We start from the raw sequence: 282,947 nt of genomic DNA on the forward strand, positions 1-282,947 counted from the left end.
ATGTCATGGTTTCAGGTTGTCTGTAGTGCCAAAAGCAGATGGGCTTGGGTTTAAAATCGAAGACTCGTCCTTTTGAAATTGCAGTGATTCTTATCCGGTGGTCCATTGAATATTAGGGATTCCCTGAGCCAGTATCAGGAGTTCGCTGGATGTCACGACACATACTTGACTCATAAGTATAATTTATGATGATACGCTAAGGGTTGCCATATTTTTGTGTCACAAATTCCCGACGCTCTTCAGCGCCCACTAACGGATGTCAAAATGAGGTGTGAGCGCATTGTCGATCAATATGACGTCACACTAGCAACGCTTTGTCTATCGACTAGAAGTGGTAACGATCCGGTTCAGGAGTATGTGGTTGAGTATTGTAAGTTGTAACCAGGGCCGAAGCCACATTTTTTCAGCCCCTCCCGCCGAAATAAACACTGATCTTGGGCCCCCCGTAGGGTATTCGATGCAACTTCTGGGGGCTTACTATATGCATCTGGTCGTTAAAGGATTTGAATGAATTGTGTCAATAATAGTGGTTCTTCCATATATTACAGTATAATTTTCATCCTCTCTCCGCCCACATGATCGAGTTAGCGGCAGAGCTGGTGGAGAATGATGACTTCGAAAATGCAAGGAGCGTAATTGTACGTCGTTAAGTCATGTTCATATCACGCCGATAAGATTATTCGTCAGCCTAATGCGGGTGCGTACTGCATCACTGAGCTATATAAACACCGCACATAAGGTGATTTCCAACCTTTTATGGTCGCGACTACATTTCCAATTTGAATATATGCTGTGGCCCAGCTCAAAATTTGATGAGCTGATTACGGGACATTTGGGACATTTGCCCAGACTTACTCACGGCCTATTGCGGAAGCTAATTACGTTCAACATCTTCGCGAACCCCTGAATAAAGGCAAACTACCCCCAGGTTTCGAACCACTATCTTTGAATATATCGTTCAAACGGCCTTCCCTAAACCGACTCTAGGAATATACCGTTATCTTGTAATTGCCATTACAATCAAACTTCTTTTTGTAAATGAATGTTATTTTTTATTTATTTTTGATCGCCGTTTTTGCGAGGGTGATAGTCCCATATTAACCCCAACATATACAATGCCAAAACGCGCGCAGCGCGAAGAAAAATTTCATGTAGCATAAATCTGACCAAAAATAATCTTGTTTATGTTGATTTACGACAAAAATATGAGCTTACTTCAAGCCTTCAAAATTCCGGACATTTATACATATTATATAAGTTCCTCCCGGACGCAGTTTTTACAGTGAAATTCCGGGCATGTCCGGTAAATTCCGGGCGTATAGCAACCATATGATACGTCCGTCTTGACCATCATTGGTTGCAGACATTGAGGCCCGATCAGTAGTCGGGTTTTGGCTACTCGTGTGCTGGTAAGTCGAATGCAATGGCGTACGCAGGGAAGGTTGGACTTTAAAGTCGAAGGCCAGTCTTTTTGAAATGCAAATTCTATCTCAAATACTAACAAGCTCATTTGTAATCAAGCAATTTGTATCACGCTTGTGTTTAGACCGAACAATATGCAATGACACTTTCGAAGGTGAAGCCTCGCATTTCTGAACTGTAATCTAAAATTCTGAAAGGAAACAGCAGATTTGCAATGAATATTCATTATCATGTTTTCGTTTTGCGTGGAAATCGTATTTTAATGGTTTTGTTCTTTCAACACTCTGTTGTCGTACAGTTTATTTTGCGCGCCAGCATTATATAGTGATTTATTAGATGTGGATTGAAGTGGATTTTTATCATTATGACTCAGCGAAACTGGGGTGTCGCGAAGCCTTGCAGATATCATAACTGGTCCGCAGGCTAATACAGGTTAAGAACCACTGATCTAGTTGAACATTACCCGTACAAGGACCTCGTAAAACTAGTTCACATACCCTATGGAGTCCGTGAACTCCAGTTTAAGAACTCGTGGACTATATCTACTAGAGTGGGACATGGACCGGAGCCGGTTTGAACATCAGGCTGGATTTTCTCATTTTTGGCCGAAGACAGATCAGTACTTTTTCAAATACGGCCGGAGTGGGATCGGAGTGGGATCAGTACTTTTTAATAAGAATAGGACAGTCTCTTTCACCCTCCTCGAATCAATAATTCAAATGAAACGTTCATGCGAATAAACCACATGGTAAGTCCAAGTTGGCCTAATTATTTCAAATAATGGTTTGGTTTGATCTTTGAGTTTTTAATTTCCTGTTTGTATCGTTTCAATAAATATCCAATACCAGTGGCGGCTCGTCCTATAGGGCAACTGGGGCATTGCCCCACCTAAAATTCTGTTCAATAACAGTTCTTTACCATTTAGAGACGCACAGCAATCTATATATACCGAAATCACTGCGAAAATCGTATTCTTCTTGTCCTTTCGCTTGTAAATGCCCATATATAGCGAAGTCTCTGCGAAAATCGAATTCTCTTCCGTGTTTTCGCTTTGCGAATGCCTAGCCGGGGCATGCCCCGGTAGCGCTCATGACAAGCTTTCACTGTCTATTCTCTCAAAGCCGCGCACAATAAAGAAACAGTGATTTACTCTCTCCTATTCATAAAATTACCGAGCAACCGGGGCAACATAGCCTAGTCGCCCTCAAGGTGTGATGTAACAATCGTATCTATATCTGAACTCGGTTATCGTCATATGCGTTTGGTCGACCTTTGCTGGTATAGGTCGATTTTGATGGTGTTTCACACCATGATAATTCTTGAAACTTGGTATGTCATGTCGTGATGGTGGTATTTAACACTGTCCAAAGTTACAGGGTTTCTACTTAAAGTTTGGGGTAGTAATTCGGTTTCCGAAGTTGAGTGTGTGCTGACCGTCATGTATCGCAAACAGATTTTACTCAAAAGCCGGTATTGGTATCCATTGATTTTGACGATGTTCCATACCGAGATCGGTCATGACATTTGGTACGGTAAGTCTTAATGTTAGTATCGAACGCTGTACCAAGTTTCAAGTTTGTCACTGTACTGTGTTTGTGGTAATTTCGTTTCCTAAGTCGAGTGAGAGCTGACTCGTCATTTATCGCAAACATATTTTACGTAAAGCCGGTATTGGTCTCCATTGATTTTAACGATGCTCCTTACCTAGATCCGTCATGAGCTTTTGCATGGTATGTCTTGATTTTAGTATCGAACGCTGTACCTAGTCTCAAGGTTGGCACTCAATGATTAGGGCAGCAATTTCGTTATCAAGGTCGAGTATGGTAGAGATGTGCGCTGATCTGACACTTAGCCCACCTAACGCATTGCGGATTTCACGCAAAAGCCGGTGTATCTGTGTTAACGCTAACTGTGTTCCATACTGAGATAGGTGATGAGATGATGATATCATGAAACAGTTTACTAACATCCTCGGTTTGCATTCAAATATTTACTTTTATTTTATATTCTCCAATGTCAATTTCACCGTGAAATTGTGGCCTTCAGGCCATTTGCTTACAATTACAACCCCTGTCAAGCGCGATAGCTGTTTCGTTTTCGATGGCGGCTAAGAGCTGATCGCTTGATCAGCCTATTCCTCAGTAAATTTTACGCAAAATTCGGTGTTGGTCTGTTCGTATTAATTTTGACAGTGTACCATACCGAAAACGGTCATGAGGCTATTTCTCGGTGATTTCATGTAACAGTGTACCAAGTTTTCGGCTTTCATCCACGTATTTATTCGGTAATATATTTTCCCAAGGCGATTTTGCAGCAGACATATAGACACTATAGACCGTAAGCCGTATGTGTCGTGTGACAGTCTCCAGCCTCAAGGCCAAAATCTCCTATGCTGTACCGGGACCGAATTTCCGAGGCCGCTATCCGTAGTTCTTCAGAATTATGTTTTGGATTCAATATGAGATGTCCAATCTATGAGATAACAATTGCGTATGTGTCCGAACTCGTTGACCTTTCCAGTTAGGCTTACGCAATCTCTCGAGTTATAGTCATTTCCATTGCTGCAGATAATTAGTCAGGTATAGTGCGAACATGAACCGTGTCGAATCTTTGTTCCGTACGCCGTTTACGCAGTTACCACACTTCAAGTCACAGCTCACCGGCAGACCTCTCGCGGCACATACGTTAAAATCACTGTTGTCGGGAAGTTCGTGTTACCGTAGTCCGTACCACCAAGTTACTTGTTTACGTTGGAAAACGCCATTGTGACGTCATCTTGATAAAAAGTCGCTTGCAGCCCTTGCCCCACCACCCGATATTGTCACGAGCCGCCACTGTCCAATACCATCCTGTGAGTAGATCATTACTATCGGAGTTTGTCGGACCGGATCACGGTCATTTTCTAGAATCCGGCCTAGGAGTCGGACCGGAGTCGGACCCTACAACAGGATCGGAGTAGGACCAGAGAACTTTGGCGATCTGCTCCGCACTAATGGCTGCTATAGCTAAACTGTACGATGTACATATCGTAGATCGACAGTGACAACTCAAACTGATCGAAAAGGTGCTGGAAAGGTGCATATTAAATCGACGCTAGAAAAAAAACTGTCTCGCCTACTTGAATCGAATCATTAGAATTAATAGTCGATTCGACTTCGAGTAATCTAATCATTCTGCACAGCTACATGTCATGTGACTTTATCCAACACATGCGTATCACACTCGCTCGGTATTGTAATTTATTCACGCTAATTTGTGTATTGTCGCTCACGTCCATGTAATGCACCGCATGCGGCGTGGACAGAAGTATTGTGTCAGAAATATCAACGAAAAAGAATTTATTTGAGGCGGCACACATCTGGAAATCGTCACCGAATTCGATTGTATGCAACATGTCAGTAAAGTTCAAGATTTTCCAATCACCGGCTTTATATAGGCATGATGACAAGAAATTATACTATATGTCCGTTTCCGTCATGTTCTCTATTCCGTGGATCGTATTCCTTCACTTGTGTGGAGATATGGGCTTCCGTATTCACCGATGAAGAAGAGCTCAATTCATCACCGAATTCGCTTGTCTTCAGCAAGTTAACGACGTCCTCGTACGCGAAGGGCGTTAGTATCGTGTTGCTGCTCGAAAAGTAACGTCTCACGGTGTCGCTCTGGAAGCTTTCGATTTCGTACGAATCTTGACAGTTTTCGTTCAGAAGTGAGTCAAGAAGGCAGTCCGTATTAGATTCCGTCTCTTCCAGCTCAGAAACACGGTGCAGTTCAATCGATTCGGTAGGCAGACGGTTGTTACCAGCGTGAGAACCATCCCAGTTTTCAACTCGCGTGCCGTTGTATTGAGTTTGCGGATTACAAAGCGTCTGCGCATCCGGTACGCATTGCGGAATATCGAAAGCCTGTTCGATCGTGAGTCTGTTTGCTGCTGCATCTATTGCGTTCAAGAATCCGTCGTTTTGAGATCCATAATACCAAAGGAACCGATGTCTGTTGTGCCAATCATGCGTTCCGTCCAAGCACCCGCGCAGGAACTTGATATAGGACGTGGCAAACTGAAAGATGTATAGTGTGATGAGTTGCAATAAGCTACAAAATACAAACTATACCGCTAGCTAACGTATTCTAATAGTGATTTTGTAATGAGTTGATCTTAGTTAGATACGCGCAACACTCTCCTGCGAGGTCATTAGCAATTAAGCAATTGGTATCACGCTGTTGCGTTTCGACCGACACTTTCCAAAGTGAAGCCTCGCATTTCTTAACCGCTATCTGAAAGGGAACAGCAGATGACAAAGAATTGCAATACATATTCAATTTAATGTTTTCGTTTTGTTCGAACTCACCTTTCGACTGTTTTGTTCTTAACACTCTGTTGATGCATAATTCCTTTTGTGCATCGGTAATCTATAGTAATGCATTAGATCTGTACTCAGATGTGTATTATGTTAGATTGTTGTTTTATGACTTACAAAAGATTTGGGGTTCCGCGATGGCTTGAAGATTAGCATAAGTGTTTCGCGGGTTGGTAAAACGTTAAAAACACTGCAATTATATTCTTCTAGTCTTCAGTCATCGAGTTATTGTCAATTGTTTGATTGCCAGCAATCACGTTCTTTAACTACACGAGGCGCGTCGTGACTGTTGCCAGGCAACGATCGAAATTGATTGAAGTCATCACGAACCTTAAATAATCGAATCATCGCCGGGTATAACTATAGGAATTGTCCAAAATTCACATTCGATGCTTCATTTTCACAAGGGAATGTCACAAGACATCGTTCGACTAATTTATGTTGAAAAGAAAGACATTCACTGGTTCTACCGCGAAATATGTGACGTATACGGCGGCGTAGTAGTTAATTGGAGACATTTATTCAGGACTTGCAAAGACTCTTGAATGTATAGAACTTCAATATAAATTTGAACAATATCTGCATATTGAAATAAACGAGGTTAGTGACGAGTGACACTCGTCAGGGGTCATCGTCAGCGACTAAAAGAGAATTGGAAAGAACGTGGTATATCATTGTGTCAATTATATATCAATACTTGTTGATATACACGGACGAGTGTCAGCCTAACATGTTCCGGTTGGTATAATTATAGGCATTCGAAGAAACCCTTCATGACGTACGCGCTACAATTAAAACTTTATAATATTCCCGAAAATAAAAATGGTAAATTTGGAAAGTGATTTTTTTTATTCCGCCATGGACTTGAAAGCGGCACAAAAATCCTGTTGTCCGCATTAAAACAACTAATCCTTATGGATGCTCACATAGTCTTGATAATGCACGTCGTAAGCCTATTATGTGCTGCCGATGATTAATTGCGGCCCGCGATTACAAGCAATCGTAGCGTTACATATCTTCAGACTTATGAGATTTTTTCTCGCAAACAATTCAACTTATAATACCTTCATGATCGCCGAAGAGTGATGTGATTGAGTCACAATAAGGATATCTTAATGTTCATGCTTGTTTAATATTGGTCGCTATCCACTGGAAAACAATCCCTGTCTAAGTTAAGTTTTACACCATGGAAACACATTTTATGAAGTCCTGCCTACAACTGATATCATATCCACCTATTTTCTATTGCGCGATTCGATTCAAGTGCTCATTACAGGCGTTTTCGTACTCCTGGTGCCGGTTAGTTTTAGGCAAGTATCCACAAATGCCGACCGACTTACTTGTATGGTTTGTTTTTGATGGAGTTTCCGTCCTTTCGGCAGTCTGACTGGCAACACGCTCTGAAGTGCCTCCAAGGCTTCCTTGAATACTCTGAACCTGACTCTTTCCTGGAGAGCTGCATTTGACCTTGTTCGTTTTCCGCGATGGTAGGTCTGATTTGCCTTTCGTTTCCTTGAGACTTGCTCGGGCGTACAACACATTACATTCTCTTCCTTGGAAACGGTTGCCGCGCTATTTGGCGAATTCACGAGCATAATAACTAGTAAGTTAATTATTTGTACCTAAGACGGATATTCACACATACAATATTAGACTTGGTAATGAAAAGAGCCCTGTTAGTAAAATTGGAGTAATTGCGAAACGACATTAACGCATGCTCTGAAACACTTCAACGAGTCAGAGAATGAAATATAAAGAATGCTATGAACGCCAATGTCTTGCGAGTTCGAATCAGGCCGATGTCGACTCCAGAATTAGTGCAGTGGAGGCTTGTGAGCTTCACCTCGACATCCTATCCGCGCAATCAGTGTCTTATAATAAGCATAGAACGAAAGTGAACGTTGGCAGCTGTCATGAAATCGAATATCGGTCTTGTGTATAATAACCAATATAGTCGTAATACCATGAATGCAAAAGCAACTGCCACATATCCTTCCGACATTTGGAGACAGTTATCACAAGCGTTGATTTTGCGTTAGCGTGGGACGTCTGACGGTTCGTAGAGAAATTCGCACCCAGGCCCTGATTTCCGCAGCCGGGTTATCTTTTCAATACTGGGCCCGGAAAGTTGACTCCGCACAGCCTCCCAGTGGTGATACTAGAATATTGTTATTTCCAAAGGCGGGATTTATGCACCCTATAGTCAGGTTCGAATACGCTACATCTTTAGGGCGCCACGCAGTGCGAATGGCCACTACTTTTTTTACGCCGCTAATTATATGATACACATGTATCCCTTTGCGAAATAAATGATGTTTCGCTAATGGTCGCAAACTATTTCTGGTAGGCCTAAATAGACTATCATGCAGCCCCTTCGGAAACAACAGTCATTAATAATATGAAACAGTAAATATTACGATATACTACTTCCTAAATCTGTTTCAACTGATTTTAAACCAAACAAATCAATCTTGCCATCACCGAAGCTACGATCCGATGGCCCTCAGAACCGAAGCCTTCTATACTGCGTTACGGCGAAACAGGTCTCATCACAGGAACTCCCAGATTGAGGGTTTGGTAGCGGTTCGAGAATGAACTTTATATCTTGTAGGGGAAATAATATGTTTCAATTGTCATTAAGCAATCTATAGTGCACCAGCGCTTGATTACTGCGTAGGCATTACGATGTGAAATGTACAATTGTACATACATGAGTGATGTAAGGAAACCATTGCATAAATATAAACCTTACACCATTTCTGCAAAGTATATATAAAATTGGAATCTTCATTTTTTGAAACGATACCAACTATTAGTGGAAGTCAGACCAAAATGGTTCAGCCGTTCTGGAAGTCTGGAACTAGCCCTAATACATTGCCGGATTTTAACCTTTTTCTTTCAATGACCGTCTGTGCGAATATTCAATAGTTTTTCAAACTTGGCCAATGCGTATTTGTTTGCCAATCGCTATTCAAACAGTGCAATATTTACTCATCCCACATCAAAGACAAATTCACCTATGCGTAAGCATCTGAACATAACAAACTCCTAATCTCATCTGGACAACTTTAACCATCCGTCATCTGCCATACCCTTCAACATCTACGAGTCGTCTTCCTATTGCAGCACAATGCCTTGTCCTCAATATGTTTCCTATTGCTTTGCGCAGCTCTTACGAAAACAATTTATTGACGACGCCCTTTCCTAGCTTCGTCTGTTCGATTTTTCATGCGATTGCCACTTCGTCGATGGGAAGTCAGACTTCCGTCCAACGGTTCATCATCAATCGTGCGAAGTTACTGTCTGTCCTGCACGTAGTCTGGTAGAAACTGAAAACTCTGATGTCGATGACAAGCCCATATTGAAAGATCCTCCAGATATGATGTATATATAAATGATACATACATATAGGACAAGAATCTCCCCGTTATTGTACCATGTCGAAAATCGAAAATCAACATATCGCCGCATTCGGGTTATCTTTTGATTGACACGAGAAGCATCCCTAAAATGACAACGCAAAGATTGTCACGCGCTTTGTTTATGCTGGAATTGCGTTATTGAGGTTCAAGGGCAATTGTGCGCAGCGCAATGTCAAATGCCGCGACAAACACATTCGATTATACGTAAACTGTGGGTTGATTTACATTTAGGCCAGCTCTATGGAGACTTCGCCAGGTATTCAAAATACTCCATTGGACGCATCTCGGCGTTCAAAAAAGAATTGCTACATTTTGTGAATGAGTGGATGAGGTATACAGAAAGCAAGGCTTCGCAATAAAATCCACCAAGATCTGCGATATTTTGGAGTTTTTTCTCAAAACTTTTGTAGGTTAGGATATTTCCGGAGATACCAATAGCGTTCGTCTTGGCGTGACGAGACAAGATTCAGTGCGTTTTACATGCATTTATCCTCAATTTGGAGCATCGGTAGTTCCTCCATTTTGTATAGCAAAAATTATGACAATAAAGAGAATAAATATATAGTTGCATAAACCTTTGTAACTAATAGGCGTGGAATGGTTGAAAATAATAGCAAGTACACCTTGAAATGTTGTAGCAACGCCAATTCAATCATTCGAAGGTGGGATGACGGCACTGATATTACAATTTTAGATAACCATTAACCGTCTTACCTAGCGTAGTTATTGGTTTAGTTTAACTTAATTCAATGGCACGCACTTGAAGATCGATCTCTACCATACGAAGCAGTATTTTGATAACGTTATTTGTTTAATTAGGGCTAACCTGATTTTAATAATTACTATTAATCATAGATTGACATCCAATTCACACCTTTTAGACTTTCTTGTGGCGTGCTTAGGCCAATTCACACTGTCTTGTAATCCCATTAGTTTCGGGTTGACCGCGATTCGGTGTGAATATTTTATGACTGCGCAATGGATATATGAATATCATCATTGTATTGTGATAGTTTTGCATGTGTGTATTCACGATTTTCGCCGACGGTGTGCCTGTAGTGACTTAAGGGATTGTGCAATAATATATTGCGTTACATTTGAACAGTGCTGAATGACGGTGAGAATATAAAGTACTGTAGCAGATTGTGTCAATCCTAACTCACCTTATAAATGATATATGTGAAGACAAGTCCGAAATCCTCGAAGCAGCCTAGAAAAATGAGCAAATGCCTCTCCGTTCCAAAAGCATATAGCCGTTCTATGCGTTGAGTATATACGAAAAGGTCCACCCTACCCAGAATAGCAACAATCTTAAACTTCGGCGCATGGGATAGCCTACTAATTGAGCATTCTCAAGGTCTCTTGAAATTGTCAAAATCACGAAGCACAATAACGTAAGAACATTACCTGACTATTTTGACAATCTCTCCCAATACTCTAGTTCCATTAACCAATAACTAGATCCCATAACACGAGATTCTCACAAAATCAGTTTCTATTTGTTGCATTGAAATCATCTCGACATTATATAAGTGTGTAGTTTTGGAACAACGTATAGGCCAGGCCTATCAGCAATATACCGTACCCTTCCTATCATAAACTTAGAACCAGCGATTGCAAATTTATCTTATCCAAGTACTAAGAACATAGCTCATGATCACAGTCATGTATTTAGAACCAATGCAATTGCTGTTTTGGATCATTAATATTGCCACTGTGCTCTAAGGTCAAATTATTATTTTCCGAAGACAAGGATGCAACGGAAGCCGTCCTTCACTAGTGTTGTTCTTTTTAGTTTGTTTTGTTTGTATTTCCTTACCGGTTGTTCTGCTACTTGACTGAGGGAGGAAATTGATTATTAGTAGGGCGATATTTTTTGACATGTCGAAATTTGACAAAATTTTGTCAAAATTTGTCAAAATTGTTCACAAAGTCAACATTTTTTGGACGTCTGCATTTCGTTTGTATCGTAGATTTCGCACTGTCGGGGAACTTATCATTTGATATTTTACAGCTTGTAGCCTATACTTTATAGGCCTGCCGTTGTAAACGGTGTTATGGTCAACGTACCGCAATATCTTAACTGAAGAAAGACTTCTTGGGCAATGGTGTGTCACCAGCAATGTACGCACAACTTGAGTGTTGTCAGCCAACAACTGCTGCTGTTGAACGTTCTTTCTCCATTCTTAGCAAGCTTATTGGTAAGGACATGCACTTTCTACCCGAGAATGTGGGAAAGCATCTCTCGTTGTACTACAACAAATTTTAATCATTTCTACCATAATACGTTACTGAAATTCTTAATAGGGCCAGATTTCATTAAAATATTAGTTTTTTCATGTAAAAATTTGCCTGTTTCTCAGCCAAAAACGTTTTTTCCGGCCAAACTACTTCGTTAGGACTGCCAGTTCCAACCAGAAATGAAGATAAGTGGTGCAATTGTAACATTAAGTGGGAAAACACCTAATTTACATACGTTAGGTCAAAAGTTGGTCAAAATTCAGTTCTTTAGGTCAATAAAAGTCAAAATTTTAATTATTTAGGTAAAAAAATCGCCCTAATTATTAGTATCGCCGCAAAATATGCTCGGGTGACTCCGCCTTGAAGACTTCAGTCATATCAGGTCTCCGAGTCTTCACCATGCAATTTAGGTTAGGAAATTATAAAGAAATATCACGTTTTTGAACTCGAACTGGTTGTGCATATATTGCATATTTCGTGTATTTTGTGGTTGACGATTAAAAGAACACAAAAAAAATCACAGCATAACAATCCACTTGTTTTCGAACGTAACCAGGCCATGGGTCAAAAATCTTCTATCGGCAAACATTTACTAGAAAATCATACATGTGCTGCTAACTATCACGAGGACATGTTCTCTATATTGGCTAAGGGTCGCAATTTATTTCATTTGTCTGTTCTTGAGTCCACTATCATCACTATGAGTAAACCTAGTCTATGCCAAAAGAAAGAATTTGTGTATCATTTGAAAATCGCGCATTAACTTGTTTTGCTTCACTATCTACATGCCGCCGCTTCAGTTCTCTCGTTTTTCCAACTTTGTATATTTTCTGTGTGACGTCATAATTAGCGATATATATTGTGGTTGAACATAGTTATTCGAATTCTCGCAATATTGCTGACGATATCCCCTGACGAGGGTCAGCCGAAAAGCTTAGGGAATAAATATGAATATTTTATCCAAATGTGTTATGATGTTCTGTACTCCTAAGCGTCTCTTTAAAAGAACTCTCTCTCTCTCTCTCTCTCACTCTCTCTCCCTCTCTCTCCCTCTCTCTCTCTCTTTCTCTCCAACGGGAGCTAAAATGCTCTTACATGCCAAAAACGAAGTATATTATTTCACCCGCGAAACTGCAAAGAGTATGATAATGTAGTCGCTTAGAATCTATAAGATGTACAGTATGTACACTTTAATTGAGTTGACTGTTGATGTAGAAATGTATAGTTACTGGCCGCATCATCTCAGACAATACTCTTCCAGTCGTCGCTTAACCAACCCGTATACTGTAACTACACAGTAACTGTGATTTGTTCCCCTTTGCATTAGCTAAAACCACAGTAAATACATTATACATGGTGTAACAATATCTACAGCTGTGCAACTATTTTTGTTGGTATCATTTCGTATCACACTGTATCAACGTGAGATTGGATAACTTTAGGCTACTATAGGGCTAACAAACTTTCCTCGTCCTGGGGAAATGGCACCTTGATTCGAAACATGCAGGAAAAAAGAATCAAAATGTGTGCATTGACAGTGCAGTGTAAGCACAGATCTCGGCCCAAATGATCATTAAGCTCAAGTGCCGGAATCGTCTATTGAGCCTGGACATAAACTCTGGTGGTGTGCTGTGAGTAATATTATAGGGCCTACCCCGGATAGAGCGATAGACAAGCTTGCGCAATGCGCATAGGAAACAGTTTCATTGATCAAATTAAATTTTGTTTTCTTGTTATTCAATGGTCTTATCTGTTATGGTACAGTAATAACGCCAATAACTGATAAATGCCGATACACTTGAGCAAAATAATATATCTTTAGGGATTCATCAATAAATAATCCCTCGAAATAGTTAATGTAGAGCGTGATCAATTGTTCATTGGTCACATTATATACACCCAACTGCGGTGTTGTGATTCCACTCTAGTTACCACTAGAAACAGGTCAGTGACATCGACACCCAATTTTGAGAAGGCAAAAAAGTGCACAGTACACGCACCTAGTTATTCTTAGATGCGAAAACGCCACTATGGAACCATTATATTCAGGTTACACGAAGAATATATCCGTTACGCAAAAATAAATTTTGAATCTGTGGTCATACTGCTGTGCCACTTCCGACTCAAAATGTCCCCGGCTTCCAGAGAAACCAGAATCGCGACTAAATAATGATACACCAAATGGAAATGTCCGAGTTTACGGTTAAATCTCATGTATTCCTCACAACACATACCCAGGGCTGACACCAGATTTCGGCTGAATCCAAGAGAGCATAGAAATATGCCAACCTATATCATCGTTAGCGTCACTGTTTTAGCGGTTCATGTCTGCCAATCATCGTTTTCGAGCCAATTCCATCACTCGGGAGTCGCGAATAAAGGTATTGCTAGAATATAACACCATACAAGTGACAAACAAGGGCATGAGGTAACATTTTGGAGTCGTATAATTGTTCCGGCCCGCCAGCGATCTCAAGGTTTGAATCCGGCCCACGACGCAATTTGAGTTTGACACCCCTGCACTACTCAGTACAGTAAAAAATAAATTAGTGGCGCGGGATCGTAAAAAGCTTGACGAACACTGATCTATGGGGGTGGGGAGTGATATGACCAATACGCTAATCCATCACCAGCATCTGACCGAAATTGTTAACCGTGCCAAATTGAACTTGCCATTATTACAATCGTGTTGGCGTATGCATCTTCAAATACGGTTTAGGGTTTATTCAACTGTTTATGCTGTGGATAGTCATTGGGAGTCACAAAAACTAGCTGTATATAATGCATCATTTTTAAACGGCATATACCTCACCCGTAGTCTGTAATGAGGTAGCTCAATATGCTTAGAATAAGTTTTTGGAGCGTGGAATTTTCTCAAAGCTTGTCGCGAATGCTCTTGCATGAATTTAATATGAATAGCAGAACATCGTTAGTCTTCAAGAATTGGCAGTCGCGCTATCTGAAGCTTGTCTGGGTCTTTGCATCCTCATAACACGGCGGATTATCAGATAATCCGATGCAAAGTCTGTACAAATAGTTCCGTTTCGATGGGAAGATTTGTAGCGTACGCATGTGAGACTTCCGAATTCCATTGTCATGTTTATCTAATGGCTGTTAATATCTCGAGCATTCGTATGTAACAATACGCCGTCTGGGGGATGCATCGCGACTGCAAAGTTGCAACAGTATCAAGTTATCCCTTGTCAGACTCGATAAGAAAACTGTTAGACTATAAATGATGATAATAGAGTTACGCTTCTGTTACCATTCAAAATCCACTAGGTTTAACCCAGATTTACTTTCAATTTCATTGCAACGGTCCAACATACGGTCAATCTCCAGAAAGTAACTAAAATTGAACGATATAATTATGCTTATTTCAAGTAACTTTGAAACGAAGTTGAAAGCGGACTGACGACTCCAACGGGCAGATATAGCCCAAAGCGTACAACACTAGGATCGCATGCTGCCACATAAGCATATAGGTTATACCCAATTCTGGGAGAGCGAGAAAAACGCCCTTCGTACACTGGCTATATACACAGTTATGTGTATCGCATGCGTTATCGCAACTGTGACAACATTTCATTCGCAACAATCATTACTATACATTTAGAGTATTGCATGACATCGAGACGTGGTCAAAGTTGTCAGCGTTGATGCTCATGTCGAAGTGACGACGTAATTTCCCAGTCAGTAAAAATCTCAATTTAAAAGACATGTCAAAAGCACTTCAAGTAGAAGTAAGAAAATTAAGATATGAAAAGAAATGAAGCCAGTTAAAAAAGTAGATTTGGAAAACGGTTCGCATAGTTTTAGCAGTTAATCGGAGTCGGCCATTTCCAGAATTGCAGTCTGCATCTTCAAGAATATGCGTTGATTTAAAACAAATGGTGTTTTAGAAGAGCTTCCTCAAAACATGTTTTAAACAGTGTTTTTAAAAAATGTTATTTTACAAATACAAAATTGTATTTTAGTAAATACTTCAGAAAAATCATGTAGCATGAGCCTGAGGACGATTCGCACCACAATATATTCGACGTAAACGATATGGAATGGTTCAAAGATATTTTTGGTCCGTTTAAGATAGGAGCCGGGGCGATTTTCGTGAGAGGGGTCATCTTTACCCAATATTTTCAATTGTCAATGTCATTCCATTGTGACGTCACAATTTAAAGACTCGTGACGTCCTCGCTAAAAAAACACCATAAAAACATGTTTTAAAAACCGACCATGCATGAAACTTGTTTGTTTTAAATTGATTTTTGTTTCAAGTGCAACCTTATTCGCGACTAATAGCGCTACAAAGTACAAATAGGTGGGATTTTCGAAAATATATTGAGTTACTGGGGCTCTTTGGTCTATTTGTCACGAAAATGTTACTCATAAAAGAGATGTAAGCATATCCACGAACTACTTTCTGCTTTACAAATCCTAAGCGTAACAAGTAGTTTTGCCGGATAACGGATGAGCAGAAGTGGAAGTAGTACAAAAATACAACCACTTGAGTACAAATATAGGCAAATCTAACTGAGTTTCGTTATAGGTATGACTTTATTACTGACCACATCTGCACAATATCCACGCAATAAAACGTACAGTTACAGTACCCAGTATTTGATGGCCCGTGCATGCACGCGATGTGTGGAACCTAATATGCAGATGCCAAAGCATTTTATGGTCAACAAGCGTTGATTGCGCATTCTGAAATGTATCTTTGATAGCGCTCTTCCCTACTACGTTGTTTGGAATTCGCAATATATTTTGGAACATTTTCTCGTCCATTTTACAGTCCGTTCAATGTCGAAAATATGTATACATCAAATGACCGAAATATAGCCCAACTAAATCGTAAGCAGAAGAAAGTTTAATAGTGACTGGGCGTGCTCGCAATTCGAGTACATTTTCCGCATGATTGAGCGATAAGTTAAGGCCATGTCCTCGCAGACTATTGCGTTCACCGTTCGAAGTCAACAAAAAGGTGCCGAAAACCGGTAGGTAGATATCGGTTGCTGTAAACTTCGAGCGACTTCCCCTGCGCGTGTCGATGCGGAGCTTAAACTTTACGCATCCGTCTCAACGACAAGACAATCCACGGCAAACACCGTAACGCTATTCAACGGCTATGGATTTGCTACAACATTTTACCTCATCAAGAAATATACACCTCGGATTATTTGATCAAATGGCGACATTTCCGAATCCGTGCAGCACTCGCGTTTTGCCGATAGGAACAAAGTCACCGCGCCGCAACAGGGGACGGCACTTCCAACCATGGACGTTGGGAGTGGAATAGGGATGAGCCGATGGATTATAGCAATATACGAGGATATCCATCAGGAGACGTAGACATCATAATTAATAGCCGCCTTTATAAGATACAGTGTAACTTCCAAAACATAGTATTCTTGGTTGTGCAGGGGTAAAGTCGTGACATTTAAGGTGGGGCATTGTAGCAAAAGATGGACGATATTAGTCAAGAAAATCGTTGCACAACGCAGCCTAGACGGACGCAGGCAGCGATTAAGGAGCAAATTCGTCAAAACGCTACGAGGCAGGCATTTCTGGACTTGCAAAACGTGTTGCCTGTTCGATTGCCGTCAGGAAGAAAACTTAACAAGAGAAAGATCTTGGAACTGACGGCGTGTTACATTGATTTTTTGCGGCAGTGCCTGGACGGCACGAAATGCTACGAGGACCGTTTTCGATTCATGTGGAAGTCCGGGTCTGAAGAAGCTGATATATTGGATGCTATTGATCACCTGTCATCGGGAACTTCGGTCGATACTGTTTCCGCTGCTGCGTTGAGAAATAAGGCAAGTACCGCAATTCTGCAAACTCCGTCTTGTCAAGCAATATCTGCAGAAGCAACTATTCCAAGCGGAAAAACTGAAGAAGTCTTCAAAGATCAACACCGAAACACTGTAAACTATTGTAATTTCCACAACCCAACAACAATAAGCGATGATTCTTTGAGAAACATGGTGAAGACTCTTGTGTTCAGTGAAACGCTGCCGGTACTTTCGCATGACTTTGTGACCCATTACTTCGCTCAATTTTCCGACGACAGAGCAGATTCGATGAGCCAAAACGAATACGTCCGTAACTCTGTTTCTGTCGGTATGCCTGATTCGCGGCGTGGCGAGTTTGACTCTGCGTATGAGTCATCTTCTCCGAATTAATGCATTGCATATCCATAGTGCAGTTATGCATTGACATCGGTCGTAAAAAGAAATACCGACACATTATTGCAGACTGTCACGGTGTGGTAAATCGCTGTAACGATTTTGCATTCGCGGTTTCTTTTGCATCACTGACTGGTTAGTTACTTATCACGAACATGTACTTTTATCATTTCCAAGCTCGTATCAGAAGTAAAGGATATATGCCATTGTTTTCTCTCGGAAGTGTGTCTTTTGTATTCTACTTAGAATTGAATAAAATTTTGGCTATGTTGAATATGATTGTTTGTCAGCCATTATGTTTGTGCACTGCGATGGTAATTAACGCCATCTTCCGATAGGATCATTTGTGTGATAATAATGCACATCTATATCAGGGGTTGCAAACTCAAATTTGCTCGGGTCTATTTTCTAGTTTTCATTGATGCCGCAGGCTGCAGATTAAAATTGTTTTTCCACTTGCTTAACACGCGAGACATGTGTTCGAGACCCCTGATCTATATTACGTACAAATATTACGTAATTCAATGCTTTCGCAATTTGGGTGGCGAGGATGCAGTGGAAATTAACCAGCATCCAAGGTTTCACCTTGGAAAGTGTCATATTGTTCGGACGAAACGAAACAGCGTGATACCAACTCCTTAATTACAAATGAGCTTTACACTTCGACTAATGATCGGGCCTAATTACCTGCAACCAATGATGAACAAGAGAGGCGTATCATCAAAAATTATATTTATGTGTTGAGGTGTGTCTTGTCTTCCGAGGAACCCCTGAACCTGACTCAGGGGACCAATAATGTTCCATGGAACAACATGTCAAGAACCACTGTGTTAAGAATCACTGTTGTAACCGCTATAAGGAAACGATCACCTATTCTTAGCATCACACTCTGGCGACGGCCTATGTCTTTTCGCCGTCATCGCACGGAGTTCAAGTCGAGAATATATTTACGCAATCGAGACAACGCCGAACCGCTACACGTTTCAAACCCGCGGCATACCGAACAGCACGCCGAAAAAACATACCCAAAATAGGAACATATAAATTCTCTAAAGGTCACTCCGCGCATTATGCTACAACAGTAAAGCTAAAACACTTAGCAGCCGTTGGCAAAAGAGACGCACAATCGCCATTACTTGACCGCCTGCATCATTAAAAAATTGCCGATCGGAGACGCGACCGACGCGTCCTCCGAGGAGGAGGGCGCTTTCTTGGTCCTGGGCGCCGGGCCGCGCTGGGGACTCCGGCGACGGGACGGCTGGACGTAGACTTTGGCGGAGAGACTGAACTGCACAAATTCCCGCGCCGAATCGAACCTGCGAAGAGACGGTAAGGGTATCGCTTGGTGTAAGCATGCTGGAACGAAAAGAGTAAGTCCAAGGACGTAGATCCTAAATGTAGCTGATCCGTGAGAACGCTAATAATGTGATTAAAAACTGGTAATCGGGACGCATTTTAGGCAGAGATCATAGCGTTAGCTGATCCAGAAGAATGCTAGTCGTGTGATTAAAAACTAATCGCGACATATAAAGTTGGAAAAAGTTACGCGCGATGATACTCGGGGTATCCCGAGTTTTCAATCAAGTGGTGTTATTTGTTGCATCACAGTGAGAACACGCGTTATTGGCTGTCAGTTGTCAATTTGTTGAATGAAATGGAAGTCTACTGATAAAGATACTACAGTAGGTAGAGTAATCATGATCGCGCAATGAACGTCGTGCGTAATCAGCAAGGCACAGCGAAGAATCGGATTCTAGAATATCGATATCGCTCTGCGATACACAATTCATTGCTTTGTTTAGTGAAGCCATTATCTGGGTGACAATCGTCACGTCATTATTGGAAATTTTGCGCATAGTAATGGTACGCAGTGTACGCAGTTTTTATAGATAATTGGTTATCTATAATTTGTTCCGGTTTGTTAAATCATGAGATTAAAACCAACTTTATGCGCTGCGATCAATCAGTTTCTTTAATCCCGGGTTGTTAAATCCTGATGAACGCGATAACCGACTTTATTGATCCTCCAACTTTATGATCTCCTCCCCTCATACTCTATTCATAATCGAATCACGCAGGTACTCGATTTTGCCAACCCATGTTATCAGATTACAAATCACGAGATTACGCTACTCAGAGTAGTGGCCCTGATTCTAGGCCTATAGTTTTGCCCATAAAACGAAAATTGTCCAGTAAAATTAGAAGATCATAACCAGCTGAGCAATGCAAGTACACAAAGCCTACTCGAGCACTTCTTAAAAGTAGAACTATACTTCCTCGCTGACGAGCTTCTGCCCGGACTAAGACTCACTTGGATTTCGGCGCGGATCTCAAATGCGATAATATGGTCGAGCGATCCGACTGTGACGTAGACGAGCACGTGGCGCTGGCCGATAGCCGTTCCTTCACTGAATAGGGTGTGCTTGTCAAGGTGGCCACTGGCACTGTGTTCCGGGCGGGCAAGAGGCCGGGTTTGCCTTTGCCACGGACGCCGGTACCGCCGATTTCTCCGCCCCATGCTGCTCGGGGGCCTGATTTTCCGCGGCTAGGCGAAAATCTGAAAGGATATCGCATGTAGAGTAAGACGAATCTAATATTCTCAGTTTTTTCTATATAGTTTACAGTTATGGAATTATAGCTTCACAGCTTTTTTCCAAACGAGTTGAGAACTAGAATTATAGATCCGAAATTAGATTACAATTAGAATGACTGAATTCGAAAAAACTTGGCAACGGAAATAAATTGCTAATTACAAAGAAATAGAACAAAAAATCACGTTCACTTCATGTCAAATACTCAAGTCAAAGCTCCTTGTCATAAGCATTATAATAGCAAATGTCTGTAGAGCGGGAATGCCTCGTTTCGCACGATACAGTTCTGCTTCAGCATTTTCAGAAAATAAGAAATTAGATTTGAATTAAGATGAGAGCATAGAAACATTCCACAAATTAGATTAGAATTAGATTACCGGCATTTCGCTTTAATTAGTCTAATTTTATCGAGGTTTCGCATATTTTCGGTCGTAATTACTTTTGACATTGCGCATAATGACTGAAGACACCACCAGTAGGTGCTATTTTCTATAATATATTCAGCAGTTTCTAGCTATTTTACGCCGTATTTATCAAAATTTCACACACAAAATAATGCGAAGTTGTTTTAATATTAGTTTCAAAATCCAAAATATAAAGCGCAAGAAGTTTTGCTTTAAAATTGGTTCATGTGCAAAACATACACCATAATGCTTGACAAAATATCTCCTCGATTTCAAAAACTCACGGTCAGCAAGCGAGCGCAGCTATCTCATTATTAAGTGATCTGGATTACGATTTTGGTCGCAAGATTCTACCGATCTGAACTGTTACTTAAAATTGGTCGCCTTCTAAAGGTGTTGGGAACCGCTGCCCCAGAGTGCAAAACCCACCAAGTACCCATCTTAGAGAAAGTGCAAGTACTACGTCACTGACCCCCCCCCCCCCGCCCCCCAGAGGTGGAGTCGCCATAGCAATGACGCCACGATGCATATTTTATTCTTCCTTAAAACCGGCGTGACGAACCTAAAATCGTCCGGCAAATAATGGCCCATGTGGAAGTCCTGCCTCGACTTGAATATCTGCTTCCTGAAATCTTTCCTGGCGTTGCCGTAACCGTTGAAGATGTGATCCGCGAACAGCAGCTTGCCCCCGCAGTACATCTGCCAAACACTATGGCATGAAGGCGGAGTCGGTATATCACACGCGATAGACCTACCAGGGTCATGCCCGGCACGACGCAGTGCCTTTCTAGCTGTAGAGGCTTGGAGCGGCCCGTGTCCGCGTGCGCTTTCGCGAGGTCGTACCGTAGGATCCTGTATTGGTCGTGCCTGCACTGTAGGCACGGTTTCGTGCGATTTCTAAACGAATGATCTGAGTTACTTCAGAATTGGACAACCACCATATTTCCATTTTTTCCACAGCAGATTAGAATTAAAATACAGTTTCATTCCAAATCAGATTAGAAATAGAATAACTGAATTCACACAAACTCGGAAACTGAGTAAAATTTTGAATTCACTTCATACGAGAATACCGGTAGCAAATGTCCGTACACCGAACTCAGTACGCTTCGCACCGTGCGGTTCTCCTGTAGCATGTCAAGGAAAACCAAGAATTGGATTCGAATTTAAAATCGGAGCACAGAAACATTTCACGACATGATCAGAATTAGATTAATGGAATTTGGCTTAACTTGTCAAATCGGAAAACTAGAATTATCTCCTCGTCCAAGTCTGGCGCAGAGCCTGAAAATTACTCGCAATAAAAGGTTATTCACAGTATAGATCGTCATATTCTTCAAAGCTCTTTGATTAACCGTCGTCAGGGAGAATCATCAATACAACGATAATTACAAATGATAAAATCGAACGTAGTGAGATATCAGTTATACGTCAAAATTGCAACCAAGTTTTATATAGGAGCAGCGAAACGAGTAAAGCCAAGTGATTTGATTGGTCAATGTAACATCAATTCTTAACGTGTCCCGTAACGGGTAGAGCATACATGCACTTTTGGGGTTCGGTACATCTGGCTTTGGCACACAATGATTCGAGTGCTCGAATATGCATCGAGGATGTACTCTTGATTCGAGTCGGGCAGTGAAACATGACTTTTTCGAGTCCTGAAATGATACGCTCCATGCCGGTAAGAGTTCGTTTATCAGCAAGAATGACAGTTTCGATAATCTTTTTTCTGCCGTGGGAGCCTTGAAATCTCGATCGGTCGTATTGCAACGTACGAAATATGCAACACAAAGCCACGCGAGTTGGTGGATCTAGAACTGGCCTTGCATTCTTTGTGGTCGAGTCATAAAGGTTCAGATTTGAACTTTCCAAGTCAATCGTACTGTTATAATTAGGGCAAATTTTTGCAACTTTTGCAACTTTTGCAACTTTTTTTTTACAGCTCCGACAGCTTCGTAGATACTCAGACTCAATATGTACTATGGTGTTTTAATCTGTTCGGAGGGATTTTATAGTGCAACTTTTCTCTATTTTTCATAGCCAGTTTTTACTGCAAGTTTTGTCAAATATTGCGTAAAAATGTAAAGGAGTGATTTAAAAATATGCTATAAACTATTTCTAGTATGGTTCTACTCTCTTCGATTTGCATAATAAAGAGCTATATAAAGGGTTAGCTTCATCTCACTGTTATCTATGATACAATGAAGAGAAGTTAAACCCCCCCTTGCAAGTTTGACGGTGCCCGATTAATAACTAAATAGATTTCTTTATTAATTCTGTCGTTTAAATTTTAAATAGTTTCCCATTTCACGAACGCCCAGGCGAGACCGCCGAAAATTACATTTTCACTGGGTCCCCTTCTTCGGGCTATTGATTTTGTTAAAGTCGACAAGAGTGAGTTTTTCTGTAATTCCTTGGGTCAAGTTTCCAGACCTAGGGGGTTTGGGGTGTGTTATTCTACTTTTTTTAGGGGGGTTATCGCTATGCTGTTTGGAATTTTAGGGGGAAATTATCACCGCGTTGCGTAATTTTCTTGCTGTGTGCCGGGAAAAATGGAATTTTGGGCGGTTTCGTCAGACCGTTAAATGGTGACAGCTCTGCAGTAGCTAGGTTATGAAACGGAGCCTTTCGAGAATCTCATGCCATAATAATTCAACAAAAATTATAATTGCAACTTTTTACTGCAACTTTTGTTAAAATAAAATGCGAATTTCTCCCGAATCTAGCGCAACAAAAACTTGCCCTGGTTATAATGTTACAATGAGTAATAGTTAGAATACCCAACTGGACTCGAAGCCTACTATTCGATTTTGCCTAACGCATCCCGACCTGTTTTTGGTGATGTACATTTCCTCCATCATCTCGCTGTACGGGTTCGAGTCCTCGTGGTTGCTGTTGGTGACGCAAATCACGATGAGCTGCGTCTGCGGCGTGACCTCGCGAATGAACTTGTCGAACTCCACGTCCGTCACGTCGGGCACGCGGTGCTTGCTGCACTTGCACGCGAAGGTCTTGACGGCATCTGCGCAGCACGGATTTGAAATCGGTGAGAAGTGTTGGCGTGGTTTGGAAGAAAGCAATATAGGGTTAGGGTTATGCTAGGAACGGGCAAGGTCTATTTTTGAAGCCCTTCCTATCAAACGGACTGAACGCCAGGTGCGGTCCAAGTAATTATCGATGGTATCCTCAGGAAATACAAGTAACGTAGTCTAATTATGATCAAGAAAAGTACAGCTCTGAGTGAGAATCGCTTAATGGTTACAGTGTCGGATACACGGATGATATTTGGCAATGACATATCATCCGTGTTGACAATCCAGACAGATTGCATTTGTGTTGGTACCTGCCACTCTTACAAACATCGCACATTGTATCAGCCAGAATCGAGTCGGACCCATAGGAAGAAATTTTTCACTTTAATGAAATTAATCACTACAGGAGGTATTATCAATGACAGCTACAAGGATTGATGTAATGTCGCCAGCTGAAATTTATAGCTTTATGTCTAAACATCGAATACATCAAAATCCCGAATACCAAACGAAATTGTGCCTAACGACTTGCCCGTGTTTGGTCAATGGATACCGGTAAAAGATTATTGTATCATCGAACCAAGCCTGTCGTACGATATCCTTTTATAGGGCCACAATCAACATTTAGTTCCACTATACAACATTCCGCTGGAATCTGGGATACACTCAGCTCGCGCAGTCGAATTGAATTGATACATTAAAACAGCTTATTTTCTCAGTCAACAACCCATTAATCTCAAGTTGACACTCCGCTACACAAAGTGTCTTCCGGACAAAGCATCTTTTATGAATAGTTTGGTCAAATATTTGACGACCTCAGGATCTGATACGTCCCGGAAATCGCGAACGTAGCAGTATTCACAAGCAGTACGGGATACAGTATCGCTGTGACACGGTATTGCCAAGCAATCAGCATGATACCCATATCAAATTCACTCCGAAATCGCTCCTCACCAGGATTTAACATGCGCTGCCTCGTCGCAACGGGACAAGCCTCCGTGGCGGGCGCCCAGATCTTCTCAAACGCCTGCTTGCCCTCCTGCGACGTCATGATAGGCTGCGGCGTGCTCATGTTCACCAGTATCGACGACCTCGCGTTTTTGCCGCCCGTCGAACGGCCCGTACGCGCCCGCGATTCCGCAGTAGACGCGGACTTGTGGTGGCGACCGCCTGCGCGCTTTCCTGTTTCGTAACGAGAGAGAGAGAGATCATCTTTATTTCTGAACCGTCCAAATCAATAACGCGCATAACGAAAAAGGGATTGGGCAGCGTGTGATATACCTACTAATAAGCGTGATGGGATTCTCGATATATTATAGTCATCAAAACAGATTTGTACAAGGTACTGGATTTTCAAAATGCGCTAGAACTAGAAATAGCGCTACTCGCTTTCGCAAACTCTCGACTGGAACTAGAACTACTCACTTTCCAAAACTCGCAACTAGAACTAGAACTATCGACCGTTAAAAATCTTCAACTAACCAACTAAAACGAACTAGATATATACATTTCCGAAACAACTTCTTTATTTTACGTTATCGGAATCGGATTGCCTTACCAATGAACACCAGTACAAATTTGAAACGGGATGAGTTTCGCCCCCCCTCAACCCGCCTCCTATAGCTGCGCCACTGCTAGTGGTGATGTCACTGCTCTAGCAATGGCTGCAAGAGCCTCACACGACCGAACACCCCGGTATCACGGCAACTATTTTTAATGCATAACTAGAACTAGAACTACTCACGTTTCCAAATCCGCTACTAGAACTAGAACTAGAACTAGAATTACAAGTACTCAAAAAGCAGTTGTTAATAGACCGTCAACAAACTAGGTCGGCAATTATTACAAATCTGTCTTACACAGAAGTCATTACCCTCATAATTTTAGATTAGCTAATGAAATATAAAAAAACATGGGGAAAACACAGCATCGTTGAGCAATTAGAAACGAAGCGAACAAAACAAGGCCACCTCAAATACAATTTAGCGAGAATTTATCGATAAACGTCGTCACATCCACAGAGTCGTGGCCATACCTGTGGAAGGCGTTCTCAGTTCTTTCACGGTTTCGTCGATGCGTACGTGCGGCGTTTCTTGCGCGGCCGGCCGCTTCGTGGCTTCCGTGCTTCTCGATTCCGAGTCGGACAGAATGGACTGAAATATTCGTCGCCGATTAACGACCAGCGACACTACGACGAGTGTACTGCGACTCGGCCATTCTAAATCATTTTATTGCCGCGTACCACCTCGAGATTCAATGTTGTCACTGCGTATCAACAAATTACCGAAAAAGTCAACTGTCCTACAGATTTCCATAGGATTATAAACATGGGCGGATTAGCAAATAAGTCGGCCCGGAAATTTCGAAGTAGAAATGGGGATCAGGCTTTAAACGCCCGCTGATTGTTAACAATACACACTAACAAGGCAAAATGAATGTGACGGTCGCAATAGAATCTTCTCCAGCAGCAGATCTAGGCAGAGTACAATTGAGTCGAATGATACATAGTATTTAACCATGCATTCCGTGAAGACATTTCTTACGTTAGAAAAAGTCACGCTGCGATTTGTGGAAACTGAAATTTTACTTGAAAAGAAACGCACGTGTTAAGAACCACTGCTGCAACTACAGCTATGCGAGCGGCTGTCGCGCTCTTCAAGCGCACTACAGCAAATGCGCTGCGGCTCAATCTCAGTTCGGCTTATGATAGTAAGCACTGTGAAGACTAACCCTGGTCTTATTTCGTATCATATGCTTCGGCGGTGCGGACGGCGACCGGAAAGATTGGTAGCGGATCGATTCCTGATTGAAATCCTCCAGACTGGACGCCACCTTGCGTACGGTAGCGCTGCGGATATTTCGCTTCGCGGACTTGACCTGTACGCAAAACCAAGCCACCTCTCACGCACAGAATTGGATCATGTAGTTTACTAGAGATTAGATCTGGTCTGTGTAGCACATATTGTGGACTTGTCGAGTATATTTTTGCGGAGTCGGTGGAGATGATGAGCCATAAATTAGCAAATACATATTAGCCCTGAAGCAACGGGACAAAATCAGTAATCGAGGAGAGAACAGCAATCACTACACCCCACACTCAAATATATTGGGTAGGTGCGAGGGTACACAGACAGAGAACTACTCATAGCCGACATTGGCATGAAGAATTCCTGAGTGAGAAAGAGATTATATATCGGTGCGATAAACCAGACTCAGACAACTAGATAATTCTAATTCTAATCTAATTTGTGAAATGTTTCTTTGTTCTAATTCTAATTCAATTCTAATTTGTGAAATGTTACTATGCTCTCTTTTTAATTCTAAATTAATTTCTGGTTTTCCTGAAAATGCTACAGGTGAGCTGTATAGCGCGAAACAAGCCAAGCTTGTCGTACAGACGTCTGCCATTCTCATGCTCATATGAACTGAACTTGACACAATGTCCAAGGTTTCGCGAATTCAGTAATTCTAATTCTAGTCTAATTTGGATAAAAACTGCGTAGTTCTAGTTCTAGTTTTTTTCTTAATTTGGAAAAAAATGTGTAGATAGAGTTCTAATTCTATCCTATTTGGAAGAAACTATGTATTTACAATTCTAATTTTAATCTAATTTGGAAATAAATTGAGTAGTTCTAGTTCTAATTATATCCTAATTTTCTAAAAAAAACTTGGTAGTTATAATTCTAATACTAATCTAATCTGCAAAAAAACGGAGTAGCTATAGTTCTAAGTCTATCCTAATTTGGAATAAACTGTGTATTTATAATTCTAATTCTAATCTAATTACGAAAAAAAAGGGTAGTTAGGCTATAGTTTTAAGTATATCCTAATTTGGAAAAAAAACTGTGTATTTATAGTTCCAAACCTAATCAAGTTTGGAAAAACACTGTGTAGTTAAAGTTCTAATTCTAATCTAATTTGGAAAAATCTGTGTAGTTATAGTTCTAATTATATCCTCATTTGGACGAAACTGCGTTGCTATAATGTTAAATCGAATCTAATTTGAAAAAAACTGTGTAGGTATGGTAGTTATATTTCTAATTCTATCCTAATTTGGAACAAACTGTGTTGCTATAATTCTAATTCTAATTTAATTTGGAAAAAAACTGTAGTTATAGTTCCAAGTCTATCCTAATTTGAAGAAAAAAACTGTATTTATGGTTCTAATTATAATCTAATTAGGAAAAGCCGAAAATTTTCGAGTTGCGCAAGTCTGCAATGTACTGACCACTGATTTCTCCAACATTCTCTTGAAAGCGGGCGAGCCGATTCCGACCGCCAGACGGTAGTGTTCCATCCAGTCGTCGATCAAAAGCCTTGACTTGTGCTGCAGCCTTTGCAGCTCGCGGTCGGCTTGCGACTCGAACTCGAAACGGTCGGAGTTGTCCAGGGATTTCTTCAGCTCGTCGAGCTCTGTGTTTTTCTTCGCCTGTACCGAAGGGAAGGATATGCGAATTCCGACAGAGCTAAATTCAATCCGTTCCACACAGATGTATGAGATTCGAATGCGGGTAGGAGTGTTGTTTTGATACGAATTTTTATACACTACATTAGGCCTGTGCGTTTTTGCTCAATCTTAATTATGTCGAATCGTAGCAATGGCCAATTTGCCTTTGGACTTAAGGAAGACGGTACATACGCCGCTAACGTAGTGTTTAAGCGCCAGCGGAATTGAGATAAGCCATCGGCACACGAGCGGGGATTCTAAAGTTCGCATTCGTTACAGTAGCAGCCACGGCGATTTCGCGCCACGAAACACATTCTAGCATTACCACTTTCCGCACGCCAAAAAGTTGCCGTCTGAGCTTGACGGACTTCGGATCTTTCGCCTTCGCGTTCGCGCCGTACTCGGCGGCCGATTTCGAAGAATACTTCATCCCCGCTTGAAGCACGCCCTGTCAACGAATCAAAATATATGACTGCGATTCTCAATCGGCGTACTGTTTCGACTGATCAATGATGCTGCCAGATAATGAGGTAATAATTCAATATACAAAAATGAAGGTCATCGGAATAAATACACTCCAAGTGGCAACGGGGCCGGGTTGGACAACTACAAAATTTTCAGCTTTAACAAATTAGATTTGAACTAGAATCATAGCTTCACAGTATCTTTCCAAATCAGATTAGAATTACAAATACTGAATTCACCCAAAAATTGGAAATTGAATTAGATTCAGCAAGGCGCCGTGAAAGCTGCATTTAGTAGGCTATGATTAAACTTTTATTTCGTTTAGCACATAAACGTCAAAATCATTGGGGCAGAAAATTCTCACAGTACCGAAAAAATGAAGTTGCTCGCGTACCTCAGTTTGAGAACCACTATTTTTTCCCGTTCAGAACAAACTCTACCAGCTTTTCAAAGTGCGCAATTAGAACTAGAACTAGAACTATTGACGTTTAAAAATTCCCAGGCAAATCATTCATTTTAATTTTATCGGAATCAAAACGGTATATCAAAAGGACGGGGTTTCGAGCTTGAAATAGGAGGGGTTCCGACCCCGAAATCCCACCCCTGGCTACGTCACTGTTAGTAGTGATGACTCTGATCTAGCAATGACTGCAAGAACATCACACAACAGAACACCGGTATCACGATTCACGCCAAACGACGACACGTATGTACCAGTTATCCGGCAACTATTATTTTTTAAATACGCAACTAGAACTAATAGAACCACTCAAACTAACAGTAGTTAGCTAACCGTCAACAAACTAGATTTGTAGTTTGCACAAGTGTTCTTCAGAGGGGGTCAGAAAGGTCAAGAACCACACGCGGCGAAAAGATACGTTGCATAGTAAAAGAAAGGTAATTACCAGTTGCTCAGCAGCAAGCGTAGTAGGCGACTGCGCGCCTGGAAACATTCCGACCGAAATCTTATGGCTTTCGCGCGCGCAGGAGAAATTCAAGGTCACGTTGTCTTTGCTGATGACGCGAACGTACATCTCTCTGTTTAGCTGCAAGAAGACGCATCGACGCGAAATTATTCAAGGCAAATCAAACGCAGGCTTACGTGAAACAGAACGGTGTCCTTCATCTTCCCGAACTTGGGCCACACCCATTTTTTCGATACGCTGCCATCGTCGTTCTTCAGCACCCCGCCCATTTCCGAGAGCACCAACGCCGGCACGCCGTTCTTGTGGTAGCAGCACGACTGAATACAGAGTTATGACCAAGTCACGAGTCAATCTCACATTTGTAATTTTGACTCGAGTCTACTCCAATCATTTTGAATTCATCGCCAAGTCAGTTAGTAGAGGGTGGAGTCCGAGTCATAGTGTTTTGACTCGAGTCCGAGGCATTGTGTTGACTGTTCTGTTCCAAGTCAATGTCATGTGAAACCCACTTTTTACAGGTCTGCTCGGTGATATCGAATGCCTCGCATTCATAATATACTAATTTTCCTCACTTTTAACTGTTTCTGGTAGCATTTTAAAGTACCAGTACTGATAGACGAAATAATAATAGTGTGATAACTTTACTATTCTTCGAAATTACAATGAAATGCCCAGTCTCGAGTCATATGACTCGGTCCGATTCATGCGCAATTTTTGAGAAAATGACTCGAGTCAAGTCGAGTCACCAAAAAATCGCAAATCGCGACTCGAGTCTGACTCGAGTCATTGCAACCCTGAACGACATCACCTTCAAGTGCCAGTAGACAGGTGGCAAATATGAATAGAGCCCACTTCATCCCTAGGGTTGATGTGTTTGACTGATTTTCGCCCATTAGAATGGTTATGAAAGCACAATTTTGCGGTGTAACTGATTCACAACTTAGCCGCTGTGGTGCAAATCTGATGAATACATCTATTTTACACCCATGGACTCACAATGCATATCCTACACTCTTAACGAATAGGGCGTGTTTTCACACCCAAAAGGGTGGTACAAGGCAATATAGTACCTACCTCAGAATAGTATCGAGGTAATAAATTCTATCTTGCGTACGTGCATACCTTCCTACATCCCTAAGTGCAAGCGTCATACGGATTAAAATGTTGTGTCTGATTTCTACCGCGGTGTAAGTCTAAGGCAGGTTGTGGTTTCATGTACAACGGGTGTATATTCACACCTCTATATCTAGGGTGGTACACGGATGTGAACACACACTTTTTTTGCTGAGAGTGAAGACATTTCAAAACTACTGCGTGGGAAATTAGAAAATGAAAGGTTCGAAAAGTATTAAGTAAGTAGACTCCAAAAGTGAAGTAGTCGAAGGATCGCGTACTTTCATTAGATAATCGGAGGTGTCTACTTTTTGGAATATGGCAAAAATAATGTTACTTTCTACAGAGATAAAACGCCGTTAACCACTATTCACGTGCCCAAAATTCCGTACGTAATAGTACTGTGCATTGATAGTCGCGGCTATGGTTTGTCATAACACAGTAAATTGCGTGTAACTGCAGACATCCGCACCTTCCCGTACGGGGTAAAAGCCCCGAGGCACGTCCTGTCTTCGTCGCTGTCGTAACAATTCACGTAGAGTTCACCGGGCTTGGTCGGGACCGCGCTGGCCATGACAGCCACGTTGCCGGTGCCCGGATAGCTGAAAAAATCATCGAAAACACTATCATGCTGTACAAAATAGCGGGCGATTGGACACAGACTAGGAATGCATATATAATGTTGGTTATTCTACCTCTATAGTTCTAATTAAATCGAAATGCCGGGATTCTAATTCTAATCTAATTTGCGAAATGTTTCTGTGTTCACACTTTGATTATAATAAAATTTTAGGTTGCAGAAACATGCTACAGAAGAACTGCATGTATAGCGCAAAACGAGCCACACTTGTACACAGACATTTGCTACTCTCGTGCTTGCGAGAATTAATTTTGATTTAATATAAACTAAACTTGAATTTGAAGTCAATTTCCAGGTTTTTGCAAATTCTGTAATTCTGATGTAATTTTCAAACAAACGTGTAGCTATCATTCTAATTATAATCCAATTTGGAAAAGGTGAAAATTCTCAAGCTGCACAACTATGATGAAGACAACTAATCTAATTCAATTTCCAATTTTGTTGCGAATGGAGTCATTCTAATTCTAACGTGAATTGAAAATAACAGTGTAGCTATAATTCTAATCCTTATCTAATTTGAAAGGAAAAACTGTGCAGTTGTAATCTAACTCGAAAAAATTGTGTAATTGTGTAAGGGTTGTGCAACCCTGTCAGCGCGCGCTGCACACACGGAGAACTTACTATAAAGTTGTTGATCCGTCGGGGAGCTGTACCATGAAGCGTTCGCGTTGGCTGTTGTCGATTTTGCTCAGTTGCGGAATCTTCGGCATGGAGCTTGTCTTGCGCGATTGCGAGGAATCCGTTTCGTTTGCTTTCCTGCAGAATGTGAGGAAAGCATTGCGTAAAGATGCGTTACGGTTTCAAATGCCCAGAACTTGCGTGAAAAGGTGACGAATTTGTGTGACACATGATTGACTAAAATCTGAGCACGCTACATAATGAAAAACGACAGTTGAGTATGAGACAATTGATCATACGTGACTTTATAAACCCAAAATCAACCAACCCTAACTGTAACTTTGACAACATGGTCAAATGTCGCATCCCTAAATATCGTACGTTGATATGTCCACGGCCGCGGCACACAAGTGCTCTGCTAACTTGAATACTCGTTTAGGTCGTACTATACTACTACTATAACGCAATTATGCCTAAACAAATCGAAATGCCTGATTACATCCAGAGTATACACACATGGATAAGACACCTATTTCCGAGCTCCAGCACCGGGCAGACATGGGCTTAGCCATGGAGCGAATTGGACCTTTGGCCTCCAATACTTGATACGGAATCAAAAATAAGGAATATCGGCCTGGTGTAAATGACCGTAGTAGTTGACAAACACCACGAATGCCACAAACAACAACAAACTTGACTTGGCTTCTGGGGCAGCACCCTTTTAAGCTCTGTGTACTATTTTGGATTACACCCGCACTCGTTCTGTCGGCACAAACTATAGGTTGGCAGGTTTTGATATAGGTCGATTCCAGGGTGCAGCAATGGAAGAATTTACGAATGAGCGTGTGTATCTGCGTATAATCTAAAATACTATCGTTGAGCTTCTAATGCATTTGTTCGCCTCGATTACTCGAATTTTCATGCCGGTTACGTCATATTTGGTGATACGATTGTTGATATACAATGCTCTTTCTACTAGTTGCTGACGAGCACCCCTGGCGAGTGTCAGCCGAACATACTTGGGGTTATAACAATTTGATTATATAATATAATTGGATATTGAAGTTCTCTACCTCCAAGAATTTATTCAATTTTACCTGTATAGTTTAACCAAAGTGTCCCGCCTTGCATCGCCGTAGTATCGTGTAACGGGTGGTTTATCGAAACCTCTCTTCTTTGCATATTGATCTTCCTCTTCTCTGTAATAATGCATGCGATAGATCATTGGATATTCCGTTGCTATCAGTCTTCCTAATGTTAAATCTCGCATACTTTTGTTTGATGAGAGCTTGTAACCTCCCGGTCGCCCACTCCAGCAGGTTAGCTTGTTCCAAGTCCGGATCGGGCGGTGCATTCACTACCCATCCCTCGTCGAACGGTCGTTTGGACGATAAGTTGAAGCTTAGAGTAGGTACTCCTCCAGGTCGGGTGACCCTCTCTGAAAAATGAACGCCGGATAGTTAAAATCACAGCAGCGAACAGATTTTAATTTCATTGCTGAGACCGCCGCAGGTCGGAGTAACGTCGCTTATTTCAGATACACTCTACCTTAGATACACTCACCAAATGATGCTTGACAAATTGGAATAAGCACAGATGGAATACGAAAGAACGTATGCAGTAGATACGTACGTACGATTTACGACAATACTCTAACCATGCATCAATGAAAGCCGCCTCTTTCGCAAATAAGTAACCAACTAGCGATTAAATATACAGAGAAAAACGCCGATCGATAATGATTCTTGGCTCAAACCACGCAGTGATGAAATTGAAATTGAAATACTGTTCAGCTGCTAAAAAGTCTGGTGAAATATTGTTAACGGGGTTTCTGAATTGTGAGGTAGGTCGTGTTTTCGTGTAGGTTACCCACTTTTGAGTGTGAACATACACTCTTTTGACTAAGAACGCAGTATCACGTCGTAGTCACGCGGCAGTTCAGACTTGAAAATTTCACGATTAATCAAGCATTACTTTCTCCATACCGTAATTGTCAAACAAAATCCCATAACTTCATCTAGGGGTGTATTCGCTTCTGGCCTATGGCTGGTAGTGTTACGGCGCTTCAGTAGCACGAACATTGCAGGACAATGCATTGGTTAGCTGCCGCCCCAAGGTGCAGTCGTTGCACGGCTACGCGCACGCATAACATTCTTAAATCCTATGATTGTGCGGTCGCGTATATGAATCTGATGCTCAACATAAAATGTTCTCTGTGCTCCGCTAATTGTAATGGCATACCAACACGGCATGTTCGTCATAAAAGAACATCAAAGAACGACATGCAGAAACCTTGTCATAGTCAATTTTATCAAACCGCAGGAGCACTTGAAGTCGTCAGAACCAGCGCAAGCCAAATCACAACATATGAAATTTCGCCGATACACTTCACCAACAACGAGAACAGTATCTCGAGCAAGAAGTTAAAATCCTTACACTGTTTCTACATTCGCTGCTACGTGGATGCTTCAGCTGCACGAAATTTCTAACTAAGAACTGTAGTTCTAACTTTTTTACGGTCTTCTTATATCTTGAAAGTATGCCAATAACTAAATATTCGCTGTGAAGTAATAACACGATGTTGGTGTTCAAGTGTAATGACGATTGGTCAAAACTGTGTGGGAAAAGATAAGAAAAACAACAGCACAACTCCCCTAGTTCCATGAACGTCTTCAGAAACTTATCGTCAAGACAAAGATATCCGAAACCGTCTCGGCCTGAGCTTGAAGTCGCAAAAGTCGTGCGTGACCGAGATCCCGATTCCATCAGCCCTCGTAAACCTTCAAGGAAAAGATCCGAGTTCAGGGACACATGTACGGTACCGTGCGATTGGCAAAGACAGTCAAGAGATCGCACCTGTTGTGGACTTGGTAGTAGTCATCTTGGAGGGAGATCCGGTAAGGCGGACAAGAACTGGGTTTCGTTTGGAGGTATCCTCGTCTGGGATCGAACTTTTCTTTTTTTTCGGAGGCCCAGGTCCGTCTACGCGGGGTTTTGCAACCGATTCATTGTCACGTAGTTGTTGAGCCCGTGGTTTCTTTGGCGTTACCAATGTATTCAACGCTGAACGACGCCGGAAAGACAAGTTACAACCACAGAGTCCGATATCGGATCTACAAGTCACGTGCGATTATTTCCGGAGAGAAAAAACTCACCGTTTTTCGGTTGGTCGCGAGTGGACATGTCAGTTTCAATGTTTGGGATGGGGCGTTGTGCGTTGTGGTCAAGCTGTGATGTAAACTTGGAAGACAGGTAAACATCCGAACCTTATTACGACTTGGGTTATTCTGCGGCTAACCACAGATGGTGGGGCAAACGAGTACCGATGACTGAGTACCGTATATGTCAACCAGTAATCACACAAAATACCGGTATACAGCTCCCTCGCCTAATATAGCTTTCGTGAGCATGCTAAATAAGCTTGAATCGAAACTGTGGTGAGTCTGTGATACAGAAACACTACAGAAGAGGGAAAATGTATGCAGCGATGTCTATCTTGGACAATCACAACACTATGGACGATATTCACTGGTGACTGCATTTCATGTGATTCGATACGGTATTTACGAACCTTCCTCTAATTGGTCCTCTGGCAGATATTCCTCAATTTCTAAGACTGTTCTTTCTTCATCCAGTGACATTTGCTCGACCTCCTGTTCTAAGTCATCACCGAAGTCCATTTCGAGTACGATCAAAGAAACAGCACTGATTCAGAAATGATTTAAAACTTCATTGATGTTATTGTGTGACGAGTCTAAAGTCGACGCATTGTTATGTCATAATGGCTGTTCCATTGTCTCCGAAAAAGAACTTGCTAATGCAGCGGTATATGCTCTAGGTCAGATTGTCCATTTTCTTCACACCAACCAGAACGTTAGCACACTATGAATGTCTATTGTATAATTATGTGTCGTGATGAATGTTCTCGTACGTTGTTGTAATTATCTACTCCTGCTGTACACCGTGATATGCGTGCTAATCGTGCCATTTAGTCCTTCGCCCGTCATACCACAATAGTAGATGTGATTGGTCGATCACCGATTACGTAGTCCACAAGAAATCATACCTTCTTGATTCACGGCTAGCATTTGAAACAATTCTTCGAATAGAAATCAGTCGGAGGTATTTTAACAAATATCTACATAATAACTTTAATTATATATACATAGCTGCAACTTAATTTGGGATTTGCCTTTTTCGTGTCATTAGCTAACATTATTGCAATGCAAGTGCTCCAGCTTCTACCCAGGTGCTGTATCAGCTCGGTGTATACCCGATAGCTAGTGATTGAAGCGCTTTCTTCGGTCCGCAACAGCTATTAATATCAGATGTAGCTCAGGATTTAGAAAAGAACCAGCATACCTTCTGACTTGTTATGACCTTTTCCGCCATCTTTATCCAAGCCTTTTCCTTTCTTCTTTGCAGTTTGCAAAAGGGAATCATCCAGTCCCGTTTGTCTGGGCTTCACGTCTAACAAGTCCACCATTCCCTGAAGATTAATTCTGGGTGGTTAAGGTAGTCCAGTCATTCTGTTGGGTATAAGTACGAGCAATGTGGCCATATTGAAACAGCAATTCTCTATATCGCAGCCCGAAACTAGTTCATATACAGTCCGAAAAATGAAGGTTTGAAAAATGCTCATCATTATAGTTTGAGACGGTTGTCTATGACGAAGCGATCATGACTTACAGCTCGAAATTCATGCTCCTCTGTGACTACAGGGAAGCAATACAGTGGTGCTGCAAATAGACGTCACTTCCTCGACCAATATTCTATGTCGTAATGGTGATACTGGATGCACGCACCCTTGATTTATACATCAGATCTGTGGTTTTCAAACTTCTTTAGACGCGCCCCCTTTTTGATAGTGAAAAATTTCGCGCTCCGAGATGTGCTTCACACTTCACTGGTGAAATAGCGCAAGAATGGAAAACCTAATTTAATAGGGTTGTAAAGTGAATGTGCAATTTGTAAAATGTTAGTGACCACCTCCGGAATGATGTATACGCTATATATCACCGCTGCATCATATATCACCGTTCCAGCCTCCTAATTCTCCTAATCTAATGTCTGGTTTAAAAAATGCTGCAGGAGAAATGTAAACTGCGAAGCATGTCAACATTGTCAAGTTTGGTGTACACTGTACAGACATTTGCCATTCTCATGCCTGGGAGAATGTATTCTGGTTTGAAATGAGCTGAAGTTCATTATTGTTGTATTTTTTCTATGCGGAGATTAATTCAATTTCCAAGATTTTGCGGCTACAGTAATTCTAAATCAAGTCTAATTTGGAAAAGCTGAAAATTTTATAGTTGTCAAATTCTGGTTCTAACATACCTTCAAATCGTTTTTCGCCCCGGATTCTCTTTCCAACCCCATCATCGCCGTCAGCTGTCTGCCGCCGCTCGCCAACGTAGACGCGTATTTATATCCCGACTTGTAGGCTTGCGATTGCCACGCTCTCGGGGTATAGACAGCTTCCGCTATGAGTTCCGGCCACTCCTGACATAACATGTTCGTTAACTGCGCGGGCAGTAAGTCGGCAGGCTGTTTCCGCTCTGTGCTGCTGTTATCTTCGTGTAGGGTTTTGGAACGTTTGAGAAATTCCGTGTACGCCCTGTCGAAACGTTCCAGATTATCCGAGAGCTCTCTTAGTATGTTAGGAGCTGCGAACGTGGTCTCTTCGAATTGGTAGCGTTGTGGGTCGTCGGTTTCGTTGAAAGACATTCTTGAAGGTCCAATGCTTTCGTCTAGCATGCCCATTTTCACTAGAGACATCCCTTGGCTGATTTCAGGGAGCAAACTACGAGCCTCTTGGCTAAGGGCATCACCAAACCCGCCTAGAAATCCCAGGGCATTGCTGGCGGTGGATTCCGCAGGCCCTGGCTTGGCGTCCTGGTTGGTGGCATCTTTGTCGTCGTTGCCGCCTTTTGCGCGCTTGATGGGACTTTTTGGATCCTGCTTGCCGAGGAACGCGGCTATGCGGGGATTGAGGTTGGCGTATTTGAAGTATCTGCGATTGGTAACAATGGAATCAGCGTGTGGTCGCTAGTCATGATGATAAAACACCCGATCGATATGGTGAGCGTACTGAACTAAGATTTCATTCAACGTAGGCTATACCACATATGTGAAATTACTCGAAGGGTCAGGGTATATTGATAAATCTAGGGATTGCTGTTGTTGTTGTTATTGTTGTTTAATTAACAAAAAGATTTGTCGCCTAATGGCCTTTTGCACCACAAATGCGCATTGTGTATACCTCGAAAGGAGGTCGCATGAAATAACGATCAAATATCAGAATTGAGTAAAAACACTCGAATAGCGATTACATGATAATGCAAATTCAACAACATACGGAGTTATTCGAGAGACGTTGAGCAAAGCGGCAATACAAAAATTCACTTTCAATCGAGCACATTTATCGATAAGTCATCTCTACTATAAAAATCATAAATTGGACAACTAAGAAGAAAATCATCCACAGTCTCGGGGTAGCAGCAATAACTACAAAAGAAGAGTCTTCTAGTCCAATTAATATATCTCTAGGTATTCAAGCATGTGATATCAACAGATAATGCGATTGCAGCGTATGAAAAGCCCAGAGTGAAGGTGAGCCGAGCCAAAAAGTCGACAAGAGACGAAGATACGGGCGTATGAAAAATGAGGGAGACCGATGGTGAAAGAGGGCGAGTGTGAAAAGTCGTTCGGAACTTTACGAAAAGCAAAGGCAGTGAATATTACACATGTAACAGTCGTGACGCGCAAATGAGATTTACCGAACTTCGAAAGCTACGCAGCTTTACACCTCCTTTTATATGCAGGCCTAATGAATATTTCTGCCAACGTAGCGACATTGCTTAATCTTGTTTATACATATGACGGGACGCAGTAACGACAGTATTTCGCGCTGCGTCGCGTGTATTCGAAATTGTGATCGATATTCAATTTAGCACTACAACATTTGCTGGTTGCAAGATGCAAATTTACTTTTTATGGCTGCGCGAAATAAGGATTATAATCAATCAGTTTATTAGTCGAAGTGTGATCACTCAGGTTTTATTCTGCTGCTTTTACATCCACACAGCCGATGCGGATACATTTACAATCTCTATTACAATTAAGCTAGCTTATGCGTCATGCAGTAGCAGAAATGTGTTATCGCATAAACAGAACAAGCCGTAAATTGCAATCATGAAAGGCGCGCTCCATCACTTTGTAGTAAGTATGCTGCGTGTGGCGCATTCTTCCCTGGGCAATTGCCGATACAGTTTAGTTCGAGAAATCCAATTTGACAAGCCTACTATAATTCATACCGCATGTAGCGATCATCACGATATATAAATTTAGAAAAATGATCTCATTGCTTGAATTTCTGGTTGAATTCCCTCCCCTCTAAACTTAACATATTACTCTATCCCTTAATGCCCTTATGACTTCGTTCCAGGTGAGAAATCCAATTGACTATGTGCTGACGATGATCGAGATTTTTCGCCATGCATTTATATACGCAGTTACGCACTGTTCAAAAAGTGCAATCATATAAATGATGGTTTATTCCACAATTACCGTATTTGTGGTGACATGTTTTGAGCTTAAACTTTTCATTGGTGCTTTATGTCATTGAAATGAATTTGAAGAGATTCTTGGAGGTACAAAATTCCAATATACAATTGAATAATATATTCCTATTGAGATAAACCTGAATATTTTCGACTAACACTCGTCATTGTATACCAACATTCATGTCACTACCTATGACGTCACCGGCATGAAATTTCAAATAATCGAGGCGAAGAGATCACTCAAGCTCAATGTACTATTTCAGATGGTACACGAACCTGCTTTTGTTGGCACATGTTGGCATATGTTGATAAAAGTCGACTCCAATGCCCATAAATGAAAGTGCGAACGACATCTCTCGATGTGGCGAAATCGATTGTTGATAGACAATGTTTTTACCAATTGTATACTATAGATCAGGGGCCGGCAACCTTTTTTTCCGAAGAGCCATATTGGCCCTATTTTTTCCATGTTAACTCCCAAAGAGCCATACATGCCAATCAACTGTTACGCCACAATTGAAAATTCGTGGCGTCACGTCATGGTAGCACTAATTCGAACTCACTACGTGGGATTCGTCGTGTGCGCCACATTTTCTCTGTAAAAACTGGTATTTATTCTTCGAACATAAAGATCGAAACGAGCTGTAAGGCACAGACGGGCCAAGTCTCGCCACTGATAACGCAATTTATTCTAAATAGCTTAGAATTTATTATAACTGATATAAATCGAAAGTAACTGTCACACTGATTACGAAAATCTGAATACTGATCGCCTTCTGAATTCTTGAAGTATTCGGCGGTAACATAACGTTGCGCTACACGCATATACATACATTTTATCGTCGGTACTACAGTTTGTAATTGTGACAGCAGTTCATTTCGCGCCGTAAATCAGGAAGACAATGTGAATTTGAAAACTGCATTGTGATATGGGCGTCGCCATGTCTGCTATAATTTTTGATTAATCAACGTACCGCACAATCCAAGATTTCGAGTATTCCGAGTAAGATTTCGAGTTGGGTACATAGAATTCACGAGTGATATTGGTCGCCAGCGCGACAGTAACTTAAATTTGAGAATTTTGAGACAAGGAAGTCCGAGGTCCGAGCCCCTAAACCTGGTAACGGCATTGTCTTTACCACTCAAAGACGTGTTTATATTGCCACGAGAATAATTATTCTGGCCGTGATGGAAATTTAGTACAAGTCGCTGTAGCCTAATATTGATCAATTCAGTACAAAAATAAATATTTGGCAAAAAGCCATACTTTATACCCAAAAGAGCCATAGGTTCCCGACCACTGCTATAGATGCTCAATGCTCATTGCTCACGATTGTCAGCCCCGAAATATTTGGATTTGTTTCAATATGAATATGAATATATAATACAAAGGAATTTGAAGAAACGTCGCAAACTTGTATTGAATTTGTCGACAATATATATAGATTCTCACCTGAGTGCTTGAGGAAGCTCTTCCGGTTCTTTTCGTACCCTTTTAAACCTCCGAGCAGATGTGCGTTGCTCGTAAAAATACAACGAGTCGTCCAAATCGTCCATCATAATTCCGTTATCGAAGGTTCAACGCAAACGAGCCATTCCCAAAAACTAAACGTAATATATACGAGTGGACTTTACACACAGGGTTGGTTAACAGCGGTGTATAAACAATGAGAACGTTACAGAATACCAAAGACGAGACGATCAAAGGACCCGAGTTCGAATGGCTCGCCATTAGCTAGAAATATACTTTGATAACTGCAGTAAATGCTTTTGTTGTTATGCCGCGGTTAAGCGAAGCACATAAAATACGACCTCATCCGCTAAATCTGGGCTACTAAATGACATAGTGTTGTTAAACAATGTTGCGGTCTCTCACAATGGTGCAGAGAAAATACTCATCTCTGATTGTCGAATTGATTATGGGGCAGACAGGGAGCTGTCAGTCATCGACTGTTGAGCAATTAGTCAAATAAGTCCGTACTATACTGAAGAGATAGCACCAATTATATTACAACTCATTCTTTAGCCAGTCTCCTTCGCATACACTTCATAGACGCGTTAAGGCAGTTCAAGAACACTTCGGCTATTCACAAATATTTCCACTTAGCAATCTGGTATGTAATACTACGATAGTCCAGCGCCAGGTTTACTACGGTGAAGATTCAGTAGCATAATTAAATCGAGGTCAGGTACCTTCTGTCCGATGCCCACACGGTTAAAGTAATGTGGTAAAATCATAGCACTTAAAACCTTTCATGAGTCCTGGCATATGATACCTTGCACACATAGGCTAAACTCTTCATGCGACCCGCGTCGTGTACCCTCCCACGCTCCATTGATCGGATCCGAACGAGAAAAGCCTTCGCTTTGTCGCCAAGCAACCGCATCGTAAAGAAAACGACTCGTGTTTACAGTAACGACAATTGGCAAAACGGTCTCTCGATGACATACGAGGAATCGCTTATACGTAACTGATCATTACGGGGAGATAACGTATCGCCACCGATATTTGATTTGGAGTCAAAACGTTTGTCGTACAAGCAGTTCGTATTTCAGCGCACTACGAACACTTGAAATTCAATTTGAAGTCGAGACGTTATGAACAATGGTATTTGTAAATTCGCGTTCATTCGTGTTAAGCAAACGGACCACCGAGTGGATGTATCTTGTCTGGTGAATGACGATATCGATTGTGTTTGCCTTTCGTGAGTTGGCCAACATTTGGAAGACAAACATCAAAATTGTATTACTTGGGAAGACTTAGCGTTCAAGTAGAGTACTAAATCATCGCATGTATGGATTTGTTCGCATATTATGACACGTGCAATGTGCATGAGTGCAAGGGTCTCGAAAAGCTGAACCGATAAAACCATCATAGATTACTGCGGGTATGGTATTGCCTACGCGAACCCCTGAAAAGCCCTGGTTCTTAAACACAAAATTCCGACGTCAAGTGACGTCACGGCGCTAATTCCAACCATTTGTCCATATATCAACAATTCTACATTTCTGTTTATTTAGAACGAAATATCTTACATTCTAGGCCCCGCAAAATAAAATTAGAAGAGATTTTTTAAATAGCTCGGAAATTTGGTTCGATAGGAGTTGCATATGGGAAGCCTTTTTGCCTTTCTGGTGTCTACGTCCTTGTCTGTACGTACATGTACATTGTACAATTGTACATGTACAAGATATTGCAGCAGATGTTAATTATGGTGTCCGGTCAATACCGAGAATGCTATTACCGAAAATGATATTACCGAGAAGGACAATACCGAGCATGGACATTACTGAGAATGGACAATACCGAGATGGAACATTACCGAGAATGGACACCACCGAGAATGGACATTACCGAGAATGCAATATATGCAATGCAGGCATGTTATGCATATGAACAGGCCGTGTGTGTGCATCACGGCGTTGTCACATTCGGTATCGATTCTCAGGTATAAATTTCTCGACAACGTCCATTACATTAAGCTAGATTCTTGGCATTGGCCATTCTCGGTAATTTCCGTTCTCGGTAATATCCATTATCGGTAATAGCATTCTCGGTAATGTCCATCTCGGTAATAGCATTCTCGGTATTAGTATGGAACCATTAATTATAGAGTTGGCCTAAGCTTCGTGTAATTATTCGAGAGCTCGAATCTGAATCGAATCTAATGATTCTAGTTGAGTTGTGTGAGATGATTTTTTCAACTACTTCAATTATATGCTCCTGGTTTCTAAGAATTAATTTATCCACGAGAATTATATAATTTCGATACTATTTTCCACTGCGGAATGCCGCAAACCTCAATTGGTCATGGGGTTGCATTTAGAACAAATGGTTGTTTAAATCACTTTGGTTAGAACATGTTTTACACAAAAGCCTTTAAAAAGATTGTGCTATTTTCAAGCTGTATGCACATTGTAACGTTTCGGCATTGTAACGGAGTGCGGTATGGTGACGCAACAATGCCGACAGGAATAATACGGCGCAGCTGAGGAGCTAGTCGGCACGAAAGTGAGAGTGTGAATGCTCATTGCTCAATCGCTTGCGCAACAATAACCAATACGCTTGTGTTTTGGCTGCTCCTCAGCTGCTCTCAGACGGTACTGTTGCGTCACAATACCAAACTCCGTGACAATGCATCGTTGGATGCTAATTTTGGGAGGTTCCAGGACCACGAGCAGAATAAAACTTATATTTTCGCAATCAGTACCGAGGTAGCTTTCGATTACCAATTTTATAAATTTTCGCGCTCGGCAAGTGTCGGTCAAAATTTACGGTGAAATTGCCTTTGGCGAAATGAAAAGTGTGACGTAGACCAATCGCAGTGAGATTTGTTTGTGTCCACACCATAAGGACACTATGCTGTATGCATAGTGCATACACTACACAGGCCAAGACGCAAACACCTATCCTTCCCAGCATTGAGTCATTTAATTATCACCAACTAAAACAGCGTGACATGTCGAGCAACATTCTCTAAATTCAGAATTCACAGCGCCACATGGTCCCTCTTACTGCCGCACGCCCTGCCCCAACACCACACAATCCCCGTACAAGCATTTGCGGTAGCAATCCCCTTTACTCCCTTTATTCCCCCTCTCAAGACTCGCGTAAACAGTGAACGCGGAATAACAGGTAAAGACGTATTACGAGCAGATGGAAAACCAGAAAATTTTGAGATTTACCAAATTAGATTAGAATCACTAAATTCTCAAAAACTTAGAAATCCATAGAATTTTACGAAAATCCTGAAGTTTGATCATAATTATAATGAGAGAATAAAATCTATACGGCAGCGCGAATGAAATAACCAACATTTCGCTGTAATTAGTTTATTCAGGCAGCTAAAATATCATAGTTATCAACTATGAGCCCATAAGCGCATGCAAGCTTTCACGAGCCGCTATCTTCAAACGTGCACTCCTCCGCCATACGCCAACCGGGCAGTTCGACTTTCGCGGACCGCGCGGCCATAGCGGCTTGTCTGGCAAGTTCGGACGGCATCCCGAACCCAATCGGAAATTTACAACTTCCCTCATCACTGCTGCTGCAGTCCTCACTTTTACAATCATCGCGCGCGTTTACCGGTCTCTCAAGTCGGCTTTTACGGCGCTTACGCGGCCGGTTCGGCAACGAGGCCTTGCGCGGGAACGTCAACAGGCCGTGCATCTCGCCTTGACCTAATAGATCGTTACTGTTAGGTAGCGCACAAGGCGCGGAGTCTACATTTTGATCGTCTTGGTAGGAATCAATACTGGCACTAACGGCATCGGGTTTCTGTATCATTTTTAGCTCGCTACTGCTCTCTAGCGAGCAAGGCCCGGTGTCTGCATTTTCATCTGTTTGGCGGGAATCAATACCGGCGGATTTCTGCACTATTTTCGGCACGTAATCAGGGAACAGTTTGCTTTTTCTGATCTCCCTTTGCTCCGCGGAGGTCTTCACGTGCAGAACCGATTTGAGTTCTTTCACGACGTGCCTGGTTTCCTCGATTCTTCTCCGTCGGTCATCGTCGTGTTCCGACATTTCCGTGCAATTCTCCCCTTGCTTTGCATCTTCTTTCTGCGTGACCGCTTCAAAGACCTTCAGCAAAAAAGGGTTGTTGCGAAAAGTCGCATGTTACCTTCATACATGCTAACGCCGAATGATAGAGTCTTAAGAGCTCAACACACCAAAGCAAAGCATGATTTGTAGGAGAAATCGCCCTGTACCACTTGTTCCCTAAGTGAGTCTGTCCTAGAATTTGTGTTGCGACATATCGAGAGGTCTATCAATATCAGATCAGCCTAAAAAGTATGTTTGCGATGAACAAAACCACTTTTTTGCTGGGAGTAGGAGAGTGCTAGGATTTTAATTCAATTCCCAAGTTTTTGCAAATTCGGTAATTGCAATTTAATTTGGTAAAGTTTATAATGTTGTAGTTGTCCAATAGGGGTGTTCAAAAATGACTTTTTCTCTCAAATGCTACTGGCTACTTGATAAAATTGTTAGGTTACCTAATTGAAGCCTGCACACCAAATTTGGTTCAATTCCAACCAGTAGCCGCATTGTTACAGAAGACAGATATTTATTCATTATAAAAAATGAATGAAAAAATATTCAATTTTTTATGTTCACCCCATGAAATTGTTTGGTTGTCTTTAGAGACGATGTTCACCAAATTTGACTCAATTCCTACCAGCGGAAGCGGAGTTATTGCCGTCGAAAAATTTGGATTTGAATAAAATAGTATTTACGGTGAGCACAAACATAATAAACAAGTCAAGAATTGGTCGTCGCAAATACTATTTTATTCAATTCCAAATATCTTCGACGGCAATAACTCTGCTTCAAGTGATCGGAATTTAGCCAAATTTGGTGAGCATCGTTTCTATAGATAACCTAACAATTTCATGGGGCGAACAGAAAATTTTGAATTTTTTTTCAATCATTTTCATATAATAAATAAAAAGCTTTCTTCTCCTGTAGCAATGCGGCTACTTGTTGGAATTGAACCAAACTTGGTGCACAGGCTTCAATTAGGTAGGTAACCTAACAATTTTATCAAGTAGCCAGTAGAATTTGAGAGAAAAATTCATTTTTGAACACCCCTATTGTCCAACTGTGATCAAAGCCAACCTGATCTTCAGTATACGGTTCATTTGGTAGTAACAGCGACGAGTCCACCACAGTCTCAACGTTCACGTTTGCGGATTTATCGGGAAGATCAGTGCTAACACATGATTGATTTTCGTCTCCACCTTCGGCCTCGGCGCACCGGACAACCTCGTCCACGCATTGCTTGCTGGCTTCAATGTGAACAAGGAGCTGAGGCATCAGGTTGTCTGAACATAAACGGAAATTACATATCGTCAATTCGAGCTGCGGTCGTTCTCCTTCTCATTCAGGATATCTTATAGATAGCTCTAAACCACGGATGGGAGCCTTTGTGTTTTTAACGTGGTGTGCATCACAATGTTGTGAGGGCATACGGAATAGTCTAGAATGATCACATGCATTTTTCTAACGAAATTTTGACTTAAATTTCTAAGACGGATTCCTGCAAAACATTATTATGGAATTGAGATAGAAACATGTTACTTCTGAAGCTATTAAGCCCAAAACTAGTTTTCTACATGTATAATAAGCCGTTTTGCTCTTTTCAGCTCCTTTTGTGATATTGCAATGCCAGAAGAGGTGCAAGAATATAGAATCGTCTTACAAGAATTTTATTTGATATATGGTAGCATATATCAAGACCACTTTTAAAAATTCAACATTTTAAAAATATATTCCACTGCATCTTATCAAATCACCCATTTGGGGTCTTTTTTGTGAAATATTAAACACAGAGTATTACAATTGACACTGCAGGTTACCCACGCCTGGTCTACACAGCGGTCATGCGATATAAGGGATCTGCTTTACCTGATATTTCAGCAATAGGCTTTTCATCCACAAAATCGTCTTCGCTTTGAACTGCACTAAAAGTTACCAATGCACATGAAACTGCAAGGAATTTTCAAAACAAACTATAGTTACATTTCAAGGGCGGCTCTGAGATGAACTTGTATGCTGTGAATTGCCTTGTAAGTTTGCGCGTGCGAACCTTGATTTGCCCTTTTAGAATTCTTAAATTTATCTGAAATGAAAAGTCACGTTTATAGATGCCTTGGTCGTAGTACTTACGGTATGTGCTACCTGCGTTGTGTGAAGCTGAAATGGTCTGCTGCATTTGATACACTCTTTTCAGATTTTCCAGCTCATGTGAACAAGTCACTGCCAATTGCTTCATGGAGTCAAATGGTGGCCCTAAAAAGGAGTGCTTAGTAAGCCAAGAGCTGCATATTACACCCATACACACGTTAACATATACAGTAGAGTTGTTCAAAAGCATCTTTTTAAAAAATTCTACAAGCTAGTTGCTAAAATTGCTAGATTGCCTAAAAAACACTGCACATCAAATTTGGCTGCCTTACGACCCGTATTGTAACAAATTTTGGATTGATTTAAAAAAATAAACATTTTTTTCAAATTTTCTGTCTATCATGTGAATTGTTACGTTGACTGAAACAATGATGCTTTTACAAACCTGAAGAAGCGAAGTTGGTTGAGTAGCATTATTCAAAGGCTGGAATTTCAGAATTTCCCACCATGAATACTTTCATAGTAAAGTTTTGAAATTTTTTTAAAAATGATTACTGAATTTTTTACTCTAAAGCTACATTTCTACGGGTCTGAAGGTGGGCAAATTTGATATGCAGCATTTTTTAGGAAATCTAACAATTTTATCGACGGGTTGACAAAATTTGAAAAAAGCTATTTTTGAACAACCCTAACATACGAACCTTCAATGCTGCCTGGTTTCATCGATAGGAACAGCTTCAAATACTCTGACTGTTGCATGCACATGAAGGTGGCAGTGTCTCGGAGTAATTGAAGGCACAAATTGTCCGTCGCGGAACAGATCTCCTCGTAGGAGGAGTTCTGAAATCAGATAAATTGTGGAATTTATGAAATACATAGGTTCATAGGTCAAGAGCTTGAGGCTACAACACATTCAAATCGGAATGCGCAATATTAAACGAGAAAATAAGTCTTTTTAGTTTTTCAGTGGGGCAGGATTATTATGGTTTCTTGTTCAAAATAATTATTGAATAGTATATTCATATTGTAATAAACCCGGAAATTTTCGGCTGACACTCGTCGGGGGTCATCATCAGCAACTAGTAGAGAATTGGAAAGAACATCGTATATCAACTATCGTATCACAAAATATGTAAACATCAGCACGAAATTTCGAATGAGAGAGCGTCCAATGCACTATTTTTAGGTGGTACACGAACTCCTTTTGTTGACAGAGTTTTGGTTGGTGTATTTCGATAAAAGTCGACTCCAAGGCACACAAATGGAAGTGTGAACGGCCCCTTCCAACGAAGCGAAATCTGTCGTCTCGATAATTATTCACACAAATCGGATTATATACAGTAACAGATGTTTGCCTTTCTTTCATGCTGGTGACGTCATATTTTGAAATACGATTGTGGATGTACAATGTTCTTTCTAATTCTCTACTAGTTGTTGACGATTACCCCTGACGAGTGTCAGCCAAAAATATTCGGGTTTATTTCAACATGAATATACTACTCAATTGTATATTGAAGTTCTGTACCTCCAAGAAGCTCTTCAAAATAATAATTTAGCATTTCTCTAGTAGTTTAGCAGCACTGCTTACCACGGGCTTGGAAAAATCGATTACCTAGTTGAGTATCATTCACTGTGACTTCAAAACAATATAAAATGACTTGGAAAGTTCAAATACGTACCTTTTATGCTAACACAAAGAATATATTTGCCAGTTCTATATCATATAAAAATTATTTATTTTTCCAACAATACCGTAAATATTTCACTACAGATTATTCACGACTCCACAGATATGTCATTTCCAGTACCGCGCCTAGCTTTGCAATACATGTTTCGTATGCTGCGATGCCATAATTCCAGTTGATAAATTAAGTCTCAGTGGCAAGGGGCATATAGTTTGAGTACCAGACGGAATCATCTTCCACTACTGAACTCGAATCATTGGAATCAATACTCGATTCACAATAGAATCACTCAGGTACTGGTGCTCAATTTTGCCCTGACCTATTTATACGACTATTAAATTACGAATTAGCAGTAGCTTAAGTAAATTTCATTCGGTCACTCAATCCCGATAAAACTGTATAGATTTGTTGACTGCAAACCTTATTAAAACAAATGCCCAGTTCTTCAACCGGAATTTGGCACAAAACGGAGGTAAATTTCGAATCCGGATGAGAAAGGTCCAGCAGCCGCAATGACGAGTCACGATGCGCAACAGTGATTTTCAGGCACGCTTGCAAAACCTGCCACCGCAATTTTGCGCATTGGCCCGCTATCTTTTGCTGGACTCTCTGCATGCGGGACATGGGCGTGTTTCCAGAAACCCTGTACAAAAACAGGTTTGGTTCAAGACAAGTAAAACTGTGTTTGTTGATTACTGCTGTACTAAGAGAAGACGATCACCCCTGACGAGTGTCAGCCGAAAATATTCGGGTTATTTCAATACGAATATACTATTCGGTGTATAAGAGAAGAATGTATATCACCCTGTATATTAATGACAGCGTGTCCCAACAATTGAGGACGGATTTTGATAAAAGTCGACCACAAGGCACCCAAATGAAATTGTGAACGGCATAGCTAAAAGCAGTACGTTGAGCTTAAGCGAGCTCTTCGCCTCGATTATTCGAAATTCCATGCCGGTGATGTCATATTTTGCGACAGGTTTGTTGATAAGGTATACAATGTTCTTTCTCTACTAATTCTCTACTAGTTGCTGACGATTACCCCTGACGAGCGTCAGCCAAAAATATTCGGTGTAATTCAATATGAATATACTAGTGAATTGTATATTTAAGTTATGTAGGCCTACATCTTCGCCTGTATTTAGTCATTAATTTGCAAAATGAACTACTCACAGTGTGTATCCCAATGAAGCAATTTCCATTTCTTGAATAAATCTCAAGCATTTCTTTACCAGTGAACTCAGGTCTTCATTTGCTTTTAAGTAGCACTCCACAGTAGCTGTGTGCTTACTTCTCTTCTGGATTACACTTGCTACCTTCGATGATGAAATTTTATGCTGTTAAATTCAATCCGTGCAATTTGTGGAATTTCATAATGCAAAGTTAAACTGTGTATTGTAAGCTAGGCCATTTGAAACAAAATACTACATGCAGGCATATTATTGGATAAAAAATACGATGGAGCTGCAGGCCCACAAAAGGATTGAAAATTGTGTTTAACTAGAAAACACTCCTCTGAGATTAGCACACTAGTCATGAATTGAAACTACGGAAATCACATAGAGCCTATTAAGAATACCCAAGTATTAAGTACCTACCCAGTACCCACTACTACCAACATCACTGAATGAATTTCAACATTCATATTCTGGTTAAATATTACAAGTAATGCGTGTCAGTGTTGAATTAGCATCTAGTTTCAAATACCGGTACAATCAATGGCAGTTGGCATGGATCTTGTCAAGGTAGTAAACAACTAGTATTAGTAGCCTACTATGAAATAAGGTTATCAAAAGATGACAACATAAAGCAAGTTAGACAATAGTATATTACCAGACTTGGACAACTAAAAATTTTCAGCTTTTCTGAATTAGATTACAATTAGAGCTACACAGTTTTCTTCAAATTGGATTAGAATTAGAGCTCCTTAATTTTTTTCAAATTAGATTAGAATTAGAGCTGCAGAGTTTTCTCCAAATTGGATTAGAATTAGAATTAGAGCTCCTCAATTTTTTTCAAATTAGATTAGAATTAGAGCTACACAGATTCTTCCAAATTAGATTAGAATTAGAGCTACCGTAAACCGGGGTAACTTTGGACTTAAGGGTAACTTTGGACACTAAGCAGTAAAAGATTTAAATGGTTATTGATGGAAAAGGGTTGCCGCTGGATGTCCAATTCTTTTTCATGTGGCAACAGTACCACAAGTAGTCTCAATAGAAGGTGGATTCATTTCACTACCAGATAAACTTGACCCAACATTGATAAATTAATGGCGGGGGTCAGAGTTGGATCAATTACATTATTTCAGTTCAATTACAATTACAATTACAATTACTTTCATGCATGTTTCAATTACATTACAATTACTCCATGATAAAAATATCAAATTACAATTACAATTACAATTACTCCTTGCATGCTTCAATTACATTACAATTACAATTACAATTGCTGCTGTTGAACATGTAATTGAATATTCATAAATTCAACCGTGCTCCTTGACAACCGTAGCGTCGTATTTAACAACAATTCAAGTCTAGTTCAGATTGTGTGGTAATAAATGCGTTTATGTGCGTACATAGTATGCTATGTGAGATGTCATTGTGACGTAATATAAGCGTGTTTTGTATGCTCGGTAATTATGGCTCACGTAATTGAAATGTAAAATGTTATTTACCTAATTTCCTATGGGTTAGGATTAAGCATAGGGTGCAGTGTGTCGTTAAAAAAGATTTATAATATATGCACGTGTTGGATTTGCGTATATAGTATATAATTAAAGAAATAATATTATTTTTATCGAGGGACGTAGGAAGTAGGATGAGGAGTAAAAACAAAACCGTGCTTTGTCAGAAAAGACGTTATATAATATCCAGTGGTCTGGTTAGTTAGCCAGACGAAGTAACGATGCAGCATCGTGATCTGAAATCGTATTGTAGATTGCCAACCCACGGATAGATGCGCAAGATGTGAGTCACGGATGAATGAACCGACAAACGTACTGCAGAGCCGGCTAAAAGCAGCAAACTTTGTAGTCCTAGAGCTGGCGATCCATGCGTCCAAATTTGATGCATCTGGTCTTTATCGTAAGCTATTGATGTACTAATTCCGAAAATACAAAATAAAATCTCGTCAGGGCAATGTAACTGCTCCAAAATAGCCGTTTAAGGCCGACTGTTCTGAAAAGTGAGAGCGCTGCAGCAGCATGACCACAACAATTACCAATTACGCCCAGCGATTGTTCAGAACAATGCCGATTCCCAGACTTTCACGACTATTTTGGGATGGTACCATTGCCTGGAAATATACTTTTATTGCGGAATCAGTGCGACACTAGCTTTCGATTAGGACCATACATATCAAATTTCGACGCTTGGATCGCCAGCTATGGGACTATCAATTCTGCTGCTTTTAGCCGGCTCAGCAGTACGCTTCTCGGCGTATTCAATCGTGAGTCACGTGTGGCGAATCCATCCGTTGGTTAGTAATCTAAAAATTGTATACAATGGCAGCCGAGGCCAGCATAGCAGTAAAAATTAAAAAAATTCGCCCGCAAGGGCGCAGTCAAGGGCTTCCGCGAATGGATCCACCAAATTCCTTGTCGACATTTAAAGAGAATGCATTATATAAGTTAATTATTTTATGTTGTGCTTGTCAGGTCTCAATAGCAATTTAATGTAATTGAAATTGTAATTGAGCAAAATTTTTGTCAAATTACAATTACAATTACAATTACACAAAATAAAAATGCTTCAATTACAATTAAATTACAATTACATTGAAAAATGTAATTAATTACATTCAATTACAATTACAAATTACAATTGATCCAACTCTGGCGGGGGTCAATTTCATCAAAATTAATGGCCATTAAACTTCTTACAACCAAACATAGTTAGCATGTGATTCATAGATTCAAAACTTGGCAGCAGATACCTCTAAGTAGTCTTAATCCATGGCAAAAATCTCAGTGGGCTCACCCTTAGATCAATACAAGAAAATGTGGTGTCCAAAGTTACACCGTCAAATTTTATCAGAACGGGGTAACTTTGGACAGGGTAAAATGTCATATTTAGAGCTCTGGAAAGTGGCTGCTTCATCTGCGTCAAAGTCTATGGTCAACTATATTCCTTATTACCGGCCTGATGGCTTTTCAAAATGGAATGAGAATTAGAATAATAAATTAGTTTGCCAAAATATGAAAAAAATGGGTAGGCAATGAGCTGAGGGATTGCAATCGGGTGTAAGCTACTTCAAAAACTTATCACATACTCCTAAAGATACGCCTGCTGAATATGGGATATCGTAAATTACGACAAATATATCCATCAGAGGAGTTAGGAAAGGGAAAGTCTATCTTTTAAAGAACAGTAATATATTTGAAATCGGGAATAAATCACGTTAACATGTTTAACGTTTGCTGTCAATTGCTGACACTGCCAGTGGGATATCCCTTATCACCATACGTTATTTATAAGTCCCAATTGGCGAAGGCATGAGGGAAAATTGAGATAAGAGATGAATAAGGGCCCATTAGCCTTCACAAACTACCTAATTTTTTTTTTTTTTTGGGGGGGGGGATTAGGTAAATGTCATGCAATAGGCCAGACATATACTATTTTGTTTCAGTTTTTGTCACTGCTCTCATCAAATCTTACCAAATAAGCCTCATTTACGAGGTTTCATAAACAATTGAGTGTAAAGGCATACAAAAAACTACATTGTCCAAAGTTACCCCACATGCAGGGATAACTTTGGACACGGATAATTTACGAAAATAAGGTACTTATTCATGACCATGAAGATTTTGGATTAGGTAATTCTAATCTATGCTCCATGACCCCTAAAAAACAAAAGACTTGCCTCCCCTGCACCCCAGCATTTCCGAGATACAAAGCGGGATTGTTGAAAATTGTCCAAAGTTACCCCGGTTTACGGTACACATCTTTTTCCAAATTAGACTAAAAGTAGAATTAGAGCTGCACAGTTTATTTTCTACCATGGCTATTATTCGTCACACAATAACTACTGTGACGCTACGTTGAAGCAATGCGATGGCGGCTTGGCACTCGATTTCCCTGCACGAGACCGATATTCTTGAACTCGCTGCAAAATGCCTCAGACAAAGAGGCATTTTCAGGAAAACAATAAGTTGGTTAGAATTAAAATTAGGACATAGGAATATTTAGCAAATTAGACTAGAATTAGAATTAGAGCATAAGAACAATTGACAAACTAGATTAGAATTAGATTACTTGCATTTCGCTCTAATTTAGTGAAATTAGACAACTAGAATTATCTAGTTGTCCAAGCCTGTATACTACTCTATCTAAAACAGAGGTCTCAAACACGCGGCCCGCGGGCCGCATGCGGCCCGCCAGAGCATTTTGTGCGGCCCGCGACTACATTTTAGATTTTTATTAATTTGACAATATATAAGTGTCACATATATCTTTTCAGGTTATAAAGTTAATATTCCCTCTTAAATTGCTCCGAAAGCCTGAAACTATTCATCAAACTTCAGTATCACATCAATTGCAAACGTTGCCGCAGTGGAATATTCACTATTTCGCCACATTTCCAATTCATGATGACAAGACCTGACCCTTAGACGATTCGTGACTGAAATTTGTGAGTTGGACTTGGACGTGACCTTTTTTAGAATTACTCAGACTCGGGCTAACTCGATGGCAAAATGAAAATGACTCAAGTGGACTCGGAATACCGTGAATTTGTTAGAACCATGGACGCAACAAACTAGTCCCGTACAAGGGGGATAGTAATAGATCAGAAGGTCGCAGCTTGGTATTTCGCTAAGCAAGTAGTTTTGGCAACCATTGGCAATCTGTTAAGTTACATCTTTGGTCGCTAAACCATGTTATTAGGGTCACTCAAAGGTACCGATAGTACCGTAGTGGTACGCTCCAACGATGTAACAACAATGGGTCGTTCGGCGTTCCGACATTTCAACCACTAGGACACATTCATCAATATCTTTATATTATATTTATATTTTTTCTGCTCCTATTATTGAAGATATTTGGCCCTTGAGATTAATAGCCTACTTATCAGAAGTATACCCGAATCCTGGATTGGAATTACAATGCTCAACCTAAAAATGTTTTGATATCAGATCAGTCTCTATTATCAATCTGTTAAATTCAAAATATTCATAGCAGCTGCAAAATTATAACCCGATAGCTTTTATGATGGCATCATACGTTTGTTCGTCCATATGGTGTCTATATCTTATAATTAATATATATTATGTTTAATCGTTGAGTTGAGTACAACAACACTTCTATTCAAATAGTTATAAATGTGATGATTCTTTTCGGGTCAGGCCTAAATTAATACAAGAGTAAATCACATTTTGACGATGTGTGTTTATACTGTCAGTCTGCTGGATCGGCTCACTTTCAATAGGACAATTCATTCCCGCCAAATAATGCCTACTTGGAAAGACATAGAATACCTCTATAAATGATGCGGCCCGCGGCGTCGTCAAAACTGGAAAACTGGCCCGCAAGCACATTTGAGTTTGAGACCTCTGATCTAAAAGGTAACATACCAATGCATTCATAAGAATTCCGGCAGGGACGAGGTATAATGGTATCCGATACGGAGTAGGAATCCTTGTGAAAATAACAGCACAACACATAGCAAGACATGATTGTGTAAGTCTGAAATTAAAATTGCAATCGAAAACATAATGTGTTACGTACAAATAGGGAAATAAATTCACCTACAAATTTGCTTTTGTATTCTTTGCTATATCTGGGATATCACTGAATGATTGCGGATCTATATTGACAGTGATGAAATCCAGATCCTCTTCTGTGAGTAGAGATGAGTTGATGATAGCATTAAAAACCTTTCTATCAGAAGTTTGCTTCATCTGTAATAAGATTGATAATGTTATTGATCAAAATGTTACCAGGACTATGAGTCGTGAGAATTTTCAAGTTTCAATTAAATTCTCTTCCAGAACTCCGATAATATAATAGCACTATTCAAGTTTCTCAAGTATTTGATTGCTGAAAATTGAAATCGAGATTCTGCCCCACTGGACTGGGGGATATGAGAATATCCAACTTCGGGCGGAGATAATAAAGTTGGATTAGCAATAAAGTTGATCACATCGCATGAAGTTAGTGTCAATCTCTTGATTTAAACCGCAACTAGTTATCTATAAAAACTGCGTACCATTCCTACCACAAATATTTCCTATAATGACCGTGTCGATTCGCCTTTGGTAATGGCTTCACCAAACAATCAACGAATGATGCACCCACCATTGCAGAACGATATCAATATTCTATAAACCGTTTCTTAGCTGTACCGTACTAATTGGACACGACTTTCATTTCGCGATGATGATAATTCTACCTATTACTGTGGCAGTATCGTTATCAGCAGGCTGTTGTTTCATTTAACAAATTGACAACTGACAACTTATAGCGCGTTTTCGCATTATGATGCAACAGATACCGCCACTTGATTGAGAACTCGGGACATCTCAGCTAACCAACTTTTTCCGACTTTATGCGTCGCGATTAGTATTATTTAATCACACGATTAGCATTGTTCGGGATCAGCTAACTTTATTATCTCCGCCCTTAATTTTGTCTACATTCCAGAAAGTGACATTGTAAGTGCATGCCCACACACGACACACGCAGTCAGACCTATTCAGAAAATACATTAAATAAAAATAATCAAAAGAACATCAGCGTAAGTGGGAAAGTAAAATCATAATGCTTCATATGCAAGACCATCCGAGTTTGGTAATATGAGTATAGAATATAATAATATGAATGAAGTAGGGTCACCACACGTCTTCTTACAAGAGGATTTGTCCTCTTTTTTCGATGAATTGTAAGTGTCTTCACAGGACGCCTAAATGTACTCTTTTTGGGGACTTTGACAGTCTCTTTTTTCGAAGAAGTGTTAAAACGCGCTCAAAAACTGGAGACTCCGATGTAGCGAACGCTAAAAATACGGCGCGAGTTTTTGAAAAGTGTCCTCTTTTTCGGGTCTCAAAATACGGTAACCCTAGAATAAAGAATCCACTCACATTCGATTGATTGATTTAAATACTTCACATGCTTTAACAGGGAAATTCATTCATCCATCCATTGATCTTGAAATTATTACAACCCATAATAATTCAAGCAAAATCCAATCCATACATTGTGTATTGTTATACATTCATCGATATACCTAAACATACGTCAAAACATATAATAAATAAACCAAACGCGACAGCTGACAGCCGACTCAGAGATGCCACTGAGATATTTCGGAAAAACCCAGATTTGGACCTTGAAAAAACCCAGAAAAACCCAGATTCTCTATTTCACTCAAAATTATGTGATATAGCTGTAAAACAGTTACTGAGAGTCATCAATGACAGTTATACGGACATAGAAGAAGTTTTAGCCCTTGATATTGAAATCCCAATGGTTTATTTCCATACTATAATATGCATGTTGCTCAGTTAAATGAGCAAATCCATCGAAATATGATGTTTTCCTCTTGACACATTGCTACCAGGCATTCGATATGGGAGGTCAATACGTATATAGTTTATTATATATTCGTAATGTTAGTAACAATGCTAATCCCCATGTATCGTGAGGATGATTGTAGGGTAGTTCTATAGAGACTGCGAGCTGACCAGATAGATTGAAAATAGCTTTTGATTCATTAACCCGGGGACAAACACTTTTATCTGGGATGGTTAGTCGAAAAAGAAACTACCAAATCATGAGATTAAGAATACATTTGCATTTCACACACCCCTCACACTACACTCTGAATAACTGGCCCGGTTGCCCTAAATGTCTCTCTTCGAGTGTCCCTGTATAAAGTGAATATACTCTGATGTCAGCGTGGTAAATTAGTTAGATCAACAATTGGTCTTTCCATGTGCATAAATTGCATACGTTACAGCAGTTACATACTATTTACTGACACACAACAAATTTGTTGTAGCGCTACCGGTAGCATTCAAGTCCTAAATCAAAGTTGCACTGTGAACATGACTTTCTGCGACCTAGTAGTCAGTATTCAATGAATGCTCTATCGCATATCGCCAAGACCCCTCATTTTAATAGTAAATGGGTCTCTTTGGACTCTGCCGTTTCAATCACAGTGGAATCCGTCGACATTAAAAGATCTTACTAATTTAATAATCAATTTTGCGCCGTAAAATTGACCTGACAATGTTCATTTTCACTACATGACTTCATGTTATGGATTGCGTGCAGTCATCCGAAACGGTCTTCACGGGCGTTTTGAAAACATACCGAGCCATATATATTATCGAGATGTATATTTATGGGCATTCGAGAAAAATGGCCAGAACCAACAGCGTGTACTTTGAGAACACGCTGGTGCCAAATAGTGGGTGTCAAAAAAGTGGTCATCATAATAGCCAGGCATTCAAAATAGCTAGTTAGGGTAGGGGTTACGATCAGCCTTCATCGTCCGCGCGTCGGCATTCTTGCATTCGATATTTGCACAGAGCACATACGTGGGCATGGGGATGGGCATGGTCACCTTTGATCCAATTTACTTGCGTCTCCAATTTACCTCTGTCCCAATTTACGCGTATCCTCTGTAGGTGTTCACTAGCATTTTGAAAGTATGTAGCCTATAGAATACCACGTTTTTATAAGGAAAAAATAACTATTCTTACAGCCCCGAGGATATAAATATCAACTCACCCTCATCATTTTTATAGACATTTTCATAAAGTCAATTGAAGATTGCGATATAATGAAAAGATAGGAGGGTGCCTAAACGATTTGGAGTAGTCCTGATCCAACTGAGTATGAGAATTGCAAGGAAGGGTACCTGTTACATTACAAGTCTCTCATCTGACATTCAATCAATCAATCAATCAGGTTTATTAATATTTTCATCGTTTCAAAACATCACAAGACTGCGATACAATGAAAAGATAGGAAGGTGTCGAAACAACTTGGAGTAGCCATTAAGATCAGACACCCACCTTAGCCTAGGCGAAGTAAATAAGAGGCATACACTCTGAATGAAAAGTAATGCAGAGAATATAAGACGCAAGCGACAAAATGAGGTGACATTGATATTGACACTTTTGGGTGACGTGATGTCACCTATCGCATGATTTTCTATTTTTGTAGATGACCTGCTAGGTGGGACCAGACACCAGACTCACCTACAATGTTTGGATGATGGCTTCATACAAACATCGGTACATACATTGTATCGCAACCCCTCTACTATTGTGAATCGATCAAATTTACAATATCATTATCACGTTAACTGAATGAATGTGCCTACTACTTAGAATTAGTACTGGATTAGCATTGAAACGAAAGTCAATCTATTTCAAGCCAATACCTTGATACGTGAAACCCGACGGAGCCTTTCAATTTCGACATTCCTTCTCAATGACATCGCAAGAATATATTCGTACGTGAAAAAGGTTGCAGGCGTTCCACAATATAAACATACCGTGTGCGATCTGGTTTCTCACAGTTCGCTCTCAGTGCAGGGCAGCGTAGGAGATATCGTCTGTGGATATAAACCGACGTGAGTATTGTGTTACGTAAGGTTTGGTGCGATTGGAATTAATATGTCAAGTTAATCTGCATTGATTGAAAGGCTAAGGGTTACTCCATTGGCGGACCTTTTCTGTCTCGGTATTTGCTTAGTTTTTTCAACAACAAAACCAAATCCATTATCGTTAATTTGGGTCTACTCACAGCTAGGATTTTTTCTGCTGTTCTCAATTAGTTTGTAATTAGAATTACTGAATCAGCGAAAACTTGTAAACTTGATCAATTTCAGTTTGTATCAAATCATAGTTAATTATCAATTTATCATAATCATTAATCATGAGAACGGAAAATGTCTGTACACCAAGCTCGGCTCGTTTTGCACCATGCAGTTATCCTGTAGCACTTTTAGGAAAACTAGAAATTAGATTAGAATTGAATAAGAGTAAGGAGAAATTCATGAAAATTATATTAGTAGCCCTATTAGAATTACAGCAAAGAAACATTTCTCAAATTAGATTAGATTATCTAGTTGTCCAAGTCTGCTTACAGCCGCGAATCCACGTATTCAAACATTAACTCTACAGAGAGTACATTCTGGATCTGTATGACGAGTGAAAACTTGAAAAATTTCACCGCTGCCTTGGACTTGCTCTCACCACTTTACAACCAAGATTTGAAGAACGAGCTCGAAATGAAAATTGTTGATCTCCATGTAGCCGTGATTAACCAAACAATACGTCGTTTTTCTTACTGATTTTGTTGAATACTATATTCTGCGTATAGTTTTATCATAATTCTTGTTTATAACTAAATTATTTGATGAGAATCACAATACAGACCTAGCAAATTTTAAAGTTTTGGTAACTGAACCTTTGCTAAAATGGCTGGGTATACCCCTGAAATAGATTGACAAGTAAAGAATATACAATATTTATTTATATTAAGATTTTTATCACCAATTCCAACCAACCCCAACGAGCCGCCAGGAAAATGGACAATTTGATGAAATGCCCATTTCTGAAGAAAGTGAACTCAAAGTTCCTTCAACATGCTGGTAATTCGCTTGCAATTTACGCGAGGAATTGCCCCATGATGACCGAGTACATGACTCGCTGCGCTGCTGTTCCTGGGCTTAGGTGGGAAAATCATGCTGCGATTTGGATTAATAAACCGTAGCCTAGCCTACATGATATTTTTCTTTTCATTTGTAGAGGATTTTCAACTACCTCACAAATGGATAAAGACTCCAATAAGTCAGGTGAATATCTCAGCCAAACTAGAACTAGAAATACTCAGTTTTCGAAACTTGACTCTAGAGCTAGAACTAATTAGCCTACCTTTAAAAATCCGCAACCAAGTAACTAAAACACTACTAACTAAATTCAAATCTGAAGCAACTAATACAAATTACTGAATTGAAAATTAGCAAAGAAATATTGGATATAGAATCGACATTTCAAAACGACAGGTTCGAGTTTAAAGTGGGAGGGGTTTCGACCCCCAAAACACACCCTCTGGCTCTGAAACTATGCTAGTGACAACTCCAAGCTAGCAATAACTCTAAGCTAGCAATGACTGCTAAAACATCACACAACAGAACACCAGTAGGCTATCAGGATTCACAATCAACGACAATTGTTTTCGTAATTGTTCGGCAACTTATTTTTAAAGGGGTAATTACAACTAGAACTACTCACTTTTCAAAATCCACAACTAGAACTACTTTGAAACCAGTAATTAGTTGATCGACGACTAACCAGATTGCTACTTTGTACAAGCCCAACCTCAGTTATGTTGGCGGTATGGGATAGTTTATGATAGTTGTTACACTTTTCAGGGGCCAATTCTGCAGAAAAAAGTAATTTGGTTACTCAATGTCCGTTCCTGTCGAAATCAGGAAATGAGGAAGTTGCTAAGAAAGCAAGTGCACCCTCTCAGGTGGGTTCTTTTTTCTTAGATATGTATTTTGGGCTTGTGTGTTCTCATAATATGTACATTGCGCATAGCTGATGCCATGCTCATATTTTATGTAGTGATATTATGTTTCAAATCAAAGTGATATCATGCTCTTGGATTATGGTAGCCTTGAGACATGTAAAAACATTGGAGACGCTTGGAAAACATGTTCAATCACCTAAAATACTGTTGCATTTCTTGTAAATGTTTTTTACTGATGTTATTAGTTTGAATAGGATATTTATATTGTCTGCATTGTACTTGTCCAGTTGCAGTCTTATTGCACACATTTCCATCAATTATTCCACTTATATTCATATTGAAATACACCTGAGTATTTTTGGCTGACACTCACCAGGGGTAATCGTCAGCAATTAGTAGAGAATTGGATAGTATGTTGAAATGATGTACCTCAAAGATGCTCTGTTATGAGACTAACCAGCCGAAAATTGTCGAGATCATTTTATTATGATTATATTATTCAATCGTTTATTGAATTTCTGTACCTCAAAGAAGCTCTTAGTAGAGAATTGGAAAGAACAATGTATATTAACAATCATATCAGATAATATGATGTCACCGGCATGAGATTTCGAACAATCTGTTTCATTTCAATATGTATATTATATCATTCAATTGTATATTGAAGTTCTGTACTTCCGATAAGCTCTTATTCAATTTAGAATGTAAGTCAGCTATATCACCAACAGCCAAGATAAATCATGGAGCCTCTAATATACCGTCTTCAAGATATAGTTTGTAAATACGGTTTCCCGTGAACTTATTAGCACCAAATGGACACTTCATTCCAGTCACAAACAGAGCGGAATGGTTTCCCTACATTTGGACGTAATTTGTAACCATTGTGCAGTAATTTTGGCATGGTTCACATTGTTATTTAATGCTGAGCCTTCTGATTTTTCAGTAATAGGAGGCATTCTATTGATTTTGTTCTTTGCAACATAATACTCATATGCATAAAACATCACCGAATCCTGTTAGAAGGCAATTGACTGTTGATAGTTGAGATTTAGTAGCAGCGAACATGAATTCAAATTTGCCTCTGATGGAATTTAGTGAATCATTTCGTAATGTAAAATTCATGTTCATGTCTACAATTAGAATCTAACCTGCCTTTATATTCCTGTCCTGCTATTGACGGAACATCAAGTTGAATCGCTCGGGGGCAAACCAAATAGGCTATATTATGATCAATGAAAATACAGGTTCGGCTGTAAGTTTATCTTGTGATTTTTTGGTACATTTCTGAAACGTAAGTGCTCCTGCGCCTTTTAACATTCTAATAATTCTATGAAGTTCGGCCTGTTTAGATAACATTAAATCTGTGCCCTTGACACTCTCGTGTAGAGTGCTCTCAGTTTTCATAAGATAATACCATGCCTAATTCAATATGCCGAATTTGGAATATAGCCATCCATACTCAACTGGTAGTTGTTAATGAGGCAATCTCGCGTGTCTTCCAGGAGGACATACCCACGAATAACTTATGCCGTGGCCAATTGGAAATTGAGATTCAGGATGCTGTAGAAACAGAAAAAATGGAGTATAAAGAGATTATGGAAGGTAATGCATTCTCGAATGGACTGGAAATCGTGCTCATGAATTTTTGCTGGCAACAAAATGAACAGAATAATTTCATTATGAACTGTGACATATCTTATCAAAGCGAGTTAATTACCACACATTGAGACGATGTAATTGCATAATCATAGGCACTGTAAAATAATTGGGATGTATAGTAATTACAATATTCCTACTTCTGAATTCTTCCAAGTGCCCTCATGATGAAGATGAAGTCTTGTGTAGAATAGGCCTAGTCTTGTAGTTAACCGCTTAACTGCCAGGAACATTATTTCATGTCTGAAGAAATCGTGACCTTGGTTCAAGGTATATTTGTCACCTTGGTTCTATCACTCATAAAAGCATCGTGTTATAGGTCATGTTCGTGTGCTGTACATATGCTCTGCATGTGATTGAAGATTGTGAAAAGCGGTATTAGCACATATTAGTGAGATATAGAAAATTGATCGTTTGGGACTTCACTGTGCGAAAGTATTGATGTTCAAAATTTTGGATTTCAAATCATAGTATTATTATTAGTATTAAATAATTGTAGAATTTGCCAGTGCCGTAAGTATTATTTTTTTCTAATCCAAAATTTTGTACTCCAATAACTTCGCATCTACTGGTTGGAATTGAGGCGATGACTGTAAAGCTGTTGAAATAAAGGCTCTGAAGTTTTGGAAAAACGTCTTGAGCTAGATGCCATGTCTTCTGAATAACACCTAAATATATCGAGCGAGGATATCGGAGAAGGTGTTAATTATTATCGGTTTAATCGTTCTCGGCTCAAATATCTGATATCGATCCGACTCTAATCATTTTCATGTCGCCATTTATTCCTTGCTTATTGCCTTTCTTCAGTTCAAGATAGAAACGCAGCGAGTCTATCGAACAAGATACTGGACACCATCAAGGCTTCGATCGTGGTGCCGCGCGCCAATTGCAAACCGGTCGACAAGGTCAACCCGGTCGATGGTGCGTGTGTTGCGTTAGAAATAGGGCTGAGTGATTCAGAATCGTGTATTAATAAAAAGCGTCGAGTCGTGTTTTCACTTATTATAACGTCATAACAGTATGGATGATGAATACAGAGAATACAATGACAGATCTGCATCACTAAAGGCACTTTGGTATTTTTTCGACCATGCCTATTGCATTGCACTTTTTGACAATGATGTTTGATTGATCACAATTTCACGGATATGTCGTTTCCGCTAACGTGCGTAGCTTGGCACCGCACGTTCCGTACGCCGTGCTACGACCAATCGAGATTTCAAGGCTTCCGCAGTGAAGAAGAGTATCAAAACTGTAATTGTCGTTGATAAATTTACTCTTAGTGACGGTGGGCGTATAATTTAAGTACTCCAAATAAGTCCTATCTCACTAATCGACTCGAATCTTTATATTAATACTCAGCCCTCATTATAGAATGCGTATGTAACAGTAACGAGGCAATTTGAAACGGTCATTTCAGCCGAAAGACCGTTCGATTACGACGGGTTCATGGACGGAAAGATACTGGACAAAAAGAAAGATCACTCTTACCGCGTGTTTAAAAAAGTACGGAGTCTTGCAAAACGAGATTGTGTTTGTAAATATTGGATTTAACGCTGGACGTGGTTTAGGTTAACCGCAGAGCGGACGGGTTCCCGTACGCGGAGGATTACAGCGCAGGCTCGGATAGCGCGCCGGCGCAGGCCGGGGAAGAGCCGCGTCGTATATCGGTGTGGTGCAGCAATGATTACCTCGGTATGAGCCGTCATCCCCAAGTGACTGGCGCGATCCGGTGAGCATCTATGGAAGTCTTTTCAAATTTAGTAATTCCAATCTAATTCCTGAATCTATTGAAAATGCTAAAGGAAAACTGTAGAGTGCGGAACGTGCCAGGCTTGGTGTACAGACAATTGCCGTCCTCGCGCTTACGAGAGTTTCTGCTAACATTCAGTTTGTCTTAGGACGGAGATCATAAAATTAGCTTATCCGTGAGAATGCTAACCGTGCGTATGAAAAATATCAATCGTGGCAACTTCGCTCGATTGAAAGTCTCACCATACGACTAGGGTTAATCCGCGTAATCAGTCTCATTCAATTTTACGCAACGCGATTAACAGGTTTAATCATGCGGTTAAGCGTCAGCCAGATTTGCCAACTTGGCGATCCCCCGTACGAGTTCTAATCGAAATGAAGAAAAACTGTGTAGCTCTGATTCTAATCTGATATGGGGAATCTGAAAATTATCCAACAACTCTTTAGCGTAGCCGCGGGCGTTGTTTGTCTGAGTTACGCGATGCTGCTATTCACGGTGACTGCGCGAAAATGAGTTATTTCTGTTCGAGAATGGAACTGCGCGGCGGAGAGCTTTTTTTCCGCGAAATCGCTGACTTGTGATGTGAACTCGGCCCCGTCGCCGCCTAGTTATGTCGATTAGTCGCGGTCGCGTTGATGGGTTGGTTTTGGTTGGCGTAGCTTTGGTTAATTTGCTATGCAAATCGGCCTTCCTGTCTCGGTAGGCTATGTGTAAAAGCACGTGTGCGCTGTTCGAGTGTCAATTCTTATGACGTCATCAGAGTACGGATGTTACGTAAAGTTGAAATACGTACCTTTCATGCGACCACAAAGAACGTAACACCAGCCCTACACTGTATAAAGATAATTTGTTATTCTTTGGCCATACCTACTTCATTGGACTTGCGACAACCCTGTAGGTTGATCGATTCACAGAAACGACGTTTCAATGAACATGGGTGGTTGGGTACTTACAAACGCTCTGCACGAAATGTTAACGACCTTCCCGTGAGCTTATTGCAAGCTCGTCGATCTTTTTTATCAATTATATCTACAGAGCGAGCCTTGGCAACGCAGCAACCCTTGCGCTCAGCCGTGCGCTGCATGCTTGAGGTCATGCCGCGCTGAGGAGAAATCATCGAAACGATATTATCGTTGGGAAAACAATTCGTAATCTTGGTTGTAGTTCAGGTTTGCGTAATTTCAGTACTCTAAAAATGCGTTTCACGTCATTTCAATTGATGCTCGAATCTGATTCGAGTCGTTGTGCCTAGCCTTAAGCATCACCTAGTCAACGAATGCGTACAATATTAAGAACGCGATGCGAGAAATCACAATTCGTAATAAGGGTCGCGCTGCGTGAAAATGGATTGCGGCTCAAAAATTCGCCATCATCGTCGGTTATTATGTTTCTCATTCATGCGGAAAATTTTATGGCGTTCCGGATGCAGTTTGAAGTTCGCGTTATAGATTCACTAAAGCGCACGCCACAACCACATATGTCGGCGTAACCATCGTTGGGATTTTTCAGCTTCTCCGAATTAGATTAGAATTAGAATTACAGCTACAGAGTTTTTTTTTCAAATTAGATAAGAATTAAAATTATACGTAAGTTTTTTTTTCAAATTAGATTAGTATTAGAATTAGTCACGATTTTTTTTCCAAATTCGATTAGCATTAAAATTATAGCTACACAGTTTTTTTTCAAATTAGATTAGAATTGGCATTACTGAATTCGCGAATACTTCAACACTCAATCAACTTCCGTTTGTATCAGATCACAGTTCGTCCTTATGAGCATGATAATAGCAAATGCCTGCGCAGCAAGCCTGGCTCGTTTCGCACTATTATCATGTAGCATTTACAGGAAAAGCAGAAAATAGATTGGAATGAAAATTAGAGCATAAAAGCATTTCACACATTAGATTAGACTCAAATTACCGACATTTCGCTCTAATTAGTCAAATTAGGCAGCTAGAATGATCTAGTTTTCAAAGGCTGAGCTGAGCGATTTGATAAAAAATCGAGCATTAGGCGTGAGAGTTTTCAAGCACCACTCATTATGACTTCAAAAGTATGGATAACTCCGAAGTTCAATTATGTAAGTTTGAGGCGACCGCAAATAACAGAATGCCATAATTTCCACTTACTATGTCACTCACACAATACGTTCGAGATAATATGATACAACCAAATCGATTTCATGGCGCTTTTTTATGACAACGCCGAGGGTCGATAACTATTTCGCAGAAATGTCGCTTCCGCCGACGTTCTCTAGCGCAGCCTGGTGCTGTAGGCTTTAGATTTGTGATTTGTAGTATACGCTATATGCTGCAGTAATTGGCGCTGATCACATAAAACGCGGAATGAGTTATACCTTAAGGTTAGTTGCATCGTACAGTATTTTCGATACCAAACGATTCAACCAGCACTGTATCACTGTTTAACACACACGCATAGGGTTCAAATAGTTCTACTTTTTCCAACTCTGGTCCGGGTTATGCGGTGTCCGAATTATGCTTATCCGACTGCATAGATTACAGTCAGTTGCGTCTAAGTTAATCAACAGTACTGAGGCAGTGTTATATATGTTATTGTCATGAAAAGCAACCTTCCCGTGTACTGGCGCAGTTTCGTGGGGGATAAATATTCCTTCCCGCCTGCCTATACAGGATATGACCGCGTTCGATCGCCGATCTAAACAGTGGAGAGTGATTGCTGCATTCGTAGTAATATCGCGGTCGTCGGTCGGTGCTTATTGACTGGTGCTGATGTCATATCCTCGAACTTTCTGTTTTCCGCTTTCTCAACCGTTATATCGTAATAGGTAACCCATTTCTCGAGATATGACACGAATCGTCAATAGATGTCCCATGTTCGTATAGATTACTGTACTGGTGTGGGTCACGTTATGTTGTTTTAGTCACGATCGGTGTGTGTCGTATGCGCAATGCATATAGATTAGCGTCGACCGTGATGACCGATGCTCAGTATTTCGGCAGATATGAATGTTTTAGCGTTGTAAGCTATCTGATACGGACAAAATGAACTAGAACTAGAACTCCAACAAGAACTAATCACTTCTCAAAACTCGTAACTAGAACTAGAACTACTCACTTTTCGAAACTTGAAGCTCGCAACTAGAACTAGAACTATAACCAGACAATTTCCAAAACTCGCAATTTTAACTATAAGTATTACCAGACACTTTTCAGGGACCGTAACTCGAACTAGAACTTTTCACTTTTCAAAACTCGAACTACAACTAGAACTACACACTTTTCAAAACTCGCGACTGGAACTACTCACCTAAATCTCGCAATTAGCTATAATCAGAGATTGTCCTAAACTCGCAACTAGAACTGGAAGTACTAAAAAAACAGTACCGTATAGTTGGTTGACCGCTGGTTGATAGGTATAGTTGAATTCGTGAAAATTCCAATCTAATTTGGAAAAAACTGTATCTATAATTCTAATTCCAATCTAATTTGGAGTCGCAGCTTAGCTAATCCAGAACTCAATTTTCCGCGCAGGGCCACGCTGGACAAGTACGGCGCCGGCGCAGGCGGCACGCGCAACATCGCCGGCACCTCGTCGCTGCACGGGGAGCTGGAAGGCGAGCTGGCGGACCTGCACAACAAGGAGTCGGCGTTGCTCTTCTCCTCCTGTTTCGTGGCAAACGACTCCACGCTTTTCACGTTGGCGAAAATGTTACCAGGTATGAGTTTTTGCGTGGGGATATGTCTATACGTCTTGTGCGATGTACTACGACATTCTCAGCGAAGAGTGTGTGTGTTCACACCCAAAGGGCCGATAAGGATGTTACACGAAAGCAGAACCTAAATCGGAATTATATCGCGGTCATAAATCCTACGGGTCTACATTCATACCTTCCTATGTGACGGCATACTTTGGATTAAAATGTTGTTCTCGATTTATACCGCGGTATAAGTCGGAAGTAACTTCTGATTAGGGGTGGTATGGGTGTAAATTCACACCCGTATATCAGAGATGGTACAATGGTACATGAATGAAAATACGCTGTAAACGGAAATCGTGCATTTTGCAGATAAATAACACGCCCAGGTATAGAATTGCGCTTTCACACCCTTCCAATAGGTGAAATTGAGTCAAACACCTGTTTTTCTGGAGATATTTCCCAGGTAGTTAGTATCGGGTTCTTTTGTCGTGTGCCATCCCTAGAAATCCCGTAAAGGTGTTACTTGCAAACACTACCCATTACACCCCTGGGATATATCTCCATACTGATTGGTGTTTGACTCATTTTCATCCATTGGAAAGGGTGTGGAAGCACGATTTGGAACTTGAATGTGTAGTTTACCTGAATACACCCCATGGTATGGTGCGAATAAGATAAGTACACTTATTATCGACACATGGACTTTCACGTTACAGTGTGGGGTGATTTCAAGGCTTTCCGCGGCCAGCGCGAAACTGCCTAGTTTGCTATAAAAAGCTCCGATTTAATGTGAATTGCGCTTTGTTCACTTTCCAAGTTTTCGCCAATTCGGTAATCCAATTCTTAATCCAATTCGGAAGTGCCTGTGTAGCTATAATTCTAATCTAATTTTGTAAAGAACTGTGTAGCTATAAATCTAATTCTAGTCAAATTAGGAACGGACGTATAGCTGAAAGATTTATTGTTGTTGTGTAAGTCTGGTATGTAGCGGCCAATCGATATTTCGTAATTCGTACCAAAGTTATTCTGCTGGGTTCAAATTTCTAAAAGAATGTTACCAGCTTCCTTAAACGGGGGGGAATTTCCACACCACTTTTAACCCCGATTTAATGTGGTTCCCGTTTCTGTCTGTCGTATAATATAATGTTTACCGAATCCCTAGAACTTTATCACGTGGCTAGTCTATATTTACCTAAACCGTATCGCGAATAAAGTGGTATTGTGCGGCTTTGTAAACAGTGTCGCGTTACGCCGCGGCTGATTTTATAGGGTTTCGAGCTGTTCGAAGGGAATTTCTTGGCGCAGCCGTGCTTTACGACCGCGTGCTGCGAATTTACGAGCGCTGGCGACCGGCTGCAGACTTGTGATGCAGAGCAATAAGCTTAAGCTATGCCCGTGCAAAACTTGATGCGTGCGTTTCGCGGATAGTGTAATTAATCTGTGGCTAATGCAAGGGAAACGTAACAGTCGCTCGTATCGACGATGCATTGTGACACCGTAAAAGCGGCTTGCTGTGAACCGGAATTTGAATATTGATGAGAGAATTTGATTCATCAATAGCTTGCTCAACGTGACCATGCTTATGATATGTGCGATCTGCAGTTTCCGTCGAGTGCGTCATTGTGAATTGTTTTGCATCGATGCCACACAATGTCCACGCGTGTTTTGATTGAAGTCGCCACGCTGTTTAGAGACACAAAATAACCATTACTTGCAACATGTAGGAATAGTCGAAGATGTTCTATCTTAGGAGTTATTGATGCCAATTTTAAATTGAATTCCAATTCCACGGCCGATCTTTAGAAACGATTATCGCTTGATGCACATTGAAACAAACGACGTATAACAAAGGAGTGTCTAGTACACAATAAATTAAAGCAGGTCGTTAAACTAGGTTTATGCATAGTAGGAACACAAGTTAACAACTAGCAACCATACATAACACAACGCAACAAGGACGCCCGATGGACATTTACAACAATCAATGTGACGCCTAATCAATTGATAAATAATGACTACTGCAGTAACAATAGGAACCAGACGTTTGTATTTTTGTCCTATATGTTATTGCGGCATATACACCAACTCGTGTACCATAGATGACATCATAACATCTATGTTGGTTCTCGTCGATTTCTCTTTCATCTCAGTCAGCAATGCTACACACCGTCCGACGTCGAGTAACTGAGTCTTATAGCCTAGAAGTGGGGCGTGCTACATACAAGTTAGCCGCTATGGATTCATTATGAAGAATATCAGCCTAATGTAAATGACCATTGTAATCAAAAACACCATGAATACTACAAGCAACAACCGTGCTTCAATGTAAATTCGGTCATTTTAACTCTGGATATTAAAAGACGGCCTTTGCCGTGTCTGAATGGCTGAGTTAGTTATAAAAACGCGTTCTCTTCTTTCAGGCTGCGAGATCTATTCGGACGCGGGCAACCACGCCTCCATGATCCAGGGCATACGCAACAGCGGCGCGCCAAAGTTCATATTCCGCCACAACGATCCGGCCCACCTGGAAGAGCTACTGCGCAAGGCCGACCCGGCCGTGCCCAAGATCGTGGCCTTTGAGACCGTGCACTCGATGGATGGTAGGCTATTTGGAAAGTTTAGATACTCGCATGTATGGGTGTTCAAAAATAACTTATTTTATTTTCAAATTGTGAAACTATTAGAGTTCACAATTTTTGGATTTATCAATAAAATTCCAAATTTTTCTGAATTGGATTCAATTCTAACCTGCAGCAGCGAAGCAATCATAGTTGGAAATATTTTGATTTATCCATAAAAAAATTATGAAAATTTTTCAATGTATAACAAATTTGTCTCTATTCCAACTGGTAGAAGCAAAGTTGATCTGGGAGAAAATTTTGGATCTAAAATAATACTGTTTGCGGTGGGTGTGAAATTGATTATGAAAGAATTTGCCACCGTAAATGCTTTTTTTTGTTCAAATCCAAAATTTTGTACTTTTCTTCTACTGGTTGGAATTGGCCAATTTTGTCGTGAATCGTTTTCGTAGATAAATTTGTGTGAGTAATCGGAAATTTTCAACTTTTTCACATTTTTTTTATAAATCTCCCAACTTTAATAGCTTCGCGTCTGCAGGTTGGCGTTATCCGAATTTGATGTGCAGCGATTTTTAGCCAACGTAACAATTCTATCAATTATCCAGTTAAATTTGAAAATAAGTTATTCTTGAATAACCCCACTGGCCTGTGGTGAAATTCAACTACCAGCACCAGCATCTCATCTTCATGGTTGTAACCCAAGTCGCAACCTAGTTCCGAGTTGCAAGTCAATCTTACTTCATGGTCGTTTTGCCTCGAGTCAAGTCGAGTCATTTTCAATTCACCACCGAGTCATAGTGTTAAGACTCAAGTCCAAGTGATAGTGTTTACTGTCGTTAGGGTTGTTCAAAAATACCTTGTTTACCGATTTTTGCGGCTATCAGCTAAAATTGTTAGGTTGGCAAAAAAACGTTTCACACCGAATTTCACCAAAGTGAAGCCTCAGGAGTTGGAAAATTTTGAATTTATTATAAAAATATTTGAGAATTATTTTCAAATTTCAGTAGAACAGCTTCTTGGAGGTACAGAACTTCAATATACAACTGAATAGTATATTCATATTGAAATGAACCCGAATATTTTCCGCTGACACTCGTCAGGGGTAATCGTCAGCAACTAGTAGATGTTCTTTTGAATTCTCTACTAGTTGCTGACGATTAACCTTGACGAGTGTCAACCGAAAATATTTGGGTTCATTTCAATATGAATATACTATTCAAATTTAACTAGCTACCCCATGAGGTTGTTACGTTGTCTACCAAAACGGTGAAAACGCGAAAATGACTCGAGTCAAGTTGAGTCTCAAGTCATTTCAACCCTGATTTTCTAACAGGAGCGGTGTGCCCGCTGAAGGAGCTGTGCGAGATTTCGCACAAGTACGGCGCCATTACTTTCGTGGACGAGGTACACGCGGTGGGCTTGTACGGGGAGAGAGGCGGCGGCATTGGCGACAGAGATCATCTCATGGACGAAATTGATATCGTGTCGGGCACGTTGGGTGGGTGTCTGTCCTTTTTGTGCGTGGGAATCTGGGTTGGTTTTGAACTTTTCCAAATCCGGATAGAATTAGACTTATTGCTACACCGTTTCGGAAAAACGCATTGGAATTAGAATTACTGAATTTGCAAAAACTTGCGGCTTCGGTACTTTAAATTCTATTCTAATTTGGAGAGACTGCCGCTATAATTTTGTTCTCATCCGAGTTGTAGAAACTGCGTAGTTATAATTCCTATTCTAATGTAATTGTAATCTAATTTGGAAAAAACTGTAGGTCTGATTCTAATTGTGATGTATTTTGAACAAAAAACTACCTCTATAATTCTGTTTTGCTATGAGTTTAATTGTGTGTTGCTATAATTCTAATCTAAATTTGAGAAACTACATATCTGTAATTCCAATTCCAAAACTGTGTAGCTCTTATTGTGATTGTAGTCTAATTTGGAAAAAACTGTAGCTCTAATTCTAATTGTGATGTAATTTGAAGAAAAAACTACCTCTATAATTCTAATCTAAGTTGGATAAAACAGTTTTGCTATCATTGCAATTGTAATCTGATTCGTGAAAGTTGAAAATTTTCTAGCTGCAAACTCTGCGTACAGATGTATATAACTCGGTGATATCGCTTCGTTTCAGGCAAAGCCTTTGGCAACGTTGGAGGCTACATCGCCAGCACCGCCGCGGTCGTAGACACCGTGCGGAGTTACGCGGCCGGTTTCATCTTCACCACGGCCCTGCCGCCCATGAATCTGGCCGGCGCGCTGACCGCGGTCCGGCTGCTCAAGTCCGACGTGGGCGTGCGGCTGCGCGAGAGGCACCAGCGCAACGTGGGGCTGATGCGGAGAATGCTGATGGCAGAGGGGCTGCCTTTCGTGCATTGCCCCTCGCATATTATACCCGTTATGGTGAGTGTAGGCTTTCGTTCTTGACTAGACGTTACGCAGAATGTTTTCAGTAGGGCGATTTTTTTAACCGTAAAAACGGAAAATTTTGACCTAAAAAATCAAAATTTTGACATTTTTTTACCTTGAAAAACCAAATTTTGACCTATCATATGCAAATATGGCGTTTTCCCACTGCACTACTCATCTTCATTTCTGGTTCGAACTGTCTATCCTTTCTAAACTTTTTTAACTTGAAAACTGACATATTTTTACATGAAAAAACTTAATTTTAACGAAATCTGGCTCTATGAAGAATTCCAGTACTTACATCATGTATTACATGGTGTATTACGTGGTGACAAACCGTGCTGCTTCATTCTGACAATGTAGTTGTCTACATCAGTGGTTCTCAACCTTTTTCACCTCGCGGACCGGTAAAATTTCAAAAAATGTCTGGCGGACCGGTGAACTTTCAAAATTGAAATGAAGCCAAAATGTAAAGTATGCAACCGTTTTTTGCATTATATGGTGCTAGAGAGTGACATTTAGAGGGTTTTGATCGTATTTAATTATATTCATGATTGCATCTATGTGATTTTATGGTAGTGAGTCTGCCGAGTCGAGGTAAAATTGGCCTGTTCCGATAAACGTGCTTCCGCCGAGAGTCATTTACAGTCTTTCGCGCTGAAGGGCGTGGATTTAACCGACCACGCCAACTCTAATAATGTTCTTCTCTTTGACAATATCGAGAGAAGAAGCTTATCGGAGTCGAACTAAGCACCTTGTCAAGCTACCTTGCTCATTGTCCATTGTCACCAGACGCAGGCTAATCTGGCAACTACGAATGCAATGCTTGCCGCAAGAAAACACATTACAGCAACTATTCAGACCATCCGCAAATCCGGGCCGAAAAAACACTTCGTCAGCCCACCCCTGAAAACATTGGTATTGGGGCCCCCACAGGTCGATAAGCCAAACTTCCGGAGGCTTCGCCCCCAGACCCTATACAGTTGGGTGGATATTTTCACCTGTACTTGTGTGCACATCCATTCTACAGAGCGTAAGCAGAGAGTTCACGTAGCTTAATCGCGCCAATAGCGAAAATTTTCGATCATTCACGACTGAAGCGGTTTTCTCGCGGCCGAATTTTTGGCCCACCGTTCGGAGTCCCATGTTAACCTAAACTCCATTATGTGTTGGTGCGTCATGGCGCGGTAATGGCTGACGCCGAAATGCATATAAATCATGCGTGTTTCTCGGAGAAGGGCACCTAATCAGCAAGACATTCAGGGACACTAAATCGTGCAAAGCGCGAAAGATAAATGAAAAATGTTTGAAAAAGTTTCAAATTTGTTGTTACATTTATTATATGGACAAGCCTTCGACATTGCATCTTGAAATTAAAGTATAAAATTGTAATATACCTGGCGGACCGGCAGGAATGTCGTCGCGGACCGGCGGTTGAGAACCACTGGTCTACATCACAATTTTTCATTGTGCGCTTATTGATATAAGAACCATGCTATACCCAAGCAGTCTTGCTTCAGTCAGGATATTACGGTACGCTGAGCATAACACCATGTCAACCTATTTGTTTCATTTGAATGTCTATGATTCACTACAAGCAGACAATGTGCCGTCCACAACGGCAGGCCTATAAAGTAGACTGCAAGCTGTAAAATGCCAAACGATAAGTTAACCGACAGTGCAAAATCTACGATACACACAAAATGGAAGTCGCAGAAAAATTTTGACTTAGTGAACAGTTTTGACATTTTTTGACCTAATTTTGACTTTTTTTTGACATGTCAAAAAAAATCGCCCTAGTGATCAGTGAATTTGGCATGAGAAAGTAACTTGCACAAACCACGTTTCGTCAAAACTCACAACTATAAGACAATTTCTTGGTATGGCCAGTAAAATAAGAAATTTTTTTGTTATGTTATTAAACAAATCGTAAATTTTGTAACTCCAATAGCGTCTCTTCCATAGGTTGGAATTGAACCAAATTTGTTATGCAGCGTTTGTTTAGCCAACCTAACAATTTTTTAAAATAGCCTGTAGAATTTGAAGAAAAAAGTTATTTTTTGACAATCCTATTGACCATATCTGGTGTTGAGTACATTTCGTCATTTTGTTTTTAGGTTGGCGACCCGCACAAGAACAACCAGCTGTGCGACATTCTTCTGAAGAAGTACGGCATCTACGTGCAGGCGATCAACTATCCGACCGTAGCTCGCGGAGAGGAGATGCTCAGAGTTGCTGCCACTCCGGGACACACGGTCTCGCTAATGAGGTGAGTAACTGATTCGCGATGGAGTTTCGGGGAACGTATAGTTTCTTCTAATCCAGAATACATGAAACATGGATTTATAGCAATCTAGTACCGAGAATAATATTAGCCACAGTGTGTGGTTTGTATGAGAACCATTTTCAATGGTCCATCATTTCCAGACACTTCGTCTCATGCCTGTCCAAAGCGTGGCGCGAAGTGGGCCTGCCCAACAACGTGGCTCACGAGGCGAAGTCGTGCAGTTACTGCCAACATCCGGTGCAATTCGAGCAGCTCACCGCGCGCACCAGATCGAAGCTGGCGCCGGCGCAAGTCCCGTGCGGCCTGGAGGCGTCCGTGAAGCAGAATCAAAGTTCCACTACCGTTGTATCCGCTTGATCTTGTTATAAGCGATGTGTTTTAAATGAAATATAAATTTATAATCTGGCTCTTTGAGTTTGATGAGATTTTGCAGCCTTGCGTGTGGATTGTGGATCTCTACACTGGAGTCAGTTTTTATCAAACCAAAACACTACAAGGTTGCGATAGATAGGAGGGTGCCCATTGGTCACTGCTCAAATGACTTGGAGTAGTCAAATATGAGCTGAGAAACGCAATGGCGAAGAATTTAACCCGGGTGACACCGGAAGCATTCCCTCCAATTTGTTTCCGAATCCGTGACGATTGACGCACAAAATTGACCTATAGTTTCAGCTCAAAACTGTTATAAAGTGCATCACATGCTCGGAAATTGATTTAGCATTTTCTTGTACAATCCTTTAAAACAGCGGTGGGCAAACTACGACCCGCGAAAGCCTCAAGAAACGTGCAAATATTGATAAAATGTGTAATAAAATAACATTACTGTGGGTGTTTGATTGAACTTGATATATTCAACATGATAATGATAAGTTATATTATTTTATTACCATAGTTTTTATTTCATTGATGGCGCGATAGCCCCACCTAGATGTCCATGCATTTTGAAAGGTTCCTATTGCTAAACACCACAGAAAGTGAAACGTAAATGACTTAACCAAACTTAACAAATGAAACGAACGACTTAAACCAAAAGTTAAAGTACAATCAGCAAATCCCAGCTCAGAGACTCAAATTGACACCTAGTTCTAAGAATCGGCACAACCGACTTTCATCCCCTTTGACAATGAGGATAACCAGCTTATAAATTCTTGTCAACGTTTCTGACGAGTGTACACTGTACAGTGTACACCGTGTACGTTATCATCACATCAATGCTTCGTTTGTTTCAAATAAACAAATACTTCCCTGTCGTCGGTTAGGCTACTATATATATAACCAAATAACCAAACTTGGGCGTAGTCTTAGTGTCTCAATTTTATACAATGCGGCCCCGAGCCCCCGAATGGTTTAATGTTGAATGCGGCCCGCAAGCTAAAAGGTTTGGCCACCCCTGCTTTAAAATGATTGCTACCGTCAGATATGCTAGCGTAGGGTTACCATATTCTGACATCAAAAGGAGGACACTTCTTGGAAATCACGAAATATAAAGTAGCATTGATTAATACAGGAATTTGGAAATTTTACTGTGCTACTATTGATATGTTGAAGCTAGGTCCTTTTCCGTCTCTACTCCTGAATAACCCAGCCACACATAGCCTATTATGGGTTGGTGTTGACCTTTTTTCATCCAGATTCTACGTATAGTTGTGTCTGTACGATCGGCTAGCTCACAATCATCATCATCATCATTGGTTTATTAGCAATTTTATCAGTTCAATACACCACAAAAAATGCGATACAATGAATAGACAGGAAGATGTCGAAGCGACTTGGATTTGTCAATGGAATCAGACACCCACCTTGGCCTAGGCGTAGTAAAGAGGAGGCATGCACACTGAATGAAAGTAAAGAATACAGTATAGAAAAAGAAAGCGACAAGAATAGGGCGGCATGTCATGGGAAGCGAGATCGATAGGTCAGTCGTGGTCCGGTAATCTTGAGGATGCACTGTATAAAGCCATATAGAACGACGAATTACGAAAATGGATGACATTTGGCGGCCTATATGTGGACATTTTAAATTTCTTGAAACTGGATGGCGTATCCTATGGAAGACGAATGGTAACCTCTACTGGCGGGGCCAGTATCACGCTCAGGCAAGCTTGAGAATAGGCAAAAATGTACCATGTCTCGCTAAATTTCGCTGACACATCGCGAGCTTGTTACTGTAGGAACGCCTTCGCCCTCTCACGGTTCATACACTTTATAAGATATGACATCTCAGATCTCATTATGGTACACGCCCCGCCCGTATCTGCATATCACGTGACTTCTATCATTCTTCTCGCTACCAGGTGACTCACCATAGTCACCATTCACCATTCAGTAGCCCGTGTATTCGGATTATGTGCCATACTCATTTGCCTAGAAGTGGGCCGTGCTATAAGTCGGCAGTTACGGAAAATAATGAAGAATATCGGCCTGGTGTAAATGACCATAGTAGTCGATAAACACCACAAAAACAGTCACCATTCACCATTCAGTAGCCCGTGTATTCGAATTATGTGTCAGACTCATTTGCCATATCCTAGTGTACATTCCATCCATTCGACCAATATATCTATCTGAGACTGAGGCAATACTGTCGTTGCATTCTCGTTGAGTTGCCAGATCAAGGACTAACACAGGAATGTGCGTCTACCACTGCGAGCTAAGTATTATCTACCTAGCCACAACTTACGGGGAATTCAGGTTAGGCTACAACTCTAGCAGGTTTATCAGACGGCACAGTGCACACGCCTTCTATATGAATCCGGGCAGTGCCAATGTGTTATTCTCAACTTGATCAGATTTTACCTCATCCTCGAGAAGGGATAATTTTGAGTCATCAATCGTTTCGAAAACCTATGCTACCATACCGATCAATTCCACGACCGTCGCCCCCTTCATGCTCGTCAACACCACAAGAAGGACACTGACACCTACTTTGAGAATCACCGACGTCCGACCGCACATACTATTACTCTTAAATCCAAAATAGCCGATAATTTAGCTTCTACGGCTCGGAATTGAGCCAAATTTGTCATGCATTGTTTTGTTTTTTTAGATGACCCAACAATTTAACGGGGTAGCCGGAGAAATTTGAAAAGAAATTTGACTTTTAGTAACTTTCGTTTCTACAGGTTCGAATTGTGCGCAATGTTGTCCACAGCGTTTTCTATGCAACCTAGCAACTTTTTTTCAACTATCCAATAAAATTTGACCAAAAATAGATATTTTTCAACAATTCTGCACATGTACCACGCAATCTTTTAAGTAAACCAGAACGATGACATCCCATTAGGCAGCAGAGACATAATCAGTACTGTATTGCACGTGTCTGCGACAAGAGCATACCGCTCGTCAAAACGTAAATCAACGAAAGAGGAAATATCGGCCGTCCAACTATCAGAAAGAAGCAAACATAGAAAAAATGGCACTTAATCCCTTACAATGTGATAAAAAACAAGAAAATATTGTAATGAACCCAAATATTTTCGGCTGACACTAGTCAAGGATAATCGTCATAAACTAGCCGAGAATTGGAAAGAAAATAGTACATCAAGAATCGTATCTACTAGCTGCTGACGATTACCCCTGACGAGTGTCAGCCGAAAATATTCGGGTTTATTTCAATAAGAATATAACAATCCACTGTATATTGAGGTTCTGTACCTCGAAGAAGCACTTATAAACATGAAAAGGATAACATTCATCAAACACAAACACAGTATGGTACGATGGAACGCAATTTATTAAACGCCGTCACGCCCCTTCCAGTAACGCACTTCTGTCGTCCCAATCGTGTAGACTTTTCGGCTTCTTCAAGTACGGTTTGAAAAGCTCGCGGACAATGCACACCAACAGTATCACACAGAGGGTGCCGCCGACCAACAACGCTTCAAAAGGAGACGGTATGACATCATAATCACCCTACAAGCTCTACGCTGATGTGATTTCAAACACTTTTCCGGAAACGAAACCAGAAAATAGTGTAACCGTCACGGATTGCAACAATACACATTGGGCTGGAGCAGACTTGGGCCACTAGAAGATTTTTAGCTCTGGCCACACACTTTTTCCCGCTTAGATTAGGATTAGAATTATAGCTGCACAGTTTTTGTTTTTGGCAAATGTGATTAGCTACACAGTTGTTTTTCTAACTAGATTAAAATTAGAATGATAGCTTCACACAGTTTGCTTTTACAAATTAGATAAGCTTCACGTTTACCCATATTAGATTAGAATTACAATGTTCGCTACACGGTTTTTCCAAATTTTACTAGAATTAGAATAATAGCTACGCATTCCTTCCAACTCAGATTAGAATTGAATGATAGCTACACCATTTTCTCCAAATTAGATTAGAATTATAGCTACACAATGGGGCTGTTTCAAAAATCTTTTTTTTTTATTTGAAAGTTATGAAACTTAACAATTTAATCCGTGAATCCCCGGAATCTGAAAGAAAAGTTATTTTTGAACAATCCTACCACACAGTTTTTTCTAAATTAGATTAGAATTATAGCTACATATTTTTTCCTTCTCAGATTACAATTGGATTATCAACAACACAGATCTTTCTAAGTTAGATTAGAATTAGATCTACTGAATTCGCAAAATTTTATCAACTAGCTAAAATTTAAGTCAAAGTTAATCTGGGTGTTCGATGTCATTTTCAAACTTATTCTCATCATCGACTAAATGACTTGAATCAAGGTTAAATTCCATTTGTTGCGAAAGATATAGAGTTTCAGGAATTAATAATTTCCCTCACCTATTTGCCATACAAGATTGACAGACCTCGAAACATTGTCTGCCAGCAAATGGGAGACCGCATCTAAGGAGCCGTTGTTTGGAGCGGGAACGATCTGTAATAGAAAAAGCCATTGGAACTACCTCTGCAGCAACAGGGGCTTGGTCTGAACCCAAAAGACACATCATAGAACAGCACAGCAGTACATGTAACATTCAAAATGAAAGAATTTTTCTTGTAACTGATAGTGGTGCTGGTTAACAGGATAAATTAACGTGTGTGATATTAAACCAAGCTAAAATGATGAAAATAACACAATATTTATTGTGGTGATCAAGTCTTACTTAACTGGTTAACATTCCGACCCAATAGAAAAACATGTTTTTCAAGGACTTCAAATATCGTTATAAAAAACAGCTCAAGAAAATCTAACCGTGAAATTTTGTTATCGTCAGTTTCTCCTTTTTTTATACCATATATACCATTTATAGTTACTTGTTCGTACAGTCTGATTGACAGCGGTATTACGCCAAATCAAATATAAGGATATATACCAGTGGTTCCCAACCTTTTTGTATGTCGGAGCCGCATGAAAACACTCGAGTAAGCTACATCTAACGAGAATTTAAAGGTATAGCTAGCCTACCTCTGGACCTCACCATTTAGCTAATTCAGCATGCACAAAGACTTCTATAGAGTCTAGATCGGTTATTTTAGCATTGATAGACGCAGATTGACGATTGCTATACATTGAAATAAACTGAAAATGCATATCATTACTACAACACACTATTATGTCGTTATGTGATAGCTCTTCATACATTCCAGCACTTAATGCACAAGTTTGCATGGGATTATACGCTGAGAAATATCGGACTTATTGCAATTAATATTTGACTATGAGCCGTTATTTTCATGTTAGTAAAATTGTGTCGAAATTTAATCTGCACAGAGACGATATGTAAAGGTCTGTAACCAGCATAACTCAATAGATATCCTTGTCTGACGGGTATTCATCCATGCGTTTGACACTAGTCTGCAAGAGTTCTCTTTCCCAATTTTCAGGAGCGGCCTTGAACGGCTTTAGACACAACTAATATCCCTCATTTTAGCATTCATACACAGAAATTGACTATAACTATTCATAGAAACAAACAACAACTGTTGTCTGTTATATTGTTGTGGTATATTTAGAGGTCAATTAGAGTTGCAAGAAGGCTACCTTGGAGCCGCAGTTGGGAATCACTGATACGGTATATACATATAATATGCACAATTGCACATTCAAATTTACCGTTTTTATACATATTACATGAAGGCCTATACGAATGCATTACATTATTATTACAGTCAATGTTCTTTCCAATTCTCTACTAGTTGCTGACGATTACCCCTGACGAGTGTCAGCCGAAAATATTTGGGTTCATTTCAATATGAATATATTATTCAATCATAGGCCTATATGCAATAATATGTTTAACGATCAATTTGAATGTAACATGCATATTATATGTATATAAGGTGACCATCCGACTTGATGGTTGTATCACTGACCTCTGACCATCATTTCCCTGAATTATTTCTCACATTTTGGAAGTAAAATTCTATCTTTAACACCAATCATGGTACTGTAAGGTTTAGTCTATCTTTCAGTCAATTTTCACATGCATATGGCACACCATGTGATTGGAACCAATTGATAAATGTACATGAGGGGTAATAAGGAAGTGTGAAGAAATAATAATGACAATTCAAGTGTCACAAAAGTTGATGCAGCACTGATTATATTTAAGAACAGGAACATCCAGTATGCCTAGCAGTTAAAATCATAAATAATTCAATAATAAATGATAATAAGCGGAACTCACGTTTAGTAGTTCACACATCAGCCCGTAAATCTGGACATTTTCGAAAGGCTTCGACACGTAGCCCTTCTTAAAAGACGGACCACTGGCAAGGAAGATCGGATGCATGTCCATCTCAGAATTATTGAATCCGTGACGACCAACTGCAAACAAGACAAACTACATAGACAGGGACATTTCAATATTTTAACGAATTACAAGCCAAGAAAAGGATATCAATGCAATCTCATCAGGGTTGTAATGACTTGAGTCGGAATTTTTTGTTGACCTGAGTTAATTTGTGTATTGACTAGACTTGTACTCGAGTCATTGCGCATGACTTGACCAAGTCAATCTCGTATATCAGGGCCGATAAATAAAAATAGGCCTAGAAACTGTCTGAAATCAGTTTGAATAAACAAGTTTAGAGAGAGATAAATGAGTATATCATGAATTTTAGACATTCGAGATCACCTGAGTTTCACAGAAGTGAGTTGAACCTGACTTGAACTCGATACTGAACTACGACTCAAACTCGAAGGTGAATTGAAAAATGACTCAACTTGACTTGAGTCAAATTTATAAAAGTCAAATTGATTAGTGACTCGGAACCTTGTGACTTGGTTACAACCCTGAATTTCGCGGATTCAAACAGCTTTCTCAAAGTCCAGCATCAGCTAATGCTGCAGCGTCATAAAACACAAAGTAGACAGTAATGCAAAATGACAAGTCAGCAATGAATAATATCCGTCAATATCTCATAGTTGCTATAGATTAGTTTTTTCATACGCAAGTAATGTTTGTCATCCCAATTCTGCTTGATTCCCCAGCCTTCGTCGGCGGCCATCAAGATCTCAGGTATGCGCTTGTTGTTGGAGTAATGGTATTCGGCCGGAATTTCACTTTTTCTCCACACTTTGACGTGCTCGTCGATCGCCGAGAGATTTTTGTAAATTTCATCCTCGAATCCTGCAATGGAGCAAAGCTTTAATGTACATGGGCTATACAATTGAATAGCATATTCATATTGAAATAAACCCGAATATTTTCGGCTGACACTCGTCATGGGCTAATCGCCAGCAACCGGCAGGAATCCAAAAGATCTTCGCATATCAACAATAGTATCATAAAATATAACGTCATTCTCAACGAGTTGCTGACGATCATGCACGACGAATGTCAGCCGAGAATATTCGGGTTTATTTCAATATGAACATATTTTTTCAATTATATATTGAAGTTTTGTACCTCAGAATATTGAAATTGAAATGTTGTTGCAAATAAAGCAAACGAATAGTTCAATACTTGGGTAAATTGTTTGTTCTTCAACCTGTTATTGCTATTTTATCCGTGAGTAGGCACTATCAGATTCTCAATCATCAATTAATCGGTCAAGCGACACTGTCAGTGTGACAGTACCAATTACCAACACAAAAATTATCTAATCTTAGCCTAAATATCAACCGCTGTTAATATCGAACGAATGATTCACGGAGGAGTTTGAGCGATTTTACGGGAACAAGCGATACCAGGTTACTCAAATTGTGGAGAGTTTATAGATGAATAACAGATGGCATATTCACCAGCCAGAATCAAGGCATCCGCAATTGCAGAGGCATGTTCAATTACCCATACGGCCATGCTTACAACACAATGATATGAAATTGACATTGGCTAGTTTCTACAATACGCCAACATTCACTCTTCAGTATAAGTCTTGTCGAATTGTCAATATAACTCAGACACTTCGGTACATGTGAGCGGTGGAACGACGTCGTCTGAAGTCAGCGGAAACTCAATTGTTCATTTTATCAAAATACTGCACTGTTGCGTAATAAAGGAATTGCAGCTGCCCGATACTACAGTAATTGGCACTGTACAGTAATTTGATGGCAAACGATTCAACAAAAACTGCATACTTTGTGACACATAGGCTGCATAAAAATACTACAGTAATTTCTCAAATACAGTATTAAAGCCAGTTAGGGCTGAATTGGTATCTTCACTTGGATTTTGTAGGTGACTCGGTCTTGTTTGGCCGGAGAGACTAGGTAAACTTTATAAAATTTGCCATGGTATTGATGGTACTATGATTAATGATGAGGACTATCCAATTATAATGAAATAGCATAAAATAGGTAACTTATAACATGAAAAAGGCGAACTATTGCAAAGTATGGAGCTGGACAACTAAAAAATTTTCAGCTTTTCTTAATTAGATTAGAATTAGAATTATACCCAATAGTTTTCTCTGAATTAGATTAGAATTAGAATTATAGCTACACATTTTCTTCCAAATTAGCCTAGATGTACAATTATATCTACAGTTTTTCAAAATTAGATTAGCACGATAATCACTAAATTTGTGAAGACTTGGAGATTTAGTTTGAATAGCATTCTAATCGAATTTCTGATTTTCTTGAAAAATCTACAGCGCGGATTTGAACAACTACAAAATCTCAAGTTTCCCCTAAATGGATTAGAATTAGAATTATAGCTACAGTTTATTCCGATTTAGACTAGAGTAGAGACAAGAGAATTGTAGCTGTATTCGATGTCCTGCTGAAAGAAGGTTGATACCACCAGCGGCACCAGACGCACTTTAAATTATTCAATCCCACAACAAGGAAGTCCATTGATAGCAACAAGCTGCATTTGTATACAGCAAATCACGCAAACCTGATTTCGGCCACACGCTAGCTCCTATCACATAATTCAAGAAGTGATCGGTCTTGGTTTCGTCAACGTGCCCGTCAAGCGTGATGAATCTGTCTTTACTCATGTTCGTCATGCCGTGATCGCTTGTGATGATAATATTGACAAGATCATTTAAACCGTGTTCTGCAATCTGGTCGAGAATATACCCTGAAAGGAAACGGAAGAAATATCAGTGCGAGCAAGAAGATTTATTGAAGAACCTGTACTGTACAACTACAAAACCATCAACTAGTCTATATGCTACACCAGCGGTGGGCAATTATTTTTCCAAACGAGCCAAGTGAGATGCAGAAAATAAATTGAGCCACAAGTTTAAACTATATTCTGCGGCACATTACTTTCCAATAATTTCTAATTTAGTAATCATTTTTCAATTGAAAGCACTGAATTACATTGATGACACAAGTTGCTACATGGATGTGTTGCTACTAGGTGATGAGCAGGGCGATTTTTTTGACATGTCAAAAAAAGTCAAAATTTTGTAGCAGAAGGCTGTAGGATAAACCTCGATTGGTGGCGTCACATGTTTCGAAACATACAGTACAAAGTTACACACGTTAGCGGCCAAATGACATATCTGTGAGTCGTAATCAACCAGGGTTGTAATGACTCGAGTCATGACTCGACTTGAGACGCGATTATTTGATGACTCGACTTGACTCGAGACATTTTTCAGGTGCGTAAAATGACTCGACTCGAGTCAATTTTTGTATTGCTTCGGCTTGTACTCGTGTCGTTGTGCATGACTCGAACCAAGTCATACGACTCGAGACTGGGACGGCCAAGACAGACATTTCGTTGTAACTTCAAAGAATAATCAAGTTCCCACATAATCGGATTCCGTCTATCAGTCCTGACACTTGGAAAATAGGGTCAGAAACTGTAAGACCGACGAAAATTAAGATAGGCTATTATAAATGCGAGCCATTCTATATCACTCAAGCAGAGTTGAAAGAAGTGGGTTGAGCCGGGTTGAACTGAAAACCGAACAGTGAACATGACTTGACTCGGTGGTGAATTGAAAGTGGTTTGACTTGACTTGACTCGAGCCTAAACTATAGAAGTGAGATTGACTTGTGACTCGGAAACTTGTGACTTGGTTACAACTCAGTAATCAACACGCGGCAGTGTCGCAAAGTGCAATGAAATGAGTATGGTCAAAAAATGCCAAATAATCTTTGATGTGATGAACAACTGGCGTTATATTCTTCATGCTTGACTAAAGGTTGGGCCTACATGTTTGAATTTTCCACACTATTTATAATGGTGTGCTGTGACAATCGAAAACTCGCTACGTACCTGTGATGTTATCACATTGCCTTATCATATCTTCAACTTCAGGAGAATCAGGACCAAAACGATGCCCGGTAGCATCTGGTTCTTTGAAGTATAACAACGCTAGGTTCACAGGATCTTTCGGATCCGTCATCCAATCGATGACTTGGTCGGTATGGTTAACCCAGAGTTCCATCGACGCGTTGTGCACGGTGTAGTTTGCATAATGATTCGGGCGGTACCCTTTGATCTCCGCCTCGCTCCCAACCCAGTAGAACACCCCAGATGTACCGCCGTTTTTTTGATTGGTCACCCAAATGGGTTCCCCACCCCAGAACCGCCCATCCTGGACGTTTGTCACATTATGATTATGAAACTCCATACCCAAGTCAGGGTCGTAAAATTCATTCGCCACAATACCGTGGCTTTCCTCATAAAGACCTGTGACTATAGTGTAATGATTTGGAAAAGTTAGCGACGTGTAAGTGTCTTTAATCCAGTCCGCTTTGACGCCATTTGCTATGAAGCGATCGAAATTAGGAGTGTCCACTTTCGATAGGTAATCCCATCTGAAGCCATCAAAGGAAATTAGGAGAAGTCTCTCGAATTGCTTGGCGTGAGCATAGCTGGCAAGCGACCACAGTGTCAATATCCAAATATGGATTGTACTCTTGCCAATCCACATGGAAGATTTTTATAGTAACACAACCTGAAATGATATAAATTCAGTATTCACTGTTTTATCCTCATTCAACATCATAGGCTACAGTTCAGAGTTGGACAACGAAAAAATTTTCAGCTTTTCTAAATAAGATTAGAATCTGTGCGAAAAATTATCGAGACAACAGATTTTGCGTTGCTAGGAGAGGACTTCACGCTTTCATTATGTCAACCTACTTCAAGTGCCAACAGAAAGAGTTCTTGTACCAACTAATAGTACATTGTGCTCAAGCTATCTCTTCGACCCAATTATTCAAAATTCCATGACGGTGGCATCATATTTGATGATCTGAACGGTGATATAACGTTCTTTCCAATTCTCTACTAGTTGCTGACAATTACCCCTAACGAGTGTCAGTGAAAAATATTCGGGTTCATTTCAATATGAATATTAGGGCTGTTAAAAAATAACCTTTTTTCCTGAATCTTGCTGGCTACGTGATTAAATCGTTGGGTTGCCTCAAAAAACGACGCATGCCAAATTTAAAATGCCAAATCGATGATAATTCTGGGATGATCCACCGATGAAAGATAATCCCAGCATTATCAAAGAAAAACTGAAATAACTTCACTTCTACGGCTTGAAATTGAGTCAAATTTGTTTTGCATCGTTTTTAAAGACAGCGCAACAATTTCATGGGGTTGGAAGGAAAATTTGAAAAAAAAATGTTTTTTGCATTTTTGGGCAAATCGCAAATTTAAAATTTTAAAACCGTACGAAACCCGCGAATATTGGTTGGAATGAATTGAAATTTGGCATGCGTCGTTTTTTGAGGCAACCGACCGATTTAATCACGTAACCAGCAAGATTCAGGAAAAGGGGTTGTTTCCGAACAGCCCTAATGAATATACTACCGTACTCAAATCAGACCAGAATTAGAATTATTGCAAAGCAGTTGTCTAAATTAAATTGAATTGCGCTTGATTAAATCAAGTTCAGTTTGTATCGAATCAGTGATCATTCTCATCAGCAAGAGAATGGCAAATGTCTCGACAGAAGGCTTCTCACTATACAGGTCTGCAGCGTCTTCAGGAAAACCAAAGAAAACTTAATAACTACATTGCTTACTTCTGAATAGTTTTAAAAGCCACCAAATTTTACTTCTAGTAGTTTTACTGCTTCGAAAAGCACTGCTTCTCCTCGAGCAGATTCCCATGACTACTTTGACCACCTCTAGCTGTATATGTTTCACATATATCCCTCCCAATACTTGTATATATCTCAATCATTTCATGTACCGAAGATCTAACATCTTGGCTGTGTTGATAGAATGATATATATATATATATATTAAGTTGTCTTTATTTTCCCTCACTACAACTATACAGTGGTTACGGCTTACGGTAATGGTTATGAAAATGGCATGGGGACATAACGGAGAACAACGAATACCAGTGATTACCTTTGTTATTAGAACAATCAATTCATTTCAATTCATTCAATTCAACATTGTTTATAGGTACCATGGGGAGCACTCACTCTCTCTGATCGTATATAACGAAGAAGCGCCATTTATTGCTATGAAATACGATATTCCTAATTCAAATTTCAAATAGGTGTTCGCCATTATCGCCAAATATGTCGATTTTCAATTACGGTGCTATACAAGTACAGGCGTAACCTATGGCTATATATCGTCTAAATAACTGACATGAAAACATATGCTGCTAGTGCTAAGACTGCTAACATTAACTGATGCACGTTGGCAACGCAGGTAAACCCAAAACCGCAAAACGTAAACTAAAACAAAAACATACTTCTCTCGGGCGTGTTTATATAATCATGTCGTAATCGTATCACTAGTATCACGATAGCCTTATAATAGGGTTTCCATGTTTGGGAATCGGGAAACGGAGAACACTTTTTTCAAATCATAAAAGCTAGTTCACCGAAATCCAAAATAGCTGATTTTGAAATATTTACGGGAAATCTTGCTGTTTTGACTAAAAAAAGTCATCGATTTGATCCCACTCCCGACGATACTTGTCTGGTGTTGACTGAAAAAAGTAATTTTTCAGTATTGACAAATCCTAATATAAAGTAGGACGTATGGTGACCCTATTTATAAAGGTTATGATATTCTTTTTCACCTGCACCATATATCGAGATGTGTTGACGACGTAGATGCGACACGACCGTAAGGTCACCTAGTCTGCACCACCGTTTTTCTCCTCCATGGTATCAGTGGAGGCTGAGCGCCTCGTAGGATAGCTTCAGATAACAGTTTTCGAGTCTTTGGTCTTGTGGCGTACCGCTCATTTACTTTTTACTCGATTGCCCCGATCGATTGCTATTACCTTCGTTGATTTGCATGGTACCTGTTGCTGTGTTGCACTCCGGTGTGTAGTCGCCTTCTAGTCACCGTCGGAGGAGCATCGTCGTGTTTTAATAAAAGATTAATGCTGACGTGTCTACTATGTCTTACACCAAGCCGCGGACCTAGAAGAACGCGAGCCCACGACAGAGTACGCCATAGTCAGACCCGGCCTACCTACGTCGCACTTTCCATTTGGCCAAAGGCAATTTTAAGGTAATTTTTGACTGACTTGCCGAGCGCGAAAATTGATAAAATTGGTATCACTCTAAAGCAGGGGTAGGCTAACTACGGCCCGCGGGCCGCATGCGGCCTGCAACACCGTTTTGTGAGGCCCGCGAAACCATGAAGAAATATATTGAATAAATGCGTGCTAAAAATCTAATTATTGCGGGGACTTGACTAAACCTTTTAATACATATCACCATGACAATGATCAGTCATAGTCTTACTTTATGATGTTTACTTCATATTTTTGTTGCTACCGCAATAGCTTGACCTGAAGCCCCACGCATTTTTAAAGGTTTGCTTGTTAAACATCACAGAAAGTCAAAACATAAATGACATAATTCGGTTCACGAGCGTGAATTTGAACTTGAAATAAGGGGCCGGCAACCTTTTGTGTGAAGTGCAGCGTGCCAAAATGTGTGGAAATGTCAATTTTTACCACCCTGCGTGCCAAACATTCAATTTATTAATATTCATCGTTTCAAGCAAAGAATACCACCAACCGTTTTTCTGCAGATGGCAACGGCATCCGTTATGCCAGTGATTCTTGATTGGTAGCGAAGGGAATATATTTTGGTCGCTAACGCACCCGGCCTATCGCTTACATGTACGACTGTGCGTGATAATTACATAATTTATTTTCAGTCGCGCAATGGGGCAATGATCGATCTTCTGTGATTTGATCTGGTCGTTTCCACGTCCCACTGTGTTCGGTACCATATCCAATAAGTGACAGGCCAATCAGTTTTGTTATGATGGTATGGTCCGATGATGATGAAAAATGTGCCCACCCCTGTATCATTCAAGTCGGTTTGGTGTCGGTCAGGCACTAGATTTGTCTGCAGAGGGCGCGGTAAAGATTGTTGTTGCCCCAGATATAATGGAATCGCTTGCACACTAGACGAAACTAAAAGAATATATCCTTCCGAGAGACGAACACGATTCCTAATTCGCATTTCGACGCGGGGCTCATTATTTACTTAGGCAGGTCTTATTTGACACGCGCAGCTCAAGCTGCGGGCGCTGGACTATTCGGCGCTGGTCACTTCGCGGCGCCTTCACCGTGGACATATCAATGTCGAACGTTTTGGCCAGCATACGGCGGTTATTTTGTTTCTAGGTTTTATCGACGCCAATCATTTTGGCAACGCATACCGCACGGGAATCGCATGGTCGCATGTTGTCCGAAACTGTATGTTTATAGGCCGTATCTTCTATAGCGTGGAAATGTCCAGCGCCGAAATGCCGTTTCATAAGTTGCGCTCCCGTAGGGTGCACACTGCACAAGTGCACATGCGCAGTGAACACTCCTAGACTAAAGCACCCAAACGGTTTCGTACGATATTCGGTTCTTTCATCACTGCTAATACGATTGACTCATTTCTGGACATTATGCATAGTTTTTAAAAACATTTTCTTCATACATATATATATATTTTAGTGAGAGTTTTGAAGACATCAGGTTCCTAGAAATCGCGCGAAGCGCGGAAAAAATTCAAGACAGGTGAAATCTGTCCTAAAAGACTATATTTTATGTTGATTTACAAAATAATTTTGGATCGCCTACGAGCTTTGCACATTCTGAAAATTTCTGTTTCACGTTTTGCAAAAATATGGTCCCAATATGGCGTGCCATGAAAATCATCTCACGTGCCACAAATGCCACGCGTGCCAGGGTTTGCCGACGCCTGCGCTAAATCTTAAACATTATAAAATCTTTTTTAGTGTTGTTACGTCACTATCGAGCGTGTTAGCTTGTACCATCTGAGGCTAGGCAAAGGACGCCATCTCCCCTAAAATTTCGCAGTTGGAAATTGCGATGTCATGTGTTAAGTGGCAGGGATATATTAGCCAGGAACATCTAGAACTAGATATCCAGGGTATTGGTTAATATTTTTAAAGATTTTTTGCGCCTCCAAAATTTGCATCCTTGATGCGGGTGTTGGCTCGTGAATTGAGATTGGTCAATCAGACGCAGCGTGGACGAAGAGAGATGAGGGGACACGGCCCTTTGTGGTTTCAGAGTAGTTTATATGGCTCTTGTACTTGCAACGAGCACAAAAACGGAGTCGCTTTGCTTCGCAAACACGAGCGTGAAGTGAATAACTCTACAGTGATAATTTGGAGGGCGACAGATATGGTATGCGGGTTCAGTTTTTGGAGATATAGGGGCTGATAGTTGGTATGTCAGAGTTCGAATTTTCGTGGTAGCTGAACTAAGCCTGTCGAGTCTGCGTAATTAAAAACTCGGTAACGCCATGTATACAGTCCTTCTTCCATTTCGTAGTCTCCGTATGCGAGACCTACACTGCGGGACACATGAATTACCTGAGGGGCCATTCCACAATGATCAGAAACTAACATCACATGACTAGTGCTTATTTCCACTGCTCGAAAAGGTATCGAGCGACTGTTTTGTCATAAAACTCCTAAAGTTCAATGTGGAATTGGTGTTAGACATTCTTAATTTCCACTGGCAATGATTAAAAGTCATTTCGTGAGAAACATTTAACAAGGTGATGTGGGGTGTGCGGCCCCATCGCCGCTGTAAAGTAGCCTATGTAAGAAGCCTGTCAGATGTTAAGTTAATAATCAAGCGAAATCTCATGAGATGACTAACGTTTCGTAAGGCTTTCACATAGTGCCGTCGTGTATCGAGCTAAAATTTCGATTCAAGCTGCCGCGTTATATTCGTCATTCTGTTTTGGTTACGTCTATCAGCAGAACTTGAACAACGCAAACACGCAGAGTGTTCAAAACACTTATTATTAAGAACATAGAGACAAAACACGTCCAAAATACGATTGCGGTAGAAAGAAGTCGGCGCACAACTAAAGCATTGATCTCATTGAGGCCATTTAAATTACAGTGCCGTTTCGGTCTGAATCCGAAATTAAAATCCACAGCCCTAGTATTGCTGGGTAGAGTATAAGATAAGATACGGTATATAGATTTCTGAAAGTATATGCGAACGTAACGACGATAAGGATTAGAAAATAATAGCAGTTCGAAGATATGATTACCATTACACTGAGTAACATGCAACAACACCAATCGACATACACGATACTTGGGATTATATCCGTTTCACAACTTCAAAGCGAGCCTGCCTGTAAAAAGACAGAATCCCTAATCCCATCCCCGGGTATATTATGTTTTCTATTGCATGATTGAATGTTTGATTCTGACTTACTGCCGGAAAGTGCGGGGAATCCGGCTGAAGGGCGAGAAATACTAATAGGTCGACTGATACAGTGATATCAAGTTGATGTTGATAAATCGGTCGTATCAGCGATGTATCCGGGATCTCTCTGAGAGATCGTCAAAATATATGATATTTCTGGGACATCCCAGGGGTATCTCAGGAATTTCTAGGCATTCCTACGCCATATGATCAAAATATCGGCTATAACCATGCCGCATTGAGCGTTTACGTCCAATCTAGATTTACGATTCCCATATCAATAACGTGACAAAGTGATTTTCTGCGTATACGACTCCTCCGCTTCTCGATGAGCTTTCGCGCCGAGCGCGTTCGCCCCGTTTTGAAAGATCGCGAAGCTAATCCGTGACGTAAGTCGCTGGAATCAAGCCTTCCTGCCCCGTCCGCACGTTCTTCGCCCGCAGCCAGCCGTCGCCGAGGTTAATTTTGACAATAACCGAGTCGCCCACGGAAATTTGAATCTCATCCCGGTGTTGTGGTGTGTAGTCGTACAAAACCTTTTTGTTACTACCTCCCATCATGCCTATCATGGAATACGAGTCGGTGTTGTTATCGGCGAGACTATATTCGTCTTGTACTCTAGGACGACCCGACACGGGAGCACTGTTCATGATGTTCGGCGTCTGGGGAATCGCGGACGACACCCCGGTACCGCACGACACGTACGGTATCGGATCTAGAGGACGGGCCCCGGTGCCCTTGCGATTGGCGAAGTCCATCAGGTCGTTGTCGAGGTCGCAGCGCTCCAGAGACACGCGTATCTTCTCGCGCGAGTCGTCGGACTCGACGAATAGGATGGAGCCGAGGTTGGCGTAGATCCAGAGCACGTTGCGGAGGTTCTGGAGCCTTTCCTCTTCGAGACGTTGGAAGATTTCGCACGTTTTCTTGTGCTCTTGTTCCTGGAATGCATGACAGAAGGTTTTTCAATGAAAGTCCATCTCTGACAGTGCGACAGTGTTTATGCGCAGATATATGCGGTCAAAGTAATCAGCGTACTATTCATGTAGAAGTAGAAGTAAATTCGCAAATTTATTCCCGATTACAAGTAGTAGATTTCAGAGACACGGTAAGTATACTACTCAAGTAAGTAGTTTCAACGCGTAGATTTGGTCCTTGGCTCTCAAGTATTCTATTTGCATACGTGGTCAAAGTAGTCAGCGCTGCTGCTCAAGTAGCAGTATAATTAACGTGATATATTTCTACTCGATTACACTTATGATTCCTGATTTAAGGATTCGTCCAACCTACTTCAAGTAGACGTAGAAAATGAATGTTTGCAAAGTACTAAAGTAGATTTGGTCGGCGGGTCGATACTTTTAGCAGTTAATCGAAAGTGAACAATTGAAGGGTGCGTCTTCGAGACTGAAGAAAGTGGCCGATTTCATTACAAATGGTGCGATTTACGAGATTATATTTAGTCACAGTGATGCTGGGGCACTGTCCTCGGCATGTCATGACACTTTTCCCATAAAATAGATGCGAGATACCGCGAAATTTCTTTCTACTTTACAAAATCTAGAGCGTGAAAAGCACACTCTAGATCAGTGATTCTCAACCGCGGCTGCAAGATAGTCATCTTGTAGCTCTGATTGACCTCTACATATGCCACAAAATGTAATAGACGACAGTTGCTGTTTGTTTCTATGACTGGTTATAGTGAATTTCTGTATATGAATGGTAAAATGAAGGATATCAGTTATGTCGTCCGCAAGGCCGCTTGTGACAACAGGTAAGATAATTCTTGCAGACTAGTGTCCAACTCGTGGATGAATACCCGTCAGACGAAGATATGCATTGAGTTCCGCTGGTCACGGACCTTTATATATCGTCTCTGTGAAGAGTAAATCTCGACACAATGATTTACGCTGGATTTAAACATAGATTTGTGACGATACAGCACATGTATGCTTTTAGATTTATCATTTCGATTCCCGGATTTTAGAAACCAGGTAGATTTATTGTTTGGTAAAGTCGGTAAATATCACGGCGGAAACTTACAGGAAATACAGTCCAACGAGGCCATGTAAGGTGCATGGATTAGCACGCAACAGATTTGCTCGAGCCATTCATCTATATTGTATAACTGTATTATCTATATAGGTGGGTCATACGACATGGCCAATATTACCGAAATGAGGTTTTCTCACAATTTTATATAGAGAGAGCCATTCCTGTATAAATCTGTAAGTAGGTCTGGGATTCGATTCGGAATCGTGTATTAGGCTCCATCGTGCATTACGACGTCACAGCATATTGTGAACTATGTGGAAAGCTAATAAATCTACCTTTTATGCGACACAAAGAATATAATGGTCGTCCTAAATCACATAAAAGATAGTTTGGTATTTTTTCGACCATAACCTTTTCACTGCACTTTTTGACAATTTGGTGAGTAGGTTAAAACATAGATGTCATTCCCACTAACGTGCGTAGCTTTGTTGTGGTTTCGTGCGTCGTGATATACGACCAATTGAGCTCTACATCGTTCCACAGTGGGAAATGGTGAACATCGTTGCTAAACTGACTCTTAGTGGTAAGAAGCGTGTAGTTTTAGTGCTCGAAAAATATTCATCGATGAATTACTCTGAATAATATTTCCATTAATTTTCCTGAATTTGTTTTCGTCCTAACATGTGACAAGTGTCGTTGAAAACTTTAAATAATGATAATATTTATAATAATATTAATGCAGATCTGTGTACTCAAATCATTAAGTCCAGCCCTTTCTGTAAGATACGTTGACTAGGGTTACCATATTTTGTGAATCTCAAAAAAGGACACTTTTCAAAAATCTCCAGACTTACAATCCCGGAGTAAAATCCGGGACAATTGGTAAATTTATTGGGAGTTTGTAGTTGGTCGACTAAAAAAAAGCTCAACTTTCCGGCCTAACTCTCGAAACACCCGCCGGAACGTTGCTTGGGCGCAAATTTCTCTCAGTTGAATTTTAACATACATTTAGCCAAGATTTTCTACAAAAAGGACAAATTCTGAAAAAAGAGGACATTTGGGCAACCTCCGAGGACCCTTTCAAAAATGTCAAAAAAGCGGACGAATCCTCTTAAAAGAGGACGTATGATAATCCTAACATTGACGGCTAGCTATACCAACGACTTCGTTTGCAGAATAATTTAACTTTACGACACAGTTTTATGTGACCGATAATTTCAATACAATACCGCATGACCTACTTGACAAAACAAATTACCAAAGTCTTGCCAAACGATAGGAAGATAAACGCACTTGCTATTCAGCAAAAGAGTCACGAAAATTGCTGGTCATGTCACACGAAAGTTGACAGTTTCGTGGCTTCACTACTACGCGTACCCAGTTGCCTTGTTTATGACGGATTTACACAATGCGAAACAGTGATACAATAGTTTCGATACATTGCGTTGTAGAGAACTGCACTCACTCACACACCAGTAACGGCACGAAAGGAAATTATTGTCGCCACGCATGTAAGTATTAAGAAAGGGATTGTTATCGTAAAACAAGAAAAAATTCCCGTCCTGCTTCAGTGGATCAAGGACGAATGTCAGCTTGCTAAATTAAGCCTGAGCTGACTGTTCTGACACCTATTCTACACAAAATGCTCCAAGCATAATCGCGAAGGCCCTAAATCAGGGTTGTAACGAATTCACAAGGTTCCGAGTCACAGGTCAATCTCACTAGTTTTGACTCGAGTCAATTCGAGTCATTTTTAATACACCACCGAGCCAAGTCCGATTCCACGTCATTGTGTTCAGTTCACTTTAGTTCTGAGTTCAAGTCATGTTCCAAACACCTTTGCAAATCTACTCAGGTGATATAGAATGCCCCGCATCCATAATATACGAACCGAGTATAGAAGTCGAGTCATTACACAAATTGACTCAAGTCGATTCGGGTCATTTTCTTATTTGAAAAAATGACTCGAGTCAAGTCGAGATACGAAAATATGTAGATACTATTCTTTCCAACTATTTACTATTACTGACAATCACCCCTGACTAGGTTCAGCCGAAAATATTCAGGTTCATTTCAATATCAATATGAATATATTAATCAAGTGTATATTGAAGTTATGTACCTCCAAGAAGCTATTTCATGAGAGTTATAACAGACCTATGCAAATATTAAACGTTTGTAACTGGGCCTCAGTATACAGTGTATGCCACAACAGCCCTCTATTTTTATAATGAATGTGCGGCTGAAAATACATTTCAGGAAGCAACGCGAAAGAGTTTCGATATGGTGTTGGTCTGCGTCTTTATTGACGCTGAACGCATAAATGATCGCACTCGTGAAGTCTGCTGGAAACTCAACGTGAACTCGACAATAGAAACGCTACCGACCGGCGTAGACGTGTCAAGTGCGACATTTGCCATTTGCTATTGTGCGGTAATCATGTCGTTGACATTACGACAGAGTTATTTTAAGATAGCGCTTCCTTGCTAAAACTCATCTTGCTCACGAAAGTTGACTGCGGCAGCGGTGATACCGTATGGAACCCTCCTATAATGGCGGGATATTGCATGGTGCTATAACTATAAGGCACAATCGAGGACCTGATTGATTCGGTGCTGAGTAAGTGAGTATTATAGGTTTGGAGTGGAGTCGAATATTTGAGCATCACCTATTATGACGTCATATGATTATGAACGATGCGGGAAGTTCAAATATTTATACCATTTATGCCGCCACAATGAATATAATACCTGTTTTACATCACATTGACGATAATAATTTGCTATTTTGTCGACCGCGCCTATTTCACTGCACTTTGTGACAATGCTGTAGGTCAGGGATTCCCAAACATTAGTGTGCTGCCACAGATTCTCAGGCGTGCCGCGAACATTTTTGAAGTTTTGGAAAAGAACTCCATAAACATTTTGAAAAATGTCTGAAGACTAGTATACGCGACTTACAGACGCTTATACTTCTTCAACAGCTGATAAATAAGCACTAGTGACAATGAAATCAGTTACACTTGCATCCTAATAAATCAAGCAATCTTTCCGCAGAATAGCAGCTAACTGATTTGCGATAATTTAAAGCTATTTCTTCAAGGGAATACAGTTTTAGCTGTGCTGCTAGCAAATCCTATTCCATAAATTGTGCAAAACCAATCAACATTGTAACAAAATTTGCATCTTCATGGCTAGGTCGATATGACTTTTTTGCGTGAAATTAAAAGCAGTAAACGTTAGACACTGCTTGGAATTAATGGCAAAATGCGGGTTGTTGACTTGTTGTTGTTGATTATTATGTTTGTTTGGCAATTTCAACGCAAGTGGTTCTGTTCGTCATGTCCAAAAAATCCTTTTTATATCTAGGGATGCGCGTTACAAAATGCGGGTAACTTTATGAACAATTCAACCTCCAGCCCGCGAGTATTCGGATCCGAGGTAAATAAGTATTTCCAACGCTTCAGACACGGCTGGCAACACCTTCAACAAACATCAAAAATGGTAGCGATTTCGTCGACCTATTATACCTCAGTTGTTTGTAATATTTTATGAGATGGATATTCGAGTATTTTCCCAGAAGTCAGTCGAAAATAAGCGGGTTTACTTCAATAGGAATATACTATGCATACAATTATTTAACTACTCAAAATATCGAATCATACCTATATCTCCACAAAAGCTTAACCTTATACACTTTACCGATATACGGGTGTCGGGATGTGAATTATACACCCGTGAGGTTATTACATGCTCTTCGTAAGAATAGAAATCTTCGGTACTCGGGAAATCGTAAAACATTTTTTACGATCGGTATTCCGTGCGATCTTATCACGAACGCGATGAAAAAAATCTTCGGGAATTGGGCCAAATATCTTCGGCACGCCACGAACACCGAAGACTATTCGTGTTCGTACGATCGCCATCCGAGAAAACATGTTTGTTTCGGGAAGACTTATTTCGGCATTATGGATGCCCGTTATTTCTTTGTTGATAATCGCTCATCGCAATTTGCAGGATGTCAATAACGGGAATATTTTGACAGCGACAAAAAAGTCGTTACAGAATTGAAAATAAGGAAGTTTGAAATCAAATATTTGTGTTCATTCCCAGCAGCGAAGAATAGCATGGAACCATTACATCATCGTTTGACAGACCTAACCTTACAGCACAAAGTTTTAGTATCTCTCAAAACGCTCGGTTCAGGAAGCTTTCAGAATTGCAGCAAAGATTTCTTAAAAGTATCCCAGCCAACTGTGAGTAAAGTATTGAGCGCACTTTGCGATTCAATGCCTTCGATAGCTCCAAATTTCATTTACATGCCAACAAATAACATGGAATCGTTGCCGCAATACGCTGTATTAAAGAACGTTATACAATTTTAAACTACCTTGCAGACAAGCATTTGCGGTTAAAAAGCGCCTTAACTGTTTCAATAGCTGCTAGATAGCCGCGACGATGAAAACAATCATGGCATCGCCGATAGCGCAGGGTAATTTCCATGTCATAATCGGGCTGCTACAAGGAACATTTAGGCCTCAAAAAGTGTTTGATTCGTTTCAAGCTCATAATTAATCAAGTCATAAATCAATCGTCATTCCGCAAATTATGAGCTCGTTGCCCGGACCTCTGCTTGCGCTTCTATAGTTATTCCCGGAATTTGCCGTTAACAAATTGAGATGGGTAGTCAAACAATCAAGGAATCCTTCTCAGTTCATTGATGTACGAAACGAAGTGTTAAGATTCCCACTCTCAACTCATCACGAACAGAAGTCACGAGTACGAACAAAACGTAATACGTGTCCCGAAGATAAATATTATGTTCGGTTGAGCAAAGACCCGAACACGAACACGATCACGAATGAGCACGTAATGACCCCCCCCCCCCCCCCCCCCCCAGGAGCTACCTCAGACTTACACCATGGTACTATAAATCGAACACATTTTTATCCAAATATGCTTGCACTGAGGGATGTTGGAAGGTATGTAGACACGTATGATTTATAACCGCGATATCATTCTGAGTTAGGTTCTGTTTTCCTGAAACACCTTTTAGATGTGATTATACACTCATTTCGCTAGGGGTGTTATGCCTGAATGTACAGACGACTTAATACGAACGTATACCATTCTACATATCTAAAGATGTTTCGGGTACAGATAAAATTTATCTGGCGCAACCAGCAGTAAAACAGGCCGATATTATTCGCATTTGCGTGATACTACCGATAAATCTAGTATCTTACTATTCATCATGCAGCAGGGAGAAGTGATTTACAGCAGTCGCAAATAGCTTCCGGGTTCAATCGAAACATAGCATTACTAGGGTTACCACATTTTGGAAATCTGAAAAGATGACACTTTTTCAAAATTTTCAGACTTGCAATACCGGAGGAAAATCTTGATAATATGGTAAATTTTGCCCACTTCGTTGGTTGACAAAAACAGGGGTCAGCTTTCCGGCTCATCTCCCGAAATAGCCGCCAGAGCGTTATTTCAGTGCTGATTTGCCATATCTCAGTCGAAATTTGCCCTATATTTAACAAAAATTCTCAAAAAAAGAGGTCAAAATCTCAAAAAAGGTCATTTGGGCGTCCTCCGAGGACACTTTCAAAAAAGTCAAAAAAGAGGACAAATTCTCTTAAAAGAGGACGTATGATAACCAAATTGAAAGAGGACGTATGGTACCCCTAAGCATAACAAGCTATGTACCAATTGCGCATCCTAAACGGTCGTTCTCACCCAAGATTTGCGGTATATTTCCAGTTGTTCCACCGAGCTCTTATATTCCTCGTCCGCTTTGGTGGCGGCTTGCAGCGATTGCTGTTGGCTCTTTTTGGCTCTCTCCACTTCCTTCGGCTTAGTGGAGAATTTCACCCGTTCGTAGTCGGAGTCAGCCTTCTCGGCCGCCCGATATTTACTCTCGTACGTCGATCTAAAAAAGTCGGACTTTCATGATAAGTTGACGGAACAGAACGACCAGAATCTAGATTCGAGCTCAATGGTTCTTAACCTTGGCTAACCTATGCAGAGCATCTACGCCAATCTGCAAGACTTCGCGGCACCCGGAATTTTCGGTGAGTCATGAACAGAAAAATCCACCAAAATACGCATCTAACTATAATGCATTACTATAAATAACTGATGAACGAAATGAACTGTGCATTAACAGAGTGTTAAAAGTTATAATTTCCACGTAAAACGAAAATACAATAATGAATATATATCGGAAGTCAGTGTGACTTCTGCCGTTGCGTTTCAGACGCAAGTTCACTAATACGAGGCTTCACAACGACAAGATAGCGTAGTGGCGAAGCGTCCGGCTTCTTGATCGGTAGGTCGTGGGTTAGATCACCGGCCGGGTCAGACCAATGAACTGATTAGTACCACTGGTAACCATGACTTCCCAGCTTGGCGCTCATGCATTACTGGGATAGTTATAAAGAGGGATGGTGCAAGATTTAGAACGCCTTACAAGGCTATAGCTGAACCTTCCCTGTCCACGTACAGCGGTGTATGAACATCATGCACTCACAGTATGCATATGCATATGCACAACAGATCGTGTGTATGTATTGTATATCCTGAGTCGGTGTATATGCCGCAAAAAACATCAATGACAAAAATATATTACGTCCTTTCCTTTCCTCACTTTGGAAAGGGTCATCGTTTTGATCGGTCGAAATGCAACAGGGGGATTGGTTGATTACAAACGAGCGTCTACATAGAAAGAAGGAGATAATTACTGCCTCACGGGACCCCAAGTGTTCATGGAAGGTCGGTTAATTACCACCGTTTTAAATCATGATTTGAGAATATTCGGTTGTCTGTTGTCACACAATATCATGCATTCTAAGCACCAAGCCAAGGACGGGCAACATCTACCTTTAGTATGATAAGCATAAATAAATATATACATCCAGGCCGGGTTCCTGACTGAATAAAATTTCGGACGGCTCACAGCTCTTATCAGCTTGCCTACTCTCTACGCATACAGTTTTTGTTTACACTTTTGTATTACGACCCCGAGTTTTGACACTTCAGTTTCTCTTTAAGAGTCTTTCCTTCACAGCATGCATCATTTGTTACGCTTTCATCTGTTTGATTTCAAGTTGGGTGACACAGCAAGTAGTATTGCAACTTCAATAAATGCGGCACATAGGATACAGCAGAGATACAGCCGTACCGACCCAGATCTTGATATTATATAGCTGCGATGAGGTGGTATGCTAGTTCCTTCATTCTGCTAACTTCTAGTTAAAACCGCACGCGAACATCAGAATTCATGTTCGCATCAATATGTAGGTATATAAGTCGAAAAAGGGTAAATTCAGATGGCCACCTTTCTGAGGTTGGCAAACTTAAAATCATTTAGTGACGCATGAAACGTGTCAACATCTTTAGTTTCTTATCATGTTATCGTTTCATAGTGAACATAGTCCATATTATCGTGTAATACCGGATTATACACAGGGGACGCTCATAATATCCTCACAGAAACGACTCTAATATATATATGCGATTAACCAGTACGTCCTGCATAAAAATCGAATATTTCAAGCAGTCATCGCGTTTCCATTTCAGTCCATTTAAAACGGTCTAAGTGGAAAAATTAACTTACAATCCGTTGCTGAGAATTCGATGCAACACAAAGCGTTACAGACTTCGTGCCGCCGTTATATTGAATTATATTGTGTGAACACTACAGAGATATACCACAGAAAAATTGTCAGCTGTTCCAAATTAAATTACAACTATAGATTACAATTATAATTAGAATTATAGCAACACATTTCTTTCAAATAAGATTATAATTACTGAATTCGCTAAAACTTGAAAACTGAATCTAGTTCAGTTGATATTAAATTAGAATTCATTTTCATAAAAATGAGAATAGAAAATTTCACTAATCTTAGCTCGTTTCGCATGATATAGTTATGCTGTGGCATTTTCAGGAAGGCCAGAAATTAGATTAGAATTAAAATCAGAGGATAGAAGCATTTCATAAAATGGACTAGAATTATTGCAAAGAAACATTTCACAAATTAGATTAGAATTATATTACCGGTATGGCGGTATTTCACATTAATTAGTCTAGACCAGGGGTGTCAAACATACGGCCCGCGAAGCTATTCTGAGTAGATTGAAAATTTGTTCATTATTCCGCACCTTTCTAACAAATGTTGAGATGTTTTGCAGGAAATACTTTCACTCAATAATCCCTCAAGACAGCAAATGTAGAGCATGTTCATAGGCCACATTACAACCACCCGACTATGGCGTTATGGTTTTACACTCGATCCCTAATTCGAAAAGGCAAAAGTGCACACTGACTTCAGAGTTTTATGGAAAATTGGACTAACAAGTAATTATTCACAAAAGCGAAAACGCCAATTCGGAACGGTTATATGCAGTTTACATGGGAAATATATATTGGATAGAAAATGTATAATTCAAATATCTAATATAACATTGCTATGTCACTTTCCACCCAATAGTATCCCGGACTTAAGAGAAACCCGACTTGTGATTTAATGATAATAATCTAATTTCCAAAGTCCTCGTTTACAGGTAAATATATTGTATTCCACACAGCGTATATACGTTGGCTACCGCCAGATTACGACTACAGCAAAGGGAGCATATAAATATGCCAACTTGATCGTCGTTAGCGCCACGCTTTTAACGTTTCTCAACTGTATTCAACCGTTCAATCATCGTATTTTTGCCAATTCCATTTTTCGCGAAGTAGGGTATTGCGACTTGCAAGTACAAAACCCCTATGAGCCATGTATTATTATCTTTATATATGCTTGGTAATAAAGTATTCAAGTGAAAAGGGGAGGCACGATGTAACATTTTGAAATCAGTTGACTGGTCCGGCCCGTGGCCGCTTTGAAGGCTTGAATCCGGCCCGCGACCCAATTTGAGTTTGACACCCCTGGTCTAGACAATTAGAATTATCTAGCTGTCGGAGTCTGATACAGATATTCCGACAACTGGGATCTATCACAATTCATGTATTATGGCTCGCGTAAAGTAATTGCATTTGCAAAAATAGTAACCTTGTGTCGCGTATGTTCTTCCGTGTGTGGTACGGGTTTTGTGACGCTACATGCTGTGGGAGGCAATGCATCAACACAGTGCTTGTTGCATTGATGTGCATAGATGTGCACAGCCTACATATCCTTGGAATAGCAGAGACCAAACCAGTACAGATCTGAGCGTTTGCATTAAATGGGCGCGGCGTGCATACTCTGACTATATTGGATTTCTCATTTGGCATCGTAAGTATTTATCGTATCATGCAGTTTCCGTATTCAACATGGATAATACGAGCTGACTATATATATTAATTGACTGTTGCAAGCATAAATAGGCCTACATATTGCCAGCAACAAGGATATACCACTAGACCCTTGTCATCCGTTCATTTCGGAACGATAACGAATGACTAAAGACTATAGCAAATAAGCCGGTCACAGCAGTAACAAAAATGAATATCGCCTTTGCACGTCGCGTTACTTATTTGCTATTCTCGGTTAAATACGTATTTGTGAGTGGTCTACGCCAGGGCTAACTTATTCTGTTCAAGTCGTAAAATTTCTACGATCGAAGCAGATTTCGAGTGCAATGACATTACCGGCAGAGAATTTATGTCGTATAACAAGTTCTTCGTACTATTACGAATTACTCACACCGGCCAAGCGACAGTCAACTAAAACTGATACTTGCATGTTAGCAATCATATTGATATCAAGTAGGTTACAATCTGACACGTTACATTGGTAAGATATAATCCGACCTGAGAGCAACAATATTCAAAAGTTTTCTGTTCACCCCATGAAAGTGTTAGGTTGTCTACAGAAACGATGTTCACCAAATTTGGTTCAATTCTACAAAGTGGAAGCGGAGTTATTGCCGTAGAAAAATTTGGATTATCAATAAAATAGTATTTACGGAGGCCAACTCCTTAATTATTTATTATAGGTGTGCCCACCGTAAATACTATTTTTTTCAAATCCAAATTTTCCAAAGGCAATACCTCTGCTTTCACTGGCTGGAATTGAGCCAAATTTGGTGAACATCATTCCTATAGACAACCTAACACTTTCTTGGGGTGAACAGAAAATTTTGAAATGTTTGTTCATTTATTTTTATATAATAAATGTAAACTTTCTTCTCCTGTGGCAACGCGGCTACTGGCTGGAATTGAGCCAAATATGGTGTGTAGGCTTAAATTAGGTAACCTAACAATTTTATCAAGTAGCCAGTACAATATGAGAAAAAAAGTCATTTTTGAATACCCCTAATGTGCATATGCTGCTGGATAAGGAAAGTGCAGCCTTGTAAGGCTTCCTAAGTCTTGCACCATCACTCCATGCTATCCCGGAAACGCTAAGTACCAAGTGAGGAAGCCACGGACAGCAGTCTTTCTGTTCGGGTCTTTGGTCTGACTCGGACGGGGATTGAACCCACGACTAGGGCTGGGCAAAATCGAGTACCTGATTGATTCGATTCTGAATCACGTAATATGCTTCCAGTCGAGTAAACGATTATCACTCATTATGACGTCATAAATGAATGTACTATGTTAAAGTTTAAATATGTACCTTTGTGCATCCACAAAGAATATAATGCCTGTTATCCATCACATAAAAGATACTTTGGTATTTTGTGGACCATATACCGATTTCATTGGACTTGGTGACAATGTTGTGAGATGATCATGACTTCGGAAATGTGCTATTTCAAGTAAGGTTCGTGGCTTTGTACTATATGTTTCGTATGCTGCGATACGGCCAATCAAGGTTTCAAGGCTTCTACAGTTAAAATTAGTATCGAAACTATTATTCTCGTTGATAAATCAACTTTCAGTGACGAGGAGCGTATAATTTCAGTACTCGAGAAAATCGTCTTTTACTGCTCGACTCGAATCATTATATTTAATACTCGATGATTCAGATTCAAGTACTCGACTCATTGTGCCCAGCCCTATACCCACGACCTACCGATCAAGAAGCCGGACGCTCCACCATCACGCTATGTTGTCGGTCTGATTGACACTGGACAAATTTCGGACTACAGCTATCGTCACATTTGCCTATAATAAGAATTCGTTCGATGACGCATCGAACACAAGGCCGGGCCTTCAGAAACATCGAAATAGGGAATGTTGAGTATGATTTTACGCTAATCAACGCTATAAGATGTCGAATGCTATGTATTGTATATACTACATTGAAATTTTTTTTGATGAATTAAGTATCTCCGATGTATGGACTTTACTACCACGTTACCACCAAATCATAAACGGGGCTGTGTTTGTTGACTCGGCGCGTCAGTATTTGAAGACAAATATATTCCTTCTCTTTTCTTTCGCTTTCTGCAAATCGATTGCGAACACAGATACCGGTGGCTTCCGGTGATTTCCAAATGGTTTTCAGTTTCCCGGTTCAAGTATGCGCATGTTTTCAACGTAACGCGTATCACAAAAAATGTGCTAGAACGTGGATTTATCAGCGTTGAAAAGAAAATGATGACCGATCGTAAACAAAACTTGATCGATACCGAACAATATAACCATATAATCTTATTGCTTGAGGTGTTGCAGAACTTTTCAGTACTCTAAAACATCTTATAAATTTATGAATGTATTTCTGTAAAACTTATAATGAATAATAATTATTATCAGTAATAGTCGATATCTGGCGTTTCTCCTAATTTAACTTGTTAGCATGTGATATTACGTCAAATTACCTGGCAAGTCAATTTACCAGAATTTATTCTCAACGGAATGAACCGTTACTGGTTACAGCTGTTTACCAGGCCACCAGCAACATGGAGTAGCTTCCAATCCTTTGCAGCTGATGTGCAACTGAATGTCACTATGATCAGTCGCAGGTATATCTAATCAGATCTAACTACGTTCTCAAAACGGGTATATGTACAACCTGAGAGAAGAGCAATGACCATATGGGTGCGGACTTGAAATGTATTTGAAAATCGTGGACTGATTCATATCTAACTGATTTCTTTTAAAGCGGATTTGGATTTCAGCATGGAATCTCCAACAATTTTCGATTTTCATGCGACTTTTAGGTTAGATTGGCCACTGCCGAATTTGGATTAGGAAGTATTTAATCCGCTCAATTATCCAATCAACCACGCACCTACACGACATGGTCTCAGGATAACCTCTCGGTTCATCCACCGAAGTACTAAGAACTCAGCAAAATTGCGTAAAGTCCCGAACGGAAATAGATTCAGAACAGTACCATTGATAACTCTATACGCGTATTGAGTCGCAAATTTGTGTGTCCACAACTATAGCTGGTTTAATGAAGAATCTGCTCATAGTTATTTCATTGTGAATATGAAATTTTGAATGCAAACCCAAGAGAATAGCGTTAACACATAAATATACCAAAAGCACTTAGCCGACTACAGAATTGATTAGAGCTTTTGTGAATCCCAATTTAATCGCAATACGCTTACTTGCAACTCTGCATTTTCCTAAAGCTGTCCGCCTTTGTTTTGTGCACCCTGTGCATCACTTCCTCGTGACGCCTACGCTCTTCGCGCTGCCGTTCCCGAAATTCGGACAGCTTATTCGCCTCTTCTGCGAGGCATTGCGCGTGCTTGGTGTGAAAATTGGCCTCCGCGTCGGCTTCGGCGCGGAGTACGTCCACAGATGACTTTATGGAGCCGGTCTCGCCAGCACCGCGTTCGCTTCTGTTACAGAACACGTCAATATTCACTCTGTGCTAGTTTTGCTTCGTTTATAACTATAGCATAGGGTTGGGTTAAGTGGAGTACCCGAGAGATTCGTTTATCACTCATTACGACGCCACAGCGGTAAGAATAATGGGGAAAGTTCACATATGTAGAGTACATGTACAATGTACAGTTCATGCGACTACAAAGAACATAATGCCACTTCTATAGCAGTGGCGAGATAGCGTAGTGTTACAATCCATAGCTACAACACCAATGAGTTCGAGTCCGACCGAAGTCGACTCCAGAATTCCTACTTAAGTGTTGGAGGTTTATCTAGGTTCCTCCTCGCCATATCATCAGTGTAAGCGGTGTCTTATAAAAAGCCTAGAAGTGGGCCGTGCTACAAGTCGGCAGCTGCGGGATAAGAATAAAGATTGGCTTGGTGTAAATTACCATAGTAGTCGACAAACACCATGAATATCATAATCATAAACAACAACAACGCTTCTATAGCACATTCAACGCACATATGTGACAATGATGTGGGTTCATCGCGACTTCGCGGATATGTCCGGACTTGGACAATTAGAATATTTTCAGCTTTTGCAAATTAGATTAAAATTAGAATTACTGAATTCGCGAAAACTTGAAAATTGAATCAAATTCCGTTAATATCAAATCAAATGTCTGCAAAGCAAGCTTGGATCGTTTCGCACTACACAGGTCTCCTGCAGCAATTACTGAAAAACCAGAAATTAAAGTAATTATAATGAAGAGCATAGAAACATTTCACAAATTAGATTAGAATTAGTATTAAAGCAAAGGAAGGTGTCAAAAATTATATTAGAATTAGAATTAGATTATCGGCATTTTGCTCTAATTGCGCTATTATAGACAACTAGAATTATCTATTTGCCAAGTCTGAATAGGTCATTTCCACTAACGCGTGAAGTGGCGAGATAGCGTAGTGGAATAATCCACAGCTGCAACACCAATGGGTTGTGGGTTCGAGTCCGAACGAGGTCGACGCCAGAATTCCTACCTAAGTGTTGGAGGTTTACATATGCTCCTCCTCGCCATATCATCCGCGAAATCAGTGTCTTATAATAGCCTACAAGTGGGCCGCGCTACAAGTCTGCAGCTACGGAATAAAAATGAAGAAAAATGGCTATTACATGCTCATTCGTGATCGCGTTCGTGATCGCGTTCGTAATCGCGTTCGTGATCGCGTTCGTGTGCGGTACTTGCTCAACCGAGCAGAATAATTATCTTCGGGATACCTATTACATGTTTTGTTCGTACTCGTGGCTTCTGTTCGTGATGATTTGGAAGTGTGAAACCTAACAGTGACATCATAATGCCATGCCTGAGAATCCATGGTTAAATGTACCTGGTACAGTGTACCGGTACCGTAGTAAAAAGTCAGCAACATGCCGAGGCGTTGGTGTATGGAAGAAGTCGATCTGCTCGTCGAGAAGGTGGAAGAGAGCTATAAATTTCTTACTGGAGCCATCTCTAATTCCAAAACCAAGGCCATGGTTGATGAAAGGTGGCAGGAAATTACTGTAACAATAAACTCCGCAGGGTATGGATCAAAGTTGGAGGCAGAAAAAGTAAAAAAAAAGTGGTTCGATTTGAAGTCTCTGGCAAAAAAATCGGTGGCGGAGTACAAGAGAGAACTAGTTAAGACTGGGGGTGGTGAAAATGAAGCAAGCGTCCCTTCCGAATTGCATTTCAGAATCGCAAACTTCATTGGTGCTATTTACACAGAAGGTATCCCGAATACACAAAACTGTGATGTGGCATACTTGGCATCAGCTGCTGCAACACCGGCTCCTCCAGTAAATTTGAATAGCTGTACGTCATTGATGCCAGTGACCCCAATGGCGAGAAAAAGGACCACTCCTACCGATGACGGTCGCTCGTCATCCAACAGAGTCAAACTAAGCCGACGAGAGCAACAAGGGGAAGAAATTGTGAAGGCTGAGCTCGAGATTAAAGATGGTATAAACAAAATCCACGAGGAACTCCGTGCGACTAATACGATTCTGTCAAATTTCCTACTAGAGTTCAAAAGACACAACGAGATCATATCGAGTAGCATGAACCCTCAAACATCTCAGGACCTAGCAGCCAGGGAAGAATTACAGCAGCCTGTTTATTATAATTTCGGTGTGTGAGAGTAAATAAATATCAAAGTTTTTACAGTAGTTCCAAAATTTTCTGCCTTTTCCTCAATGCTGTAGGAGTTGCAGTGAGAGTTACGTCGTCTTGAACATCCCAGGGCCAAATTATATCCGGATTACAGTTGGGCAGTGGCGTTCCATTCCTACGACAGATGTTGTGAAGCAAGCAGCATGTCACTGTAATCTTTGCAGCTTTCGCAGGAGAGTAACACATACTTCCTCCCGTGTGGTCCAATATCCTCCACCTACTTTTCAGCACACCAAATGCTCTTTCTATCAAGCAACGTGTTTTGCGGTGTAACCTATTGTATTTTTTCTCTGCCTCCGTGCTTCCGCCGATTATAGGAGTCATCAGCCAGTTCTTTAACGGGTAACCACTATCCCCCAGAAGCCAAAAATCCCCGAATTTGCCTCTTTCGAAATCGCCAAAAATCCTTGAATTTTGAAGAATGAAAGAGTCATGGTTTGATCCAGGCCATTTTGCCACAACATCGGTAAATAAAAGGTTTGCATCACAGATTCCCTGGATATTAATAGAGTGAAATCTTTTTCTATTGACATAAGCAAACTCATCATCATGCGGAGCAATTATGGGGATATGAGATCCATCGACGCAGCCGATTACGCCAGGAAAACCCGCTACTTGATAAAAACAGCGTTTTGCGGCAGTGACTTCCGAGTTATTTCTTGGCATATAAATATAATTTGGAGCCATCGAAAGCATTGAATCGCAAAATACACCTAACACTTTGCTCACAGTTGGCTGCGATACGTTCAAGAAATCTTTACTGCAATTCTGAAAGCTCCCTGAAGCAAGCGTTTTCAGAGATATCAAAACTTTGTGTTGTAAAGTTAGGTCTGCCGAACGATAACCTAATGGTTCCATACTATTCCTTAATGCAGGTAGTGAACACAAATAATCGATTTCTTCTTTGCTCATTCGAAATTCTGTAATGACTTCGTTCTCGCTCCACTCGTTCAAGTCAAAATGTTCTCGTTCTTTACCTCTTCCAACGTGCGATATGCGATCATTTACAAAGAAATAACGGGCAGCCATGATGCCGAAATAAGTCTTCCGAATGGCGATCGTACGAACACGAATGGTATTGACTGTTCGCAGCTTCCCGATTATAATTGTGCGGATTCTCGAATATATTTTTCTTCGTGTTCGTGACAAGATCGCATGGAATACCGATCATAAAAAATCTTCGGCGATTTTCAAAATACCGAAGATTTTTGTTCTTACGAAGAGCATGTAATAACCCCCCAGGTGTTAATGACCATAGCAGTCCACAAAAACCCTGAATACCACAAACAAACAAATTTGACGTTGGCCCTTACTCATTTCCGGTAAGAGAATTTTAACGCGATCAAGCAGTTGACAATAAAACATAGGCTTTATCGTACAACCGAATGCAATACCACTTAAATATGAGCATGAGCAGTTTTGTAAATGTTTGCCCGATCCAAGCTTTACAATTCAACTATACATTCAGCCAGAACCCGGGAAAACGACACAATGCCATGCTCCCAAAGTGGAGGACTATTTGAATTTACACAGGATTCACAATTGATGATTCAGCTGCATTCTATTCTACACATATGGTGCTTCTATTAGGATATGGATGTATGTATGTAATGCATTGCTGCGATTTCGCGATTATGCCAGTGATGGAATAAACAAGATATTTTCTTGTCGAGTAGGTTTGGCTGACAAAATCTGACAAAGAATGACATTTCAACGAATCCATAGCCACAAATTGAATTCTTATAGCGCCATTATCAAATAAACCAGAATTGATTAACGAATTCGACGAGAATACAATTAACCAATCCTAAATCTCTGGTATATTTCCCGAGACGGGGCCATCAAATTCAGTACCCACATGACATGACTATTTGCACTCGGCATTACATCATACGGTAGAACGATAATCCTATTCGCTTTTATGGTAAAAATGTATGCTATACTCGTACCATAAAATTTAATAGGTTTGTGGACAAATAAAATACCCCGTCTCGATTTAAAGGTAATTACACTGCTTAATTTGATGCTGAAATGAAATCAATAGAAAATCAAATAGTATGTCCTTATTCGTATGAGTATTTATTTAACTTTACCACAATGCACTGTCTTCGTCATTAACTACCAGCAAGTGACTTGGGCATATGAAGTCATGGTATACCTGAAGTGGAATAGGTCGAATAGTATACAGTATAATTCTCCAAGGGCTGAAATACCACTTCTTCACCTGATAAAAGTACTCCACAAAACATTAGGAAATTGAAAGCAAAAAGCTTTTCTGCACCATTCCATCCTACAAGACGGACGCAATTGTACCGAAGTGAAAGCGACTATGAAGCTGACACGGCCTTGTACATGAGTTCATCGTCGATTGATAGAAGGATAGTCTAGTCATTGTTTGACCGTAATCGCTCACCGTGAGGTAAAACGAACGAAATACTGGTTATTGTGTCATAACTAGGGCGATTTTTTTGACATGTCAAAAAAAGTCAAAATTGGGTCAAAATTGTAGCGTTAGGTCAAAAAATGTCAAAATTGTTTACTAAGTTGAAACTTATTTGCAAACTGCATTTCGTTTGTATCGAAGATTTTGCACTGTCGGTGAACTCATCATTTGACATTATACAGCTTGTAGCCTACTTTATAGGCCTACCGTTGTAGACGGCCCATTGTCAGCTTATTGTGAATCATAAACATTCAAATGAAACAAATAGGTTGACATGGTGTTACTTATGCTCAACGTACCGCAATAGCCCAACTGAAGCAAGACTGCGTGGGCATTGCATGGTTTTTATATCAAAAAGCGCATGATGAAAAATTGTGATGTAGACACCATTGCCAGGATGAAGCAACACGGTTTGTCACCAGCAGTGTATGCACAACTTCAGTGTTGTCAGCGAACAACTGCTGCTGTTGAACGTTTCTTTCTCCATTCTTGGCAAGCTACTTAGTGAGGACAGACAATTTCTACGCGAGAATGTAGGAAAGTATCTTTCGTTGTACTACAATTTTTTTTTAATTATTTCTACCATAATGCGTAATGTAACTGCTGGAATTCTTCAAAGGGCGAGATTTCTTTCAAATAAAGTTTTTTCATGTAAACATTTGTCAGTTTTTGAGGCAAAAAAGTTTTTTTCGGGCCAAACTACTTCGTAAGGACCAACAGTTCCAACTAGAAATGAAGATAAGTAGTACTATTCAAACATGATGTGGGAAAACACCGAATTTGCATACGTTAGGTAAAATTTGGTCAAAATTAAGATTTTTAAAGTCAAGGAATGTCTAAATTAAGATTTTTTAGGTCAAAATCTTCAGTTTTTTAGGTAAAAAACTCGCTTTAGTCATAACCTTACGATAAGAATTGCGACCATATGTCTGAATTAACCGTTTTTTTACATGTAATTTCTACTTAGTTACATTTCGTTCTCGAGCATTTGGCCGAATAAAGCGCTTGTCCGGGTTATGCTGTGTTCGAATTATGCGAAATTGACTGTATACCGGACCGGTATACCATGTAATTATTGAAGCCTCAAACCATATATGTTGTTTTTACAACATGTCACATAAAATTCCAGCTCAAAAATCGATGACTGGTCGACGCGTTTATCAAATAGAAAAAAGTGCCTTTCGCAGGGATCGAACCGCCGACCCTCGCAAACCGGGTTTCTCGCTGTCGGACAGAAGGCGACAGGCCATGCAAATGAAGTCGAGGTGCTGACATAGCAATAAGGTGATAAAAAGGTCCGGACAGCGCCCATGGGTTTTCAGGGGTGGATGGTCGTCCACAATCAGAGATTCAAGCTGAACTGGAGTCGAAGTATCCATTAGGCTATGCCGGAACCTACGAGCGATGTGACTTAGGTATAGCTTTAATATTGTATGCGCTTCCTTGCGTGAACAATCTCAACACTCTCTCGTCTTTTGAGAGATTATTCACAATTTTCGCGTGCTGAATAACGCCATCGTGATCAATAACAGTCCTTTTGTAATGACGTGTTCATCCCCTAATAGTCAATTAACTTAAGCGCTTCGGAAAACGATAACTATAGCTTAGGAAATTCGCACTTGCGACTTGATATAGTTGTGTATCAGGCAGACGTCACTTCATTTTTACGAGTTATTCAGTTTCTATCAGTGGTTATTAACCTTTACTAACCATGGGAGCACTTCCGCTATCTGCTGAGTGATATAAACAAAATTTCAAAACACAATACACGTATAACGCTCTACTATAGATCGGTGGTTCTCAACCTTTTTGACCTCGCTGACCGGTAAGCCGTCAAAAGAAATGTTGCGGACCGGTAAACGTTTGCAGTTTCTTATAGACGAAGCTCCCGAAGTCAGCTGTTAAAGACCACAAACTAGGTAACTAGTTACTAGATTGTGAGTTGTGATTATTAGTTTTTTCATGAGACTTTGGTGCTTTGCTATAGCCTTTATTATACTGTCAAATCGTGTCGCTTAATCGCATTGTCGAAATCTCCGTAGATTTCACATATAACTTGTCAAAAACCAATTGTAGGCTATACTCTTAACAGTTTCGTACAACACTTGCAGCATTGAGACGTACGCTCAAATTAAACCATTACTGTCTATTACATGGGTCACCAACACGCAGTTTCGACATACTGACGTTGTTGTTTCAAAATGAGCTTTTTTCCTGTGCCCAGCATCACTGTTCCTCACTAGCTAAAACGGATTAGGCGATGGCAACAGCATTCCATCGAGGGAGAATCAGCGGTTTTGACTGGGCATATTGCCTCGACACGCAATTGCCCAAACACAGCCAAGACCGAGACGCTTAAAAAACGGTTTAGGGTTCCTCACAAGATCAAGCTTTACGTGGAGATGGTCTTTCAGCTAGCAACGTCTCTCGCAAGTGTCAATATCGATTCCTTAGTAGCTAAAAAGCGTCGGCAGGTATCGTGCACTTTGCACAGCTCAGAGTTCAAAATAAAATGATATTGATGATAGTGATTTTCTGCTGTATTCGTATTCCTTTAATAAAATTTTACTTATTTTGGTAACTATGCGGCTCGCCTGTGTTAAGTAGCACAGCGTTGTACTGACGTAGAGTTTTAAAACGTGGTTACTAATCTGTGTGACCTATTTAATATCGATAACGAATTCATGCGGCCCGCGGCCGCTACTGAATTTGAAAAGTGGCCCGCGACCCGTTTTGAGTTAGCGACACCATGCAAACACTTTCCAAGCTTCTAAATCAATTTACAATTTGACGTTTTATTTCACTAATTATTGGAGAAGCATCCAACTCCTTGCATTTTGGAATTAAGATAGAAATTCGAATATGTTTGGCGGGACGGCAGGACACTTGCCATGGACAAGCGCCAAGCGGTTGTGAACGTCTGCTATGGATTACTGGTGCACAAATCGAACTGTGCATCAACGGAGTGTTAAAAGAACAACACCAATAAAATATGATTTTAACACAATTCGATCACATTATAATGAATATTCATTGCAAATCAGTATGACTTCTGCTACTTCCTTTCCGACACCATACGGAAATGCGAGGCTTCACCTTGGAAAGTGTTACGGCAGTGGTTCCCAACCTTTTTCGACCCATCGCCCCCTTCTCAAGGTCCACACCGATCATCGCCCCCCAAATTTTGTGCACCGATAATTGGGCATACAGACTGTAATCACCGGCGGGTTGACTAAAAAAAAAAAAAAAAAAAGGTCATCTTTCACCGCTCACAGCTGAAAATGACGTTTTTTCGCTCCGCATTGCTAGGTGGATGACTAAAAAAAAAAAAAAAAAAAAAAAAAAAAAAAAGGTCAGCCGTTTTTACGCGTCATCGCCCCCCTATCGCCCCCTTCGCTATTTTCGCCCCCCGTCGCCCCCTTTGTCCATTTTCGTCCCCCTGTCGCCCCCTTCGTCATTTTCGCCCCCCTAGATCGCCAAATCGCCGGCGATATCGCCCACGTTGGGAACCACTGTGTTACGGTATTGTTCCGTCGAAACGCAACAGCGTAATACCAAGTGCAATGAGCTTATGTATATTGGAGATAGAATTGGCATTTCAGAATGACGAGGTTTCGGAAACCCCGGTTAACAACCACTGGTTGCAATGTTTCCAATGGCCAGTTGCAATTCAGTTGAAAAGATGCATAGGCAGAGATGTGGGAATTTGTGAATATATTGCCAACAGAATCGCCCAATTTTCAATGAATTACCAGCCTGCTCACTGCTCAGTGCTCATGTGCTGTGCTCATCTATTCAGTAATGCTGATAGTCGCAGAATATTCATATACAGATATACAATTGAATAGTATATTCATATTGAAATGAACCCGAATATTTTAGGGCTGACACTCGTCAGGGGTGTTCGTCAGCAACTAGTAGAGGATTGGAAAGAACATTGTATATCAACGATCGTATCACAAAATATGACGTCACCAGCATGAAATTTCGAATGAGAGAGCGTTCAATGTACTATTTTTTGGTGATACACGAACTCCTTTTGCTGCCATCGGCAAACATCTGTTAGATAATCCGATTTGTGCGAATAATTATCGAGACGACCAATTTCGAATCGTTGGGCGGGGCCGTTCACAATTCCATTTGTGTGCCTTGGAGTCGACTTTTATCAAAATACACCAACCAAAACTCTGTCAACAAAAGGAGTTCGTGTATCACCTAAAAATAGTACATTGAACGCTCTCTCATTCGAAATTTCATGCTGGTGACGTCATATTTTGTGATACGATTGTTGATATACAATGTTCTGTCCAATTCTCTACTAGTTGCTGATGATTACCCCTGACGAGTGTCAGCCAAAAATATTCGGGTTCATTTCAATATGAATATACTATTCAATTATATATTGAAGTTCTGTACCTCAAAGAAGCTCTTTAAATATACAGATATGCGAACGCAGGTTGAGAACCTCTGCTACAATTATAAATGTTTATTCCTGCCCATCATCACACCGACGACCGACGTACTGACGGGTCACAAAATCTCAGTAGCCAATGTGGTCACATGCATCCAATAAAAGGACTGTTCTACTCCATGCCGTGAAGGTACACGGGTTGGACGTATCTGTAGCTGTAGCCCATTACATTTAAATATCTGGCCCATATTATGAGATATATTGTTTTTTGAAAGAACTCGTGTAGGAGGCCTTTACTACAAAATTTCACGACAATGCTTCGCAAGCATGCAGACGTCCTTCCGTTTACATTGTAGAACATATGGCAACTCACCATAGCGAACAACCAACTAAGTGCATAACTGTGCTGAGCGTGTACTGAAAGTTTGGGTTTGGATTGTTCTTACTTAGCAATTTTTTGTAGTGCCTTGGCGAAATCTTCTTCTGCTTTTGACCTTTGTTTCAAGAAGTCTTCTATATCCTTGCAGGTCTTGCTGCCGTCTTTCAATCGAGCGACGATGGTATCAAAGCCAGTCTGAGTAACGAAATCATGCTCCCAAAATCTAGAACTAAACATAGTCTCTAATATACGCACTGTAAACTGTGTATTATACCCGTATTAATAGCAGTTAATATAATATACTGTGCAACCAATGCGATTATGCGTCATGGAAGCAGTTGCTACATATTGATGCCAAGGCAATTATAACCTATACTAGATCCCAGAGATGCATCCATGGCGGGCTGCAAATATCAGTCATTTCAGCTCTCTGTCCTTGATCATGATCGCATAGCCAGCCATAGTATCTCCAACCTAGTAAACACCTTTTATCTAGAACGTATACTGGGTCACCACCGAGCAAATACGCCGAGACTAGTACCTGTAATCCACAGCAATTTACTCATCAGAGGCAATATCCTAGACGAATTACAACAGTATTTCTCGATACGTATGAATCAGACTGCGAATTCGTATCGGTCCGTCTTCTGGTAGCTTCTCGCTTCATACAACCAAGCGGAAATTATTGTTAGTGCGCATCACGCCAAATCACATCTCGTCTGTATAAAGCACGCGAGCTTACGCCGGCAACGTCAATAAAACAAATATTGTGATGATCGCCATAAGTCTTCCATGCAGTGACTTCATTCCGACGGAAGCCATGATAGGCAATGTGAGTTTAGTGGCAGCGCACTGATACAGCTCCTTCAAACATAATTCACAACTTGTGAGAGCGTGTTAACCATATTGCGACACAAGCTTCATAATCATTTCCCGTTAATGTGGTCAATCAAAACGCACATAATTTTAGTACTGAACGATACCATATTGCTGCCAGACGCCTTCGTACCAAAAAGTTGTTGTCTTACATCCGTATGGAATTCGATCAATTTATATTTTCGGACAATCTCAACTTCATTCTTATCACGGACCACCTTGTTATGTTTTGTTTTTGGCAGTCATGGCATTTCGTCTGCATTGGTTTGGTCATTATACACCAGGTCTATGTTGTTTATTATGATTATTGATCTACCTTCTCCTTGAAAGTGAGTAAACGCAACTCGGACATATGCTATGAATGAATTGATGTCTCGCAGTAATGGCATTAGACGCATGCTATTGGATGATTAATCCGGCCTGGTGACATGAATACATCATTCAAGGAAGTAGCGGTTGTGTTTGTTAGATTATGGAATTGCGAAATTTGACTCTAACCTCTGTGATAACATTTTGATGTCTTGCGGTAGGATCAAATTCTGAAAAGCGCCCTGTCTTAATCGTGGCGAAGACTTCAATTGAGTAGCTAGAACGTATCAGATTTGGAGTTTCGACATTCCGACGCCATCAAAATTATGTCACCATAATTTGAACGTACATATTGTATTACGCCTACTTCTTACCTTATTAAAAGTTTTGATAGCAGTACTGTGCTTATTATTCGTATTCAAAATTGAATAAACGTAGGCCTATGTATTTCCTACTCTCGTGACATCATGTCCTCCAGACAGATCATTTTACTATACAAGCGCACTATGTCACAAGCATTACTGGTAAACATCATTTATTTGCGGTGGAGGTTATATTATATTCTCATAACTTCAGAGCCCAAATCGCTGAGTTAATTATCACGTATTTTGACTTGTAAACATCGTATTCAAAACGGCGTCTATGGTTCACAATTAGTCGATATATGTTCTCTAATCCTCACTACACTATATGGCTTATTTCGTATAGGCTTACTAATGCGATCTTCGAAAATCTGATGATCAAAACCAATAATTAGACAGACACTCCATATCTTCCAACTTGAATGCACTGTTCTCAAAGTGACCCCAGAGTAATATCGACGAGCTGCTGAATCAGCACACGATGAAACGCAAGCGATATTACTGTTGGCCGAGTAAGAGTATATTTCTATTCTACCAAGTATACCCATTCCCGAGGACGCAACAAAGCAGATGTGTCACTGTATCTCTCTATGAGATATCCGGGGAAATTCCACTGCGTTTGTTTACGCGCTACAGGGAATGAAAAAGGTATGGTCCGATGATTCCGTTTTGAGCTAAATCTGACACTGGCGGCGAGGTATAGTTCAAAAAACGAATGTTCAAAAACCTCTACATTCATTATTATCGAAAATCAACGTTAAAAATATATTAATATGTTTATACCAACGATATGTCGGTTTATGTTTCGCAAAACTGTTCTTTCCATTGTATCTCAATATTACGTTTTGAGCAGTGGTTCTCAACATTTTATTGGTTGTTGTTGTTGTTGTTGTTGTTTGTACGATTACGTGAACCCCCTACTACTGTGACCTAGCCCAAGAAAAATATTTGGACTGCAAAACCAAGATTGCCGGCGAAGTGTGTCCAAAATGATTGCAAATAGCAAAAATTTCTGAGTGGCCCTGTCGCGAAAAAAGGGTCCTCACTTACGCCCAGTCAACACAATTCGCCCAACGCAATTCTGATTATGATTATAACATACCCATCACGTATGGGAGCGGCTAGTGCTGGTTTGATACTCCGTCATATTATTCCCTCATGACCAGTTATGATATCCACCCTGACTTTGTATTTGAACATAGTAAATTTGGCACCGGATTGAGAAGCCCTTTGCTAGTCTATTACTGACGTTTAAAAATGATTCTTGATATCGACTGTTGCTGCGTACCGGTAGGGTGGGTATTGATAAACTGTCGAAAAAAACGGTTGTTGGTTGAAATTTGTTACGTTGTATGATTGAATTTTCGGTTGCAAATCGAATCAAGATTTAATCTGCGTTGAGTGGAAAAATATTGTTTTTTTTTTACAAATTATTGTACTCAATTTACCCCAATATTGCGGGGCAGGGCTACGCAGAATAGAGTATTGGACTTCGAGTATCTCACGTTATGACGTCACACCGGGGTGGGAATGATGTGGAAAGTTGAAATATGTAACACAAATATACGTCGCAAAGGCTATAGCCTAATGCCCGTTCTGTTCTACACAGGACTGTGGAGTCGGTAAATTTTACCACCGACTCCGGCTCCGACTCCGACTCCGACTCCGACTCCTGAGTCTTTAAACGTACCGACTCCGACTTCGACTCCCGACTCCGACTCCAGCATTTATTACCTATTTACTTCAAAAATTATATGCCACATTGTCGGTTGAATTACTATCATACAACCATTAAACATATGCAAACATATGATTAACGGTGCATGCTAAATTGTTTCATTGTGGCACATCTCGAATTATTCACTATGCAATTAACATGAAAGAAAGATTTTCTAAATATTCTTCCTTTTTCAAGTTTTTATAACATGGTCTCTCTAATATCCTGAAATGTATGAATCATTCAAATATGGCAGATATCCAATCCTGTTTAATAAAAATGTAGATACAAAATCCAAGTGTAGTAGCTCTTGTGTATGAGTCAGCAACTAATAAAGAGATTGAACTTACTAATTTTATCATTGCACACTATCCTGATTATAAGCACACACACTCTTACTACTAATAGGCATTGGTAATAAATGGAATTTAGTTAAGTAGTCAAAGACCATAGCCTATGTCTAGTCTACATGTACTTAATCAAGTATTCAAGGATTGGGACTTGCAGTCTTTCTTAATCATTTGTTCGACCCAAACAGCTAAGCTACACTACAAATATTTTTAATTTTGTCAAGTGGGAAGCATCGTTTGGTCATATTCACATCATTTTACAATTTTACAAAACCAGCCGATGCATTTGCTCTGTCACGGTATCATGGTATAATTCCAAAAATTGTATCAATTTTGACTGCATCGCGAAAACGCATATTGCGATTTTCTTCCCCTGTGCAACTAAATTGCAATTTGCAAGTGATGTCTAATTTTATCTATATCAAGGGTGGGCAACTTTTTCGGCCAAAGGGAGACATGAGATTTATGAACCATTGCGCGGGCAACTGGAATGTTGATAACCTTTTTTTAGTCGTCCGATAGGAGCGAACCGAATTAGGTAACATTGCAAACAAGACTTAAATTAATACGCTCTAAAATTGATAACAATATGTACGTCATGCATCTGTGCAGTGCGCATGTCATGCAACTGTGCCGTGCGCAATCAGGCCCTGATCGCGCGAAGCGCGAAATTTTTTTGCAAGATAATGACTGAATTATATCAATAAATATGTTGCTAACATACATTGGGGGTCGCATCTGTAGGCCACTGGGCTCATTTGGAAAGGACAGGATTATTCGACGTTTAGACATAGCAAAATCGACGGTATCAGTGAACATGCCTCTATCATTTTGTGCAAATGTTTTGTCGACGATCTCGCTGCGAGTGCACAAGCGAAGCCGCATGTTGGACGACACGTTATCTCCTAATTGCGAATATAGTTGGACTCAATTCTGTGAATAATATGTATTTATAATTTTCAGAAGGGGGCTCAAATACTGAATGCAAGAAATCTAGTGACAATGAATCATGCGAAGTACCGAGAAAAATTTCAAGTCTAATAAATCTGCTATGAAATATTCTACTTTATGGTCATATACGAAGATCTGGGATAAATGTGGCTGGCCCCTGGATACGTCAATGCGTCAGAACGGTTGTTTTAGTCATCATCAAATTTCGCGGTCATGCTAATCAAATTTTGGTTGGCCTTGCAATTGTACCTGATGTCATGAATAATTTCGAGAATTACCTCGCAGGCCACACCTAACCTTCTCGTGTGCCAAATTTGGCCTGCGTGTCACGGGCTGGCTGCACCTAATCTGTATCGTTATTAATTACAGTGATTGGTGGTAAATAAAAATTATATTGAAAATTCTTTGAAAGCAAACGTTTTCATGATAGAGAAGTTGGAGTCGGAGTCGGAGTCGAAGTCAGAGTCATTCTCACAAACTCCGACTCCGACTCCAGTCAGTATTTTCCCCACGACTCCGACTCCCAGCTATTATAGTTTTCACGACTCCGACTCCACCTCCATCAAGCGAAAATTACCCAGACTCCGACTCCGACTGTACCGATTCCGACTCCGACTCCACAGCCCTGGTTCTACATCACATTGAAGATGATTTGATATTTTTTCGAACATACTTAGTTTATTGCACTTCGTGACAATTGTATGGGTTGATTAAGACAGAAATGTCATTTCCGCTGACATGAGTTGAGTACCTTTCCACTATTTTTTATATGCTTTGACACAACTAATCGAAGTTTACAGCCTTCCACAATGATAAACTGTCATAACACGGTGGTTGGCTGATATTTGTTACATTCTGCCTCTTAATCTGAAATGTACAGACATTTTAGAAAGCTTTGCAAAAGTTGCTATACGTACAGATTAGTAGTATATAAATTCACAGCGCAGCTACTATAAATTGCTGTGACAGTACTGTGTTCGCGTAAATAGTTCACAAAAGATTGGCTCTAAACTGCGCTCCCATGACGATAGCCTATGTCTAAGCAGTAGAGGTGGCCAAGTAGTCAGTTGTAGTCTTTGAAATCAGACACCAACCTGGGCATAGGTCAATGATGTTAGGGTTGAAGCAATGATATATTTATCATTGGATTGAAAATATGATTGATAACATTGAATCAATACTAGTCAGCCCTCAAGTTTACCGGACCACGAACTGACATATCGATCTCGACACGTGCCACCTCTTTTATCGCCTGTCCTTTTATATTATCTATTTTTACTTTCATTCAGTGTGTGCACTGCATATACGTCCTTAATTTTTACATTGCCTGGGCCAGTTGGGTGTCTGATTTCGAAGACTACTCCAAGTCATTTCAACAGCTTCCTATCGGTCATTGTATCGTAGTCTTGTGGTGCACTGAAAAGATAAAATTGTTAACAATAAGTGGAATTGAATTGATAACATTGAAGATAACACACAAAAGAAAAGCGACAAAATGAGGTGGCACGTGACGGAAGGAGATAGGTCGATATATCAGATCGTGGTACAGTAATCACTAGCTCTATAGGTCGAAGTAACGTCGTAAATTTATCCTCAGGAACAATGTTCTCTTTAAGCTGCGCGCGTGCGCGGCCGCGAACCGCTAACAAAGTCGCCACGCACAGAAAAACGTGTTCCGCGCACAAAAAAGCCGAAGTGATGACCTTTTTTCAGTCGCTACGCACTGTTGTCCAAGGGGCCGCGCAGTGAGTTGGTGAGTGCGCGCAGACTCGTTAAAAATGACATGGAGCATTGCTCATGAACAAGCTATTCTCTACTCAGCAAATATTCCGGTACTCAACTCACCTCAGATCAGTGTTCCGTGGTTCTCGGCGGTCTATCATCGTCACGGTCGGATGGTCCATATTAAAAATATAGCTGATCACGTGATCACCACAGAACGAACTCTGGGGCGCGAAAGGTGAGAAAAATAAATTTAAACTTCATTTCATACTAGCATAGCAGAGAGAGAGAGAGTCTTTACTTTCATCGAACCAAAATACATAACAAACGGCAGTGATGGTGGTACAGAAAATATGCGTGCACAGTATTCGATGTAGCAGACTACACTGCTATGGCTACGGCTAAATGGTAAATGATATGAGAATGAGTGGTGCGATTGATTGCAGAATAATGGGAGTCGCATTTAAAGTAAATACAGTCTTTAAAGTCAGTCTCTTGCGTCTTGCACATTAAGTACGTTCGCTACGCGCAAAAGCACTAAGGCAGGGGTTCACACTCAGCTCAGCCATTTTTTGACTGTGGCCCATTTTCCGGTTCGAAGATGTTCTGTGGCTTGTGGCCCTCCTCTTATCCTAGACTAGAGTCATAGTGCCGTTCAATGAGTGGTCACCGCCACTGACGATATGACTATTTCTGTAAAATATGCGCATTTTCCTCTTACTAATCATATTAAAATTTAGGCCTGTATGAACATGAAATCGTGCAAGGCGCGACGAAAATTTTCAATGTAAATAAATCTCCAACAAACAATCAACGAAATAATTTTTGGCAACTTCGAACTCCCCCAGTGGGGGGTTAGGGGAGGGAAAGTTACGGCGCTGGAAGATCGTATAACAATTGTGTAGGTCCGCTGTTCCACTCATGTCGCGAAACCCAATGAACCAATCCCCGCATCAACTGTGTGATTGGGGTTTTGTTTCCACAATGGTGGGAAATAATATCACCATTATTCTGGGCCCGCTTCGAGTAATTCTTTAGTGAATGGGATACTACAGAGAAATGGAGAAAGAATTTTTTAAGATGCTAGCTGTACAATAGGGCTGTTCTGTTCAGATTTCACTGGCTACTTGATAAAATTGTTAGGTTGGTTAAAAAAAACGCTGCACACCAACTTTGGCTCCATTTCCAACCAGTAGAAGCGAGATTCGTGCAGTAGAAAGTTTCGAATTCATCATTGAAAAACAGAAAATGAAATTTCAAAATTTTTCTGCCCACTCCATAAAATGGTTAGGCTGTCAGTAGAGATGATGCTCACCAAATTTGGCTCAATTCCAACCACTATAAGCGAAGTTATTGCAGTTGAAAAATTTGGATTTGAATAAAATAGTATTTACGGTGACTAACTTTTTAATTATTTGATATAAAATCATGGAATTGGAAATTTTTCTAACATTTTATCAAGTACCGGTAGCCAGTGAGATCTAAAGTAAAAGTATTTTTTTGAACAGCCCTACTGTACAATGTCCAAGTAATTAGTATGTCGTGTACCTATTGTTGCGACGTTAGCAATTCATGTGACTCTTATGTACAATGATTTCAAGTCCGGACAGTTCTAGATCGAATACAAAGACTAATGCGCTGCGCTAACTCCTGAATCCATTACGTTTCGTTACAGTGGGGCCGTGTACTTCCACATGAAGTTGAAAATTGATAATGAATTGCTATTGTGGCTATTTTATGGTATACTATAATATGATATGCAGAAGTATCGTAAATCTACATCAAATGCACTTCAGTCACAGTTTATTGCACAAGAACACCCTTTTGTTGCTGTTGGCTGATAGGTTGTCATAGCGGGGGAAAAAGCTGCCGCCCCCCCTCATTTTCGACTTGTACATTGTGACTCAAACTCCATACGTGTCACTAAGTATCATCTGAGTCGAATGAAAAGCTTTATGTAGCATACGTGCAGGGATATCTAGAAGTTCTAGATATGAACTTCTAGATAACCCTGCATACGTATAATTCGATAATATGAATATATTTTTTAAATATATGAACATAGCAAATATAACTAAACTTTCACCAATTTTACAATTTTCCAAATAGCTCTGTGGCTTACCTCAAATTTCTCCTGTGGCCCACCCTTTGAGAACCCCTGCACTAAGGGGAAATTTGTGAAGTTTTTGTCCATCATTCCCATTCATTGGTCATTCCTAAATTCACATTCTGGTTTTCATTTTTTCCTAAAAAAATACAGATTAAATTTGTTGCAACAGTCATGCAAGGCAGTTTTTATTTTCTTCGACACTGAGTACCAGCCATCTTCACTCCCTGTATAGAATCGGTGTCCTGTGCTCACACTATGTTTTATTTTTTAATAAATTACTTAAACTTGGAGAATCATCGCTGCTCACCTGATATCAGGCAAAACGGCCAGCGATTCCAATCGGGCTTCACTCTTCATCATGATGCTTTAACGTTGAAGATTTGAAGGAAAACATTACCATTACCGATTAAGCAACATTGACTTGCAATCATTGGGAAGCTGTGACTGTTTTTTAAATGTGCAACTAGAACTAAAACTACTCACTTTAAAAGAGATCCGACTTGGCTGTTTGTTTGCTATAGCCTCCATTGCACTGCCAAGTTTGGCATAATTCTACTGTCACAATTTAACAAAGTTAGTTTTAAAGTCTCTGTAGCTTTCAGATATATATAACTTGTCTGAAACAAGTTGTATCTACTTCTGAACAGTTCCGTACAACACTTGCACCAGCCAGTATGGAATCGGTGTCCTGCGCTCACCCTATGTTTTATTTTTTAATTATTTTTTATGAAATTACTTTAACTTGGAGAAGCCCTGCTGCTCACCTGATATATCAGGCAAAACGGCCAGTGATTCCAGTCGGGTAAGCACCAGTGTGACTCACACCTCAAGTACACCATGAACACTAGCTATTATGACACAATACGTTCTGAACTTACAAATGCATTATTTCTCTGGTTGATTGACAATCATCCAGCCTATCACATTTTAAAATTGAGATATAAAATTATTATGTCAAACTCAAATTGCGTCGCGGGCCGTACCAGTGAACTGATTCCAGAATATTATCTCATACCCTTGCCTTTCACCTGAATATTTTATCATGAAGCATTTATTTACAGGTTTTTACATTGTTATACGAATTGTGGTGGTTTTATCCTAGTAAGTAGAACAATACCTTTATTCGCGAATAACGGAGGAGGTCAAATACGATGATTGGCCGGTTGAATACAGATGATTAAAACATATTTGCGCTAATGATGATACAGTTGGCATAATGCTCCCTTTTCTTTAGTCGTAATCTGGTGTTGTGTTGCAAGGAATACGAGAAATTTAACTGTAACGGCGGCCGTTGGAATTTGGTTGATTATTTAAATCTCAATTTGGATTTCTCTGGAGTTGAAATAGATACTATCCTCACCAAATTTGGTTCAATTCCAACCAGTGGAAGCGGAGTTATTGCCGTCGAAAAATTTTGATTTGAATAAAATAATATTTACGCTGAGCACAACTATAGTAAATAAACAAAGAATCAGTCACCGTAAATACTATTTTATTCAAATCCAAATTTTTTGACGGCAATAACTCCGCTTCCACTGTTTGGAATTGAACCAAATTCGGTGAGCACCGTTTCTATAGACAGCCTAACACTTTCATGGGGTGAACAGAAAATTTTCAAATTTTTTATTATTTATTTTTATATAACAAATAGAAACTTTCTTCTCCTGCAGCAAAGCGGTTACTGGCTGGAATTGAACCAAATTTTGTGTGTAGGCTTAAATTAGGTAACCTAACAATTTTATCAAGTAGCCAGTACGATTTGAGAAAAAAAAATCATTTTTGAAGAGCCCTACCGGACATCTTCCGTTGAACGCAGTATCTAAGCCACCTTGGCATGTATTTCCTTCATAATATCGGCTGACAAGTGAGTGAAGTGACAACTATATAAAGTTCAATCTCTGCCTGACTGCTGGAGCGTGAAGTACCTGTGGAAATTTCGATAAATTGCAGCTCCATTACAGTGGCATTCTGAAGAAAATGGCTGCGGTCAAAAATTTTTTTCGTTTTGCCCTCAATTTGAGACCACATCATTTTTAGAGTGCAGTGCCCCTTTAATACTCGATTCAGGTTTGAGTCATTGGCCCAGCCTGAGTAATTAGTAATTCAGTTCTATATTTTCAGTGATCCTGATTTATTACAAATATTGCGTTCATAGAATGAGTTCCGCTGTGTTTCAAAAGTTAGACGAACTGGTGGAGTGCGCTAATCGAGTGCCTATACTCGAAAAGAAATGGAAAGAAGCGGTGGCGAGAGACTCCGCAAACGCGGAAAGGAACATCCTACAATGTCCCCCCGAATCGTTGAGCGAGATGCACGCGCTACGTTCCGAATTCAGGCAAATGCTGGAGGAAGCTCCGAAAGTGGTACATGCGGTGAAAAAATCAACGCGCGCCACAGAACGACTCCTCGCAGACGCCGATAAAATAATGGATTACATCGAACGTGAAACAGCAAGGGCGGAAGCCTATCTAAAACCGCACGGATTTCGTCCGTGGGGCGAAAATCGATCGTCTTTCGTGGGACGCAAATCAGACCCGCCGGATAATGATGTGAAAACGGAAATGCGTTCGCATGCGAGTGTAGAATCCGCATTCGATTTCAAAGATTCAACGTTTCGTTCAATAAACCAGGATGACCCCGATAAATTGAAAAAAGTGCAAATGAAGATGCCCGAAACCCCGAAACTGCCGGATTTAAAGACTCACAATCGCTCAAAGAGCGATTCAATCTGCACCCCCCGCGATCCACTCCTGGAAACTACCAAAAGCTTCAAAATGACGGGCGCCGCAGCAACTCCGAGAGAGATAAATCAGCTTAGAATGTGCGAAGCACTAAGCCTGGAGTCGCCGAAACTGGTGCTGAGACAGCCGAAAATATCTACCGTCGACACTCCTGAATATCACGGCTTTTATTTCCCGAAAAATCTGAAAACGGGCGATTGCATCGCCACCAAGGGACGCGCGGCACCTTTATTCGCCCCCGTGCAGAATTCTCCCGAATTAAAGATGCACACACGTAGAAGCTGCCTGACTCAAACCCCGCCTACGTTTGACAACGGGGAGGAGGATGATACCGTATACCGTCTGTTCAGTCACAGACCTGTGCCCAAGCCTATCCTTTTCCCGCAATCTCCTGAATTGATGGATCGTATCAACCAAAAATCAGGACGTGGGGAGCGTAACCTTGACATGCCCGCGACTCCAGTTAGCCCGGAATTGAATCTTCTGAGAGGTCAGCTTTCCGAACAATCTTTTTGCGAAATAACGGTCAATCAGTACGATAGCCTCCCGTTATATGTGAAGCGGCTGCTGCCGTTTGATACCGTCAACGGATATTTGAGGAGTGTTGTGAGTACGTCTACTGCTGCACACGGAGGTAAGTATTCTAGAGTCACAACCGAAGATGAAATCGCCAGGGCAACTGCGCTTGGTGGTAAAACCAAGTCTTTTATTTATGCTCTCAAGTTTTTGGGTGTCGTGAAGGAAATTCGTGGGACGTCTTTCTATGAAATTCTCTTGTGAATATACTGCATGTTTTTCTGTATTGATGTCTGAAATGCGGTCGGCTTGAGGTACCGGTACCGTGTAAGAACTGTTTGTTATGAAGGCTGGGCACAATGTTTCCAGTACTTATTCTGAATCGAGTATTGATTCTTTTGAGTACTGAAACTATGCGCTGCTTGCCACTAAGAGTTAATTTATCAAGGATAGTATTTTCTGCTGTTAGGACGTCGTGATCAGTGATATTCGACTTGGAGCCTTAGACTCGACTTGCCTCAGGTACTCTATTTTGCCCAGCCCTGCTTGTTACACTTGACGATATGTTACAGTCTTGATTGCGACTATGTACTCGTACGTTTCAATGCTAGCCTGTCATTTACTTGAATATTTTCGATGGATACTTCGATCAATTCTGGAAAGTTGACCTGTTCAATTTCTTTTATTTTGTAATTGGGATGTTGATATTCCTTACTTAATTACATTTATCACTACGAGTCCATGTTTTTCGCTTGGTGTACTACGTGATAGTTCCCCATTTATCCGTACATCTGGTGATCGTTATTTGTCGAGTATAAGACATTATGATGAATCGTTGAAAACGCCTGCTGCTCAATTCTTCCATGCCGAATCCGCTTGAGAAATGTAATCCTGAGAATGAGAGGAGGTCTGGGTTCTTTACCTGGGTTCGAACAAAGCCATAGGGTTCGGTGAGTCATTTCTTCGCTTCCGAAAAAGAGGACATATAAATAGGAACTTTGTACACTATATATACACTTATACAGCCAACTCTGATCGCTGGTAAATTGAATAAAATAAGATCAATTTCTCACGCCAATCGGGGCAGCAACTACCGCACCCAAGCAAGCTTGAAGTGGCTCAACAGAGACATAGCGCAGATATAGCCTATGTTCGGTTCAGTTTTATCAGATCAATACACCACAAGATTGTGATGCAATGAAAAAAGATGGCAACGTGTCGGAACGACTTGAGTATAGTCTTTGAAATCTGTCACCTACATGGACCGAGGCGATGTAAACAGGAGGCATGTACGCCAGAGTTGTAGTGACTCGAGTAATTTTCTCAAAATACGGAAATGACTCGACTTGGATTCGAGTCATTGCGCATGACTCGAACCAAGTCATATGACTGGAGACTCAGACGACCGAGTCCGACATATCATTGTAATTTCGAATAATAAGTCGCTGCTGAAGAGATTCGGCGTCCTAAACATAAAAGATATGCGGAAACTAGAAATCGCAAAGTTTATGTATCAGTTTCACTGCGGTCGTTGCCCCGAATATTTCAATGACTTCTTTACCTCTGAATCAAAAGCGCACAAGTACAACACACGCGCGTCCTCGTCGTCCAAATATCATATGATCGACCGAAAAGATCATCGCTCTATCAAATATGCCGGACCTGGTGTGTGGAACAGTATCCCGCCGGCCATCCGACAGTCGACGAGCATGTCCACATTCAAGTCGAAATACAAGCAATTACTACTAAATAAATACAGTCCATCCTCAAGATTACCGGACCACGACTGACCTATCGATCTCGCTTCCCATGACATGCCGCCCTATTTCTTGTCGCTTACTTTTTCTATACTATCTTATTTACTTTCATTCAGTGTGCAACTGTGCATGCCTCCTCTAGGTCAAGGCCAAGGTGGGTGTCAGATTCCATAGACTACTCCTTGTCGCTTCGACATCTTCCTGTCTTTTCATTGTATCGCATTTTTTGTGGTGTATTGAACTGATAAAATTGCTAATAAACCAATGATGATGATGATAGTAGCAAAGTAACCAGAACCACACTATTGGGATTTCGGCTGTTGGTACTGGTACTTGAGAATGCGACCAGAAACTGCTAAAAGTGAGGAAAATTAGTATATTTATATCAGTGTTGGGATCAAGTCACTACCTTCGAGCAGTGTTGGGATCAAGTCACTACCTTCGAGCAGTGTTGGGATCAAGTCACTACCTTCGAGTCACGAGTCATTGCACATTTTGACTCGAGTCAAGTCAAGTCACTCGTTTTTTTAAGGTGACTCGAGTCAAGTCACAATTCAAGTCAAATTGAATTTTCGAACTATGAGTGATGATTCAAAGTAACTATATTTTGCTAGCTTTGTGAAAGACAGATTGATTGGCCAGCTATCGTGAATCAAATAACAAATATCTAGTTCTAAGATACATGCTCACCAGTGGCGTAGCAGCCACTTGGCGGTTCTGGCTCTGCGGCAGGCTCCAAGGGGGCGGCAAAATGAGGCTAACACAGTGTACATTGTACACAGACGGCTAAAGCAGCGTAATTGGTAGTCCTATAGCTGGCGTCCCGTGAGCTAAAATTTAATCAAACTGGTCTTAAACGAAAGCTAGTGTCACGCTAATTCCGAAAACACGAATTAATATGTTAACATGACAATGGAACCATTCCGAAATAGCCGCCAAGGCCGCGTGTTCCTAACAATGGTTGGTTAGTTAATGCAAAGCTACTTCGTTCGACACCATATTTATACTAGTGTCTGAAACTTCATCTGACCATTGGTGTTTCAATTGAGAGCTGTGCGAGGAGCTTCTCAAAGCTCAAACTGATTAAGTCTTATTTACGTTCTACCATGAATGATGATCGGCTATATCAGCTCTATCGATAGCCGTGGTTCTCGAACTTTTTGTCTTCGCGGACCACTTTTCGACCGCCACAGACCCCCGTGGACCCCCTCAAGTTTTCGTTCAAAATTGGCTCAATTATCGTGCAACCGTAAACTGTCTCGTGCAAACATTGATTTTAGGTCGGTAATAAACAGCCAGAAAATGAATTTTATTTAAAATATCATCACACTATATGTCGAAATTGGGTAGACTTTTAATATTTCGAAACGAATTTTCCACCTGTATGTAGGCCTATTGTCGTGAAAATTCTCGTCTTTGATTGGATATGAACGAGTGCCGAAAGTCCATATCCACAAAGATGTATTGGTGGCGAATGTAATATTAACGCGTAACGCTTCCGACGATAGCTTTTGGTGTATGTTTGTAATGAACATATCATGTTCACGCAGCCTATAGTCATTTCTATCTAGCATCTCATCTTGAAGGTATTTAGTGGTTATATCACAGAAGAAAATGGATTTCGTGGCGGCGCGGTTTCAATTCCTTCATTGGGACAGATCAGGAAAAAAGTTCAGGAACTTCTATTTCAAACGAATGTTTACAAATTTGCTGCGACTGGCAAATCCAAATTGCTATCTCCAACATTTAATTTTTCAGAAACCTTAACAAAACATTTATAAACAGCAATATAGGTTTGCATCGGCATGCCATTGGTAAGTTGACAATAAAATGAGTTTGCACAGTCGGATATTTCATCTCAGACGACCATTTTAATGACGTGAGTCCTAAAGTTTTAGTAATTATGAAGCGAAGCGAAAACTGTCCCATGCTTTTCCTAATTAAAAAAATGTAAATTAGGTTACCAATGACTTTACAATGACCAGAGGCTTCGCAGACCACAGGTCTATAGAAAGAGACTACGTTCAAAATCTTAAATTTGAGGATATTACCGCAGATTTTGCATCGGCAAAGCCCGAAAAGTTAAGTTTTGAGACGGCTATTGATTTCCCATTTGCGCAATACATTCGTTCGCTATTTCTTGTCTTTAATATTTTTGGCCTTATTAACGTTGAGACGGTGAGGCTGAGACGCGGCATATTACTTGTAATCTATATTGATATTAGCTACTTAGGGGGGCGGCATTTTAAGCGAGAGCCAGGGGCGGCAGCACATGCTGCTACGCCAGTGATGCTCACGCACACGTAGAACTGCTAATAAAATAGGTAACTGTACAGCTACATGCTAGGGTCTAATACAGGGGTCTCAAACACGTTACCAGCGGGCCGCATGCGGCCCGCGAGAGCATTTTGTGCGGCCCGCGTCGGCATTTTCGATTTTCATGTATTCGACTATATATTTAACTTACACATATCTTTTTCATATTTGACTACTTAAAGTTCAATGTAACACTATTTCAAAAACCTTGAATCTCATCAAACTTAATTCACCATCCCAACACTTGCAATAGCTACCATGTGTGAAAGATCAGCTATTATGTCACATTTCTAGTTGATGTTGAGAAAACATGACCAGTTGATGATTTGTGGCGGAAAATTGTGATTTGGACTTGAGCGTGACAGTTCGTGAAATTCCCTCGAATTGGACTGACTGCCGGTGTTAAAAAGATGACGACTCGAGTCGAGTCGGGTTGAACGCTAAAATCAGGAAAGGACTTGTGACTCGTAACGCCCTGACCGTGTACGACCACGGATACAACAATCTGTCACGGGGAATCGACACCGATTACTTGATGACTTGAAATTGACTCGTGAATTTTGCTCCAAGTCACGAGTCAATCCACATTTCTGAGACGCCGAGTCAAGTCAAGTCATTTTTGCATAGTGACTCGCGTCAAGTCAAGTCTTATGAAAATGTGACTCGAGTCATCCAAACACTGTTATAAATGCGAATCATTCGATATCACCAAACGGTTATAAAAAGTGGGTTTAACTGAAAAGTGAGCAGTCAACACAATGACTTGGGCTCGGGTCACTACCATGACTCGGACTTGATCCTCTGCTCGCTGACTTTAGGGCAGTGTTGGGATCAAGTCACTACCTTCGAGTCACGAGTCATTTCGAGTCGAGTCAAGTCAATCGATTTTCGAAGGTGACTCGAGTCAAGTCAAGTAACCTGATTTTTGGAGGTGACTCGAGTCAAGTCGAGTCAAGTCAAGTCAAGTCACGAGTCAAGTCACAATTCAAGTCAAGTTGTATTTTCGAAGTATGAGGCATGCTTACGTCATTGCGTTTTGCTAGCTGTCTGAAATACAGATTGAGTGGTCATTGATTCTGGACCTATGAACGAATATAGAGTTAAATGTACACGCAATAAGGCGCTTTATCCCTCACATATACGTAGAAATGCTAAACTATACGTAAGTTATTGCATATAGCCTCGGATTATAGTTACCAGCCAAAATAGAGAATAGAGAAACGAATTGTTAAGATGCAATACATTACCCATTTACAAATTGATATTAATACAATTCCAGCCTGCGCCAATGGTTGAGGACTATATGAACTATATTGGAATTCAATTTCAATATAACAAGGTTTGGTTAAGTTAAGAACAGAGAACACAAATATACGTTTTGCTATTAAATTACTTTACTATACTAGTTTACGACAGCGTAAGCTTCGATCACTTCGTTTGCGATCAATTTATCTGTGAGAGAACAATGGAGGCTCAGTAAAACGCACGATCACGATAATTGAATGATTGGTCGCTTTCATGGGTTACACAAGCGTTTCGCGTACAATCCGTACCTATACAAGAAAAAATGATTTTTATCGACATCGATTGCTTGATGACTCGAAATTGACTCGTGAATTTTGCTCCGAGTCACGAGTTAATCCACATTTCTGATATGCCGAGTCAAGTCAAGTCATTTTAGCAAAGTGACTCGAGTCAAGTCAAGTCATACGAAAAAAGTGACTCGAGTCTGACTCGAGTCAAGTCATGACTCGAGTCATCCCAACACTGCTTTAGGGTTACCATATTTTGGAAATCTGAAAAGAGGACACTTTTTCAAAATTTTCAGAATTAAAATACTGGGGTAAAATCCGAAAAAAAATCGTTAATTTTTTTCCGACTTTGTGATTGGTTGACTAAAACAAAGGTTACCTTTCGGGCACAGCTCCCGAAACAGCCGCCGGAGATCGAGTTACTTCAGTCATGGTTTATTGTTTAGAACTATTAGTCGAATTTTACCGAATATTTAACCAAAATTCTCAAAAAAGAGGACAAATTCTCACAAAAGAGAACATTTGGCCGTCCACCGAGGACATTTTCAAAAAAGTCAAAAAAGAGGACAAATCTTCTTAAAAGAGGACGTATGGTAAATCTAGCTGAATTGGACTCGGTGATGAATTGAAAATGACCCGACTTGACTAGAGTCAAAACTATAAAAGTGCGATTGACTTGTGACTTGGGTTATACTACAACCCTGATGCACGGACACTGAGTGAAGAGTAAAGGAAGACAACATGTAAGGACAAGAGGTGGCATGTGTCAGAAGGTGAGATCGAATCGGTATATCCGGTCGTGGTCTAGTATACTTGAGGGCTGACTATTATTCATTCAGTAGAAATTGTTTGTATTTCGACTTGAATGAGGACATGCTCTGATAGCTGGCGAGATACTGTTCTACACTGCTGATCCGGCATAGGCCTACTTGATAGAGCGACGATTATAGGTCACGCGTGTTGTAAGTAGTTATATTGTGGTCCCGTGATTCGCAAAATACCGGAAACAAGAATGTTGTATTTCGGAAGTCAGAAACGGTGCATTTTGAGGTAGCTAGCAGTCGAAAATCGGCCTACGGAGCTTCGAAAAAGCGTCATTGTGCGCTTTCCGCGATCGATTTTGAAAACAGGTGTTTTAATGCGAAGTAACCTACATATTCTGCGGAGACAAATGACTATGGTATCCTGTCCACTGAATCACTACGCGAATTGCTTCCCGTGGAACAGGTTGGACTAGAAGCAATCCGTGAGCGTAAAACAGGTGTTTTAATGCGAAGTGACCTACATATTCCGCGGGGACAAATGACTATGGTATCCTGCCGAGTCCAATAAATACCTGTGGTAAATGTGATACGGGGAATCAACGTTTAACAAGCTGCATGTATAGGATTAACCATGCACGCGTTAAAATGCACGGCTCTTGCGCTAAGTAGACATGATAAATCTACAATCGCTCAACACCGAACTGACTCTGTATGACAGAATTATTACGCGTGGATATACAATCACTGTGTTAATTTTCACATCCGAAATCCAGATGATCTTATCTCAAGCGAATCCATGCGATATATTGCAATATATCGTGATGCTGTGTTGCAGAATCTTATGATGTGATTATCAGCTAATATTTCACAAGCCTAATCGTTTACACTAATCAAGGCCACCAAACAGCAGTATCAAGGGTTGAAACCATGCCACTCGATCAGTGATCCGGTTTTTTCCTGTGTCAAAATTGAGTTTCTGGATATGGTATCACCTTTGCGTCCCAACATGTCGACATGTTACAACCCAACAGATTCAATTACTGAAATATCACTTACACCGCACCTTACTCGACAAACTCAAACAATGTATGTATATGATTAAAAAAAAGGTTGCATGAGCATAAATCACTGTAACCAGCAACCTAAATAAATCCTGGTTATATTTATGTTCCAACGACCTGTCTTTTTTATTTAACTGTAAAAGGAGTTCATATTCTGTGGGACAAATGACTCGGGTATCCTGTCTAGTCCAATTATTTACTATGGTAGTTATATCGCAAATGTAAGACGAGGATGCACCGTTTCGCAAGGCAGATGTCGGCGCTCAACACCCAACTGACTGTTTATGACAATATTACACCACGATATACAATCACTGTGTTAATTTTCCACCCCAGAATCAAGGTGATTTTATCTCAAGCTCACCTAGACATGGTAATATGTTATATTCATTAATTTTAAGTGTTTCTCGGGTGTAGTATGTCAAAGAATTCACAAAATGATTTGAAACTCAACTCAATCAGTGATCTGTTTTACCCGTGTCAAAATTGAGTATTGGAAAATGCTATCGCCATTGCATCCGAAATATCGACATCTTACGAAACCTAACAAGGCCAATTACTGACAGATCACCATGTGTTATATCCGGTTATACCTTCCCGTCTAACTTAACCGTTGTATGTACGATAAAATAAAAGTTGCGTGAGCATATAGCGTGTGGCCGGTTTTGCATGTCGCGGGTTGGATATTGCTTGAATTCTTTCGTATTATATAACGTCCCTAATGTAAAACATTCTGGGTCTACAGATTTATCACAAACACTTCCATCATCGCAAAGACGGAAAAGTAATTGATAAAATGTTCATTACATCCAACATTGTGACTTCGAGATTAACATGTTGTATATTGAGTATACGAGATGTGAATGTCTGACCAATGATAGATTGAGATATATTTTGTCGCAAGTGAATCCATGTATCATATTGTAAGCTATCGTGATACGAGCAAATTCTTTACAGATTACATATTACCCAATTTATTCGCAACACGAGATTCAACTATCCGATCAGTACTCAATTAAAATGATTTAATGTGTACCACATCTTACATTGTAGGGAAGGGTGTTATGATATGAACAAACTTTTCATAAACATCATCATTAGCACCTCGATCTGAAAAAATACAACTAGACTATATAGTATGTATGAAAATTGGTTCGTCGGGAATTTTTCTGTTTCTCACTATCTTACCACTTTTTTTACAGAATGGCAATATGTGATTATCAAATAATATTTTACGAACTTGAGAGTTGTAATGGAGCTTAAGATAAAACAGTAATATGGTTAATGTCGAATGCACCAACTCACACAAGTCATATTATCGGTATACTTGTGACGGGAAGCTAAACAGATACTCATAGCGTCGTTATATCGTAATGTGCATCGGTTCGTATGATCACTATTCGAAGCGCGTGAGATATGACATATGGTGGCTTGATTAATGCTTGAGTCTATTCGCAGCACCATCCAACACGCTCAATGTAAAATATGGCGAGATACAGCGATTTCACAAAGTTTCATGATCACAAAACAAATTGGGATTATGCTTAAACTAGTTGGGTAAAGTTATTGCTTTATATGTTGAATTCGGAACGTCAAAGAAATCGGAATTGTACACCGTAATATGTTGAATCTGGTAATCTGGTGTTTTGTATCACTGTTCATTCGCAGTAATGGAGCCGAATATTGACACAAAATCCAAATCACCGAAAGGTATTTTTCGATTAATATGAATTTGAGTTGTGATTGAATTACTACCAATTTACCCACACATAGCTAAATTCAGCAATACACAGAAGCATCACTGAGTTTTCAACTTAGTGCGCATATCCAAAATATCACTTACTCTACTTATCAATCAACACCTAAAGCACCGACGAACGACCAACATAAATTATTAATCGCTGTGTTGTTATTTTTTCGATATCAAAAATCATATATTACAATTGTTATTTTCGATATCGCACATCATATAACACAATAGGAATTTTTTCGATATTACACTTATAATATAATTGATGTTTTTTGTGTGACGCGAGGTTGATTTTGGTCAGATCAAATTCAAGGTCCGTTTTACTCACCCCCATAATGCAAATGCTTATCACACACTACCATCTTCATATTTACAAGATACCAAAGGTACATAAAAATTCTGGTAGAAATAAATTATTAACTTGATTTTGCATACCACTGATTGATTAATACTTAATTCTGTTTCATCCTCTCTACCCAGCGTGGTAAAGTTTTAAAAAACACTTTGATCACCACGAAAGCAAATAGAAATATGTTTGCGACGTTGAACCTAGTCGGATAGACTTGAGTTATATGTAAAATGCCGAACAAGAAAGAAATCGTAATATGGACTACTCCAAAATCGGGTTAATGTGTTCTCGATCCATCGATACATACTTTTTTCCACTTTATCTACGAAAATAATTAACTTCACAAAATGCGAACCATTAAAAGAACTTGATTTCCTAACATTAATTCGATTAGTTTAGCAACTTGTTGGATCCGCCCCCGCGACGTGATTTTGAGCGGTCCGCGGACAGATACCGGTTTTGTTTGTTTTGGGTTATTCATGGTGTTTGTCGACTGCGATGGTCATTTACACCAGGCCGATATTATTCTTATTTTCCGTAACTGCCGATTTATAACACGGCCCACCTCTAGGTTTGTTAGAAACCGCTGACACGGATGTTGTGGCGAGGAGGAGCCTAGGTAAACCTCCAACACTTAAGTATAGACACTCGAAAGTCGACCTCGGTCGGACTCGAACCCGCACCCACTGGTGTTGTAGCCGCTGATTATACCACTGCGCTATCTCGCCACTGACAGATACCTATCTTGCATGACAATGTGCCCCGCGACACGAATCTGCATGGATTTGCGTGAAACATTTTCGATCATAAACATTAACAAGACGTTCCAATCTAACTTATGTTCACGTACAGTCTTTACTAAGAATTTGTGCGTCTAACATGCAGCCAGAGTTCAAAGAACTTGTCGACAACTTTGATCGACCACAGATGTCTGATTGACTTCAACAGCTATTGAAGTACATTACGTTAATAATTTTATTGACTAGTGTTTTGGTGTCTTAACACTAACATTAAATACGATTCCTTTCTGCTATCGGTGGACAAATACGCGATTAATGTATCAATTCAGGAATCCGGCCCATACAGTAAATCGTTTTCTCATATCCACCCCGAAGACTGTATAAGTTACCCTATGGTTGTTATAACAACCTGGATATGTTCGAAAATAGCACATACAATTATACCTTTAATTAGTCGAGAGGTCTAATAGTGAATTCCCAAACCGAAACCGGACTTCGACCATTTACCCATTGTTTTTACTACAGTCCTTAAAATAGGGCCGCTAGACCCACGTAATTTTTTTAAAGGGACGCCGGAGAGAAAAGGTTAAGAACCACTGATCTATACCTAAAGCACAGGCAAACGAATGACTTAAATTATAGCTTGTTAGGTTTTTAGTTTCGTGATGTCGTCGGTAATTAATACAATTCATGTTTTTGTATGACATGGAATTAATTCGGATCGAGGTAAGCGCGTTGGAAATGACTTTCATACAAAACACGCTCAATGTATTCGAGTGTGGTCAATGCATACTTCATGTATTCGGATTCATTTCGAAAAGGTTAAACATTCAACTGCGACAGATACGAATTGTCATACTCAACTGATTTTTATACCAAGTAGTTATTTAGGTCACAACAACGAAGGTACAGAATAATGTATGTCTCTCTAAATAGTCGAGTATACTATATATTACAATATTGCAAAACCGTTGCTTGGTTGGTTATAAAGCTACTCCGCATACCTTTCTCCATTCGCGTTTGTCAGCTGCCTTGTTCCCATATGAATAATATGTTCACTCTCCTGTTAAATAAAATCAACACTCTGCGTAAGACACACAAATCTTGCCACTCACAATAATAGTTCATACTAACGACAACTAATACGCGACTCGGTGAGTTGAAAACACTGTAGCCTATACCAGAACCTGTGATCCAACAACATTTAGTTATCGCAATATTAAATTTCCATGGGAGTATTTTGAAGCATGATTTTTGTGTGGATAAACGGAATACCGACAACCATGATATACGCCTACACGAAAAATGTGGTGTTTCAGGTTCAGCACGACGGATAACATTCATGTACATGGTCCTAAAATTATCATTTTACACTAACGTCGGTTCGCGATAAATCGTACAACAGTATTTAGTACAGTATTATGTTGTTTTAATTGAACTGGTGAACAACGTGAAAGTGTTTCTTGAGCGTCAAGTCCGTATGTGGATTAAAGCATACATCAAAGCGTCACAGTCACAGCCTAATTTAAACCACGAATGTATTACCTTTATTTTATCGCAAGCTTTCACGATGTTAAATATTTAATTTTCTTCACCAACCTCGAAAAGCATAAGTCCAATCTATCATTTTCATCGAACACTGGAACCGATATTCTGATTTTGTTGAACAGCTACAGTTAATTATTATTTTTATTGGTATCATTACGACACCAATATCATCGAGACCTGTTTATGATTTTAGTGTGTATGGCATACCCAGGAACCGTATTAAAACTGTGTCGATTCGACAGAATGCATAAAGAGTTGAGATATTTCGATTCTATTTACATGTGGTATTCTATGGATTTTCGTAGAACGAGGTATACAACGCGATTTCCTAAAAGGCCCATCTCTTTTGCGTTGCTTTAGACCGAACGCGTAATATACACATTTGCATTTGGATAATGATCTTGTTTCATCACATGAACAATATGTTCAGTGTTCACCCACGCGATAAAGCAAATCAGTGCTCTGCATAAGACGTGCAAATCTGTCTCAAACTCATAATAGTTATACTAACGGCAACTGTAGTCGGCAATATATTGCAGATTTTGATGTGATCAGCAGACCAATAAAAATCGCGCATAGCACTCACATTCTGCGCAATAATTGGCTTCAGGTGTTTATAGGTATTTCATTATGATGGAAGCGCGTGAACCTAATTTTTAGTCGTGATTGGTAGTGACCGAGCGGTAAAATATGGTTGTGTGTAATCTGTGTGTGCGTGCGTGTGTGTGTGTGTGTACGACGGTGAATCTAGACTCTACGATATCACGCCGTGCTTCACTTGTTAGGATTAATGCTTAGCATTTTCGAGACACAATACGATTGATTTTATAATCAGTGATAAACGAAAACCAATGAATAATGTATAACTTCAACTACACGTCGATACACCGTCAATACAAAATGTTACAATGTGTATGATTCTACAAATCCCCCCCCCCCTCCCGTGCTCCACTGTGGTTCAGTTCACTCATACAAGTACTTGAAGAAGATGTTACGTGTGTAGTTGTGGTGTGAAAACTGTGTGTAAATAAAGTTTGATGGATGCTTCCTCGTTCTGGAAATATTTTGATTCTATCATCATGTATGCTAGAAGTCACCGACATTAGTACGAAATACTTGAAGTTGTACAATTGTTTTACAGTTGATAGTTTACTGTCTGTCATAATTAGACGATATGGTTGCACCTGAAACGATAACCGCATTTCCACTAACAGTCTTGTTAAATGGTTATTCGATAAAATATATACCATAGAGGCTATCGATACAGTGAACAGCACAAGAGCGATATATTCACAGTCAAATATGGGAACCATGAACAATAATGAACCCCGATTTTCGTTGAACATTCACAACACCGATACTGTAATTCAGGTAGGGGTGTTTCTGCGAGATGAAGACTGATATCGCGTTCATTATCATCATCATTGGTTTATTAGCAATTTTATCAGTTCAATACACCACAAAAATGCGATACAATGAAAAGAAAGGAAGATATCTCGAATCGACTAGGAGTTGCCTATGGAATCGGACACCCACCTTGGCCTAGGTGATGTATAGAGGAGGCATGCACACTGAATGAAAGTAAAGAAGATAGTATAGAAAAAGAAAGCGACAAGAAATATGGCGTCATGTCATGGGAAGCGAGATTGATAGGTCAGTCGTTAACGCCGCAAGAGAGCGCTGTCTCGGAATTTCACACATAAAACAACTATAAAACCTGTCATCAAAAGTTTTGGTCTAGTTCATCCAGCTACATTTCGAAACAAGTCATTACCAAACCTCTATCGAGTGAGTTAATCATATCAACGGGGTCATGACAATACGTTATTCCGTACACCGTTTTCTCTGGCCTCACACAGTAGTGCTAAAACACAGGCATGATGCCTCTGTACAGATCCTGAAGTCAAGAAAGCACACCTTGGTGTTATTTGATTTGGATTTCACGCCAGATGAGCCTACCATTCGAACTGTGCATTGGGATGACAATTGTTTAGTCGATGTCAGTGGTAAACATATATATCGATTTGTCGGTGTTGTGAATATTCAACGAAAATCGGGGTTCATTATTGTTCATGGTTCCCATATTTGACTGTGAATATATCGCTCTTGTGCTGTTCACTGTATCGATAGCCTCTATGGTATATATTTTATCGAATAACCATTTAACAAGACTGTTAGTGGAAATGCGGTTATCGTTTCAGGTGCAACCATATCGTCTAATTATGACAGACAGTAAACTATCAACTGTAAAACAATTGTACAACTTCAAGTATTTCGTACTAATGTCGGTGACTTCTAGCATACATGATGATAGAATCAAAATATTTCCAGAACGAGGAAGCATCCATCAAACTTTATTTACACACAGTTTTCACACCACAACTACACACGTAACATCTTCTTCAAGTACTTGTATGAGTGAACTGAACCACAGTGGAGCACGGGAGGGGGGGGGGATTTGTAGAATCATACACATTGTAACATTTTGTATTGACGGTGTATCGACGTGTAGTTGAAGTTATACATTATTCATTGGTTTTCGTTTATCACTGATTATAAAATCAATCGTATTGTGTCTCGAAAATGCTAAGCATTAATCCTAACAAGTGAAGCACGGCGTGATATCGTAGAGTCTAGATTCACCGTCGTACACACACACACACACGCACGCACACACAGATTACACACAACCATATTTTACCGCTCGGTCACTACCAATCACGACTAAAAATTAGGTTCACGCGCTTCCATCATAATGAAATACCTATAAACACCTGAAGCCAATTATTGCGCAGAATGTGAGTGCTATGCGCGATTTTTATTGGTCTGCTGATCACATCAAAATCTGCAATATATTGCCGACTACAGTTGCCGTTAGTATAACTATTATGAGTTTGAGACAGATTTGCACGTCTTATGCAGAGCACTGATTTGCTTTATCGCGTGGGTGAACACTGAACATATTGTTCATGTGATGAAACAAGATCATTATCCAAATGCAAATGTGTATATTACGCGTTCGGTCTAAAGCAACGCAAAAGAGATGGGCCTTTTAGGAAATCGCGTTGTATACCTCGTTCTACGAAAATCCATAGAATACCACATGTAAATAGAATCGAAATATCTCAACTCTTTATGCATTCTGTCGAATCGACACAGTTTTAATACGGTTCCTGGGTATGCCATACACACTAAAATCATAAACAGGTCTCGATGATATTGGTGTCGTAATGATACCAATAAAAATAATAATTAACTGTAGCTGTTCAACAAAATCAGAATATCGGTTCCAGTGTTCGATGAAAATGATAGATTGGACTTATGCTTTTCGAGGTTGGTGAAGAAAATTAAATATTTAACATCGTGAAAGCTTGCGATAAAATAAAGGTAATACATTCGTGGTTTAAATTAGGCTGTGACTGTGACGCTTTGATGTATGCTTTAATCCACATACGGACTTGACGCTCAAGAAACACTTTCACGTTGTTCACCAGTTCAATTAAAACAACATAATACTGTACTAAATACTGTTGTACGATTTATCGCGAACCGACGTTAGTGTAAAATGATAATTTTAGGACCATGTACATGAATGTTATCCGTCGTGCTGAACCTGAAACACCACATTTTTCGTGTAGGCGTATATCATGGTTGTCGGTATTCCGTTTATCCACACAAAAATCATGCTTCAAAATACTCCCATGGAAATTTAATATTGCGATAACTAAATGTTGTTGGATCACAGGTTCTGGTATAGGCTACAGTGTTTTCAACTCACCGAGTCGCGTATTAGTTGTCGTTAGTATGAACTATTATTGTGAGTGGCAAGATTTGTGTGTCTTACGCAGAGTGTTGATTTTATTTAACAGGAGAGTGAACATATTATTCATATGGGAACAAGGCAGCTGACAAACGCGAATGGAGAAAGGTATGCGGAGTAGCTTTATAACCAACCAAGCAACGGTTTTGCAATATTGTAATATATAGTATACTCGACTATTTAGAGAGACATACATTATTCTGTACCTTCGTTGTTGTGACCTAAATAACTACTTGGTATAAAAATCAGTTGAGTATGACAATTCGTATCTGTCGCAGTTGAATGTTTAACCTTTTCGAAATGAATCCGAATACATGAAGTATGCATTGACCACACTCGAATACATTGAGCGTGTTTTGTATGAAAGTCATTTCCAACGCGCTCACCTCGATCCGAATTAATTCCATGTCATACAAAAACATGAATTGTATTAATTACCGACGACATCACGAAACTAAAAACCTAACAAGCTATAATTTAAGTCATTCGTTTGCCTGTGCTTTAGGTATAGATCAGTGGTTCTTAACCTTTTCTCTCCGGCGTCCCTTTAAAAAAATTACGTGGGTCTAGCGGCCCTATTTTAAGGACTGTAGTAAAAACAATGGGTAAATGGTCGAAGTCCGGTTTCGGTTTGGGAATTCACTATTAGACCTCTCGACTAATTAAAGGTATAATTGTATGTGCTATTTTCGAACATATCCAGGTTGTTATAACAACCATAGGGTAACTTATACAGTCTTCGGGGTGGATATGAGAAAACGATTTACTGTATGGGCCGGATTCCTGAATTGATACATTAATCGCGTATTTGTCCACCGATAGCAGAAAGGAATCGTATTTAATGTTAGTGTTAAGACACCAAAACACTAGTCAATAAAATTATTAACGTAATGTACTTCAATAGCTGTTGAAGTCAATCAGACATCTGTGGTCGATCAAAGTTGTCGACAAGTTCTTTGAACTCTGGCTGCATGTTAGACGCACAAATTCTTAGTAAAGACTGTACGTGAACATAAGTTAGATTGGAACGTCTTGTTAATGTTTATGATCGAAAATGTTTCACGCAAATCCATGCAGATTCGTGTCGCGGGGCACATTGTCATGCAAGATAGGTATCTGTCAGTGGCGAGATAGCGCAGTGGTATAATCAGCGGCTACAACACCAGTGGGTGCGGGTTCGAGTCCGACCGAGGTCGACTTTCGAGTGTCTATACTTAAGTGTTGGAGGTTTACCTAGGCTCCTCCTCGCCACAACATCCGTGTCAGCGGTTTCTAACAAACCTAGAGGTGGGCCGTGTTATAAATCGGCAGTTACGGAAAATAAGAATAATATCGGCCTGGTGTAAATGACCATCGCAGTCGACAAACACCATGAATAACCCAAAACAAACAAAACCGGTATCTGTCCGCGGACCGCTCAAAATCACGTCGCGGGGGCGGATCCAACAAGTTGCTAAACTAATCGAATTAATGTTAGGAAATCAAGTTCTTTTAATGGTTCGCATTTTGTGAAGTTAATTATTTTCGTAGATAAAGTGGAAAAAAGTATGTATCGATGGATCGAGAACACATTAACCCGATTTTGGAGTAGTCCATATTACGATTTCTTTCTTGTTCGGCATTTTACATATAACTCAAGTCTATCCGACTAGGTTCAACGTCGCAAACATATTTCTATTTGCTTTCGTGGTGATCAAAGTGTTTTTTAAAACTTTACCACGCTGGGTAGAGAGGATGAAACAGAATTAAGTATTAATCAATCAGTGGTATGCAAAATCAAGTTAATAATTTATTTCTACCAGAATTTTTATGTACCTTTGGTATCTTGTAAATATGAAGATGGTAGTGTGTGATAAGCATTTGCATTATGGGGGTGAGTAAAACGGACCTTGAATTTGATCTGACCAAAATCAACCTCGCGTCACACAAAAAACATCAATTATATTATAAGTGTAATATCGAAAAAATTCCTATTGTGTTATATGATGTGCGATATCGAAAATAACAATTGTAATATATGATTTTTGATATCGAAAAAATAACAACACAGCGATTAATAATTTATGTTGGTCGTTCGTCGGTGCTTTAGGTGTTGATTGATAAGTAGAGTAAGTGATATTTTGGATATGCGCACTAAGTTGAAAACTCAGTGATGCTTCTGTGTATTGCTGAATTTAGCTATGTGTGGGTAAATTGGTAGTAATTCAATCACAACTCAAATTCATATTAATCGAAAAATACCTTTCGGTGATTTGGATTTTGTGTCAATATTCGGCTCCATTACTGCGAATGAACAGTGATACAAAACACCAGATTACCAGATTCAACATATTACGGTGTACAATTCCGATTTCTTTGACGTTCCGAATTCAACATATAAAGCAATAACTTTACCCAACTAGTTTAAGCATAATCCCAATTTGTTTTGTGATCATGAAACTTTGTGAAATCGCTGTATCTCGCCATATTTTACATTGAGCGTGTTGGATGGTGCTGCGAATAGACTCAAGCATTAATCAAGCCACCATATGTCATATCTCACGCGCTTCGAATAGTGATCATACGAACCGATGCACATTACGATATAACGACGCTATGAGTATCTGTTTAGCTTCCCGTCACAAGTATACCGATAATATGACTTGTGTGAGTTGGTGCATTCGACATTAACCATATTACTGTTTTATCTTAAGCTCCATTACAACTCTCAAGTTCGTAAAATATTATTTGATAATCACATATTGCCATTCTGTAAAAAAAGTGGTAAGATAGTGAGAAACAGAAAAATTCCCGACGAACCACTTTTCATACATACTATATAGTCTAGTTGTATTTTTTCAGATCGAGGTGCTAATGATGATGTTTATGAAAAGTTTGTTCATATCATAACACCCTTCCCTACAATGTAAGATGTGGTACACATTAAATCATTTTAATTGAGTACTGATCGGATAGTTGAATCTCGTGTTGCGAATAAATTGGGTAATATGTAATCTGTAAAGAATTTGCTCGTATCACGATAGCTTACAATATGATACATGGATTCACTTGCGACAAAATATATCTCAATCTATCATTGGTCAGACATTCACATCTCGTATACTCAATATACAACATGTTAATCTCGAAGTCACAATGTTGGATGTAATGAACATTTTATCAATTACTTTTCCGTCTTTGCGATGATGGAAGTGTTTGTGATAAATCTGTAGACCCAGAATGTTTTACATTAGGGACGTTATATAATACGAAAGAATTCAAGCAATATCCAACCCGCGACATGCAAAACCGGCCACACGCTATATGCTCACGCAACTTTTATTTTATCGTACATACAACGGTTAAGTTAGACGGGAAGGTATAACCGGATATAACACATGGTGATCTGTCAGTAATTGGCCTTGTTAGGTTTCGTAAGATGTCGATATTTCGGATGCAATGGCGATAGCATTTTCCAATACTCAATTTTGACACGGGTAAAACAGATCACTGATTGAGTTGAGTTTCAAATCATTTTGTGAATTCTTTGACATACTACACCCGAGAAACACTTAAAATTAATGAATATAACATATTACCATGTCTAGGTGAGCTTGAGATAAAATCACCTTGATTCTGGGGTGGAAAATTAACACAGTGATTGTATATCGTGGTGTAATATTGTCATAAACAGTCAGTTGGGTGTTGAGCGCCGACATCTGCCTTGCGAAACGGTGCATCCTCGTCTTACATTTGCGATATAACTACCATAGTAAATAATTGGACTAGACAGGATACCCGAGTCATTTGTCCCACAGAATATGAACTCCTTTTACAGTTAAATAAAAAAGACAGGTCGTTGGAACATAAATATAACCAGGATTTATTTAGGTTGCTGGTTACAGTGATTTATGCTCATGCAACCTTTTTTTTTAATCATATACATACATTGTTTGAGTTTGTCGAGTAAGGTGCGGTGTAAGTGATATTTCAGTAATTGAATCTGTTGGGTTGTAACATGTCGACATGTTGGGACGCAAAGGTGATACCATATCCAGAAACTCAATTTTGACACAGGAAAAAACCGGATCACTGATCGAGTGGCATGGTTTCAACCCTTGATACTGCTGTTTGGTGGCCTTGATTAGTGTAAACGATTAGGCTTGTGAAATATTAGCTGATAATCACATCATAAGATTCTGCAACACAGCATCACGATATATTGCAATATATCGCATGGATTCGCTTGAGATAAGATCATCTGGATTTCGGATGTGAAAATTAACACAGTGATTGTATATCCACGCGTAATAATTCTGTCATACAGAGTCAGTTCGGTGTTGAGCGATTGTAGATTTATCATGTCTACTTAGCGCAAGAGCCGTGCATTTTAACGCGTGCATGGTTAATCCTATACATGCAGCTTGTTAAACGTTGATTCCCCGTATCACATTTACCACAGGTATTTATTGGACTCGGCAGGATACCATAGTCATTTGTCCCCGCGGAATATGTAGGTCACTTCGCATTAAAACACCTGTTTTACGCTCACGGATTGCTTCTAGTCCAACCTGTTCCACGGGAAGCAATTCGCGTAGTGATTCAGTGGACAGGATACCATAGTCATTTGTCTCCGCAGAATATGTAGGTTACTTCGCATTAAAACACCTGTTTTCAAAATCGATCGCGGAAAGCGCACAATGACGCTTTTTCGAAGCTCCGTAGGCCGATTTTCGACTGCTAGCTACCTCAAAATGCACCGTTTCTGACTTCCGAAATACAACATTCTTGTTTCCGGTATTTTGCGAATCACGGGACCACAATATAACTACTGTTGTATTTATGCACTTTTGATTCCGAGGTAAAGTCATTGAAATTTTCGGGGCAGTAACCGCAATGGAACTGTTCGTTACAATTTGTGCTGCATATCTGTCATATCCTGGTGCTACACCTGCGATTCAGGGTATACCAGGTATATGGAATTCTCCATGAGCAAAATGTGGTGGAAAACCCCGCAGTAATGGAAGCAAAAATTCAAATCAAGGTTTTTTTTACTCATAATAACAAGAACAACAACAACAACAACAACAACAGAATATGGGATGAAATGACGACCATATGCCAATCAAGGCGCTGCAGCTTATTTGACCAACTCTATAATGCGTGGCGCTGAATCATCATCCACATAGCTGAAAATGTCCAACCCCATTGGTAATAATGGGTCGCTAAAATCATCATTGATTTGTTCTAGTAACGAGAAGACATGTCGAGTCAAATCGGAAGCATCCATAACAGGTAATGTGCCTTCAGTAGTAGCACTCATGAGTATCAGTGATCATCTCTGGAGGGGTCCCTGCCAGCAAACGTTGATCTTCCTCAACGCTTCATCTGCTTTATTGTTAGTACCAGAGTCCATGAAGTGATTGTTCGCTCGCAGCATCACTTCAAATTCTGTCTGTGTTAGACGATTACCACTCTCGGCTGCAATCGCGACCGTACATGACCAAATCCTCTCACAAGATGCGGCGTGTGGAACACACGAGAGGACAGTCCTTGCGAGTCTCGGAAGTTCTGGAGAAACACAGGAAAGATCCTTCCAGAATAACACTGACTGAGATACTAGATGTCGCACCCAGATACTCGATTATGCATCAAACATTTCCACAAATCAAGGTAATATCAGATACATGCAAGTGTGAGGCATACACAATTGTAGGCTACTCACCCACTCTGCCGTCGTAATCATTCCACTGTTTGATGAGGTTAATAGCAGACTCCCTCGAACTAATCATATACAATACCGACACGATAGCGTAATGGTGAAGCGTCCGGTTTCTTGATAGGTAGGTCGTGGGTTGTGAATAAGAAAGTGCACGACACCCATAATAATCGTTACATTAAATAGAAATAGGACGTGATATATTTTGCCCTCGATCTTTTTGCGGCATATATATACACCGATATACTCCGAAAATGCTTTGTGAACGTAAATCGGGAAATGCAGCAATGCCGCCAAAACGCCGTTTTAATCTGCAAATAATTGCCGCGATGCGAGCTACTCCATGCGAAATCAGAAACCCATGCACTATGTTGGCCGTATGGGACAATGACTCAGTGGCGGCTCGTCCTATAGGGCAACTAGGGCATTGTCCCACCTAAAATTCTGTTCAATAACAATGATTTAGCATTTTAGACGACCAGCAATCAATATATACCGAAATCACGGCGAAAATCGTATTCGTTTTGTCCTTCGCTTGTAAATATGCCCATATACAGCGAAGTCTCTACGAAAATCGAATTATCTTGTCTGTTTTCGGTTTGTAAATGCCTAGCCGGGGCTTGCCCCGGTAGTGCTCATGACAAGCTTTCACCATAGTCTCCTATATGGTGTGGACACAGCGAGACTGAACAGCTCACTGCATTTGGATTGTGTCATACTTTCCATTTTACCAAACGCTGCCTAGCGCTAAATTCGATAAACGGGTATCGGTGGAAAGCTGCTGCTGCACCGATTACGAAAATATAAATTTTATTCTGCTCATGGTCCCGGAACCCCTAAAATCAGCCCCGAAATTTGCATTAGGATCTAGCTTGGCAGTGTGGTAGTTATCTATAGTTTGACTCATTTGCACACGTTGCAAGGGCACCAAAACATAATTCGATACCTGAAAGTGCATTTAGCTGATTTAGACCCTACGCTGGCGTGAAATTCGGCGAAATACACTTTTCTTTCTTACCCTATAGTTAGTTTACGGATTTGCAGTTTGTTTAATATAGTTGCACTCGCCAAGCCGTGTCTATCAACCCTAAAAGTACCGATATAGAGTATAAAAGTTTGACTTTTATCCTATATTTCTTCCATATGCAATCCGTCTCCGGCCACAATCCACTCCAGATCTGGCTAAATCCTGCGCGCTACTCCGTATGGTAGTCCGATTATATCAGTAAAAGTATGAATCTGGATCTTATCTGGCTCCGGCCATAGATAAAAAAAAAATCTGTCGGATATTCGCAGTTCGTGACTACATCCGTGCCCCGCATTATTATGTAGGACCGGGTGATTGTATAATAACATTACGAAGGTCGAGTGTTTCGACTGTCAATATGACCCTATGGAAGTGAACCTCAAAATCGAAAATATTCTTCAAATATTACTCATATATTATTATCTAAGCATTATAAATGGTTACAAGCTGAAACTACTGGATAAACTGGCATATGTCATCATAACTCGAATCATTTGCTCAGCAACAATGGGATATCTCCGCTTCGGATTTCCGCCGAATTATCCCGCTGTCGTCGTTTCTATTGCATGATTTGCATGGAGACAAGACTCTCTTGGTGTGCAACATACAACACCATCTGTTTCGTACGCGGGATCGGTGTTTTTGTATCCTTCGAAAACGACTTGTCCGTTTCCAGCTGATTCCCAGTTGTGACTGGCGGTGAGAGTGATTTTGGTCAGCGATGAGTCCGAATAAGGTGAAGTGGACCACCAATATTTCGAAAATGATCCGGGTGGACTGACGCTCAGACTCTGAAAGACACGTTGTAAGCGTGGATTTAATAACGTTGTATCGTTGTAGACCATACGCTCATATAACCAAACTTTGCGGATGCGGGACACAGTGGTGTGCCTCTAGTCCAGGGGTCGCCAACCTTTTTGCTGTTCCCGGCCGCAGTTCGATTACTCATGCAGCCTACGGCCGCATTACAGGGCATAGTGGTGATGAGCTAACTGGAAGCCAAATATCCAAGTAAAACTGTATATGTCCATTTCTGATGAACTCCGGACTAATCTATATATTGATAGCGGCTTACTCTATGCACCGAAATCGCGAGTGGTCACATTATGGGTTCGGCTAGATTGGTTGATCTTCACCTACGATACATGCATCAGTAGATTTACTGTGTCTGGACTGTAACAGTAGTTAAGAATACTCGAAGCCAATTATTACTCGCAGCGATTACTTCAGTCCAACTCGCCTCCGAGTTGTATCAGCTCTGCGATTTGTGCTGATAATAAATTAGACGGAATTCAAATCCCTAATTATATACATGTATCTTAAGGCGAAGGGCATAGCAAAAACTATTGTATATTGTGCAACCACTTACCGCCGGATCTATAGTCATGCCGAGCCAAACCTCAGCGTGTGAAGTCATATTTTCAAGAGCGTCTACGATCGCGTGATAGATTTCCTCGTCGGGAATCACAGCGAGTACGGATTCGCGTTCGCCACACAAGACTGACGCTTCGTAGAAGTCCACGGTGTCGCGATCTTGCAATTCGATCCAGTAACATGCTCCAGATGAGTTTGTAACGCAACTAACTGAAGTAGAAAATTATTCCTCGATAAGCGGAATCCACAAGTATATAGCTAGGGTTGCATTTGAAACAAAAATCAATTAATAAACATGTTGAAAACATTTCCCTTGTAATAATATGAGGGGTGCAAAATGGAAGAAGGTCAGAAGACCATATTATAAGTGGCGAGATAGCGCAGTGGTATAATCCGCGGCTGCAACACCAACGGGTTGCTGGTTCGAGTTCGACCGAGGTCGACTTCAGAACTCCTATACCTAAGTGTTGGAGGTTTATCTAGGCTCCTCCTCGTCATATCATCTGCGTAATCGGTGTCTTACAAAAAGCCTAGAAGTGGACCGTGCTATAAGTCGACAGTTACGGAATAAAAATGGAGAATATCCGGCTGGTGTAAATGACCATAGCAGTCGACAAACACCATAAATACCACCAAACAAACAAACAAACAAACAAACAAAGACCATATTATATCCATGTTATCTGTAACTGCAATCGTATTGACACGGTTCAGTAGTCATCGTAATCACAATCGATTACATTGACACAGTAATATCTCCATGTCTGATGTTCACTTCACCATATCGCATATTTGCACATGCACAATCTTCCAGCTTATGATATTGCCGATTTCCAAATCTCAAGTCCCCATCCCGATTCATTTCGTGACACTTATTTACTGTTCATGAATATTGCAAACTCTGACGAATTTCATTTAGTACAGTGGCTTGCTGGTCCATGATGCTATGTGGCAAAACACCTGTCAGCGTGCCCTGGCTGAGCGTAGGGTTGTAACCAAGTCATCAGGTTCCGAATTTAACTTTTATACTTTTGACTCGAGTCACGTCGAGTCATCTTCAATACATCACCAAGTCAAATCTGAGTCTAATCCAGGGAGAAACTGGTTGAGTCCGAGTCGAAGTCATAGTGTTCCGTTTATTTAACCTGGACGGGTTAAAATCAGATTCAACTCACTTCTTTGAAACTCCAAGGCCTCGAATACTATGATCATTTTCTCACTCTAAACATGTTTATTTATACAGATACAAGACAGTTTCTGGGACTATCAGAACACTTACATCACGCTCGGTGAAAAGCTCACCCTTGACTCATTAGCTCAAGCTTGAGGCTGAGCGTTAAAAGGCTATAAATTCTGCCAATGACAAACATCTGTTAGATAATCCCGCTTGTGCGAAAAATTATAGAGACGATAGATTTCGCGTCATCGGGAGGGGCCGCTGTGTGCCTTGGAGTCGACCTTTATCAAAATACATCAGCCCAAGCTTTTTATACAAAACGAGCTCGTGTACCATCTCGAAATAGAACATTGAGCACTCTCTTAGTTGAGATCTCATTTCATGCTGCTGACGTCATATTTTGTGATACGATTGCCGATATAATGTCCTTTCCAACTCTTTACTATAGTTGCTGACGATTACCTGTGATGAGTGTCAGCCGGGAATATTCGAGTTCATTTCAATATGAATATGCTATTCAATTGTTGAAGTTCTTCACCTCCAAGAAGCTCTTTAAACATTGTTGGGGTATCGGTTATGATACACGAGACTTGAATCAAGTAACATAGAATGTTTCGAGTTATATGACTTGATCGACCCATGAGCAGTGACTAGAGGACAAGTCGAGTCAATACACAAGTTTACTCAAGTTTATAGTCGAGGCATTTTCTATTTCAAATATGACTCGAGAGTCAATGAGAAATTGCTGCTCGAGTCGAGTCATGACTAAGGTCATTACAACTAGAGATGGTGTGAACGTGAGTTTCACGTTCGCGTTCTGTGTGTGAACCTAGGCAATTTATAGGTTCAAGTACACAAACGAACCTTGGTAGGTTCTGCACTGTGAACCTTTTTCATATATTAAAATTTTCACGTCATTATAACAGGGGTGGGCAAACTTTTTATCTCGCGGGCCGCATTCAACATTTGAATCCATTCGCGGACCGCACTATATAAAATTAGATTACTAAGCTAAAGTTCAATATAGTTTTTTGACCATAGTGAACGACAACGTGGAAATAATATATATCTATTTAAAACAAAACAAACACTGATTTGAAAACGTGCACGCGACAGAGATATTGACGGGAATTTATAAGCTGGTAGTCCTTATTGTCAAAATTAAGGATGAATGTCGGTTGTCCCGATTCTTCGAACTGATTGTACTTTTGGTTTAACTCCAGGACGCACAATGCTGACAGCATCATAACCATGTTACCTTTAAATACGCTTCTACAATTAATAAATATGATAAATATAGATACTTCTACACAGACAAAGAACGAATCTATCGAACACACTCGCGAATCGGTTTTCCAAGTACAGCACTAAAAGTAAAGCACTCGTGTTGCCAATCTAAAATCGCACTCGTGGTCCGAATTAAGTCATGTACGTTTCACTTTCTGTGATGTTTAACAATTGAAACCTTTTAAAATTCATGTGCCGCGAGGTCGGGCTATCGCACCATCAATAAAATGAAAAATGCTTTGGTAATAATATGACTTATCGTTATCATGTTGAAATATATTAGGAAAAAGTTTAATCAAGTACCCACAGTAATTTGATTTTCAGTGCGGTTCTTATCAATATTTTCACAACTTTTCTTGAGGCTTTCGCGGGCCGCACAAAACGGTGTTGCAGGCCGTAGTTTGCGCACTCCTGCATTATAACATCTTTCGTTGAAATATATTGCATTTCTACTGCGGGCCAATCAACACTAGACGAGCATTCACCTTGACAGTCTCTCTCTGAGCACACACGCAAATAATAACATAAAGTCCCTAAAATTTGACGTAGTAAGCAAGTAGTGGGGAATCGCGGCAGACTGGGGCCTCGGGGGTTCTATACCAATACCGAGAAAACCATTACCGAGAATGGACATTACCGAGAACGGCCAATACCAAGTATCTAACTTACTGAGAAGGCGTTGTCGAGAAATTTATATCTGAGAATCGACACCGAATGTGGCAAAGCCGTCATGCACATGCGCACGACTTGTATATGCATATCATGCCTGCATTACATACATTGCATTCTCGGTAATGTCCATTCTCGGTGGTTTCCATTCTCGGTAATGGCTTTCACGGTAATGGTTTTCTCGCTATCGATTAGACACCAGCCGGCGGGCCACATTATCAGCTAAGACGGGAAACCGTTCGCGGGCCGTATGTTGCCTGCCCCTGGTGTACATTAATATATATCACGTCGCTGAAATGTAGGTTTGGAATTAGCAATATGACGTCATGAGGTTCACGTTTGCGTTCACACAGAACCTTTCAAAAAGGTTCGCGTTCCCACGAACCTGAACCTTTTAGAGATTCACACCAACCCTAATCACAATCCTTGCAGACCGAAATGCTCATTAGCACGGACTATGGCGCAATTAGTGAAACCACATCAGACCTTCTTTTTCTTCTTACCGACAAGATAGCGTAATGGTGAAGCGCCCGGCTTCTTGATCGGTAGGTCGTGGGTTCGATCCCCGGCCGGGTCAGACCAAAGACCTGATTAGTAACACTGTTATCGATGACTTCGCGGCTTGGCGCTCATGCATTACTGGGATAGCGTGGAGGGTGGTGCATGACTTAGAAAGCCGTAAAGGCTATATATCTGCACTTCCTTGTCCAGCGGCATATGCACATCATGCACTCATGGTATGCATATGCACAGATCGTGTGTATGTGTATCATGAGTCGGTGTATATGCCGCAAAAAACATCAAGGACAAAAATAAACTACGTCCTTCCTTCTCAATACGACAGAAGGAGGTGAAAACGGAAGTGTGAATTAACCATTGACTGAGGCAAGCTATAAGCAAACACCTTTTGTGTAATTGTAATTACAGTTATCGGCTATTCAGTTATTGGTGTTCATGGCATAACAGTACCGCTTCGTTAGCGTGAATCACTAGCTGGCTTGTAATTTTAATGAATACAACACTTGAACATCAATACATATTGTGACATCTGACGGGATTTTCAGACGTGGCACTCGCAAATTGGTTATATGTATTTATAGTTCAAGTTCCAGAAACGTGTGCAAATCAAATGAATACTTCTCGTCAAATGATATTCAATATAAACATTAAACTTTCATTGCGGTATGCGGTATCCATACCATACATATTTTGAGTGGTATAGGGAGAGGGCATAGCCAGACGCCATACTTGTAAAATTGATTCTGCATGTATGGTCAGGTCATCGATTTTTAACTTCGCTGCCTGGTGCACGTGGCGTGATTTGCGTTTTGGTGGCGAAATCGTGTGCCTCGATTCATCATACGTGATTTGTATTTCCCACCGATAATCTATGCAGCAGGAATGGCCAACCTAATTGGTCAAAGGGCCACGTGAATTTGCGATGCAATGCGCGGTGGGTCATCAGATGGGAGTATACCGGATAGGTAAGGGTGAAAACAAGATTTATCGTACTACGCATCAAAATCAATAACGACTATGCCATGAAAATTCCTAACCTCGCCAAGCGCAAACATTTTTTTTGCATATATTGTGGGTCGCCTCTGTAGATATCAATATCGAAGATTTCGGCTCACATGCGTCTATCATTTTGTGCAAAGGTTTCGTCACCTACGACGTTTTTGTGAGTGCCGACGCGAAGTCGCAGATTGAAGGACACGTTCTCTCATAATAACGAATATAGTTGGATTCATTCCAATGAACTGGGCGTATTTTTAATTGCCTGGTGCGGTACCAATACTGCAAGCAAGAAATCGAGTGACAATGAATCGCGCGAAGCGTTGGAAAAATTTCAATTCATATAAATCTGGCACGAAAAATTCTACTATATGGTCATGTACTAAGATCTATAAAAAAAAATGTGGCTGGCACCTGGCTACACCAATGCTTCGGAATTGATATTTCCGTCATCAACACCACAAATTTGACAGTCAGCCGAATCAAATTTTTGGTTAGCCCTGCAAGTTCATAATTAATTAGCCGGGTAATATATTGTCAATAATATAACTAATCTCGAGAATTACCTCGCTGGTCACTCAAAACCTTCTCGTGGGCCACGGGCGGCCGCCCTGATCTACAGACTGAGAAATTAACAAATATTGCATTGGTTCGTATAGCTTCCATACTTCCTAGTTGTTATAGCCTACTTCAATTGGAAACATAGGAAAACCTGTAAAACTTATTACCGTTCTTAGGTTTCCAGCAAACGGCCCCATTGGTGCTTCTGGAAGGTTTGCCCGGCATTAATCCTCGGAATGACAATCCCCATGAGTCTTGGCTCGGGTTGACTTGCAGGTAAAGATGTCCAGAATCGTTGGTGAGATACATGCCGGGCCCAGCTGCTGACCACCATATTTCATGAAATGAGTCTTTGGGGAAAACTTCTTTGGTCTGTTCAAATGAATGCATCAGTAAATGGACGTAAAAGATTTGAAACTAGTGGGCATGCCAGAAAATGTGGATGTACGTAAATCTTACAAGCTTTTCACGCTTTAAATATTACGGAAGAATATTTGATAAAGAGCAGTTCAACTAGCTTCGAACTGCTCAACAGAGCTTTGGAGGCCATGCGAGTGGTTTTTTGGAATGCGAGTGCACCAATTGCCCTTGAAATCTCAACCTGAACGATGCTCGAGCCGATTCAACATTCCAGCCTGACCATCACCTTCGGGCGTTGAGCATAATTTTCACCAGTGTGACGACAAGAGAGAGAGAGAGTCTTTTATTTTTCATCCAACCAAAATACATAACAAACGGCAGTGCTGGTGGTACAGAAAATATGCATGCACAGTATTCGGTATTAGATAGGAATGATCGATAAGACCGTGAATGTCATATAGTCTGATCACACCAGCATCAAACAGGTACACTTGACTCTGAACAGTCTGGCTGTAAAAAATGTTTAGTTAAAAAAGGTAAATAGAAAAAAAATTAAACGATGGTAGCAAATGATCAATGAAGCAATGTCTGGGCGAGGTAGGGCAACAGTGTTAGTATAACGACAGGAGGTGATCAAGTAGGTCTTTTTTGAATCTATTATAAGGCAATTCACGGATATGTGGTGGTAATGCATTCCAGATGATAGGTCCCGAGTATAGTCGATAGACAAAATATTGGCTGTACGCATGCCGGTCAATCCGTGAATGAATGAACGACATGAATTCTATATGTCTTGCAAGTTTGACAGTTGTCTCATTTAAAATCTTAGATTACGTTATGAAACACAGGCCACTACTCGCGGCCCATGAAAATTAGGTTACGCCCACGATTCGTCTTAGTCTGGGCAATTCCATTTTGCCAGTCGTAAAGGAATTCAAGTACCTGAGAATCCTATTCGATTATCGATTGAACTATCGGAGTCACGCTCGCGCAGTGACTGAGAGATGTAGTAAACGGATGAACCTGTTACGTCTTCTATCAGGGACATCTTGGGGCGCCTCGAAATCGAGCTTATTGACGCTATACAGATCTACCATACGATCAATAATCGACTATGGTTCCGAAGCATACCTACTCTCCCCAAAATACGTCATTGATAAAATACAGAAAATTCAGAATAAAGCGCTTCGCATTTGTTGCGGAGGTATGAGGAGTACGCCAATACACGCATTGCAACATTCGAGCGGGGAGCCTCCCATATGGTTGCGACACTTGCAACTCTGTCTTAACTTTCGTGTCAGGATAATGGCAAATGTGAACCACCCCCACAAAGACTTAATAACTGGCTCATGGCACGAAATTTTTCCCGGCAACGACTTATTCCGAACCTTCAACATGTTAACAGGACCGGACATGTTTGAAGAGCCAATCGTCCAAAATTACGAACAGCCTCCGTTGCCACCATGGTCACAGCCCAAGATCGGCGTAGACTTACGCCTAGCTACGTTAATATCCAGAGATATCCATCCCACTTTTGCAAAACAAATCACCGAAGAATACATACACGAGCATTATGCCGGGAGCACCAGAATTTACACCGATGGCTCGAAAAACGCATCGGGCTGTGGTTCATGTTTCTTCGTTGAGAACAGAGACGACTGTTACAGCTACACCCTCGACGGTCACTTATCCGTCCTCTCGACAGAATTGAACGCCATTCGGAACAGTTTAGAATGGGTCAAACGCAATGGTACGCCTGAAAGTCGTGTGGCTATTTTGTCGGACAGACAGAGTAGTCTGGTGGCGATTCGAAATTGCTCTCCGGACAATGAACTCATCGCCGATATCCTCCTCCTAGGATCGGATTTACATGCACTAGGGATCGAAATTGTTTTGGCCTGGATCCCTGGCCATAAAGGTATCCGTGGCAACGAAAAAGCCGACGAAATCGCACGAAGAGCAGCACTGATGCCACTCGTGCGAGATCCAAACCTTCAGGAAAAATTACTATGAAGGAAATGAAATCCCACATTGCCGATATATGTCGGAAAAAGTGGATCGACCACATGAATGCCCATGACGACGACTCGCAATATAGAAAAATTATTGGAGATATCAGGGACATTACCCCAATTATCGATTTGTCGCGCAGGGAATCTGGAATCCTAATTAGACTGCAGACTGGTCACTCTAGGCTGAACGGTCATCTACACAGAATTAAATGTCATCAAAATGGCCTTTGTGATGCATGCGGGATCAAAGAAACCGTTGAGCATTTCCTCCTCCATTGCCCTAAATATGACCGTGCCAGGATCAATCTAATTCAGACTGCTGACCAAAACAGAGTACCCCTAGCGCCCGAGTCCCTACTCACAGACGCACATACTATATGGCCGGTCATCGAATTCACGATTTCAAGTGGCAGAGATATATAAAGAATTGTAATTCCTTCAGATTGTACGGGAGTATTTATCGCCAGATATCGTCCTGGGGCAAAAAGCCGAGTAGCTAAGCCCAACTACCCCCCTCATACCTACCTACTAACCAACGGATGGATTCGCAACACGTGACTCACGATTGAATACGCCGAGAAGCGAACTGCAGAGTCGGCTAAAATCAGCAGAATTGATAGTCCCATAGCTGGCGATCCAAGCGTCGAAATTTGATATGTATGGTCCTAATCGAAAGCTAGTGTCGCACTGATTCCGCAATAAAAGTATATTTCCAGGCAATGGTACCATCCCAAAATAGTCGTGAAAGTCTGGGAAACGGCATTGTTCTGAACAATCGCTGGGCGTAATTGGTCATTGTTGTGGTCATGCTGCTGCGGCGCTCTCACTTTTCAGAACAGTCGGCCTTAAACGGCTATTTTGGAGCAGTTACATTGCCCTGACGAGATTTTAATTTGTATTTTCGGAATTAGTGCATCAATAGCTTACGATAAAGACCAGATGCATCACATTTGGACGCTTGGATCGCCAGCTCTAGGACTACAAAGTTTGCTGCTTTTAGCCGGCTCTGCAGTACGTTTGTCGGTGCATTCATCCGTGACTCACATCTTGCGCATCTATCCGTGGGTTGGCAATCTACAATACGATTTCAGATCACGATGCTGCATCGTTACTTCGTCTGGCTAACTAACTAGACCACTGGATATTATATAACGTCTTATCTGACAAAGCACGGTTTTGTTTTTACTCCTCATGCTAATTCTTACGTCCCTCGATAAAAATAATATTATTTCTTTAATTATATACTATATACGCAAATCCAACACGTGCATATATTATAATACTTTTTTCAACGACATACTGCATACTGGAATAGTTCGAAAACGTTTTTTCTTTTTATTAATTAACGGGTATTTGCGTATCATGAATGAAACATGAATACTTGAATTGTTGTTAATTACGACGCTACGGTTGTCAAGGAGCACGGTTGAATTTATGATTATTCAATTAGGCTACATGTTCAACAGCAGCAATTGTAATTGTAATTGTAATGTAATTGAAGCATGCAAGGAGTAATTGTAATTGTAATTGTAATTTGATAATTTTAGCATGGAGTAATATGATTGTAATGTAATTGAAACATGCATGAAAGTAATTGTAATTGTAATTGTAATTGAACTGAAATAATGTAATTGATCCAACCCTGCTTCTTACATAAGCAACCCAAAACTACTTGAAGTAGAAGTAGAATTGACTGACTTTGAATCTACTCAGTAAATGTGAAAACGATCGTAATTCGCTCGCATGGAATGTCAAAATCTGCAAATGGAGCTATGCGGAAGGTGTAGAGAGCTTGATTCATATTGATGCATCCCATGAGGTGTCAATTTTTGACAGAATAAGCAGTCGTCCACATCATGGGATTTAAGTGATAGTATTGATATAGAAATGCGATACTAATCCTTTGTTTACTCGAACACCCTGTTTTAGATAATATCATGGCATGGCGCCCTCGCCCATATTAGAAGGCCCCTAGTTCAGTCGAAGGGCAATACGGAGAAGTTGTGTCAGATACGGCTTTAACACTTTGCGCGATTAGTACACGGTAATTAAAAATATGGCAGATCGTAAAAATGCCATATAGTGTGTAGCTTTATTTTCAGAAAATGTAAGGCATCACTATACACTTGCTTTTATACTTCAACATGTATGTTCTCCAGACAAAAGAACTGAAACTATAATTAGAATTCAACGTATAATACTCGTAGTTGAAAGAAAAATACAAATACAACTTCTAAAAAGCGGAGAATATATTTCATGTCATTTGTCCAGAAAGTTTCCACGGCGGTCTGCTAAAACAGGTCTAACGTCAAAAAAAGTCAAATTCCACTTTTTCAGATTAGGACACGTCATATGGGCTGCTAGGTATAATAGGTAATGGCTAGATTGCGAAACGGTATAGTTTCAAACGTTATGGGGGGGGGGGCATACTTACGGTGATTAAATATTTGATATAGGCGACAATGCGGTGTGAACGGAAGTACACAACCCGGTATCTAAATCATGTTCAGCGATACTTTCGTTAAATCATATTTGTCACTCCATATCTACTGTGAGCGAAGCGCAACTAAAATTCTGGGAATTGCATGACTTTCATGATAATTAAATGATATTAATGCGTGAAAACTGCCCCGAAATTCATTAGGCTGTCTTTCTTATCACGGGATTTAACTATTCCTACTTGACGAACGGAATAAAGGGAAACATAAGTAAGTAGTTCACAAAATATTACGAAGTAGAAGTAGCGAAAAAAAGATGTACTTGAGTAAGTATCAGAAGTAGCGGAAAACGACTTGAGTACTTCAAAAAACTAGAAGTACTTCGCTACTGACCAACTCTGATCCTCACTCACTACTAAAATTTATCGACAAATACCAGTGGTAAATCAGCGTATATGCATTGTGCAATACATACATACAAATAACGACACTTACTGTGGTATTTATGGTCATTCCAAGCCATAATGAGATAAAGGAATTATCCGCCACGATGTAGTCAGTCAAGGCGTAGTGTGTTAGTTCATCCGGAATCACGGCAAGGACGGACCCGAACTCGCCACAGATTGTTTCTGCTTCCGTAAAATTCACGGACCAACTGTCGCGTATTTCGACCCAGTAACATCCTCCATCGAGGGTGTATTTACAGTCATCGCTTATCAAAATTGGAAGGCCTGGAGAACGGAAGTTTGAACATCTTATTGCTAGAAAATTATTTTCTTTTGCCATGTGCACTGCGCACGCAACGCAACAAATGTAGATTCATCAATTCTGTTACGACAGTTTTCGATGCTTTCCTGCTTTCAGCAAATATTGACGCAACTTTCAACTATTCTCTTGTCACACTCCAGATTAGGGTTGCATTTATAACAAGCGGTGATTTAACACACTTTGTTTAAAACATGTTTTCAACAGTGTTTTAAACAAAGACTTTTTAAAAACTATTTTTTTTAAGTTGTAAAATTATGCCATAATTGTATAAATAATTTCCAAAAAACGTGTTGTAGTTGTACGAGCCTACGGACGATTACCACCCTACATATCCGATGAATACGGTATGGGACGGTTGGAACCTCAAAATAATCGGTTCGACAGCTATAGTACGTAGATATATCGTCAAAGGAGCTACATTCACCCAATATTTTCAATTGTCAATGTCAATCCACTATGACGCTACAATTGAATATTCGTGACTTGATAAAAAAAAACGAAAAACATGTTTTAAGCAATGGCCGTGTTTTAAACATGTTTGTTTTAAATTGATTTTTACTTTGAATGCAACCCTATAATCGTAGCTATATACGCAACTATAGGGTTACGTTTAAAACAAAAGGTTATAGTGCAATAATTGAGTAAATACTTTCGAAAATCATGCAGTTCAGCCCTAGGATGAATTGCCCCAATCTTAGTCAACGTATACTGTATGGAATGGTAGGAAATCGAAATCGAAGTCTGCTCAATAGTTATAGCACGTAAGTATAATTGTATATATCACTGGAATGAAATGGATGTTCCGATGATGATGGCCGCCGTGCGTAAAAATGCTGCGCAACGATGTATACAGCCTTGGTATAAAACATTTTTGGTCCGTTTAAGACAGGGGACGGAAACATTTCCGTCAAAGAAGCCATTTTGACCCTACATTTTCAATTGTCAATGTCAATATCCACAGTGACGTCACAATTGAATATTCGCGAAAAATAAAAAATAAAAAATATGTTTCAATGCAAGGGCCATGTTTAAACATGTTTGTTTTAAATTGAGTTTTATTCCAAATACAACCCTATATATACCGCGTAATAATTACATTTGCTGACAACTGTTCCGCTACGTAAGTATCAGAAATAAAATCGGCAGACAGCGGGTAAACACGGGCTACATTCGCTGTTTGAAACAATCCTTACTTGAGACTGTTGCAGAGGCCGTTGTCGGATTCTGTGTAGGCGACTTCGCTGTTGTTGTTTCTATTGCATGATTTGCATGGAGGCAAGACTCTCTTGGTGTACAACATACAACACCATCTGTTTCGTATGCGGGATCGGTGTTTTTGTATCCTTCGAAAACGACTTGTTCGTTTCCAGCTGATTCCCAGCTGTGACTGGCGGTGAGTGTGATTTTCGTCAGCGATGAGTGCGAATAAGGTGCCGTGGACCACCAATATTTCGAAAACGATTCGGGTGGACTGACGCTCAGACTCTGAAAGAGACGTTGCACTAGGAATAAATACCGTAACAACGTTGTAGAGCACGCACTCGTACAACCAAATCAACGCAGAGATATTCGGTTGAAACTTACAAAAACTGCGGGAGTGGGCACATTATGATTCGAGTCCAGTCACGTCTCTCAGTATTTGAAGATGACCCTAGTAAATTCAAGTCATGATTCGAAGCAACGCATTTTCAAAGATGCGTGAATAGTCGCTATATAAATTAAGATACGAATATAGCGTCAAGCACGCATGCAAATGTGTATTAGGGCTCTTAAAAAATGACTTTTTTTCTCAAATCGTACTGGCTACTCGATAAAATTGTTAGGTTACCTAATTTAAGCCTACACACAAAATTTCGTTCAATTCCATCCAGTAACCGCTGTGCTGCTGGAGAAGAAAGTTTCTATTTGTTGTATAAGAATAAATATTAAAAAATTTGAAAATTTTCTGTTCACCCCATGAAAGTGTTAGGCTGTCTATAGAAACGATGCTCACCAAATTTGGTTCAATTCGAACCAGTGGAAGCGGAGTTATTGTCGTCGAAAAATTTGGATTTGAATAAAATAGTATTTACGGTGAGCACAATTACAATAAATAAACAAAGAATCGGTCACCGTAAATACTATTTTATTCAAATCCAAATTTTTCGACGACAATAACTCCGCTTCCACTGGTTCGAATTGAACCAAATTGATTAAATTGATAACATTTGGCGAAATTGATTAAACTGTTATCAATCGAAAGCTACCGTGGTACTGATTGCGAAAATATAAATTTGAAGTCCCAACACCGACAATAGTTTTTTGAATTCAGCGACTTTTGTCGAGCGACTCTTTTGTGATGAAAATATATTGGACGGAATTCACCAGAAAAAAATATCCCTAATTATATATAGAGAGAGGAAGAAAATTAATGCATATTGTGTAATCACTTACCGCCGGATCTATAGTCATGCCGAGCCAAACCTCGGCGTGCGAAGTCATATTTTCAAGCGCGTCTACGATTGCGTGATAGATTTGCTCGTCGGGAATCACAGCGAGTACGGATTCACGTTCGTCACACATGACCGACGCCTCGTAGAAGTCAACGGTGTCGCGATCTTGCAATTCGATCCAGTAACATGCTCCGGAGGAATTTGCAACGCAACTAACTGAAGTAGAAAGTTAATCCTCGATAAGCGGAATGCATACGTCTGTATCTAGGGTTGCATTTGAAACAGAAATCAGTTAATGAACATGTTTAAAACATTTCCCTTGTTTAAAACATGTTTTATTGTTGTTTTTGACGTCATGAATTCTCAATTCAGGCATAGGCTACAGGTATATATATGATAATCTATTTTTCGCCAGTCAGCATGATTACATTGGTGCAGTAATATATATCCCTCTCTGGTGTTCACTTCACCATATATCGCATCTTCGCGCAATCTTCCAGTCCATGATATGGCCGGCTTCAAATCTCAAATTCACATCCCGATTCAGATTTGAGATACGTATCTACTGTTAATAAATATTGCAAACTCCGACAAATTTAATTTAGTACAGTGGAGTGGTAGTCCATGATCATCTGTGGCAAAACATCTTCCCACCTGCCTTGGCTGAGCGCAGGCTTGTAAGGTTGTAACCAAGTCGCTATCTTCCGAGTCACAAGTCAATTTAACTTTTATAGTTTTGATTCGAGTCAAGTCGATTCATTCTCGATTCAACATCAAGTCAAGTCCGAGTCCAAGTCAGATAGCAACGGGTCGAGTCCGAATCATATTGTTCACTGTTCAATATTGAATTCAAGACGGGTTCAACTCACTTCTAGTCTAGTCAACCCTGGCTGAGCGCATAATGCTCATTTGCACAGACTATGGTGCAATCCGACAAATCCCCCCAGACGTTTTCAATACGACATAAGGAGGTGAAAACGGAAATGTGAGGTAATCTTTGACTGCGCCCAGCTAAAGAGAACAACTTTTGCGTAATTGGAATTACACATCTATTCGACTATTGGTGTTCATGGCATATCGGCACCGCTTGGTCAACGTGAGTGTCGTGAGCGGGCTTGTAATTCAAATGAACATACCTCGCAGCACATGAGCGTCAATACATATTGTGACATTCTGCGGGGATTTGATTTACAGATGTGGTACTCGCAAATTGTTCCGTATATAGCCACCGGTTTTCAACTTCGCTCCCAGGTGCGTGTGTAATTCAAATGAATACTTCTCGTCGAATGACTTTCAATATAAACATTAACCGTTTATTCATTGTGTTATGCAGACATATTATGACAAGCGAGGTGATTTCCTGACGCAGAAGTCGCAGAATTGATTCTGCATGTGGCCTATCGTTTTTTAACTTCGCTACCAGGTGCATGTGACTGAATTTATGTTTTAGCAGCGGAATAGTGAACTTTGATTGATCGTAAGTGTTTTACTTTGCCCAGTGATAATATCTATACTGAAAATATTGCATTTTATGGCACTCCGCACTCCGCACTTCGGAGGATAATCATTAAGTTTAGATTTTGCACGATGTCGAACCTTTGTTTCGTATTCTCCAGGGTTGTAACCAAGTCACAAGGCTCCGAGTCACAAGTCAATCTCACTTTTATAGTTTTGACTCGAGTCAAGTCGAGTCATTTTTAATACACCACCGAGTCAAGTCCGAGTCCAATTCAGTTGGCAGAGGGTCGAGTCCGAGTCGTGGTATTATGACTCGAGTCCGGATCCAAATCATTGTGTTGACTGCTCAGTTTCTAGTTGAAGTCTTGTTAAATCCACTTTTTATAACTCTGTTTGGGGATATCGAATGGTTCGCATTTATAATGTACTTATTTTCCTCACTTTTAGCAGCTTCTGGCCGCATTTTCAAGTACCGGTACCAATAGACGAAATCCCAACAGTGTGGTTACTTTACTGTTCTTCGAAATTACAATGAAATATCGATCTTGGTCGTCTGAGTCCTGAGTCATATGACTTGGTTCGAGTCATGCGCAATGACTCGAGTCCAAGTCGAATCAATGCACAGATTGACTCGAGTCGAGTCGAGTCATTTCCGTATTTTCAGAAAATGACTCGAGTCAAGTCGAGTCATTAGAAAATCGTGACTCGAGTCATTACAACCCTGGTATCCTCCATACTTCCTATAGTTGATCTACTCCATCTTCAATTGAAGACAGAGGGACAACTGAAAACTTATAGTACCGTTGTTAGGTTTCCAGCAAACCGCCCCATTGGTCCCCTCGGAAGGTTTGCCCGGCCTCAATCCTCGGAATGATAATCCATACATATCTTCGGTCGGTGAGGCTGCCAGGTAAAGATGTCCAGAATCGTTGGTAAGGAACATGTCGGGTCCGGTTGCTGACCACCATAATTCATGGAACGAGTCTTCGGGGAAAACTTCTTTGGTCTGTTCCAAATAATGCAACATTAAATGGACGTAAAGGTTCTGGAGCTAGTAGACATGCCAGCAAATTTGCATTAACGGAAATATTATATGCTATTCACGCTTCAACATTATCGGGTGAATATTCAATAAATCGCTGATCAGCTAGCTTCGAAATGCTAAACAGACCCCTGGAAGTCAGCATGTTAGCGGTTTTCGAAATGTGAGTGCAGCAATTGCCCATTCCTGTTACTTGAAATCTCAACCTAAACGATGCTCGAGCACATTCAGTAAAGTGTGGCCGTCACCTTCAGGGTTACTCCCCCAAGAACCACTGCTATAAATATAGAGACGCCCTTTGATCAATATTTGAAGGCCTGAAAATATGTCATGAGAACAGACATGGGGTGAATACTTTATGAACGACTACAGCAAAATCGGGAAGTAGTCGATTACAATTACGATTACATTGGAAAAGTAATCACGATTACTGACGATTACATTTATTTTCTTCTTGGAACTTATCTTTGAACACATACTGGAAGACAATATAGCGATTGGGATGAGAATGCATCATGAGGGAACAACTTTCATTGTAAATGAGAAGTTATTATGCTTGTTACGTCACACTATATCCATTGCTCAACTTTATAGCTGACGATTTCTCGCACCAAACGATTTGCATTCTAGCCAGGGCCGTAACTGCCGCGCCTCTAACCCCCAATTGGGTGGGGAGCGAGCTCGAAGGGGACACAAAAATATTTCGTAAATTATTTTCGAGAGATTTAATCAACTGGAAATTTTTCTTCGCAATGTAATGTTGCTAGATATCATGATTTTGGAATGCATAACTCTGTCCTCTCAAGAAAAATGAAAAAGCATAATTTATAGAAATAGGCATTTCGGTGCCGACCTGTACAGCACCACGACACTCCAAGACATCTGCAGTTTCGGCCAAAATGCCATGCTGGATGGACGCGGCAATTAGTCCTGTTCTCCTAATCTGAGTCCCACAATACAAAAGTCACTCGTGGAACCCACAGACAGAGATGACATTTTGTGAGCGCATCTCACGATAGTTTTTCTTTGGATTTGGCCCGCCAGAAATTTGCTTGATCACCCTATCGGGGGCCCGAGACCAACGTTTATGGGGGAGGGGGACGAAGTGCCGTTACTGTCCTCATTCTAGCTACGAGTCACGCTAACATGGTGTATAAGCAAATGGCTATTGCGGCAGATCGAAATGTGCAGTAAAGAATGGTGAAATAACGATTGGTGCACGTTTAAGTAGGATCATATATGAGAATAAGATAAACTGAACACCAAGACCTGCCTACAATCCACTTGATACAGATGTTGCTAGCTGCAAACGGCGAAGAACGGCTTAATATGATTTATATCAGCAGCAGTTGTTTTTAATGCTTCGGTGTGGAAATCATAATGCTCCATTTGACGAGTACAACATTTCAAATCTTAGTCCGGTGTACGCACATGGGCGTAGGCCTACTGTTCGCCAAGCAGCAACGGTCAAACTGCGTTTAACAAAACATATCCTAACATCGATAATTACGTTCTATTTGAAACTGGGCAGGGTGGTGACTATCATCCTGCTGAGAGGTACTGGCGTCTGGAGTGTATTGATGACCTGATATACGACATGGCAGGTATTCTCACATTCACACTACTTATATCTACTACATGTGAATCTGCTATCTATTTACTAGCCTAAATGTGTGGATAATTCGTTACGCAATGGAATAGCCAATACTTGTGACGTAATAAGGAGCCGTGGCGTTTGAAAATCCGACGTTTCTGCTATCAATAACCTGGTGTAATATCGTACTCTTCATTGTTCACGAATGTTCAGTTTATATCATGGTCCTTGTGCAAATAAAAAGTAATCGCTCTTTCACGTAGAAATCGATTAGGTATGTGAAATAGTCGATTACGATTACGATTACGATTACTTCGCATTTTTTTCGAATGTAATCGATTACGATTATTTGAAAATGCTGTAATCCTCGTAATCGATTACGATTACTAATCATGATTACTCCATGTCTGCTTGAGAATACCCCACAAACATTCCGGCAATATTGCGTCACCTATCAGGGCTACTGTGCGGTTGATCTATTTAAAATTGCTTATATTGTACGTTTCTTTGTTTTGTAAAGTAGATAGTGCCCAAGTGGAATTATCATACTACTTACTCTAGTGCTTGAGGTCAATCATACCTGCTACTGGCTTTGTGAAAAATCGCTCAACAGTGGTTTACCACAGCAATTAATTTGGAATCTTATACTTCGATTTTGGCCAGGTTTCCGGCGTATAGTCAAATTCATCGACCAATACTAATGGTAGATCAGCGTATATACACACATACAAATAACTTACTGTGGTATTTATGGTCATTCCAAGCCATAACTCGACATAAGAATTATTTGCCACGATGTAATCAGTCAAGGCGTAGTGAGTTAATTCATCGGGAATCACGGCAAGGACGGACCCGTACTCGCCACAGATGCTTTGTGCTTCCGTAAAGTTCACGGACCAATTGTCGCGTATTTCGATCCAATAGCATCCTCCGTCAAGAGTGTATTTACAGTCATCGCTTATCAAAACAGGAAGGCCTGGAGGACAGAAGTTCGAACATCTTATTGTCGGAAAAGTAGCCTATTTCCTAAGCATGTAAGCATATTTACTATGTGCACGTGCAACACAATGAATGCAGATTTGCCAATTATTTTGTTACGATAGTTTTCGATGCTTTCCTACATTCTGCAATAATCAGTGCATCGTTTAGCTATTCTCTTGCAACGCTCTCTGACGCCGCCTGAGATAGGCTACCTGTCGGACTTCGGTCACGTGAATAATTGGGCATGGCAACGATCGGACTAGTTGGCAAGCTACTCTGCCGCAAAGTCCGATATGTTTACAATCGGAAACTAAGATTTAAAAGGAGAGCAGTACCATAAGAACGCCAGCACGGAAGGAGAGAAGAGTAGCCCCAAATCTTAGCTATATACGAAACTATATGGTTGCATTTGAAATAAGAGGTATAATATAACCCTTTCTAACATCATACAGTTCAGCCTTAGGACGGATCGCACCAAATATAGTCATAGTAAGGGAAACTTGTGAAAATCTGTGAACTATATTGTTACCAAACAATTTCTTCACCAATATGTTTGTTAAGGTGTGTAATAACATGTGTTAAAATGTTGAAGTTCAACTCTTGTGGGAAACCCCCGCAAAAAGCTGTTAAATTTGACGAATTGAAAAAAAATTTTAAAAAAAATTAAAAAATATTTATCGCCCATAAGTAACTTAGGACGTGTTTAATAATGGTTTTCCATGATTCTCAATTGATTGTTAACACTTATAATTTACTGCAGGCTCTGATTTGTGAATTTGACGAATTAAAAAATAAATAAATAAATAAAATAAAAAAAATTTATCGCCCATAAGTAACTTAGGACGCGTTTAATAATGGTTTTCCATGATTCTCAATTGATTGTTAACACTTATAATTCACTACAGGCTCTGCTTTGTGAAAAACGCCACACCCACTTTTATATTCATGCACAAAATCGCCTTCATTTCGCATAGCTATGTTCACTGAAGAGGTAGCCTATTTCACATGCACAATATCAGACATTTCAACAGGCATCGCCTATGCCTATAGGGTCTTTATATACTTTACATACTCCACAGACTGAAATGCACGTGACCTCATTCTTCTTGCAGCTGTATAATCCGTTGTTGCAATCTTTATGACAACTATAGCTTCTGAACTGCAATAGCTCATCAGGTTCATATCTATGCACGCCTATTGTCCATCCGTAATCGCCGGGGTTCGGAGACAAGTTCTGTAAACGAATCAAATCGCAGGTCTGCAGGTACAGGGCTGTGGAGTCGGAGTCGGAGTCGGTGGAGTCGGAGTCGGGGTAATTTTCGCTTGATGGAGTCGGAGTCGGAGTCGGAGTCGTGAAAACTATAATAGCTGGAGTCGGAGTCGGAGTCGGAGTCGGTGGGAAAATACCGACTGAAGTCGGAGTCGGAGTTTGTGAGAATGACCCTGACTTCGACTCCGACTCCGACTCCAACTTCTCTATCATGAAAACATTTGCTTTCAAAGAATTTTCAATATAATTTTCATGTACCACCAATCACTGTTATTAATAACCATACATAACAGATCAGGTGCGGCCAGCCCGTGGCACGCAGGCCAAATTTGGCACAGGAGAAGGTTAGGTGTGGCCTGCGAGGTAATTGTCGAAATTATTTTATGACATCAGGTACAATTGCAAGGCCAACCAAAATTTGATTAGCATGACCACGAAATTTGATGATGACTAAAACAACAGTTCTGACGCATTGACGTATCCAGGGGTCAGTCACATTTTTCCCAGATCTTCGTATATGACCATGAAGTAGAATATTTCATAGCAGATTTATTTGACTTGAAATTTTTCTCGGTACTTCGCATGATTCATTGTCACTAGATTTCTTGCATTCAGTATTTGAGCCCCCTTCTGAAAATTATAAATACATAATATTCACAGAATTGAGTCAAACTATTCGCAATTGGGAGATAACGTGTCGTCCAACATGCGGCTTCGCTTGTGCACTCGCAGCGAGATCGTCGACAAAACATTTGCACAAAATGATATAGACATGTTCACTGATACCGTCGATTTTGCTATGTCTAAACGTCGAATAATCCAGTCCTTGCCAAATGAGTAGTAGTGCCAGTAGTATACAGATGCGACCCCCAATGTATGTTAGCGACATATTTATTGATATAGCCTAATTCAGTCGTTATCTTGCAAAAAAATTTCGCGCTTCGCGCGACCATGGCCTGATTGCGCACTGCACTGTTGCATGACATATTGTAATCAATTTAGAGCGTATTAATATAAGTCCTGTTTGTAATATAACCTAATTCGGCTCGCTCCTATCGACGAAAAAAAAAGGTTATCAACATTCCAGTTGCCCGCGCAAAGGTTCGTAAATCTCAGGTGTCCCTTTCGCCGAAAAAGTTGCCCACCCCTGATATAGATAAAATTAGACATTACTTGCAAATTACAACTCAGTTGTAGAGGGGAAGAAAATCGCAAGATGAGCTTTCGCGATGCAGTCAAAATTGATGCAATTTTTGGAATTATACCATGATACTGTGACGGAGCAAATGCATCGGCTGGTTTTGTAAAATTGTAAAAATGATGTAAATATGACCAAACGATGCTTCCCACTTGACAAAATTAAAAATATTTGTAATGTATCTTAGCTGTTTGGGTCGAACAAATGATTAAGAAAGACTGCAAGTCCCAATCCTTGAATACTTGATTAAGTACATGTAGACTAGACATAGGCTATGGTCTTGACTACTTAACTAAATTCCATTTATGACCAAAGGCTATTAGTAGTAAGAGTGTGTGCACTTGTAATCAGGATAGTGTGCAATGACAAAATTAGTAAGTTCAATCTCTTTATTAGTTGCTGACTCATACACAAGAGCTACACTTGGATTTTTTATCTACATTTTTACTATGGCCTACAAGATTGGATATCTGCCATATTTGGATGATTCATACATTTCAGGATATTAGATAGTCCATGTTATAAAAACTTGAAAAAGGAAGTGTATTTAGCAAATCTTTCTTTCATGTTAATTGCATAGTGGATAATTCGAGCTGTGCCACAATGAAACAATTTAGCATGCCACCGTTAATCATATGTTTGCATATGTTTAATGGTTGTATGATAGTCATTCAACCGACAATGTGGCATATAATTTTCGAAGTAAATTGGTAATAATGCTGGAGTCGGAGTCGGGAGTCGGAGTCGGAGTCGGTACGTTTAAAGACCCAGGAGTCGGAGTCGGAGCCGGAGTCGGTGGTAAAATTTACCGACTCCACAGCCCTGTGCAGGTACTCGCGGAGTGAACGTTATGAAGCTGCACCCTCTGTTAGAGGTAGTGTCTCCGGTTTTATCACTCCTGTCGCTGTCTTCTTCTAGAACATGTTGTATGTTTTGGTGAACTGCTGTAACCATCAAAGACCACAATGACATTATGAAAGCAAACTTCAATGAGTCAATGTGAATGCTTTACTCGTAAACCTTAGGACATTTTCTTTGCGATGACAGGGCTTTTACCCAGGGTTGTAACCAACTCATAAGGCTCCGAGTCATAATTCAATCTCAATTTTATAGTTTTGACTCGAGTCAAGTCGATTCATTTTCAATTCACCACCGAGTCAAGTCCGAGTCCAAGTCAGCGAGCAGAGGGTTGAGTCCGAGCCATGGTATTATTGCTCGAGTCCGACTCCAAGTCATTGTGTTGACACTGCTCAGTTTCCAGTTAAAGCCATGTTAAATCCGCTTTTTTTATAATTCTGTTCGGTGATATCGAATGACATGACATGACAACCATGGTCGGCGTCACTGACTTTTCATCCAGGTTGATCTGCATTGCCAATGGCCATCCTAAATTCAGCTGCTCCCTCAGTATTTCGACTACGTCATCAACCGTATACTTGTGGATCCAGTTGAGAAATACATGAGCATTGAGCAACCCCTTTTATCCATCGCTGACGAATGGCTTCATTTCTTCAAACCATTTTAGGACAAGTTCAATGGCCCCTGCATCTCGCTTAATCTGTGTCTTGGTAAGCTCTCTGTGAACGGGTAGCCTACATGTCTGCTGACGTCCTCATCCATTCGCCGGTTGACAACTGACAGATGACTGAGAGTTGGCACCCAACATCTGTGGCCAGAAAAGCTGTTGCCCATTTTTCCTCTGCGGGTTCACCAATGTGGTTCCCGTGCGCGGCAGACGTTCTAAAACTGGGGGTGGGTGTCGTGGAAGCATCTGAAGGAAGACGCGAAGCCGCCTGAGAGAAATTATTTTCTTGAACTCGGAATGAGTTTAATTTGTGCTGAAACCTCCAGTTTCAACAATGGAAATAATCCTAATTAGGCCTTTCAATTTGAATTGTCATAATTCCGCCGTACCATCCACACACTGATGCTAGATTTTGAGGGATACCGAACCTTGCACTAATCAGAAGATGTCCCTGAATGAAGTGTAACTGGTGAATGCGTGTTGCTGCCATTGGATTTTGATTTAGGTTGTGGTCAGGTCCGTTCGAGCTAAGATTTAGTGGGGTAATAGAAGGGGTTAGGCACCAAAATCGCTAACATATCTATGTGCTACATGTTATCATTGCACATGGTTATGTTTAATAAATTATTCAACTGCAACTACATATTTGAGAAGTGTCTCAACAGCCATAAATACCTCCCGCGCCACCAAACAATGCATTGGGGTTGCAAACATTGGTTGCTCTTTTTAATACTTTTCGATATGACGATAAGAGGGGGGGGCGAAATTATTTTATCAAGGGGCGTGCCGAAAAAAGTTTGAGAACCGCTGATGATGGCCTGCAGGTGTGAAGCATCTTGGTAACAATGCAGTACAGATTCCCATTGTGGTCTGCGAGTCACTCGGTTCTGATAAAGACATTGGGCATATCTACCATGGAGTGGTACTCCACCTAGAGTGCAGGTGTTCTCCCTCTTTTTGCGAATCGATTGAACGTTTCTTCAAACATTCGCTCAAATACTCGCAATACTGGGTCACAGTGTCTGGCTCCCATTTCCCCACCAGTCACCTTTTCCATGAAGGACTTCATGTCACCACGCTTACCCTCAGTTAAGGCAATTTCTATGGTATGTTGATAGATTGCTGCATCGACGAGGAGGTGAGGAGGGACTGCCTTGTCAAAACATCCTCCCTCCATGATGTGGAGGGTTGTTGTGCTTCCAGCATAGATCAACTGGATCACATCTAGTAGCCCAGAATATTCCATGTTGTCACCAATCGGTCCAAGATAAGATTTCAATAGGTGAAAACCACTCAACCTTGGAATGACTGGTAAATTTGTCTGCTTCATTATATATATAGCCTTCAGTCGAATCGGAAGATCGACGGTCACCATAGCTACCCCAACGCGCTGTGTGCACTGTTTAGGACTGGCGAAGAAGGTTTTGAGGTCATCAGAGTCTTCTTCAATAACTGGAAGGAACTCGATCTGTGCGCGCTGTTTTGCATCATTACCATTGATTCTCTTAATCCAGCCATTCCAGTTGGAATGTTGAAACTCAAGATCGTTGGCTTTATTAACCCAAACCTTTGCTCATAGTGTGTTACCTGGATAGATGAGCGTCTGATCCAATCTGATGCATATGCCAAGGATCAGAAATTATGGTGAAACAGCGACGAACCATTCAGTAACAATTGACAATGAACTCACACAAGGCCGTGCTGGATTCATAGCCGTTTTTTACTTCGGTACATTTGCGTCCATGTTATAGAACGGAATGATACAGAAAATACCGTTTTAGACCTTGCTGCATGGCTTAGAACTGTATTTAAGGAATTACTGAACTGGCTTTAAGCATATATATGAGTGTGTTACCCAGTATTACAGTATACAGAATTTGTTGAATCGTTCGGTATCGAATTACTGAACGGTGTACTTATGACAAGATAACTATGCCCTCAGTGCCATACTTTTACATGTATTTCCACAAAACAGCCTGTAGTAAAATGTAAATTTTAACAATCAATTGAGAAACATGAAAAACCATTATTAAACCCATCCTTGGTTACTTATAGCCGATAAAAAAAAATTCAAATTTTTTTAAAATTTTTTTTAATTTTTTCAAAGTTGTCAAATTTAACAGCTTTTTTTCTGGGTTTCCCACAAGAGTTGAACTTCAACATTTTAACACATGTTATAAGAGACCTTGACAGACATATTGGTGAAGAAATTGTTTGGTAACAATATAGTTCACAGATTTGTGAAATATTTCATAAAATGCCCTCACTATCAACATATGCGGTATAGAATGGTAGGAACCCTCGAAATCGCAGTCGACTCAACAGTTACCGCCGAGCGTTAAAATGCTGCGTAACGATGAATAGTATTGGTTTGAAACATTTTTGGTTCGTTTAAGACAGGGATTGGAAACCATTACGTCAAAGAAGTCATATTGTCCCTATATTTTCAATTGTCAATACAAATATCGACAGTGACGTCACAATTGGATATTCGCGACGTCATCGCAAAAAGAGCAAAAAGCAACAACAGAAAACATATTTCAAAACAAGGGCCATGTTTATACATGTTTGTTTTAAATTGATATTTGATTTAAATTTAATTACATCTGCTGACAACTGTTCCGCTACATAAGTATCAGAAATAAAATCGGCAGACAGCGGGTAAACACGAGCTAAATTCGCCGTTTGAAAGAATCCCTACTTGAGACCGTTGTAGAGGCCGTTGTCGGATTCTGTGTAGGCGACTTCGCTGTTGTGATTGTTGTTGCTGATGATGCAGTGGTCGAGCTTTCGTACCAATCAGCTGATGCAGTTGTGTGCGTGTCCGGACGTGCAGTGGTTGAGTCTTCACACCGTCTGAAGAAAATTTAATACAGTTGACATAAGTTTATATAGAAAGAGCGTGTGTCGTAGACGCTACTGCCACTGCATTCTCGTTATGGCCATTTTCACCTAGATCCGTATACCATGGCATCAGTGGACTGGGCACTGGGCACTCATTTCCAGTTCCTCAATCGGTCACCTGTGGGGTCCAGTAACTACGATAGACGCAACATATAAAATGCCAGCTTTAGCTTGGCAGCATTAACGCTGAGCAGCAGTACTACGATCCGAAAGATATTGCAATGATGTTGTGAAATATCCCTGGCAGAACAGATAATTCGATATCGAATATCAAATCAAACTCAAAATTATTTTTCCAAAGAGAGAGGTTATTGACATATCAAATCATCCCGCATCATCGGAGTGATCCTAATTAATACCACCAAACTATCTAGATACCACAAGGCAAATAGATGATGGGTTTCGGGCAGATTTGGACAACTGTAAAATTCTCGACTTTCCCAAGAATTATCGCTACACAGTTTTTTAAATTCGACTATTAGAATTAGAATTAGAATTATAGAGAGTTTTTTTTCAAATTGGATTAGAATTATAACTATACCTACAGTTTTTCCCACATTAGAATAAAATTATAATTATAGCTACATAGTTGTTTTTCCTGGTTAGACTGGAACTAGAATTAGAATTATGACAGCAGTTTTTTCCACATTAGACTAAAAGTTGAGTTACACCTACACATCTTTACCGCATAAGATTACAATTATAATTATAGCTACACGATTTTTTCGAAATTGGATTAGAATTAGAATTAGCATTACTGAAATCGCGAAAACTTCGACATTGGATGAAGTTTTGTTCATATCAAAGCAGATTCCATTCTCATAAGTACGGCGATTTTTTTTGACATGTCCAAACTTGTCAAAATTTTGTCAAAATTGTAGCGTTGGGTCAAAATTTGTCAAATTGTTTAAAACATTTTTGGCTTCTTATTTTCGTTTGTATCGTAGATTTTGCACTGTCGGGGAATTATCATTTGATATTTTACAGCTTGTAGCCTACTATAGCTATATAGGCCTACCGTTGTCTGTTCATTGCGAATCATAAACGGTCAAATAAAACAAATAAGTAGACATGGTCAACGTATACCGCAATATCCTAACTGAAGAAAGACTTCTTGGGCATTGCATCATTCTTATATTGAGAAGCGCATGATGGAAAATTGTGATGTAGACAACATTGTCAGAATGAAGCAACTCGGTGTGTCACTAGCAGTGTACACACAACTTAAGTGTTGTCAGCCAACAACTGCTGCTGTTGAACGTTCTTTCTACATTCTTGGCAAGCTTCTTAGTAAGGACATACACTTTCTACCCAAGAATGTAGGAAAGTATCTCTATAGTTGTACTACAACAAATTTTAATTATTTCTACCAAAATACGTATATTGTAACTGCTGGAATTCTCCATAGGACCAGATTTCGTTAAAATACTATTTTTCATGTAAAAATTTGTCTGTTTCTGAGCCAAAAACGTTTTTCTCAGGCCAAACTACTTCGTTAGGACAGCCAGTTCAAACCAGAAATGAAGATAGGTGGTACAATTTCAACATTATGTGGGAAAACACCTAATTTGCATACGTTAGGTCAAAATTTGGTCAAAATTCTGATATTTAGGTCAAATTGTTCCTTTTCTTAGGTCAAAAAAATCGCCCTACTAATAAGCATGAGAATAGCAAATGTCTGCACAGCATGCTTGGCAACGAAAACTTTCAAAAATCATTTTAGAATAAGGTAATCGGGCTTTCGCTTTAATTATTAGTCTAATTTGACATAGTTTAGGGTTACCATATTCTGGAAATCTGAAAAGAGGACACTTTTACCAACTCCGTGGTCGGTTGACTAAAAAAAAGGTCAACTTTCGGGGTCAACTCCAGAAATACAGTTTTTTTCATTCACACTTTACGTTGCTTGACTAAAAAAAGTCAACCTACTGGCCCAGCGCACGAATTAGCCGCCGGAGCGTTACTTCAGTGCTGTTTTACTGTATCTCACTCCAATTTTAACCTATAATTCAACAAAATTCTCAAGAAAGAGGACAAAATCTCAAAAAAGAGAACATTTGGGCGTCCTCCGGGGACACTTTCAGAAAAGTAGAAAAGGAGGACAAATCCTCTTAAAAGAAGACGTATAGTAAGTAGGGTTATGACTTGAAAAAAAATCGCCTGTAGCAGGAATTAATGAACATTTCGGTGTTAATTAATAAAATTATAATCATTTTGTTCAAATCGAAAAAAATGTCCCGCACAAACCAACTTCAATCTACGACACTGGTCAGCATACAGAAAACATTTACAATTGAAAGGTATTCTTTGCTACAAATTTAATTTTCAGATACATGTCCTCTTGAACTTCTGGTAAAGTTCGTCCATCAATTAGACTTCCCTTTCTGTCATTATGTTAGTGCCAGAGACATCTACAACGGACATATCCGACTTCAAATGGGGTTTTAAGCCACTTTATCGCTGCAGGACATTCGAGCGCAAAGATAGCTGCTAATAATCTTTGGTATATTCTAGAGCCCGACCGATATTGGATTTTTGGGTCGATAGCGATAAAACCGATATCTCACACCTTGACCTATGACCCCAATAGATGCAGCCGATACTCAAAAGAAGTTGGTTGTATGCATAAGCACAGTTTCAAATCTTCAGAGCATTTATTTGAACATCTTTACAGCCATTGTTATACTTGAACATGAAATAAACTAGAAAGGCTGTATCGCGACACCTGTAAAGTGTAAGCTATATCAAATATATCAATATTTTAGGTCTAGCGGTCAAAGATTATTGTTTACTGACATTCTACCGCCATGTTGTGACGTCACCGAAATTGACGATGATTATTCAGCTCCAATGCCGATACCGATAATTCTTTGAAAGTGTTATATCGTCCCGATATTATCGGCGAACAGAAAATCCGTCGGGTTCTAGTATATTCCGTCTTTAGACACCTGGTTAGAATACCAGACTTCCTGACACGAATTTGCGATGAATAAGCATGATATCTCCCGAGTTACTCTCCATCTGGAGAATTAAAAGTACGCAATAATGGCCCTTGAGCTCCATCTCGCATTGCGTAGAGATGGAAGTTTATGCCATATGATTAGTGCTAATCTACTATTTTCTTTGAAAGAGCGGCATGCTCTTCACAGCTCATAGATAAGCCTAAAATAATCCCTCCGTCCTCGGTTTTCTAATATTCTCATTTGAAATTCTGGCTTGGTGGATTGTACCAAGTTTTCGTAGTGTTTTACCACACCATCTCCAAATTTGTAGTTGAGAGTTAGATTTGTTGAAGACGTTGGATTGAAGAACTCTGATATATGCTTTAAGAATCGATAATAGGATGTTGACAACCAATATGTTGTGGTTTATGAAAACCCTTGCTCATCATTGCATCTTGCAGTTTCACAACGACGCCATTCCACCATCCAGTATGAGCAGAGGCTGCGTCACATATGATATGACATTTTCAAATTTTCCTATCCATCACATTTCCCTAATCGGTTTTCTAGACCACTGAAAATATCTTGAGTTGTTCTACTTTCGCCTTTTCGAACACCGAGTTTGATTTGTGTCAGAAAACTGAAATTATACGATATATATAGTCTACATCTAAAATCGAAATTGATGAATATTTAATAATTATTTAATTTTGACTGTAGACAAGGGCATGATAGGATTAATTTAATCTGGGCAATCACAATTTACCAAAATACTGTTTTAAATCTTCGCGATTGGAAATGTGTCAGTTAAATTCGAATCAGTCGCTATATATATTATAAAGTCTGTATCTACAAAAGAAAGCCTACCCTTTGTACAGTAAAAACTGGAAAAATTTTGTGCGTGAGCTTTTTGTTTAAACAGTGTTAAGTTTCGTGAATTTTGCAATCAGGACACACAAGTTCATCATTTGTGACTACAGGACATACAAAATTTTAATTTTTTTCAAGTCATAACCGTCGGTAACCCTAAGATAATTGCTCAATGCCCATCTAGTTGCCCAAGTTTCGGTTATTGCGGGTATACCTTTCTTTGCCACAACTGCCGAGTGTTTTATAGAAGGCCATGATATCTTTGTGGGCGACAAGATATTCCCGTGAAATTCTCCGCAGAACCGATTGATCTGAATGTATTCTGAGGTTGTATGTCACACGATATCTATTGCCGCGCCTCTATATATTCGCCTCTATATCTCCCATCCGCGCAGAATGTGAGGTAACACGAAAATGAATCCCACTCGTACACGCGTTCCGATTCGTCCACGCATCTGACATCGGAGAAATCCGGGCAACGGAATATTGACGTCCATTCGTAGTTCTTATTACGAAGGTTACTGAAGAAGAACAATTATGAGGCATGGTGTATGACCTTCAAAGATTCTAATTAGCGGTGATGATGGCTCAAAATAATTACGCAACAATATTCGAGACCATCTCACCATTCCCGTTCGAGAACTCTCTTCCAGTCAGCGAGTGTGTTTCTGTAGTCCAATAGTGCGCAATTCCAATCCATAACCAAGTCGGCATGGCTGGATCTCACGCTCAGAATTGGGCATACCATGCGTGTGCTACTTCCGTCTTAATACATAAACTGGTGGTTTACATTTGAGATGACTCACTTCTATATGCTTTCAAAACAAAATCTTACGAGGATAATGGCGAATGGTATCCTAGTTAAATCCCCTGCAGTAAGGCAGGAACTCTTTAGCGCCCACTAGTGGACTTTACAATGTGGTATGAACACATTGTCAGTCAATATGATGTCACACTAGCACTAGCTTCTCCTATCGAATGTATATAGTACAGAAGTGGAGTGAAGCATAGGTTTTGATTTTGGCCATCTCTAATATTAGCTCTAGTGGTTGACTGGTGACTGGGTCTGCAACAGATTTCTAGGCGGACCGGGAGAAACAGTTTGGGGATCAAAGTCTCTACCTTCGAGTCACATGTCATCTCGAGTCATTGCACATTTTGACTCGAGTCAAGTCACTTGATTTTCAAAGATGACTCAAGTCAAGTCAAGTTTGATAAAATCTCTCAAGAAATCGGGACACAATTTGTAAATTCAAATTGCACGTCGACGGCCACCAACACATACTAATTGAATTACGTGTCCACGGCCGCATAAATTTCCTTCTACGGCCGCAATTTGGCCACCCCTGAATGCTCCGATCACTGCGTTTGCGATCAATTTATTTGTGATGTAGCAATGGAGGCTCGGTAAAACGCACCATCATTAAGTCCTTGATTAGCAATGCAAACTTATCCAAGATACAGCGATTTAGTCGACATCGATTACTGGATGACTTGAAATTGACTCGTAAATTTTGCTTCGAGTCCAGAGTCAACCTGCATTTCTGAAGCGTCGTGTCAGTCAAGTCAAGTCAAGCCATATTTCCAAAGTGACTCGAGTCAAGTCGAGTCATACGAAAAAGGTGACTCGAGTCATCCCAACACTGGGATGAAATCTTCTGTTGGACCTAATCCGGTCCGCCGGTTGTGTGTTTGACAGCCCTGCTATACTGATAAGTCAGCGCGGTTATCTAGTTGTGTGTTGTAAGTGCAACCAGGTCCGAAACAACATTTTATTTCAGGCCACTTCCGCCCCAAAAATCACTAATCGTAGACCCACGACGGGGTAATCGATGCGACTTCTTGCGGGCTTATTATGTGCATCTGCCTGTTAAATTTCGTGAAGTTCTGTCAATATTATTGGTCCTTCCATATAGTACTATAAAATACACCACCGCGAGCTCATTTGAAAATGTTCCGCAGTCCAGCTCAAAAAATGATAGGCCGATTAATAAAAAAAGTCTGCGTGCCCACACTTACTGAAGCTGATGACGTCCAACATCTTCGCGATCACCAGAATAAAGGCAAACGACCCCCGGTTTAGAACAGCGGTCTTTGACTAAACTAAAGCAACCAAACGGCCTTAACCAACTCTAGGAATATACTGTTATCTTATAATTGCGAATACAATTACACTTATTTCAGTAAATGATGGTCATTTTTATTTGTTTTGATTGTTATTTTTGCGAGGGCGGTGCGTGGTGCGCATATTAATATCAATATACGTTGTATTAAGTCGGAAAATTTGCTTAAAAATTATATTATTGATGTTGATTTACTTCAAGCCTTCAAAATTCCGGACATTTAGGCATATTTTAGAATTTCCTCTAGAACGCAGGTTTTACAGTGAAATTCCGGGCATGTCCGTTAAATTCCAGACGTATGGCAACGCTACAATACGCTATATCACCACTGACGATGGTTTCCGTCCACTTATAACAATACAAGGGACAACCAAACTCTGAAATTCTGAGAAGCATTTGGGAAGCTGTTGGTCAAAAATATGCCATCACCGGCAATGAGACCGGGATATGGAAGGGTCACTATACGCTCTATATTAAGGTAATGTTAAAAGCGTGAAAAAAAAACTTTTGGCATCAGCCATTTTCCCCAGAAAACTACGGTATTTAAGCTGCAACTAAAACATTTTCACGAGTGTTCGTATCGAAGAAGGGATGGCGTGTGACATACTATAGTCCACCCTCAAGATTACCGGACCACGACCGACCTTTCGATCGCGCCTTCCGTGACATGCCACCTTATTTTGTCGCTTGCTTTTTATATTATCTTCTTTTTATACGTTTCATTCAGTGTGCATACCTCCTCTTTACATCGCCTAGGCCAAGGTGTGTGTTTGATTTCAAAGACTACTCCCCAGGGCGTTTCGACAACTTCCTATTTTCTTCATTGTATCGCAATTTTGTGGTGTATTGAACTGATAAAAATTGCTAATAAACCGAACCGAAACATCGTGAGGTTGGAGATTTATGAAGTACAACAGCGACACTCGTGAAAATATTCTAGCTTCATTTCGAATACGGTGACTTCCTGAGAATAATTATTGATGCTAAACAGTTTTTCACACTTTCAAATTCAATTTGAGACCGGACATTTCTTCGATTGCAGTGCCCTTTAGCGCCTGGCCGAAAGTGATGGCCATATTTCAATCAACACCATCATAAAATGGTGCTGAACAGAGACATTACGTAAGTTGCTGACTTTATTTTAGTCACCAGCTTACCAAATCTTGTATTCAGTGTACTCAAAATGCGAGGGGCGGCGAACTATGTTTCCCTTTCCGATAGTACCGCGAGGTCAGAAAGGTGAGAACCACTCCTGTAGGATATACTATATTCACAACATGTGTAAGCTAAACACAACTTTAAAGTATACGGCAGGAGTCAGCAATCCCTGGCTCGCGTACCAATTGTTGATCATTTTTAATGGCACGTCAAATGATTTGTTGCGACATATTATATTATATTATGTTTGTTGCAAAAAAATGAAAAGTGAAACAGAAGTTTTCAAAATGGAAGATCATGCATGATTCCCTCCCATCAAATGTTGAAGTTCATGTAACCCTGGAACATTAAAAGTGGAAGTTGATTTCACAAAACCAAGCACTGAAAATCAATGTTCGATGTTATACTATAATCGTCGGTGTAGGAATGTAAATGCCGCACCATCACAACCACTGCCATAACCGGCTCCGTTGTCAGTTTCAGAAAAGTGGTTAGTTATAATATTGCTTGCTTGAGATGATAAAAATAAAAAAGCTTGGCACGCCAGTCTGTAATATTTTGCCATTGACATATTGTGGCACGCTGCATGAACATAAAGGTTGCCGACCCCGTCTACAGTTTTCGTCAGAACACAAATTTTATAAATCACTTACTTTTCACGAAGTATAACAATAAAAGCAAGGTCTTCATGAGCAGCATTTTCTCACTTTCCATCACATACGTTAAATTTCTGAATACATAAAGTGTTATGTTATAGTTTCAGAGGGAATGCTAACAACTATATTCTGTACGTACAAAGGTCTGATATTTATATGAATCTACTGATTGGTCGCATCCAGCACTATTATAGATTCCCAACGGGTAGTACATTTAAATGAGGTAGCATAAAATGAACCGAAGCTTTTTGTCATAAAGCACAAATGTCTCAGTCAATTGCTTTCTGACTTTACTTGTTCTATGTCTGTCGCCATCCAAAAATATCTGCCATTGCTATATGAGTTGCTTTCCCAATGCCTGTACTGTAAAATTGTTAATTGTGCACAAGTAGCCTACAAGTGAAAACTTAATTTATTATCCTACCGCTAAACCATAAAACGGTTTTACTTACTCCGAGACTATTTATATGGAAAACCAAATGCTTGTCATGCATCAACGATACAGAATGGCGAGCTCCTTTTTAAATATCATTCTTTCTACTGCGTACCATGATTTCTGCATATGTCAGAAGAGAACTGTAGAAAACGAGAGTAGGGAAAGGTGTCTGTAATTATATACAAAGCCCGCGTAGCCTATTTGTAACAATCCTGGGTAATTTAATGATCTATTCCAGTACTATTATGTGTTTTGCACGGTTTAGGTGACTTGTATTGTGGTATGTCCCGTTCTTCTCGTCCGCATCGATGAATTTGAGGTAATAGATCTTGGATATTTGCAATGGAATACTTTTGTAGTGTTTAATCTGTGATCTATTCCTGTCGTAAGAGGTTTTTACACGGTCGAGATGTCTTCCGTGCATTTCGTCCGCACGAATGCATTCAAGTTAAAGAACCAAGATCATATCAATGATGATTGTAAGAAACCAGTGATATTCATAGATATCCTTGAAAGAAACAGAAGATGAGGCGACTTATGAGTTTGCGCGGACACTCCCGCTGAGAAAAAGGTGAGTAGATGTCCTGTCCATATATAGCAATGTTTTTTAACCTCGTCGCAACCCAAGCGGCTATTTGAATTTTGAAGGGGGCGGAAACGTTCAGGGGGCGATAAGGGGCGCTGGGCTCAGGGGACAGTATGAGGGTCCTGAAGAAAAATGGCGTCGCAGTGGAGGGTGCAGTAGGAACATATGATTATTGATTATATAGCAATAGTTCTATATATCCCCGAGTTCTCATTGCAAATTAACATTCGGCAAAAGCTGTCACATCTCGAAATTTTTCGTCGCGCTTCGCGCGAAATATATGCCGCCTATGTTGTCAACGTGTTTCCATGTATGCAGTGGTTTATTATAATTCATGGAAATTTAATTTGGCGTACTTTTAGATCGCCAAATCTCCGTTAAAAACTCCCATCTCGCTACCTCGGGTTATTATCCACAAAATGTTTCGAACTATAGTTTATCCCGCTGCGAACAGCCGAAATTGAAGAAAGAGGCACTGCGTCAATTATAAGAGTGGGAGTCAGAGCCTTTTGTACATTGAAGATGCCTTGAAGCTTTTGGGTCAAAATGATTTACTAAATATATCTGTATTTGAGAGCTACAAAATTAATTCGTCAGAATATTTCTTCATCGTATCATAAATGATGATACTGCTAAGTGTTGTGACCCGCAACCTCACATGAACGTTATATAATATAGATTGCTTTGTTTGGAATACATTCATGTAGAAGTTAATCGACCAGATGATAGAAGCCCGTACCCGATGGTTGTTAAAACAACCTTGATTTGACCCCGAATATAGCACATACACTCATCATAGCGTCAATAAGTCGACTGATCCTTGGGCGAAATTCAAGCTATTTCTAATAGCGAAGTCCCAATCCGAAAAGACCGACCGGAAGTCGAACTCTTACCCCTTGTTTTACTACCGTCCTTAAAATATGGGGGGGGGAGCCAGACCCAGGCAATTTTTGAAACGGAGCGCTGCAGGAAAAGGGTTAAGAACCACTGATATATAGTATGCAGCTATTTGCCTGAATCTGTCAGCTCTCACCGAAGGACTACCTCAACAACAGATATACTTATCAGTAGCTTTTCGGATCACAAGCCTATTATTTAATCCATGGATATTACTATCAGTGGCTGAATTTGTTATCCCGACCAGAAGACAGTTGAATACGAGCCATTCTATATCACTCGAACAGAGTTGAAAAAGTGGGCTGAACCGGATTGAACTCAAAACTGAACGGTAAACACAATGACTTGGACTCTGACTCGAGTCACAACACTATGACTCGGACTGGAACTTTTACTTAATGACTTGGATTCGGACTTGACTCGTGTCAAAACTATAAAAGTGAGATTGACTTGTGACTCGGAACCTTATGACTTGGTTGCAACCCTGGAAACAGGTTTTTGTTTTCTGGTTGGGAAGCGTTTTGTGTATGTGCATTCAGATATTATTCTCATATTAATTGAACACTAAGAAAAAGACGTGAACCGTGGTAAAATAAATAATGTTGATGCAAAAGCAATTAGTGATTGACGAATGGTGGGATTTTCATCTTTGCATACCGTTTTTCTATACTGACATCTAGCGGAAAACACGTGGTCGCTTTGGATAGCAATTCGAAATCTGTTCAATATCTTTATTGCGACATCTGCCTTCTCATTCGTATCTACTTTAATATGATAGATATATTTTTAAATATGAAGAAAACACGAGTTATACCTGTGACTGCTTGTGGAGATCAATCAATTCATTGTTATTGGTTCCGTTCAGTCGCATGCAGGACCGCAGATACAGGTCCGACCAATTGCCATCCCTGTATGAGCTACAGCAGGGATTCTCAAACCTTTTTTGACTGCGTACCTTTTCGCATTATCTGTATGCACAGCGTTTCCCGTAAAATATTGATGCATAAAATGAGCCAAATTGAAACACAAAACACAACAAACTATGCAGGTTATTTAGGGGAAGGTAGGGCACAATGGGCCCAAAATCACATTTTAGTCACAGAAATATAACGAATCCAGAAATACCAATGAACTTTAGCAAAACGATAGATAAAACGCATATTTCCCAAGAAAACGTTTTGAAAATATTTTGACCCATGCTTGATACGACTTTACTATATGCTATGGACCATAGTACCATAAATTACAGCCTGCTTTTCATTATGCATAAGCAAAACACTATATATTGAAATAGTGCTGATCAATATAGTTTTCATAATACGCAGATAGGACACTGGTTCTGGTAGAACTAATCGGTAAGGCGATTTTTTTTTACCTAAAATATGAAAATGTTGACATTTCTTGACTATAAAAACATAATTTTGACAACATTTTGTCCTCGTGTATGTAAATTAGGTGTTTTCGCACATAATGTTAGAATTGTACTACTTGTCTTCATCTCTGGTTGGAACTGGTGGTCCTTACGAAGTAGGTTGGCCTGAAAAACTTTAAAACAACATTTTAGCGAAATCTGCACCTATGAAGAATTCCAGTCGTTACGTCACCCATTATGGTAGAAATAATTAAAATTTGTTGTAGTACAACGAAAGATACTTTCTTACATTCTCTTGCTTCAAATAGGATATTTCGGTACGTTGAGCTTAACACCATATTAACCTATTAGTTTCATCTTCATTTTTATGATTCGCAATGCGCAGACAATGGGCAGTTTACAACGGTAGGCCTGTAAAGTAGGCTACAGGTGTCAAATGTCAAATAATAAGTTCACCGACATTACAAACAAACATCTACGATACAAACAAGATGCAGGTTCCAAACTATTTTTGGCGTTGAAAACAATTTGGACAATTTTTTGACATGACGCTACAATTTTGACAAAATTTTGACTTTTTATTTGACTGTCATCATGGCGGCCGGTGTTCCACGGAGCACTAGGGGTTCGTCGTAGGTCAAGACACACACTCCATTCATACATATAATTTGTGGTGATACGCCCCGTCTTGGCCATCATTGGTTGAAGATGATTAGACCAGATCAACAGTCGAATGGTGGCTGTTGCGGAGGCACGTCGTGTGCAGTGGCGTACGTGGATGAGATTGGGATTCGAAATCGAAACAAAGTCTTTCTGAAATGCGAATTCTATCTCCAATATGTAGAAGCTCATTTGTAATCAAGGAATCGACATCACGCAGTTTCGACCGAACAATACAAGGACACTTTCCAAGGTGAATCCACGCATTTCTGAACATAGGTAACTGAAATGGAACAGTAAACATTCAATGAATATTCATTATAATAATCTTTTTCGCCTGCTGCACCATTGCGATGCTTTGACTACGGAGTTGCGATATGGTCGTGAGGTCATCTGGTCTGCGCCCCCGCTTTTTTCTCCTCCATGCTATCCGTGATTACTGAGCGCCCAGCAGCATAGCGGCGGATACCAATTTTCTAGTCTTTGTTATGACCAGGCCGGGGATCGAACCCACGACCTACCGATCGGGAAGCCGGACGCATTACCATTATACTATCTCTTTGTGTGCATATCACGGTTTATTTGATGCTTTGGTTCTTATACCACTATGTTGATGCACAGTTGATTTGCGTACCAGCAATCTATAGTGATGTATTAGATGTGTAGTTAGATGTATATTGTGATAGATTTTTGATTCTGCGAAAATTTGGTGTCCCGCGGGTAAGTAAAGGTTAAGAACCGCCGTATCAAATGCTGCATTTGGCAAGCTGAAACTTCTTTCTGTCTTGTCGAATAAACGTTACATCGATGCTGCAGAAAATTGTCACCGTGTCAGAAAAATCAAGTTGCTCGCGTACCCTTGGTCGGGTGGACCTTCAATAAAGGTTCGCAGCGAACACGAACAGATGACATCAGTTGACATTTGCAACATATATATCTTGTTTGTCTTTCGGACTGCATCCGTGTTTGTAAAAGACATTGTAGTAGCAGTTTTTAATCAGAGTGAGCTTGGTGTCATTGGACGGATGTCACTCGGGACAAGTTACTGAAGCGAAACGCCCTATCTTAAAATTTATGTTTGGTTAAATGTTGTTAAGATCCATGGATAGTGTTCGATCCACACCCAGTATTGTTGTACTTGGAGAATCTTATTCCGCCGTAATATTCTGGCAACCGCGGGACCCAAACATAATTTGTAATTTCATCATGAATGGCTTTTTTGGTATTCTTGGTGTTTGTCGACTACTATGGTCATTTACACCAGGTCAATTTTCTTCATTTTCATTTCGTAGCTGCCGACTTGTAACACGGCGCACTTCTAGGCTTTTATAAGACAGCGCTTAGTCGCTTACACGGATGAGAAGCGTGAATGACAGATAACTTTCACATTATATTTTTCATGACCGTAAAATGCGATATCGCAAGCAGTGCTAGCCAGACATGGGGTATCGCGATTAGTAATCGTAATCGATTACGACGATTACAGCATTTTCAGGTAATCGTAATCGCAGTCGATTACATTCGAAAAAATTCCGAAGTAATCGTAATCGTAATCGACTACTTCGCATATCTAATCGATTTATTTGTGAAAGAACGATTACTTTTGATTTGTGCAAGGACTATGACATAAACTGAACATTCGTGAAGAAGGAAGAGGTATTATACCAGGTTCAGTGATAGCACAAACGTCTGATTTTCAAACGACACTGCTCATTATTACGTCAGAAGCATTAGATTTGCTAACCATTGCGTAAGAAGTATCCACACATTGTAAATTGATATACGATGTACATGAACAATAGCGTGATTGTAAGAACGCCTGCAATGTTTTGTATCAGGTTATCAATACACTCCAGACTCCACTACCTCGCAGCAGGATGATAATCACCACTCTGCCTATAGTTTGAAATAGTAACTTATGCATTGATGTCTGTTTATTCTTATAGTTTAGGGTTACCATATTTTTGTGAAGCAAATTCCGGACACTCTTTAGCGCCCACTAGCGGATTTAAAAATGAGATATTACACATTGAGTGTTTATATGACGTCACACGAGCAAAGCATTGCCAAACGACTGTATACAGGAATGGAGTGGGGCACATAGGTCATGAATTGGGCCCTCTGAAATGTGAGCTCTGGTGATTGCTACTTGCTATGGTGTGCAATAGATTTCTCCACTGGCCGGATGAAATCGTCTGGCGGGCCGTGTTTGGCCCGTCTGGATTGTGTTTGACAGCCCTGCTATCTACTGTTAGGTCGGTGCGGCTATCTGATTGTGTGTTTTTATTTTAATCAGGTCCGAAACAACATTTTTTCCGCCCCCTTCCGCCCAAAAAAAGAGCACTGATCTCTAACCCAGCATAGGGTAATCGATGTAACTTTTTGGACAATTACTATATGCATTTGACTGTGAAATTTTATGAATGAATTCTTCAATAATATTGATTCTCCCATTAGTCTACCATAAAATGCACCAGCAGGTTGCACATCCGGTGATTTCCAACCTTTAATAGTCGCGACCTCATTTCAAACTTTAAAATGTTCCGTGTCCCAGCTAAAAACTTGATAAGCTGATTGCTAAAAAATTTTAACTTGCCCAAACTTACTCCCGGCCTAGGACGGTGATTACGTCCAACATCATCGCGATCCCCAGATAAAGGTAAACGACCCCAAGATTTGGAACCACTATCTGTGACTAAAGCATCTAATCGGCGTTGACCAACTCTAGTACTATACCGTTTGCTTATAATTGCGATTACCATTGGACTTATTTCAGTAAATGATGGTAATTTATATTTATTTTGATAGCATTTTTTTGGCGAAAGTGGTGCCTGGTGCCCACATTAATATCAATATACGTGTCATTACCTCGCGCGCAGCGCGAAGAAGAATTTTGAATATCATAAATCTGCTTGAAAAAAATATTGTTTATGTTGATTTACGAAAAACTTTTCAGCCTACTTCAACCCTTCAAAATTCCGGACATTTAGGCATATTTCAGAAATTCCTCCCGGACGCAGATTTTTCAGCGAAATTCCGGACATGTCCGGGAAATTCTGGACGTATGGCAACCCTATTATAGTTAGCCTACATGCAGCTCGACCGTTGTTGCTTGGCGGGAAGTAGGCCTATGATTTGAAATTTTGTACTCGTCAAATGAAAGAAACATTGCGATTTCCACAATGAAGCATTAAACACCCTATGCTATTGTATGGCTTCTCAGTTGAACAATTCTAAATATTTAGACCTCTACACCTATATTACAAGTTATTGATCATTCTGTCATGCTGCCAAGTGCCACTACCCGAAGAAAAATGATCATCAGCTCCAATTGAGGGTGCAACAAACTGTCCCGAGGCCTGGATTACTTGATTGATTGCCTGGATCGGATTACTTCACTCTTTGGCACAGTGCAAATATCTTGAGTTTCAAGACATGGCTATACCACATGTATACGAATTAATGATCTGATGGATTATCCCAAGAGAGCCGAACATAGGCAACTAAGAAATTGATGATGCCCTCGTCAAGAATTCAGCCTGGAGCCAATTATTATCACCGCATAAAATTCGGTCATGCAGTAGAAGGCAGCGTGGTTTCATGCCAACAGAAAATGTCAGCAAATGATCTGGCCACTGACTAACTGTCCTGAACTTCTTTCCCGATGTTGATGTCTGCTTCGAAAATGATATTTCATTTGTGTACAGCAAGACAAGCGCTCATCCGTAGATGCTATGAATCTGTCTAGACAAGTGGCTATGGAGGTAGATGAAAATACATAGGCATAAGAGTCTCGGCAGTTATTGAACTTGATAAGGTTAACATGCATTTTTCTTCAACTATTTCTTATGCTCTGGGTATCGAATGCACAAAAATTAATAAATTGCACTTCTTCCCAAGTTTATTTGTAAATTCAATGAATCAAAGAATATCATAAGTTCAGAATATGACGGAGTCAATGCAAAAGAAACAATGTTCGTCGTCTTTAGAGGATGTTTCTGAGTTGGTTGAACCAATACACAGAGGGGGTCAGCAACGAAGTACTATTTTACCTGAGTACTAGCGTCATTATGAGTTTAGGCTACTTCCACTTCTACTTGACACTTTTTAGGTAGTACTTTTTTGTCAGTTTGGGGATTTTGTCAACTAGAAAGTAGCTTTGGCGCATGATTGCATCCCCTTCAAGCGTGATGTTGTCATAACAACTGGGCAAAATAGCCCCAGTACCACGGTAACTAAATTAATTTTTGAAAATTGCACATATTTGTGGTGTCATCACCCTTTTGCGTTGATCAAGAAGATGCAACATGAAATGTTTACAGTTGTCACGTGGCATTAATTTCTAAAACTAAGGGACCCAACCAAATCTACTTCATGTAACGAATTTCTTGACTACTTTTCAGAAATTCATTTCTACTTCCACTTGAAGTACTTTGGACATGTCCTGGAAGTAATTATTGCTACTTGTACTGGAGTATAAATTGAGGCATTACTTGTACTCGGTTCCCAACAATGACCACGTTGACCACCTCTGGGTATAGGATGACCGATCTAGTCACTGCGTTTGAGCTGCTCTAAGAGTTATTTGATAGTTACTTCCCTTAGTTCGCTAAATAGCGCACATATGTGACATCAACTATTTATCAAAATCGCGTGGGATTTGTCAAATCCACTTCAATCGCAGTTGTGAAGTAGTGCTAATAAGATCGGCATTGTATAAGGCAACAATAAAGTGCACTGCTTTGCTTAGGGTGGATTGCACAGATGCCGATTGAAAAGTAATCACCGATTGCCTTAATCGGCGATAATTTAATCAGCGAACAAGGTCACCTGGTGACTCTGTGGTACAGATACGGATTCGCCTGTGAGTTATGTTATCGCGGATTACTGACGCAAATCGACGCAAATGACGTACGTTAGCAATCAGCTGTTTTCGGTCGGTGGCGATATGTACTGTGTCGTCATAAGGGAGAGATGCGCTCTTCATAGATATGTATGTTTAGTTGATGTCATGTGCGTATAGCAGCTAACTAAACTGTCGCTATTGCACAGTGTAAGGTTATGAACGCCAGAACGCGTCAGAACAAACGTTTTGAGGTTACGAAAAGAGGTATTGTAGGAATAGCGTACCAAAATCATCGTCTTATACCGGTATTGCTATGCCAGAAACTCTACTACAAATTTCGTATATTGCAGGACATTTATCTCATTACTCAGGGATATCTAGAACTAGATAGATACTTTTCAGATAGAATTTTATTTTCCGTTTATTGGTGCATTTGTCATGATAGCCGCTTCACCAATGTGAAGATATACAAATTGAGCTCATACACACACATTTGCATACGATTTTGATTTCTCCATACCAATGACAACCGGCTCTGCAGGAGTGTAGAAGTAAATTTCAGCCACTGCAAAGATCTAACTGTTGTGCAATGTGCTGTACAAACAGTAAAGCATTTATGTTACAATTTTGCAATGCAAAGTTATCTGCTGTTACCCAGTTGAGTAATCTTGTTTGTCGACAGCCAAACCTCACTTCAGTTTATCAAGAATTTGGTCAACCATAAAATTCAATACAACCTGTTTTATAGAGAGCTACATTAATATAGTGCAATATCGGCTAAGAATAACAATGGATCCATACCTTAATGTTCCTGCTACCCTCCGGATGTTAGAGAGTGCCAAGAAGATTGGTCAAAGACAAGAGCAAATCCATTGGAATATACCCTGGAGGTTAGCGACACCGATAACGTGACGGCACAACCGAGCACGACTTCAGCGCAGACAGATTGTTCAAAATCACTTCTCTGGAATGTCTTGAGTATTTCATCTCGTGTTTGAACACCAATAACCACACATTCAACTCCTCGTCAATTATTTTTATTACGAGATCTAGTAGCCTATTGTGTAGTCAGAAATGGGCAACTAGAAAATCAGCTTTTCAAAATTAGACTATAATGATAATTACGACTGCATATTTTTCCAAATTAGAATAGAATTATAGACAGTAGTTATTTTTCAATTAAATTAGAATAGGGATTACTGAATATGTGAAAATTTGGAAATTGAATCTGCACGACTCGCTTAGTATTGTAGAGTTCTACTGTAGAATTTTCAGCAAAACCAGAAATTAAGTTGGAATTATATTACTGGCATTTTGCACTTACTATTCTAATTATACAGCCAATTAACTAGTTGTCCAAGTCTGGTTTTTGTGCTATTTCGATTCGTTGCAGTATTATCTCAATTTTGCAGTTCTTTTTCCATTTCCAGTTTCTGTTACTTGAGAGGCATCTGCAATTCAAAATATTTCATTCTGATATCATGCTGCTCCTTTGCCATTTCCAGGACGCTCATTTCTGAACACCACATTTTGATCACCAAAATTATAGGTAAAATATGATTTTTTCCATCAACACACCTGGCTCTCTTTTTCGAGACAATTGGTGTTGAGCTTTTTGTGTTCTCTGTTTCATCTTGCATATCTGAATGTAGTAATGAATAAACTGTGGGTTGCATCACCATCATTGTATGCTAACACTTACCGGTCTGGTGTTCCATCCTGAAGTCTGTCGAGTGAACTGAAGGAAGCGTCACATCGCCATCAACAACGAAAAGGGTAGCAATTTCATTTGCTGCAAGAAAACTATGGTTAACAACAGTTGTATTAAAACTCAATAGCGCAATGTTAATGTCAATCAAAACAACCCGCAATGTTCTATTTGAAGTATTCGCGTGGCTATGTTAGTACCAACACGATTCATATGGATTTCAAATTAGTATCTCAACTTACCATCGCTGTTGTGACACGAAGAACCGGCTTCTGTGTTCATATCCTCGTCGATGATGAAGGTGCAAACTGAATCTTCGGAACATGCATCTGAATAGACATTTTATTCAAAAATTTTAGTTAGAAATACCTTAGAAAAGTTACTTTCAAATTATTTTATCACGGTTTATCTTGACCTCGCGAAACATAGGAAGGATGGATGACTAAAATCATGACTTGACTCGAGTTCGAATAGGATAAATGGATTTGACTCGAGTCACTGCTTCAATATGACATACGGTATATGAGAAATCCTGACTCGAAGTCAAATCTTCAAGTCAGGTTGCAAGCCTAACAATAATATGGCCAACGATACTGCTCAGGCACCTGCACAGTAGCAAAGCCAGACTGTTACACGTTAAAATTGGATGCAAGTTCCTCTGTCATTGGTTGTAACATATTAAAAAAGTTTATGTCCTAAATGCACTCACCATTGTTCTTGTGACTATCGAATACGCAATTGTAGTCATACCGATGTTTCAAACATTCAATTTGAGATGGAATAAGGTCTGAAAAGTGATAATAAATATACCGGTACTATAAAAATCAATTGCAGATTGATCAAGGAGCGGTTCAGATTAGGAATTTGCTGAGCAGTGTTCCCCATGTGTTGTTTTCGTATAGCTGATGACGTGCAGCAGTCTCGGGATATGGTTAGTTTGTTGGGGATTACAAAAAGACAATAAATCCATGTTTCTCATGATCATCAAAATTTGTCTATTCAGTTCAAAACGAGCGTTAAAACGTGAGTATGAAGCACGCAGAGAGTCACGATAAACACAGATGGAAACAATACATCTCCTACTGCGAATTTTAAAGAATTGTCAGTAAAATTACCTATCGAAAACCTTTTCCAAGGAGTTCGTCAACTGGAGGTCGGCCAGTTTTGGCCCGTTCGACGCGTCGCGATGCATATAACTTTTTTGCTTTTCGTTTCAAAATTTTCAATACATTCTGGATTCGGCCAGTTGTACAGCTGCACGCGCAGGAACGGTATTCATAGCTGCATATTTCTTACTGATTACATCTCAGGCCGCATCTTTTTGTTTTGCCGTCAGTATTTTTGTCTTCTTTGGTTTCAATTTATTGTTCTATCAATTTAATTATTCTAAACTTTTCCTGTCTGTTGAAATCTTCCGTCCTCGTATTTTATTTCCAAAGTATACTATCGAATTCTGTACAGTCTGTAAAAAATGCCATACCGGTAATCATAGCATAAGGTACTATCGGCTGTGGTAGGCCCACGCCCATAATATGCGCCGACAGTTGTAGTAGTGTCTGAGTACAATGTGTTCAGCTGTTACCGCAACTGCACATCAGAGCATCCAGTTAACACCATCTCAATACCAAATACTAGTGTACCTGTAGCCAGCCCAGACCGCAGTCTACGCAAAGCACACAGCCGATTAACTTTCTAGACACCTCGCTCGGCGGATAACATTTGGCCGATTAAAATTCACTGATTAGTGGCAGATCGGCATCTGTGCCACGGAAGCCAGCCGATTACTGACGTTTAATCGGCGATTAGGCATTAATCGACATCTGTGCAATCCACCCTTAGTCTTGATGGCAGGTTCTCCCAAAAGATACTTCCGATGTGTTCAGCGGTTTTGTAGCAGCACGCCAGCACCCAAACCAGCAGACAGTACATCCTGATCCTTGCGGGTCCCGGCTGCTTCAGTCATATCTTCCATCCAAAATCAGGCTCCACAACAGACAAATAGTTCTGCTTGAACTAACAAATACTCTTACCAGAATATAAACCAATCGCTTTACTTCAAATGCATAAATTTAAGTACATATGATCAGAGTTGAGTACCGTAATACGACTACGTTACCGATGGATTTCTGCGTAATTCTGACGATATCATTCTAAATGCTTTGTACATGATTGACATCTAGCATAGGTGAATCTCTGATGACTTCTACAACAAATTTCCGAAACGTTTACAACCAGAAATCAACAGTACAATATGCGATATTTAGCACTGAAGCAGGTGCGCGAGAAAGTAGCTTGCTAACCAATTTGTGGTTGCTATGCGACCTAGTCACGTGATCGAAGTCCTGCAAAAGGCCTATTCGTCCCGCACTCCGAACGTTAGTCTTGGGCCCCAATAAGGTGGTCAATTTTCAAGTTGAAGACTGAATTATCGTCAATAATATTAGTAATTGCATTATATTACTATTCATTTTTAAGCCTCTCTCAGCCCCCCGATAGTCAGATTTACCTGTGGAGCTGAGGGCACGTAATTCATAATTATAATATCTGGTATGTTGTTGTAATTACTTTACGGTATGTTGTTAATTCGTGACCTCTGGTCTGTTATATATAACATCATAAGATATTGCAGTCACCCAAACGTATAGATGACGATAAGAAAAACTTTCGTGAGACGCACGCACAAATAATTGCCCTGTCTTAATTCCTCTGTGGGGGGCCCGGGTGGCATTTGTATTGTGGGCTCAGATTTTAGGGATAAGATTATTAGTCACACACACCCAGCGCGGCTATTGACAATGGACACATGATCAAAGTTTTGGCCAAGGTCTTTCTTTAGTAATACACTTCTTGGAGTCGCATGTTGGCCGAAACTGCATTTGTCTTTGGTATGTCGTGGCTCGGTGATGACCGGCACCGAAATGCTTATTCCTGTAAATTATGCATATTTTTTCATGAGGGTGAGAGGTATGCATTTCAAAATCAAGCTATCAAGAGACATTTAAATCGCGAAGCCCCAAAAAAATGTTCAAGTTAATCAAATCTCACGAAAATACTTTATAATTTATGTTGGTTTTACCAAATATTTTTGAGTCCCCTTCGAGCGCTCTCACCACCCTATTGGGGAGTTTGGGGTGCGGCAGTTAAGGAACTGGCAAGAATGCAAATCGTTGGATGCGATAAATTGTCCCTTATTAAGTTGGGCAATGGGTATATTACAGTGGCGGCTCGTGACAATATCGGGTGGTGGGGCAAGGGCTGCGAGCGACTTTTATCAACATGACGTCACAATGGCGTTTTCCAACGTAAAAAAGTAACTTTAATATGATGGTCACATGAATTTCCCGACAACAGTGATTTTAACGTAGGTGCCGCGAGAGGTTTGCCGGTGAGCCGTGACTTGAAGTGTGGTAACAAATGTTTTATTCATTTTTTTCTAATCAAAGGATTATTTTACATAATGTACGTGAACTAAGAATCGTCCCTATGCCACGAATCAATTATCAGGTCATCCTTAGTAGCATGCGTTATGATTTCATGGTAGAGTTAGAGATTACGCAAATCGATAGGCCGTCCGAAAGTGTTTCGTACACGATCCTGGTGTGTTACGACCACTGAGCTGGTGGTTACGAGTTACGACCAGGTGACAGGCAACCAAAGCGGAGGTACCCGGCGTACGATTGGATCAATGGACTGGACAATTTCTATCATCATCATCATTGGTTTATTAGCAATTTTATCAGTTCAATACACCACAAAAATGCGATACAATGAAAAGACAGGAATATGTCGAAGCGACAAGGAGTAGTCTTCTAGACCTTTAATTTTCGCTCTAAAGGCAACTGCGGAAACTAGCCTACGTATGGAGCAAAGATTCAATACGATTCATGTTCGCACTTGACTTGACCAGACTAATTCCAATGACTAGAACTCGAGAGATTGCGTAAGCCTAACTGCAAAGGTCAACGACTTCGGACACATACGCAATTGTTATCTCATAGATTGGGCCTGCCATATTGAATCCAGAACATCAATTTGAATGGTCTTTGAAGAACTAAGGACAGCAGCCTCGGAACTTCGGTCTCGGAACAACATAGTACATTTTGGCCTTGAAACTGGAGATTGTGACGCAACACATACGCCCTAGGGTTGTTCAGAATTGACCGACTTTCAAAAAGTCTAGGTTTTCAGTCCGTTTCCCATGCCTTATACCTTAAAAACAAATTCTGGCTACTTTTTTTTGTAATTCATCCCCTGCATCCGTGTGCATTTTGCCGTTTTTTCATGCACCAAAAAAATTCTTCGGAATTTGGGGATTCCCCCGTTGTGAGTGACTCGACAGCAATCGCATGTGTTCTCATTGACGTGAAGCGGATGTTCTAGCGTTGGTGACGCGCTAGGCACGGCAGTGAAATGGGGATCATTGATTACTCAGGTGTTTTGCTGCTTTGTTGTTGAAGAACTGTGTTTACGATTGAGGTGCAGGACTTACCAGGTAGCTTTTTGGCTCATGGTGTTAGCGAGTCTAGCGCAGGATTAGTGATTATATTATTGTAGCAGTATTGAATTATTCGATCTAATGGACCTCATACTCTTTCTTGTCTACTGGGATAGAAAACAAAGCTTGTAAATGTATTTTCCAGTGACTGTGGAAAACAGCCAATCGGTTGCTCTGAATTTTATGTTATTTCCTAAGATAGCAATATACTGGTCGGAGTATTTCCAATTTAGGAATCATTATCTTCCAGAATCAATAACTGGATCTAATCCGACTATTCTTGCTCAAGTTCTGCAGTATGTGTTTGACCTAAGAGAACTGAAATGTTTCCAACTATTCTTTGTTGCTTGACTGAGTTGATGTATATTTATTTTTTTAGGATTAGCTCTAGTGCGAAATGTCTGAAAAAAAAGAAAATTGCCATCTAGTGATATAGTATCAAAGAAAACTAGAAGATCACGGTCACAGACACAGCATTTCCTAGCTGGGCCACCTGAGGAAACATTACGAGATCGAAGCTGCTTACTCTTAGGAAAGTTATGCAGTATGTGTTACACCTAAGAGAGCATTAATATGCGAAAAATGAACCAGTAAAGTTACACATCCAGGACGTAGGAGATGAAGTACGGTAATAGGTTTTTGGTTCCTGGCTGCCACAAAGACCATCACACAAGTCAATGCCATTGAAAGATTAGAGACAGTGGGAAAACAGAAACCAAATGACTGTCACTAAAAGAAAACTGCAGGCCAGCAATATGTATCAAGAAAACAAAGTGACTTTGAAGCCAACTTGAGTAAGCTATGGGCAATGGGCATAGAGGAGCTCCTGACGCGATGACGACAATTGAAGCAGGTACACTTCTCTCCGGCGATAACAAACATGAATACAAAACATTTTATTAGGATCAAAGGGGTCCGTGATTAGCAACGATTGGTGGCAAAGATACAGTGTTGAAAGTGAAAACCATGCAACAAAAGAGACAGACCATGAGTGCGAGAGAGTGCACCAGCTTCGACTAGCGAAGGTGAATTTACAGAGAGCTCATCTATATCTTCGCAGGTAGCTGACACTTCCCACAGCAGTGATTTCGAAGTGGCGCAGTTGACATCGGGTCATTCCTTTAAATTTGTGACTCTAAAAGCGCCTGTAAATCTGTTCAACGACAAAGACATATGCCAGGTTTCTCATCGCTTGAAAGTCAGCGATAATGCTGCTACCATGATAACTGCAGCACTGATTAAAGCTTGCGATGGTGACCCTAATGACTTTCATCTTTCCAGATCTGGAATCTATCGACGACGCATTGCAAATCCTTTTAAAATTCCTATGTCGATTGTTGAATAAATAGCAAACGATCCACCAAAGCACATCTCATTGCGCTGGAATGGAAAGCTCTCTAGGAGTCGTTTGAGGCCTTGGCAGTGCTGGCATCGTCTGCGTGTTAAAACGCATTTGAGAAGGGCAAACTTCTTGGCATTCGAACTCTGAGAGTGCTAGAGGAAATTACGGGCTGATCCGTCATTTGAACTGCTGGAACTTTATAATTTAACAAAAATGTCGGAGCTCTTGTGTTTGACGCAACATCCTCAAACAATGGAAAAAATAAAGGTGCTGTTCTGTTACTTGAAGAATTGATAAACCGGAAAGTTTTCTACAGTGCTTGTCGCCATCATATTCATGAACTAGTCATCCGGGAGATCTGGAAGTGAAGTGTGTGTTTGGATCGGCGACCACAGGCCCTGAAAACACAGATTTTAATACCTTCCAAGAAGTGGAAAGATATTGATCAATTAAGAAGCTCTGAAACACTTCTGTTTGATGAAGGCAGCGGGTTGGCGATGAAAGCTGATGAAGCAAAGCAAGAAATAATTCCACTGATTAAGCCATATAATGGAAAGCAGAAAGAATTCTTGATAAGAGATGAATACAGAGACTGTGCAACAGGCGCCTTGGTGATTTTAGATGAACAATATGTTGATAATCGTTTTCGCAAGCCTGGTGCTACTAATAGCACTGGATGGACGAGTCAAGTGCTGTACTGTCAAAAAATGTTCATGTGAAGTGAGCAAATGGGCTATTCTGAAGAGTTCATTAGAAAGTTGGTGCGAATGAATATTGCCCAGTTTTATGTCTCAGCTTGAAAACTGGTATTGCATGTGACGCACAGAGTAATGATCTCAAATTCCTTCATGACATGACGGACTTTACATCATGCGATTTCGCGGTTGCTGATGTGGCATATAAAAAGATGTGAAAACATCATTGGCATCTCACCAAGGAAACGGTGGTGTCTACAATGTTCTCGGCTAAACCAATGATTCCTGACAAAGTGAAGGAAGCGATGGCTGCTAAATTGCTGCAAATGCCAATTCTTGAACAATTTCGCAGATGTGTACCTCTGAGTCTAATCTCTGACTCTGTCTCTGAGCCAATGAGTATGGTTGATTTAATTGGACCGGAATCGTGGTTTCTATTCGATGCTATACATACTGAACATGATTAGTTGGGTCTTCCAGTTTCGGAATGGCATACTGATCCGCATTTTGTGACTGCTTAAGAATTTGTGAGTAGCGTAGTGTTGAAGTAGTTGAAGACGCAGCAGAGCGTTTGGTAAAATTGAATACCGACTTTGATGCTTTAAAAACAGATGACAAAGAACAGCGGGCGAGCCTCTTACAAGCCGTGGGAGATCACGGGAACAGATATGCCGATTTCTCTAAAGCAACCATTTCATCCACCTGATTTAAGTAGTAATTGCGAGTTGATCTATTTCTTTTCCTTCTTGTTTCGTTTCCTGTGAACAATGTGATGTTTAAAATGTGGCTGTGAGTGAATGTACATTCACAGTTGTATTCTTGCACATGGTGATCCCGGAAATTGATGGACAATCTCAGGTAGGGTTGAGGAGTGTAGGATATGTGATCCAACAAAATGACTATCAGTCTCAGGCAGTTTTGAGGAGTTCTAAGGGAGTGTGGGACATGAAATGGTGTCCTGAACCGGCAATACTTTCTATAGTAAGGTTATGTAGCACTCCAAACCGCAATAGCTGCATAAACCCAGCTTACATATGACGTTAACTAGCCTAGTCCGAATGGCGATACCCAAATTTTAGGGGAATCCCCTATTTTTAGCCGATATTCTTCCAGCTCAAAATGCACACGGATGCAAGGGATGAATTACGAAAAAAAGTAGCTAGAATATGTTTTTATGGTATAAGGCATGGGAATCGGACTGAAAACCACGACTTTTTGAAAGTCGGTCAATTCTGAACAACCCTAACATACGGCTTACTGTCTGCTGCCAAATCGCCGTTGGAAAATATATTAATCAATAAATACATGAATGAAAGCCGTAAACTTAGCATACTGTTGCATGAAATCATCGAGAAGTAGCATTCGCAATCTCATAACCCATTCCGGCATGGTACACTGTCAAAATCAATACAAACAGACGAACACCGAACTTTGAGTAAAATAGATCGAGGAATAGGCTGATCGAATGATCAGCTGTTAGCCGACATCGAAAATGAAATAGCTATCGCATTTGACAGGGGATTGTAAGCAAATGGTTTGAAGGCCACAATTTCACAGTGAAATGCACATTGGCGAACATAAAATTATGTGAATATTTGAATGCAAACCGAGAATCTTAGTTAGCTGTTTCATGCGATCATCGAGATATACCATTGGAAATATCATCACCGATCTCGTTATGGAACGCAGACTAGATTAGCACAGACAGACACCGGCTTTTCCGTGAGATCCGCAATGATGTAGGTAGGCTAAGTATCAGATCAGCGCGCATCTCTACCATACTCGACCTCGAAAACGAAATGACTGCCTCAATCATTGAGCGTCAACTTTAAGACTTGGCGCCGCGTTCGATACTAAAATCAAGACATACCGTGCAAAAGCTCATGACAGATCTAGGTATGGAACATCGTTAAAATCAATAGAGACCAATAACGGCTTTTGCGTAAATCTGTTAGCGATAAATGAAGAGTCAGCTCTCACTCGACTTTGGAAACGAAATTACCACCCACATAGTTCAGTGACAAACTTAAAACTTATTACAGCGGTCGATACTAACATTAAGACTTACTGTGCCAAATATCATGACCGATCTCGGTATGGAACATCGTCAAAATCAATGGAGACCAATACCGGCTTTTGAGTAAAATCTGTTTGCTGTACAATGTACATGATAGATCAGCACACACTGAACTTCGGAAACGAAATTACCACCCTTATCTTTGAGTAGCAAGCCTGAAACTTGGAGCAGTGCTAAATACTACCTTCACGACATATCGTACCAAGTTTCAAGAATTATCATGGTGCGAAACACCGTCAAAATCGACATATACCAGCAAAGGTCGAGTCAACGCATATCACGGTAACCGAGTTCAGATATAGATACGATTGTTACATCACACCTTAAGGGCGACAGGCATAGTTGCCCCACTTGCTCGGCCATTTTACGAATAGGAGAGAGTAAATCACCGTTTCTTTATTGTGCGCGGCTTTGAGAGAATAGATAGTGAAAGCTTGTTATGAGCGCTACCGGGGCAAGCCCCGGCTAGGCACTCACAAAGCGAAAACACAGAAGAGAATTCGATTTTCGCAGAGACTTCGCTATGTATGGGCATTTGTTAGCGAAAGCACAAGAATAATGCGGGTTTCGCCGTGATCTCGGTATATACTGATTGCTGTGCGTCTATAAATGGTTAAATTGTTATTGAACAGAATTTTAGGTGGGGCAATGCCCCAGTTGCCCAATAGGACGAGCCGCCACTGGTATATTATGACGTAACAAGCAAATAGCGCATCATTTATTGAGAAAGTTGTTGTTATCTGATTAGGCCTTTTCGACGCAATCCTTATATTGTCTTCAATATATCTTCTATGATTAGTTCTAAGAAGCAAAATAAATGTAATCGTGAGTAATCGTGATTACTTTTCCAATGTAATCGTAATCGTAATCGACTACTTCCTGATTTTGCTGTAATCGTAATCGTAATCGTAATCGCGTGATTCAGAAATAATCGCAATCGATTACATTCATGAAGTAATCACCCCATGTCTGATTATGACTATAGAAAGTTGTTATCTCATTATCCCTTTTCATCGCAATCCGTATATTCTCTTACAATATATCTTCTAAGATTAGTTCTAAGAAACAAAATAAATGTAATCGTGAATAATCGTGATTACTTTTCCAATGTAATCGTAATCGTAATCGACTACTTCTGATTTAGCTGTAATCGTAATCGTAATCGCGTGATTCAGAAGTAATCGTAATCGCAATCGATTACATTCATAAAGTAATCACCCCATGTCTGCTGCTAGCAAAAAGAGTGTTTCACACCCAAAAGGTGGTACACAAAAGCAGACCTACCTCAAAATTATATCGCGGTATAAAGCAGGAACAACATTTTTTTCCGAATGATACTTAACCAAATAAAATATGTATTAATGGATTACGGACGAACGTACGCACATAGTGACGATGACATGTAGGATTTATAACACTGCTTTACCATGAATCAATCACAACCGTCTTTTCCACGAAGTAACAAAAAATACTAACTAGCGATACTAGCGATTGGATGTATACAGAGAAAGAAAAAAAACGGTATCAAATGATGGCTGCCATAAATTGACTATAAATTGAAACACATAAATAAGGAAATGGAAATATTGAATTCTTTTTGTGTTAACAAATAAAGTAATTGTAATATAGTTCAATGTATTTAAAACGTTTCCGTAAAAACCGTACAACCAGTCCTCTCGCCTTCGAGCCCGTTCTGTCGATCGCGTGACAGGAGCGTCGGGAGCACACACATAATAATTACGTTAATCACAATCACACTTCCCCTTGATCTAAAGATCACAAAGGAACCAAACACATAACGCAACGATGTAACTTCAAACGTGAAAATCAGGTGAACAATTCTAAAACAGTGTATACATGAAACGGCAAACTTCCCCTTGGTCTGAAGATCGCACGGGAAGCCAAGTCAACGGGATAAGTGTGGAACGCAAAAACCAATACGCAGTGTACACATATAGATTCATCAAATTGAAAGTTAAATTTTGATATATAAGCCTGTGATCTATATTGACGGGGACGGGTAGTCATTTGGTCTTCCTACCCCCGTGATCTATTGATCATCTGAACAAAATTCAAAGCTTTTTAGTGTAACCCCGCATTGTAGCCTATATAAGACTTGTCTGGCCAACGGGCTAATTCTAAACAAAATAACACGAGTCGTTTGCTATTAGAAGCACACAAAGTGGATCACACAACTAAAACATACTGGCATACAAGAAACGAAAAACTGCGGTGTAGGTGTGCCTCAAACGATGGACGAAAGAGATGATAACTGGAATTTGTAGCATACAGACTTCGTACTTGAAGGCTAAAACTTGCATGGTATACGCAATCATCACAAGGCATAAGCATTACGCGCGAACAAATCAAAATGTACAAAAATCACTTATTCTTATTAGTACAGATACACTCAACATCTAGCCTACATAAAAATCAGCCAACCATTGTGGCGGCGCTCGATCCCGATTTGGTCGCGAATGTTCAGAGTTATTTCTCTCAATATCTTGGTCGACATTGTCATCACCAGTTTGATCCAGATTAGCTGAGTTATTCCCATCGGTGATATTCTCTTCCGTACCGAATGGACCATTAGCTTCACCCGAGTTACCGCTGTTTTCCGTATCAATGGCATCATCTCCTCTGCTACAATTCAAGTCGATTTCGCGCGTCGTAACACTTCCTGGTGGGTTTGGTAGATCCGCGACGGCGAGTCTAACGTCAGAAAGATGTCGATTCATCCCGTCAACCTCAACCACCACGTCGGCGACAACCCTGGTAACGACACCTCTATTCCATGGAGTAGTACATCGAGCATTTGGTGGCTTCACGAACACTACATCACCGACTCGGTATGGGTTGGCACTATTTTGTCGGTCCAATCTCTTTCTGCTTGCGCGGATCATTGAAGATGGCAAACCAGATTCATAGCGAAACACCTTATCCGCAGGTACAATATCCTCCGAATTCGGAGTGTGATTGTACCAATACACCATTCGTTCAACACTACCTCCAGATCTCGCGGCCATTCTTTTGATAGTTCTGTGATTCCGCTCCACAATACCGTTTCCAGAATGCCGGTAGGCGCAGCTGAACACGTGTTCCACCCCCCAGCTGTTCAAAAACTGGCGCATTTTCTGGCTAGTAAAACAAGGTCCGTTATCACTTAGAATTTCACTCGGTGCACCTCTTTCCGAGAAGACTTGTTCAAGGATCTGGATGATTTGATCGGCCGTTTCATTTCGCACCGCCCGCCATATCGCAAATCGACTAGGCCCGCAGTCGATCAAACTCAGGTATGGTCGAGTGTTGACGTAAGTAATATCAAGTGCCAGGCGCTCCCAGACAACGGGAACGGAAAGTTGCCCGTGTTCCCATCTCACGGGACTCGGATCAATTCTGCGACAGATGTTGCACTCATTGATTACTCGTTGAACAACATCACGAGTAACAGCTTCGCCAATGCTTCTTTTGGCCACGAAAAGCGTCCGATTCACACCTAGGTGATGCACGTTATGAAGAGTCCGTACCTGTTCAATCACGTTCTCATTACGCCGGTTTACTCCAAGACACACCTTTTTTAGCCAGCGTTGCGGGACTCTCGTTAGTGCATCTGCGAGATTCTCCGACGATGGTACCCAACGGATTGTAACCTCCATGCAGTATTCCTGAAAGAGCTGCGCGATAATTCCCAATCTTCTTTTAATGATCATTTCACTTAGCCCGCTGACTCTAGGTCGGCGCGAATCTTCCAATATTGACGTGACCCAATGGAACACACTGACCGAGTCGGTCACAACTTCCACATTTGTGAAACCCCATCTCAACACCAAACTCAATCCCTTTACGACAGCGTCGAGCTCCGCGACATTTATATGCGTTCCGTCGTCCTCTTTCCTCATCCATGCTGCATCTTCGACAACCTTCCCATTTACGGTCAAGCAGCATGGATGAGGAAAGAGGACGACGGAACGCATATAAATGTCGCGGAGCTCGACGCTGTCGTAAAGGGATTGAGTTTGGTGTTGAGATGGGGTTTCACAAATGTGGAAGTTGTGACCGACTCGGTCAGTGTGTTCCATTGGGTCACGTCAATATTGGAAGATTCGCGCCGACCTAGAGTCAGCGGGCTAAGTGAAATGATCATTAAAAGAAGATTGGGAATTATCGCGCAGCTCTTTCATGGGACATTCTCTAGCAAAGTGACCAAGCTTCCCGCAGAAAAAACAGTTGTACTTCCGCTGACGCGAGCCGACCGCGCACGATACACTGAAGGTGCTGCGGACCGACATTATTACTCGTGCCTGTGCAACAAGATCACTCAAATTCATTTTGTCCAATCCTGCTACAGACTTTAACTGGCCTGAAACTTCTGATGGGAGTCCATTTACAAATGCGCACCGAATTAACGCCTCGGATGCATCCGCCTTCAACCCAATCAATAGCGCCAGCCTTTTTAGGTCGGAAAGGTACACATCGACAGGCTCGTCATCCAGCAGTATTCTTCGCTGGAATTGGCCATACGCGTCGTAACAATTTACCCCAAACGCATTCAAAATACCTTCTTTTGACTTGCTGTAATCCTTTCTGTCCGCCTCTGGCAACTGCTTGAACACTGCAAATGCAGCACCATCCAATAGCAATGGGAAAATAGTTGGCAATTTGTCCGTCAGTTCTTGAAGCTCGGCAACCAGTTCTAGTTTCTCAACCCACTTTGCAAAATCCCCAGACGTTGGATAATCTACGTAATTCTTCACAATATCAGTTAACTTCATATTCGCCATTGGGCCGCGATAGCTTGTAATATAGTTCAATGTATTTAAAACGTTTCCGTAAAAACCGTACAACCAGTCCTCTCGCCTTCAAGCCCGTTCTGTCGATCGCGTGACAGGAGCGTCGGGAGCACACACATAATAATTACGTTAATCACAATCACAGTAATCTCATATTTTGCCGCCCCCTTGCAGCCTGCCGCCCCTGGCGCAGAGCCACAACCTCCAAGTGGCTGCTACGTCACTGCGTCCATTTGCTTACAAGTCCAAATGGTATATTCGACACCCCGAGACCGGATTTATCAATTCTAAGTATAGGTAATGTTTTCGTGTGTTCCGTGTGTATGTTTCACACAATGTCTTCGATAAGATTGTGCTGGGAGCTAGGTTATTTTACTCCCGTGTATTTTTTCACTCACCGTCATATAGATGGTGTGATAGTAATAATAAGTTACAATTCAAGGAGGTTCAATCAAAGATGTAAATGTAACTGTAAAATTCTGCTATTTGAGATAAATGCTCACAATATTAAAATCTTCAAAGGCTTGTTTGCGAACGCGAACCTCTTGAATATCGAAGTTCGCACGACTAACGCGAACAGAACGTTCCTTCCCACCATTCCTCTGCTTTTTAGTCCAACGATAAGTTTGCTGTGTCTACAAAATAATTCATACTGTACTTTATAGTCGTGCGTGTGCGGCGTACGCACGACGGAATTTGCACCGCCGCACAGCCACAATACGTACGTACAGTCGTACACACACTGCTCAGTGCTCAGTGCCCACAGAGCAAAGTTTTTACATGCTGACTGCGCCTTTCTGGATCCTGGATTCTAGAACATTCGGAAGGATTATGACATAAGGCTATTTACAATTGATAAAAACTGGTGCCTGGTGAAACACTAATGTTCAAGTCACTAGCCAAGTGCATAAGGATATTACAATTTGATTCGCGTAAGCGACGACTTCCAAAAGCCTAGAACGAAAGTGGAGCTTGCTATGAGTCGGCACATCAGCAATCATATGAAACGTCAGGATTAACAACAACAACATTTCAAATGATTAGGCAATACTTCTGTTTGCAATTTGAACAATCTGCTGTGAATAAGAGGCATGCACACTGAATGGAAAGAAATAAGGGGTGGCATAAAACGACTAGTGATGAAAATGAATGACGCATCCGTCGATAGGCGAGGTTGATATGTCAGATCGTGGCCAGGTATTCTTGAGGGCTGACTAGTGAATTGTGGACAGTTCAATATGGAAAATCTAAGCAATAACGCCGAATAACCGAAAATGTCAAATACGTATATTGACTTCAGTTTATATTACTGCTATTGTAAACTGTGGTCTGTTCGGTCTGACATCACCGTGCCTTTATTCTATCCTTTCTTATGGCCGCGGACTTTTGAATGAGCATCACTTGAGAACGAGCAAATAAGGTACCGAGCGTATGATTGAATCATTCTCGACTGTTCGATTCTTCTGTCGGCGCGTGGTTGGAATTCTGCTTAGTCACGGCTTTCTGCGCATGCGTGCATAACGGACGATATAGTACGTTTCCCAAGTGCGGCAATCGCCAGTCCGATTGCTCACCCGGTGACGGCAGCAGTGTGGCGTGGTTTCGTTCTTCAAGTGCAGCATTCTCGGAAACAAATCTTAGAGCAGTTCAGATTGATATGCTGGGATATGCTACACAGCGTGAGTTGCGGCTCAGTTGTATCTGTTTTATACGTTTATTGATGAAATCGCTACTCACATTACATGAAGTTGGAATAAAGTTATTGATCTAATAAATGCATAGATTGATCATATACGCTATGGATCCCCTTGTCGATGTAACTGCAGCTGCAGGGGTATACGCCTTCGTGTCACAGTAACTGCGCGTTTTGCTGTTATATCAGTACCAGCTTCTTGAGGATGTGGTAGTGTCGTGAGTGTTACTGCCCTGTACAAAATTATTATGATGAATAGCTTCTTAGAGGTTCATAACTTCAATATACAATTAAATTGTACATCCATAGTGAAATGAACCATATTGCTGTAATGCTGAATTTATTCGCTACTTAATAATGATAGTTGAACTGTCGTGCTAAAATTGACACTTTGTTCAATGCTTATACCAGAAATACCTATATATTCGAGACCTTTTACATTGTCAACTGTCATAATGGTGCAATACAAGCTATATTATTTCAACGGCCGTGGTCGCGCTGAAGTCATCAGACTGATTTTCGCGGTTGCTGGAGTCGAGTACGAAGACATCAGAATTGGACACGAGGACTGGCCAAAGCACAAAGCTAGTAAGTTTGACCGCGCAGCACGGTACATTTCATACGGTTGAGTAAACGGTTGCATTTTTTTCTTAATAGGCATGCCTCTGGGTCAAATGCCTGTGTTGGAAGTGGACGGAAAGAAAATGGTTCAATCGGGTGCTATCGGTCGTTACTTGGCCAACAAGTACGGTTTGTTGGGGAGCACGGACATGGACAAATACTGGGCCGATGTCTACGGTGAGATGTTTGAAGACATGAGCAAGAAATATCCTTTTGCGGAAAAAGACGAGGAAAAAAAGGTAAAATTCTCAAGGATGCATAAAATATGCGATCCCGAATCCCACTCGATACGACCATAATCGCAGGTGGAAGTCACATAATTCGGTAGAAGTAAGTTGGTGCCAAATGTATGGATCTGATGTAGTTATAGGTGTCGATCGGCATCAAACAAACAGAATTGTACAACTAGATAATTGTAGTTGATATTAGACTAATTAGAGCGAAATTCCGGTTATCTCATTCTAATTTAATTTGGTACATGTTTCTTTGCCCAAATTCTAATCTAATTTGTGAAATCTTTATACGGTCTAAATGTATTTCTAAATTTCTGCTTTTCATGAAAATGCTACAGAATAACTGTATAGTGCGAAACGAGCCCAGCCTGCTGTACAGACATATGTTATTCTCATTTCTCGTGCTTGTCAGAATGAACTTTTGATTTGATTTGAACTGAATTCGATTAAATTTCTGAGTTTTAGCGAATTCAGTAACTCTAATTCTAATTTTGAAAAACCGGTGGAGCTATAATTGTAATTCTAGTCTATAATTTGAAAAAACTGTATAGGTATAATTCTCAATTCTAACATGATTTAGAAAGAGCCTAGAAATGCCACAAAGCGACCATTCATAGGTACTGCTTACTAGAAGCCGATCTCGCAACAACTTTTACTATTTTCCGCGTTTTCAGAAAGAATTGATGAAACAGTTTCTGACCGTATCGGTACCTGAAGCGTTGCTGAAAATGGAAAAGCTTTACGTCGATAATAATAACGGGAAAGAATGCTTCCTTGTCGGCGAGGTTAGTGTTCACGTCAATCGTCCTCGCGAGTCAGTTCGCTCGTAACAGAAACTTTCGTGTTTTACAGCTCAGCGTAGCAGACTTGGCGTTCATGACATTTATGGACTTTCTCGTACCGATGAAGGAAGACATCCTGGGTGGAGTTCCAAAACTAGCTGCTCTGTATAAGCGCGTCAGAGAAGTGCCGAAAGTTCAAGCATGGGTGTCAAAACGACCGCAATCTCAATTCTAGTCAGACAAATCGTCTCGAACTCTCGGTTCGATCATTATTATTCCTAACCCTAATTTATATATAAGATATAACCATGTCATTTTTGTGCTAATATTTTTACTGTCGACTCGATAAACGAAGCAAAATATGTCATCGCGTGTGTAGTTAGTACATCGTTGTGTTGGGTTTATTAAGAATTTCGGGCGTACAAAATTCATAATGAAGCTCTTCGAGCCGACGTTCTTCGAAGGCAATCGTCACTCGTCAGCAAATGAGGACTTCTAAAAACTTGAGTAACCACATTGCATGCAACCAATTATGACTTCCCGTATATAGATTAAAATGCAGGCAAGTTGTGAGCGCAGCTACCGTGGTACATTTACATCTTGAACACAACATCATTCTGCCGACGCAACTCGGTATGAGAAGTAGAGGATATGTTTTGTCAACCCTGCAAATCGATAACATACATAACAAAAATGCCAAGTCGACGAAATGGGATATACTGATATGCATGATATCGATGAGAGGCTCTATATAACAGCCGTCAAAGTTGAGCCACCTAGACCAGGAACATCTTACTACAGAGGTCGTTACCCTTAAACAGTGCTTCCCAACCGGTGGGGAATTCAGGAGTTTTCTGGTGGGGAACAGACGCAATTGCAAATCAAACACATACAGTATATACAATTATACATATTTACAAAGACATATCACCACGATTACAGTTACCAGTTTACTGCTCAGGACTGCATGCCTCGCAAAATTATGGTGTGTTGTTCAGAATAACTCATTTTGAGAATTATGGATAACCGATATTAGGGTTACAAACACGTTTAGCACGCGCTTTCGAATACTTGTGGGTTGCCGGTACACAAGGAGTTTTATGTCGTAGTAAAGGCCTACTTTAATTTTTGCTGTCAGCCGTCCCGGGGCTACTGGGCGCATTTGAATAAAAATAACTTGCCTTGACATCCGGTATATCACAACTGGAAAACTTGACGTTCGATAAAACGTAATGACTAAAGTTGAAAGAAAATACGAGCATACCTGGGTTACCATATTTCTGTGACCCGAATTTCGGACACTCTTTAGCGCCCACCAGTGGATTTCCAAATGCACCATGAGCACATTGTCTGTCAATATGACGTCACACTAGCAGAGCTTTGCTTTTGCCTGAAATAGTCACGATCCGGTTCAGGAGTATGTTGCTGTGCGTTGTGTAACCGGGACCGTAACCACATATTTTCAGCCCCTTCCTGCCCAAATAAACAATGATTTTAGGTCCACCATAGGATAATTGATTCAACTTTTGGGGGCTTGCTTTATGCATCTGGTTTCTTTGCATCTGGTCGTTAAATTTTTTGAATGAATTCTGTCAATAATATTGGTTCTTCGATATATGACTTACAGTTTTATCTTCTCTCCGTCCATATGATCAGGTTTAGCGGCAGAGCTGGTGGAGGATGATGACTTCGAATATTCAGGGAGCGTAATTGTTCATCGTTAAGCAGGGATATCTAGAAACTCTAGATATCCCTGATCGTTAAGTCAAGTTGATGTCACACCGAAAAGATTGTTTATCAGCCTTATGCCATTGCGCACCACAGAGCTTGATAAACACCCCACATCCAGTGGTTTCCAACATTTTATGGTTGGGACTTCTTCCCATTTGAATATATGCCATGGCCCAGCTCAAAATTCCGTGACCCACATCATAATTTGACGATCTGATTACTAAAACAAATCAGCACCTTTGCTCAGACTTACTCACGGGTTATTTTGGATTTTAGAGCTGATTACTCTCGACATCTTTGCGAACCCTCAGCATAAAGGCAAACTACCCCCACGTTTGGAACCACTATCTTTGAATAGAGCATTTTAACGGCCTTTAACCATGTCTAGGAATATACCGTTCTTCTATAATTGCGATTACAATTAGGCTTATTTCAGTAAATGAAGGTTATTTTTATTTATATCTTATTGTACTTTTTGCGAGGTTGGTAGTACCCATATGAAAATCAATAAATGTGATAGTAAATCGCGCGCAGCACGAAGAAAAATATAATATAGCATAAATATCGCCCTAAATAATGTTATTATGTTGATGTACAGAAAAAGTCCACGTCGAGCCTTCAAAATTCCGGACATATAGGCATATTTTAAAAATTCCTCCCGGACGCAAGTTTGAACCGTAAAATTCCGGACGTATGGCAACCCTATAACCTAACTCGACCTTGAATTCACGTTTGTACAGAAAACTTATGAGCAACTGGCACAATCATTGGTTTTCTTAACGCGGGTCGTCACTATAAATCCCAACTTTTATCGAAGGGATCATTTTTACAGGTTGTATAGAGGGATTTTAGGTTGTGGGGAATGAAGACTCGGAAAAATTCAGAAGTGGGGAATCAAGAAAAAAAGGTTGAGAATCACTGCCTTGAAACTTCACTAAAAAAATAACAAAAAAATACAAACGAAGGAAATGCAATCACCAACACACATCATCACGGAAACATTGGAAATTACACGAAAAAATAAGGTCATTGCGAATAAAATTACGGAGATCAGACATTTATTCCATTGACAACAATAAACATCATTGAAGTTTGCACAAAACTGATGGAGTGGCGTGTCACAAGAAAATGCACCAGCTTACGAGTCATATGATTTCACTGGGAATAGTCAATCAGTCTTTACGTCGAACACAAACCGGTCTCGCGTCCTGTCAAATGTTTGCTGATTATAGCAACAAATCAGGCTGAAGGCTGCATTTCCCAATCAACGTTTCCAAAGCCTTTGGAGGAAGGAATTAATTCCAATTCTCATGCATACATAATTACACACTGTCCAATTTCGCGCTCCAATCAAAATGACTGTCACAGAAATCCAGCTCACTAATTAATGTGAGCAAGGAAACATGGTTTGCGGCGGTAATGTGCGCAAAATCAATTTGATTTAGAGGGGGAGAACGTGTATTTGCTCGTCTAATAGTGAGAAGACAAGGTAATCGGCATATTTGGCTAATAGAATAAGAACTTGTATCATTTAGAAATTAGAAAACACCACCCGGCTGGGAAGAACTGGACTCCCATGTGGGAGTCTGATTTCCAAGACTATACTCCAACTCCAAGTCGTTTCGACACCTTGCTATGTTAATTGCTATCATATCGCAATTCCGTGGTGTTTTTGAGAGGATAAAATTATTTACAGTGCACTCGACTCAATGCAACCGCTGGTTATTACGAGCCTCGACGCACAACAGAGTATAGCTTGCTTTGCTTGAGATGTCTTGCTAAAAGCCTATTGTCGTTTGCAGTGTGCGCGCTGCACACGGCACCGACAACAGATTTATGGTAAATGATTTATACCGGGGCCTACGATAACTTATACATTCCTGGTTCCTAGATTCTAGAACATTCCTAATGTGTAGGCGATCTCTCTGTTTGTAATTGCTAAAATCAACTGCGAATTATACCCGGATATGGAATATCAAAGCCATTGTAAGATAGCCTTTTGTAGGTGGCATTGAGAGCTGATCAAATATACCAATTCATTGGTCCACCCCACGGTGAATACGAATTTTGAAATCAGTGTATTATCGGTACGGTAAACAAAGGTGTCTGTTAGGTCCAACATCGCCATGACCTTGTCTGTCTTTTCCTTGCGTCGCGTCGCATCCATCTGACAGAATCATCTTTTGGAACGATCAAATAACGTACCGAGCGAATAACTATTGATAACTAACCTTCCTATGTGTGAATCAATTTCGATGCTGTAAAATCTTGATCTGTCAACGCGTAGTTGGAATTATGCGAAGTCATCGCTTATACTGCGCAGTGCGCATGCGTGCGTAATGGGTCATGTGTTTGACTTCACAAACCACAAGTATGGCAATCGCCATTGCGCATGCTGTATTGGTGACAGCAAGTTTGTGGCGCGGCTTAGTTTCTTAGTGTGACGTTCTTAAAAACGAAGCGTGGATCCGTAGAGCTTGTTATACAGGGTCACATCACGGCATTTGGTCTGTTGTCTACATTGTGTGAGATGCGGCTCATTTTCGTGCGTTTTATAAGTATAAATGATGAAATCGCTACTTAGCTACTACTGTGACTATGTCGAGTATCACTTATTATGACGTCATGACAGTATAAAGATGTGGAAGTTCAAATATGTACCTTTTATGCTACCTCGAAAAATATAAAACCAGTTCTAAGTCTCATAAAATATAATTTGGTATTTTTCGACTATGCCCCTTTCATTGCACTTTCTGACAATATGCGGGGATTTGGTCACGACTTCACGGATCTGCCATTTGCGTGGTTTTGTATACTGTGCGATGCGACCAACCAAGTTTCAAGGCTTCCACATTTGAAAATAGTATCGAAATTATAATTCTCGTTGATAAATTAACTCGTATAAGCGTATTCTCAGTACTCGGAAACATCTTTTACTATATTCGACTCGAATCGTAAGAATTAATACTCGATTCAGATCCGAGCACTCGAATCATTGGGCCCGTCACAAAAGTTTGAATAGTAAGTTTGAAAGCATTGATTGATTAATCGATCATTAAATTGATCACGTACACTATCATTCCCGTTAGTTGATACCACTACCAGGTTATGTCATGGTGTAACTGCTCCATGCGCAATGATGATAATAATCAGTATGGATCAGTATTTTCCATTAATCTTAATATATATATATGAAATTTCTTGCTTTTCAACTGCATCACGATGCTAGCAAAAAATGAAATTCATCACCAAACCCAGGATAAGCCTGTGAAGTTACGTTATACACAGAGGTGGTCAGTAACGAAGTACTTTTACTTTTTGGAAGTACTCAAGTAGTTTTCCTCTACTTCTGGTACTTACTCAAGTAGATCTGATTTTCTCTACTTCTACTTCTACTTCGTAATATTTGTGATCTACTTGCTTACTTTTCGCTATTTTCAGTTTGTCAAGTAGAAGTAGTTTAATCCACCAATACGAAAGATAGCCTGAGGAATTTCGGGGCTGTTTTCACGGAGTACCAACATTTAATATTCATGAAAGTCAAGTAAAGCTCAGAAATTTTGTTGCTCTTTGCGCATAGTAGTTATGGAGTGACACATATGTTTTCACGGAAGTATCAGTGAATGTAATTTGGGTAACGGATTGCTTGGTTCCTCTCACACTGCATTGTTGCCCATATAAAATATTTCATCGCAGTAAATATGGCCCACCATAACGTCTGAAGCTACCGTTTCACAATCTAGCAATTACCTATCACATCGTAATCTAGCAGCCCATTACGTGTCTTGCTAATCAGGAAAATCCAGCTTTTTTGAACGTAACACCTGTTTTAGCAGATCACCTTTGAAGCTTTATGGACAATAGACATGAAATATATTTTCCGCTTATTAGAAGTGCTATTTGTATTTTACTTTCAATTGCGAGTTTCATACTTTTAGCTGAATGCTTTGTTTTAATTACTTTCAGTTCTTTTGTCTGCAGAACATACATGTTAAAGCATAAAAGCAAGTGTAGTAATGCCTCTATTGTGGAAAATTAGGCTACACTAAATATAACTTTTACGATCCACAATATTTGTTATTAACGTATACTAATCGCGTAAAGTGATGAAACCGTATCCGATACAACTTCTACGTATTGCTCTTCGCCTAAACTGGGGCCTTATAATATGGGATAGGGCGCCATGCCATGATATTCTCTAACAACGGGGTATCCTAGTAAACAAAGGGTTAGTTTAGTATCGCATTTTCATATCAATACTATATAATTTGCATCCCATGATGCGAAACAATGCTTATTCTGTCGAAAATTGATACCTCCTGTGATGCATCAATACGAATCAAGCTGCCTGCACCTTCCGCATAGCTCAATTCGCAGCTTATGACAGTCCATGCGAGCGAATTAAGACTGTTTTCAAAACTACTTACTTACTTGAGTAGATTTAAAGTCAGTCAATTCTACTTCTACTTCAAGTAGTTTTAGGTTGCTTATTCAAGAAGTACTTCTCCTCGTACTTGAGTAGATTTTTCCGTCCCTACTTCTACTTCTACTTGAGTAGCTTTCTTGACTACTTTGACCACCTCTGGTTATAAATTATACTGATTTTTATATATGTTGCTCGACGTATTACATTATTTTAGTTGTTATCAAAGGAGTAACCCGCTTTGGTCTGGGCCTATATTCATTTGCGTGGCCGGGATATACGGCTGGACATTTGGGGACTTGCGATATTTTCATATATTAGACTAGTCATAACATCACGTGATAAGACATTTCGTTGATGTCACATCGTTAATGGAGGGAGGAGTAGTAAACCTTTTTTAGATGTTAGATCATCACCTCCTGTCAAATTTGCTTTTGACGAAGCAATAAATTGTCTGTCTGTATGTCTGTTATGATTGATATGTTATGAATTCCATTGAGCATACTCCTATGACTACTATTTTATAAAAGATCGCGCGCACGCAAACCAGAACCCTCTCGCACCCTCTCAAAATTAATCAGCACCCGCTTAACGAGGAAACGATGTGTGGTTTATGTCGCAAGTATCACTGTAACATTCGAGAATCACTGATTTCGGGTTTGAATAGCACTACAATGCCAAAATCACTCGCTACTAAACAGAACGATGGTTGAAACTATTGTGCACATTGACAATATGAAGTTTAATACTATTTTCCAGAAATACATATCTATCTATCTAACCTTTGAGTTCAAGACCGATTACACAGTCAAAATGGTGCAATACAAATTATATTATTTCAATATCCGCGCTCGCGCCGAAGTCATCAGACTGATTTTCGCGGTTGCTGGAGTCGAATACGAAGACATCAGAATCGAAAGCGAGGACTGGCCGAAGCACAAAGCTAGTAAGTTCAAGCGGGGTATATTTCGTACGGTTTGGAAGAGTTGCCTTTTTTCTTGATAGACATGCCTCTGGGTCAAATGCCTGTGTTAGAGGTAGACGGCAAGAAAATGGTTCAATCAGGTGCAATCGGTCGTTACTTGGCCAACAAGTACGGTTTGCTGGGGAGTACGGACATGGACAAATATTGGGCCGATGTGTACATTGAGATGTTAGAGGATTTGAGCAAAAAATACCCTTTCGCGGAAACAGACGAAGAGAAAAAGGTGAAATTGGGGAGGATGGACATTGGCAAACGTATATGCGATTCCGATTCCTACCTCAGACCATCTCAATCGCGGGTGGAATGTCATATAAGTTGGTAAAAATAAGTTCGTACCAAACGCATGGGTCTGGTGTAAATCGTGTGAAAGCGAGATGTCTCCGTGGATTATTCTGTGATTTTAAGGCCTTATAGAACCCGAATATCAGAAAGTCGGTGGTTGCTGTTGTCTCGAAGTTTCCGGACCCATCCAATGGACAGATCTCGCTACAATCTGACGTAATTCTGACTATATTTTGCGCATTTTCAGAAAGAATTAATGCAACAGTTTCTGAACGTATCGGTGGCAGAAGCGTTGCTAAAGATGGAAAAACTTTACGTCGAGAATAATAACGGGAAAGAATGCTTCCTTGTCGGCGAGGTTAGCTTTCAGATCACTCGTTTTCAGGAGTAACTTCGCTCGTAATAGAACTTTTCCAATTTTACAGCTCGGTATAGCGGACTTAGCAGTCATGACATCATTTGACTTTCTCGTATCGGTGAAGGAAGACATCCTGGCCGGAGTTCCCAAACTCGCTGCTTTGTATAAGCGCATCAGAGAAATTCCGAATATCAAAGCCTGGGTATCAAAACGGCCTCAAACTCAATTTTAGATAGGCTTCGTTTCAAAATTTCATACTCAATTATACTTTCAATCCTCACGTCATTGGTGGCCAACCTTTTTAATGGCCGCGACCAAATCTCCGTTTTGAAATGTTCCGAGATCCACCTCTAAATTTGGTAAAGATATATATGATTATTAAAATGGTCAGCATCAGTTCAGCAGCAACAACCAGGTCTACTCCTGGTCTGCTTGGGAAGCTGATTAAAACAAAAATTTCAGCCCCTTTGCGACCCACGGCAAAATAGCAAGCGACCTTCCAGGTTCAAAACAATTCCCTAAGTTATATATATTAAAATTTTATCATGCCACTTTTGTGCGAATATTTAGACTCTCGACTCAATAAACGAAGCAAAAAGTCGTATATATGCGTGTGTGTTTCCCACTTTCCCTGTGTCGTTAGTATGCCGCAGTGCTGGATTTTCTTTTGGAATGCGTTCGTGGTAGCGAGTATAGTGTAATGATACCTTCAGGCACTATGGAACCTCAATGGTAGATTAGGTTTTATGACATTTGTGTAAGTCAAGGGAGATGTGGTTTAAGAGTCAGGAGATATCTATCTTATCAGTCGTGAACGTAATCAGGTCTGCAAACACAAGTTATAGCATTCACCAACTGTTACGGAGTGAATATATAGGTTAGTCCAGACACCGGGGTGCGGATTTCACTTCATGCATGAGTATCAGTAGGCCTATTGTAGCCTATGGCGACATCGAAGGTGCCCACTGCCCACTGTTCAGTATTTATCATTCATGATGTTGTTACCACGTTTTTATCTCTATGGACTGTATGTTATGTAAATATAGACGAGAATTATTCAACGACCTATTAATGTTACTGTCGAATGTTTACTCACTGAATTGTGCCAGTGTGCGATGAGCAATGAGCAATTAAGCATACAATATTACTAAACTTTTGATAGAAACTTGCGGCCCTGTGGATTTGCAACCGCAAAAACCAGTTCTGCCAATAACACAGTCTACTCAAAACGAAGCAACTCGAACAAACAGCTTTTTCCCCAGGTCTGCCGAATATATGTCCTGCATCAAGCGATCCAGATATATATGTTATTACTATGTCACGTCCGAACCAATTCAAGCTTCAATAAAACACCACTCAGGCCTTGATGTTGGCGTGCTCTCCACCATTGACTAGTTCTATAGTTGCGAATTTTTAAAATTGAGTAGTTCTAGTTCTAGTTGCGGATTTTAAAAATCGGGTAGTTCTAGCTCTAGTTGTTGTTGCACTTTTTGAAAATCCAGTAGGCCTAATTTGTACAAGTCTGCACCATGAAGACAGTGTTGCAACAGCCCCCCCCCCTAAACGTCGGTCTTGGTCCCCCATACGGTTCTCAACCTAGCATCTGTTGCAGGTCTTATAAGAATTTCGTACTATGCGGCGGTAATTTGTATTGGCTTGACAGTGGGAGGACAAGTTTTTGTTGCAGTAAAATCGTGAGAAAGTTGCACTTAATTCTAACAAAAGTTGCAGTAAAAAGTTGCATTCATGATATTTCAGAATTATTAGAGTATATGAGATACTCGAAAGGTCCCGTTGTATAATCCAACAGTTCAAGATTTGCACGGTACCTGCTTGTTTCGTTTCTTTATTCGATCGCTATTCAATCGATCATCCATATACTTGGATGTTTCTTTTAGGTTTTAAAACTACATGATGGCATTTCACTGTCAGCTTCCATAGAACTGTCAAATTTGGCACTTTCCCATGTCAAATATTCGCACAAAGCCAAACAGTAAAGCATTAACCCATAAAATAAGTCAAATACCACACTGCAAGCCCCCTATAAGATCTGCAAACTTGACCCAAGGCATTGCAGCAAAACTTGTGTTGTCGACTTTAACAAAATCAATAGCCTGAAAAGGTGACGATGTGAAAATGTAATCTTTAACTGTGTCGCCTGGGCGCCCCTCAAATGGGAAAGAAAGTGCACCAATCAAGCGATTTGTCTACTTGTAGCTCAGCCACCATTTGTGACAAAACAACGGAGGCTAGCAAAAACAGAGTTCACAATCGTGCATGCAGTCGACACTGATTATAGTTATTCGATTCGCATATTTCACATCGATTCACGAGTTAATCCACATTTCTAAAACGACAAGTCATCTTCAAGTGATTATTGCAACGTGACTGTACACCTTTTCCGACTTGCATTACCTGAGGAAAATCCTGAAGAAATGGTAAATTTTTTGCTCTTCTGGGTCGGTTGACTAAAAAAAGGTCAATTTTCTCCCTCAACTATCAAAATACACTTTCAAAAAAGTCAAAAAAAGAGGACACTAAATTACTGAATGGATGGATTTAAGATATGCATCTACTAATATCTATTGACGAAATTCATTCAGGAATTTGATAACATTTTGGCGCTTCGCGCTACTTCAGGCAACATACGGCCCGCGGCCAGCAAGCAGTTTCCGGTCGTTCGTGATAATGTGGAATTTTCTTCGTCGCGCAACTATAGGCGCTGGTGTGCCTACCAGAGTTGGATCAATCGACTGTTAACAACCAAAAGTTTGAGCGACTAACAGCGAATTGGCTGCAGGACAGTCAATGAAAAGCAATTAAACGATTAGGCTACTCAAAGCTGAGTGAGGATAATGAAATGTAATTGGTAATGCGTCAGCGATAAGGATGATACCGATGTAAAATTAAAATAAATGCAAAAGGAAGGAACCTCCTGATAACTACGAATTACGACATTTTGGTTCGCATTTACATTTTCACTTGCTCGGAAACTGTTAGATTGCATTTGATGAACATTAAGGTGAAAAAATTTCTGGCCCCAGTAAATTTGGTCGGGATTGAGGTAAGATTGGGATAACATCTCAACAAATGTGTGATCAAGTTTGATGAGGCCTTGGTCGGAAACTTGAATTTCTTTTTGCAATTGTTGCAGCAAGTCTCGGTACTGGTCGGAGATTTAAAAATAAAACTCTGACCGTGATGTAGGAAATGGTTCAGCACAGGTTTCAGAAGAGTTTATTTGTTGTTCATTCAATTTTGAAATATTTAGATTTAGTTTAGCCCACTGATTCTCTAACTTTTTTAGATACGCCCCCCTTTATGACAGCGCAATATTTCGTGCCCCGCCGGCCGCCACTTATCGAAATATCACACAATGAAACCAGAATGTTAGCAATCCTTACAGATAGTGTGATGGTATGGAAGGTTATGACTGTTGATGAGAGAATTCTCCAATACGAAATTCGGACTATACACAGAGCAATAGCTATGAAATAGAGGTGAATCGCGCAAAGCGCGGGAAAAAATTTCAGTTTACCGGAGCTTCACGCCCCCTTCAGATGCATTCACGCCGCCCAATGGGGGCACGCCCCCCAGTTTGAGAACCACTGGTTTAGCCTGTAATGTAATTCACATAGTTTTCTGTTGCTACTGAAATATGGGAAACAGTTTAGCATGGCTGACTCAGGGTTGTAATGACTCGAGTCACGATTTTTTTGTGACTCGACTTGACTCGAGTCATTGTCTTGAAATGGGAAAATGACTCGACTCGACTCGAGTCAATATTCGGATTGACTCGACTTGTACTCGAGTCATTACGCATGACTCGACCCAAGTCATTGACTCGGCTTATTCTATATGACTCGAAGACGAAGAAATTTGCGAATCGTAATGGCTAGATCAACGCATCTGACGAATTCTACCGACATCGCTATTTGTCACCACTGCTTTCGTTCCCTAGTCTGATATCAGATAGGCCGCCGTAAAAACAACAGACAATGGTACATAGTAGTAATACATTGTACAAAATCATCCAGTGATGAAGAGGTAATAAATCCTCCGCAATCAAGGTACTCAAGACTTTTCAATCATACAAGCAAAGAATCGAAGCAAAGTTCAATTAGAGCCAATGCAATGACTCAGATGGTCAAATACTTGGAAGAGACTGATAAGCTCATGTGTAGATTTGAAGGCGATGATTATTTGCATTTTTGGGTGACTAGAAAGATTGAGTATCCAGTGCTCTTCAGTGAGGTTCAAAAATGCTTGTCAATTCCTGCATCTAGTGCACCAGTGGAAAGTGTATTCAGTAGATGTGGATTTATTCTAAGGCCATGCTGCTTTAATATATCTGAGGATCTCCACTCCACTTTGGTATTTTTGAAGTGTAACTCATCATTGATTTGATCTGCCGTCTGTGAAAACACACAATAGGCCTACCCTCCGGTCCATTTGACGTTTTATTAGGTATGTGCATTGTGCACGTGAGTGGCTAATGTTGTTTGATGTTTGTACAATAGGGCTGTTCAAAAATAACTTCTTTTTTAGTTTACTTGATGGCTACTTGATAAAATTGTTATGTTGCATTAAAAGAACACTGAATCTGGTTAAATTTAAAAAAGTAGAATCTATGATATGAGGAGATAAAATTTTGGATTTGAAAATTAATGGAGTATTTTTAGTGAGAAATTCTTTCATATAATATAATTACATACTAGTGGTAAGTCGACTATTTTTTCATATCCAAAATATCTTACTCTAATAACTTCGCTTCTTCTTGTTGGAATTGAGCCAAATTTGCTATGAGTTATATTTTTACACAATCTAACAATATCATGAGGTAGCGAGTAAAGTTCGAAAATTTCTATTCGTAATTAATCCAAAATTTTCTCCCAGAGCATAACTTTCTACCGGTCGGAATTGAGCCGAATTTGAGTTTATTTTTAGGCAATCTAACAATTCTAAGAAGTAGCCGGAAAATTGGAATAAATGTTTTCAACAGCCCTAATTATTTCTCCAATGCTGTAACTGCGATGTAGTAGCTGCATAGCACGCTTTTACAGCATGCTGACCTGGTGAAAATACCCCTACATAAACATGCATCTATTGATTCTCTATCACCTTATTTGTCGACGTGAATTCGTAGGTTCTCTATCTGATAGTATGTAGACTTGAATTCGTTGGTTCTCAATCAGCTATTTGTGAGCTGTCGTCGATGTGGTCGTAATAAAAACTGAATGCTTGTATTTGTGATGTATCAGACCGATAAGACAGATATTTGATTTTAAGTTTTAAGATTAGTAAAATTATCATATGGGCGGCCTGTCTCGTCTATCGGTAAATGAGGCCAGGAACTGTCCGTAATCTACCTAAATAAACATGTGCCAAGACTCTGTTAGGGACAAAATATGCATGTTTGGCGAGCAAGGAATTCGATATCACCCAAGCAGGATTGAAAACATGAAATGAACATGACTTCAATAATGTGACTTGGACTCGGACTCGAGTCATAACACTATGACTCGGACTTGACCCGGTAAACGGTGACTTGGACTCGGACTCGACTCGGTGATGAATTAAAAATGACTCGACTTGACTTGAGTCAAAACCACAAAAGTAATAAGATTGACTCGTGACTCGGGACCATGTGACTTGGTTACAACCCTGGGCTGACTTATCTACTTATAAGGCGGTACGCATAAAACACCGATGTAAATAGGCTAGGCTAATTATTACAGGTGGCGACTGTGTGCTAAGACCTTAAGACCTTGCGGCCCCTCGTCATCGTCATCCTGGTGCGTACCGGATGTTCACTGGTGTGACGAATAAATGATTGATTGATTATTTTATGTTTAAATTGTAATTAAGCAAAATTTACATCAAATTACAATTACAATTACACAAAATAGAAATGCCTAATTAAATTACGTGAAAAAATGTAATTTATTACATTCAGCTCAATTAAAAATTACAATTGATCCAAACTCTGGTGCCTACATGAAGTCGGGCAAACGAGTAGCCGTGACATAGGAGGTCTAAGGACGAAGCCTCCCAGAAGTTCGGCTGATCGCCCTATGGGGTCCCCAATGCCAATGCAAGTAACAATATTATCGACTAAATTCATCCACTAACTTTGAAATTTTTCGCGCCTAGCGCGGAAGTTGAGCTGCGCTTTTCTCTTGTAATTTTCTTCAAATCTTCAAAAGGGGGCGCGTTTATATAGCTCAGTCTTGTGATGTTTTGAAACGATGAAAATATTAGTAAACCTCTGAATTACTTTTCATTCATTGTGCATCCTACATGGTTACCTACTATTACCGAGAATGCTATTACTGAGAATGCTCAATAGCTAGAATTTATATTACCAATAATACTGTTACCGAGAATGGACATTACCGAGAATGTATATCTCCGAGAATGGCTGTACCGAGACTGACATTACCGAGAATGGAGATTACTGAGAATAGACATTACCGAGAATGTATATTACCGGGAATTTATATTTCCGAGAATTACTTTACCGAGAATACATTCCCGAAAATGGACATTACCGAGAATGACATTAGCGAGAATTAACAAGACCTATTATTACTGTGGGCGAAGACGAGCAACGCCCCGATCTAGGATCGACCGACTCAAACTCAACTGCTGCATATTCTCGCCTCTCCGTGTCCACTCGATCCTTCTACGTCTTCGAAACATAAGAGACTGCATGAGGATTTCGGATATAGGCGGTCGAGATCGAAGCTGTCTAACTTCGTGGGTCAGGCTTGAAATTTCTCTTCGCATTTGATGAAAGTCGACGTTACGGGCGCTTTAGTGATTAGTATGATGAGACCCACGGGCGTAGATATTGTAAGCTCGTAATACTGCCAATTCATCCGCGGTATCGGTTGCGTGTGACGATAAAATATTGGCCAATGAATCGGGCAAGTGGTGTAGGAAGGCCTCCCGAAGGTAGCAATCGACACCCGACACTCCATGGGACATTCCCGTGGCACTCTTCAACTTCTTGAGTGTCTCTGACGGTTTCAAACCACGACAGCGTCCACCATATAGCTCTCGGTCGTGTCTTTCTTGGTAATGTCATTCTCGGTAATGTCATTCTCGGCCATGTCTTTCTCAGTTCTGTCTTTTTTGGTAATGTCATTCTTGGTAAATGTCATTCTCGGTTATTTCCATTCTTGGTAATTCATTCTCGGCAATGTCCAACCTCGGTAATGTCCATTCTCGGTAATGTCATTCTCGGTAAATATCATTCTCGATTATTTCTATTCTCGGTAATTCATTCTCGGCAATGTCCAACCTCGGTAATGTCCATTCTCGGCAATGTCATTCTTGGTAAATTTTCATTCTCGGTTATTTCCATTCTCGGTAATTCATTCTCGGCAATATCCAACCTCGGTAATGTCGTTCTCGGTCACGTCTTTCTCGGCAATTTTCATTCTCGGTGATGTCATTCTCGGTATTTTCATTCTCGGGCATGTCTTTCTCAGTCGTTTCTTTCTCGATAATGTCATTCTCGGTAAATCGTATTCTTGATAAATGTTATTCTCGATAATTTCCTTTCTCGGTAATTCATTCTCGGTTATGTCATTTTCGGTAACGTGCATTCTCAGTAATAGCACATTGTCGGAATGTCGGTATTGTCCATTCTCGGTAATGCACATTCTTGGTATTCTACAGTTTCGGTCGCGTCTTTCTCGGTAATGTCATTCTCGGTAATGTCCATTCTCGTTAATAGTATTCTCGGTAATGTCCAATCTCGGTAATAGCATTGTCGGTATTGGCCATTCTCGGTAATGTCCATTCTCGGTATTGTCCATTCTCGATATTGTCCATTCTCTGTAATAGCATTCTCGGTATTGTCCATTCTCTGTAATAGCATTCTCGGTAATAGCATTCTCGGTATTGTCCGGTCACCATCCTACATACCTCTTCTTTACTTCGCCTAGGCTAAGGTGGGTGTCTGATCTTAAAGGCTACTCCAAGTAGTTTCAACACCTTCCTATCTTTTCATTGTATTGCAATCTTGTGACGTTTTGAAATGATGAAAATATTAATAAAACTGATTGATTGATTGATTCAGTGCCGTCTACGGGCTTGTCATAGTTGAGTGGCTTTGATGGTAAACAAAGGCTTGCTCCTCGATGGCAGTGTTGGGTGTTTTCGAGCGAAATTTCGGAATTTCGGCTCATTTTCACTACAAGGTTGGTTGGCACGGCCAAAGAATGTAGAAGGAAGGGAAGGGTCCTTCTACTTTCTTTGGGCACGGCCACGGGGAGTTTGAGTTTGGCACGTTGGTATTATTTTGGCACTTTCAACTTTCTTCGAATACCGCAATGAAAATTTGTTAACAATGCAGAGCAACTGGTATCAAGTGCTGTTTACTCGTGCGCCTAAGAACGTATTCGACGTTAGAAATAGAGAAATACGGAATTACAGTACCGTAAGTAGCCTATAATGTATAGGTGTCTTACGCCCTATGAATCGTCATCTTGCATTACCATATACACCAAAATATATTAGGTCGTAGCTTGCAGGTCATTTTATCTGCAGTCCATGGCAAGCAAAACCACTTTGTAATGCCATTACCAACTATCATTCACCAGTAGGGCTACTCTACTAGCTCTCCATTTTTCGTGCATATGAACAGTCCAACACTATAGATCGTTACGACATAGGCCCCTATATAATCCGTGATGCCACTAAGCGAGTTGATCTATTGGAAAGTTTGACTAGTTCGTCTTCGCGCGGCTTTTGTTGTAAACTTACAGATTTAAGTCATTTAGCTCAACTTAAACCCTATATTTATAAAAATGAAGTAAAGTACCACTGATGCAATTGATGCGATGCCAAAAGCATATAATGAACTTACTCAAACAAATGAACTCCCCTGTCTAGTATGGAATTGGGTCGGTTTACAAACAGCGGCTGTTGGAACTGCATGTTAATGCGACCTTGCGATATCAATTCAAATTTTTATATTCTTCATTCCACCCTATATTTCACAGATCAATACATTGTAAGTTATATTGGCCGTGACTTTATGTGCGTTAAGCAATGCTTGTACCAATAGTGGATTTCTCAAAGTGTAGCTTACAGTATGATAGCAATGCGATCGATGAGGACTCTTTCAAAGAGATAGGACATCATCTTCACGAGGCTTGCAAGACTGCCGGTTTTGCTTATCTCTCCAATACCGGCTTACTGAGGTACTATTACAGTGTTGGCTATTGGAAATTTACTTGAAGTACTGTATACTGCAGGGGTTCTCAACCCGCGGGCCGCATGCGGCCCGCAGACGTATATTTTGCGGCCCGCGACATCTTTCATTATAAACGCAATTACAAATGACATGGTATCGTTACAAATTAATTTAGATACTTATAGCTCTTTTATCGCACCGTCTCTGTTTCGTTTGATTACTCATTCTTGAAGGCAGTGGTTTTCAAACTGGGGGTGCGCCCCCTTTGGGGCCTGAAAGCATCTGAAGGGGGCGCGAAGCTGCGGTCAACTGAAAAAAAATCGCGCTGCACGCTGCCCGCAATTCATCCCCAATTCATAGTTATTTCTCTGTGTATAGTCCGAATTTCGTATTTGAGAATTCTCTAATCAACCACCATAACCTTCCATGCCATCAAACTAGCCGTTTGTATTGCTAGCATACTGGTTGCATTTTGTTATATGAAGATAAGGGGGCACAAATTTTTCCCTATCAAAAAAGGCTGGGGGGGGGGGGGGGCGTTTGCAAAAAAAGTTTGAGAACCACTGCTTTAATGTGTTCTCGTTTCTTGATATATGCTCGACTTCAGATTGTTATTGTTTTGAATCGTTGTTGTTCGGCTGGACTCTGGTTCAAGAGAATTCCGCTACGTAGTAGGCCTACACTTTTAAAGAGAGTTTGACTCGCTGCAAACGGTTGTTGAGATTGCCGACGACGTTTCAGACGCATCGTTTAAAATTGCTTCAAATATCGCTAAACCCAAGAAATCTGATATGCAATGTGTGATTTCAATAAAACCGTAACATAGGCCTACTTTACGGATATTTGCGAATACCAGTGAAAAATATCAACTTGACAAAGCTGACTTCTGTAAATATTGGTGCAGGGCCCCAGGCATGGACGGAAAGGAGAAGGGTTGATTGGTTTGCTCAGAAATGGCCCCAAACATCAGACTTGTATTCATATCACTCAGAGCTCAATGTGATAATGGCCTCTGTAACGCAAAAGTTATTGTCATTTTATACATGCTCCATGCTCGCCCACGCATTGGAACAGAGAGTTCGGCTCTCTGATGGAAGGATTTGAAGTTGCATACAGTGTTGGGATGACTCGAGTCACCTTTTTCGTATGACTTGACTTGACTCGAGTCACTTTGCCAAAATGACTTGACTTGACCTGACTTGACGTATCAAAAATGTGGATTGACTCGTGACTCGGAGCAAAATTCACGAGTCAATTTCAAGTCATCAAGTTATCGGTGTCGATAAAAATCCCTGTATCTTGCATATCTTTGGATTGTTCCCGAAGCGCTGCTGTAACCCGTGACAGCAACCAATCATTTAATGATATAGTACGTTTTACTGAGCCTTCATTGTTCTCTCACAAATAAATTGACCACAAACAGAGTGATCGAAGCTTACAGCTAACGTTGTCGTAAACTATAGTAGTAAAGTCATTAACAAAATATCCATTTCTGTTCTCTGTTCTTACCTTAACCAACCTCTTGTGTTATTGAAATTTTACAGGGATATCTAGATATCCCTGGAAATGTTAATAGATATAGTTTATATACTCCTCAACCATAGGCGCAGAATCGAATTGTATCACATCAATATGTAAAAATTGGTAATGTATTGCATCTTATCAATTCGTTTCTCTATTCTCCATTTTAGCTGGCAGCTCCACGTATATGTCGGCGATACAACGCCTTATTGCGTGTATATTTAAGTCTGTATTCGTTCATCGCTTCAGAATTAATGACCACTCAATCTGTAATGCAGACAGCTAGAAAAATGCAATGACGTAATCATGCTTCATACTTCGAAAACGCAACTTGACTTGAATTGTGACTTGACTTGACTCGAGTCACCCCCGAAAATCGAGTGACTTGATCCCAACACTGGTTGCATATACCGACTTGGCAACAAATGTATTGCACGCTCCATGAAGGGATTCACATGCCCCGCTAGAAGATACATATTCTCACAAGCAGCAGCTGACAACTTACGAACGCTGTCCAGTGTCCATTAATGCTTTATAATGAATATAAAAATGTATATATAAATGCCCGTATACGACTAGAAAATAGGCTACAATAGCCTAAATTTAATAGTAGCCCATGAATACAATATAGTTAATATTGTTTGCGGCCCGCAGCGTCTTTTGCTGTTAAAATGCGGTCCGTTATACAAGGGAAGTTGAGAACCCCTGGTATACTGTAACCTTCTCATAGTCATCTCTAATTACACTCTCTTGCATCCGCCAAGGAAATCTTAACCATGTGTCAATGCATACGCCAGGTCTAAAGCGGACGCTGTAAATGAAGCCGCGAGCCGGTTCTTTTCTCTGCCTTTGGAATACAAGACCCGGTTTTGTTCAGCTAACTCGAGGACTTCGTCATACACACGTCTCGGTGATTTGACGTGAGTATTTTTGGGTTTGAAGCGGTAGTTCTCAACCTTTTTGATCTCGCTGACCTGTAAAACTTGAAAACAAATGAATACATTCAATTTGGATGTAACATTGGTAACTTCATTCAATGGTGTATTTTTAATACTAGATTTATATGTAGTTCTATTAAAGTTTTTGCAAGGCGAAGCTCGCGAACTCCTGTTAATAACTACTAACCTGATTGTGATTGATCGGCATCGTTTGAAAGAAATGCAAGTTTGCTATTTACTATATAATCTCAATATGATATATTATACTGCCAAGTGTCGCTTAATTGCACTGTTGGAATTTAACGAAGTTTCTTCAAGTCAACAAAGCTTTCACATATAACTAGGCTTTTAAACAATTTCTCGTAACATTTGCACCATTGTGACGCACAATGTGTATTGAATGAATTGTGCAATATTGAACTCTCAACTGCGACACTATCCAAAAATACGTTCCAATCTTCTAGATACATATAAAATCCGGTATATGTTTTATTTCTCTAAATAATAAACAATCGCGCAGCTTCTTACATTCTGGAATTGAGGTATATATAATTATAATGTATCTGGAAGAATATACAGTATAGGTATCGGACGTTAGAGGTAAAAAAAAATGTCGCCCATTTTTGTGACGTCACAGCATGGTAGTATGGAGCACACTAATACAACTAGATAATTCTATACTTGTCTAATTAAATTAATGCGAAATGACGGTAATCTAATTCTAATAAAATTTGTGAAATGTTTCTTTGCTCCCATTTAAATTCTAATCTAATTTCTGGTATCCTGTAACGTACGGCCCGCAGGAGAACTGTATAGTAGGGCTGTTCAAAAAAATCATTTTTTCAGATTTCACTTGCTACTTGATAAAATTGTTTGGTTGGTGAAAACAACGATGTACACCAACTTTGACTCAATTTCAACCTGTAGAAGCGATATTCTTGCAGTGGAAGTTCTTAATTTATCATTGAAAATCAAAAAAAATACTTTTCAAAATTCTTCTGTCAAACCCACAAAATTCAGTATCAGTAGAGATATAATTATTAGGGCAAGTTTTTGTTGCAGTTAAATCCGTGGAAAATTGCATTTATTTTTGAAAAAAGTTGCAGAAGTTGCATTTTGACCACATTTGCTTGGTTGACTAAAAAAAAAAGGTCAACTTCCCAGATTTACTTAAAAAAAAGGTCGATTTTCCGGCTCAGCTCCTGATTTATGGTGTTTCAGTCGAATTTGGCCGTGTATTTCACCAAAATCGAAAATACTTTCATGAAAAATTGAGAAAGCTGCAAAATGTTGCATGAAAAAAATGGACAAAAGTTGCAAAAAGTTGCACTATAAGATTCCAGCTAAGAACAGCATTCTACATATCTTACGAGTATTTAGGAAACTGTAAAAAAAGTTGCAAAAGTTGCAAAAAACTTGCGCTAATAATTATATAATATAAAATCATGGAATTGGAATTTTTTCTACTGCAATAACCTCGCTTCTAGTGCTTGGAATTGAGCCAAATTTGGTGTGCATCATCTCTACTGACAGCCTGACAATTTTATGGGGTTCACAGAAACATTGTGAGAATTTATTTTTTTGATTTTTAATGATAAATTCAAAATTTTCTACTGCAAGAAAATCGCTTCTAGTGGTTGGAATTGAGCCAAAGTTCGTGTGCAGCGTTGTTTTCACCAAACTAACAATTTTATCAAGTAGCCAGTGAAATGTGAAGAAAAAGTTTTTTCTAACAGCCCTACTGTATAGTACGAAACGAGTCAATTATGCTGTACAGACATTTGTTATTCTAATGTCTATCGGAATGAACTATGATCTGATATTGACGGAACTTGGTTCGATGTCCAAGTTTTCACGAATTCAGTAATTCTGATCTAATTTGTAAAAAAAACTGTGCAGCTGTCTAATTTTATTCTAATTTGGGAATAAATGAGTAGCTGTCTGTGATTCTAATCTAATTTGGAAAAAACTGTAATTACTAATTCTAATCTTATTTGAAACAAACTGCGCAACTATCATTCTACTTTTAGTCTAATTTGGAAATAACTTTGCAGCTGTAAGTCTAATTTTAACCTAATGTGGAAATAACTGTGTGGCTACAACCCTAATTTTAATCTAATTTGAAAAAAAACTTTGCAGAGCTGCTCTGAAACTTTTGTAGCTGCCCAAGGTTGGTATGGAGTCAGCCAACTATGATCTGCGGCTGCCAAACTGGGTCTGGGGATGCTGATCTATTATAGCTCACAGGCAGAAGTGGTCAAAGTATTCATCGTCGGTTCTCAAGTAGAAGTAGTGTCATACATTTGTACTCAAGTGCAAATAGAAGTAAAAATTTCAAAGTAAGTAAAAAAGTAACTATTCTAGGTTTAGTTTAGCCTAAAACACTGAAAACTGTCAGGTAGACGTGGAAGGCTTCTAAAATCTTAATCACGACTCGAGTAATAAGTGCAAGTAGGCATAACCTACTTGAGTACTCTGAAAAAGTAAAAGGGCTTTGTTGCTGTTTTAGTAAATAGGAATAGGACTTTGTATATTTTTGTCCTTGACGTTTTTGAGGCATATACACCGACTCATAATATACACACACACGATCTGCGCATATGCCGCTGTACAAGGAAGGTGCAGATATAGCCTTGTAAAGCTGCCGTGTCTTGAACCATCCCTTCATGCTGTCCCGGTAATGCTGAACGAAAAGCTGGGCAAGTCATGGATACCAATGATAATAATCAGGTCTTTGGTCTGACCCGGCCAGGGATTGATCTATAGATTACTAACCTACGGGTAGATGGGCAGCTGGGTCTTCACACTTGAACACGCAGAGAGTTAATCTGCGGAACCGGCTGAATGCAGAATAATTTGTAGCGCCATAGTTGGCGATCTGATTGCTCAAATGTAATAAAACTAGTCTTGATCGAAAGCTAGTGTCGCACTGATAGCGAAAATACAAAATAAAATCTGGTCAGGGCTATGGAAGAACTCCGAAATAGCCGTAAAAGCCGATTGTTCCGAACAATCGTAGCGCCACCGCACAATGACCATAACAATGGCCAATTCCATCAAGCGATTGTTGCGAACAATGCCGATTTTCAGACTTGACGGCTATTTTGGGGTGTTTTCATTGTCCTGACCAGATTTTAATTTGTAATTTCATAATCCGTGTGACACTGGGTCTCGATTGAGACCAGTTTTGTTACATTTGATTTGAGGGATAGGACGCCACCTATGAGAATTCTAACCGTGCTGCTTTTAGCCGACTCATCAGTAGACCTCTCTGCGTATTCAAGTGTGGCGACTGAATTTCCCATCTATACGTAGGTTAATATATTGAACCCGCGACCTACTGATCAAGAAGCCGGACGCTCCACCATTACGCTATCTTGTAAATGCTATGAAGTATTGGAAATGAGCCTTAAGCTAGATGCCATGTCTTTTGAATACCGGCTGAATATGTCGGGGTTATCAGTGAAGGTGCTAGCGGTTTGATTGGAGATTCTCGTTTCAGCCTGAACGCAGAGCACCCCTTCGATCACCAGGAAGGTTTCCGTGTGACTATGAAAAATGAAGACGCCCCGTGGCCCGATATACCAGGACTGAAGGAGCGCACCACTGAACTGAGTCAGTTGTGTAAAAAATTACTTCTCAGAGTTCTCTCGGCACTTGGCTATGGTATGAATCTAAAAGTAAGAGCAACATTTTGACGTCAAAATCCTTCGACTCTACAGGGTTGTGATGATTCGAGTCACGGTTTTTTGGTGACTCGAGTCATTTTCTTACGGGAAATAACTCTACTCTACTTTACTCCAGTCATTGCGAATGATTCGACCAAGCCATATGACTCAAGACTCAGTCAGTCAAGACAAGTATTTCATTGTGACTTCGAAGAATAGTGAAGTTATGTTGTCTATCAGTACTGGTACTTGAAAAATGGGGTGAGAAACTATATCGATAATGTGGAATCTTCAAATATGTGCCGGTTTTGTGACCACAAAGAATTTATCGTTCTATGCCATACTAAGCATGATTTTGTATGTCAAATAGTCCTATGTCAAAGTGTATTATTCAATGATCATAAGATTTCAGAAATTATATCAGAATTTACTCTTTTTGACAACTAAAAGACTGGGCGCTACCTTTGCCTAACCCTCGAGTGTAAATCGAGGAATACAATCTTACCGAACGTCTTCAGGATCCCCAAATACTGGCCGATTCTCACAAACTGCTCACCTGCGAAGGGAACATCAGCCAATTGAAGCTAATTCATTACCCTGGCATTGCTGGGGATGTCGTGCTCGAGGAGGGTCAGTTGAGGATCTCGGAGCACACGGATTTCGGCTCGCTGACGCTGCTCTTTCAAGATGACGTCGGTGGTCTGCAGGTGACTTGATACCAGGGTTGTAATGTCTCGTGTCCAAGGTTCGGAGTCGAGGTCGATTTGGAAAAATGAACCTTATTTTAGTCAGCACAACAATATTTATAGCCAAAATTACCCGTATTCTCGTCCGATTTTTCAAGTTTTTTATAAGCTGAAATCCAGATTTCGTGTCTTTTATGGCGTTTTTCGGTTCTGCCTGTTCAATCGCCTGGCTGTCAAAGCTATAAAGCATGGGCGGGCAACTTCTCCAATTGGCGGGCCGGATATAGGAATATGAAGTACTTGGCGGGCCGGATTGCTGAATCGATACATTATTCTCCCATTCATCCACATAAACAAGGAATAAATCGTATTTAAAACCCTTAGGTGCTGCTACAGAATGTGGAATCTAAAATTCCTTGCGATATTTCATAAACTATTGAGCCTAGATTCTCAAAAAATTGGCGTGTAAGCTATTCATACTCATCTTGATATACTGTATAATTTTCATTATTTCACAATAATTCCTTGGGCCCAAATAAGGGGGGGTGGAGAGTGACGAATCGGACGGTTAACACAGGGAAGAGCCTGTCTCATCGAGGGATGCTGGGAAATTCTAAGTGTTGGATGTTTCTCTAGGCTCTTCCTAGCCATCTCATCTGCATGAGCGGTGTCTTACAAAAGCCTAGAAGTGTGCTGTTCCACTCCCGCACGCTGCACTCACGGCACACGCGTATATAATAACATGCAGTCACTAAAATTTGACGTAGTAATCAAGCAGTGGGGTATCTCGGCAGACTGGGGCCATGGGTCACATTATCATGTAATACGGGAAACTATTCGCGGGCTGGACAAAATTCCGTCACGGGCGGCCCGCGGACCGTATGTTTCCTGTTCCTGCTATATAGAAAGACATTTGGGTGTCCTCAGGACATTTTCGATTTCTTGAAAAGAGAGAACAAGTAAGTTGCACAACGCACATATTTAGATGGTACTAGAACAACGATGTTTATCTATACTGGTATTTAAAAAGAGTAAGGGTTGTCACTAGTGTATCACATTGTACGATGTATGTCTTGAGCAGCTGAAGATTATAAAACCCCCTTCAGTACTTCGTTATGGACTACCTCTAATTTTGACAGCATCTACTCGAGTAAGTAGCGGGAGTAGTCAAAACCGTCCCAAGTTCTTCAAAAAAATTGTGGGACTTCGTTTCTGACCAGCTCCGATTTTGACACTTCTTTCCAAGGCGCTTCATTGGAAGCAATTCTTACGGAGAGTTCTGTTTCTTATGAATGTGTCTGTTGTCATACCATACCTGTATAATTCTTTTTGTGCAAATTATTTAGTCAGATAATCGAAAAGTCGTCTCGTTATCGGCAGGATTTAACTATCGTCGCTGCAATTCGTTCTTTCAGGTTCAGGGTCCGGATGGGAAGTTTGTAGACGTACCCCACATTCCCGAAACCATTCTCTTGAACGTGGGCGACATGATGCAGTTTTGGACCAGCGGAAGATTGAAGTCGACGGTAATTGCTACGATTAAATCCGGGGGGTCACTAACACGCGGCCGGCGAGGTCATATTTTGTAGCCTGCGATCTGATTTGAGATTTCGGATGAACGAAAAGTTTTAAAACATTGTTGTTGTTTCAAAATAGCTATTATCCTCACTCAATTTTTTGCTAGCTGAAATGGCTGTGGTGATGGCAACATCATTTCATCGACGGAGAATCATCTGATATGAATGACTATACTGCCTGGACGTGCAATGGCTCAGACATTTCCAAGACGCTTAGAAAATGGCTTAGGGCTTCCCAACGTGATCAAGCTTTTAGAGGAGATAGTATTTCAGCTAGTAATGTGTCTTGCTAGCAGGGTTGTAATGACTCGAGTAATTTTCTCAAAGTACGGAAATGACTCGATTCATGTCAATCTGTGCATTGACTCGACTTGGACTCGAGTCATTGCGCATGACTCGAACCAAGTCATATGGCTCGAGACTCCGACGGCCAAGATCGACATTTCATTGTAATTTTGAAGAACCGCACTATTCGGATTTCGTCTATTGATACCGGCACTTTAAAATGAGACTAGAAACCGCTAAAAGTGAGGAAAATTAGCATGTTATATATGCGAACCATTCGAGTTATAAAAAGTGGGTTCAACAAGACTTTAGCTGGAAACTGAGGAGTCAACACAATGACTTGGGCTAGGACTCGAGTCATAATATCTTGACTCGGACTTGACCCTACGCTCGCGCTGGCTTGGACTCGGACTTGACTCGGTGATGAATTAAAAATGAATCGACTTGACTCGAGTTAAAACTATAATAGTGAGATTGACTTGTGACTCGAAGCCTTGCGACTTGGTTACAACCCTGCTCGATTCCTTAGTCACTGAAAAGAGTTGTCAGGTATCGTGCGCAGCGCATAGTTCAGAATAAAATCATGATCATGATATTTCTTGATGTATCTGTACTTTAATAAAATTATTCCTTCTTGTAGTAACTATGCCCATCGCTCATGATAGAGAGCGCGGCGTCGTACTGACGTAAAGTTTCAAATACGCCATTATAATCTTTATATTACATATTTAGTCTTTCCACATCATTCGTACTGCTGTGATACTCAACTCGAAGCCTCAATGCTCAATCCTAAAAGTATACAAATTCTTGCAGGTTCATCGAGTCGTGATCCCGGAGGATCCGGTTCGTGCCAGCCGTGTGAGAAGATCGATAACATATTTCGCCAACGCTGATGATGACGTTTTACTGACAAAGCTACCGACTAAGGATTCTGTCCAAGAAGAGGCTCCAAAGGAGTGCTTGACTTCGAAGGAATATTTTTTAAGGCGGTTCCAAAAATCTTATGCGTAAAACGACAGGCGGTCTTTTACAAACCACTACTTAACTGTAGTATACAATTGAATAAGATCTTCATGTGGAAGTAAACCTGAATATTATCCACCGTCCGTATACTAGTTCTCTACTAGTTGCTGACAATTACCTGTGACGAGTGTCAGCCGAAAATATTCGGCTTACATTTCAATATGAATATATTATTCAATTGTATATTGAAATTCTGTACCTCCAAGAGACTATAGTTCTCCGGTATGTTTTAATATATACGCTAGGTCGCCACCTCAAGAGATGTTGTGGAAGACCAGCCCTAGATCTATTCATATATTACATGCACATATTACATTACATATTATATAACAATATATTATAACCGAGTTGTTTTGAGATCGATTCAGACCTAGAGTGGTCAAAGTGGTCAGCGTTGCTACTCGTGTAGAACTAAAAGGTAAAAACGAACAAAAAATTATTGTCCGCGGCCATTTCCTTCAGAACGCCACCGCAATGGAGCTGCAATTTATTGAATTTCTACAAGACCAGCTGCCGCGGCTGCTTAACCCGTTACATGGCACGATATCTTCACCGTCGCACTTGCTCGACGCGATTAGGCAGTCGCGCAGAGACCGAATTTTAGATAGTTATCAGCAGATGTTATGAAGGAAATGTGTATAAGTTTCGTTCTCTGCGTGACTGCCTTATCGCGTCGAGCCAGTGCGACGATGAAGACATCGTGCTATGTAACGGGTTAAGCAGCCGCGGCAGCTGGTCTTGTAGAAATTTCAATGAATTGCAGCTCCATTACGGTGGCGTTCTGAAGGAAATGGCCGCAGCCAATAATTTTTGTTCGTTTTTACCTTCAATTTGAGACCACATCATTTTTAGAGCGCAGTGCCCCTTTAAATTTCTACACAATTACTGGTAGAAGTAGCTATATCACAAAGTTGCTTCAAGTGGAAGCATAAAATGCAAGGTTTGAAGATGGCTCGTATGAGTAATTTGAAAAAGTAGGCAAAATCTGCTTGACTTCGAAAAGTAGAAGTGCTATTTACTGACCATCTCTGGGCAGGAGGGCTACCCTGGATTTTTTCATATTCTTATTTATTGTATTATGGTGAGCTGAATTAATCACAACCTATTGCAAGCAAATTTATAAATCATATCTAGAATTGTTGAATGCATGGTGGAATCGGACCAGTCGACCCTACCCAGATTCATATCGTTCACACCGTGTCCTACACCGTTCAATTCCTTCGTTATTACTGCAAACGCAACCCACACTAAAAAATGGCTCAAAACTTTTCCAACGTGAGCAACTGCAGATCTATCAATTCAACGAATAGTAGTGATATCCCATCATCTCAAGGAATTTTACTTGCACACTTAAACACAAGATCCCTCCAAGCTCATCTAGATGAAATTCCCCCCCTGTTTGAAATGTTCAATTGCTCACCAACCATCATCGGAATTTCTGAGACCAAGTTGAAAGAACATCCAACGACTAATGTTAACCTGACAGGTTTCAACTTTTTACACTCGCCATCTAAAACGAACGCTGGAGGTGTTGGACTATACATCAACGAAGGTCTGAGATATGACATGATGCCCGACGTAAAATTTGAAACCGAAGGCGTAGAATATATATTTGTCAGAGTACATGTACAAAAAGCTCTCACAGTGGCAGTCATCTACAAACACCCAGGAACAAAGCAAGAGACTTTTCTTGACGAATTCTCAAATATTCTGGAAACGCTAACGGCAGCTAACGAACAAATATTTATTATGGGAGACATAAATATTGATTTGCTGAAGACCACCAACTTTAACACAAGGTACCGTGAAATGCTTGATTCTTATGGAATAGCTCAGATAATTACTGAACCCACAAGAATAACTGATCAATCCAAAACTCTACTAGATCACTTCTACTGCAACACTCATCAATATCACCTGTCCCCTTTTGTGCTCCAACACAGTATGACTGATCACTATCCCATCATCTGCCACATGAAATTGGCCCTGCCACATTGTGCTAAAGAATTTGAATCTCGAACGCCCTTAAACCCACGCGGTATAGAGGAGTATATTGAAATTGTCAGCAATACCTTCAACAACTACAAAATTCCTCCACTCACAACTGACAACTACAACTGCCATTTTGAAAAATTTATTGAGGAACTGCGGGCAGCCCTCGACACATCTTTCCCAATTAGGAAAGTCAACCGCAATGCAAGGCGCTTGAAATCGAAACCCTGGATTGGTCATGACATACTAGTTGCGATCAAAACAAGGGATTGGATGCATAAGCACTACTATCTGCAAGGCACCATCGAAGGCAAAAAAGTGTACAAAAAATATGCAAACCAAGTGACGCATATGAAAGAAAATGCCAAAAAAGCATACTTCCAAAAAAGATTCGAAGAGTCCTCCAAAGATCCCAAGAACACATGGAAAACCATTGGAGAAATTATCAACCTAACTAAAGGTAATGCTCCCAAGAGTACTGATGACATCGAGCTACTCGAGAATGGCAGCATCATCAAAGACCAGCTTGCAGTAGCAGAAAAGTTCAATCAGTATTTTTGCAACATTGGTCCGGATCTTGCAGCTTCAATACCAAACTCCTCCGATGACTTTCTCTCGTACTTGAGTCCTGGCCCTCAGAAATCCATTTTTCTTGAGCCGACAAGTGAAGGAGAAGTTGCGATCGTATTATCTGAAATGAAAAGTAACAAAGCAGTAGGACCCGATCTCATCCCAACTCACTTTCTGAAGCTAGTCTTTAATATTATTGGTGATGTTATATGCATTTTCTTCAATGAGTCGATACGTCTAGGCATTTTCCCAGATGCACTGAAAACTGCCAGAGTAATGCCAGTGTTTAAGAAAGGCTGTAAAAAGCTAATTTCTAACTACCGACCAATATCCGTTTTGCCAAATCTTGCCACGGTTTTTGAGAAACTGATTGACTGCCGACTTAAGAACTTTTTTGAATTGAATGCAGTACTGTCTCCGACCCAGCATGGATTCAGATCCAACCACAACACCAACCATGCAATACTATCAATTGTAACGGACTATTACAAAACCATCAAGCAGAAAGAAAGTGGCTGCAGCATTTTTATCGATCTCCGCAAAGCTTTCGACACAGTTAACCACAGAATCTTAAGATACAAGCTAGAACACTATGGAATCAGGGGTATTGCAGCAACTCTACTTGAAAGCTACCTGGCAAACCGCAAACAATTTGTTAAACTGGGGACGTTAAGAACGACTACCAGAGATATAACTTGTGGAGTGCCACAAGGCTCAGTCCTTGGACCGACTTTTTTCCTCATTTATATTAACGACATTGTTAATGCATCTTTATTCCGCACAACGCTATTTGCTGATGATACTCACCTCTTCATAACCTCCAACACTGTCGATGATTTGCATGCATCTGTGAATAGGGAACTCCCAAAAGTGTCGAGATGGCTGCAAGCAAACAAATTAAGTTTGAATGCAGATAAGACCGAGATGCTCGTTTTAAATAATGCCAGTCATAATTTCACTGTGAACATCAATCATAAACAAATCTCAATATGTGACTCAGCAAAATATCTCGGCGTCACCATTGATTCCAAATTGTCTTGGAAGCAGCATATTGAATGCACAATATCAAAACTAGCTCGGTGTGTGGGAATAATGACCCGTCTCCAATCTTTGGTTTCCAGATCAGTACTACGAACCATCTACTTCTCTCTTTTCCACTCGCATCTGCAATATGGAATCGTAGTATGGGGAAATGCATGTACAACATTTTTGAGCAGAATTCGAACCCTGCAAAACCGTGCGATACGGCTGATCTCATCTGTACCTTTACGTACCAATTTATCGCCTTACTACCGTAAGCATCGAATTTTGCGAGTTGATGAACTGTATCGCTTCGAAGTATCAAAAGTTGTTCACAAATATTTTTCCAATAGTCTCCCTCCTGTGTTTGATGACTTTTTCATACCTGCTAAACATGTCCATTCCCATTACACGAGATCTTCGTCTAAAGGAAACGTCTACTTACCCCAACCCAATAGCAACCTAACTAAGAGATCTATCGACTACTCGGGACCTATCATCTGGAATGCATTACCATCACATATCCGTGAATTGCCTTATAATAGATTCAAAAAAGCCCTACTTGATCACCTCTTGTCGTTACACTAACACTGTTGCCCTACCTCGCCCAGACATTGCTTCATTGATCATTTGCTACCATTGTTTAATTTTTTTCTATTTTCCTTTCGTAACTAAACATTTTTTTACAGCCAGACTGTTCTGAGTCAAGTGTACCTGTTTGATGCTGGTGTGATCAGACTAGATGACCTTCACGGTCTTATCGATCATTCCTATCTAATACCGAATACTGTGCACGCATATTTTCTGTACCACCATCACTGCCGTTTGTTATGTATTTTGGTTCGATGAAAATAAAGACTCTCTCTCTCTCTCTCTCTATTATTTCATCCGCCAACGTTTTTTTTTCTTTTCGGATGTACAAATCAAATATTTCTCTCTCTCTCTCTCTCACACATCTTCATGCATGACATCTTATAAATGGCACCGAGTGTACTCTAATTAACGACTGCCACCTCGATCTGATGTAACAATAGGACCGTAACAGCACTTCGTCAGCCCCCAAAAACGTTGGTCTTTGCCCCCCCCCCTTCCATAGGGTGATAAACCAAACTTCGGGGGAGGGCGTCGCCCCCCGACCCCTCAGGCTATACGCTTTTTGTCGCTACTTATCATCTACATTGGGTGTCCGTTTAGTGAGGGAGCTTGTATTGCCTAGATTCGCTTGGCGCGGTAAAGTTGTATAATTCATGATTGAATCGGTCTATACGATCGAGAATTGCATATATATTGCTATCAATTTTTGTCCTCCCTCTGCTCACGTAATCGGATTTACCAGTATAGCTGAGTGAGGTGTGATGAAAAAGGACGAAACGTACTGAACTAAAAGACGTACAGGATTTCAAATTGGTATTTCTTTACTTGCAAATAATGTTCCCTGCGGGATGGCATCTGTCTTGTGGGGCTCAGATCGCCAGGACTGGAACATTCCGCCCAGCCATTTAGGCACATAATAGACGATTAAACATATATGCAGATATATCGATTTTTTGGTCAGCACAAGGGCAGTCCTTTTCGGCCAAGGTCTTCTCGCTGCTGATCGTTCTGGCACACTTTCTTGGAGTCGCATGTTACATGGCTCATAACTTCATATGTCTTGAGGCGTCATGGCGCGGTACTGGCCGACGCCGAAATGCCTATTTGTATAAATCATGTTAATTTTTGTTGGGGGAAGGATACCCAATAATCAAGACATCTGACAACGTTGAATCGCGCTCAGCGCGAAATTATTTTTGAAGAAGCTGCATAATTTTCCAAAAAAATACTCCATGATTTATGTTAATTCACGAAATAATTTGGGCTCCCTTCGAGCTCGCCCCCTCCCCCCTAATTGAGGGGTTTGGGGTGTGGCAGTTACGGTCCTGCATATCAACCTCGCCAATCGGCACATGCGTCAATCATTTTCCTGACTAGTCGTTTTATCTAAACCCTTATTTCTTTCCATCCAGTGTTCATGTTCAATGTGTTCTTGTCTCTTATTGCCTCCAATTTACATCGTCTAGGCCCAGGCGGATGTCTGATTTGATTGAAATCGCCTAGGTTCTGACGGGTGTCTGATTTGAAAGACTTTACCGTCGTTTTGACATCGTCGCAATTTTTCATTGTATTGCAGTCTTGTGGTGTTTTGAAATGATGATATCATTAATATACTGATACTGATACTATTTGGTGATGCGTTTAAAATAGCAGAAACTCCGAAAACGACAGTGTGCAATGTGTATCTTGCTAATTCGGAGGAGTGGGCCAGGGATATCTAGAACTAGTTCTAGATATCCCTGAGTGGGCCTAGGACGCAATAATTTTTCCGAGATCCGAATGAAAAGAGCAAGGAAAACGCTCAACGATGGGCAGTAGACTGATTACACTGGTCCACGAATTTCGAAAAAAAAATTGCGCCAAAAATTTTATTGATTGATTTAGGCAAATTTAAGGTTGCAGAATCCGACTCTGTGATCAGAATTTCTCTATTACATCAGACTTTTTTCTATTTCATGAATTAATCAAATTTCAGCTCTCGTTAGTGAATGACATCACGGTTAGCATACAACAACTACTGATCAAATGTTGTTATTGAAATCATCTATCATTAAACCTGGGTTGTTTTGTTGTACTACATAATGAATGAGTTCACGGTGAACTTGAATCCAGTGGTTCTCCATCCTCTTTCAATCAGAAGCTTTTTTCGACCCATAAAATTACACTGGTATAGAAATTTCAAAAAAAAAAATGGCGACCAAAATTTTAATGATTGATTTAGGCTAATATTAGGTTGCTGAATCCGATTCTGTGCTCAGAATTTCTCTATCACGTCAGATTTTGTCGGTATGTATTTTTCTCATTTTAATAAATTAATAAAATTTCGGCCTTCGTTAGTGACATTACGATGAGCGTACAACAGCAACAGATGAAATATTGTTATTGAAATCATCTATAATAATGAAACTAGGGTTGTTGTAGAACAGAATAACTGAGTTTTCGGTGAGCTTCAATCCAGTGGTTCTTTATCTTCTTTCGATCAGGACCTCTTTTCGACCCATTAATTTATATGTGGAGGCAGGGCCGTAACAGCACTTCGTCAGCCCCCCCCCCCAAAAAAAAACGTTGGTCTTGGGCCCCCCAGACCCCCCTCAGGCTGTACGTTGTTTACCTCTACTTATCATCTACATTGGCTGTCCAGTTGCTGTGTCAGCTTTTTCTCGCCTAAACGCGTTTCTATATTTCATGAATGAATCGGTCACTATGATCGGGAATTGCATATAGATCGCTGTCAATTTTGATCTATATCAAACGATAATAATGGAATCGCTTGCACACCAGACGAAACTAAAAGAATATCTCCTTCCGAGAGACGAACACGATTCCAAATTCGCATTTCGACACGGGGCTCATTATTGTCCTCGGCAGGTCTCATCTGAAACGTACGGCTCAAGCTGCGGGCGCTGGACTATTCGGAGCTCGTCACTGCAGTTCGCATATCAGAATTCATTTTCATAAGCAAGAGAATGGCAAATGTATACAGCAAGCTTGGGTCGTTTCGCATTATACAGTTCTCCTATAGCATTTTCAGGAGAACCGGGAATGCGATTAGAATTAAAATGAGAACAAAGAAACATTTCACAAATTAGAATATAAGTGGAATAACAGCAGTTCGCTCGAATTACAGTCTAATTAAACAACTAGAATTATCTAATTATCCAAGATTACGAATCAACCTGCCGTCCGGCACTATTAAGGTAGGGTTACCATATGTCCTTTTTTAAGAGGATTTGTCCTCTTCTGTCAGTGTCCTCGGAGGACGCCCAAATGTCCTTTTATTTTGGAATTCGTCCTCTTTCTCTCTAAAAAGTGGTAAAATGCGCGAAAAACTAGACTCCGATGCAGCAAACGCCAGAGTTAACAAAACAATCAACGAAAAATACGACCCGACTCCTCGTCACCTCATCCACGTAAGTCGTGTCTTACGAAAAGCCTAGAAGTCGGCCGTGCTAAAAGTCGGCAGATACGGAATCAAATATAAGCAATATCAACCATGGTGGCGAGATAGCGCAGTGGTATTATCCGCGGCTGCAACACCAATGGGTGCGGGTTCGAGTCCGACCGAGGTCGACCTCCGAATTCTGATACCTAAGTGTTGGAGGTTTACCTAGGCTCCTCAGCGGTGTCTTACAAAAGCCTAGAGGTGGGCCGTGCTATAAGTCGACAGTTACGGAAAATATGAAGAATATCGGCCTGGTGTAAATGACCATAGCAGTCGAACAACACCATGAATACCCCAAAACAAACAAACAAATATCAACCAAGAATACATCAAACAAACAAACGACGCGATGGGTATTTTGGGAGCAGATATTGGAAAGATGACCTTTCTTAATATGCAGTTTTTACTTCCATGTATTCTTCGAGTGAAGACAATTTAAGAACAAGCGCACAAAGCAAGCTTAGCTTACTTCGTTTGGTTCTAATCCTGATGATACAAATCGTTCGAAACTGATCATTATGCGGTTTCACGGCATTGAGTTTGACACTCGACTTTGAGCATGCCGCCGTCGTATGCGAAATCCTAATGCTTTTCTTCAGTCGATGTCTGACGTCTTTCGGAAGGTCTGATTGCATTAGCTTGTTGAACGAGCACGTAAGATAGTTTTGGAATTGTCTCAGCCCGCGTGAGTTTGTGAATAACAACTTATCTGAAGTTGAAAGCGCGTATAATTACGGTGAAAACGTAGTAGTTATAGCAGCACGTCGTCGTGAAGCTTCGCCTTCACACACCTTCAAAGTAATGGCAAACTATTTATCGCTCAGGTCGCTTTCTGTACGTTGCGAGTGTAAGAGCTCGGAATCAACGAGTTTGAATACGGCTTCCATACTTCAAACTATAACGTACGTCCTGCGCATTTAGGAAAGTGAGTAGTTCTAGTTCTAGTTGCGGACGTAGAAAAAATCGCCGAACAACTGGAAAACACCTGTCATCGTTTGGCATGAATCGTGATACCGGTGTTCTGTTGCGTGTGTTGTGCTTGCAGCCATTACTGCCACAAAGGCATCACTACTACACGTGGTGTAGCCAGGGGTAGATTTTGGGGTTCCTACCAGTTCCATTTCGTGAACTGATGTTCACGTGGAAAGCTGATCCGATTCGGATAAAATAAAAATTAGTGAGCTGATTCGGAATTGAGTCTAGTTAGTTGAGCTTCAGTTAGTTGGTTGCAGATTTTTAAAGGTCGTTAGTTCTATAGTTCTAGTTGATAGAAAGTGAGCATAGTTCTATTTCCAGTTAGTTGCGCATTTTTAAAAAAATCCAGTAGTTGGTCAAAGTATAATTATGGTCGCGTGCAGTGTAAGCGAACATTTACCGCGGAAAACTTCTCTATCATAGAAAACGTCGATTGGAAGTGAACGTAAAAAAATATGAAGCTGGAAGGATGCAGCTAGGTCACCGTGTATGATCATTGATTGGATATGCATCGCATCCATTTTTCCACTTGTACAAAGTCGGGGGTTGATTGCATGGGAGAAGGATACGCGATAGGGTGTTATAAGCAGACTTTTACAACCAGATAATCCTAGTTGTCCAAATTACACTATAATTGGAGCGAAATACCGGTAATCTAATTCTAGTCTAATTTGTGTAATGTTCTTTGCTCCCATTCTAAATCTGAAACCTGATTCGTGAAATGTGCCGGTGCTCTAATTTTAATCTAATTTATTGTTTTCCTGAAATTGCTAAGGGAGAACTATATAGCGCGAAACGAGCCAAACTTGCTGTGTGTATGTTTTTTTTAATAATTTTTTTTGCGGATTCCGGGGATTCACTGACTAAATTGTTGACCAAAAATTTCCGCACACCAAATTCGGCACGATTCCAACTGGTCGCACAGGAGTTTGAAAATTTTAAACTTATTGAAAAAATGCATTTTTTTTTTCAAACTTTAATGCCAACCCCTACTGCACAGATATTTCCCATTATCTGGATTATGAGAGTGAACTTCATTCATTGTCTAAATTTTCCGGTAATTATTATTCTAATCTAATTTGAAAAAAAAAAACTGTATGAACAATTATAATTATATTCTAATTTGAAAAAAAATATGCAACTATAATGCCGATCAATATCATCAGACAACTGCAACCATATTCCAAACTAATTCACGCTGGTTAACACAATGATACAAACTCATCTATCTTCGACCGTGAGTTCACCAGGTAATTATTACGATACGTCATACCCGGCGCGGTAATTTTACGAATTTGACAAGCATAACACATTTTTTTGCCGCACACGTAACACAAATAAAAGTTCCGATAGCTGTGATTATATGCGCCTTTAAAACGGTGCGTCTATTGAAGCACAAAATCGGAAAACGCAGAACCTAAAAGCTATTGTCGTTTAGCTTGTTTTGACTATCGTTTAAAATTCCTAAATTTCCATCACACGCCGCTTGTCATAAGACGCGGGTATATTCAGCGAGTGTCTCAATTTTTCTAGTTTCGGAAATCGCTTTCAAATTACGATCGTGATTTCTGTCAACTCAAACGGACGTGATTTCGTTGACTGTCACTCTGCGAATGCTTGGATTTGGCGGAACGTGCATTTACAGATACGAGACAGGTGCGCTAGGCAGTAGCCGTATCCCGTGTTGCCCTGTACTGATTTCTCATTATTGTACCGCGATTGGTAACTGAGAGCTCGAATTTTGCGCATACAGCTGAGTTTGAATAGCTTCTTGGAGGTACTGAACTTCAATATACAATTTATTAGTATATTCAAATATACTTTTGAAGTACAGAATTCCAATATTGCAGCAAACAATACGTTCATGTTCTCTAATTTATTCCACTCGAAGCTTTTCCACTCACTCTCATCAGGAGCGAACAGCGAACGTCTGTAAATATGCCATCAATCAAATTCGACATATAGAAAGAATTTTGTCTTTGTGGCGTAATAATTAGTGATGGTGTGAAAGTGAGGTTCGCGTTTGCGTTCTGTGTGTGAACCACAATGGTCGATATTTTAGAGGTTCACGTTCACAAACGAACCTTGGTAGGTTCTGCACTGTGAACCTATTTCATAGGTTACCATTTTCACGTCATTATTTCTTCTTTGGCGGGCATGCACCTGCCATTCTAAAAAAATATCCATGGTTTGTTACAAATAGTATAAACACGGCCCGTGTTACAAATAGCGACGGTTAGAACTGCACGTTAAAGCAACCTTGCGATATCAATTCATTTAAAACAGGAATCATCAGTAGGCTAGATTTAACCAATAGGCCTATACCACTTTTTGAAATTCAATTTTTTAGATTTTTCACTCTAATTTTCACAGATCAATAGTTTGTTAAATTATAATAGCCGTGACCTTATGTGTGTTAAAGGATGCTTGTCCCGGTAGTGGATTTCTCAAAATGTAACTTACAGTACGATAGTGATGCAATCAGCGAGCACTCTTTCAAAGAGATAGGACGTCATCTTCACGAGGCTTGCAAGACTGCTGGTTTTGCTTATCTCTCCTATACCGGCTTACCAAGGTAACACTAAATGTGTAGCTATGATTTGAAACTCAAACCGGGTGATAATTCGAACTATACACTCTCTTACACAAGCACAAATAAATCTGAACCCCAGTGGTGACTTTTGGGGTGGGGCTAGGTGGGTGGTCGCCCGGGGCTTCCCTGGTCGAAGGCCCCCCTCTTTGTTCTATCATCAAATCTCTGCATTTTGTAGAGAAGTCCCATATCCCGATAATCATCAAGTCTCTGCATGCGGTAGAGGTACTTAGTTTTGATGTGTTCTATCCTTACAACCATGCATAACTAGATATATTACCTAATCCAGCTTCTGGCTCAAACCTTGACGTTGGGTGCTGGCTCATCACTAATGTCAGCCGATAGCTTTCCAGATTAGTGTGGGTCTATTTAGCCTGCAGCAGTTGTATCGGTAATCTATTATTTCACGCTACATGCCATACATCTTCAACATGAAGGCATGAGATATCGTTAACTGGTTCACTTATTTTATAATTTAACCATGTATGATAAAAGAAGGCTCAGTAGCAAGAGCAATTCAACATTCCGGCCTGCTTAAAAGCCGTGTTATAGTGTCATATACACATCACCTAATCCCGTTCCATAGATGGCGCACTAATATTAAGTTGGTAACAGTAGATGCGGATCGGTGGTCAGAAGCTGCGATTACACACTTAGACGGTGGCCCCCGGAAATCTCGCCCAGCCCCCCCCCCCCATCCTAGGGTCACCACTGCTGAACCCGTATTATTCGGCCTTTGATTGGTAGGGCTATATACTGTGAAATTATGTAGTTTTGACTTTTCATGCTATTCCATCATTAACGGGTTCGTCACTTGCCATGTAACGTAGCCTACTGGTACTTTGAAACACATTTTGACGGTAGCCTACCCTCCCTATTCCCTGGTATTGAATTGTAGTTCCTGCAATAATGTCTAGCTCGGCAGTCAAAAATTAACCACGTTACAGTAATTTCATAATAATTTTTAGATACCTTCATATAGAATTACACGTGGCGAGATAGCGTAGCGTAGCGACAGCCGCAACACCAATGGGTTACGGCCGGGTTCGAGTCCGATCGAGATCGACTCCTGAGTTCCTATAAGTGTTGCGAGTTTATCTAGGCTCCTACTCGCCACGTGATCCGCGCAAGCGGTGTCTTATAAAAGCCTAGAAGTGAGCCGCGCTACAAGTCGGCAGCTACGGAGTAAAAATGAAGAAAATTGGCCTGGTGTAAATTACCACTGTAGTCGACAAACACCATGAATGCCATAAACAACAACAACATATAAAGTTACATGTTATTCTTCAATTAAAATATTTCAGGATTGTTGGCTGCCGTATTTGTGTATTCTCCGGTTCTAGTTATCGCCACGTACCATATTTATTAACAGTCTTTCATAAGATGATAAATATCCCATTCTTGCTCCTGGAATGTTGGTGCTAATGTCACTGTCTGCAATAGTGCGGTAGTCACGATACTGGTAGTAGCGGTATCAACACCTGAATCCAATACCGCTGATTCATTTCAGTGTTTGTTTCTATAAATTTGTCGATCCATTACTTGATAGCAAGGTTGTAATGACTCGAGTCGGAATTAGTAGTAGTAGAAGAAGTAGAAGAAGTCTAAAATGATAATCTCTTGAGCAAGTAATCCATTAGGCAGAAGCTACTTGACAAAGTATAAGTAGTTCTCTACTGATCAGTGACCATCTCGGGTTAAGATTAGACAAATGAGTATAGGCCTACATTGTGAATGCGAGCGATTCGTTTCACTCGAAAAGTGATGTAAAAATTGAGTTGAACACGACTTGAACTCGAGACTGAACAGTAATAAACGGTATAACTTGGACTCAAGTCTCAATAGAACGACTTGAACCTTCGCACCCTAACTCGTCTGACTCGAACTTGACTCATGGGTCAATTGAAAACGACTCAAATTGATCCGAGTCAAAAACTATGAACGTAAGATTTGTGACTCGGAACCTTGTGACTTAGTTACAGCCCCTCTTGAAAGATAGAAAGAGCTCTACTATTTACCATGTGTCAATGCATACGCCAGGTCTAAAGTGGACACTGTAAATGAAGCTGCGAGCAGGTTCTTCTCTCGACCTTTGGAATACAAGACCCGGTTTTGTTCGGATAGCCCAAAGACTTCAGCATACACACGTCTCGGTGATCTGACGTGAGTTTGGATTTACAGCCCGACCGATATTGGTTTGTCGATAGTATATCGAGTCAATATCACTGTATTGGTATCGGCCGTTGGAGATTGAAATATCGGCGATTTTTGTCACGTCACAGCATGGTAGTAGGGAGCAGACTTGGACAACTCGATAATTCTAGTTGTATAATTAGATTACTTGAAGCAAAATGCCGGAAATTTAAATCTACTTGAATTTGTGAAATGTTTCTTTGCTGTACTTTCATTTTATTTCTGATCTAATTTCTGGTTTTCCCGTAAATGCTACAGGAGAACTGCATAGTACGAAACGAGCCAATCACTATGTACAGACATTTGCTATTCTCATGCTTATGAGACTAATTTGATTTTAACGGAACTCGATGCGTAAATGCGTAAAATGACTCGACTGGAGTCAATTTGTGTATTGACTCGACTTGTACTCGAATCATTGTGCCTGACTCGAAGCAAGTCATTTGACTCGAGACTAGGACGGCCAAGACGAACATTTCATTGTAACTTCGTAGAGTAGTAAAGTCACCACAGCATTGGTATTTTTTCTATCAGTCCTGATTCCTGAAAATTAGGGCCATAAACTGCTAGGACTGGGGAAAATTACGGTATTATTAATGTGAGCCATTCTATATCACTCGAGTAGAGTTGAAAAAAGTGTGTTGAACCGGATTGAACTCAACACAACGACTTAGACTCGGACTCGAGTCGTAACACTATGACTGGTACTCGATCCTCCACTACTCACTGACTTAGACTCGGACTTAGCTCGAGTTAAAACCATAAAAGTGTCATTGACTTGTAATTCGGAAGCTTGTGACTTAGTTCCAACCCTATTTCTGTGTTTGATTTTTTTTGCAGCATATACACCGACTCATGATACACATACACACGATCTGTGCGTATGCATACCATGAGTTGATGATGTGCATATGCCGATGGACAAGAAAGGTGCAGATATAGGACTGTAAGGCTTTCTAAGTCTTGGACCACCCTTCCATGCTATCCTGGTAATGCCCAGTGCCAAGCTGGGCAAGTCATGGATACCAGTGTTACTAATCAGGTCTTTGGTCTGACCCGGCTGGAGATTGCACCATAGATTACTAACCTAGGGATAGATCCGCAACTCAGTCGTCACACTTGAATATGCCGAGAGGTCTACTGCAGTGTTGGGATCAAGTCACTACCTTCGAGTCACGAGTCATTTCGAGTCATTGCACATTTAGACTCGAGTCAAGTCAAGTCAATCGATTTTCGAAGGTGACTCGAGTCAAGTCAAGTCACTCGATTTTTCGAGGTGACTCGAGTCAAGTCGAGTCACGAGTCAAGTCAAGTTGCCTTTTCGAAGTATGAAGCATGATTACGTCATTGGATTTTGCTAGCTGGCTGAAATACAGATTGAGTGGTCATTGATTCTGAACCCATGAACGAATATAGAGTTAAATATACACCCAAGAAGGCTCTGTATCGTTCATATATACGTAGAACTGGTGAACTAAGTAAGTAATTGCATAGCCACAGTTTACCAGCCAAAGTAGAGAATAGAGAAACGAATTGTTAAGATGCAATACATTAACCATTTACAAATTGATATGATACAATTCGAACCTATGCGCCAATGGTTGATGCCAATATAAACTATTCGAATTCAATATCAATAAAACAAGAGGTTTGGTTAAGGTAAGAACATAAAACAGAAATATACATTTAGCTATTACATTACTTTACTATACTAGTTTACGACATCGTAAGCTATAAGCTTCGATCACTTCGTTTGCGGACAATTTATTTGTGAAAGAACAATGGAGGCACAGTGAAACGCACGATCATTGAATGATTATAGTCGCTCTCACGGGTTACACGAGCGTTTCGCGAGCAATCCGACCATATGCAAGATACAGTGATTTTTATCGACACCGATTCCTTGATGACTTGAAATTGACTCGTGAATTTTGCTCCGAGTCACGAGTCAATCTTTAATTTTGATACGCCGAGTCAAGTCAAGTCATTTTAGCAAAGTGACTCGAGTCAAGTCAAGTCACACGAAAAAGGTGACTCGAGTCTGACTCGAGTCAAGTCATGACTCGAGTCATCCCAACACTGGTCTACTGATCAGCCGTATAAAACCAGCATAATTGATAGTCCCTTAGCTGGCGATCCGAGTGCTCAAATGTTATAAAACTGGTCTGAATCGAAATCAGTGTCGCACTGATTGCGAAAATACAAATCAAACTCTGGCCAGCAGACTTGGACAACTAGATAATTCTAGTTGTCTAATTTCACTAAATTGGAGCGAAATGCCAGTAATCTAATTCTAATCAAATTTGTGAAATGTTCTTATGCTCTAATTCTAATTCTAATCTAGTTTGTGAAATGTCCGTATTCTCTAATTCTAGTTCTAATCTAGTTATTGTTTTCCTGAAAATGCCTCTTTGTCCGAGGCATATTGCACTATTGCAGTGATTTAAAAAGAATATCCCGCTTGCGCAGGGAAATCCAGTGCCAAGCCGCCATCGCCTTACTTACACCGTGCAGTCATAGTAGATATTATGACGAATATAGCCTGCTAGAGTAGCTTGTAGTCTGCGAACAACATTCTAGTTTCTAAAACTTTACGTTAGTACATCGCCATTCTGACTAACATGGGCGATGCCCACGGTTACCATAAAAAAAGTAATATTTTATTAAAGTATAGTAAAATCGAGCCAAGCTTGGTGTACAGAAGTTAACCATTCTCATCTTTATTAAACAAAAATATGTGGCGCTTGTCGCCTCACGGCCTTTTGCACCACGCACTGTGATTTGATTTGAACTGCATTTTGCTGTATTCATTTCCCATATACAATTTCATTCAATTTCCAAGTTTTTGCGAACTAAGTATAGCTCTAATTCTAATTCTAATCTAATCTGGAAAAAGCTTAGTAGCTCTAATTCTAATTCTAATCTAATTTGAAAAAAGCTGTGTAGCTCTAATTCTAATTCTAATCTAATTTTGAAAAACTGTGCCGTTCTAATTCTAATTCTAATCTAGTTTGAAAAAAACTGTGGAGCTCTAATTCTAATTCTAATCTAATTCAGAAAAGCTGAAAATTTATTGTTGTCCAAGTCTGCTGACCAGGGCAATGGAGCAACTCCGAAAGAGGCGTAAAAGCCGATTGTTCCGAACAATCAGAGCGTGCCAACACAATGACCATAACTATGGCTATTACCATTACGTTATCTTGTAAATGCCATGGAGTATTGGAAATGAGCTACATGCCATATCTTTTGAGTATCTGCTGAATATATCGTGGTGTCGACTCAAAATACGATATCTGTCAGACTCCACTTGGATTACACGTGACCTTGCAATATCAGGTTGGAGATTTTCATTTCAGACTGAACGCAAATCGCCCCTTCGATCACCTGGAAGGTTTCCGTGTGACTATGAAAAATGAAGACGCCCCGTGGCCAGATGTACCAGGACTGAAGGAAAGCACCGCTGAACTGAGTCGGTTGTGTAAAAAATTGCTTCTCAGAGTTCTCTCGGCACTCGGCTATGGTATGGATCTCAAGGTAAGAGCATCGCTTTGACGTGAAAAGCCTTGGACTTTGCCAGGGTTTTAATGGTTCGAGTCACGACTCGACTCGAGTCGCGATATTTGGGTGACTCGAGTCAGTTTTTTAAATACGGCAACAGCTCGACCCGACTTGTGCTCAAGTCATTGCGAATGATTTGACCAAGCCACATCACTGAAGGCTCACTCAGTCCAAGACAACTATTTCATTGTGATTCTCACACGCCCCCCCCCCCCCCATATTTATGACACTGAAAAAGGCCGTGACACGTCATCGTAACATCACAAAATGCAACCAGAATGCTAGCAATCACATCGAATATAGTTTAATGGCATGGACGGTTATGACTTGGGCAAGTTTTCGTTGCACTACAATCGCGAGAAAGTTGCACTTAATTTTGACAAAAGTTGCAGTAAAAAGTTGCATTTGTAATTTTTGTTGAATTAGTAGGGTATGAGATACTCCAAAGCCTCCATTGTATAAGCTAGTTCCTGTAGAGATAGTTTATAGCAGTGGTTCTCAACCGCCGGTCCGCGGACCGGTGCCGGTCCGCGACGACATTCCTGCCGGTCCGCCAGGCATATTAGAATTTTATACTTTTATTTCAAGATGCAATGTTGAAGGCTTGTTCATTGATAAAATAAATAAAACATCAAATTTTATACTGATTGATAACTTCGTGAGGTAATCTTAGGGCTGGAAACATGTTCGATTTGACTTAAAGTTCAAGACGTGTCATTTGACGACAAGCAAGTGACAAGTACACAGAACAGATACGAGCCAACTCATCGCTAAACAGCACAGTTTGATCATTGGTTTTCGATTCATTCATTTTGTGCAGGACTGTAACGGTGGCACCTCAAACCGCCCAACTGGAGAAGGGCCGAGCTTGAATTGGGCTCAAAATTATTTCGCAAATGAACATAAATCATAAATCATAGCATAATTGAAACCTTTTCTAACATTTTTCAATTTCTTTTCGCGCTTTGTACGATTTAGTATCCCTCAATGTCTCGCCTAACCTATTACTTAGGTGCCCTTCTCTGAGAAATACGGAATGATTTATAGGTATTTCGGCGTCAGCCATTACCACTCCACGACGTGCCAAAGCATAATGAAGCATAGGTTAACATGGGACTCCGAAAAGGTGGGCTAAAAATTCGGCCGCGAGAAAACCGCTTCACTCGTGAATGATCGAAAATTTTCACTATTGGCGCGATTAAGCTATCCTACGTAAACTCTGTGCTTATACGCTGAGAAGAATGGATGTGCTCACAAGTACAGGTGAAAACATCCACCCAACTGAAGGGTCTGGGGGTGAAGCCCCCGGAAGCTTGACTTATCGTCGTGTGGGCGCCCCAAGACCAGCGTTTTTGGGTTGGGCTGGCGAAGTGCTTTTTCAGCCCGGATTTGCGGATGGCCGGTATAGTTGCTGTAATGTGTTTTCTTGCGGCACGCATTGTATTCGTATAGGTAGTTGCCAGAGTAGCCTGTTTCTGGTGGCTGTGGGCAATGAGCAATGTAGCACGAAAAAGTGCTTGGTCCGACTACGATACGGTTCTTCTCTCGATATTGTCAAAGAGAAGAATAATATTAGAATTGGCGTGGTCGGTTAAGCCCACGGCGTTCGGAGCGAAAGACAGTAAAGGTCTCTCGGCAGTAGCACATTTATCTGTACAAGGCAATTTTACCTCGACTCGGCAGACTCACTACCATAAAATCACATGAATGCCATCATGAATAATAATTAAATACGATCAAAACCCTCTAAATTTCACTCTCTAGCACCATATAATTGCAAAAAAACGGTTGCATACTCTACATTTTGGCTTCATTTCTATTTTGAAAGTTCACCGGTCCGCCAGACATTTTTTGAAATTTCACCGGTCCGCGAGGTGAAAAAGGTTGAGAACCACTGGTTTATAGCATGTTTTCAAATAACTCCTTTACATTTTGACGCAATATTTGATAAAAGTTGGGATAAAAATTGGTATGAAAAATGGAGAAAAGTTGTAAAAGGTTGCACTATAAGATCCCTCCAAACAGCTTAAAACATCATAGTACATAGATTCTGAGTATCTAGGGAGCTGTAGGCAGCTGTAAAAAAGTTGAAAAAATTGCAAAAACTTGCCCTAGACTGTTGGTAAGAGATTCTCAAATATGAAACTCGGACTATACACAGAGCAACAACTATAAATTGGAGGTAAATCGCGCAGAGCGCGAAAAATAATTTTCAGTTGACTGCAGCTTCGCGTCCCCTTCAGATGCTTTCACTCCCCCCTGTTTGAGAACCACTGGTCTATCAGTGCTGGTACTTGGAAAATAGGGCCAGAAACTGTCACGAGTGGGAAAGTTACTTTATTATCAATGCGAGGCATTTGATATAACCAAAGCAGAGAGGTAAAATGGATTGAATATGACTTGAACTCGACTCTACTACCAAACAGAGTCACCGATATTGAGGAATTGCGGCAGATTTTAGGAATGTCTGACTCAGTTCCAATGGGCTCCGTATTCTGCAAATCAAACCATCCCAGAATCTTGACATAATCGAAGCAATGTTGTCATGTTTGAAGCCAGGGCTGGAAAAAATTGAGTACCTGAAGCTGAATGATTCGTGTCTGAATTGAGTATTCGAGTATCATCCATTATGACGTCATACGAGTATGGATGATGCGGAATGTTTGTGTGTACCGGTTTTGCAACCACAAAAAATCATAGTTTCGATTGTTTTATCCGAAACAAAGCCTTCAAACCTCGATTAGTGGTATCACATCATTTAAAAATATAATTCAACGGCATGAGCGTTAGTGAAAGTGACATTTCCATGAAGCCACAATCGACCCACATCATTATCTCAAAGTCCTATTAAGTATGGATGATCAAAACAACAATTTACGTGTATGTGATGTAGAACTGGCTTTATCTTTGTTGTCGCATAAAATAAACACGACTCGAAGCCTAATACACGATTCACAGTCGAATCACTCAATTTCGCCCAGTCCTACGAGATATAGACACCGTTTAAGCTACGTCACGAAAGTTGAGATTACTCGCGAATATGTTGGACACCATGCCCTGGAAAACGGACTTGGTTAACTCGGCATGCGATCCGATTAGGAACAGGATATATGCGTCGGGCAGAGCCTGCGATCAGGTAATGCGAAAGATATAGGATTAGCGGGGCGTCGAATTTGTTTAAATCTCCTTAAAGCCAATTTAACCCGCGCTTTCGATCATGTGAACGACATTCCGGCTCATTCGTAACACTATGTCAAGAGCGTCGTATCTCTCGACGACAATAAATAATTATTCTTGCCGAAGATATGCGAATCGGAAACAAGGGGATTTGTCTTGTCTAAGAAACGCCTAGGATGGCGAAAGCCAGGCTATTTGAGGTCATAATGACAGAGAGTAGCAGTCTCGTTTCGAAGAGGCGGCAAATTAAAAGCGTGGAAAACTTGAGCCGCTAGCGAATGTATTTTGTCCTGAGCATGACGGCGAAAGACACGCGTAACACCAGATGCTGTCAATGCTGCGACCCACAATGAGTTATGACGACCAAACGAACAGAAAATAACGAAAAAAGAAACAACATATGCAATTCTGCATACGCTATTCGTTATTAATGCGAAAATTGAGTTTCCATCTTAGATATTATCAGGTCAAGTCTAGTCTTTATTGGTGTGATTTTCTTACTCGGAAAATATCCAGAAATACCTAAAATTGAGGTACTCTTATTTACTGCCAACCACCAGATTTAAAATCGTCAGTATTCCAACAGTTTTTTTTATATACCTATAGGGTAGCTCTCATATCAATTGGAAGATTGAGAGCATTGCAAAACATCCAAAACTAGCCTCTGCGACATATTGAAATGCTTCAAGACGCACCTGATATAGCTTCGTGACCCGCCGATGTGCCGCGACCAACTGGTTGGGAAATACAGATATGCATGACATATCACTACTCTCGGACTAATGCAACAGAGTTGGAAGCCAAACTGCTTAATTTATTCAAGTTGCCTTTTGTCAAGGAGAAAGCAGTGTTTGTATAGATTTGCATGGGTTTCATGAATGGAACTTCCCTACTGCACCTGTTCAGAGCTGCCATTAGTCATTAATAGAGCTCGAACGGTTTCAGAATTTTGTACCGATAAAACCGATAACCAACACCTCCATCGACGATGTATATAATTCGGGGTTATAATGACTCGAATCGAGTCAATTTGTGTATTACCTCGACTTGCACTCGAGTTATTGTGCATGACTCATACCAAGTCGTGTGACTCGAGACTATAGGACTGGCATGACAGACATTGCATTGTAACTTCAAAGAATAGTAGTAAGTCACCACGCTATTGGTAGTACGTCTATCAGTCCTGATACTTCGAAAATAGGGCCAGAAACTGCTAGGGCTGAGGAAAATCTCGATATCATGAATGCGAGTCATTCTATATCACTCGAGCAGAGTTGAAAGATTAGATTGAACCGGACCGGATTGAACTCAAAACTGAACAGTGAACACAATGAAATGGACTCGGACTCGAGTCAGAACACTTTGACTCGGAATCTACCCTCTACTCACTGACTTGGACTCGGACTTGACTCGGGGGTCAATTTAAAATGACTCGAATTGACTCGAGTCAAACTATAACAGTGAGATTTACTTGTGACTCGGTACCTTGTGACTTGGTTACAACCCTGCTTATTTGAAGCATATAATTTGGATTTGAAAAAAATCGAACATATCACTGTCACTATTGTGAATACTAATCAAGTCTATATGTCGAAAGAAATGTATGTGCTATAGTTCATACATTTGATATCATTACGTCCAAAAAGATTGACTGAAAATGGTGCGCATCAGTGCCTACATCTTCACATTGAAACAATTGGTATTATTCAATCACCGTTAGATTTCACAAATTAGATTAGAATTTGATTACTGGCATTTGGCTCTAATTAGTGTGCTTTGACAACTAAAAGATTCACCGCTACCTTTGCCTAACCCTTGAGTGTAAATCGAGGAATAAAATCCTACCGATTGTCTTCAGGATCCCCAAATACTGGCCGATTCTCACAAACTGCTCAACTGCGAGGGCAACTTCAGCCGATTGAAGCTGATTCATTACCCTGGCATCACTGGGGACGTCGTGCTCGAGGAGGGTCAGTTAAGGATCTCGGAGCACACTGATTTCGGCTCGCTGACGTTGCTCTTTCAAGATGACGTCGGTGGTCTGCAGGTGACTTGATAACAGGATCGTAATGACTCGAGTCACAGTTTTTCGGTGACTCGACTTGAGTTACTTTGGGTATTGACTTGATCTACACTCGAGTCATAGTGAATGATTTGACCAAGACTTTCGGCTCGATACATTCGATACCATTTTTTCATGTGACAGCCTTTCTCGATTATAGAGTTATGTAGCTGTTTAAATAAACAAGTTAAAAGTAAAAAATGAGTATATTATGAATAAGAGGCATTCGTTAACACCCAAGAGTTCTAGAGAACTGAACTGAATATGACTTGGAATATATTTTTTTATATATCGGCTTTCAATTAAATAAAAGGGCAAAAGAAAACAGGAAACAAAGGAACATCAAGATATCAGTTTTGGGCCCTTATCAAGCGCCTCCAGCGTGGGCGGTCGTGGGCGTCTTCGAGCGATAGCCCGCGTTGCGCTAGCTCGGTCTCTATTGTTGAGCGCCATGTGGTTCTATTCCAGCCACCTCTGCGCCATGGCTCTGTCGGAATGTGGTTGATGATGGCGGGGGCTGGTTGAGCGTCTTGATGCCGCACTAGATGACCGATTAAGCGTAAGCGTCGTTCAGCAGCCAGCAAACGGCATGGGACTGTTTTTGTGAGTTTGCGCAGAGCATTGGTGGATATGTGCTCCGGGTGGTGGATGCCGAGTGCGTAGCGGAGGAGTGCATCGTAGTTGGCGTTGAGTGTCTTAGCCAGCTTTTCTGTCAGCGTGAGTGCTTTTATTCCGTAAAGAAGAACCTGCTCGACAGTGGCACGGAAAATGCGGGTCTTGAGTTGAGGTGAGGCACTTGGGTGGAAGAGGCAATGTAGCCGTCTTGCCGCGCCCCAGGCCTTTGCTCGCCTCGCCGTCAGTGCTTTTCCAGAGTCCGCGACGTCAATACCGAGGTATATAAAACTCTTGACATTCTTGAGCCTGACTTCTCCCAGTTGAATTGGTGTCGCGTTCTCCGGCAGAGCTGGTATGGCCAGAACCTCAGTCTTCTTGGCATTGATCTGGAGGCCAATAAGAGCGGCGGTGGCCTCTAGTTGGTTGATGAGGCGCTGTGCCGACGCGGATGTCTAGTCTAGTCAGTCGCCGAGTGCAGACGTGTATCTCTCGCTCCGCTAGCTGATTGCTTGTAATGATTACGTACAGCTCGGACGTGCTGCGCAGTATAGGCAGTAAGCAGAGTAGACCAAGTCGCAAAGTACGACGAAGACTCTACTACCTCAAGTTACTGCGTACTCGCCGAGGGGTACAATATCAACAAAAAGACTGGGATCTGCCGGGCGGCGCCGGGGACCCGAAGCCTCAACCAAGATCCCTGAGGATTAGCCTAAAAGCAACAGTTGGAATAGAGAGTGAACACTATGGTTTGTACTTGTGCCCGACTCTCAATAGTATGAATCGACTTGACTCTAGTGAAATTATAAAAAGGAGATTGACATGAGAGTCGGAACCTTGTGACTTGGTTAGGCCCCTACAACCCTATGGTTGATGCTGAGCGAGAGATGATTTATATCGCACAAAAACGGGTAATGAAAAACGTTAACTGAGAAATCGAAAAAAATGTGCGATCATCGACATTTTGATGGCCGTAATTCAATATATCCATTGAAAATGTATTCTAAATTGGAGCGTTAAGTGAGACACTAGAGACAGTCGAACAGTCATATCGCTAACATTTAATAACTGTAATTATGCAATTTATTCTATCAGGTGCAAGGCTCGGATGGCGAATTTTTCGATGTACCCTTCATTCCCGAAACCATTCTGTTGAACGTCGGTGACATGATGGAGTTTTGGACTAGCGGAAGATTGAAGTCGACGGTAATTGCTATGATTTACACCAGGGGTCATCAACACGCGGCCCGCGAGGTCGTATTTTGCGGTCCGCGATATAATTTGAGATTTCGGAAAAACGCCATGCTGAAATGGATTTCAGTTATAAAATATTGTTGTTGTTGTTCTTGTTGTTGTTTCAAAATAAGCTATCCCCCTGCGCCCGACAACATAATTCATGACTAGCTGAAACGGCATTCCATCGAGGGAGAATCATCTGATATGAATGACGGTATTGCATGGACGTGCAATGGCTCAGACACTGCCAAGATGCTTCGCAAACGGCTAAGGGCTTCAAAAATTATCAAGCTTATGGAGGAGATAGTATTTCAGCTAACGTGTCCCGCTAGCCCCAATATCGACTTAGTCGCTGAAAAGAGTGGTCATTGTCAGGTATCGTGCGCACTGCGCAGCTCATAGTTCAAAATAAAATGGACTTTATAATCATGATATTTTTTATTGTTTCTGTACTTCTTTAATAAAGTATTACTTAGTTTGTAGTAACTATATGACCATCGCTCATGTTAGAGAGCACAGCGTCGTACTGACATGAAGTTTTAAATACGCCATTATAATCTTTCTATTATTACATAATTGATCTTTCCACATCATTCGTACTGCTGTGATAATCAACTCGTAGCCTCAATACCCAATCCTAAAAGTATACAAATTCTTCCAGGTTCATCGAGTCGTGATCCCGGAGGATCCGGTTCGTGCCAGTCGCGTGAGAAGATCGATAACATATTTCGCCAACGCTGATGAAGACGTTTTACTGACAAATCTACCGGCTAACGATTCTGTCCAAGAAGAGGCCCCAAAGGAGTGCTTGACCTCGAAGGAGTACTTTTTAAGGCGGTTCCAAAAATCTTATGCCTAAAACGGCAGACGTTCATCAACGAAACATTACTTTACCGTAGTATACAATTGAATAAGATCTTCATGTTGAAGTAACCTAGATATTTTCAGCTTGCCTGTATCCTAGTTCTCTACTATAGTTGCTGACAATTACCCGTGGCGAATGTAAGTCAACAATATTCGGCTTACATTTCAATATGAATATGGTAGGTTACTCAATCGTCCATTGAAATTAAGTACCTCCAAGAGTCTTTAGTTCTCCGGTATGTTTTAACTAATACTTGAGCAGTTATTGAAGTCAAGTTATTGAATTTTGAAGCTTCATATTTCAAAAGTAGATATACGCTATAGTTCACCTACCCAAGGGATGTTGCGGCAGACCAGCCTAAGATATATTTTCATATATTACACACACACATTACTTAAAATATTATATCACAATATATTACAGTTGTTTTGAGATGGATTAAGATCTAGAGTGGTCAAAGAAGTCAGCGTTGCTACTCGTGTAAAATTAAAAGACTTAAATTTCGACACAATTACTGGTAAAAGTAGCTATATCACAAAACTTCTTCAAGTGGAAGCAGGAGTAGTTTGAAAAGTATGCAAAACCGACTTGAAGTACTTTGAAAAGTAGAAGAACTTAGTTACTGACCTCCTCTGGGCACGGAAACTACCCCGAATTTTCTCGTATTAATATGGTTGGTATGAATTTAATAATTCCAACCAATTGCAACCAAATTTATAAATAGTATCTGCAATTTGTTGAATGCATGGTGTGATCGGACCAGTCGACCAAACCCAGATTTATATCGATCACACCATGACCTACACCGTTCAGTTCCTTTATTTTTATTTCATCCGCCAACGTTTTGTTTTTCTTTACGGTTGGTCAAATCAATAAATATTTCTCTCTATCTCTTACATCGTCATTTATGACATCTTAAAAATGGCACCAAGTGTACTTTAATTAACGACTGCCATGAGTGGACTATCTCATATGACAAATGTGCCTTAGACGGGGAGGCACGAAGTGCTAATTGACGCCACTACTGAACCGCGATCTGACATATCAACCTCGAGTATCGACATGTGCGTCATTCATTTCATCACTATTCGTTTATGTCATCCCTTATTTCTTGCCATCCAGTTTTCATGACTCTTATTGCCCCCTATGTACATCGCTTAGGTTTGGGTGGGTGTCTGATTTGAAAGACTTCTCCATCGTTTCCTAATTTGTCATTGTATTGCAGTCGTGGTGTTTGAAGTGATGAAATTATTAATAAACTTATGCAGATAGTGTTCCACGGTGCATTTAAAACAGCAGAAACTCCAAAAACGGCAGTCCGTATTCTTGTTAATTTCAAGACTCATCTCGGAAGTCGACAGGCCAATGCTTAGGATGTACTGTACGGGTACGATTGTTATATCATAGGATAGGGTAGGGGTGGTCAATTTTTTGACCAAAAATCCGCATGGGGTTTTCCAGGCCATGGCGCCGGCCAACTGAGGATTGATGACCTTTCGTTTAGAGCTAGATTGAATAGTATATTCATATTGAAATGAACCCGAATATTTTCGGCTGACACTCGTCAGGGGTAATCGTCAGCAACTAGTAGAGAATTGGAAAGAACATTGTATATCAACAGTCGTATCACAAAATATTACGTCACCAGCATGAAATTTCGAATGAGAGAACGTTCAATGTACTATTTTTAGGTGATACACGAACTCCTTTTGATGACAGAGTTTTGGTTGGTGTATTTTGATAAAAGTTGATTCCAAGGCACACAAATGGAATTGTGAACGACCTCGACCTACGATTCGAAATCGGTCGTCTCGATAATTATTCGCACAAATCGGATTATCCAACAGATGTTTGCCGATGGCAGAATTAATGGCCTTTGATCGATCAGCATCAATCTTAAGTGGATGAGTTAAGGGTGAGCTTTTCACATCGCGTGACGCACGTGTTCTGATAAATCTGGGGACATGTTGGTTTATGCGGTCCTGCAGACGTCTTGACGTTCTTCCCACGTAGCCACAATCACAGTGGCACCTATATTCGTACACTACATTACTTTGTTGAAGTGCAGGAAGCACGTCTTTGCGTGTTGAAGGGAGCAGTTGTGTTGTTGTAAAAATCACATTGGTTTTGACTGTATCGTAACATTTACCGACAGCAGAAATCAATTGTTTTTCAAAGCGGGTGGAAATGGGGCCAATCCAAGGTAAATGGATATAAACATCTTTTATTGTTCGTGCGGTGGGCTCTGCTCGTTTTTCTGCGTTGAATTGCGTTAATTTCCTCTCCATGCCGCGGCTGATGACGTGTTCAGGGTAACCGTTATCAAGTAAGATTTTTCGGATGTAGTCAAGTTCTAAACTCAGTTTGTTACCCGAACATATCATCAACGCTCTATGCACGAGTGTGCCTATGAGGTTAATTTTTCTGCGCCGAGGACTAAATGAATTCCAGCGGAGGTATTGGCCTGTGAATGTCGGTTTTCTGAAAACAGACGTTTCAAATTTGTTGGTATTGCGCTTTTCCACTAATACGTCCAGAAATGATAACGCTCAAACTCGCTTCACCCGGCCTTGCAATTCACAATAGAAAAAGAACGCAATAACTCGTTATCGATCAAAGGCCATTAATTCTGCCATCGGCAAACATCTGTTGGATAATCCGATTTGTGCGAATAATTATCGAGACGACCGATTTCGAATCGTAGGTCGAGGTCGTTCACAATTCCATTTGTGTGCCTTGGAATCAACTTTTATCAAAATACACCAACCAAAACTCTGTCAACAAAAGGAGTTCGTGTATCACCTAAAAATAGTACATTGAACGTTCTCTCATTCGAAATTTCATGCTGGTGACGTAATATTTTGTGATACGACTGTTGATATACAATGTTCTTTCCAATTCTCTACTAGTTGCTGACGATTACCCCTGACGAGTGTCAGCCGAAAATATTCGGGTTCATTTCAATATGAATATACTATTTAATTGTATATTGAAGTTCTGTACCTCCAAGAAGCTCTTCAGAGCTAGATTGGGAAACGTTGGCTTTGGTTGGCTCGGCTCAGAAGATTTGTCATATCGAATCGAGCCTCCCGTCAACCTTGCATATCGCATTTCACTGTGCTTCATTTTTGTTGTGTGATGTTGGTTTGTAACGTAGTCGTAGACGATATGTCCCTCGCAAGACATATGTTACTGCGCACCAAAATCGTCAACATTTTTGTCATGATGAATTAGTGTGCAACAGCACATTCATATACCATCTGCACGAAAATACTTCATTTACCGAATCAATTCGATCAACAATGTCAGAACTTGCTTATATTGCATGCATAGTTCCGGTCACATTTAAACCGCGGGGCTCAGATTGCAATGACAGTGTACTAAGAGCATGTACACTACAGGTTTAGGCCAACACGCGTCGATTATATTAGGTCAAAATTTCAGCCCTGACGACCCTTATTGGAGCTTACTCGCGGAGTCGCATGCTTGCCAACATTATATATATCGGTGTGTCCTGGCTCGAGGCTGGCTGGAGCCGAAATGGTCTTCCCGCGTGCTGCGGACCACGAGACTGAACGATCCCAACAGTCTCAAGTGATACCGGGCTATTCCGTTTTCTCGTAATTTCGAATACAGTTAGACTCCATTCTGAATATTCGACGTATGTATCAATTTTTCGGGAAGGTTAGGCCCACTAAAAGCATCAAAACTAGTGACACAAAAGTCGTAAAAAAGTGCAAAGCAAATCAATCAGCCGCGAAATACAAAAAATTTGGAAAATGTGAGGGGAATAGGACATTGTATATTTCTGTTCTTGATCGCGGCAAGGTCCTTAGTCAGTGACTAATAGTCACCCCTGGATACGCCAATGCGTCAAAATCCCAAATTTCGCCGTTGTGCTAACCAAAGATTTGGTTGACCTTACAAGTTCACAATAAATTACGTCAGCAATTCATTTTTTTTTTTGAAAAAAGGCCGAGATCGAGCAATTTTAGGCTGTACCTGGCATTATATCGACGAGCGTTGGGTGTTACCGTTTCTGTTCTTTCATAATTGCGATTACAGTTGGAGTCATATCTGTACATTATAAGTATTGAAAAGTCATATACGGGATGCGGCACGTACGGTCCCGCTCTTTCCCTCCCACTGCCCTAGCTGCCACGTATTACCAGAGTAATTTAGAAATTTCCACAGAAACCAATGTCGGTAAAATCTTACAACGACATCATGAACCAATTTGTGCAACGCAAAGGTCGACACGATATCATGACCGAGCCATATTCTCGTAACCACATCTCCGAGAAGCTATATAGTAGGCCTACCCAAAAACCTTGGATATGTGCTGTACAAATATCCACAGGATATCGCGCAAGGATTGCGAGATCACGCAAAGAGATTTTTGATGCAAGAAATTCCATACAAGTAGGGTTGCATTTAAAACAAAAATCGATTTAAAACAAACATGTTTAAATCAGGGACCTTGTTTAAAAGATGTTTTTTTATAGTCATGACGTCACAAATATTGTATTGTGATGTCACATTGCATTGTATGTGCGTACATTGTCATACATCGCATGTACATTGTATACATTATACAGCATTAAAACAGTGATGTGACGGTACTTCGCTAGTTAATATCAAGCCATGCAGTCCAAACAATGGCGCGATTTGTTCAGATATGTAACTGCAGAAATGAGCGCATGTCGCGACTTCATCAGCAGAAATCTACTTTTACCCGATATACCCAATGGCTTCTAATTCGATATTGGTGCGCTCGTTACCAGTCCGTCCGTTATCGACCAAGTTTAGTGGAGTATAGAAGGTTCCCCCTCAAACATATCGAATAAACTCGAAATTAGTGCCACTGTGTGGTGGTTCATCAATATTTGAGAACTTATTTCAACGTCGTGCACTGTACGTACAATGTACAAGTCAGTAACCAATTATACTGCAAGCTCGCAAGTGACACTGCGCGGTGGCAATTCAAGAATACGAGTGTATCAAGCAGAAAAGAATGAATACACAAAAGTGATGATTAGAAATTGGAAAGAGCACATCCAATCACTAATAGCTCTATTATATTCAACACCAGGGCAGAGTTTGGACACCGCATTGTCTAGCTCGCATTGCGGCAATTATTGGCTATGCGGACTACAATAGCGATCTGGGCTGCTTTGATGCATTTACCTATTTACGTTATATCTGTTATACAGTAATTACGGAGTAAGCGCAGCAAATCCAGACTAACCAGGTTTGGCGCATTTGTTTGTGGATGAACAATTAAACATGGTTACTCGTTAGTTAGAAAAGGTGGTACCAACGAGGCAACATTTCTCAATTTTTTGAACGATTATCGTAAAATTATGTGAATTCAGCCATCAGTAAAAGCATAGCATATGAAATACACCGGAGCCGGAGCTACTGTTCATAGAACCGGCTCCAGCTCCGGCTCCGGTTCCTCTTTAAATCTATATTGAGCTCCGGCTCCGCTGAAAATGCACGGCTCCGGGGCTCCGGCTCCAAAGCTCTGGACTATATCAGGTGCATATCGTCCGTAGGCTCGCACTTCATGTTTTATCGAGAGTATTCACACAATTACGGCATAATTTTAGACAACGTTCCGCAAAAAAAACATTTTTTAAAGCCATTTGTTTAAAATACGTTTGTTTTGAATGCTACCCTACATACAAGCAATCAAACATTACATACCCACGTTAGAATATCGCTCTGATGAGGTCGCGACTCAAATTCAACTAATTGCGACCCATACTTTTTAAGAACCCCTGCCGTAAAACATACCATAGTAACATAAGAAATGCAAACTCAGATTAGAGGACCATAGAATAGGTCGATAACTGGCAGTTCAAAGTGGCGTTTAAAGTAGACAATTTGTAACGATTAAGATAATGTATTGGGACGCGAACTGTGCGTTGATCTGATATTCTTCAGCGTGTGGTCAGTGTCACAAAATATGCCACTGTCGCACGTTTTTTAATTTCGCATATGCAGGGGTTAATTTAAAAATCAATAACCTTGCGGGTTCGAAAATCGAAAAGTTGGCTCAAGCAACAGAGAAATGACATAACGACCATCACAGCGTATGAAAATGGAGCTTTGACGGATAAACTCTTTTGCCTTTGGTACATATATTCGGGTCCACCAAGCTATTCTTACAGATCCAACATATCCTTTTCTCATATCGCGGTGAGTTTGCTTAATGATATCATTAATTCTTTTATCTTGGAAAGCAAAAGCGTAATTTCAATAAAGTACTTTGGCATTAGCCGTTTACTTTGTATCTGGGTAAATGTTTTAAAATGGAATATTCTATTAGGAAATTCGCTACCATTGTCAGCATTCACTATCAGCAATGTGTGAGTTCATGCGGACTGCTGGATCGTGAAGTCAATATAAAGTTCGTGTTTAGTGTTCCGTAAAGCCACAGTCACGCCAATCTGTCGGCACTTTGTACATTGGAAGTGCAACTAGAACAGACAAATATAGAGTGAAATCATCAGCAGAAATCAGGAGAAATTGCGTTTCGTGAAGGCCGCGCGCGATACCGTGATTATGAGTACGGCTATAGAGGAAGGTGTGTTTGCTTATGTTCACAATATGATCAGTCCACGGTTAAGAGTTAGTGTTAATATGGTTGGGGGCGGGGATCCTAATTATTCTAACCCACAACCCTAAGGATCCCAGTCCCCAACCCCAACTCCAACACTAATCATACTAGCCCCCAATCCTAATGACCCCACTACCCTGTACGAGTTTAATATTGGTGCTCGACTTGTAATGGTCTTTTGCACCAGATCTATGCTAAGAGGATTCTACAATGTTTTATATAGCTAAATATCTCGATTCTCGACCAATGAGAAGGACATATCCCGATCAGAGTGACCATGGTGAAAGGATTGACCAGTAATGTAGGGGAGATGTGGTACCGATGGATCAAAAATTACAAAATGATCTCTGGCCTTCAAATCTGCAGCCGAGAATAGCAGATCTTTTGCTGTCTCAACACTTCGATACAAGCTCCACCTATCACGGACATTTACATGAATATCCGCCTTTTCAAAAAATATTTATAAACGTTTAAAATTTTTTGCTCGAACGTGTCATCGGTCCCCACCCGGTGGGTCCAAAGGCACACGACCATGGGACCTATGAGACATATGCTCAAAAACTCTAATTTGTTAATTTGTTTTGTTGTGTACTATAAGCTAAGCTACAGCAAGCCAATGAAGAATGTTTCGTCGCGACCTTCAAGAATAAAATAGATTATATCAACTCAAATGTTGGCATAAAATCATGTTTTGATTTACGCCCAAACTTACAAAATTAATGCCACATACATATTATCCACAAATCGACATTTTGACTTTTAAATACCTCATAATAGCGATAAAACACCACAGGTAACTATGATTTACAGCCTATATATATGTAGGCGAATTTCTGTTGTTACGTGATTAGTTGGTCCATCTATTTTACTTGATTTGGCTATGGTGTCATAGGTCCCCCACCCCATAAATAATGAAATTGAATTTAAAATAGTCCACTCGATGATGGTTTTGAATCAAAATATATGTGCCATTATATACCCTGATACAAGCCCTATACTTCACATCAATAATTATGACGGGTTTGTTAGTCTGAAAGGTGATATAGAAAAATGAAAATGTCGATCCAAATTTACTTTACACCCCCTAAAACGTAAAGCATTCGTCACAGACCCCATAACTCACGCAGGTCGAATTTTTTTGCATGTGAGGAAAGATTCTGTCAGCATGTAATTGTAGACAAATTCACGGAATGTAATCATGGAATTATCATGAAGTATTTTCGGTCCCAGTGATCCATCCGTACCACATCTCCCCTATTTAACCGGAAAGGAATGGTGTCCGTCTCGGAAAGTCTAAATAAGGAATGTTGTAAAATAAAATAAGACCAGTTACACTACATCTAAGATAACTAGGTATTTTTCGATCATATCTATTTCGTAGCGCTTTTTTTGAAAATTTTGCCGGTCACACGGTATTTCCGATGAATTTCGCATCCGCTAGTGTGCGCACTGGGCAGACTTGGGCTAATAGTTTTGGATGCTGGGGCGGTTTCAAGGCTTCCACGACGTGAAAAGAGCACCAAATTCCGAAACAATAATTCTTGATGATAACTGGTAGTAGCAAGGAGCGCATAATTTCAGTATTTGAAAAAAAAAAGTCTTTTACTGCTCGATTTCAATCGTCACAATTAACACTTCATTCGGATTCAAGTAGCCTACTCGAGCCGCTGTTCCTAACCCTAATACTGAGATCACATCGCCTAGTCGTAGTGCTGTGTACCTGTGGTGACTCTATGCTTATTGACCGCATTTATGCTACATTACAAAACTTGCCGGTTGGAATACGTAGGCTGCTATCATTGGCACCAAAACCGCAATTGCATTTCATAATATACTGGTCATCGTGTGCAGTGCATGCGCATTACGTATGCATGACCGTGACCGAGTGCGACCTGAAAAAGGGTGTTTCTGCAGAATAAAGACTGTATAATATGCATACCAGTCTATAGATGAGTTTGAACTACAAGCGAATAAGTGACTATTGTACGTACATATTCCGTGCACATATACAAGTGTATATACACGTGAACTTTCATGCGTTTGAATTTGAACTGAATTTGAACTTCCTGAACTTGAATCGGAGCTTCCGCAGTACGTAAGATTCCAAAGACAGTATGGCACTTCATCTGTGTACCTATAATGCCTTCTTGAACTACAGATATATTTCTACAATGAAGGGCCGGAATTACATTTTATGACATAACGACGTGACGCCATTTCTAATCACGAATACATCTAGTTATGTTTCCTGACGCTTACGTGTCGTGTGGAGATAGTAACAATTTCAATCCGGATTTATTCAACAGTATACCGTGATGATGTTTATCGTGAAAGTCGGTGCATTCGGTAAAATCGATGATATTTTAATCCAAGTCCTGATGGATTGAATATGCGAAATAATTGATGTGCGGGCGCCGAACTGTTTCCTTTATTTCTTGTTAATTACTTTGCTTCTCCGACCGTAATCCCACGAGTGCCAAGAGAACTGAGCGTATATAACGCTTTCTCTTAATGTAGAGCTTGTTGTATTCGTGAACGGGGCGTATAGCCAGAAGACCAAAAGCGCGAATGCGCCCGCCAAATTTTCGATTTGGAAATGGGTCATCCGGATTCACTATTCCTCAATCGATTTTCTTAGGGCTCACCGTTTCTTAACATCCTTGTTGCTATAGGTCAGAGGTCTCAAACTCAAATGTGCTCGCGGGCCAGTTTTCCCGTTTGGACGACGCCACGGGCCGCAGCACTTATAGGGGTATTCTATATCTTTCCAAGTAGCCCTGCCCTATTTGCCGGGAATGAATTGTCCTATTGAAAGTGAGCCGATCCAAAAGACTGACAGTAAACACATATCGTCAAAATGTGATTTACTCTTGTATCAATTTAGGCCTATGGCACGAAAAGAATCATCACATTTATAACTATATGAATAGAATTGTTGTTGTACTTGATAGATATTAATTATAAGATATATACACCATATGTGCGGACAAATGTATCATGCCATCATAAAATCTATCGGGTGATAGTTTTTGCAGCTACTATGAATATTTTGAATTTAGCAGATTGATAGGCTTATAGAGACTGATCTGATATCAAAACATTTTTAGGATGAGCATTGTAATTCAAATCCAGGATTCGGGTGTATTTCTGATATGAAGGCTATTAATCTCATGGTCAAAATCTTCAAATACAGGAGGAGAAAAAATATAAATATAATATAAATAAATTAATGCATGTGTCTCACTGATTGAAATGTCGGAACGCCGAACGCCTCATTGTTGTTACATCGTTGGAGCGTACCACTGCGGTACTCGGTACCTTGACGGGGCTTTAACAACACGGTTTAGCGACCAAAGATGTAACTAACAGATTGCCAATGGTTGCCATAACTACTAGGGATGGTGTGAACCTCTGAAAGGCTCAGGTTCGTGTGAACGCGAACCTTTTTGAAAGGTTCTGTGTGAACACGAACGCGAACCTCATGACGTCACATGACGTCATATTGCTAAAATTCCAGTCCTATGTTTTCACGACTCGGGCCACATAATGCCACAATACTGAAGTACATATTAGCGTTTTAAACGTCGCCAAATTTATCAACTGAGGCAATTAATCATAAAATAATCCCATAAATTAAATATCTTCCGACGCTTTACCATCAATTTCGACGAGGACTTGCCAGGGAATATAAGCTTACGACCTAAAAGTTTAGGCCAGACCGGACAATGCATTCGGTGTCTGATTATTGCTACATTGATATTGAGCAGAGTGTAAAACGGGTTTCTATACTTGCTCTTGAAATTTTACTACAAGTTATACAGCTGTAGCCAATCACACAGATTTGGTTCCAATGATACAGTAAACCTGCTATATTTGTTGCATCAGAAAACGATATCAATCTCATTTATTGGTCGGGTAAGCATAATTCGCTAACTACATGTAGTGTATTTCGCTCTTGATGTCGTGTGATTGCGGGCTAATATCGCAGCAGAGAGTCACTAAATTTTCACAACCGGAAAGCTGGATATTTCGAGTAAACTTTTATAACAAAGCAAGAAAAGTTTTTGAGACTGTCAACGTTCATGCTCGTTTTGTGTTGATTTTTGATGCTACCAACATCATGCACATAGAGTGGCCCGCAGTTGAAATGCAATAAATTCTAACCAAAGATGTATTCATGAAATGAAAATTGTAATATATGAAAAAGGTTCACAGTGCAGAACCTACCAAGGTTCTGTTGTGAACGCGAACCTCTAAATTTCTGAGGTTCACATACAGAACGCGAACGTGAACCTCAAGTTCACACCATCCCTAATAACTACTTGCTTAGTTAGCGAAAAACCAAGCTGCTACCTTTCGATCTATTACTATTCCCCTGATACGCGATTAGTTTGTTGCGTCCATGGTTCTAACAAATTCACGGCATTCCGAGTCACTCCGAGTCCACTCGAGTCTTTTTCATTTTGCCATCGAGTTAGCCTGAGTCTGACTAATTCTAAGAATTCGCGTCCAAGTCGAACTCACACATTTCAGTCACGAATCGTCTAAGGGTCGGGTTTTGTCATCATGAATTGGAAATGTGGCGAAATAGTGAATCTTCCCCTACATGGTAGCGTTTGCAATAGATGTGATAGTTTGATGAATAGTTTCAGGCTTTTGGAGCAATTTAAGAGGGAATTTTGACTTTATAACCTGAAAAGATATATGTGACACTTATATATTGTCAAATTATTAAAATTCTAAAATGTCGTCGCGGGCCGCATGCGGCCCGCGGGTCACGTGTTCGAGACCTCTGCTATAGGTGTACTCCCGTTCCTAAATATATACTAATATATATGACCAAGTTGACGTACATGATTCTTAAGTCAAACTTATCCGATAAAATAGTAGGTCTGTGGGAAGTCAGTAATTCCTCGCCATCTGTTTATTTATTTTTCATACCAATATGCTCCAAAGTTGATCTGAGATCAGGCAATACTGAATTATGTAGAGTTATAACGGCCGTGACGTAGCGTGGCGAACGATAACTTCGCCAAACGGTTTAGGCAAAGACTTGATACGATTTCGATACTCAACTTAGGTTTTATTGGTTTAGTTTAGAGCCCAACTAGACGGGGCGATTCAAACACCATTACTGTCTCCTCAATGACTCCCACGAGCTCACTGATTAACCTGTAGTAATACCATTTACACGAGACTCTCCGAGTTCAGTGTCGGCGAGTTTATATAGTTACATGACCAGGTAAGTGCATATACTGCATATGCGCTCGTGTTTCGATTGGAGATGCTCGACATCATTGTGAGCTGATTTCTTGCGAATTGCAAAGATTACTGTGATGCCTACGGATATTATCCACTGAATTGAATTAAGTTTGGACTTCGAGTAACCTTGTATTACAACGTTACATGATAGCCTATCTATATCATGATATCCCTCAGTGAAATAAGAGCAATTTCTCAGTATGGCGATTCGAATTTGGCTGCACCGTTTTGATTGCCACGATATCAAAGATTAATCTTCGTTCACCTGGAGTACAGCAGGCTCGAATCACGTCGATAGCTCATCGATTTCTGGCGTTGTGGGAGCACTTCTCGCCTATGAGGGATTGAGTAACTTCTGATCCGAACTTGATCTGACAATCAGCTACACATTACAATCAATACCGAGGGAGTTCTGCATTTTGTTCGAGTTTGCGCTTCAGAAACTTTTGCTCAGGTTGATGTAAAGTCTTATCATAAGCTCAGTAAGGGTGACACAGGTATACTTAGAAATGGTAAATGACACTCCACTGCAGCAACAAATGTGTGCACTGCATACAATTCGTGCCTCAGTAGACCGATAACACTTTAGGCGCGAGCCTTTTACTTTGATAAACAGATCGCAAACGGTATGTATCAGAGTCGATACTGGCAAAATCGGTACTACGAGCTGTTGCAATAAGCATACTAAGTTGATCGGGGGAAGAGTTACCTTTGTATAGCTAAATATTCGAGTCAAAACTATAAAAGCAAAATGAACTTGTGTCACTAAACCTTTTTACTTGCTTACAACACTGCTACTTAGGTCTTAGGCATACCATCTTTAAATAGATACTGATTCTCAGCACGTGTGGCGCGTGTGTGTAATGGACCGTGATCAAATTACTATTTAATATGCAGTTTTACTTGCATGCTATTAAACAAGTGAAGACAACTCAGAACAGGCGCACAAAGCAAGAGTACGTCGAAGATGCCACTTTTGGTTCTAATCCTGCTGGTACAAATTGTTCGAGGCTGGTCATTATGCGGTTTCACGGCATTGAGCTTGACACTCGAGTTTAAGAGCGCCGCCGTTGTACGCGAAATCCTGATGCTTTTTTTCAGTCGATTCCTGACGTCTTTCCGAAGGACTGATTGCATTAGCTTGGGCGCGCACTTAAGATCGTTTTGGTGTTGTCTCCACCCGCGTGAGTTTGTGAATAACAACTTATCTGAGGTTAAAAGCGTGTAATTACGGTGGATACGTAGTAGTTATAGCAGCACGCTGTCGTGAAGTGTCGCCTTCGCACACCTTCAACGTAACGGCAAACTATTTGTCGCTCAGGTCGCTTTCTGTGCATTGCGAGGGTAAGCGTTCGGGATCAACGGGTTTGAATACCGCTTCCGTACTTCAAACTAACGTAGGTCCTACTACATCTGGAATGCTAAGCAAGGACGGATACGAATAGGGTTGACGTTTAGTGATTACAAGCAGACCGCAGGTATCGCGTTAATAAACTATCGAATGTGTGTAACAGTTAATGCTAACTTTCAAGGCAGCTGCACTATTTGGATTAAGGTCCAACTTGTACTTGTTAGTAGGCCTACCAACCTAGTTATTTGGAAGCCAACTAACTGCAGGTTTTTGGAGTAGTTGTAATTCTAGTTCTAATTGTGCATTTCGAAAGGTGAGTATAGTTCTAGTTTTAGTTGCGGACTTTGAAAAGTGAGTATAATTCTTTAGTTCTAGCTATACGGGGTTTTGAAAAAAAAATTAGTTGCCGAACAGCTAGAAAACCTCTGCTGTCGTTTGGAGTAAATCGTGATACCGGTGTTCTGATGTGTGATGTTCTTGCAGTCATTGCTAGCTCAGAGTCATCACTACTAAATGCGGCGTAGCCATAGGGGTGGATTTTGGGGGTCGAAACTCCTCCCATTTCAAAATTGTAACGATTTTTACGTGAAAAACAGATTCGACTCCGATAAAATAAAAATTGGTGAGTTGCGTCGGAATTGAATCTATAGTTAGTTGGGATTTGCTGGTTGCCGATTTTTAAAGGTCGTGAGTTCTAGTTCTAGTTCTAGTTGTGTGTTTTTAAAATTAAGTAGTTTTAGTTCCAGTTGTGGTTTATAGTTTTGAGAAGTGAGTAGTTCAAGGACGAGTTCTAGTAGAACTAGTTTTGAAAGTGTGTGGTTATAGATCTAGTTGCGAGTTTTGAAAAGTGAGTAGTTCTAGTTCTAAATTACAAAAATGTGTAGTTCTAGTTCTTGTCGCTATAGTTTTGAAAGTTGCGTAGTTCTAGTTGTGGATTTTGAAAAGTGAATAGTTGGTTCTAGTTGCGCATTAGAGAAAGTATTTTGCACTAGTCTGGTTAGGGTCGCTATTGCAAGGCGTGCAGTGTACTCGAGCATTTGCTACGGGAAACTAGCCTGCTGTAAAAAAACGTCGATTGAAAGTGAACATAAAAAATATAGAATTGCAAGGGATGTCTGGTGGGGAGCCACAGCAAAGTCACTGTATGCTCATTGATTGGATAATATGCATTGTATGCATCTTTGTTCCGTTGTACGATGTTGGATATGATTATGCTAGAGAAGGATACACGATAGTGTGTTGCAAGAATGGTCGGCGTGATATGGCCAATTGCAGATATATATGTAGTTTGAAGCAGGTCAGATCCAGTTTCAGAACGCGACAATGTGTGACACGGGAAAGTCCACACAATCGTCTCCCCCTCTGTCACCGAAAATATTCAGCTTTGTCGATTAATATATGCAGTAGTATACATACCCTATTTTTTGGTCGTGGGTCACCTGAAAGAGTTTACGGTTCGGGCTTGTATCATGGGCGATATTGTAATATCATCCGTTTCCGCGTTTTCTGAAAGAAATAGGCGGGTCCGCACTGACCCCGGGCGTGTCATGTTTGTTGTGAATGCGTCTCGCGACACCGGCAACTCCTGTCAAGTCAGAGTGACATCGATGGTGTCTGTAATCCGAGACCAATGTTGTAATCATTACGCGCTAGCGTCGATTTATAATGATTTTGTTGCGAGTACCACGTATTGATCACCATGATGTTATATTCGTTATGGATACACTTCAAACTGGTGCTGTTGAGATAGGCAGGCTTGACACGTTTCAACCAATAATTTGATATGTGTTGCTCCCTAAACGCCTGGCGTGGGGTTAGAAATGATCACGTTGTTATGAATGTGTCTACTTGAGTCTATGTACACACGGTATAATTACATCGTGCCTTGAGTGCAGAAATACATCGACGCAGTGGTTGGTATGCCATCGGATCGGATGATTTTCAGACTGGTGCGCAGTGCGCAGTCTTTGGGAGTCAGTGGGGAGTGACTATTTCCAAGAACAGCTTGACATCATCGTAGCAAGAGGTCTTCGCAAAATCTCATCTGTCGACCATACAGGCAATGATTTCGGTAGGGAACGATTCAATATCAAGCATACAAGGAGTATAGACATTAAAATCGAGGGTGTGGAGTGAGATATCTTTAATTTGTTGCCAATTCAAATATTCGAGTTCACTTTAAGCAATTAAAATATCACTGTGAGTTCATATGATTCATTGCTTATCGAATATTTTGTAAACTTATGCGCATCGAACTGTGTTTCCGTTGGTATGACTTGAGACAACATTGTGGGATAGTCAAAGAAGGTGGGGCAAGAAATTGTAGGGTGCGGGTTGCTTTTCGTAGTACTAAACGTTGCAATTTAGAGGATGTGAAATATACACTGCAGGATTTGAAAGTTGAGCCCGAATAACTTTACAGGATTGTCAGTCTTGGTATCGTTGTAGCAGGTTCGGCGAAATGCGTTCAAGTCCAATCTAATCTTATACAGTATAGAAATTGCTATATGCGTCTAATTTTTCCAGGACGTAACGAAGTGACTCCGCGAATAATAGTAAACAGTAACTGTGTTATCAACTCACTAATATTTTTCTTTTGTATTGAATTTATTTATTTCCATAACTGCTTCCAATCTGTTTGCAATGGTTAGCTATGTCTTCTTACAGCTCCTATATCCGCAATAAAGCATATCATTTAATATTAAATTGCGCAAATATTTTGTGATTATTGGCAAGTATCGGTACCGGTTTATTAATAATATTATCATTTCAAAACACCACAATGATGCGGTACAATGAAAAGATAGGAAGATGTCGAAACGACTTGGAGTATTCTTTGAAATCAGACACCCTCCTGACCAAGGCGATGTAATGAGGCATGCACACTGAAATAAAAGTAAAAGAAGATCGTATAAAAGGACAAACGAAAATGAGTTGGCATGAAACGGAAGGCGAGGTTTATCCATTTAGCAGAAACTGCTTATATTTTGTGGACATGCTCGACGACCGTCGGGTCGCTGGCGAAATACTGTTACACATTGCACTGCCTTACACACTATACTATACATATTCTGACCATTCATTAAAATGATGCAATTCAAAGGCGGATCACTTTTGCAACGATGGCTAGTATATTAACGGATGCCGATCAATATCATCAGACAACTGCAACCATATCCCCCGAACTAATTTACTCTGGTTAACGCGATGATACCAACTCATCTATCTTCAACCGCGAATTAACCAGATATAACATTACGATACGTCATACCCGGCGCGGTATTTTTACGAATTTGACAAGCAAAACACATTTTTGCCGCACACGTAACACAAATAAAAGCTGCGATTGCTGTGATTATATGCGCCTCTAAAACGATGCGTCTTTTGAAGCGCAAAAACCGTAAAACGCAGAACCTAAAAGTTATTGTCGTTTAGCTTGTTTTGAATATCGTTAAAATTCTCAAACTTCCAAAACACGCCGCTTGTTATAAGACGCGGGTCTATTCAGCGAGTGTCTCTCATTTTTATAGTTTCGGAAATCGTTTTCAAAACATGATCGTGATTTCTGTCAACCTTCAAACGGACGTGATTTGTTTGACTGTCAGCTTGCGAATGCTTGGATTACGCGGACTGTGCATTTACAGACTCGAGACAGGTGCGCTAGGCAGTAGCCGTTCCCCGCGTTGGTCTGTACTGATCGCTCATTATTGTAACGCATTAGGCGTTTGGTAACGAAGAGCTCGAATTTTGCGCATACAGCTGAGTTTGTGGGCTTACAGCTGTGCAATTTCGGTCTCATTTGTCTCCTATATAGAGCGAGGTTTATTATGAAAGGAAAGACGGTATTTACCCACTTATGACAAGCACTATGTCTTATGCGTTTAAGATTTCGTATTCCCCTTGAAAGAATACCACGTATTATCTAACCTCCTATGTGTATATATACATATACAAATATGCACAAGCACATATTTTAGAGGTTCTTTGAGGTACACGTGCAACTTCAATACACAATTGAATAATATATTAATTTTCAAATCAACCCGAATACTTTCTGCTGATACTCACAAGGGGTAATCGTCAGCAACTAGTATTGAATTGGGACGAACGTTGTATATCCACAAGCGAATCATATATTTTGTGTTCAACATATGCAGAACACATTCAACGAGATATCTTGAACATGAACATGTGCTATATGGTATAGATGAGTGTTCTAGCATGACAACACAAAAATAATAATTCATTTGAAGTATACGATAAGGTCGTAATACGTAATGACAGTTGAGTTCACAGTTCGATACGCGAAACGGCCTATATTGAGATACGTTAGCCCAAACACTTGCGTTTTATAACCCCTCGTAATTTCGTGATATATTTATTTAGTTTGCGATAGCGCGTCACAATTCGGAGCGATTTTCCCATTTGACTTCGTGTTTTTCAATGGAATTCAAATGTTTGCGCATAGCTGGAGACCGACTATTTATCAAAAAAATGCGGGCATCCCAATTTCGTAATGTTATGTTATCACAGAATCAGGGCATATGGGCGGAGTATGAACGGATATAGTGTATCGATGAATATTTCGCGCTAAATCATAATATGAAAAGCTTCTTGGAGATACAGAACTTCAATATACAATTCGTATAATATTCGTATTGAAATAAACCCGAATATTTTCGGTTCTATACCAATACCGAGAAAACCATTACCGAGAATGGACATTACCGAGAATGCCATTACCGAGAATGGACATTACCGAGAATGGACATTACCGAGAATGGTCATTATCGAGAATGGACACCACCGAGAATGGACATTACCGAGAATGGCCAATGTCAAGAATATAGCTTACTGGGACTGACGTTGCCGAGAAATTTATACATGAGCATCGATACCGAATGTGGCAACGCCGTGATGCACTCACACGACCTGTGCATATGCATAACATGTCTGCATTGCATATATTGCATTCTCGGTAAGGTCCATTCTCGGTGGTGTCCATTCTCGGTAATGTTCATTCTCGGTGGTGTCAATTCTCGGTAATGTCCATTCTCGGTGGTGTCCATTCTCGGTAATGGCATTCTCGGTAATGGTTTTCTCGGTATTGTCCGGACACCAATATTTTCGGCTGACACTCGTCAGGGTTCATCGTGGAATTGGAAAGAACATTGTATATTGTATTATACATATAAGTTTGGTCACTGGTCATTGCCTACTTATTTACCGTATGGAGCTCGGGAAGTGGAAGGCTTATGATTGCAGTATAATAATTTCTGCCTTCCAAAGGGAAATTGCGTTTCTCAGAAATCAAAAGTGTTGATGAGATAAGCTACTAGCTGGTTAATTACTGTACAGTGTACATGTACCAGTACAGTGAAGGACTAAGGTGGACGTCAGACGGATCGTGTTTTCCTTCTCAACTGCAGTATATTTAGCATTAAGTCGTCTGAATTTCGAATCCTACCATTTTTACCCTGACAAATTTGTGATATATCAGTAGTTGAAATTTTTACAACTGCCCAATTGATTCTTTTCTGGAATATTGCATGGTCTAATACGCGGTTTGTCAATTCAAGAAAAATTATTGGAAGTACGCGCTCCTACCATCACATGTGTGCTGTACTGACCACCTTCAAGGGTAGGTTATAGCGTGCATTTTGTGATCGCAAGATCGATTTCAACACGCCGACTTCGCTCGTACAGAATGTACATTGTACACACTCCATGATAACATGTTCGTCTATTTTATGCTGTATTTATCGACCAGTGTAGAGAGGATTGCATTTAAAACAAATA

At 40.3% G+C, this 282,947-nt stretch overlaps 14 protein-coding genes and 4 long non-coding RNA genes across 27 annotated transcripts; 10 read left to right on the plus strand and 8 right to left on the minus strand.

Annotated features, from left to right (window-relative positions):
* Window positions 1-4,430: 4,430 nt before the first annotated feature.
* On the minus strand, window positions 4,431-7,918 carry LOC145440156 (uncharacterized). The gene is made up of 2 exons (XM_080317738.1): window positions 7,121-7,918; window positions 4,431-5,480 (listed from the first exon to the last, which is right to left on the minus strand). Exons 1-2 carry the CDS (start codon window positions 7,373-7,375, stop codon window positions 4,875-4,877), a joined length of 861 nt encoding a protein of 286 aa, XP_080173864.1. The 5' UTR covers window positions 7,376-7,918; the 3' UTR covers window positions 4,431-4,874.
* An 8,483-nt stretch (window positions 7,919-16,401) lies between these two features.
* Window positions 16,402-17,827, plus strand: LOC145440338 (uncharacterized). Its single transcript, XM_080317910.1, has one exon. The coding sequence runs from the start codon at window positions 16,906-16,908 to the stop codon at window positions 17,623-17,625; it is 720 nt and encodes a 239-aa protein (XP_080174036.1). The 5' UTR covers window positions 16,402-16,905; the 3' UTR covers window positions 17,626-17,827.
* Window positions 17,828-18,557: 730 nt separating this feature from the next.
* LOC145440335 (uncharacterized) lies at window positions 18,558-41,477 on the minus strand. Of its 5 annotated transcripts, none has more exons than XM_080317905.1 (20): window positions 35,439-35,507; window positions 35,023-35,095; window positions 34,724-34,930; window positions 34,518-34,647; window positions 33,140-33,301; window positions 32,965-33,066; window positions 31,871-32,005; window positions 31,082-31,211; window positions 29,673-29,813; window positions 29,476-29,616; window positions 28,431-28,553; window positions 27,887-28,087; window positions 26,389-26,535; window positions 25,694-25,811; window positions 24,613-24,840; window positions 23,456-23,648; window positions 21,379-21,520; window positions 21,186-21,322; window positions 19,940-20,185; window positions 18,558-18,944 (listed from the first exon to the last, which is right to left on the minus strand). In XM_080317905.1, exons 2-20 carry the CDS (start codon window positions 35,048-35,050, stop codon window positions 18,761-18,763), a joined length of 2,895 nt encoding a protein of 964 aa, XP_080174031.1. In that variant the 5' UTR covers window positions 35,051-35,095; window positions 35,439-35,507; the 3' UTR covers window positions 18,558-18,760. The 5 variants fall into 5 exon arrangements, with proteins under 5 accessions (XP_080174031.1, XP_080174032.1, XP_080174028.1 ...); XM_080317906.1 differs by having other exon boundaries at window positions 35,023-35,107; window positions 35,439-35,495; XM_080317902.1 differs by lacking the exons at window positions 34,518-34,647; window positions 34,724-34,930; window positions 35,023-35,095; window positions 35,439-35,507 and adding exons at window positions 36,230-36,356; window positions 37,205-37,880; window positions 40,886-41,477 and having other exon boundaries at window positions 33,140-33,305.
* LOC145440339 (uncharacterized) lies at window positions 34,994-35,584 on the plus strand. Its single transcript, XR_013915527.1, has 2 exons — window positions 34,994-35,119; window positions 35,503-35,584. It is a non-coding gene; the product is annotated as an uncharacterized LOC145440339 (long non-coding RNA).
* A 2,515-nt stretch (window positions 41,478-43,992) lies between the features above and the next one.
* Window positions 43,993-57,008, minus strand: LOC145440337 (vezatin-like). Of its 2 annotated transcripts, XM_080317907.1 has the most exons (11): window positions 56,828-57,008; window positions 55,500-55,648; window positions 55,318-55,433; window positions 49,921-50,059; window positions 49,165-49,387; window positions 47,761-47,899; window positions 47,114-47,224; window positions 46,955-47,054; window positions 46,841-46,896; window positions 46,052-46,257; window positions 43,993-45,016 (listed from the first exon to the last, which is right to left on the minus strand). In XM_080317907.1, the coding sequence occupies exons 2-11, from the start codon at window positions 55,646-55,648 to the stop codon at window positions 44,327-44,329; spliced, it is 1,929 nt and encodes a 642-aa protein (XP_080174033.1). In that variant the 5' UTR covers window positions 56,828-57,008; the 3' UTR covers window positions 43,993-44,326. The 2 variants fall into 2 exon arrangements, with proteins under 2 accessions (XP_080174033.1, XP_080174034.1); XM_080317908.1 differs by lacking the exon at window positions 56,828-57,008 and having other exon boundaries at window positions 55,496-55,628.
* Window positions 57,009-59,190: 2,182 nt separating this feature from the next.
* Window positions 59,191-76,005, plus strand: LOC145440923 (5-aminolevulinate synthase, non-specific, mitochondrial-like). The gene is made up of 14 exons (XM_080318698.1): window positions 59,191-59,331; window positions 60,246-60,436; window positions 60,512-60,558; window positions 61,138-61,238; window positions 62,741-62,840; window positions 63,702-63,815; window positions 64,315-64,400; window positions 64,466-64,626; window positions 68,159-68,343; window positions 70,746-70,925; window positions 72,238-72,402; window positions 73,038-73,306; window positions 75,430-75,581; window positions 75,740-76,005. The coding sequence occupies exons 2-14, from the start codon at window positions 60,291-60,293 to the stop codon at window positions 75,954-75,956; spliced, it is 1,923 nt and encodes a 640-aa protein (XP_080174824.1). The 5' UTR covers window positions 59,191-59,331; window positions 60,246-60,290; the 3' UTR covers window positions 75,957-76,005.
* A 2,885-nt stretch (window positions 76,006-78,890) lies between these two features.
* Window positions 78,891-86,906, minus strand: LOC145440928 (ectonucleotide pyrophosphatase/phosphodiesterase family member 5-like). The gene is made up of 6 exons (XM_080318704.1): window positions 86,196-86,906; window positions 84,858-85,043; window positions 82,968-83,147; window positions 82,203-82,342; window positions 80,356-80,449; window positions 78,891-79,477 (listed from the first exon to the last, which is right to left on the minus strand). Exons 1-6 carry the CDS (start codon window positions 86,854-86,856, stop codon window positions 79,344-79,346), a joined length of 1,395 nt encoding a protein of 464 aa, XP_080174830.1. The 5' UTR covers window positions 86,857-86,906; the 3' UTR covers window positions 78,891-79,343.
* Window positions 83,887-85,049, plus strand: LOC145440969 (uncharacterized). Its single transcript, XR_013915666.1, has 2 exons — window positions 83,887-84,004; window positions 84,751-85,049. It is a non-coding gene; the product is annotated as an uncharacterized LOC145440969 (long non-coding RNA).
* A 5,273-nt stretch (window positions 86,907-92,179) lies between the features above and the next one.
* On the minus strand, window positions 92,180-117,882 carry LOC145440936 (proline-serine-threonine phosphatase-interacting protein 1-like). The gene is made up of 4 exons (XM_080318714.1): window positions 116,841-117,882; window positions 107,105-107,341; window positions 100,349-100,541; window positions 92,180-93,556 (listed from the first exon to the last, which is right to left on the minus strand). The coding sequence occupies exons 1-4, from the start codon at window positions 117,008-117,010 to the stop codon at window positions 92,996-92,998; spliced, it is 1,161 nt and encodes a 386-aa protein (XP_080174840.1). The 5' UTR covers window positions 117,011-117,882; the 3' UTR covers window positions 92,180-92,995.
* LOC145440946 (uncharacterized) lies at window positions 108,442-109,536 on the plus strand. Its single transcript, XM_080318734.1, has 2 exons — window positions 108,442-109,330; window positions 109,394-109,536. Exons 1-2 carry the CDS (start codon window positions 108,757-108,759, stop codon window positions 109,504-109,506), a joined length of 687 nt encoding a protein of 228 aa, XP_080174860.1. The 5' UTR covers window positions 108,442-108,756; the 3' UTR covers window positions 109,507-109,536.
* Window positions 117,883-125,416: 7,534 nt separating the features above from the next.
* On the plus strand, window positions 125,417-130,463 carry LOC145440861 (uncharacterized). The gene has a single exon (XM_080318629.1). The coding sequence runs from the start codon at window positions 127,327-127,329 to the stop codon at window positions 128,689-128,691; it is 1,365 nt and encodes a 454-aa protein (XP_080174755.1). The 5' UTR covers window positions 125,417-127,326; the 3' UTR covers window positions 128,692-130,463.
* A 20,718-nt stretch (window positions 130,464-151,181) lies between these two features.
* On the minus strand, window positions 151,182-185,594 carry LOC145440922 (uncharacterized). Its single transcript, XM_080318697.1, has 14 exons — window positions 185,556-185,594; window positions 185,101-185,177; window positions 181,793-181,931; window positions 181,539-181,687; window positions 181,381-181,477; window positions 177,152-177,306; window positions 170,217-170,452; window positions 167,642-167,846; window positions 165,384-165,598; window positions 164,144-164,435; window positions 162,678-162,913; window positions 157,540-157,744; window positions 152,159-152,373; window positions 151,182-151,580 (listed from the first exon to the last, which is right to left on the minus strand). Exons 2-14 carry the CDS (start codon window positions 185,159-185,161, stop codon window positions 151,329-151,331), a joined length of 2,457 nt encoding a protein of 818 aa, XP_080174823.1. The 5' UTR covers window positions 185,162-185,177; window positions 185,556-185,594; the 3' UTR covers window positions 151,182-151,328.
* Window positions 185,595-193,806: 8,212 nt separating this feature from the next.
* LOC145440958 (uncharacterized) lies at window positions 193,807-197,449 on the minus strand. Its single transcript, XR_013915655.1, has 6 exons — window positions 196,724-197,449; window positions 196,318-196,395; window positions 195,851-195,937; window positions 195,603-195,692; window positions 195,479-195,542; window positions 193,807-195,351 (listed from the first exon to the last, which is right to left on the minus strand). It is a non-coding gene; the product is annotated as an uncharacterized LOC145440958 (long non-coding RNA).
* A 3,980-nt stretch (window positions 197,450-201,429) lies between these two features.
* Window positions 201,430-202,767, plus strand: LOC145440815 (uncharacterized). Its single transcript, XR_013915626.1, has 2 exons — window positions 201,430-202,206; window positions 202,272-202,767. It is a non-coding gene; the product is annotated as an uncharacterized LOC145440815 (long non-coding RNA).
* A 3,867-nt stretch (window positions 202,768-206,634) lies between these two features.
* Window positions 206,635-208,296, minus strand: LOC145442066 (uncharacterized). The gene has a single exon (XM_080320061.1). The coding sequence runs from the start codon at window positions 208,294-208,296 to the stop codon at window positions 206,635-206,637; it is 1,662 nt and encodes a 553-aa protein (XP_080176187.1).
* Window positions 208,297-209,969: 1,673 nt separating this feature from the next.
* Window positions 209,970-220,719, plus strand: LOC145440615 (hematopoietic prostaglandin D synthase-like). 2 transcript variants are annotated; one of them, XM_080318272.1, is made up of 5 exons: window positions 209,970-210,686; window positions 219,353-219,436; window positions 219,496-219,698; window positions 220,005-220,115; window positions 220,183-220,719. In XM_080318272.1, the coding sequence occupies exons 1-5, from the start codon at window positions 210,665-210,667 to the stop codon at window positions 220,345-220,347; spliced, it is 585 nt and encodes a 194-aa protein (XP_080174398.1). In that variant the 5' UTR covers window positions 209,970-210,664; the 3' UTR covers window positions 220,348-220,719. The 2 variants fall into 2 exon arrangements, with proteins under 2 accessions (XP_080174398.1, XP_080174397.1); XM_080318271.1 differs by lacking the exon at window positions 209,970-210,686 and having other exon boundaries at window positions 219,229-219,436.
* On the plus strand, window positions 211,089-212,703 carry LOC145440616 (hematopoietic prostaglandin D synthase-like). Its single transcript, XM_080318273.1, has 4 exons — window positions 211,089-211,288; window positions 211,358-211,560; window positions 212,229-212,339; window positions 212,407-212,703. The coding sequence occupies exons 1-4, from the start codon at window positions 211,099-211,101 to the stop codon at window positions 212,569-212,571; spliced, it is 669 nt and encodes a 222-aa protein (XP_080174399.1). The 5' UTR covers window positions 211,089-211,098; the 3' UTR covers window positions 212,572-212,703.
* Window positions 220,720-228,409: 7,690 nt separating the features above from the next.
* On the plus strand, window positions 228,410-264,804 carry LOC145440340 (uncharacterized). Of its 4 annotated transcripts, XM_080317911.1 has the most exons (7): window positions 228,495-229,330; window positions 231,642-231,764; window positions 235,285-235,462; window positions 235,969-236,157; window positions 237,552-237,662; window positions 238,812-239,439; window positions 264,404-264,804. In XM_080317911.1, the coding sequence occupies exons 1-6, from the start codon at window positions 229,179-229,181 to the stop codon at window positions 239,007-239,009; spliced, it is 951 nt and encodes a 316-aa protein (XP_080174037.1). In that variant the 5' UTR covers window positions 228,495-229,178; the 3' UTR covers window positions 239,010-239,439; window positions 264,404-264,804. The 4 variants fall into 4 exon arrangements, with proteins under 4 accessions (XP_080174040.1, XP_080174038.1, XP_080174037.1 ...); XM_080317914.1 differs by lacking the exons at window positions 231,642-231,764; window positions 235,285-235,462; window positions 235,969-236,157; ... (1 more) ...; window positions 238,812-239,439; window positions 264,404-264,804 and adding exons at window positions 252,248-252,370; window positions 255,757-255,934; window positions 260,994-261,182; window positions 262,905-263,420; window positions 263,707-263,799 and having other exon boundaries at window positions 228,410-229,330; XM_080317912.1 differs by lacking the exons at window positions 231,642-231,764; window positions 235,285-235,462; window positions 235,969-236,157; window positions 237,552-237,662; window positions 238,812-239,439 and adding exons at window positions 252,248-252,370; window positions 255,757-255,934; window positions 260,994-261,182; window positions 262,905-263,015 and having other exon boundaries at window positions 228,465-229,330; window positions 263,707-264,804.
* The last annotated feature ends 18,143 nt before the right edge of the window (window positions 264,805-282,947 follow it).

Source organism: Botryllus schlosseri, chromosome 6 (assembly GCF_051294905.1).
Source record: "Botryllus schlosseri isolate E-star chromosome 6, Bs_hap1, whole genome shotgun sequence".
NCBI lineage: Eukaryota > Metazoa > Chordata > Ascidiacea > Stolidobranchia > Styelidae > Botryllus > Botryllus schlosseri.

What these genes read in the sequence shown, in the direction of transcription:
- LOC145440338 (XM_080317910.1), top strand. Translation starts at nt 16,906, where the DNA reads ATGGACGATATTAGTCAAGAAAATCGTTGCACAACGCAGCCTAGACGG.
- LOC145440340 (XM_080317914.1), top strand. Translation starts at nt 229,179, where the DNA reads ATGCTTGTACCAATAGTGGATTTCTCAAAGTGTAGCTTACAGTATGAT. An exon ending in GCTATGGTATGGATCTCAAG is followed by an intron (nt 255,935 to 260,993) that starts GTAAGAGCATCG and finishes GATTGTCTTCAG; the next exon opens with GATCCCCAAATACTGGCCGA. An exon ending in ATGACGTCGGTGGTCTGCAG is followed by an intron (nt 261,183 to 262,904) that starts GTGACTTGATAA and finishes TTATTCTATCAG; the next exon opens with GTGCAAGGCTCGGATGGCGA.
- LOC145440156 (XM_080317738.1), bottom strand. Translation starts at nt 7,375, where the DNA reads ATGCTCGTGAATTCGCCAAATAGCGCGGCAACCGTTTCCAAGGAAGAG. An exon ending in ATCAAAAACAAACCATACAA is followed by an intron (nt 5,481 to 7,120) that starts GTAAGTCGGTCG and finishes TACATCTTTCAG; the next exon opens with TTTGCCACGTCCTATATCAA.
- LOC145440335 (XM_080317902.1), bottom strand. Translation starts at nt 40,992, where the DNA reads ATGATGGACGATTTGGACGACTCGTTGTATTTTTACGAGCAACGCACA. An exon ending in CAAGCTCTCATCAAACAAAA is followed by an intron (nt 33,067 to 33,139) that starts GTATGCGAGATT and finishes GCATTATTACAG; the next exon opens with AGAAGAGGAAGATCAATATG. An exon ending in CTTTTACCCCGTACGGGAAG is followed by an intron (nt 29,814 to 31,081) that starts GTGCGGATGTCT and finishes CTCTGTATTCAG; the next exon opens with TCGTGCTGCTACCACAAGAA.
- LOC145440337 (XM_080317907.1), bottom strand. Translation starts at nt 55,648, where the DNA reads ATGAAGCAAACTTCTGATAGAAAGGTTTTTAATGCTATCATCAACTCA. An exon ending in GCTTCATTGGGATACACACT is followed by an intron (nt 49,388 to 49,920) that starts GTGAGTAGTTCA and finishes GTTTTTGTACAG; the next exon opens with GGTTTCTGGAAACACGCCCA. An exon ending in GCCTATTGCTGAAATATCAG is followed by an intron (nt 46,258 to 46,840) that starts GTAAAGCAGATC and finishes GTTTATGTTCAG; the next exon opens with ACAACCTGATGCCTCAGCTC.
- LOC145440922 (XM_080318697.1), bottom strand. Translation starts at nt 185,161, where the DNA reads ATGGAAAGTGAGAAAATGCTGCTCATGAAGACCTTGCTTTTATTGTTA. An exon ending in CGCGGATGGGAGATATAGAG is followed by an intron (nt 181,478 to 181,538) that starts GCGAATATATAG and finishes GAATACATTCAG; the next exon opens with ATCAATCGGTTCTGCGGAGA. An exon ending in GCATGACTATAGATCCGGCG is followed by an intron (nt 151,581 to 152,158) that starts GTAAGTGGTTGC and finishes CGTGTCTTTCAG; the next exon opens with AGTCTGAGCGTCAGTCCACC.
- LOC145442066 (XM_080320061.1), bottom strand. Translation starts at nt 208,296, where the DNA reads ATGGAACACACTGACCGAGTCGGTCACAACTTCCACATTTGTGAAACC.
- LOC145440615 (XM_080318271.1), top strand. Translation starts at nt 219,304, where the DNA reads ATGGTGCAATACAAATTATATTATTTCAATATCCGCGCTCGCGCCGAA. An exon ending in CTGGCCGAAGCACAAAGCTA is followed by an intron (nt 219,437 to 219,495) that starts GTAAGTTCAAGC and finishes TTTTCTTGATAG; the next exon opens with ACATGCCTCTGGGTCAAATG. An exon ending in AAACAGACGAAGAGAAAAAG is followed by an intron (nt 219,699 to 220,004) that starts GTGAAATTGGGG and finishes GCGCATTTTCAG; the next exon opens with AAAGAATTAATGCAACAGTT.
- LOC145440928 (XM_080318704.1), bottom strand. Translation starts at nt 86,856, where the DNA reads ATGTGGATTGGCAAGAGTACAATCCATATTTGGATATTGACACTGTGG. An exon ending in GGATGACAAACATTACTTGC is followed by an intron (nt 82,343 to 82,967) that starts GTATGAAAAAAC and finishes TCTTGTTTGCAG; the next exon opens with TTGGTCGTCACGGATTCAAT. An exon ending in TGATGTGTGAACTACTAAAC is followed by an intron (nt 80,450 to 82,202) that starts GTGAGTTCCGCT and finishes TTTCTATTACAG; the next exon opens with ATCGTTCCCGCTCCAAACAA.
- LOC145440936 (XM_080318714.1), bottom strand. Translation starts at nt 117,010, where the DNA reads ATGTTTAGTTCTAGATTTTGGGAGCATGATTTCGTTACTCAGACTGGC. An exon ending in GCACTACAAAAAATTGCTAA is followed by an intron (nt 107,342 to 116,840) that starts GTAAGAACAATC and finishes GTTCTGTAACAG; the next exon opens with AAGCGAACGCGGTGCTGGCG. An exon ending in AAATATACCGCAAATCTTGG is followed by an intron (nt 93,557 to 100,348) that starts GTGAGAACGACC and finishes CATGCATTCCAG; the next exon opens with GAACAAGAGCACAAGAAAAC.
- LOC145440923 (XM_080318698.1), top strand. Translation starts at nt 60,291, where the DNA reads ATGGACAATTTGATGAAATGCCCATTTCTGAAGAAAGTGAACTCAAAG. An exon ending in CTTACCGCGTGTTTAAAAAA is followed by an intron (nt 64,401 to 64,465) that starts GTACGGAGTCTT and finishes GACGTGGTTTAG; the next exon opens with GTTAACCGCAGAGCGGACGG. An exon ending in TATCGTGTCGGGCACGTTGG is followed by an intron (nt 72,403 to 73,037) that starts GTGGGTGTCTGT and finishes GCTTCGTTTCAG; the next exon opens with GCAAAGCCTTTGGCAACGTT.
- LOC145440946 (XM_080318734.1), top strand. Translation starts at nt 108,757, where the DNA reads ATGCCGAGGCGTTGGTGTATGGAAGAAGTCGATCTGCTCGTCGAGAAG. An exon ending in TGAGCTCGAGATTAAAGATG is followed by an intron (nt 109,331 to 109,393) that starts GTATAAACAAAA and finishes ATTTCCTACTAG; the next exon opens with AGTTCAAAAGACACAACGAG.
- LOC145440616 (XM_080318273.1), top strand. Translation starts at nt 211,099, where the DNA reads ATGCTTATACCAGAAATACCTATATATTCGAGACCTTTTACATTGTCA. An exon ending in CTGGCCAAAGCACAAAGCTA is followed by an intron (nt 211,289 to 211,357) that starts GTAAGTTTGACC and finishes TTTTCTTAATAG; the next exon opens with GCATGCCTCTGGGTCAAATG. An exon ending in AAAAAGACGAGGAAAAAAAG is followed by an intron (nt 211,561 to 212,228) that starts GTAAAATTCTCA and finishes CCGCGTTTTCAG; the next exon opens with AAAGAATTGATGAAACAGTT.
- LOC145440861 (XM_080318629.1), top strand. Translation starts at nt 127,327, where the DNA reads ATGAGTTCCGCTGTGTTTCAAAAGTTAGACGAACTGGTGGAGTGCGCT.